This window comes from Eublepharis macularius, chromosome 12 (genome assembly GCF_028583425.1).
Source record: "Eublepharis macularius isolate TG4126 chromosome 12, MPM_Emac_v1.0, whole genome shotgun sequence".
NCBI lineage: Eukaryota > Metazoa > Chordata > Lepidosauria > Squamata > Eublepharidae > Eublepharis > Eublepharis macularius.
The window spans coordinates 29,303,740-29,547,532 of NC_072801.1; the positions used below are offsets into that span (position 1 = coordinate 29,303,740).

Below are 243,793 nucleotides of genomic sequence, written 5' to 3' on the forward strand. Positions count from 1 at the left end.
TAGAGTACTATGTATATGTTTGGCTGAGGTCCATTCAGACTGGGGCAGGTATGAAGAAGAGCAGCAGAAATGTAAGGGAATGAAAAGTTAGTTTCTGAGAAAAGAATGAGAGAGGTTTTGGAAAGCTTGTCATTGCATACAGTGTGTTTGGAGACCTGTTTCAACATGTCTTTGTTTTTCCATCCCCCACCCCAGTTCTGTGTTTATTTTTAGTGGCTGCAATAAAACCTCTCTGCAGTCAACTTTTTGACAACTGGAAAGAAAAATGTGAACCCATTAGATTTATCCATAAGGAACTAAATGGAGATACAGCAATGGATGACTTATTTGAAATACAACTTGCTCACATTATTTTGACTATGCCATTAGGTTTCACACACTCCTTACCAGTAATGTTGTCTTTCATTTTTTAAAAAGATGCTTTGTTGTATATAAGAATGATTTCATACTAGTTACTTTTATAAGAACTTCATTTCTCAACAATATATCTAATTCTTAACCTGGCCCCATATGTCAATACATATCCAGAGACTGAAGCCATGAACAGATAAAACAGATCTTTCTACAAACCTGAGAAAAGCCCAAGGTTTGCAGCAAAATCTGAAACAAAATGGCAAGATAGGTAGGGCAACAAGAAACAGGATAGGCAGACACACACACACCCAAATCAAGGCATTTCAGAAGGAAAAAGTGGAGGAGAAAAGCCAGGACAACAAGAACTATGCAATGAAGCTGTAGGAGACAACAACAACAAAGATAACAAATGGAACTGAAGGGAAATAGGATGGGGTAGGATTGTTTCAGTACCATTTCCGTCTCTTGCTGCTGAGGGGGAAGTTTGGGCCCATTTTTAATGTTTGGAAGTGCCTTCATCATAAGAATATTCATGACTTTTTAATGTTAATCCTCCAAATACTATCTGCCCATAAAGGTTTATGCAATAGAACCAGACCCATCTTACTGGTGCCATCCTAGCTTTAGAATATGCCTCCTAAGTATATCCAGAAGAGACTGATATTGTTCATTTTTAATAAACTTTTGTTTTTAGAGTGAGATTTTATAGACATGTTAATGACCTTGAAATGGAGGGCATGATTTTATGCATCAAATTATTATTGTTTTAATAGCAAGCCACTCTGAAATATATTATGGAAGAAGCAAGATACTCATTTTTAAAATAATAGCGGAGAGCTATGACGTTGTACAAGTGTTAATCTAAGAACTTGGAGGTCCACAGAATTGCCGGCTGTGGACCAGAAGAGATGTCAGTGTGTCACTGGTCATGTCATTACCTAGGAAATAAGCCCCTCCCAATCATCAGTTTACTGCTGGTTTTCAGCAGTGTGCTGGCATGACCCTACCTGGCTCCAATGGGCAGGTTTAGCTATGGGCTAAGAGACAAGACCCCTTTGGATCCTGTAATCTTATCTCTGACCATGCCCAGACTTAAACAACATCTGATGATGTGAGCTCTGACTCAAAATAGCTTCCTCTGGAATAAATTCCATTAGTGATGTCCAGAGGAAAAGATCTCTAGGATCCTTGGTCAATCTGGCCTGGAGGAAAATTCTTTCCTGACCCCAAAGTGGTGATTGATTAGCATTACCCTGGCCACATAATCATAATCAGAGAGCTGCTGTAGCACAGTGGTTAAGTGGTTTGGCTGCGAATCAGCACTCTACTGGTTTGAATCCCACTACTACCATGAGCTCAGTAGGTGGCCTTGGGTAAGCCACTCCTCTCAGCCCCAGCTCTCCAGCTGTATTGTGGGGATAATAATAACTGTAATTGTTCACCGCTCTGGGTAAGGCACTAATCTGTCTAGAAGAGCAGTACATAAACACAGTTGTTACTATTATTGTTTTTGTTATAAGAAAGAACCATGAGAATCAACCACTGCCTCATCTCACCGTGCCCTCCTTCTTGCAACCTGCCTAAGTATATACTGAGTCATAGAATCAGCATTATTAACAGATGGCCATCTAGCCTCTGTTTAAGAAATTCCAAAGAAGGAGAGCCCGCCACCTCATGAGGAAGCCTATTCCACTAAGGAACTACTCTGAATGGTGGAGCATTCAATCATATGAAGCATTCAAGAGCATATTAACAGCATTCAATCGTATGAATGCTCTTAATGGTGGAGCATTCAACCATCTACTTAAGCATCATAGTTCAGCCACAGGGTTAGATACAGCCAGCGTTTCCACTCAGTCTCACCCAACTCCTTTCATTGAGACACATCTGGAAAATTCGAAATACTTGTTTTATTTATCATAATATTTTACTTATTGTTCTGCTGTTGCCAAAAGTGCACACCTGCCTAGAAACAAAGCAAATGTTTGCAATGGAGTGGGTGTGCTTTCAACAGGTAGAACTCAGGTTATGTCCCCTAACCCTCTTCACCCAACTGTGTGAATAGACCCCATATGCCACCTCCTCCAGCCCCAGTTCAGCACCGGAGTAGGGACAGCACCTAAATGCAACCCATTTCAGCACCATTATTGTGGACAGTGCCCCACCAGCTGGCACTGGACCGCCCAGCAGTGCCCCTTCTCTCTATAGCAGGACATGAAACCCACCCCCAAAGATTATCCAGACAACTTGGGGAGGCCTCTGCACTGGGCAAGACCAACTACATTTCCAGGGTAGGAGCTTTCCTATAAAACATTTCAAAGACCCAATATTTTCTCTTTCTCTTTCCCCTCTCTTTTTTTTTAGGGTATAGTGACCAACTTTGAAATATTCCACATGAGAGAAAAGCAAGTTCTAGTTGATGTGGTAGAAATGAAAGCTAAGGGATAAATATGCTTTTCCCATAATTGGTTTTATCCTCAATAACAGCCTGATGAGATAGGGGGCCTAAGAGGGTGTGTCTGAGCCAAAGTCACCGGGTAAGCTCTCTCCAGCAACTATGCTACACTGGCTGTCAAGGTATTTATAGTCTGCCTTTCTCACTGAGGAGCCCTAGCCCTCTTTTGCTTTCTTTTCATACTTGCAACTGGCCAGTGAGCAGACAAGGGAGACGTAGCCCTGCAAAGAGGCTAGGGGAGATATCCTGCTCCTTCTATCATGTGAAAAACAATCAGAAGATAAAGCTCATCAGTAACTGGTTTTCTGCTGCTCTGCTGAGAAGAGTTATCTGGAGAAGTGAGGCTTGCCTTGGAGTTGGCTTTGAAGCAGAGGGTTTGCTTGCCCCTTGGCTTTCAGCACAGCATTAGCAAGAACATGCATAAAGCCCTCAGATATACTGTCCTTCTGACAAACATAACTTGGGTGAGGGATGAACAGTGTAATCCTAAAAAGAGTTACTCCAGTCTAATCCCATTGAAGTCAATGGACTTAGACTGGAGTAACTCTGTTTCGTATTGTACTGGAAAAGCAGTGCAGATGAGCATTGGTGCCTATTCCACAGTGATGGGCCTATGTTGAAAACGAACACAGACTGTGCCCTCACATCATGTGATGACAGCTTTGAACAGGAGATGGTCCTGGAGGACGTTGCCCCATGCTCAGAACTGGACCTGGTTCTCTCAGCTCTCAGTGAATACCATGGCAAAAACTTTATGCTGAATCATTACATGAACTTCTTAAAGTTCTTTCTGTGGCCAGTAGAGTTTTCCCCCCCAGTCCATAGGAATGGCACTTAGATCTCCCTCTGAATTTAAATTTACAAAGAAGTGTGGAGGCAACCATTATAAGACCATGTTTAGAGAATCCTGAGACTGTGTGGATACTAAGGCTCCTTCAATAATTGATTCATTATTTTGCCATGCTATTTCTGGCTTCTAAAATTCTGTAGTAGCAAAATCAAAAAGAGTCCAGTAGCACCTTTAAGACTAACCAACTTTATTGTAGCATAAGCTTTCGAGAATCACAGTTCTCTTCATCAGATGCATGGAGGGCAAGAAGAAACTGGTCAGATATATAGGCGGAGAGGGGAGGGAGGAGTAGATGCAAACAGTAGCTTCTGATATGCAAACTGTGATTATCAAAAGCTTATGCTAAAATAAAGTTGGTTAGTCTTAAAGGTGCTACTGGACTCTTTTTGATTTAACTTAAGGAAGAGTAGTATCATCTTCATAAAATGAAAAAGCACCGGAGTTGTCATTCAGCCTTTTAATCACATTTGAGTTTTTTTTCAGAAATCTTTGATAAGCAGCAAGCAAACACAATATTCTGGAGTCCTCATGGACAGTTTATGGTGCAGGCTGGTCTCAGGAGATAGGGATTATCTCTGGGGAAGGTGAAAAGAACACGTGGGCTACAAATGCTTGGGTCTTGTTATTCTGCTGTTTGCAGAGTCATGTGTTTGGCAGTGCAGTTGTGGATTAAAACTTTTTTTGTCGAAGGAAACTTTTTAAAAAATCTGGTTTCTTTTCAAAGATGTATTTTAAGGTAAGGCGCTCTTTATTTTAAAAAAAAATTAAGAGAAAATGAAAGTTTTACAAGATGCAAAGGAAAGAGGCGGAATGCAACTGCCCAGTCTAAGACTTTACCATGACGCAATTTGCTTGGTGTGGTTGAAGGAGTGGATGACGCTAAAGAATAAGAAATTACTAGCCCTAGAGGGATATAAAAAAAAAAAAATATTTGGATGGGATTCGGTTTCGTTTTCTCAGCCATGCCGGACGCTCCTCTCGGCTGGTCCGGGAGGAAACGACCGGGCACCCTGACCGGGCGGCTGATCCGCAAGGATTAGCCCCCAGGACTCCCAGGGAGGGAGCCAGGGTCCGGGACGCGGCGGGAAGAACTCCCCGAAATCAATGCGGGGGGGGAATTGCCCGTTTGTCCCTATGGAGGCCGGCAGATGTGCGCGGCGCCTCGAGTGCCGCCGGGCAACGAGAAACGGCAAGTAAAAGAAACAGGCGGAAGCCTGTAAACAAGCGAATCCCTTCTGTTTTACAAGCGTTTGTGAAGGAGAGGTTGATCTGAAGAAGACTCGCTCTTCCCCTTCATTGAGTTCCAGAATTTTGTTGGCGCCCCCCCCCCCCCAAAATGGCAGCAAGGAAGCAAAGTCCCGCTCTCGGTAAGTCAATCTCGGCTACTTTGAAGGGGGAGTCGCTCGAAGAGTTGGTGCGCAGGGCGGTGGTGGAAGCCATAAAACCCTTTGTTGACAAGTTGAACGAAACTGATCAAAGGGTGGGCTTAATTGAAAGCGAGGTGAAAACCATTAAGGCAGCAGCGGGGGGGGGCAGAAAAGTCTGCTCTGGAAAGTGCGTCACTTGTGAAGGCTACAAAAAAGGAGCTGAAGTTGGTGGAGAACCAGCTGATCGGGCTACAGGTGGAACGAACGCAGACAATTTTGCGTCTCCAAAACGTGAAAGAGGAGGAAAATGAGGATCTGTGGGATTTGGTCTCGGAACTACTGGCGACACCCGCGAGGACGACTAAAGAAGAGGTTAAAAGCGCCATTTTGGAGGTCCGTCGGGCTTCTTCAAAATATGCAACAAAGCGACAGTTGCCTCGTGAGATCATTATTGACTTTTCATCTAAAAAGATTCGGGACACCATCCTATATAACTCATACAATGCGGATTTGGACTTTATGGGTTTGAAAGTCAAGATCTTGAAGGACGTTCCATTTCTAGTCCGGAAACGGCGTTTTAAATATAAAAAGTTTGCAGCTCTTCTGAGGGACCATGGAATAAAGTACAAATGGTTATTCCCGGAAGGAATATGGTTCAGATATAAAGATCAGGCCTATAAGATATTATCAGAAGATCAACTAAAGGATTTTGAGAATAAAAACCCAGAACTCTGCTGCACCGAGAACGAAGAAAAGGAGGAGCCAGAGGGGGGGGAGGAGGAGGAGGAGAGCACCGCAACAGCGGTTGCACAGAGAGAATTGCGTCCGGGACCTAGAAGGGGGAGGAAAGTTTAATCAGAATTTGAAATGTTTATTCTCTGTATGATTAACCACTCCATCATTATTCTATGGAGCTATTTTTGTATTATGACAGTATGAAGGGAAACATTGAAGTGTAGTGTTTAGTGTTTGTAGTTCATTCCCCCCCCTTTTCTTTTTCCACCCCCATTTGTCCCTTCCCTCTCCCCTTTCCTTGTGATAGTCTGGTGTAGTGTTTTGTAGTTATGAAAATAAAAAAATTTATAAAAAAAAAAAAATATTTGGATGGCACGCATACTTATGGCATGATAAAGTAAAGGCGAACTCGATGTTCCTGCATCACTATATACGGAGAAGTTTATATATAATCTGGAAGAAGTATAGAATCTATCTGGAAGAAGGAACCCCTTTGTGGGTAGTTCCATATGAGGTGATAGATCCGAGAGCTGTTGATAATGAGCAACAATGTCTAACTTATAAAGAAATAACTAGAACTGAAGAATCTAAACTCAGAATAAAGACTCAGGAGGAACTATCACCTTATTATGATTGGTTCCAGTATAGACAGATTAGAGATTTATATAACTCGGACTCTGTAAAGGGAGGTATACGAACAGGAAACTCGGAACTAGAGCAGACCCTTCTTAAAGAGGACAAGAAAAGAATATCTAAGGTATACCAAGCACTGCTGAAATGGTATACTGAGGATGAAATAGTTAAAGGACAAATGGTGAAATGGGCCATAAATTTCAACAAAGAAATAACAATGGAGGCATGGGAATACTTGTGGAAGACTACAATGAAGACAACGACATGCACTAGTATTAAAGAGAACATTTATAAAATGATTTACCGTTGGTACATGACACCAAAGAAGATTGCGCTAGGGAATTTGAACACTTCTAATAAATGCTGGAAATGCAGGAAGCATGAGGGCTCCCTCTACCACATGTGGTGGACGTGTGAGGTAGCTAGGCAGTACTGGGGGGAAATAATAAGAGAAATGAGTGAGATTTTACAATTTCAAATTAATAAGAACCCAGAACTCCTGCTACTAAACTTGGGAATGGAGGGAATTCCAGCCCATCATAGGACGTTGATATTTTACATGACGGCAGCAGCTAGACTTTTGTATGCGCAAAAATGGAAAATACAAGAATTGCCAACCATTGAAGATTGGATCCACAAATTGCTGTATATGGCAGAAATGGACAAAATGACAAGAAAATTGAGAAACCTGGACTCAGGACAGTTTAACACAGACTGGGAGAAGCTGAAACAATATTTGGAGAAGAAATGGGAGGTGGGAGGAGAACTGTGGCAGTTTGAGAACTACTGAAGTACAATAAAATGTAGAGGGGGGTGACTTTACCGGGGAGGAGAAGAGGTAAAAGAGAATTTCTAAGCAGTTATGATATTAGATTGATATATATAGAATAATAAATAGAATATTGATAGAAAATAATTAATCATAAGGGTTAACGATAAGGATTGATTAACTAATAATATTTTCTTTTTGATTCCGTACAGTGTACCAAACTGAATATGTTTATTTGAAGTTGTATATGAGTCAAATTGATTGATATCATATATAGACTTATGATTGAAGGGGAATAGAAATACTAATGTAAACAAATATAACTAAAATAGAAAGAAGAAGATAGAATGAATAACATATAGAGTATAAGTTAAACTGGCTGATTTATACATTTATATGAATGTATGGTTTACATAGTTTATGATATATAGAAATATTTGAAAGTGAAATAATGAAAAATGGGATAAATTGTTTATCCATTATGGAAAAAGGGACTCATAGTCAGGGTACAGAGTATTAAAAATAGTTAAAGAAGCATTGCTTAGAATAAAGGGAGAATATATATTTGTTAGATAGAGGAATATATAAAGAGTAAGGGAAAAGGGATAAAGGGTTGGAAAACTGTTGGAAGTCAACAAAATGGGGGGGGGGAAAGGGAGGGGGTTGGAAGTCAACAAAATGGGGGGGGGAAAGGGAGGGGGTTAGAAATTGGGAAATGGGAATATTGATTGTAATGTGTAAACATTTGATCCTAACCCAATAAAAATTTTTTCAAAAAAAAAATTTAAAAAAAATTAAGAAAGTTTCTCCTCCCTCCCTGGGCTCTCCTCCAACTAGACTAGGACCTAGGGACAGGGGGGCTCTACAGCCGGCGGCGCACCAGAGCCCGGACCCTCTTGAATTCATAGTTTCAGGTGGTTAGCCGTGTTGGTCTGTTCCTTAAAGAACAGCAAGATTTCCAGGGTGTAAGTTTCAGGAGTCAAAAGATCTGACGAAGGGAGCATTGATGCTCGAAAGCGCCTACCCTGGAAGTCTAGTTGGTCTTGCAGGTGATACTGGACCCGGATCTTGCTCCTGAATTCGTGTGAGTTTTACATTGATGGGAAATAAACAAAACCGCCGTCCCATCGCAAACCGCCGTACCGGAGCATAGGTAACTTCCCACGTGTGCCCAAGAGGCCACTCCGCACAGCACGGCAGTCCCGCCCAAGTGAGGGCAAAGGAAAGGGCAACGGACGTTCGGCTGCCAATACTGCGCACGCTCAGCAGATCTCGCGATGGGGACGTCGGCTAAGGAGCGGGGTCGTCATCCAGGCGCCGCGGGTTACGTGAGCATTGACGTACGGCCGCATGGGAGGGGCCGTCAGGAGGGTCGCGTTTGTTTCCGGAAGTGCCCTCTCCCGCGCTGGGCCTAAGCGGAGGCGTCAGTTTGGCCTGACCCGCTTCGTCGCGGGGAGAGGCCAACGAGGAGCCCTGAGCCGCGGGGATGGAGATGACCAGGAGCAGTGAGTCCTCCCGGCGGGGCGCCCCTGAGCATGTGCAGAGTGGCCCCGTGTCCAGCCATGGGGCTGTGGGGAAGGAAAGGGCCGGGCCTGCAAACCGTTCCCGCCCCCGGCCTCTCGGATCTACACAGCGGCCTGCCTGTCAGAGCGCTCGTGGCTCCGCGGGTTCTCCTGTCGCCTTGTCTGAATCGCTCAGTTCCCAGCCAGCCGGGAATGAAGCAGCATCCAGCCGTGTTATAGCGGGGAGGGAGTCGGCTTTTGAACATCCCAGTTGTTGATAGTTCTGATAGGTTTGGGGGCTGAGAAATAAACACTCCGACCCCCTGGCTCTTATCCCGCCGCAGCGTGAAGGGAAACCTCCGTGTTTAGATCCAGTTCACCTTTGAACGTCGGTTGCTGGGTGGAGGAGGGCAGATTTTAGAACGATTGGTCTCTTGCAGCGCGAGCGAAAAGGATGGCAACCTCCACGTGATGGCTGGAGAGCTCCAGGAATTACAACTGATCTCCAGGCAACAGAGATCAGTTTCCCTGGAGAAAATGACTACTTTGAAGGGAGGACTCTGAGGCATTTTACCCAGCTGAGTTCCCTCCCTTCTCTGTGCCCTGCCTTCCCTACGCTTCACCCCCAAATCTCTAGGAATTTTCCAATCCACAGTTGGCAACCCTACTGTGGAACCTTCTCGTCTATGAAAGCCTCTATCAGGACAAATGGAAACGCACAAAGCTGTTTCCTGCAGAATAAGGCTTTCAGAGTCTGTCCTTGGCTACTGGGCAGCATTCCAGGGTTTCTGGTAGGGGCCATTCCCATCACCTGATTCTTCTGGCTGAAGAGGCCAGAGCCGGTGGTGCTTTGCATACTGAACATGCGAAGCTGCCCTTTGCTAAGTCAGGATGTTGTTTTGCCAAGCTCAGGCTTGTCTGCGGGTCTGTCTACTTGTCTACTTGCTGATCCTTTTAACTGGAAGTGGATAGTATTGGACCATCACCAACCATGTCATAAGCTGTCCTCGTCAGAGTCTGGACAACAGGCTAGATGGGCCAGTATGCAGTGTAGGCAAGTTGGAAGAGTGCCTTTTCCCATACCAGTGACAGTTTAAGTGAGAAAAGCATATATTGTAATGGTGATAATGTGCATTGCCAGACGAGAGCGAGATTCTTTAGATTACAGAACTTCGAGTGGAGGAGAGAGCTTTTTATGCCTGTCCCAGTTCTGCATTTTGTCATATGAGTGAGGTGATTTAATTTTTTTCCCCTCTCTTGGTTGGCTACAGATTTTAAGGAAAACCTTGGCAAAGTTTATGAAGCTATTGAGGAAGCAGACTTCTTGGCGATTGATGGAGAGTTTTCAGGTACTGCAGGGCTAATAACTTATTTTGTGAAATTTATTAGTATAGTATACTGTAGGGGTCTCAACCAGCAGTATTTTATGGGCACTTTCCTATAAGTTTTTGCTTCATGGACTTGATAAAAGCCAATCACTGAATTTTGGGGTTTGATTTGTATGGCAGCTACAGGTTTAACAACATGTTTATTTATTTACATTATTTGTAGTCACTGAGGCTCAAGTCAGATTTCACAGTGTAAGTCAATAACTCAATGATGGAGACATTCAATAGGGTAAAGATAACAGAAATTTGGAAACAAGCAGAAATCTGATACAGGAAAAAAAGCTGAAACAAAGCACAAGCAGGTTGATAGGATATTTCAAGCAGCACAGAACCTTCCAGTAGGATCAAACGTGCAGCAGGAAGTCCCCCGGGGGTAAAACTTTGGGTCTTTTCTTTGCCTCCTGGCAAGGGGACAAAGGTCAGGGAGTACTTGATGGCTTCTTTGAAAACAAAAACGAACTGAATGGGTCTGGAGAGTAACCCCTTTTCCTTCCTGGAGACTTCAACAGGCTTGTTAAACTCTGTTTTGTAATGATTAGGGATCAGTGATGGACCATCGGTCAGTGCACTAACCAATGGCTTTGACACGCCTGAAGAAAGGTATCAGAAACTGAAAAAGGTAAACATGAAGTTCTTTCATTGTGGTGCTGCTTTTGAAAAGCCGTTGCCTGTGAAGGCACGAAGTAACACAGGTGAGTTTCTGGTCTTTTTTGGTGCTGAGCGTAGCGCTGAGTGGGAACCTGACCTCTTTGGCTTGTCCTTGTGCATGAAGGAGCAAACTCTCTGTAGGGGCTGTTTACCAACATAGAAAATGCTAGCAACAACAGAATTCGACATCTGTCCCTTCTCAGTATTTAGTATGTTTAGGGAATCTAACCAAGACTTAAATGTTGCAAAAATCTTGTTTTTGCCACAACTTGGGATTTATGTAAGTGGCAGTAGCTAGCACTAGTACTATCAAAGAGAGCAGGCCAGTTGTGGGTACATTTCTTCGTTTCTGCATGGTGATTCTTAGGAATGAGGATCCATTCATCACCATCAAGGAAAATTCTCAGTGAATTTCTCTTATTCGTATAAATGTTCATGTTAGTGGATTCCATAGTTACAGTTTGTGTAAAAGGTGCACAGTGTATGCATGCACTCTTTAAAGCAACGGTTTGTTATTATATTTACATCCTGACTTTCTTTCTCTCTCTTTAAATATTAGTGTTCTCGTGCTAGGAGGCAGAAAGAACCAGAAATGAATTTCATGTCACAGAAGGCTTTGGCTAGGTCCTCTGCTCTGACTGAAGCACTGAACAAATTTCTTGTATCTTTTTTTCTCTAGCATTCCATGAGTTTCTTGCTGTTCCAGTTTGGACTTTGCACTTTTAAATATGATCTCACAGAAGCAAAGTATGTTGCTCTCCAGCTCAACACTTTTAAAAATAGGCTTGTCAACACAGATAGCCTGTAAACTGACTTCTGACTCTCTTGCCCTTCCTAGGTACATCATGAAATCATTTAATTTCTATATCTTTCCCAAACCTTTCAACAGAACATCTCCAGATGTCAAATTTGTCTGTCAGGTTAGTAAGAAAATCAGTTTGTATGTTTCTCTCCCCCTCCCCTTCTTTCTAATGCCTTCAGAATGCTTCTGGGTTGGGGAGGGGGTCCCAAAAGACCCCTTCTGCCTGCAGGGTTTCTGATTAAAACCAGTCCCTAATTTTGTACAGGTTTGTTTGAGCCAAAAGGGAGCTTAAAGTAAGTAATGTGGGAAACTTACTCTGCCCTTCAATGTCACTCCCCCTGCCTAGAGCCAGTGTTCAGGGATGAAAAACCTCGCAATAGCAGGACTCCAACAGAGGCATGTTGCCTGAAGGGTTCCCTCCTCAATGGTATGCTCACCACTTTCCTGGAGAGGCCAGACTGGCAGCAAAAGTGCTGCCTAAATGTAAGCACCCTTGCTCCGAGTCACAACCTCCTCCAGAAAAGTAAAAACAGGAAAGGGGGTGGGGAAAGACCCAAGACCAGGCTCAGACCTGGAGTTCCTGACACTTGGCACTAGGCCCATAACCTCAGGACTAGGAGGGGAGGTCCCCAGGAGACATGTCAGTGGGCATTAGACACCCCTCTGCAGCCCTGATGACACCACCAGCCACATGAGGCTGACCAGAGAATATCGCCCAGATAGGCATGGTTCAATGGGATAGTGCTGGGATAGGAAGGCTGGGTCTCCCTCAGTCCTCACATGGGGAGAAGCCAGGGCAGAAGCCCTGGGCGTGACTTTTTGCTCTCCACAAACAGCAAAAGGAGGGAACAGGATGGCTTAGCCAGTGGGGTGCCCTGGAGATCCATCATTTAGGTGAGGATGCCTCCCCACAACTTCCCCTCTGCTGTACCCTTGGCAGCAGAGCCCTCGCATCTACCTTGGGGTTCCCCCTTCACTAACAATCTGAGTGGCTTATCAGACACTAGAAGTGCTGAGGGAGAGCGTGGGACTCAAAGACCTGCTCCTTTCCCAGACTGGCCAGACATCATCTTTGACAACCCACCTGCTGCTGCATTGGGCTCTGATCCTGCAAGGGAATGAGTCCCAGGCTTGCTTGGCTAGCTTATTGAATGAGTACCTTGGGACAGCATACCATTACACCCTGTCCTCTGCTCGAAGGGGGGTCCTGTCAAGGGAGTGTGGGTAACAGCCCTGCATGGGGCTGCAAGCATCCCTGTCCCCCCTCCCATCTGAGGCAGCTCTCCCAAGAGCCCTTTTCTGGAAGCCTGCCCCATTGCATGTTGAGGGCCAAGCTCGGGCCGCCCCTACATCCAACAGGCTACAGCCCTTGATTGTGGAAACGAGCATTTTGGAGGCAACACTTGCCCCTGTGAAAGGGGAACTGGGGATGCCCAGGCCGTGAATGCCCAGGCTGAGGAAGGCAGATTCCCAACTCTTGCTTACCTGTTAGTGCATCCTTGCTCCTTCGAGCAGAGCCTACGGAGACAGGGTAACTGTTAGGGGTATGCAGTGAGAGATGTTAGCCACAATGTGGACTTTCTTCTCTCCCTGGCTGTTAATGGTAAGTGCTTGCCCAGTATTGCTAGGTGCCCACTTTGTGTTTTTCCTGCCCCCAAAGTGCCTCGGCTCTTTATACATAGCAAGGAACTCTGAGACAGAGTCCTGTGTTGTGTGCCCTACCTAATGAATTTTAGGGCGGTCTGCCCAGGGTTTCTGTAGGATGAGTGTGTGTGAGATTGGGTCTTGGGAAGGGGGTTTGGTTGCAGCTGTAATCAGCATCCTGTGTTCCTCCATACCATTTGGGTGTGTTGACTTTCCTGCCTGGTATTTTCATGCTAGGCAAGGGAACCTTTTTGTTTTGCTGTGTAGCAGCTTTGAAAGTGTTGTCCAGAACATTAATTGGGATTCAGTAACCCGTGCCATCTGTCATCAAGCCTTTTTTCTCTCTCTTTATCCTCCCAGAGTTCAAGTATAGACTTTTTAGCAAACCAGGGATTTGATTTTAATAAAGTTTTTCGCAATGGTAAGCTTTATTGTTCCTTGTCTTTTGAAAATCAGTGTTGTAATTTCTGTTGCCTGTAGTGGTAGATCTGCTCCTGCCCCTCCATGCATGCAGAATATCAGTTATGGCATGTTTTTTCAGATAAAGAAGTGCTTCTAGAGCAACTACAGAGAAAAGGGAATTGCTGGGATAAAGGGAGCCTGTTGGATTTTATATATGTGGCTGATGGTGCCTGATGTTTCGTGCCCTCAAATAAATGAATGCTCGTTCCCTTCTTTTGGGTTTAGTGAAGTATGCTGATTTTGCTGGGCCTTGCCCAGTCTCTTCTGACAAAGAGGATCACTTGAGGGGAGGGGGGTGGAGAAACAGCACAAAAAAGTGTTACACATTCTAGGTCTCCCCCCTGCCCCCACCCAGATTTGGCCCATGAAGAGACATGTTCAAACAGACCAAGCTGGTAATCTATTTATTTGCTTTAATTGTTTAGTGCAGCTAAACCTGGTAGTTTTTTGGGTATATTTCTCTTATGCATGTATGCATTGCCTCTCTTTTATGGCTGGTTTGATGTGCTGCACATGCCTAGCCGTTGAGGTGTGTGACATCTTCTTACAGTGGTGTGCGTACCTCTGTTAACCAGGTTTCCTGGCCTGAGAGAGACCCGTAAAGGTAGCAGTGTGGTATTGAGGATAGAGTGTTAAATCTGGGAGACCCTAGTTTGAATCCTCTTGATTACAAAATTGTTTTCTTTCAAAGGAATCCCTTATTTAAATCAAGAAGAGGAAAGGCAGCTACGGGAGCAGTATGATGAAAAGCGTTCTCAAGCCAATGGTGTGGGGACTTTGTCTTACATCTCCCCGAATGCCACCAAATGTCCTGTGACTATTCCAGAGGACCAGAAGAAGTTCATTGAGAATGTAGTGTAAGTGGAAATCTACTACTCTAAAGTTCTAGTGTCCTTAGGAGCTCAGTGTAGCTTCCCTGTTTTGAAATGAACGCAGAGTAGCTCTTTCAATTTTCAACCTTTCTAAATCAGATTTTGTCTAAAAAAATGTAAGTCTGAAGTTTATTTCTTCTTTTTCAATCTCAAGCCAGGTTTTAGTGATTGCTGGTCTGGTGTTCTGAAATCATGTCAGCAAGAGAGATATTTATTGCCCTTCTTTGTTTGATAAATTTCCATACGGGATTTTAGCTGTCAATTTCTCTCTTTTAGAGAACGAATAGAAGATCTCTTACAGAAGGAAGAAAGCACCAGCTTGGAGTTGGAGCCATGCACAGGGTAAGTTTCCCCTGAAAACACTTGTGGTCTCTAGGGCAGCATTTGAAATTAGCTTATATATGTGAGAGTGGATGGAGAGAATGTGAGTCAGGATCTGTTCTGCAGAGCTTACTGGCTTTTCTCTTTCTCTCTCTAGATTCCAGAGGAAGCTGATCTATCAGATGTTGAGCTGGAAGTAGGTATCACTGCAACTGTCCATTATGAAGTGAACTGTGCTAGAAAGGTCCGGTGGCCCGTCACGCTAGAGTTGCCTCTGGGCAGCTGACTGGTGTAGCAGACCTGTGTGGACTCCAGCTGCGTGGGAATGGCAACGGGAGCAACTGGCACAGAGACCTACTGGTCTGTTCAGGGCAGCGTGTAGGCCTTGCTGCGTCCAGGAGATTGACCGTGCCATTCGAGTGACTTCCATGTGGGAACACCCCCAGATCTAATGCCATGGGCAGCCTCTCTAATGAACCATGGAGTTTTTGGAAGAGAGTGGAGCTCATTCTGGACTCTTTGGTGGGTGTTGAACGTGAAGTAGGCCTGGTGCTGGTCAACCCTGAGTGGGAGACCTCTGGGGAAGCCTTCTGTGCATGAACAATGGGGCGCCAGATAGAAATATTCTGAATAGTAAGGGCTGTGTGCAAATGTTGGTGCCTGCCCTTTACATTTGGCGCTCATTCGGTAAGTCTTGTTCCTTCAGAGGAGCTGCTGTCCGAGGCATATCCTGCTTGTCCTATGCCTGGATTTCCAACCCCTCCTTGTCTGAACTTTTCCCCACCAATAGAAAGTGGGAGATCATGGCCACCACTTTCGAAGGCGATGGTGGAAGTGGTTTGTTCTTCATGCAGCAGTTTCAACATGTGTACTGACAGCATTGAGGCTGGCTTCTGTAGGTCTGAGACCTCCCCATTCTGCCAGGCCAGAGAGAGTTTTGTTTTCAAGCTAGAATCAGAGCTGCCAGCACGCAGTTTCGGAAATAACTAGTGAGTAGGCATCATCTTGTTCTTTTTTTGCTTGCTTCATTACAGGTATCCAAAAGGCATCCATGTTGAAACTCTGGAAACGGAGAAGGTATATCTTAAAAGCTATCTGTTGTACCAAAGCAAAGTCTGACACTGAGATTCTGTGCCCTTGGAAATATATTAGGCAAGCCTGACTGTGGTCTGGGTGGGTGGCAGCAGCATCAATGTTAAGAACGACAAAAAGGAGGGGGGGAAAACTTACCTTAAAAAAAAACTTAACCCAAACCAAATTGAATTAAGATCCAAGAAGGTTAAAGAAATCCCAGTCAAAGAGCCAAATATTAAAAGTACTAAATATAGAACATAAATATAGATCAATTTACAGAAATACGTGTATTTATTACAAAATAATATAAAAACTATTACTGGCCCAAATAAAGCCTCCGTTCAGATTAAAATCATACAAAACACTCAAACGAGAACGTTGTGTGACTGACCAAATGTGTTTTGGCCATGTGGCCTTCTTCAATGGTCAAGCATAGAAATTACACAGTAACTCCAGGCAGTGCAATAATATGACAATAATTAATAAGTGTAATCAATATAGGACCAAGTTGGAATTACGTTCCAATCAGTATCAATAACTCTAGGCAAGGATGTAATTAAAAAGCCTCATTTGGAATCACCTTTTCCTCTAGTCAGGTTACATGTGTCTTGGGTGGTAATTCAACTGTGTAACTGAAAATGATATTAGTATTAGAAAAAAGTAGTGTGTAGCACTACACACAATTCTAAGTGGCTCCAGACTGCATTTAACATTGATTCTTCTTGGACCAGAAGGATATTCTTAAAATACGTGCCTTTCTCTTTCTTAGAAAGAAAGATATATTATTGTTAGCAAAGTGGATGAAGAGGAGCGCAAACGGAGGGAGCAGATGAAACAAGCTAGAGAGCAGGTACGGGGAGGGGGAACCACCCCTTGGTTTTCAGTGGGGCATGCCTTGCAGTCTGCCTGGCAAGGCTGCTGTTCAAGAACCACCAGGCCAAAGTTGTCTTGGGTGCACAGAACCAGAGCTGTGAAGCTCTGGATCAAGGCCAGCGTTGGCTTTCAGGCTGTGGGTGAGCCAAGCATCTTTAGTCCTACTCTTTTGCAGGAGGAACTTAACGATGCCGTGGGATTTTCCCGAGTCATTCATGCAATTGCCAATTCTGTAAGTTTGGCACGTTCTCAATTTTTGTGTGTGAAATTGTTCAGTGGGTGGAGGAAAGCTTGATTTTGTGGGGATTAGAAGCATAGGGCTGCAGAGTGCTGGAAGGCCACTGCTGTCTCTCACTGGCACACAGAGCTGGTGTGGTGTAATTGTTAGTGTGTCAGACTAGGATCTGGAAGACGTGCGTTGAAATAGCCACTTTGCCATTAAAGTTCACTGGCCAGACTTACCCCCTCAGCCTAACCGACCTCACAGGGTTGTTGTGGGGATAAAATGGAGCAGGGGAGAATAATGTAAGCTGCTGTATATCCCTATTGAGAAGAAAAGTGGGATGTAAATGAAATAAATAAATAGCCAGCACTGTTCATTAGAGTTTTATCCTGTTCATTAGAGTTTACGGCAGAGCAGGTTTTGGACCCAGATCTTTGCCTTCCTATCCCAACACTGGGTCTTGTTGGCATTAAAATACCTTCTGGGTAGCTAGAACTATGTTACTTTTCTAAACAGTTACGGTGTCACCCCTTTGGTGGTATAGCGTTCCTTTGTGTTTCTGAACACTTCTCTGCAGAGCAAGCTTGTGATTGGCCATAACATGTTGCTGGATGTCATGCACACCATCCACCAGTTCTACTGCCCCCTCCCGGAGGTTAGTAGCTTTTGTGTTCTCAGCAAAACTTAGAAGGCTGCCCTTCCTTGGAATTTGGGCCTGGGTCCTTGTGGAGAGTCTGGGTCATCCAAAACTTGGTCTTGCTTCCCATGCCATTGGGTAGGCTCTCCGTTTCCTGACAGGAATGAAACTTCCTGGTAAGGGAATCAGGATGGTGGGGTCATTGACGACTCCAGCTTCGTTCTCCAGACGACATACGTGCAGTGTGGGAGACTCATTCCTGGATCTGTTTCTGCCTTTGCTTAGTTGATGCATTCACACTCTGCTTTGCGTGGCAGTGATTGGATTGCTCTCAATTTTAGGAACTTGGTGAATTTAAAGAAGTAACGACCTGCGTCTTTCCAAGGTAGGCTTGTTTCCGGCTCACTGGAGCATCTCTGATCCTGTGTACCAGTGTGTGGTGGACTCCTTGTTTTAATACAGAAATTCATAAGAGCACTGGCCCACTCAGATCTGCCACAGTGGCCCTGTCCGCATTCTGAGACTTCAGAAGGTTAAGGAGCACAAACGGGACTCCTCAGTGGTGGCTCCCGTACCTCAGAGAATTCTGGCAAAATCCATGTTAGTTTTGAAGACTTTCAAATCTATCATGCAGTGATTGAGCTGTGAGCTGGTTTCCTTTTTAAGAGAAGATGCTGGGTGTGTCTCCCCTCCCCAACACATACCCCTCTGTTTTGTGCTGCTGCTGATTCCTTTTTTTGTGCTGCTGATTTGTTTCGATGTGCTGTCACACAGGCTTAAGGTATCTTTTAGCTTCTGGTTATCCCTCCTCTGGCTGATGTGCTGTTGTATTTTATTGGCTCTTTTTAGCGACTTAATTTGTCTACTGCCTTAAGCTATGAGAGTGCAGCATCTATGTATATTTCTTTTTTGTTGTTATGTTTGTACCCTGCCTTCCTTCCATCACAGAATGCAAGGTGGGGGGGGTTGCCCTCCTCATCCTTGGCTTGATCACAGCCACTCCTGCTGAGCTTCAGCAAGGGGGATGCCTCCTGCACTTTGCAGCCACACCCTAGGACCCTTTAACTAAAGGGAGCAGAGCTCAGTTCTCCAGGCTGGGGAAATGGTGCAGGGGGACAGAAGTCCCCTTCCCCTCCTGCAGCAAGGCAGACCTGTGGCGGAGAAGTGTGTTCATGGCTCTTGCCTGATTGCCTTTGGCTTCTGCCAATCATGGGGAGAGGCACTGAAGTGCCACATCCTGGCCACTGAATATCCTTCTCAGGCCAGTTCACAGTTTCTGAGGTTTCATAGCACGTGAGCATGCATGCACACACCCCTTCTCTCTGGCCTGTCTCTGCAGCTGAGGGCTAGAAACTTGACATTACAAAACAATTAACACAGAAGAGTGCTGGCCTCTGCTCCCAAAACCATGTTCCAGGCTGGTGTAATCTCATCATTAAAATGCCACTTTATTTCCTGTTGGTAAGGGGGGATACGTGGTCTTTATTTTTAAAACTTTCATTTGTAGGCTCCTGGATACTAAGCTGATGGCCAGTACCCCGCCATTCAAGGTAACCAGTCTCTGCTGCTCCTCTTGGCAAGTATGTGTGTTGGGTGCAGCTTTATTGGATTGCTGAGAAAAGCAAATGGCTGGACTGATGCTGCTTTATAGGAAAACACCGGGAACTTCTTTGGTGAAGGATTCTATATCATGACACTATTACAGAACAGGCTAGCTGGTATCAGCAGCTGACAGAGAAGCATTTCCTCCGGTGATGGGGCCTTAGTTGCGTTCCTCCGATGACCACTGAAATAGCCGAGCGTTCCAGCAAAGGGCCTGTTAATTTCCACTTTAAAGTTTTGGTAGCACCAAGTGTGATACAGGCTGTGTTACCAACTCCCAAGGAATTGTGAGAAATGGAGATAACTCTAGAGTTGGGCCCCATGAATTTGCTGTGTTAACAGCAGTGCTTTCCTCCTGCCTCCTCCGGTACTGAACTGCCTTCTGATGGACACAGGCTGGAAGATGCTGGAGGAACGGATCTGTGTGATCCATCCCCTCTCATGGAACTTGTTTGCTGGGCGCCTCCCCTCTTAGTTACGATGCACTCCAAAATTTCAGAACTGTGGGTGAAAACCCTGTTACTTAATTGAAAACTTTTGATTCGACTTCTAGCTTTACAGCTTTCAAAACTTTGAGATGCTTTTTTTTTTCGTAATGCTTTCTGAAGTACACAGAAGCTGAACCTGGAGGATCTTGCAACTAGATCTGAGACAGCGGTTGCCCTGCGGCATGCCAAAACCTGCTTTTGAAAGGGAAGAAGCTTTCAAAAGCAGCTGTCACGTGGAATGAGAGAGAGGCTATAAAAAGGGCATGATTTCTGTGAATTGCCAGTCTTCTCCTAACAGGGCTGATTGTGTGGAAATGGCTTGGATTTCAGCGCTAAAGATAGATTACATGTTTACATTGGAGTGCCTGCACAGTGTTCGTCTAGTGCAGCTGCCTTGTGAGCAAGAGTGGGTGGCTCAGAGCCCTCGCTCTTGGGCCGCTCAGACTGGCACACCTCCCGGGAGCAAAATGCAACAGTTAATTTGATTTATTAAATTTATCGTCCGCTCTCTCTGCTGGTGTTGTGTCTTGCACTTGCAGGAGATTATCAGCAACACATCTCTTGCAGAGCTAGAAAAGCGTCTAAAGGAGAGACCCTTCAGCCCTCCAAAAGTCGGTAAGAAGACATTGGATGTGTTGCGTCATCTGTTTTGGATTGGGGAGGTTGTTCAAAAGATTTTCATGGCATTTCTCCCCTACATCTTATGCTGTGCTGGGTTTTGATAGCTGCTGCATGTTGTGATAACAAGTGAGAAGGGAAAATATCTAATTTCTGGGTTAATGGGAAGTGCGTCTGTGTGGTGGTGGTGGGGGGGGTCTGATTCTTGCACCGAAATGTCTGTGAAACTCAGGAGTATATTCAGTGGCTTCTAAGCCGTGCAGAACTGAGGATGTTGCACTGGTATCCATTGGTGGGAAAGCATGCCAGCTTTGTTCATCAGCTGCAAAGATATATGCTTGAGGATACTTCCTTAACAATAAAGTTTGCATGCTTTGGGGGGGAGGAACATGTGATCAGCCTCTTGTACACGTCTGTGGCTCTACAACCTGTAATGATGTTCTGGTCCTCCAGGTCCCTTTGCGCAGCCCAGTGCGGGTAAAATGTTTCTCTCCCTGCCATGATAACCCCGAGTATGCATCATTTCTCCCTTCTCAGAAAGCGCAGAAGGATTCCCGAGTTACGACACAGCCTCCGAGCAGCTTCATGAAGCAGGTTACGATGCTTATATAACCGGCCTGTGCTTCATCTCCATGGCCAACTTCCTAGGTACTTCTGTGGCCTTCTTGTCCTTGCCCCACACAGTGCCCTGGATCTGTTACCAGCTGCCTCTGAATTGTTGAATGTCTCTCGTTCCACAGGTTCCTTCCTCAGCCCTCCCAAGAACCCCATGTCTGCCACATCAAAGCTCATTGAGCCTTTTTTCAACAAGTAAGTAACCACAGCTGCCATTAAAACTGCAAAATGTCACAACATAATAAGAGAAACAGTAATATCATTTGTTTTTTAAAAGGAGATTTTGTGATCTGCTGGTGCGAGATACCTTGGAAAAATTCAAGTTTTAATGTGAGCTGCTAGCTTGAGTATTTTTCTGTTGGTGTTTAGGCATGTCTTCTCTTGGGTTTTTTAAAGATAAAACAAGACATATCTGCTTTAGGATCCTCCCCCACTAGCCAATGCCAGGGTTAGTGCAGCAGGGCAAAACTGCAGACCTGTGCTCAATCAGAATTGCAAGGATTTTTGATAATCTTGCAGTCGGCGTACCAATCTATAAATTATAGTTATATTGTTTATAAGCATTTCAAAATGTAGTAAATCTCAAAATCCACAACCTGATCTACATATTACAGCTTTCTGTATTTAACAACTCTGGGGTAAGACCTATCTACTGATCACAACAGATCACATTGACTCTCTAAAGCTTACCAGAAACTAAACGTGCAATTGTTAAATATCAGACTGGAACTTTAATCAACCCTTGGTACGCGATTAGAATCATCAAGTCAGTATAAAGGGAACTGATCACCAACCACGTTTCATCACAAGAAAAGTAATCTGTTTTACTTGTTGTACTCATTGTTAAATACTGTTATGTATGTTTAATAAAATGAAAATTAATTTTTTAAAAAATTGCAAGGATCGCTGCAGAAACACACTCTCATGTTGCGGCCCTGGCGGCCGCTCGCACGGCATTGCAGGCCACCCCCTGGCCAGTAGCAAGCAAGCCCCCATGTTAACCATGCATAGAAGGCAGTGACACCAGCATTGGGAAAGAGTTCTTCTCATTGAAGCTCACTGAAATCTGTGGGCTTAGGCAGGAGTCGCTCTTCTAGGATTGTGGTGTTAGGTGCCTTCCAGTCCCTGCCCAGAAATCCTAAAATCATAGACAGGTTGGGTTTGAAAAAATAGCATGTAATTTTACAGTTTAAAAGTGAAATTCTTTCATTGAAGATGAGGACCCAGAGCTGTGTGATGCAATCCTCTGCATCGGCTCAATTCAGTGATGCAGCCTCAGCTTCCCCACTTCCTCCGGATAAGAGAGTTCCTGCCCTTGGTTTAGTATCTTTTTGGGCACTGCTGTGCTGCCCAGTGGGGCTGTGTGTTTCCATCACTGTGTCCTTGTCGTCCAGGAAGGCTTGAACTCTACGGGTGGGATGACTTGGACCACTTGCTTGAGCCATCGGGGGCATCCGCTCTCCCCCCCCCCCACCCCCATGCTGTAGTACAGGGATGGCTAAAAAACTGAGCGTCTGGCTCAAGTGCACAGCTCTCAGGCATGGGAGAGGAGCTTGTATTGATTTGATTTTGTGTTCTGCTTTTCAGCCAGATGACTCTCTAAAGTAGGTTACAATTCATATCGATTATAAGTGGAAACCAGTCGCTGAGATGCACTGGTCAATGAGGGTGGTGGATACACCAGAAACAGCAACAGCTGTTGGGACTTGAGAGGATGGTGAGGGGGGCGTCCCAGATGTTAGTCCCCCTCCTTTCAAGTGCTGGTGACCTCACTAGCCAGGACCTTGTGGGGCTCTGCCCAGTGAGAAGGGATTTCCCCCTTGAAGGGCATCTCACAGAAAATAGCTGGGGCAGCAGATGTGACCACTGTCAAGAGAGACCGGCAGAACACACACTCTCCTTCCTTTGGCTCGGCCGCAGTGTGTGTGCTGGCAACTCTTGAGATGGCTTCTCTGAAGAGAAGGAGAATGCTCAGACACAACATACACGTGGCTCTTTGGGCTAACCAGAAAACATGAGTTATGGGGGGATTGCACAGCTGTATTGCAGATGTGTGGGCTGTGGTTGTTGGGTACGGCCCTCTCTCTTTTGCTCTGGGTTCATGCTGATGAAGTGTTCCAGAGACTGGCCTCCGCAATGGAGAGTCGCAACTGGAGTGGGTAGGGGTCTACCCTGTCCTTGCCTCTGAGCTTTGCTTGAGGACAGTGAAGCTCTGCCAGTTCTTTATAAGGATTGAGATCATAGTATTGTGGGGGAGAGCTGCACCTGCAGGAGCCGGATGGTTCATGGGACTCCTTGATAGCCTTTCTCGTTATTTAAAGAGAGCCAGTTGGCCCAGAGAAGTGACTCTTTCCCTTTTGTTTCAGGTTATTTCTGATGAGAGTGATGGACATCCCATATCTCAATTTGGAAGGACCTGACTGTAAGTGCCCTCTTTGGCTTTAAACTCAGCGTTGGGCTGGAGTGGGTTTGGCTAGCTGGCTTTCCTGTGGCCTGGGAAATCTGGCTTGTGTGAAAAGTACAGCACTAGCCACATCTTCCCATGGCCTCTGTTTGGGCACCTTGCCAGTGCATGGACATCTGACCTTTCTAGCGTAGCTTTTAACAATGGAATCATTAGACCTTATTTTATTTGTTTCATTTATGGTCCACTTTTCTCCCCAAAGGAGACCTAAAGCAGTGTGCATTCACCTCTCCTCCACTTTATATTCATAATAAGATCCCTGTAAGGTAGAGGAGGCTAAGAGAGTGTGACGAGGCCAAGATCACCCAGCAAACTGGGCAGAGCGGGGATTCAAACCTGGGTCTCCCAGGTCCTAGTCCGACACTGTAATTACTGTACCATGCTGGCTTTTAATGAAAAGCTTTCAGATTCCATAGCTGTTTTCCCCTTTGTCTTTCAGTGCAGCCAAAGCGAGACCATGTTCTTTATGTTACGTTTCCAAAAGAGTGGAAGACGAGTGACCTTTACCAGCTTTTTAGCGCTTTTGGTAAGTGGCCCACAGCCAGTAATGTGTGATGGGACAAAGGGTGGGAGATTGGGAGGGGTCAGGATGATGGGTTCTATACAGCATAGAACACTGTTGGCTCTTTCTAGGCACCTTTATTAGAGGACTTTGAAGCCATGGGGGAAAGTTTTTTCCAGAAAATTTGGGAGTAAACTTAAATATATGCAATACTTTTCCATCAAACCTAAACTTATTTTAATGATAGAACTACATGCAGTTCATCATTTATAACTCAGTACATAAAACTGTACTATTTGTGAAATTTAAAAGTATAAATGTTTTCATTTTCTATAGGAAAAGTTGTAATTCTAATACTAGAAAAAGAGTTACGAACTGTTGCACCCTATGCTACCATAGCACATGTATTTTAATTTCTCCCATAGAAGAGGAAGGGAAAAAGTAAAAGATGAAGGTAGAAAATGAATTCTGCAGTAAACAAAAGAGTATATTATTTGGACCCAAGCACTATTAAAGTCACAATAGGTTGGGCTATCATCATATTTAGATATGAAGTTAAACTTCATAACATTAAAAACAGTGATCTCTTTTTATCATTAAACACATGAGTGACACAATCCTGAGGCCTGCCGGGCAGTTGTGCGCTGGCATAACCAGCACCACCCGTCCGCTCCCTAAGGACTTTTGCAGGAGAGCTGCACCAGGGGAGGCACAAGGGTTTGTGGCGCTTGCGGCTGGCCGGCCGGGCACCCTCCTGCGTGCGCGCAAGCATGCACGCACCAGCCTGCGTGATGACACAACATGTGACGTCATCACAGGAGCGCGCGCACCGCCGCTGGCCCAATCGCTGTGGCGGGCGGCTTCCGAGCTCTCCCACTTGGTTGCCTGCGCCACTGCAGATGCCTGCCCGCGGCGGCTGCGCCCAGTCGGGGGCTTGTGCTGGCGGCGGTGCGGGGCAGGAGGGATAGGAGGCTTCTGCTTTGCGGCGCGTGCTCCCGCCCCCGCGCCTCCTCCGGCGCTCCCTCCGGCACCCTGCGCCTGAGGCCACCGCCTACCTGGCCTCAATGGGCGCGCCTGCCCTGAGCTGCACCAGTGGCTAAGCCCAGTGTGCTGCAGCCCGGAGATAACGCGTCATAGTTGCCCCAGCGACACTGGCCGAATCCACCAATCTCAGGGCGGCTGGAGTTTTTTGTGGCATAACTTCCCATCGCTGCTGGGGATGTTCTCGGCCCAAAATGGCTTAGGATGCCAACTAACTCATGCCCAGCTCCTCAGTACACCCCCTGACCACCATCACAGGGACTTACATTGGGGTTATGCTGATGCCCAGCTGCTGCAGCCTGGTGCCGGTGCAGTGCTGGGCCATTGCACTGGCATTGGGGGGGTTACGCTGGTGTAAGTTTGGGATAAGCCATGGTAACTCCTGGTCAGCTCCCTGTGCACTCCCCGCCCCCCGATTGCACTATTAGCATGATTGTTGCCCAAATTATTTATGTTTAAACAAAAAAGATTCCTGAAAATATTGTATAGTATACATTACCTAATGCTGCAGGCTGAAAAATGTATGTAAAACAATCTTTATGTTTTGAGTAAAACCTTTCATTCCAAAAGGGGGAAAAGTTGTAGGATTTTTTTCGGTGTTCCTCAAAACTTCATAATTGTTCCACTGGAAAAACTGAGAAGATCGTCAGACTTTTCATCCTATACATTCAGAGTGAAAAAAAACCTTGCCTTAAAATGCATTTCACTAAATCTAAACGAGAACATATTTCATAGTGTTCCCCAAATTTTGCCATTTTTCCCACTGGAAAAACAGAAAAAAAGACTTCGATGTATGTGTGGCTTTTCCCCTAAGCCTTTAAGTCTCTAGCCTGGGTTACAAAGGGCAGCCAGATGGCAGGTTTGGCACAGGAGAAAAGCAAACAGGGATATGGAAGGCGAAAGAGTAGCGTTTGAGTGTGCTTGCAATTTTCTTTTAGAAAATCAAGACTTTAAATGTCATAGCTATGCTGAATAGTAGAGTTTTATATGCTGAGTTATATATGAGGCATTTTATGTAGTTAAAGCAATGAAATAAGTTTAGGCTTAACAAAATATTCCATATGCTCCTCTGTGTCTGTCCCCGCCACTACCCCATGGCTTCAGTATTTCCAAAAACCATAAACTCAAAGCGAGATCAGAGTTTGGCTGCCACTCCAGTTCTGACTTTGTCTTGTTCTCTCCTCTACTAAGTTTGTGTCCTTCCAAATCTGATGGTGGCCATATTTAGCACATGTTCTTTCTCCCTTTTTTTTAACCCCCCTTCCCCCAGGTAACATTCAGGTCTCCTGGATTGATGATACGTCGGCATTTGTGTCACTTAGTCAACCCGAGCAAGTACAAATCGGTAAGTCTTGCAGAAGCTTTGTCTAATGGTTTGTGACAAGGGGAGATGGGGGACGAGAGACGAAGCTTCCTCTTGTGCCCATAGGCCTATTGTAGGCTTATGCACCTGCAGCTTCTGAGGGTTGCGGGGGCTTGTTCTGTTTTGGGCTCTCCTTGCATGTCTTTTGAGTGGACCAGTAGCCACATGTACACGTGTGCAGCCCACATAAGCAATGCAAGAAGCCTGTGTCCGAAGACAGACTGTCTACCTTAGCAAGGATGTGCAGATGAGTGTGTGCAAGCACATGCTTTCTTTTGGCGCACAGAGGCGAGAGGGCGCAGTAGATGATATGCTGTCACTGTTCTCCCTTTGGTTTTTCTCACGCAGAATCTTCCACTTTATTGAAACATTACAGGTTTTTCCACTACTGCAATCTTGCTGTTACCTTTCTAGTTATTATCACAATTTCACTTTTGTTTGGGGTGGGGTGGAGGGCTGGTAGCAGTGAACATTCATTTAGGAGACTTATAAGCTGCTTTTCACTCTTCAGAGGCCCCAAAGCAGCATACAATAAATTTGAGAGTTAAAAAGTGGTAAAACAATAGCTGGAAAAAGCAAATCAACAACCTCCCCAGGGAGATTAGTCTTTGCCCTCTATTGCGGTCTTTCACCAGTAGGTGGATATTTTTTTGCTCGCCATACCCCCAAGAACTGTTATTGGCTGTCCTCCCTGTTCTTTGTGTTGCGTGTTTGTGTGTGTATTTGTATTGATTTGCTTTTATAATATTTGTAATATTGTTTTAAATTTAACTTGCTTTAAATTGTTTTGTTTTTTAGCGATCTGATGTTCGCCTTAGAGACCTTACTGTGGGTAGAAAGGCAGCATACAAATGTTTTAAATAAATAAATCTGGAAGAGCTGATAATGCCCCATAAAATCAAATAAAACTTCATTAATACTCAGACACCTAAATCAGTCTGTGAACATCCTGGAAAATAACAAGGTCTCGACCAGACAGTTAACCTGGGCACTTTGCACGTCTGTCTGGGAGGGTGTTCCGTAGCCCCTGCTCCTCTCCTCACCCACCTAATCTCAGAGGGGCTCTGATGCAGATCGGAAAGACCACGCAGGTTCATGTGGAGCAAGCTTCTGTGTAATCCAGAGTTCTTTTCCTTCCCCTAGCTGTTAATACCAGCAGGTATGCAGAAAGCTACAGGATCCAGACCTACGCAGAATACATTGAGAAAAAGCATGAAGAAAAGAGGCAAGGAAAGAGGAAATGGACTGAAGACAGCTGGAAGGAGATGGAAGCAAAGCGGTTAAAACCACAGGCTGTGCCCTATGTCCTGCAAAGCCGGTACTGCAGTTTCACCAGGTGAGGTCCGTGTGCTCAAATGGCGAGCAGTGGAGAGCAATTCTGAGCAGTTTCAGAGGCCTTCCAGGAGCTCCTTTTTCGACCTGTGTGTGGCTGAGGACCGGCTTCCCTACCTGGAAGGGCAAAGTGCTTGACTTGGTATTCCCGTGGCCTTTGAAAGTCTTGGAGAGTTGACAAAGTGTAGATATGACTAACCTTCCTCTTGCTGGTTGTTGGAGTTGTAGGTACTCCTTGATCACATTTGCACGCTGTGGCTCTCGGCCATCAACCAAAGCGGTGTGCAGCACACAAAAGAAATGTGCTACTTCAGCTATCTGAAAATTGGTTTAAAAGCCATCCATGAAAGAATCTGTATGCAAAACAGGGTCACAAAACCACCCTAAAAATTCCTTAAAGCTCACTTGAACTGGGCTGTGTTTTTTATAGCAAAATCACTGTGACTATATTGTCATGGTAACTTGATCCAGAACCAAAGCCATGAAAGTACAGTTCAGGTGAGCTTAAAGGAATTGTCAGGCAGATGATTGTGATGATTTTCTTTAAAATTTGCTACCCTGGACTGAAGGGCCAGAATGTGCCACCCCTAACAGCATAGCTGAACAACCACCTGCATTTACAGTTGCTTGTCTGGACCTTTCCCCAGTGCTGGAATTAAAGGGTTAAGGATCTGTGGCCAAAAAGTATCCAAACAGGGAAGGTGTCAAGCCCCCAAAGGAAGTTTTTCTTTCTTGCCTGTCCTGCCACAAATGGCTTTCTTCTGGTTCAAAGCATGCTGCAGTCCACATTGTGCCATATCTGCCTCTCCACCGTGAAGATAAATCACTCCATTATTAGCTTGGTTCTAAGACGGAGGCTGCCTGTTATGGCTTCTTTGGATAACGGGCATCTTGGACAAATGGCATCTTGCCATTTGCCCAAAGGCTGTTGTGGGAGGGCACTGACAAGGCTGATTTGACAGTGGGTGAGCCAAATGTTGGGCTCAAGACTGCCAGGCAAACTGTGCTTGAGAGTGGAGAGGACGACGAAGTACCTACATGCTTGGGACAGGGTTGTGAGAGCCCCCTGCATGACCCCAGAGTGTCCGGTTCCTAACTCGTTGCCACCCTCCGCCCAGTTTTACAGCATCCAGTGCTGTGGGAAAGAGGAGTATGAGTCCTATTCAAGAGGAGAGTGGCTGTGACGAGGTCGAGGAAGCAACACAGGATCCCTCTGACTCATTTGAGGAATCTGCAGAAGAGAAGAAGAAAAAGGCCAAGAAGTTCAAGAGAGCCAAAAGGGAGCAGGACTCAACAGGTAAGTGCCGTGGGGAATTGGCAGGCCGTTCCTTTCTCTCTCGGGCTGCCTGTGGGAGCTCTCACGGCCTGCTCTTCTCTCGTTGGGAAGCATGAGCAGCTCTGCCGGTTTGACAGGCCTGGAGGAGAAGAAAAGCGCTGGTGGTAGAACTGATGCCATTGAGTTTGAGAGCTTTCTGTCTGTGGCTGTTTGGCTTTGGAACAAGTCATCTGTGTCAGACTGGCCCTGTGCAGATTTAACCAGGCAGCCTTTAGCACTGCAGATGATGCCAAGGGTGGGTCTAGCAGATGTCTGGCACAACAGTACTCTGGTGCTCCATTCCCTCAGCTCTTCTCCAAAGCTCTCTTATGGAGCAGAACACAGCCACCTTTGCCCAGCTCATCACACCCCACACCAAAGTGAAAGTAGGCATTATCAGGTTGAGGAGGAGGAGAACGTAGGCCTCTCTTTCCCTTGTTCTGTGGAGACCAAAGAGCGACAAGCTGGGCTGTGTCACCAAACCTGTGGAATCCTTTCAAACCCACAGTCACCTACTTATGTGATTCAGAGCATGGCTGGATTCTCTTGCTTCGTGGCTCATTAACCTGGTTGACATGCTTTTACTTTCTCTAGGAGGTGTTGACAGTGCTTCCTCGGCACTTTTCGAAGTCCCTGACATGTGGTAGCCGTCAGCTGTCCCAGCACAAAGCGGACTTTGGTTCAAAGTGATCTGTGGCATGTGTGCCTCAGAAGCCATACTTTATTTAAATAAAGTGGGGTTTATTTAAAACAAAAGGAAAAGAAGCAGCAGGATGTCTTTTGGAAATCAGTTTAATTTTTTAAACTGTCTCCTGAACAATCATTGTCGCAGTTTTTGTGTGTGTATACACGTCAGTTATGTTGATGTGAAATATTTGCTGTTGTAAGCACTAGACCTAAAAGCAAGATGGGTGTTAGCTTGAATCACCTTGATACAGCATGTAGCCCATGAAATCTGCCAGAGGAACCTGTCCGTGTTGTGATTTCGCTCTTCCGCTTCCTGTCGTGTGCACAGGCCCTCATACACCATTCAGCCCTATCAGTCACTTAACGCTTCCTCTATTGATTTCCAGCAAACACAGTGTGCCTCAGCCAGCTTCTCACCCTCCCGCAATGAAAATAATGTTAAACTGATCATCTTTTGGGAAATGTGGTCCTAAACTTCACATTTTGTTTGGGAGTCATAGGCTAGGGAGAGCAGGAAGTGAATGGGTGGCATGGTCTTCTTTCCCAGCTCCTGTTACCTTAGCTTGGGGGGGGGGGATCTATTTCAAAGCACAGACAAGAAGCCTGTGACATTCACCAGCCTCCCTTCGTCTAAAAAAAAAAAAGTCTGCTTTGGTAGATTTCATAAACTTTGTTTCATATTTAACATTTTTTGTATCATGGAATTAAGAATGAAAAAAAATGTATTTCCATAAAATGAAAATTAAAGAATTTTTTTCTTAGGAACCAAAAATGGTTATTTCTAGGTGGTGGTGTTGTCATTTTGTGGATAAGATAAATGTGATCAATAATTTTGATCACAGCTGGTCTGGAAAGGATATGACAGGCCAGCCTTGTTGAGTCGTAAATACGGTCCTGCTTTTTGTCCTTTCCGGATTTAGGAAAGCAACCTTGAGTCAGGAATCTAGAACTGCTTGGCATTCCAATGCATGCAGTGCTTTGCACCCTTCTCAATAATCCTCATCACAGCCCTGCCAGGTCATCTCATTCTGTTTGAGCATAGGGTATGGTAGATGGGGAGGAGGCAGCGGAGCAAATGCCAGCCAGACTTGTCCAAGGCCAGCTGCTAAATTGGTGGCTCGGGGGGGGGGGGGGACTTGAATGCAGGACATCTTAGCCACTGCAGTGTCAGATGTGCTTGCATTTGGCTCAGAGGGCAGCCGCTGCTGCTTTGCTTGTGGTCTAAGCCAGCTCTTATTGTGTCAAACCCTCTATTAGTTGATGGTCATGATTCTCCTTGTAAAACACTGCACAAAAAAAAATACTGTTGAATATAACAAAATATAACTCTCCCCTAGCTGCCTTTCTCCCCTTATCGCAACAAACTCAAAGCAGCTAACAAAACAGCCGAAGCTGCACAATGGAGACAGCGCAAGTGGCTGCCGACCTCAATCTTGTTGCAATGGATACCCCCAGTGGAAAAACTCAGGGCAACAGCAACTTGACACAGGGTGTCAAGGCAAATTAAATTGTAGGCTCTGTCCTCTCATTAATATACAAGAAAAACACAATTTGTGTGCTGGAGAGACTAAAATGCCACAGCAGATCATTTATGTGTATGAGAGAACCAAATGCTGTTTTAAAAGCAGTGTGAAACATGTCAAAAAGATCCCCTGCTCACTTGTGGCTTTTTCCAAAAGGCACATTCACTCTCCCCCTCCCTCATAATTTTAAAATGGTACATATTCCTTTTATCTGCACTTCCAAATTATAGCCAATCTGACTTTTAAAAAAGCTTTACCTACCCCAGGGGCTTGTCTGCCCATTTGAGTTACTGATTCAAGGGATTTGATTAAAAATTTCCCTTTCACCAGTCAAACACGCCCGTTTGTCTAAGGACTCTGCTGCTGTCTTTTAGGGAAACGGTGCAAAAAGGGACCTTGGAGGCACAGCCCCACAGAATGCAACTGGAACACAGAGAAGCTTGAGAAAATGCACAGTTCAGTTCTGGGTGTTGGTGCTCAGTTGTTCAGAATCATCGACAAACCTGTCAGTGGCGCCTTACGAGCTATAACATAGGCCCCCACAACTTTTAAGTGCCTAATGTCTAATGCAGCCCACTTGCACAAACAAGGTTGGCAGCCAGGGGCCTGGCAGGCCTCTACAACGCCTACCCACAGTGGGCTAGCGAGTCACACAGGCCAACAGCATGTTCAATCCACAATTAAAAAGCGACTGGAAGTTGGGGCAGACACAAACAATGTGGCAGAGCAACACCTTTGCCTGCTCAGATGTTGAATGTCCGCTGTGCCTTCTTTTTCTATGTGTACACTTGTTTGGAAGCCATGGGGGTCACAACAGCAAGGAGGTGGGGACAGTACTCGAAGGCATCACAGAGGCCAGGCTCCCTGCAAGCCCTGTCTCCAAGCACCTAGCCAAGCCTGCAGGTTGTTGCCATTAAGGGCCCCACAACCTGTCTGCCCCATAAGCCTTCCTGGAGAGTTTTGGGGAGGGACTGGAGCCAAGCTGGCCCGCATCCTGCAGCAGATAAAAAGGCTTAGCAAGGGCGGAGGAGGAGGGCAGCTATAACTGGTAGCAGGGGCAGATGGGGAAGTTACACGGCCCGGGAGAACACAGAGCCAAGCTAGCGCTGCAAGTGCCACTCAGCTCACACCCAGCTAGCAATGTCAAGGATGGGGCTGGCTCACCTGTTGCTTCCCGGAGGCACCCACAGGTGAACCCAAGCCCATTGTTGGTGCCAGTGGCTGGCTGAGTTGCCCCTACAGTGTTAACTGAGCCACTGGGGCGTGGGTGGCAGCTGGCAATCCAGGAACTTAGCAGGTTACCTGAACGGCCAATCTAACCCTGACTGGGAGCTTGGAGAGGAGGGAGGAATTTGTTCTTTTCAGGTTTGTGCTGTACATTTCCATCTCTCCACCATTAGCATTTCCTGTTCTCTCCAGATGCTGCTTTAGAGGGATTCACAAAGTATTTGAAATATTTTTACAAGGAAGTAATACATTCACAAATCTTTTTGTAAAAAAAATACCTTCAAACTCCCTAGTGCTTTGGGACCCCAATGGTCAGCTGAGTCTGCCCCCCACACCACAGCCTCAAAATCCACAGCCTGCCTCTGCCTCTGGGGAGGGGGTGGTGTTAAGGGCCTGTATCTCTGCTGCAAGTCAAATATTGTGTCCACCCTTCAGTCAGCTGATGTGCTTTGCCTTGAAATGGCAACTTGGATTTAAAATAATAGAGTACTTGGTGTGAGGGGATTAGTTTACTTTGGCCAAGGCCACTACCATGGGGCTTGGACACTCTTAAATTTTTGAAGCCACATCCCAAGCTAAAAAATGGAGCAGGAAGACCAAACGCTGCTTCTGTAGGTGGTTTTTACGTGCAATAGGCAGCTTCTGACAAATTCTGACAAAGCAGTTTAGCAAGCTGGTCAGCTCCACAGCCAGAGGCAGCGAGCCTCAGGGTCCCAGTACTAGCAAGGGGGAAGCCTCGGCCTCCGTACCTGTTGGTTGGTGCTCCCGGGCAGCTGTTCGGCTGCTGTGTGAAGCAGGAGGCTGGGCTAGATGGATCCCTGGGCAGATTCAGCAGAGGTCTTTTACAATCTCTCCTGAGCAACGGGATCCAAGTTGCACCCAGTTGCTGGAGCATGGCCAGTGGGATCGCTGAGCAGCAGGCCCCAGCCTCCACAGTCCGCAAAGATTATTTTTAGCCGTTCCAACCGTGGGACTGCCAGAAATGCCACCAGGGATGCACGAGTCCCTCAGGCCTGCCCTTTGGGTCCTGGAGAGGTTGCAGCGGAGCCTCCTTTGATCGAACTTCTTCCAGCCGGTCTGCTGCAGACCACAAAGGCTCTTGCCACCGCTGACTCATGCACGCCACAGCAGAGGTGCAGCCCAGTCACGGTACTGCTCATTCTGGATTTCTTCTTACCCCCTCCCCCTCCCTAAACCTTTGTGCAATCTCAGAGGACACTCAAGAAAGGAAAGGCTCCCTTCCAGAAACTGGGGCTTAGCCTGGGATTTGGCTCTCCTTCAGCGGCAACAGGCTGCCCATCCAAGGGAGACAACCTTGGCCAGGCCTCCAGTTCTTCATCAGGCCTGAGGGCCAGTCTGCTACAGCCCGTGAGTGCCCAGAGCCTGCTACAGGAGCAAAGAGGGAGACCCTGGACTGGTGAACAGCACAGGAACCATCTGGCTGCTCTGCTCCAAGCAAGGGTGAGCTGCAGCAGGGAAACGTCCAGATTCTGGGGCAGTCCCCAGCCCAGCTCTCAGGCACATTCTCCTCCACGGCACCACTTTTTCCAAACTCCCACACCAGCTCAAGGCAACCCAGGCCAGAGTGCGCTTATCAAGCCTCTCGTGTTTGTGAACTTCGAACACCAAAATATTTATCTCCCTGCGACAGTCAAAGTGCAAAGCAGCAGCAGCCCCAGCAGCGAGGGGGCCTGCTAAGGGTCCCTGGCACCCTGCCTGCAGCAATGCTTTTAACCACCTCTTTTCCTCAGGAGGGAAACGGTGCCAAGGTGCTGACATTCTTCCCAAGCACATCTTCACCATAGCTCCAGCAGAAGCGCCAGAGAGTTGCAAGGGCATGCATGCATGCTGCAGTGGGGTCGCAGCAGCGTCAACGCATGATATGAGAGAAACCAACGCATTTTTCAGGAAACTTGCTCACACCGAGCCAGGCCTGGGGAGAAATTCTCCCCTGCATATTCTGAAAACACAGGCTCTAGGGAACAAAATGGCCTCATGGGAAGGAGGAGCCCCTATCAGAAGCCTGCCCCCAGCGTGCCCCTTTGACCCCCTGGCTTTGTTGCTCAGTTGTGCTGCTGGCTGCCCAAGGTAGTTTGGTACTTTGGCCATGCTATTTTCATGGCTGGCATTTCATTTTCTCATTGCAAAGAACAGCTGCTTTCATTTGCCTTTTATTGCTGCTTTAAAGATCCTGGGGGAGATTCAGAAATGGGAAGAGACGGGGCTCTATTATCTTCTTTTCAGGCTGTGGCTCCTTCCCTGCTGGGACATGAGACATGAGCTGCTCTGCAAACATGACCAACTTCACTAGCTCAGACCCCAGTTGATAATTACAGCAGAGCAAATAATTCCTCCCATCTCTTTGCCTACATTGCTCAGGATTTAATAAGTGTCCTTCAGGTGGGTGGGAGGAGGGTCCCGTCTTTTTTCCACCCTACAGACCCAGCAAGTAGGTTTTACGACTGCAGCGCCCTGCAAAAGACAGGCTGAAGCAATACGTTTAAGGGGGATTCACAGATCAGCCACAGAAACATCTGCCATAGGCTGCATTATCAGTGGCCACCATCCCTCCCCTTGCCTGCCTAGTCTCAAGGTGGAACCAGGAGGGATTGCTATCAGGGCTCTGCAGTAGGGGTGAGGCCTTCGGGTTTGAGACAGGGCAAAATGCCAAGGAGCTTAGTGACATTTGGGACACTGGCACTGTTTGCCTGGCCTCTGGGTACTGCTGGGAAAAGGAGATACACAAGTGTTTTTCAGGCACCCCCAGGCTTCCAATCGATATATTCTCTTTGATGCCATTCCTTTGACCAGTGACACAGGCTTCCATACAAGCAGGCACAAAACCTTTTGCTCAGAAAAAGGAGTTGATCTTTGTGCAGATGATGAATAATACAAGATATAAAACGGAAAAGGACCAGAAGTGCTTGAAAGCGGTGCCTCTTTTTCAGCAGTTCAAACTGGACCAGATCCCAGAGCGGGCCTTTAAACGTCCTTGGGAGTCTTGGCTCCTCGGGCAGATCTGAAATGACTCTTCACATGCATTTATTTGGCTGCCTGGTTTTTGAGAGCTTCTGGTTTCAACTACCCCACATCTACCTGCTCTGAGGCGCAGCACAGTTTCCCGGCTCAACTTTTGTGTGCCTAGACAGAGGTTCTTCTGTGTCCATCACTCTTTCTGCTTCTTGCTGTGTTTAGCTGCACTGCCCTCAGCACATGCGCCTCTTATGCACCTCTCCTTGCATGCGCACAGACTCTTCTCAGCCTATGCCATGCAGTTAGTGGAAAAGGCTCTCAACTGGTGTCAAAACAGGAGCAGGGGAGACCTTTGTTGCATGATGCCAAGAGAGCCCTTACCAAGGCAGAGGCCTCAGAAGGGCTGAGAACATTCAGACTGATTCAGCGCAGACCAGTGAAAATGCCCTCTGGAAACCAGCCTAAGATACTTTGTCTCCTCGAGTAAGGCCCAGTTCTCCTGTTCAACCCCCTCACTAGTATAGCTCAACAGGGCTTCATGGAAAATAACCTCCACTTTCGTAGGATGTGGGAACTGCACTTTAATGGATGTTGCACTTGCTTCAGTTTTATAAATTAAAAGGAGTTTTGGGATTTGTGGCTGAGATTCCCTCCTAAGCTCTGATGAAGGTAAGACTGTGGTGAGCATGCTCTGGATACCGAGGTGTCTCTGCAAAGCAGCCATGCTTTACTGGGCACATGGCGTCCATCCCCATGGAAGAAGGCGACTGCAAGAACAATAAGGATTTTTAGGGGCATTATGGTAGTGCGGATAGAACACATCTGCCCCTAAAAGTCCCTCATTTTCCCTGCGGTGATGGCGACAGCTGGAGTAGCACAGATGAAAACGGAAGACGAGACAAAAACCATCCCAAGCCTTGGAGATCTGCTCAGATGCAAATGAAGCTACAACTTCCTCACAAGCCCCAAACTTCTTAACAGGGAACAAGAGGCCTGCCCAACATGCTAGGACAGTGACTTTTTCAGGGGGCAGGGATTTATTAATGACCGGGCAACATTCAAAGACCTGAAGCCGTGCATTGGAAAGGCCGGAGCACTTCAGGCAATTCAGGCCTACTGGAGGCCTGCAGTCAATTGGTGAGTACTCTGAGCCCCTCTGCTTTGAACTCTCTCCCCTCTATCTGGTTCTGCCCATATTCCCAGTCCTCTTTCTCCAGGCCCCTTCAGCTGCTTCCGCAGCCTCTGCTTTGTTTAGCAGATTGGATTGGAGTATCTCCATCAAAAGGCAACCAGAGAGCCTTCTGCCTGTTCTACCCACCCCTCTGTGACTTACGGGCAACTCTGCCAATCACTGCAGAGAGTCTTCAGCACCACCAGGCTCCACTAAGAAACCCAGAGAAGCAGAGGCCATCCCACATTAGTTGATATCTGGGAGATGAAGGAATTTTGTACTCAAGGTTCGCAGCACCCGTGTCTAGGGGGTGCCGTTTTGCAGCGTTGAAAAGGCAGCACCCGTCAAACAGAGCCCTACCAGTTCAGGGGGCTTCATTTATTGTGGAACCTGCAACATGAAGATGACATGGGCTTCTTTCTTCCCAAGTACCGGGGGGGGGGGGGACACAGAGATCACACACACACTTTTTTAAACTGCCGGGCCCATTCAGATTATAAACTCCAGCCCACCCTGGTTCCACACGCTCCCTTGACACATCACTCCAATGGACTGAAACCTAAAACTCAACTCTGTTCGTTCCCCACCATTCTCATGTTCTCATTCCATCTCTAGCCAGAAATCTTTGCCAACTCCACCGCTTACATGGGTGATGGGTGTTGATTGTGCTGTTCCAGGCCCCCCTCCTCCCATCTTCTGCATGGCTCATGGACTAGCTACTTGACGAAGTGGATCAGCTAACACAAATGCCTGCCTTCAGATGCTTGGGAGATCTTTTGTACATCTCTAAGGAAAACCAAATAAAGAGATGACCTGTCAACCCAACACATCAGCCTTTGGGGACCGAGTCCTGGTGCAGTGCACTCTCCTGGCCACTCTCACAACCCTGCAGAGCAAGCCATTATGATCTCCCTATAGCACGTGTGCCCTGTGCCTCCCAAAGGAATCCACAGGAAACGAACGGCTGAACTAAAGAAAATTGGAAACACACAAGCACACAATGTAGCATTAGACCAAAATTAGCCAAAAATGAGAATCCCTCTAGCAAAGGAATAAATCAAAGCACCATCTGGGCACTTCTGCTGTGCTCCCTAACTCCAGCAAAAATGTGGTAAGTTGACCCTCAACTGTGGTCCCAGAGCTTTGCTGCCCCCATGAAAGAGAGTGCTCCTTGAACTGCAGACCGTGGGGGAAGAGGGTGCTCCAAAGCTGATTCTCCAGGTCAGTTCACTTGGGAGGTGGAGGTCCTCCGGATATCTCGGTCTCAGACAGTTTAGGTCAAAATCAGCACTTTGAACTGGGAGCCAGTGGCAGAGGCTAGGAAACTGGACATCCCTTAAAACAACACACTGGACTCCACATCCCAGACTGTTTCCAGTTTCTGAACACTCCTAAAAGCAGCCTGTGCACCAGCTTTAGTTGGTGGATCAGGCCCTTGTCTGTATGCTCGTTCCATACCAGATTAGGACAGCAGGTCTAAAACAGCTTCTTCATCCACTTTCCACTGCATTTGGCTGATTTCTCTGGTGAGATTACAAGTTGATTCACTAGCTTTTTAAAGATTCTGCTGGCTTTTGGTTTGAAGCTTAATAAGCCCTCTGTCTGTAGCCTTTTTCCAAGTCAAGTCAGAATCCAAAGGTGTAAGGTATGGCAGGAGACCAGGCTGTGGGGAGGTGGTCTTTCTGACAAGCGTAGTGTGGGAGTTCAGACCCTTCTAGATCCCTTTCATACACCACACAGCAACAAACCCAGGTTTTCTGGGCATATAACCAAGCGAATGGGCCCTATCCCAGTTCTCTTTATGAGTATTTAGCATATTTACTTAATGGACCAATCACACCCTCTCAGCCTAAGGTTGTGAGGACAAACTGGAGAAGAGAAGAATGATGTAAGTCACTTTGGGTCTCATTGGAGAGAAAGATAAGGCATAAATGAAGTAAATAAATATTTTATACCCTGCCTTTCTCCTCAAGAGTAGCTTACATTCTTCTCTCCTGCATTTTATCCTCACAACACCCCTGTGAGGTAGGCTAGACTGAGAGTGTGTGTGACTGGCTCAAGGTCACCCAGTAGCTTCCATGGCCTCAGAGTTGCCCAGAATAGTGTTTAGACGCCACAGCTCTCTGACTGAGGAGCCAAGTTCATGAACCGTAAAAGGAGCAAGCTCAGCTTCCCTCGCAGGTAATTATGAAGGAGATGGTCAGGAGAGAGACACAGAGAGGAGTGGACTCCCATGGTCTACCTCTCCAAGCCTTCCTTTCCCAAGGAAAACAGGTCTCTAGGGGCAAGGCCTGCTCAATCACTAGGCAAACCTCTAGGTGACTGTCTAGGGTGCTGGACTTTGACGGGCACCACAAAGGCGAGAGGAGGCTCTTTGACTGGCTTGAAGAGAAGTTTTGTGTTAATGGGATTCTAGAATATCCGCATCTCTTGACTCTGGTCTTCCGTAGCTGCCATAATGAAACATGGAGTGCTCTGGAAGAACTTATCTGTTGTTATTTTTATGCTGTTATGTTGAATTCCCAGTAAGCATAACATTCATTCTAGACTTCTCTCTTTTCTCTCTATTGAATTTGAGGGAGGGGGCACCAAACACCCTTTACTTAGGGTGCTCCAAATCCTTGTGCAGGGGAGGGAGAAAGCAGCTCCTGCTTGTTGGATGAGGTCATAGCCTAACCATCTAGAACTCCGGCAAGATTTTACAACCTCATTTACCGAGCCACCAAAGTAGTTGAGAACTGGAGAAGCTAAAAAGCAGCTGGGCACCTCTGGGTATAAAGCCCAGGAACCTTGGCTGCTGTAGGGCCCAAAAACATCTCCCGGGAGCAGAGCAGCATCTGCTGATTTATGCTCCCCTGTTCTGTTGGGAAGCAAAAGGCTTTTCGGTGCTTCAGTAGGCCAACAACACCTCAGCCCAAAGGCTTCAGGGGCCTCTGTCTTTTCCATTTCATTCTTAATAGACCTACAGGAGCCCACAGGAAACAATAGGAGCCCTAAGTAGTAAATCACAGAAGTTTAGGAGACACATTAAAAGTGCTTAGTTACAGGGGGAGACAGCAGGAACTTGAAAAACTGCTTTGTAATAGCAAATTGCTTTTGAGAGGCTATACCTAAACACCCCCAAAATGCTAATAATGGAGGACCTGAAGAGAAAACCACTCCAAGCCGCTGTATTTAATGGCAGGAATCTAATATATTGAAGGAGCCAGTAGGAGTATTATGGCCTGCATCTCTTTTGACTTGCTATTATACCATGACGCCTAGTTTCCTGGACTTGGGGTGGCTTCTTAGAGAGTTACAGGGTACTTTCCTACCAGATTCTTTGGTGTGAAGGAAACTTTTCATACTCTAGGACCAAAATTAAGAATTTCTTACTTGCTAAGTTTTGGTGAGTGCCAACACTGACTTGCCAATAGTCGTAACAACAACAAGAAGATAATGTTTTGCATCATTAAATGGTGTGGCATTTGGAGGGAGGGAGAGCCAAGATCAAAGAAGTTTTCTCTGTAGCCAAGGTGACCCCCAGAAGAGGGACTTTGTGGGCCAGTTGGATAAAGCACAAACTCATCTTGCCCTCAAAACCCCGACTCTGGAATCACGGTTTTCACAAGTGCACCTATTTGACCAAGGGCTCCCAATGGAATTCCCAAGTCGGGCAGTCAGCCTGTCCCCCGAGGCCATTGCTTCCTGGAAGACCAGGACTGCCACAGTCTCCTGACTGGACAAGTAACGTCTCAGCAGCAAGAGTCTGACACTCCTTGGGAAGGGTGGGGAGTAGCAGGCAGCAATAGCCAGCTATGAAGCTGGTCCAAGAGGCATTTTGGCCAGCCAAACTCCTGTGGCACTGCCCAAGAGGCTGTCTTGCTGCTCATTGGCCCCAGACTGCTGGGGTGGGCATCTGGCATGCTTGTGGATCCTGTGGCCCTCTTTTGCAACCCCCTCAAGACCCCCAACCCTCTCCAGCAGCCCCATCAAATTTCTGCCAACACCCCCCTCCGCCAGTTTTCTCAAGAGCACAACAGAGACTTGCTGAATCAAACCAAAGACCCATTTACACACCCCACAATCTGCCATCTAAAGTATCTGGTTGATAGTGATATACTACTCCTGAACATGGAGGCTCTGTATAGTTACTGCAATAGCCAGCAGCCCCCTATTTTCCTGTGATATTACACACAGATATAGTCTGGAGCAACACAAGGGGAGGTTGACAGCCCCCCTCCCTTAAGCTGCGGGTTGCGAGGGGCTGAGAATAACTTTGCAGACGTCTCTTTCCTTGAGAAGCCAGGCCTGCTTTGTTGGAGGCGGGAGACCCAACTGCTGTAACATAGTGGTTAAGTGGTCGGACTGCGAATCAGCACTCTGGTGGTTTGAGTCCCATTACAGTCAGGAACTCAATAGGTGGCCTTGGGTAAGCTACCCCTGGCAGCCCCAGCTGCATTGTGGTGATAACACTTTGTTCACCGCTCTGAGTCGGGCACTAATGTGTCCAAAAAGGTGGTATATAGAACAGTTATTATCCTTGTTGCTGTTGTTATTATTGCCTCCTCCAAAGTGCCTTAGCAGCCACGGGCCGCATCCCCCCCCCTTGCCACTCCCCCAAGCAGGCACCATCGCTCGGGGGAGGCGCTCCCCGTAGCCAATGCGGGCTGGCTTCCCCACCACACTGACACCGACACCGACCCCCGGCCCGCCGCTGACTCCTGGCAGCCGCGGGTAGTGGCGGTGGAGGAGGCGCCAGGTGCGTCTCTCTGCCCTCTGGGGGGCAGCGCCGGAAAGGAGCGGGTGAGAGGCCGGCCGGCCGGCCAGACGGAGGTAGGCGCGGCTCCCCCAGCGCCCACAACTCACCATGCCTGGCACCTTCGGGGAGACGGTTCCGACGTCCCCTCGGCGGAAGAGATCGAACACCACCTTCCTCCGACGGTTCCTCTCCAGCCCGGTCCGGCCCCGCAGAGCAGCCCGTCTGGCTCCAGCCCACTCGCGGACGCTGCGCACGGGGCCACGGGCTGGGCGCTCCCTCCGGTGGCGGGCGTGGCCGCGCGGGGAGGTTGGCCGGCCCAGGGAGGGATCGGCTCGCCGGCTCGCGGAGGACTCTGATCCCCCAGGCGATAAGCCGGAGGGGAGGTCGGGAGGGCGCGCCGCTTTGACAGGTTGGCTCCCGAGCAGTTGGAATGTTGCTAGACATTCCTCGCTTCCCGTCGCTCCGGCCGCCTCAGGGGGGAGTTCGAGGCTAGCTCGGAGGAGCGGGGAATGGGGCTGGCCAGTGTCGCCCACCCTTCGAGCACAGCAGTGGCTCCGAGAGGAAGACGGAGCAAACCTGCCTCCCCCCTCCCCCCCGCCCGAGCTGGGCCTTCCAAAGGCCTCAGGGCTCGACGGGGCTCGAAACTCGCTTTGAAAGAAGGGAGACAAAATCTCAATTCTCTGATGGGGGGCAGTTAGAGTTGATCAGCTGAGAAGGGGGAGGCACCCTAAGCAGGCAGAGAGGCACTAAGTGCCAGCTAGAAGAACGTGCCAGGGGCCAAGCCCTTGGGATAAATTAAGCATTGCCCCCATTGCTGTCCTGCTGGGACTATGCCACAGCGGCTAGAGCTTGGCCTTTTGCCTATCCAAACGAGCCATACACATCTGCAAGCCATTGGCTGAGCCATCAGTGAGGCTGAGCCATCACTGAGGCCACGGAATGCTCAGAAACATTCTAACTGCGGAGAAGTGGGTGCAAAGGGTCTAGCAATGGAAGAGATGTGAACTGTTGGGAGGGCAGGAAGATAAAGGGTGAATGAGGAAGTTCCAATTTTTAATTTTTTTTTTTTTGCTGGGGCATGCATGGAAGATTACAGTAGCGCTCTGTACCCTGCATGCTCATCCACTGTATACGAACATCCTGCCAAGTGGAAAACTATTTTTCACACTTCCAGAATCAAGTCCCTGCTTTGTGGTTCTGTGCCATAGCATTAGGATTTAATACAGCATTTAATAACATTTTAGTCATACGCATCTTCCCCTTTGGACAGCCAGAAAATGCACAGTCTTCTTTCTCATTTTAATGTCTCTCCCCACCACCACCCACGAGCTTCCATCTGACTCCTGGGAAAGTGGAAGGACTGGACTTGCCATTTAATTAGCAACCATCTCCTGTTTAAGCAGTCCTGGGGAGTCCAAAACAAGATCCAAAGCTCTCCTCCCACACACCAATCCCCCACTGTTCTTGCTGTCGCTCAGCTCCATTGCCTTCAAGGGAATGTGTCTAGGATCACTGACAGAAAGGACACGGCTGCTGTCCACTGTGGGGCCAGTTTGGCTGTCACAATTTCAATTTCAAAGCTGCCACAAAAATGGGAGCAGCAGCAGCAGATCACTTGCATGGAGATCAGAGCAGGATTTACAGGCAAACTCAGTAAACTACATCACATCCTCAAACTCCAGGTATGGGGAGCCTTTACATACCAAAAAACAAAAAAGAAATCCACCCCCCCCCCTCAACTAAGAAGTACTAAATTTCCCTTTTTGGTAATGCTCTGGGGCCTCTTAAACTTGACACTGCTTAGGACCTCTAGTCCTGATGGGAAAAGATTCACCTGCTGAATTTCTGCCTGTTCTGCAGCAGTGAACATGCAGGGGGATCCTACCAGGAAAAAAGAGTTTGAATCCTTACCTGCAAGGCATTTGAGCCAGGGCTGGTATTGAGACAGGTGTATCTACACCAGTGTGAATACAATTGCCTCCTTTTATTGGCATCCAGCCTTCGAGAAATAAAATCAAGGTACTCTTATTATCATGACCGTCTCCCAGGGAAACTTGGGAAATGTCGTTTTGGAAGAATTCTTCACGCAAGAACATTGGCTCCCTCCAGGAATCTATGATTTGTCGAGGCTGCTGGGTTTGGGGCCATAACATCTTTGACTCTGGACACACCCAAGAGCAATGGCTATTAAATTATTGGTGGGGGTGAAACCTCAGGGGAACACCATCAGTAAGAATATTTTAACAATGCCCAGGAAAGAATCATAAAGTTGACTTAGTTACTAGCAAGCCACAATTTTATTGGCTCAGGTTCTTCTTCCCATGTTTGTTTTTTACCTTCTCTTTCTCCCCAATGTGGACCCAAAGTGGCTTATGTCACTTTCCTTTTTATCCTCACAACTAACCTGTGAAGTAGGTTAGGCTAAGAAAGTGAATGTGACTGACGCAAGGTCACCCAACAAACGTCTGTGGCAGAGTGGGGGCACAAACCTGGGTCTCCCGGATCTTAGTCCAACACTTGAACCACTAAACCGCATCATCAGTAGTCAGAGGCTGCAGGGAACAGTGGGAAATCAAGTCTTTCCTTAGCCCTTTTCTATTTATTTATTCCTGTCTTTATTTTAGGATATTTATACCTTGCAGGCAGCTCTGCTAGAAAGAGCCGACGTGGCATAGCAGCCAAAAGGACAAACCAGGATCTGGGAGACCCAGTTTCAAGTCCCCATTTTGCCATGGAAGCTCACTGGGTGACTCTAGAACACTTGGTCCTTCAGCCTAATCTCCCTCGTAGGGTTGTTGTGAGCATAAAAAGGAAAAAAGGGAAAGCTACACTGCTCTCTTTGGAGGAAAGGAATAATACAGCATAGCCATCCAAATTTATATGATCAATTACAATTTTAATCTCCCTCCCAAAGCAGAAAAGAGGAAACGCTGCCAGAAGAGATACGAAGCCCTTGCCAGAACAAGCCATCCAAGTCCAAGCTGCTTTTCACAGGAGCGAAAAGATCTTCTTTCCCGGAGCGCTTGGCAGGCCAGACAGGTTTCCGTCCCAGAGCTGAGTGCCTCCTCCTGCCCCGTGGATGGGCACAGGGAGCAGCAGGCCATCAGCCTCCCTTCACATCCCAAGAGGGTCCGGACAGGCAGAGGCACTTTTGGGAAAGGAACCCTATGACCTGGAAAGAGATTGGTAGGGCAAAACAGACAGAATTCTCTGGCAAACCTCAAAATAAGATTCTTGGATCTTTTGCCCTGCTGAGTTTAGCTTGGTGGGTCTTGGCAACCGGATGCTCCTGGTAACCTGCTCTAAATGGCAACTTACCTGCAAGATGGAAGGTGCACTTTTGGCCCCCTCCACTGAAGTCCAGGCTAAACTCCCGGTGGGTTAGGGCTAGAGCAGCAAGAGTGCCCTCTGGTGGTCACAGGTGACTATTGCAGCTGCAGCTTGGAGGGCCGCAATGCAGCCAGGATTTCTAGGAAGGCGCCTAAAGAACCACCCCGTCACCAAAGCTGCTCTTAGCAGGGCTTTGAAGACTCGCCTTGGCCGCCCAGATAAAACCCCTTGTCGGGAGCAACGAGGCGCACGTTTGAACCCCAAGAGCAAAAGTCACGTGACTGATGTTTTTGCAACGTTTCCCAAAGGCATTAATGTTAATCGCTTATTTACTATTCCGCAGACAGCTCATGAATGCAGCCTCAGCTAGAGACAATTATCAAAGTCATGAAGAAGGATGGTTATTCCCCACCCCCGGCGGCCTTTGGTTGCAATTCCAAGCTTGTGAGATCTTCTGAAGAGCTGACGCTATCCTTCGGCAGTTTCTGTTTTTGTAACGTTTGAACAGGAAGCCGTGGCTAAAGCTTTCGAGGGCATAAGCCTTATGGTAATAGAAATAGTAAAGAGTTTTGGCTCGCGAGCAAAACTTTAAAAATATATAATCCAACCACTTCGGGGAAACCAATAACGGAGGCATAAAGCGAAGAATGGTCCGAAAGAGATTACTGCGCCTGCAGATGACCCCTTTTCGGGTCTCGAATATTGCAGATGTCTGGATTTCCCGCGGGAAGCAGACGCGGGGGCAGAGGCCGTCGCCCGACACTTCTTTTAAAGTTTTATTTTGCTTCCCGGCGATAAATTGCCCTAAAAATGAGCCCTTCCTTTTTCGTCACCTTCATTACCGAAGCAGAAGAGACCGGCTCTAACTGAGGCACGGACGGGGTTCGAACCCGTGATCTTCGGTTTACGAGACCGACGCCTTACCACTTGGCCACCGCGCCTGCGTTAAAAATTCCGCCTTACTCCCATCTAGGCTGGCGCCGCTCCCGAGACGGAGGCGCGTCCCCGTGAACGCCTGCGCAGAAAGTTATCATCTCCCCTTCGCAAGGTTTGGCCGGGCTGCATCTTATCCTCGTGCGCACGCGCGAAGACAGAGTGTCGTTCCTTGCCATTCAAGTGTGCGTTTGCTTTTGCTTTCGCGGTGTCCCGGTGTCTTGGTTCCGAATTTTTACGGAACGAATGCGGGAGCTGCGCGGAGCAACTGGGGGGCATTCGTTCTTTTTCTATGATAGCTAACCCCCCCCCCCATTACAGGATTAATTGGATCTTCCCAAACCCCTCAAAAAGAGGGTCCCAGGAGAGGCGGCTTCAAAATTTTTCAAATAAATAACATTTCCAAAATATTTCCAACTAAATAAGGGCGAAGCGAGGCTCGCTCCTGCTGCACCTTGCTGACTGGGTTTCCAATAGACCTGGAGACCAGGTCCAATAGACCTGTTGTTGGTAAGCGCTGGGACCCTGCTGGGGTTTTCAAGCAAGAGACTACCCAAGAGGGTTTGCCGCCTCTGCAATCTTTTCTTGAAGGTCTACGATGCCGTTACTAACTAAAGCTGACCTTATTTAGGTTCCAAGATCTGACAAGATCGGACTTGTCTGGGCTGCCCAGATTAGGTTGATACAAGCTTGATGGGGGACACTGGTTGCCGGGTGATGCTGTTCGTCTCTGTGGCCTGAAAAGCTTCAGCTGCCCATTTCTATGCATTAAGCTTCTATTCAAGGGACATCATTTTCCACCGGGCCAGCTGGCAACCCCATTTGCTGAGAATTAAGCGAAGCAGCAAAAATTGCTTCAACAAAAATTGTGTGAGGGGGAATCGGTTCCTAGAGAGCTGCAGAGCTGAAATCTCTTCAGATTCTGCACCTCTCCTCCTCCCAGCAATGAGCTTCCTGGAATCCTTTGCGATGATGGAGGCCTTGGGGCTGGATGGAGGCTCACTCTCAGTTCCCGAGGAGCAGCCCACTCACCCAGCCCCCAGTGGTGGGGCTAGCATGGCCTCTTCTTCATGGCAGACTAGCAGCAGCCTCCAAGCACATAAAAACAAGAGCAGAGCCACACGAAAGGAACCACTGCCGACAGCACAGAAATTAAGCCCTGCGCTTTTGAAGGACATGAGGGGAAGAGAACATTGCATCTTTTGAGGGAGGGATACTTGGCGTCTTACACACACAGCTCATATTGTTGGCTAGTAACATCCTGGCATAATTTCTTTGGTGCTTGTCAAAAAGGGCCCCATCTGGTACAGCGACTAGAGTGTCAGCCTAGGATCTGGGAGACCCAAATTTGATCCCTCACTTTGCCATAGAGGCTTTCTGGGTGACCTTGGGCAAGTCACACCCTCTCAGTCTCAGCTACCTTACCGGATTGTCATCAGGATAAAATGGAGGAGAGGAGAAAGATATGGTTAGCTGCTGTGGGGCTCCACTGGAGATAAAAGTGGGCTAAATTATATATATAAGTAAAAAATCATGCCTATGTTGTAGAAACCTGCTATTGGCGCAAGGCTGACAGGTGATGCCACTAACGAGATTTGTTTGCATTTTTCAAAGCAATGGAAGAGAATGGGTTTCCCCCTGGCCTTTGGGAGAGAGTGCAGGTCAAGGCTTGTGAAAGGCACTGCAGAAGGAGCAGCCAATGATACTGTTTTCAGGCAAATTCTTTAATAGTCTCCTTCCTTCCTCTCTCCTCCCTCCCCCTTTAAATTTGAAAACATCCCATTACTTCAAGGTTTCTGACTGGCTTTCCTTCACAGCCAAAAGGACCCACTTGCTCACTTCTGAACTGACTGCGGCCTTTTGGATTTGCTGGAGAAGCGTGCTACTTCAGGCGTGCGGTAGCCATTCATTTCCAGGATCCACTTTGGAAGGGCCCAGCAGACGGTTTTGAGCTTGGTGCCACTTTTGTCAGAAGGCATGCATACGTAACAGAAGGACCGGCGAGGGCTGCCCGGAGGCTGGGTCCTCGAGTGGGCCTGCTGTGGAGGTGGTGTCTTTGCTTTCTTCTCTCGTTCAACAGTGAATTCCAGCCCAGCTCCTTGCCGTGGTTGAAGTTTGGCTTGCATTTTTTTCTTGAAGTGTAGATTGAGTTTCTGTTTCTTCAGCTCCAGCTCCAAGAAGATGCTGGTCCTGATGATGGAGGCCTCGGCCCGAGAGCTGTCTGCTTTCCTGCTAGCGGTGCCTTTGGGACCAGGTTGGTTAAAGGAAGGAGGGAGAGCCCACTGACTGGGCCTCTGCATGGGCAGCTTTTCCTGGTGGCCTGTGACAAGTTGCTCCTGTTCTGGGAGCCTTTGGGTTTCTGCAGGAACCTGATGAGCAACAGGTTTCTTTGAAGGTTCATCTTGGAACGACACTTCTGGTGGTTCTTCAGCTCTAAGAGATGGGAGAGCAGATGAAGCAGGAGAAGGAGTTGGAAGCTGGGGGGCTGGAAGTGGTTGGACCAAGCCAAAATATGAGATTTCCACTGTATGGATTTGCTTCCAGATGCTTAATGAAAGTTGAGTAACTTCCTCCATGGGCTCCTCTTCAGATTCAGTGAGCTGTGAAGAACTGGATGTCTCGGTCGCATCCAACCTGGTATACATAGCTGAAAAGCTCCCTTTGTAGGCAAGATATTTGCGTTTGATATTCAGGTCAATAATGCAAATATTCTCCTGGGCAAGGAATGGCAGCAAAGGATACTTGGGCTTCAAAATCTTGATGCCTAAATCAATCACCTTGGGAAGAGACTTTTCAGAATGTCCACAAAACAGTTGGAAGGAATTCTCAACCATTTCCGGAAAGGCTCCCATCTTGATTTCTAGCATCTTCACAGCAGCATGGAAGGCAAGCTGGTGGATTTCTTCCGGCTCCCATGAACTGAGAATAAAAATCTTTTTGAGTTCCAGGGCTCCTTGTGAAGAATTGGTGCCCTCAACCACGGAGTGGAGGAATGCTCGACTGACCACAGCCATTGATGTCAGCGTGAAGATTTCTGTTGGCTTTTGACTGTCACTTGCCAGCTTGTCTTGGAAGAGGACAGGCAGTGATTGAAACCCTTCTACAGATTTGGCTACAATGCTGGGCATTCCACACTTCCCCTGAACCATTTTCTTTTTGATGTGAAATTCAAGGAAGTCCCTTGTGGCATCATCCACTTTCTTAATGACTGAAGGGACTGGCCCAGAGTCCTCCAGAGACGAGGCATAGGTGAAGATGGTGTTCAAGCTGGAACATTCTCTGGTCTGAAAAGAGGCTGTTGGGATGGCTTTCTCAAAGCTGCTCACAAGTCCACGCAGAGATGCAACATGCTTGCACTCTCTTTTCTTGTCAGCGCGCCGAAGAGACATGAGCTCCACCATGGGTAATGCTGTGGGCTTCTCTCTCTTCTCTACACCGTTGGTAGTGAGGATCATTTTGGGAAGAAAAGGCTGGTTCTTTGGCAACTGCACAGCTCCCATCTGGACTTGAAGAGATTTCTCCACAAGAAAGATGTGGTGTTTTTTTTTATGAGCTGAATTCTGGACAATATTTATCCTTGCAATGGAAGTTTGAGTTTGAACTTCTCCTGTTTGCAGGAAAAGAGGCATGATTTCTATTTCTGAACATTTTTCCAGAAGCGATTGAACACCCCATGATCCAGGTTTCCCTTTTGCCTGCAAACAAAGGTCTTCTTCCTTGGTCAAGTTGGGGTCATGCAGTGCAGTGCAGGAATCAGAACTTTCACTCTCTGACTCACTGGACTGTGATCCAGCTCCACAGGTAAAGACTATCATTGACTCCAGAGAACATTTTGCTGGAGATGAATCTCCAGAAGAACAAAGCAAGTCCAGGTTTCTCAAATGAGATAGGTAGAAGATGGAGGAAGAGGAAGAAGAGGAGAAAGATAGGCCTGAGGGTTTACTACTGGAAGAAGAACAGCTACTTCTTTCATATTGTGAATACAAACTCTCTTCCTGGCACCTTTCTCCCATGCTTTCCCATGTCACATAAGAATGTCTGCGCATCCCTGAAGGTTGATCATAACTGCAGAAAATTAAAAAGAAAACTTCTCACACAATTGGTAGATGGAGGAAAAACATTATTCTCCCATTTCACACACTAAAAACAAATCTCAAACTAGACTCTAATGGGAGGACTAGATATATTTGAAGGAGGGAGGTGTGTGGCTCTGTCCCTTGGGGTACAGTGAGAATGGGGAGGGGCCTCCTTGGTGAACCCGCAGAGCCGAGTCTATAGTTGGCATTTAGTCAATTTGCACCGTCAAAGGTCACAACACTTTTGGCGAATGGTGTAGGGAGAGCGAGAGCGGTTTCTTCTCCAAGGACAGTGTGGAGACAGTTTTCGTCCTTGCGAGTTACTGGATTTGCTGAGGCACAAGTAATGTACTTTTGGGTAAGTCTGTATAGAGTTATATTTTGGAGTCTCTTCGTTTTTGACTGGGTTTCACACTTAGTAAAAATCTTTTCAAAAATACTTTATTTAATAACAGTTCCAGTTTTGAAAATATTGTCTTTATGAATATTGATGGTGAGACTCTCTGAGGAAGATGTGTCAGAAACGGGAGCAAACCAGCAGCTCATCTTGGAATAGAGCTTATTAGCTTTATTTACAGCCTGGTTTTACTCACGAATAAGCCAGTAGCTCATTATACTACTCTGTTTACCAGCTGCTTTTACTGTTCAGCCCTACTCCTAATTTAGTCCCTTGTGTGACGCTGGAGGCTATTGGTTCGGCATAGCCCCAACCAGTGGGATTTTTATATATATATATTACTGCCATTACATTATGTATGTAGTGAATTATGTGCTTTTCTACAGATGTCTGTATTGTTTTCATTGAGTTGTACAAAATTATAACATCACCAGTGTGCATTTATGTTAGTGTATAATTTATATTTAGTGGATTTATTCACAGATTTAAATACATAATTTGATATACAGTTGTTTTATCCATTATTCTTGATCTTGGTGCAGTGCTGCTTTTGTTTCTTCACTGCCTTTCCCCTCTTTTATTGTGTTTGGAGTGCAGAGCAGTTTTCTAAACTTAGTTTTCAGGCACATGGGGTCTGGTTTAGATTGGGACCATGGAGAGGGGTGGGATCCAGTCTCCCCTGTTGTTTAATCCACCCTCCATGTGATCCTGAACTGAGTCAGTTCCTCATGCATCTGAAACATTAAACTTAAAAACTGCTGCATGTTCTGAGTGTGGGACGCCCAAGTCTGTCAAGCACCCCCTGCCATGGAATGTTTGAGCGCTGGGGACAGTTACAGTCCAGTCCCACGGAGTGTTGGTAATAGACCCATTGATATTGCCCAGTCTAAACCAAGCGCAACATTGAACACGGCCCATGTTCCTTTATGGGTGCACATTGTCTCGGGAGGAATAACGGTGCAGGAGTGGACAAGCAACTTTCTTCAAAAGGCTGCCTCCTCTTTTCACAGATGTGTTTCCAAGGATCACTGGAGTTTGCCAGAACAGAGTCTGAAAACCATTGCTGTTAGCAACAGGGTATCATCGCCTACCTTTGGGAACCCGATGTTGATGGTTGCCTCCAAAAGTAGTGAGATTCTATGAAATGAATAAAGCAGTGTTAGAGGAAGAACCCAGCTGTCACATTCAGCTTATTCCATATAGTTGTTATTCTATCTATTCTCCCTAAATATGTCATGCTCATCTACTTATAGAATTTGCACTAATGGAATTTGAAGATATGATTTACACACAGCATTAACGCTACCTTTACAATACATTCACAATAGCACTTGGACAACTATAAGTATCACAAAAAAGTATGTTGGAATTAACGTACGTTTTCTTTGAGGCAAGTCTGTTTCTCTTGCTGTTTTGGTCTCCTGTGGGAAGATTTAAATATGTATATGTAAGAGGAAATTGATCTTTTATTATTATTTATTAACTAGATTTATAACCCTCCTTTTTCACTGAGCGTCAAGGTGAATTTCAGAGTATGAAAAGCAGTTCCATCAGACAGCAAAGACCTCCAATAAACAATGCAGCAGTACTCGGATTACAAACACTGGAAAGGACAATGCAGATAAAAATCCATCTAAAGCATGATATGAAGGTCAAGGCCATAGGTACTATACAATGGACTATATTGCTACCCCTTATAGAAGTAGCTCCTCTGTACCTGTGCATGCAGAACCCCAGACCCATGTCCCTTCTTTCATCTGGCATGGGATTATTTATTTATAGTCCACCTTTCTCACTGACACTCAAGGCGGATTACACAGCATAATTCAATGCAAACAGCAGGATGAGACATCAGATGAGCAATGTGATAGGAGTCTGAAACAAACGTTTGAGAGGGAGCCTTCAAGCCCAAGGTGTTGCTGGATGCCAACAACTTTTAGTTAAGCCTGCATTACCTGACAGCATGCCACCACACAAGATTCATCACACCACCCTGTTGAAATGTACTACCTTTGCATAGACCGGCATGGAGTTTATCGGGCCGCTGCCCCAAATCCAAAGGGGTTCCAGGGGACAAGAAAATCAGAAGAGCCCTCCTGGATCAGATCAGTGGTCCATCACACAACAACCAAACAAACAGACGTGGAGGGGCAAACAAACAGACATGGAGGCCAAGGCCCTCCCCTGTTGCTGCCTGCCAGCACTGGGATTCAGAGGTTTGCTGCCACTGAGTATGGAGGCACCCTTCAGTCATCGTAGCCACTGCTAGATCTCTCCTCCCTGAATCTGTCTAGACTCTTTTAAAAGGATTTATATTGTGGTCATCATTGTGTCCACTAACAATGAATCCCATAAGTTAATTATACATTCTTCATCTGAACTCTTGCCCAGGGCTTTTTTTCAGCAGGAATGCAGTGGAACGGAGTTCCGGAACCTCTTGAAAATGGTCCCATGGCTGGTGGCCCTGCCCCCTGATCTCCAGACAGAGGGGAGTTTAGATTGCCCTCCGTGCCACTCAGCGGCACGGAGGGCAATCTAAACTCCCCTCTGTCTGGAGATCGGGACGGGGCCACCAGCCATGTGACCATTTTTTCTGAGGGCAACCCACTGAGTTCCACCACCTCTTTTCCCAGAAAAAAAGCCCTGCTCTTGCCCATTAACTTCATTGGGTGCTCCCAAGCTCTAGGATGCCAGGGGAGGAAGAAAACGCTCTTTCTGTCTCCTTTTGCCACCCTATGCATAATACCATAAACTTTTATCATGTCCTTCCTTAGCCATCTTTTTTCTAAACAGTAAAGTCCCAGCCAGCGTGTTCACCTCTTGAGTAAAGAGGTGGGGGTGGAGAAGGAAACAGTGATGGTCCAGCCTGGCATGGCAAAACTACCTCTTGCAGTGGGCATCGCCAGCAAAACAGAAGCAGCAGCACCCAGCCTCTTGCAAGAACTTGGGTGAAAGCTGAGGACAACCAAATGGATGAGGAGGCTGTTTGCCTGCTGCTTTGGGGATGGGGCATCAGAAGCAAAGAGGGAAAGAAGAACAAAGGTGGTGATCCCCCATTGAGGGACAGAGGGGTGGAGAAAATAGCAGCGAGACCCCAGAAGTGGACAACACACACCCCTGCTCTGTTTTAGCCAGGCATGGAGTGCTAGAGGGAAGACAGAAGGGATGCAGGATAGAACCTGTGCCCTCCAAGGAACCAGCAACCTTCCTCCAAACCATGATTCAGGATGCAATCCACTGAGTACATCTCTGGCACCACAGCTGTTCCGTGAGGGGCTTGAGCGTGCTGCTTTTGCTACCAAGTTCGGTTGACATAAAGGAGGACTGGGCAGCAGTGATGCAAAAACAGTCCTAAGGCCCTGGGTTGGACAGGCAGTGAGATGAGGCTTCCAAAAGCCTACCCCTGGTTTCCTTCCTTCTCTGTTGAGGGTTATTGCCCTCTGGGGCTCCTGGGCCTGAGCACTTGGAGAAGAATTGGATCTTTACCAGACATGACGTTGACCGGCGTGGCTTGGTTCGCACAGTGGTGAGGCAGGAGGCAGCCCAGCTTTCCGCAACAGCCCACATCAGCAACATCAGCAACATTGCCAGCCCTGCCAGGTAGGATCCCCAGGGGGACTCAGCCACCCAACAGAGGTCAGGCTCCCAGCAAAACGTGTTCTGGAACTGCTGAAGCTTGCTTTGTGCTGAGCAGGGCAATGCTCTTGATCTGTAGTACAGGGGCGGATCTCCATGGGGGTCCTTCTGCAACAAGAACAAGCAGAACACCAGAGCTGCGTACACCACTCTCATGGCCTCCCACGCTTGGGATACAGTTCAAGGGAAGCTTCACCCACTCCATCAAGGGGCTCACCAGCAGGTTGCCATCTCCCTGGCAAACGCCTGCCATCCAAGGAGGCTTTCCCCACCCAGTGCTGGCAGCAGCATCTCTACCATGTCATAGTAGGATCTGGTTGCTAAGCAACATCTGGCCCAAACATGATACAGATCCCTTTAAGATGGATGTTGTTCCCCTTCTCCTTGTGGTCTCTGTGGTCTGACCCATCACCCCAGCTAACCACACAGATGCTGCTGTGGAAGACTAGCATGGACTTGGACCCCCCCCTCCCAGAACCTAATGGTTGCAGACAGGCCGCTGGTTCTAGAGGCCAAGGCCCCACCTACAGCCATCCAGAAAGCCAAGTGGCAATTTGAACTCACAGCTCCCTGATCCCAAGCCCTACCCCGCAGTCTCCCCTCAGGCATATTTCTTGCCCCGCTTGCTCCAGCCTCTGCTGCCTCAGTACGCATCAGAGAGATTGTGTGCCACCACAACCACCAGCACCTCACTGGGGAAGCTTTGCTCTGGGGACCCTTGCACAAAAGCCCCCTGCACTGCTCTTCCCTAGTGAGGAGTTTGGCTTTCTCCCTCCCCCAGACTTGTCCATTCTCATTTTAAGTAAAATCAATGTGGCACAGGATCCAGTCATACAGGGAGACTTGGATTTCTTTCTCCAGTTTTAATTCCTTGAGATTGTACCTACAGGAAAAGTCAGCCATTCTCATGCTCTACCATTTTAAGCACGGCTCAGAACTTCCCCTCTTCCATTCATTCTGCTCCAGTGAGAGAAAATGTGGGACCAGAATAAAAGTGACAGCCCTTCAAGTTGTGCACACTTGCCAGAGTCTCTAATACCATCCTCTCCCTTGCCTTCTCTTCCACCCAGGGAAGTTGTTGTGGTTTCCCAAATATTTTGGGTTTAGCATAGTGCTGAAACTGGGAAACCCAGGTTCAAAATCCCCACTCTGCCATGGAAGCTCACTGGATGACCTTGGTGTAGTCATACCTACTCTCAGCCTAGCCTACTAGTAGGCTTTATGCCCCAGGGGTTTGCCCCATTGCCCACTGATCAGCAATCGGTGGGTGGTGGCAAGCCCCCCCTCCCAGATATCACCCGCCTCCGGCAGGCAACCCAGGAAAGCATACACTGGGCGTGCTCCTGGTGGGGCACATTACTGCCTGAAGTGATGATGTGCTAGCCATGGGCGTGCTCCTGCACTTTGCTGGGGTCAGTTTTAGCCCCAAATGGGCCAGAATTAGCCCTGTGCAAAGTGCAGGAACATGCCTGTGGCCAGCATGGTGACATCACTTCCCAGAAGTGATGCCATCATGAAAGCACTGGGAATGCGCACACACAAAACCAAGCACACAGAAGGCACGAGGTAAGTGCCAGCCCCCCACCCCCCTCGCTGGGAGGGTATAGGGACCTGGCAAACCTATCTACTGGGGAGAAAGCTGGGATATAAATGAAATAGGCATAGCAGGGATGGGGCTTCAGGGTCTTATATGTAATGTTTTGCTATGGGGGAGATAAGTCTTTGTGACTGAGTCCTTTAGAAACGATTGACGGTCTATACTAGCGCTTCCCAACCTTTTTGAGCCTGCAAGCACATTTGGAATTCTGAGTGTGGAGGGCACAGCCACAAAATAGCTGCCACAAAATGGCTGCTTCAAAAGACAGAGCCGGACACAAAATGGCTGCTACAACTTACCTCCAGTCTAGGGTTGCCAGCTCCTGATTGGGTAATTCCTGGAGATTTGGGGGGGGGGTGAAGCCTGGAGAGGGCAGCGTTTGGGAGGGAGAAGGACCTCAGCTGGCTATAATGCCATAGAGTCCACCTTCCAAGACAGCCATTTTCTCCAGGGGAACTGATCTCTGTCACCTGGAGATCAGTTGTAATTCCGGGAGATCTCCAGCCACCATCTGGAGGCTGGCAACCTTACTCCAGACACACAGTGAAGATTCTTGTGTTGTGGAAGCAGCTTCTACCAAAGCAATGTTTTTTAAAATATGCACAGCCAATCAAATCTCCAATGGCCAATCAGCCCTTCTGGGCAAAAGACCCACCTGGTCCCACCCACTTGCTAAAAATATTTGGTGGGCACAAAGAAAAGTGTCAGCAGGCACAATCGTGTTCACAGGCACACGTTGGGGACCTCTGATTTGGAACTCCATGGGAAGCCAGTGCAGATGCCATAGAACAGGTGTTATATGCACCCTACAAGGAGTATCCATAAGGACACGCACAGCTCCATTCTGGACCTGCTGTAATTTCCAGACCAGACCCAAGGGAAGCCCTGCATAGAATGAGTTACAGTAATCCAATCGGGAGGTGACTGTTGCCAGGATCACTGCCATTAGGTCATGGGTCGAAAGAAAGGGGGCAAGCTGCCTGACCTACCACAGATAGAAGAAAGCAGATCTGACAACCGCTGTGACCTGGGCCTCCATTGATAAGGAGGCATCCAGAATCACCCCCTGACTCCTGTCAGACCTTGCGCAAGCGGCGCTTCATTGAGAGTCGGGAGCTGGATCCTCGAACTCAACAGCCCATGATGACTCAAGTGCAGGACCTCCCTCTTTGTGGGATTCAGTTTAAGTCGACTCTGTTTCAACCATCCAGTCGCGGCCTCCAAAGCTTTAGTCAAGGGATCTGGAGCAGAGTTGGGTTGACTGTCCATCATCAGATCTAAGGCTGCCTTTAGTGGCAGCAAAAATCATTTGGGAACACTAAGGAAGTCAGGGAGGTCCATGGGATAATAGGTAGGAGCCATTATAGATGTTACCGCATACATCCCTGTGCTACTTCTAAGAACTATCAGAAGCCCCAATATGAAGACAGAAGCAAGCCTGATTTATTCCAGGGTTTCTTGGCACAAATTTAGGTTTGCCTTCTGCAGAATTTACAGCTATTGTAAATTTACAGACTCAACACATCCAATGTTAACAGATGGTTGCTGTACTCTCCCTTTCAGTTTTGCTGCCAACCCCACTCAAATCTGCACAGAGCAGTTACTGAGGACATTTTTTGTCGCGCGTCTGTGTATGTTTCCAGGCCTTCTGAAGAACCATCTCATCACTGTGCAATATCAAAGAAAGACAAAGCACGCCAAGCGCAGGAAGAAACAAACAAAAAGTATAAATAGGTTTTTATTCCAGCACAAAAAGGTATATTTTCAACTGTGGTGGCTCACATTAAGGAAAAGAGCCTAGGAGACAGGCAGGCAGGCCGGCAGCTGACAACCAAGACCCCCAGGGCAACAGGGCAGAGGGGCTGGGGACTGCTGCCTGCCCAGGGAGGCACACCCTGCCCCTCCATCTAGCCTGTCTGGTTTCCTCTCCTCCTTGCAGACAGGCTGGGGACAGGCTGACATGGCTTCCAGCCCCTTGCTGAGTGAAGAAGCTCGCCCTCTGCTATCAAGATATCCTGCGCTAGGAGTTCAAGGCCTCAAGCAGCTCCCAGAGGAACTTCAACAACCCAGGAAAATCCATCGGGACAGACAGAGATAGGAGAGGCACCTCCCTTCTGCAAGCAGGTAGAGACTTCCAAGCCAGAGAGAGGCTGCAGAAACACATGCCAAGGAAGGCAGAAACCCTGCAAGCAGTTAATGCCACCCTCCATCCTGCTCTTCAGCTGGCAATTCAGGGGGCTAAATGCCTTAAGGTTTTCCCCAGTCAGCCCCAGAAATGCTAGGAAAGGTGAGAAGATTCTGATTGTGGGGGCTCTCTGCAAAGGAGGCATGGAGAAAGACAGAGCTGGGGCTGCTGCCAGGACAGGCCACCCCCAACCCTCCCCTGCATGGTGTTGGGGTCAGGAGAGGAAGACAGGCATGTCTGGGATGACAGGTTGCCAAGTGGGGTCAAAGTCATCCTTCGTACACACATGGATACTCAGCCATGGGAAGGAAGCCCCAAAGCCTTAGGAAACTCCAGCCAAGATTCTCTGGGCTGGCTCTGTACAGGTCAAGTCCCAGACCTGAGAAGGGCAACTGGAAAGAAGGCACAGTTGGCAGGAGCTGGGTAAGAGGAAGGCCTGCTCAGAACTGGGCCGCGACAGAAAGGGCACTGCTAGGAAAGTGCTTCTTCGAAAACCCTCCAGAATCCCACTGCGGTTCCACCATGATGCCTACGGCCTACTTGATCCTAAGAACATGAGACAAGAGGAAGAGGAGGAGAGAGAGGGAGGCAGCCCTGAAGGAAAACCAACAGCCCCTAGGGGGAGGCCAGGGGCACATGGTGAGATGCTAGAGGCAGGGCACAGGTCAGCTTCCCTCATAGCAGCCTCTCACGAGCAGCAGGGCTGGGCCATAGGGAGACCATGATGTACAGCAAAGCCTTGGGACACCGGGGCGGTCATGTCTGAGCCAGGGACAGCTCCTCCAAGCCCTCTTTCCCCATTCGATATCTGGCCAAATCCTTCCTGGTGACCAGTCCAACCACCTGCAGGGAAGGAGGGAAGCACATGGTAAGAAGCAGCCCAAACGGACCTCAAGAGCTCCTCTCCCATTCCTAAGTTCCTCCAAACACGAGTGGTTTAGAGGCGGCGGATGTAGGACGACATCCATTTAGGCCCGGGAGGAGAATGCGCCCAGAAAAGACTGCAGGAGAGAAGAGGCCGGTGTTATGATGGAATGGGACTCAAAGTAGCCTACTGCGCTGTTCTCCCTTCCTCTACCTTATCCTCACAACATCCTCTTTGTGAGGTAGATAAAGCCGAGAAGGTATGACTGGCCCAAGATTAGCCGGTGGGCTTCCATGGCTGAGCGGGGGTTCGAACACAGTTGTCCTAGGCCCTAATGCACACTAACCACTACACCTCCTTATCCTACCTGAGTAAAATTGGCTGTAGTTTCTTCATACACCACGGATTCTTAAAGGACACTGACCTGGGGGTGGGAGCACGATGAGTTGCCAAAATGCTCACAAAACATTCAGCAACAGCTTTGCGAGAGAGTTGCCAGGACAAAAATCGGGAACTAAAGAGCACTGAAGGGCTTTTTAGTCTTGAAGGGAAAGAGTTGACTATGGGGGAGAAACAATGGAGGTTCTGTGGTGTCACATGCAGGGGAGCAGAGAGAGTTTCACAGAAGACTCTTAACAGTGCCAGCGAATGAGATTATTCAGCAGGAGGTTCAGGGCAGGAAAAGAAAGGAGGCATGTTTCATGACAAGTACCTTCAGACTGTGGAACAAAATGCCACTAGTAGTAGTATTGGCCCTGGCAGAGACAGATTTAGAACAGCGCTGACCCAATTCATGACAGAAAAAAGGTGAATCAATAGCAGTTGTTATCAAAGGCAACTAACTGGATCCTCTTTGTACAGAGGTTGCATCTCTCTGAACATGTCTCAGGGCATAAACAGGAAGAAGGCACCAACTTCAAACCTTGGGAATGGGCTTTCCAAAAGCACGTAGTTGGCTGCCACTGAAAACTGGATTCTCAGCTCAAACTCTGGGGTCAGTTTGTGTCCATTTCCACCATATTGCTTAATCTCTTCTGCTTTGTGTCTGTCCTTAGAACCAGACAGCCAGTGTGGTATAGTGGTTAGAGTGTCAGACTAGGATCTGGGAGACACAGGCTTGAATCCCTGCTCTGCCACGGAAGCTCACTGGGTGACCTTGGGCCAGTCACACCCTCCCTCAACCTTCCTCACAGGGTTGTTGTGAGGATAAAATGGAGAAGAAGGAAATGATGCCAGCAGCTTTGGGTCTCCGCTGGGGAGAAAGGCAGGGTATAAATGAAGAAAATAAATAAGCCAGCTACAGAACCTTCTTGGAGTGCAGAAAGCACCCCCTCCAGTTCATTCACCTTCACTCACCTGGTTTTGATTGTCGACCACCACCAGGTGGCGCAAACCCAGTGCCCGGAACAGCTTGAAGACCCTTGGGAGGGAGGCCTCCTGTAACAGAAAGCAGATGCCATGTTGGGTGGGGCTGCTCCCAGCAAAGAGAGTTCCCCCATAGTGGATTCCTGTACAGTTCCCACCCACCCCTTTAAGCTGTGCCCTGCCCTGGCACATGTGGGCCCCACCTGAGGCACCGTGTAGGGTGAGGGGTTCATGAATTCCGTCAGGTCCATCATGCACTCGCGCTCATCCTGAGAGACGTGGATGGACTGGATAGGAGGGAAGCGGGGGTAGGCATCCCGGAAGTCCTTCAGCTTCAGCCGCCGATGTACCAAGGACAGGCTGGTGCGCTCCACAAAGACCTGCAGGATGGAAGGCAGAAGCCCACGGTGGGTTTCCCACAGGGGATCCCGCCCCCCATCTCAAGCTTCAAATCCCCCAGGAAGAACATCTGGAGTAAGCTCAGAGAGAGGGAGGGGCCTGGAGAAGGCAGCCTGGATAAACTTGCCAATGGACTGGAAGAGAAACCCAGCCTGCCTGGCTCTTGGGCCTTTCCAAGGAGACTGAAGGGCAGAAAGCAGCATATGGCAAGTATTTCTTCTTTTTAAAGCCATAATTCGATCAGTCAGCAAATTACACAGAATTCGAGTTATCAGGAAAATGTTTAAAATAAATGAGGTTTGGCTATTTAATAAACCACGATGGAGCTGCATTTCGAGTGTAGCTTTTTCAGTGACTTCAAAAGAAAGGGTAACCCATCTGTTTGTGAAGTTACCAGTAAAAGATGGGCTGCTGATAATTTTAAACTGAGAGGAAATTTTGTCCAGGATCAAGAAGTCTCAGATCTTAACAGCACGGCAACTAGTGCTGTTTGCACAACGAACACAGACACACGGCTACACTGAACAGCTGGCAACTCCAAGCCCGGGTCTCTTGCCCTGCAGATAGATGAGACTGTGGGACAGAACCACGGGGAGAGACAGCCACGGGGAGAGGCATCCACACACTTCATGAAGCTGCAAGATCAGCCTCCCGAAATCTCCATCTGTCAGAAAGTCAGTGGAGGCTAGTCCAGTCAGACACGGTGCCACAGAGAAAGAGATTCAAGGGAGTAGGAGAAGATGCTCAGGGAGGACCAGCCAGCTGAGGCCTCTGCACCGCAAGGGCTCCCTTAGCCAGGCTGGGAAGGTGGGAGTAAGCACAGCACAGACAGGAGCCCTATTGTGCCCACTGCCTCTGGCCATCAAGTAGGAGGTTGGCTGTGATTCTCAGCTATATGACTCCAGCCAAGTGGGGACTTCCAGGGCAGCCTCAGGGAGCCAAAAGAGATCTTACCTTGTGCTTCAGCAGAACAATCAGCTGGGAACGTAGGATCAGCCCTCGCAGGCCCAAGGTCTGCAAGAGAGGGTTTGTCACAAGTCAGGATTGCTTCCCACCTGGGCCTGCTGCCTCCTCTGCGAGAAGCTTTCAGAAAAAACAACATTGTGGGAGCAGCCAAAGGCCCCAGGGCCAAGAAGTGGCATGGTCACACCCCACCCACACAAAAACCTGGTGGAGAGGCAGAATCCAGCCCTCATTTCTGCAGGTAAGCATGCTGCTAGTCCTCATGGGTCAGAAGACAGGCTTAAAAGAGTGTGACTGAATCTCAAAGGTCAGGGTGAGATTGGCGAGTGTGTGAGAGAGGCAGGTTAGCGCCTCAGACAAGGAGTGAAGGGCCAGGCAGTGATGGCCACAAGCCTAGATGGCTTTAAAAAGGGCTGAAACATTCGTGGTGAGGCTACTGGCTGGGGAATGGGAGGGAACGCTCACATTTGGAGGCAGCAAACCTCTGGATCCCAGTGCTGGGACACAGCATCAGGCAAGTGTTTTGGCTGCTGTGTGATATATGAAGCTGGACTAGATGGGGCACTGGTCTTTCCCAACAGGGCTGCTCTGATGACCTGGGAGAAATCAACAGCAGCCTGTACATGGGCTTTCTCTGTGGTGGCCCCTACCCTGTGGAACAGCCTGCCTGAGGAGGTCAGGAGAGACCCCACACTCCTGACTTTCCGCAAACAATGCAAAACCAAATTATTCAAAAAAGGCTTTTTACTCAGCTAGGAGGGCGGTATTGTAGGGAGGGGGTCTCAGATGTTTCTCTAATGAGGTAGGGACCATAGACTTCACCATTATGTTGCCTTACATATTATCTGTTGCGTTAAATATCTACCCCTATATACTACCTGTGCTTCATGTTGCCTAATGTCAGTCCTAGAATTGATTATGTTCTGTTCCAGCAATTCTTCAACCCAGTATTGGATCCTTGCTAATGCTATGTCTTTGTAAACTTGTATTCATTTACCCTATGGCATTGTTTACGAAAATGTCCTTGACACTGTATGGAAATGCCTGCCCTTGTCCTTGCTACTGATTGTACTAATCCCACACTATGTAATCCGCCTTGAGTCTCAGTGAGAAAGGTGGACTATAAACAACATAAATAAATAAATAAATTGAACTGTGATAGTTGTGTGCTTCCCAGCTCCTAGTGGAGAAAACTGCATTTCCTGCCTCCATCTTCAGCAGGACTGAGGCCTCCATTCTGGGATATTCCTTCTCCCCCCCGCCCCACCCCCGCAAACTTGTTTCTATAACCATGCTGCACCAGACAAAAAATGTTCCTGGGTTTTATTCTGCACCAATTTTACAGTATTCCCTCTACAACAGACACTGACCGTCCTTACAGGGCTGTTGTAAGAACTATGGAGATGATGGCTTAGAAGCTCCTAGTGCCAGGAGAAATCACAACTGTTCAATGGAATGGATATGGGGGAGTACAAAAGTATTCTGAACCCCAAAGGGTGTTTGGACTCATGACTAGGATGACCGAATGGGTGCCAGATCAGAGCCCCCGCCCCATGCAGAGAGTGCCAAACCTCACCCACCTGCTTGGCATCTGGGACGCTCTCTACCACCGGGAACCCATTGTGGTTGGAACTTGTGTCACTGAGAATGTCCACAATGGTGCCCACTTTCTCCACCCGGCGCAGGCAGGTAACTGGAGTGCTCATTACCTCTCTGTGGAGGAAAGACACCCCCCCACACACACCAAGGTTCTCAAACAAGGCCAAAATTGTGTCAGGAGTTTTGCATACAGAACAGAAGAACATGTGATACCCCCCGCCCTGCCCCTGTAAAATGAGGAAAGGCTTCGAAGACCAGACTGCACTCTGGGAAAACACATCTTGTCCCACAGATTTTCAAGTGCCTCCTTTGTTGGCCAGACTGGAATGTGTGACTCTTTAGCTATTCTTTTGCCACTAACTTCCTGCCCTACCCATCCCCCACCCCCACCCTGGCAATCAACTTTGGAGCACCAACGTCTAAACACATCGCTCAGAGGAACAGATTGCAGGTGGTTCTCCTCCCACCATGCCACCTGTGGGCTCCCATGAGGCTGGGCCCCTGGCTTACCTGGCAGTGAGCGAGTGTGAGGTGACAGGTGCTTCCCAGTGCAGGAAGGGGACGCTCTGCAGCTGAATGTGCATGTCATACAGGCCCTGGAGTGGTGAAAAGGAAGAAAAAGAGGGCACCATCTGAGGAGGGAGCAGGGCACAGTGTTTAGGGGAGGGAGACAAGGTAGGAGTCCCAAGAATCAGTGAGAGTCCAGCTCATCTCAGCCAGGAGCTCAATGTGGGGTGGGGGCTTTAAAGCTCAGCCTCCTGCTTGGGGGGGAGCTAACTGTATTGGCTGACTTCAGCGATTAATGGAATGCAGTCAGGCAGAACAAGCTCAGAGCTCTTGAAAGCCGCTCTGCTGGCAGGACAGCTGTGGCTGGGTGCATCTCCTACAAACACTCCTTGCAAGGACAGGAGGTGGGCAGAATTAAAGGGCTTAGCTGTTTTGTTTTTTTTAAAGCGGGATACCAGGCCTTAATATTCCAAATGTGGTCAGAAGCCAGAGGGGAATGTGAACAGGATATTTGGGCAGCCAGCCAGCCAGGCTCCTGCCACACACAGCACAGATGCAAACAGCCCCAGGCACCTCTCCACTTTTCTCTCTATCCAGTCTTTCGACCAGATTGCTCAAGAGGGCTAACAGACTCCCCCTGACACCAGTTCCGGCCATCCCAGCAAAGAATGCCAAGGAGCCCAGCCACTCAACCTCTCAGCCAACAGCCAGCCCACACTTCCTTGGGGCCGGCGCCTTCCTACCTCGACGAAATAATCCCCCACGATCTTGGCTGTCATGAGCACCAGCATGATTGGGAAGCCATAGGTGACGTTGCCTGTCGCCTCCATCATGATAACCGTCAGGCTCAGCGTCATCCGGACAATCCCCCCTGGGAACACAGGCACGGCTTTCTTCCCATGTCTCCTCCAACAGGAATGCCAGCCACCCCTGCCCTCTGCCTTAACCCACTAGCTCAGGCTTCGGGTTGCCAGAACCACCCACAGAGGAAAGGAAAGGGCTCACCACCACGTTATGTTCACCAGCTCGCTACCAGCCCCCTCCAGCCCTCCCCTGGGAGGCTTCAGAGTTCCCACCCGCTTTAGCTTGCATATGGCCACTTTTGAGGAAGCAGCCCTGAAGTGCGGGTTCTCCAGCGGCACTGTTGTGCTGAACCCCCATGAATACATTTTGAACCCAGACATGTTCTTCTTTACAAGGGCCGGGAAGAACCACCACGGTTAGACAAGACCTAAAGAAAGCATTCCAGTTGAGCATGCGGTCCCCGAAGGCAAAACTGGTCTGAAGCCAGCGCCTCTCTCCTCCCCGTGCAAACACACACACCCTCCCCAAATTTGGCATTCTTCTTTTGGTGTCTCATCCTATGCATCTTCTGGAAAGAAGCAAGGCATTTGTATTCAAGCAAATTTTTAATGACAGCAGAAGGAAGGCAGTTAGTGCCACCCTGAGCCCCTGGGAGGGGGCAGCTTTGGCACCCCAAGCAAACAAATTCCGCCCCCAGGAAACTGATCCTTAAAGGGCACATCCAAGCAAATTGAGGAAAGCTTTGATTTGGGCAGCCTCATTTCCAGGCAAGCAAGAAGTCCCCAGAGCAGGCTGCCCAGCCTTCCAACCCCCTCCCTCTCCTTGTCTCCACAAATTACTACAACCTCCACCCCCACGCAACACTCACCCAACTGAGCAGCAGCTCCCATCAAGGCGTATTTCCCTGGGTCAGCCCAGATCTAGAAGTCCAATGCATAAGAGGGGCACAGTGGCAGTCACAGATCAGCAGGGCTAAAGGTGTGTTTGGGGGCGGGGATTCCACCCTGCCCTCCCCAAAAGATCCCTTTACAGAACACCTTTCATCAGAGCCATGTGGAAGCACCAGAGGTAGGTGTTGACTACCAGCCCCTGGCCAGACAAAGACCCAATACCCCTCATTCCCCCACCCCAGCCCCATATTCCCTCTTCTGCCCCAGTGACAGCTCTTCATGCCACCCGAAAGGGGAACAAACCATACAGAGAAGCACCTACCCAGCCACTGGTGTAGGATAAGGAGATGCCAAAGAGACGGCCCCAGGCAGCCCCGATCAACAGCGAAGGGATGAAGACCCCAGCAGACACCGTCAATCCGTAGGTCCAGCAAGCCAGGAAGAAATAGGCCAAAGTGAACATGCCTAAGGTCATGGGGTTATAGGTCCCTGGCGAGGAGGGAGAAAGAGCATCACACTCCACAGCCCTGGACTGGCAGCAAAGCCACCTCCTTCTGTCTCTTCCAAGACAGTCATGCTTGGGACACTCATCCACGAGGCTTAAGATCAGAAAGTCACATTTACATAATACACAAAAAAGCCATCTTAGAAGGTTTTTTTTAACTCGTGAAAGCGCATGCAAGGCGCAGAGTTACACAGAACTCTCCCTGAGAGTGAATCAAAAAGCAAGTAAATCACTGCTATGCACTGAGCAGAGGTTGAAAGAGAGCCACGAAGGGTTGTGTGATCCAGAAGTTTGTTTACTGCCCATGAGTGAATGGACTCACTGGCTAATGCTCTATGAGTGGGATTCAGCGAGCTGCCAGCAAAAGACTCCAAGCCTTGCGGATCTTTCCCATGTTCATGTTCCTTGAGCAGTCCTTCGCAACCTTGGCAAGGTCAGTTTCTATGGTTGTGAGAGGCTGCAGCAGGAAGAAGGAAGGGGACGAGATCTCCTTTCCTGCCTCTTTCATCAGTGGAGCAGCACCAACTGAAGAGGAAAAAGACTGATTTCACCCCTTTCCCCCTCTTCAGAACAGCCCTGGCCACTGGGGGTATTCATGCTTGTAGGTCCTGTAACCCCTGGAATCAACTTTCCCAAGACTGGAAGGGCAGCATGGGAAAGATCTGAGACTGCTGGATCCAACCTATGTTTGTACATTACGCCCTGTGTGCACTGAACCCTGAGAGGTAGGGCACCTTACTGTTTTGCCACATGAAGATTGTTGTGTACACTGAAAGCTTGCATGAGCCTTCCTGTTATTCTTTCAATTCTCTCTCTCATTCTGCAGATAAAAAGTGTCCTAAACCCAAGCCCCCTATGCAGTGCCAGCGGAGCAGGCTTAGATGGTGGGGGCCCTGTGCTTTTAAATAGCTCCAGAACAGAAAGGATGGGGTGGTAGTCTGTTTTCAGCAGCACCACTGCAGCTTTTGTCAAAAATCTCTGCAACAACTGGAAGCCCAGAAGCACTGCCCAGTACAGCAATTTGCATTCCCATTTTCAAGCGGTTCCAGAGCAGCTGCCCTTGATGGCTTGCCTTGGGTTCAAAAGCAAGTGGCGGATGGGTGGAGACCAAGAAGAGCTCCACATCCTCTTCTACTCTCACTTTTCAAAGCTGGGAGTCCTTTGGGATTCTTCTGCTGTGCACTCTACAGGCCGTACGTGAATAACAACCAAAGCCATCCAGCACAGAGGGATCGGAGCTCAGATCTTCGAGATCCAAACCTAGGAATCTACCCCTGCCCACATAGCTCTTCTGCTGTTCAGAAATCTTCCCCAGACAGAATTTTCTAGCTGGGAAGCACTCCAGTGCCTTTTCTTATTAAAATGTCATGTAGGGGGAAACACGTCCCAGAAGGGGCCCTGGGGCATTATGAAAGAAGCTCAGATTCCTAGATTCTTTTCAGGAACATCAGGGAATGCTTTTAAGGAAAGAGAAGCCAAAGACATCTGGAGCCCACAAAAGGTTAGGAATGTTGATTCAGGGTCAGCGTTGGCGGAGGAAATGTGTTCACTGTGGCCAATGCTGAAGCAGAGGTTGAACTGTCTCCTTTGTACTTAGAAGCAAAGGAAAGTCAAGTTTCCTCAAGGACACCTCCTGTATAAGACTGGCTCCCCAGCATAGGAAACTCAGAGCAGTCCAGGGGGGGTGTGTCTAGGGGGGAACGGGGTCTCTCTCTTGAACCATACAAGCCCAGCCATTATCCGTTGGGACATAACTGACCTGGAGGGTCATGGAAGAGGCTGACCACGCTTTTCTCAGGTGTATTGAAGAAGGCTGTGGCCATTGAGTTGTATTCTCCATCAGCACAGAACAGCTGAGGGAAGAAAGAAAAGGCAGGGGAGAGTAATGAACCTGCAGAGAGTAACAAAACTGGGGCGTGGGGGGGACCAAGCCCGCAGCAGAGCGAGCGGCTTCTTTACAACATCACCCAAGCTCCAACCCCCCCTCCCTCAAAGCCACAGAGAAAGGGGAGGGGAATGGCTCAAACGTTTTTATTTTACTTCATTTGTACCACACCTTTCTCCCCAATGAGGACCCCAACCAGTTAACAAAATTCTCCCCTTCTCCATTTTATCCTCACAGCAACCTGCGAAGTAGTTTAGGCTGAGACGGTGACTGGCCCAAGGTCACCCAGCGAGCTTCCATGGCAGAGCACAAATTCAAACTCGGTTCTCCCAGGTCCTATTCTGATGCTCAAACCACTATACCATGTTGGAGCAGTCCTGGAAGTCAGCCACCCAAGTTATGAACTCACACTTTTTGCACTCGCTGTCTGCCTCGCATATTTGTGTGATTAATCCATAATGCACCACACACACACACACACCTCCCACCAGCTCCCTATTTTCTCTGTTTTCAAGATCTTCCTGGTATGGCCTCCCAGAGGCTTAATGTACAAACGTGGGCTTCCCTCTTCCTGCCACTGACTGAACCCCACCAGCAGCCCCCTCCCCAGGGGCCACCAACCCCTTCGCAGGGAGCTTCCTGCTGCAGGCATAAACAGCACTCTCACTCCCCTGCATCCTGACCTGGAGTGGATAAGTCACCCTGTTGCCTTGGAGGGGCTGGCAGTCTTGGGAGCTGTAGATCATCACAAACCCAACTGCTGCTGTCACAGCCCCCACCAGCATGGCCTCAAGCACCTGCAAGCATGGGCGGTGGATGTACCTGAGAAGCAAACACAAAGGCAAGAGTTGCAATTAGTACAAACTGCACTGAAAGCAATGGGCATGTTTTGCAGTGTCTGCACAGACTCATGGAACGCTTTTCCAGGGGAAATCCTCCTCTCTCAAGCAGCCAGGAAAAGTTGCGGTGTCTCTTAATTTCAATGCCCCCCCACCAACAATTCTACAAGGTAATGACCAGCTTAGAGCTCTATGACTGAGTGAAGAGTTGAAGCCAGACGCAGCCAGGGGGATGAGAGGTGGAGGATCCTCAACTTCATGCGTGGCTTCTGGCCATGACTTCTGTGGGGAGCAGAATTTGGGAGTGGAGGGAATTTGGGGCTGACCTAGCAAGACTATTACGCTTTTATAGATTAGCACAAAGATCTCCTTATCAAGGTAGGATCCAGCCAGAAGGGGAGGAAGATTTCCCTCCTTGACCCTACAGATGATATGCAGAGCTATAGACTCTGAGGACAACGCTCAGGCACTCGGAGCCCTCTGGACAAAGAGCGTCACGGGGCCTGAAACTCTGCCCCACCCCAGCCCCAAGCTATTCTTCAAGGGCCAGAGAAAAATCGTGTCATCTTTGTTCCCTCTCCCCCAAAATTGTCTGGTTACAGTATGGAGAGAACTCATCCTGCCCAGAGTGGGTTACAAATCAGGCGCCAGAGGAAAATAGTCACACACCCCTCCCTGCATCAAGCTCCATTCCAGAGAGCCATTTAAATCCAGGCTTCCTGGCTGGTGGGCAGGCAGCTCTGCCTTACCCAAGGTGTCTGCCCATTCTAACAGTCACGATTCTCTAATTCCAGGGACATTTTCCAGAAGTCTTACACATCTAGCAGTTATAAGTTGCAAAAGACTGCCCCAGCTTGTTTAGCTAGGAGACAATTTGCCAGATGATTTGAGCCCTTCTGTTCTTTTTGTCCATGGTCCTGGAAATAGCCACAGCCCCTCAAAAATGAAGCCCCTCAAAAAAGAAGCTATGAAAAACAGCTTCTCCCCGGCCCATTGGACTTCTTGCAGCCAGGAAGCACCGTTTCTCCAGGCCTGGCTGCTTCCCAGGCAGGTGGGCGGCTGCAAAGCCATGCTGTTCTGATCCTGTAAAGGGAGCCCAGCTGCAAGAGAAACCATCTGGAAGTTGCCAGAAGACATCAACACAGCCAAAGCATTTGAAAATGGTATTGCAGGTTTCTGGCAAAAATGGAATTCCAGGCTGGATTACAAAAAAAAATGCCCTCAAAAGGCTAATTCAGACAAAGCTGTGAAGCTTCCTGCCAATGGCAAACTGGGGTGGGGGAGGAGGTGCTCAGCTCCAACAGCTGGAGAACAAACATCCTCCAAACACTTTTCAATAACTGTGGGCCAAAGCACAAGAATGGGTGGCTTTTCCACCCTGATTAGCACCGGTGTCAAGCGCTTATTACCTGATCCGGAACATCGTCAGCCAGTAGTTCAAGGCATTGAACACTGCGCCAAGAATTCCACCTGCAGCCGGGAGAAAGGAAAGATCTGGGAATGTACGAGCATCACTGCTCATGCGCAAGTTGGGGAGAGGAGGGCAAAGTGCAGGAGAATCTGCTAGAGATGCTATGGCCCTGTGGGAATTAAGCCGTTCCCTGAAAACAAGGTAACTTTGAAAGATGAATTCTGGTGCCTTAGTTGTAGGGCAGAAAAAAACCCTCCCCACCTCCTTGGAGCATTGGCGGCCAGGAAAATCCGTCCATAACATTTTTATCCTGCTCCTCCTAAGTTTTGTCCTCACCATAGTCCTGTGAAGTAGAGTATGTCAAGAGAGAGTGGCTGGCTGGAGCTCATCTGAAGAGATTCAAGGCCTCAGTGGAGATTTGAATCTTAGTCTCCTCAGACACAGGCCAATGCTCTAACCACTACACTGCTTCGGCCCTTGCTGGCATGAAATACCACAGGGCCACCCAGAAAATCCAGAGCCATGCCCCAATTTCCAGAACAGTATGGGGCTAGAGCCAGACCCAATCGGGACAGGGTTTCTTCAGAATTAAAATGCTGGATTCTGTGTGGAATGGCAGCCATGAAGGCACACAGCAAAGATACTCTTTACCCTTAGGAAAAGGACCACTATGAAACCACGCCACCTGCAGAGAGCTATTTTTGTTAACAGCTGCACAGTCACACCATCTTCCATTTCCAGCCAGTGACAACTTTGCCCATCACACAGCCAGGGGGAGCCTCCTGATTTGACAGCTTACAGGAACCCCCAAACTTCACCCTGTTCTGAAAAGGCTGAATTGTTCTTACCCACTACTCCCATGAGTATGAAGATTGGGATTTCTTGGATCGTGTATCCCATCTTCTGTTAAAACAAAAAGAAACAGAAGGTGGTGTGAGATCCAGGGACTGAGAATGCTTCCTACGGAAACGGCAGCCCTTTATGGGGCGGATACTGCCGCCATTGCGTGCACACACACGCGCGCACCCACCCACCCCGACAACTTTTCCTCACAGCCACTGAATTACTCTACTGGATTCTCAGAGGAGGAAGAAGAGGGTGGTTTTCCACCCGCCAGGTGAATCTTATGAAGGTGTGGCCTTTACCTCAGAATCAAAGCGGCCAAAATTGATGAGCCCCGGGCTGGACAGATCCCATGGGTTACCGTGGTAGATGCTCAGTATGGAATTCAGAGTGAAGGTGGAGATCATGGAGGCAAAGAACTGCAGGAAGAGAAGCAGCAAAGCGATCATGGCCCATGACAGCCGGTGGCCAATTTGTGCCTGGCTTCCCGTTCCCCCACTGAAGGATCACCCAAGGTGGGCAACTAGAAAATCGCACTCACAATCCTCCAGGTCAGGAACTGGTTCCAAAAGGAAGCACCTTCTTCCAAGCTGAACAGAACGCCACCTAGCCAAGGGAAAGGGAAAGTGAGGCAGTGGCTTCGCCCCTTGAGGTACACTCACCCACACGCCCAAGTCCACCACAGGTGGCTTTGCGACATCAGGGAATGAGGGCCCTCAGGGAGAGTCCACTCTGTTCCAAGAGAGCAACCTCTTGGATGCCAACTTGCCACAAGAGGCTTCCCTCCAAGACAAAGCAGCCAGGGGTCCACAATCCAGCTCAGAGCAGAGCTTGCCTAACAAACCCGCCAGGTCATCTGTGCATCTGCTGGATGGGCACACAAGCATCCCAGTGCTGCCTAGCAGAGGGGATGTGCCCTGAGAAAAGGGCAGCCCCTTCCTTCAGATCAGCATCTAGAGGGCCAGCAGGTCAAGCTCTAGCTATCTTCCTGTCTCTTTGCCTCCCTGCTTCCCAATAACCCTTGAGAAGGGCTGGGGAGGAGAGCACCTGGCAAGAGACCCAAAGAGCCTTCCCCTTGGTTGTCTTCCTGAGATAGAAGCAGGGCAGCTCTGCTCACAGCAGTCCAGTCTAGAAAAGGCAGAGAACAGTGATGTTTTTACCAACTGGGGCTCCAAAGGCAGCCGAGACACCTGCAGCTGCTCCGGCTGAGACAAAGTCTCTCTTCTCCGTGTCTCTCCGGAAGTACTCAAAGATCTGAAAGCAAATCAAGCCCAGTTTGGACGGTTCAGCGCGAGGTTATTTCTACCTGCCCCCTCAACTGAAAACAGCATCCAGGACAGCTCAAGAAGAAAAATACAAAATGCCACGTTAACATCACACAGGCCAAAGGGCTCAAAAACAAATTCTGAAATGCCGTGTAAAATAAAGTGCAGCAAAACCAGGAGGAATCAATCATCCAAGCCAATATAAAGTGGCTCAGATAGGACAAGTTGAAACTGGATCCAGACAGGACAGAGGTAATAACACTAGTTGTAATGGCCGATGCTTTAAAGGGATTGGATCCACTTGTCCTGGGAGTTGACATTTGCAGAGGAGGTTGAGAGTTGGGGTGCGGTGGGGGTGGCTCGTGGCTCCAGCCTTGCTGTTTGGAATGCAGGTTGGTTCAGGGGCCAAGAGGGCCATCTATCAGCTGCTGCATCTTGTTCACCGGCTCTCTCCTCTGCTAAACTCAACTGATCTGGCCATGATGAGACCTGCCTTGGTCACCTTGCAGTTGGATTACTGTAATGTGCTCCCTGAGGATGTGAGGGGTATGCACTTTCTAAATGCATCTGATGAAGAGAGCTGTGGTTCTCAGAAGCTTATGCCTCAATAAAGTTGGTTAGTCTTAAAGGTGCTACTGGACTTTTTACTATTTTGCAACTACAGACTAACACAAGTAACTCCTCTGGATAGATGCATTCAGGAGAGGTTGGAAGGCCACTATCTGAAGGGCTTTTAATGGGGTGCAGGTGGTTTCTTGGGGGAAATTTATTTGGGGATTTCCTTATTTTGGATTTTTTAAAAATTTCGGTATTATAAGCCACTTGGAGGCACAAAAGGCAGGATATAAATAAAACAGTAAACACAGACTCAACGGAAACATCTGCGGCAAAGGAATACGACCCTTGATGCATCAACGTGACCTTGACCTGCTACACTCTCTTTGAAGGAGCCGTGCCTCAAGGTCATCATATGCCATACAGGATACTGCCCAACCAAGAACAGCATGGACTGTGCAAGTCAAGAAAATCCAGCTCAACCCACCCGCATCTGTTGCGCTGAGCACAGCCTAGCCAAACACCAAGCAACCAACCTTGAAGTCTCTTTTTAAAGATGTTGACCTTCCCTGAGAAATCCCAGCTGCAATAACGGCACCGGAGTGGATCATTGGCCCTTCCTAAAGACAAGAGAATTCAAATTTAGAGGAAGGCAGGTGGACACCTGAAGCTGTCTTCTGGAGAGTCAGCCTGTTGATTCATTGAGCCCTGTGCGCCCTTCACTCCAATGGGTGGGATCCCCAGCAGAGAAAGGGCTTTCCCAACACTGGCTATGCAAGATGATTCCAGGAAGGCTGCTCCACTTTTCTTCATGCCCCTTTCTTACTTGATGGTGGGGGCAGCTTTCTTGGAAAGCAAATAAGCCTCCAGCCACTCTAAAACAAGAGGCAGACAGCCAGGGAGGAAGATGGACTGCTTAGAACAACATTGGCGGCTCTGGTTTCTTCAAAGAGTGGCAGACAGAAGCTCCCTGGCCCTGCAGACTGCTCTGGCTAGCTGGTTTCTGATCATACAGCTGGGCCACTCCTTCCTGCATCAAAGTGATGAGAGGTGGCAAGCCAAAGACCCTCCATCTGCAGCCTCCACCCCAAGAGAGGTCACTTCCTTTCATTCACCCTCAGGGCTGAGCTGGGATTCAATTGCGGGCCCAAAACCTGCGCAGAACCCAGTCCTGCCCCCTGCAACCTCCCCATTACCATTGTTCGAGCCATCAAGTATCATTTATTTAAAAGTTCGCTATGGGATACAAATCTGGCATAAGTACATTACTACTTGGGGCAGGAGAAGCAACATTCTATCCCAGAACCCAGCCGGGAAGGTCAGGGTGCAACACTGAGGGAGTTTTGGCAGCTGCATTCTGGGAAACTCTATGCACAACAATTGGAAGAGGCTGCTAAGTAAAGCTAGAAGCTTGTTTGCCCTTCTCCTCACCTTTCCGACGGCCAGGCCTCCAACTACAGACAAGATCACTCCACAGACTTTAATCACCAGCGTCTACAAGAGAAAGCACACACAACAGCCCCCTCACCAAATGGCTGCGAGCTTAGGCACAGCACTGACTGGGTGGAAGGAAAAGATCCCACATCTTACCTTCTAGGATCTTACCAAAGTGCCATCCCAAACAAATACACCCTCTGATTTTGAGGGAAGCATCCCAAGAAAACTGATTATTTTATCTACTTATTTCCATAATTTATACCACACCTTTTCTCCCAAAGAAGCTCACATCGTTTTCCACTATTTTATCCACACAGCAACTCTGTTAGGTAGGTTAGGCTGACAGTATTTTATTTTATTTCTAGATTTTAATTTTTTAATTTTAACTGTTATTTATTGTATTTTAAATTGTGCTTTTTATGATGTTTTGACCCACCCTGAGCCCGCTTGCAGGGAGGAAGGGATATAAATCCAAGATAAATAAATAAAATGTGACTGACCCATGATCTCAGCCAGCTTTCACTGCAGAGTGAGGATTCGAATCCAGTTCTTCCACATCCTAGTATGACACTCTAACACTACACTGTGCTGGCTCCAATCTACTCCTTTCTGTTAATGTTATTTCAACTCCGCCCCCTCCCTCCCTTCCCTAGGTCTGTTCCGCTATTTGGGAACCAGCATTGGGAGAGGAGAGTCCACTGGGCCAGAACTCACACAATAAGATGGGGTGCAAAATGCAGCCTCCACAGAGCAACCCCCCTTCACTGCACAGCCTCTTACCTTCAACCGGACCACGTGGGGGACCTTCACTCCATTGAGATAGCACTTGATCTGGGGGATTCCGCTTCCAGCAGCCACAGGCTACAAACAGAGGAAATGTATTTGCTGAGCACAAGGTGGTCATTCAGTCAGCCCAATGGCTGGATAGTCAATGCCTCCTTCCCAAGAACAGAGAGACTGCTGTCATCACCGAGCCAAGAGGCAGTTTGGGGATTATATAAAATACTTATAGACTGCCTTTCCAGTAAGAGTATTCAAAGAGGGTTTAATTACTAAAAAGGTAAAAATATAAAGCTATGAAATGCAACAAAATATAAAGCGCCCCCTCCCCAATAAAACCAGGATGAAAAAGTAAACCAGCAGAAATAAACAAAACAGCAGATAATTAACAATAAAAACAGCACTGATAAAACATAAAAACACCACCAAGTTGGCTGGAAAGCAGCCAAAATAACAAAACAAACATGAGTAAAGTTCATGCAAAGCTACAGAAGACAAAATGATGAAAGGGAAGGAAAAGTGCAAGGAAAATCCAAAGTAGGGGAACAAACAGCTCCACTCTAAGTAAGGCCTACAAAGCCCAACTCAAGTATCAAGCCAACTACTATGCAGAATGAGGCACGGCTGAGGCGGCGCTTTACCTCAATGAAAGCCACAATCAAGGAGCCCACCATTACGACACCAGCATTCAGGGCGGCCCAGAGCAGCAGAGCGAAAGACAGGCTTCCTTTCTCTGTGAGCCTGTCAATATCTGACAAAGGGTGTGTGTGTTAAAGAATCTAGCCCCACATTTCAATCCTACATTGGGGCAGTGGGGTTCCAACCCATGGAGGAATATCATGTGACGCCAGATGGTCACTTCTGCTTTCACACCACCTCAAATGCTCTTTATCCAAACCGTGGGGAGAGGTTTGAGCAGGAGAACTCCAATATTTCAAGATGTTACAATCAAAGCCCCTGTGGGCCCAATTCAGCTGTTTCCCCAGCCCTGACATCTGGTCCTGCTCATCACCCATGCCCTACCCAATATTTCTAAGTCTGTTCAGCCTTGTCATTGATTGTCCTGGAGACAGACAGATGAATTTACCAGCGTTATGGAGGAATATGGTTATCTGGACATGCCCATATGTGAACCAGTAAGGCACAGGACTGTCAGACTAGGACTGAGGACCCCTAAGTTTGGGTCCCTGTTGTGCGATGGAACCTCGCCGAGTGATCCTGGCCCAGTCACAGTCTCTCAGCCTTAACCTACCCTCACAAATAATAATAGTAATAATGATAACATTCAATTTATATACCGCCCTTCAGGGCAACTTTACACCCACTCAGAGCAGTTTGTAAAGTATAATAATAACTAAATAATAACTGTGCTTATATGCCATTCTTCTAGACAGTGCCTCACTCAGAGTGGTGAACAAGTTAGTGTTATTATTATCCCCACAATACAGCTGGGGAGCTGGGGCTGAGAGGAGTGGCTTACCCAAGGCCACCTGCTGAGCTCATGGCAGTAGTGGGATTCAAACCAGTACAGTATTGATTTGCAGCCAAACCACTTAACCACTGTGCTACAGCAGTTCTGTGTGCTACAGGATGTCATTATTATCCCCACAACAAACACCCTGGGGCTGAGAGAGCTTCTAGAAGCTGTGACTGACCCAAGGTCACCCAGCTGGCTTCGAGTGGAGGAGTGGGGAATCAAACCCAGTTCTCCAGATTAGAGTCCGACCGCTCTTAACCACTACACCAAACTGGCTCTCCAGTTGTTGATATGGTGATTAAATAGAGGAAGGGAGAACAACATGAAGGTCTCACCCAGGAAGAACAGTGGGATATGAATAAAAAGTAACAACAATATACCATTTCAGTTCCTTTCCCTCTCCTTACACACAAAGGATACTGCCCTTCACCACTTTGTACTTCAATCCCGCTAAGCATTCCACAAGAATGTCAATGAAGCATGCAACGAGGCCGGTGAAAATCCCAATCAGGGCACAGATGACCCAGCGCCGGATCTCCACCGTCCGGAAGGCCTGTGGGGAAAGAGTCACTCTCAGAAGTCTGGGCCTCCTGGCCATCCATTAAGCAGACCCGTGCATGCACCATGACCCCCGAGGGATGGCAAAATGCAAGATTCGACAAGAGGTGAACACGTTAGCTGCATGAGAATCTTGAGATCCATTTGGGGACCACGACTGCACAGCTATGCTGGAGCGCGAGCAGGGTAAAGCCTGCAGGAAGCTCAGGAGTCTGAAAAGGGGCTGGGAGGGGAAGGCCTGGCAAATTGCCAGCAGCTGTTGGCGGCACGTTCAGTGCCAGCAGAAGGGCTTGTACTAAACCAGAATGAATCAAAATGATGCATGGGATGCAAGTTGGGAGCATTCTACACCTTTCCTTTATACGGTGCTTTGACTGCTAGGGCCTAGGATTTGGCCTTGTGCACTTCCCCTGCCCATCCAAATCTTCTAACCAGACTTACTGTATGGTTCCTCCTTTCCTCTTCTAGGAACAGCTGGTTCTCACAGTTATCGTAGTCCAAGCTCTGCAGATGGCAAGAAGGAGGAAAAAGTTTGACTGAAAACAGGAAGTGAGAAAAAGCGCTCGGCAAAGGAAGAGTCCGGTTTGCCCAGCAACTCAAGGAAGTGTTTTCCAGGATTGCACCACCCTATGGTACCTTCATGGGCCCATTTCTGCAAGGGAGTTTCCCACATGCAGCAACAGCCCCCAATTTCTGCCCGTACAAATCATACATGCAAGTTTCTGCCCAGAAAGAGCATAAAGTGGGCTCTCACCTCGTACTTTAGAGAGAGGAGCTTCTCGTTGTGTGGTATTTCATGGGGAAGGGAGCAAGGGGCATCCAATTCCTGTGGGACACAAGAATTACACATCCTTCGCAATCTGGGTCAAAACTGTTTGGACTCCAGACTTGGGCTTCAGGGCAAGAGGTCTACCTATGGCCCTTCTCAACTGCTGTTCAGAAAGGCCACTCTCTTCCTCTGAAGCCTTCACCACTCACTCACCAGTTCAGAGTCTTCATCAAGATATACATCGCTCAAGTGTCCAAGGCGTGTAGAAGATGACGACGGTGTGAGCTGGGGGGGGGGGCGGGGAGAGAAATGTCAGACTATTAAGCAAGCGGCCTCCCTTTCTTTTGGGGGAAGGGGGCATCCTGGAAGTAAGAGGCATTCATAGGGAGCCTCTAGCAGAAGAAATCTAACCCCCTATACCTCCTGCACAAGGCATAAAAAGAGAGACCCATGGACCACGTAACAGGCCCAGCAGCCACAAGTGGCTAGCCAGCCTCCAGAAAGTGATCAGGGAAGGGTGTGATGGTGCCAGCCAGCCCCAGGTTGCTCCACAGAGGTCCAGGCAGCCTCCAAACAGGAAACACCCCTTCACTTTTGCAGCTAATTACTCTTAAAAGACAGCTTAGCTATGTTTCCCAGACACTTTTATTTAGTTATTTCATTTACAGCCCACCTTTCTCACTGAGACTCGAGACACATTACAGAATACAAAATAATCTGGCAAGACAGCAGACAACTCCAGTTAAGAGTGTAGTAGGACTGGGGCTACAGAATAGGACAACAATGCAAATGAAAAGAAAAACAACCTACCACAATACAGAAAGTGGTTGACAAAGATGGGAGACCCTGCAGTAAGAGGAGTTCTAATCCCGTTAGAAAAATGTCCTCCTGAACATTTCTGTTTTGCACATTCTGTGGACTGACAGAAGCATGGGAGCTTTCCTGACCATCTCAGGAAGGCCATTCCACAAGGTGGGAAGCCACCACACCAGATGCATGTGAACCAGACAGCTGCCCTATTTTTAAATATCTCCCAAAAGCCTAGAGTAAAGGGAGGATCAATAGGGTTTTATGCTAAGGGATGAAAAAAGCTATGTTTAAAAAACCCTGGCCGTGTAAGAGCTCAAGAGGATCTGTGGAGGGAGCCCTTCCTGAGTTTCCAGTGAACACCAGGCTACAATGTCAGGGCTGCTTGGTCCCAGCAGCTGCACAAACCCCATTGTGTGTCCTCCCGGCAGCTCTCCACTGGCATGCACTCCCCCACAGTTGCTGTAATCCCGGCTGGCCAGGAGTCTCAACACCCCAGAAAAGAACTTGGTGTCACACACTATATTGAAGTCACTGAGCCCACCCTCCCCTCTGCCCCATGTACAAAACCACACAAGGCTACTCTCGGAGGCTTTAGGCAGAACGTTAAGGATTCCTCCCTCTTTTTTACAGCACAGGAGAGTTCATAGAACGGTCTTTGCACCTAGACCATTGCCTGGGGGCTCTGTGCTGTGTGGAGAGAGAAAGAAGGCAGTGGGGCCAGCCAAGGTCACCTAGGGGGAACTTTCTTGACAGGGGCCTTGCAAAGAAGAATGCAGGGGCCTTGCATTCCAAAGGGGAGGAGCAGGGAGCACAAGGTCCAATGCAAATCACTCGATAGCAAAAGGCCACAACCTGCTCCAGGCCCCCACTTACGCTTGCTTGGCTACCAGCATCTGAAACTTCTGTGGGCAAAGCAGTCAGGGGGCACGTCACATGCAGCAGCACAGCCAATGGGCAACTCCGAACACCAAGCCCCACACAATGATCTGTTTCGAGACCATAATGGAGGCTGGGTGTGGATTCATTTGGGCAATTAAAGTGAATGAGAAAGAGCTGAATAAGAGAACCCCGGGAGCTTTTGGAGGGGCGGGGGACCAAACTGACAGCGCAGAGGAGTGTTCACAGTTTCCAGCCTTTGGCCGTGGAGACTGACTGTAGGCTTAATGTCTCCGGAGCCTGGGAACGGCTTGGTGGCATGTGACATTCCAGCAGATAAAGCCCTGCTCTACACTGCTTTGGCTGGGGGTGCGGGGTTGCCCCAGAGACAGGTCACAAGGCAGGAGCTGAGAATACTTCACCAGACCCCCAGCTCTGAACCACTGCAGACAGGCAGGCCTCCGAGTCAAATGCTTCGGATTTGGAAGAAGATTGAAAACGATAAAAGATTGTTGAGTGTAAAGTATCTGTGTTTGTATTTTCAACATTTCAGGGAAGCTGGAACCAGGCCCACAGAAGGCAAGAAACGGGCAGATCACTGCAAGTGATAAAGCCACAGCTTCCTAGCTGGAGGTGGCAAAGAATCGGGCCCTTTGATTCAAATTTACAGTACTCATCACACGGCCCATACATACTGGTGGAGGGGGGCGGGGAACGGACCTTCTCAAAGAATTCCCTGCCAAGGGGAGGTTGGACAGATTTTTTTTTTAAAAAAAATCATAGGTAGCCCTACAAAATGGAGCAGGACAATTTTAAGCTGCCACCATATTATTGTTCTTACATAATCCTTTGCATTGATACATAATACATGTTTTCTTTTTCAAATATTAACTTTATTTTGAACATTGACTATATGTCTCTTGAAGCATTCAGATCATCAGATGTTCCGATCATTCTTAAAGATAAAGACAACTCATTTTGATGAAAGGAGAACAAAGTTTTATCTGGATCAGGCCAGCCTGATCCTGGAACAAGGATGTGTCACTGGACTCCTGTGTCCTGAGGCAAAGGCAGCAAGAAACAAATGCCTTTCCCTCCAAACATGTTGCATCAACCGCCCCACTTCTTCCACCAGCTGTTTCTCCCATTCCCAAACTAGAACCCTCAACGGAGGCAGCAATTGGATTGATGTCGGTGGATTTCCTGTGTGTCCAATGGCTTCTCCTGCCTACTACTAAATGCTGCTAAATGTGCTTTTGCCCTCCCAATCAGGGGCCACGACTCCATCAAATGCCTTACCCTGTTAGTATCTGCAGAGCACCCTTTTTCCCAGATGACCACTTTATCACACATGCAACCCTGATATGCAATGAAATCTTCCTTACCTCTCAAAGCAATATGCATACTCCCTCCCTGGTACTTGGGCAAGTCCTATAGGCACTGGGATAGCACAACCCAAACAAAGTCTTCACCCAAAAACAGCATCTTCATCCACTGGGACCCCTTCAGGCCCAGCACCACCCTGAGCCACTATGGTGCAGGGACAACGCTCCCCCCCTCCATCTCCGGCTATTCACTAAGCATCAGATGGGCCATGGCCTTCAGCACCCGGAGGAGCAAGTGGGTAGTCCCTGATGACAGAGGGGAGGCTGGTGCCCAGCCTCTTTGGCAGCCTAGAAGCCCTGCCTCTTCTCCCAGGTGCACAGGCATCCCCTTTCCCACAAACGGCAAGGCAGACACTCTGCACATGCCCAGCGGTCCCTTTAATTTCTACGTTTCACCACAGTATAAAGCTCCTGGGCACCTGCCCACCCCTGAAAAGGATCATCATCAAGAGCACTTGCTTGTGCCCGCATTCTGGCGCTCAGGCAAGGCCACAAACAGCGCACAGAGCGACAGCCTTCTCCAAGTGTTTGTGCCCGGAAAGGCCAAAACTCTGGAGACCAACCCCGTTGGTATGCGGGCGCGGCTTCCCTCTACCTCCGCATTAGCAAAGGAGATGCACTCTGCACATGCTCCAGGGCATCAGCCGCCTCTCCCTGGCACTGAAACAGACAGATTAAGCTTTGACCCCGCCTCTACTACTCCGAGAGGGCTAGACTGTTCCTGGCTGCGGAGGCTCCACCGCGCCCTTACCTGCCGGGGCTTGGAGGGGCTTGCCGTGCCATTAAGCAGCGGCGTAGTCTCTCCTTGGCCCTCCACCTCTCGCTCCCGCCCAGACCACGACACCTTCGTGGCCACATTCGCCATCACAGACCGCTGTTAGACGGCGGCGGCGGCACTGGCAGCAGCCGATCCACCGGTCATGTGATCTGTCTGCAGCCGGCGCGCCACGTGACTCTCCCATTCTCTTGGCATCGTGGGAGTTGTAGTTCCAGCAGCTGCCTGGCTCGAGGGTGCGTACGAATCTTGCCTTGTTCCCTCTACAAGGGTTTTAAAAATAATAACGGAACAAGGATAGATACGCATACATATACATATATCTAATCTATATCTATATGCATCTGTGCTCGGCGGGTGCGAAAGAGACTTCAGAAGGCTGCTGGCATGGAGAAGACAACAAGGGCCAGCCAGTCACTCTTTAGAGTAAGCAAAAACCACCAGACCCTCCCCAGCGCCGACAGGAACCTTCCCACCCACCCCCAAGTTTTCCTGCTGGAAGTCTCCCCTGTCCAGGGGCGGATCTACTATGAAACTAAGGAAGCTTAAGCTTCAGGGGGCCTAATCCTGGAGGGGCCTTGAAGCAACTTTTTTTTTAATGAATGAATTTTTCAAAAAAAATTTTTTAAGTGTTATTAAAATAAGGCTGTTTTAGTGACAGAATCATAAGCCAAGGGGTTGAAGTACTTAATACTGACCTTAGAATACGCTCTAATAATACTCGTTTCATATGGCCTCAAAATGTCCCTGTAATTGGTCAAATTTCAAAATTTTCTCTGGGGCTTGCAGCATCCAACCCCCCCCCCCAGCTGTTGCCCTATTGTGGCTGATTGAGAAGGGCCCCCCATAACAGTTCAAACGTCAGCATCCCAAAAATGTAGGTGAGCCATTGCCCCTATCACACCGTTCGTAAGGGACAGGCCTGCTTGCAGGGTCTATTCTCTGGCCTATCTACCAGGCGACCAGCAGGCTCTTGGCTCCCTCCAGGCAGGGTTGCCAACCATCAGGTGGGGGCGGGAGTCCTCCTGGAATTACAACTGATCTCCAAACTACAGAGGAACCAGTTCCCATGGAGAACATGGCAGCTTCTATGGAATCAATTCCTTGCTGAAATCCCTCTCATCCCCAAACCATGCCTAGGATTGCCAGCTCCAAGTTGGGAAATTTCTGGAGATTTGGGGGCAAAGCCTGGGGAGGGACCTCAGTGTGCATAATGTCGTAGTGTCCGCTCTCCAAAGATGCCATTTCCTTCAGAGGAACTGATCTCTGTCCTCTGGAGATCAGTTGTAATTCCGCAGGGACTTGGCAGGCCACAGCCAATAGCAGCAAGGGCAGGGGTTTGGCGGCCTTGGATGGAACTTGCTTGGTGTGACCAGATTCCTTGCTCCCTCTCTGGAGACTCATACCCTTCCTTCCTCTCAATACGGTTGAGTTCTCCACAGGAATAAATAGTACCAGCCACGGACATGCAGGAAAAAAGGAGGAGCCCAGAGCCCTTGAGAATGGTGCCTGCTCTCCATCTGCACAGCACAGTCTTGCCGTTGACTCTCTTGATTATGTTCCGGTGTGATTGCTTCATGATAATATTGGCTTCCTTCTCTGTCCCTCTAGTCTTCAAGATGGCCTCAATATGCAGAAGGGAGTGAAGAAAAGCAGGAAAAGACAAAGGGCAGCAGGTGACTCACGGCCTTTGTGCAGCTGGCTCATGCCCAGTCACTGGACTTTCCATCCTGACCAGTTTCTTCCTGGACCTGCTGAGATCACCTGCTCAGCAAATGCCTAGCATGTAATTTGCAAGCAAAGTTGGCAGGTCTGACAGGCTAACAAGGAGTGAATGGGGGCTGGTATTTAACATTTGGGCCAAGTTCCCAGGCCTGGGCCTCACTGCCTGGGAGGTCCCAAGTCCATATTAACTGGTTCTCACTCATGGCCAGATACCCCTCTCCAGTCATCCAGTAACTGCAGAAAAAACATTTTGCAACATGTGCGTGCTGGGTCCCTCGCAGAAGGGGCCCTCCTAGTGCATTGTGTTCAGTGCCATTGAAACTTTAAGATGACCATCTCCATCACTGACTGCCCCCCAACAACATAGCTTTTTCCCTCCGCTTTGCTCTTCTGCTCACCCCAACCTGCCAAAAATGACCAGGAGAAGAAGAGAAAGGAAGAACTTGGTTCAAGCAGCACAATCCAACAGGACAGATTTGGCAAAGTAGCTGCCTGCCTCAGCAAATATACCTGCCGTCCTCTGAGACTCAGAATTTACTGCAAAGCAAGACAGATTTCAGAATTACTTTTGTTCTAATCCACTGGGTTTCTTTCTTTATTTTTAATTCAAAGGGGCCGAAGCCAAACTCTGCCCTTACTAGTTGTGGCCCAACCCACAGCAACGTTTTGTCAGAAAAAAGAAAAGGAGAACGGGGAGGATCACGTTACAAGGAATTTATTACTACAGTCCTTTCCAAGTTTGTCCTTGGGGTTCCTCTTATTATATCCCAGTCATGAAAATAGCAAGCCTGTGCATGCAGTTTGCAAACAGTTCCAGTTTGGCAGCCAAAAGCAATTCAGAGAGAGAGGCAGAATGAAAAGCAGAAAGGTTAAGGGTGCCATTGGGGCACGACAAAGGGTGGAGGAGGACACAGGACAGGGAAGCACCAGGATTTTTCCTCCTGCCCTTGTTTAAAATGAAAAGCAGCCCCAGGTGACTGCTGAAAGGGGGAACAGAGTTCAGGTGAGAGTGGGGAGGGGCTGCTGAAACCCTGTCTGCCATTTTTCATTTACCTCCCAAACTGCTTTCCCACCCAGTTTTAAGTGGGCAGATGGTAGGAAGGGAAAGTTTTCCACATCCTGCCTGTCAAACTTCCATGGCTGGGTTTCATTACATTCTGAAGTGGCCAGTTCACAGCCTGCCTGACTCACAGGTTGAAGGTTCAGGAGGAGAAGGCCCCTTCAGGGCAATAAGGAGCCCCCAGCCCGGCCTGACTGTCTCCCTTGTAAGGCCAGGAAAGCACCGAATGTCCTGGGCTGTGGCCAGCCCTGGCAAGGCCTCTTCTGAAATACCGAGAGCAGTTTGGACCAGCCATGACTAAAGGTGTGGCCCAAAACTGTTAGGAGGCTGTTTGGAGGCCTAAAGCAGAAAACCCAAAAGAACGACTCTTGTCATGGTGTACCCAGAAGTTCTCCAGCACCTATCTCATTGACATAAGCTGGCCATGTTTGCTGTGTCTCCCTTGACCATGTTTTGGCACCAGTGCAGCTAATGTGTATTGCTGCCTTAGTCTGGGCACCTAATGATTCCACAGCTGCGTGGCTGTGTCAGGTCCACTCACTGGACACTTGAGACTGCGTGAATGGGCTTGTACTTAAATGGACACAAGATGAGCCAGAAGACAGCCTCCTTTCAGTGAAACTAACTTTATCGTAGCATAAGCTTTTGAGAGCCACAGTTCTTTTCGTCAGATGCATCCGATGAGAGCTGTGGCTCTCAAAAGCTTATGTTACAATAAAGTTGGTTAGTCTTAAAGGTGCTTCTGGACTCTTTTCTATTTTGCAACTACAGACTAACACGGCTAACTCCTCTGGATCCTTTCAGTGAGGGCTCCAGACGGTGGTGCTGAGTCAAGACAGGAAGAGGCCAGAGTACAGAACAGCAGGGAGGGACCAACCTGTCAAGCTAAACATGATGGCTTGAACCATAAACAACTGTTTGGAAGGGATGGTGTAGTCAGGCTGTGCCCCACTGCTTCCCAGGTGATTTCACAACCCCAAGCTACTCCAACCCCAGGCCTGGTCATTTTGCCTGCCCCCCCCCCACTTCTGAAGGTGCAACTGAGAGGGGCAGGTATATGTTAGAAGAGGTCAAGGCATCTTTCAGGGGGATCTTTGAGGCATCATGTTTCTGGAGAACAGGCTGGCAGGTAAGTGAGCTAGCCTATAAATAGGGTTGCCAACCTCCAGGTGGGGACTGGAATTTTTCCTGGAATTACAACTGACCTCCAGACAGAGGTCGGTTCCCCAGCAGGAAATGGCAGTTTCAGAGGGTGGGCTCTATGGCACGGCATCCCTGCTCAGATTCCTCCCCAGGCACGATCCCCAAATCTCCAGGAATTTCCCAAGATGGAGTTGGCAACCCTACCTGTAAGCCAGGCAACGAGGCCATCTCATGTGGGTATTCCCTAGGAGATTGCATCACAGGCAATGTTCCAGGCAGGCACAGTTCACCTTCTGCACAAACCCATTGAGCCTTGTGATGTTTGCCAGAGACAGGATGGGGCCTCGAGGAAGGCCGTTCCCAATAGCAATTCCAGAGACCTCCCCTGGTGACAGCGCACGGTCCCACAGGGCCAAGCCAGCCAGGAACCCCACAAAAGCTTCAGACGATTCAAATCCCCCGCCAGGTGCGTCTTGCTCCTGACCCAGGATGAGAGACCCTCTTTCAGGAATCTCATAACCCTTCTGGAACTTGGACCCCATGGAAGCCAATCTCCTGTCCACGTAGAACCAGTATCGACCCTGGATGGAGGACCAGATGACGCACATGTGGTGCCACTGGCCATCCAGGAGTTTCCCCACTGGCAGCTCCCGAAAAGCCGGGTCTCCAATGACAAAGTGGATGGAGTTCCGGGGTGCCACATCCCTGCCATGCAGCACGAGCTTGTTGTCGTTGTCCTCGGTGGCATAGGAGAGGATCGTCCCCAGGTAATTAGCGCGGGTCTTCACCCAGCTGCAGAGGCTCAGTTCAAGTAGGCTGGTGTGGAAGCTGGGCCAGAAGGTAGCAAAGTTCTCTGTGGAAGCGTTCGGGAAAACCAGCATGGCACCCACGTTGCAAACTAAGGGTGGGGAGAAAGAGAACAGCAGTCACCCCCCCTTACTCTGAATGAGCAGAAGACACAGGGCCAGCTTGGGACTCAGAAACCTCCCTCAACCATCTCCCCATGTGGTTTCTCAGATCATCAAATGTGGGGTCATATGTCAATTACACAGAAAAATAAATGGGTCAGCTTTTGCCAGTAGTCCCCTAGTCTAACCTCTGTATTTGACACTAGATCAGAAGTAATAAAAGCAAGTTTTCTATATTGTTCTCCCCTCGGCTAGCAACCCGGGGCTGGCTGCAGGGGCTTTGTGTGTTTTCCGTGCCTTTGTAGGCTGCATGTCAGCTGGAAGGGGAATGGGGCACTATCCAATCTTGTAGGCTGCCTGGTAGTGCATGACATGGCACAGCCAATGGTGCTTGTGCTTCTTTGGCACTCTGTGAGCTACCAACTATGTGAGCTACCAGTCACAGTGATTTTGGGGCTGCTGTGCATGTTTTAGTTCCAGGTAGGTAGCTATGTTGGTTGGTAGTACAATAGCAGGATTTGAGTCCAGTGGCAGCTTGGAGACTAACAAGATTTTCAGGGCATAAGCTTTCGAGAGTCAAAGCTCCCTTCTTCTTAGTATCTGATGAAGGGACCTCTGACTCTCAAAAGCTTATACCCTGAAAATCTTGTTGGTCTCAGAAGGTGCCAGTGGATTCAAATTGTTCTGTGCATGTTTTGTGGCTCTCAGCAAGAGGAGACGGCATCCCTCAGCTCATCTTCAAAAAAGAGGATACACGAGGAGGATAATGAAGGAAAAAATCCACGTGGGAAGGGGGCAGTGGAAGGCCATGGTATCTTGGTGGGGTGCTAACATGACACATGAGAGAAAATTGCCAAAGCAAACAGGGAAAGGGTTTAGGGTTAGCACATGCATGGTTCAGGAAAACAAAGACTGCTGCTGGTAAGAATTTTCTGTATGAGAATTCTTAAGTGTGACAACTTTGCAGCATCCAGCCTCCCCCACCCCCCAGTGGCTCTGCCAGACCTACTTGTTCCTGGTGGGTGAGGCACTTTCGGTATCTCCTGCTCTTCGGAGGCCTTGTCCATGACCGGCTGCTCTTGCCTGAGCGCCTGAGGCTCCGGCTGAGGAAGCAACTCCAGCTCCTTCTCCTGCAGGGGCGGCTTCTGACCTGGAAGGGATCCATTCTGAGCCTGGGCCACGCGGTGGCGGTTCTCCTGGTGCAGCTTTTTCCTTTGCCGGTGTTTGGCTCGCAGCTTCCTCAAGGTTGGGTTCTGCCCACCTGCGGCCTCCGGCTCCTTCTCCAGGGGATCCTGGTTCAGCAGGGGAACTGCTGCCAGAGGACTAGACGGAGGACTCTTCACCAGCTGCTCCAGCTCAGCCAGCTTCGTCCCCTGGGTCTTCATGGCATCCTGCAGGCTCTCCAGCACCCTCTGCAGACTTCCCTGGCTGGCCCTCACTGCTTGGGTGTCCTCCTTGCACCTGGTGGCTTCTTGAGTCAAGTTAGACAGGAGCACTGCCTGCTGCTGCTTCTCGGCCTGGCCCTGCTGCTCTCTCTCCTGCAAGGATTCGTCCAGGGCCAGGACCTTCAAGTCTATTTTCTTGGTTTTGTTCTGCAGTTTCTTCACCCAGGTTTTCAAATGATGCAGCTCCTCTTGCATAGCTGCGTTGGTCACATTTGCAACAGACTCCAGGGCGTCATGTTTGTCCTGCAGGTGCCTGAAACCGGCATCTATGTTGTAGGAAATGTTGTAATTTCCTGCAATCTCCTGGAGACGCAGCAGGGTGACCTCTTGAAACCGGCGGAACTGGAGGCAAAAAAAAAGTGCAAAGAATTAGACACTGAAAGTGTTGGATGTAAAGGACTTTGCAATGTCTTCAGAGGGGGACTATAGAGAACCAGAACAATAAATAGGTCAGGAGGACCTTGTCTATATCCTTCCTTTGATGTCTAAATGGCTACTGTCAGGGAATCTTCCTTTCTTCCAGCGAACAGTCCCCCCTCTCCCATTTTGCATCCATGAGAACAAGTCATACTGTTCTAGCTTGTTGGTTTATTTTAGTTTGTTAGTTTAGGATGCTATCTCTATTCTATTTGATCTTTAATGGAGTTCCTTATAATAAAGGACTCATATTTCTTTACTAAAGATAAAGAAAGGCTCTGTATATGTACTCTGCCTAGCAGAAAGAACCCTTGCAAAGGATGTTTGGAGGGAGGGCTTCTCCTGTCCACAATTTTTTCAGGAGAGGACTTAAACATAGCCCGCATCTTACTCTTTGGTAACAGTATAGGATCCTATTGTCGAAGGCTTTCACGGCTGGAGAACGATGGTTGTTGTGGGCTTTCTGGGCTGTATTGCCATGGTCTTGGCATTGTAGTTCCTGACGTTTCGCCAGCAGCTGTGGCTGGCATCTTCAGAGGTGTAGCACCAAAAGACAGAGATCTCTCAGTATCACTTTTGGTGCTACACCTCTGAAGATGCCAGCCACAGCTGCTGGCGAAACATCAGGAACTACAAAGCCAAGACCACGGCAATACAGCCCAGAAAGCCCACAACAACCACAGTATAGGATCCTGTTTTCATTTGTGACATTTCAAAGTGCCTTTAAGTCTTTCTAGCTACTTGTGAAAATCTGGTGAAAGCAGGAGAGAATGTGATCAAAAAATCAAATTGCAGCCTATATGGGCTTTGCCTGTCCTCTCTCATATGGGGAAGTGCCCTAGAGCCAGTTGCCAAACACATTCATTGGAGCCTTCTCTTGGTCACATTCTGGCACTGTTCCATCAACACGAACTGTGAAGCTAACATGCTTGGGAAAAGACGGGAACAAAAGAGAGGAAGACCCCAAAACTGGATGATTAGAGGACAACATTGTGTGGATACACCCCCAAAAGCACTTCAGTTTTGATGCCAAGGCACAGCTGCTGTAGCATAGTGGTTAAGTGTTTGGGTTCTGAATCAACTCTCTGCTGGTTCAACTCCCACTACTGCCATGAGCTCAGCAAGTGGCCTTGGGCAAGCTACTTTTCTCTGTCTCAGCTCCCCAGCTGTATAGGCACTGACTTTGTTTACCACTGTGAGTGGGCAGTAATCTGTCCAGAAGGGGGGTATATAAGCACAATGTTATTGTTGCCCCCCTGCTGGGGACTCCTGTGCATGCAAGCAGCCCACCAACTCTCAATGGTGATTCCATTAATTTCAGTGGAGAAGATACCTTCCCCCCCTCTAGAGTTCACTTCAAATCCCTTCTTCCTGCCTGAACGCATCAGGCAGCCCATATACACAAGTCAAGAGCATCAGATACACACGTGTGATGTTTAGATTAGGGTGCAGGGCTCTGCTTTTTCATCAGCCTCTTTGGATCTCATCAGTTAGCCCAACTTAGGAAGGGGTATTTCATTGAAAGAGAGTTGAGTTATTTATAGTGCTAACTGGAAAGCGTTCCTAAGTAGAAGTAGGGTCAAACTGAAAGTGACGTTAGAATTCCATCACTGGAACTTCCAAGATGTTTTCTGGTGCCAAGGAGTAAACTCCCCCCTCGCTGATGCTCCTTCCCAGACTGAAAATGTCCGGATTGCTTTTAGCCTTGGGAAGGAAAAAGAGAAACCCATCGCAGGTATCTTTCCCACACTTGGGCTAAAAGCCACCTGGAGGGGGCCAGGTTTAACAACAGGAACAGCATGCCGATGGGGAGAGTTAGCCACCCCATATTCAGCAATGCAGCCCCACTCAGACCAATCCACCCAGCTGGTTAGGGTCAAACGACATCCACTCTTTGGCCTCCAACACAACAGACAGTCTCTTGTGCGTTGTTCTGAATGATTCACTTGCTTCTTTCATTAGTTTTGATAATAATTTCTCAGTTTGTGAGTTGTAGTCTGAGATGACTTTCGTGGAAATCAATAAAACTTCTTGTAATAAGTCACATGGCTGACACCAAGGTTAATAAAGGGATTCCTATTCCTGCTACCTCACTGTGTAAGGAAGGTACCATCAAGTTGCTGCCAACTTATGGCAGCCCTGCAGGGTTTTCAAGATAAGAAACAAACAGAAGTGGTTTGCCATTGCTTGCCTCTACATAGCAACCCTGGACTTCCATGGCAGTCATCCATCCAAATACTAACCAGGGCTGACCCTGCTTCGCTTCCAAGATCTGATGAGATCGAGCCATCATTAGTCATTCAACAACACATGTTATTAAATTACTAATTAGTCATTAAATTGGTTATTAGACATTAAATACATATTAAATGCACATTAAATTATAAAATTATGTAAGGTAAAGTTAAAGGTAGTCCCCTGTGCAAGCACCGAGTCATTACTGACCCATGGGGGGACGTCACATCACAACGTTTTCTTGGCAGACTTGTTATGGGGTGGTTTGCCATTGCCTTCCCCAGTCACCCACACTTTACCCCCAGGAAACTGGGTACTCATTTTACCGACCTTGGAAGGATGGAAGGCTGAGTCAACCTTGAGCTGGCTACCTGAACCTGACTTCTGCCAGGATCGAAGTCAGGTCATGAGCAGAGCTTGGGCTGCAGTACTGCCACTTACCACTCTGTACCACGGGGCTCTTTTTATTAAATTATATACATTTTATTAAATAAAAACACATTAAATGCACCTTAGTTATTAAATGCACATAATGCACATTAGCATAAAGTGGCTGCACTAATACCTTATAAAAGAAGGTAATGGGTAATCCTGGCTAAAATGGCCTCAAGCGGGCCAAAGAACTGCATTGTGCCTGAAGGACCAACTCTGAGACAGAAGTGGCATCCAGATTTCAACAGTTGGTTTATTCGTTTAAACAGTTTATCCCCTTGTATTTGATGACGATGTCCTATTTGAGGCACAGGCACCATGAGTGCCAACAAATGCCTCCTTGAGCAGAGCCACAAATCTCTACATTATCCTGTCAGCCCAGGACCTTGAAGACTACTATCTGGCCATCAGAAAAGAAACAAAGTAAACAGAGTAAGTAAAGAACTGTATGATAAAATGGATGAAAACGTCAGGAGAAAATATATGTATCAGTCAGAGGCAAAACTCTATGACTAAAGTAACCCATTTACTGAATATGAAGTATTAAGGGAGAATTGGTATAAAATGTTTTTAGATGGTACATTACTCCCAAAGACAATAAAAAGTATAAGGGACTATAAAGATTATAATGGAAAATGTTGGAAACGGATGCAACATTTTACCACGTGGTGGACACATAAAGAAGCAAGAAAATATTGTATAGAAATACATGAAGAAATGCAATAGAAATGAAATTCTAAAATGAAATTCTTTAAATACTTTTTATTTTATTAATAAGATTAAAAGCCCAATAAAAGGGCAGAGAAAATAAAAATAAAAAAGGAATAGAAAGAGAAAGGGAAAAAAGAAAAAAGAAAAAACAAAAATTAAAGAAAAACAAAGAAAAATAATGTTTCATTTTCCATTTTCCTCTACAACTCCTACATTATACTTGTAGTTTTAATACCTCTAAAATTTACCTTTTTAACACTGCCTTCTATTTATTTTTCCCAAGTTTATCTTCTTAGAAATCAAATCCACAAATCATCAATTCATTTCTTCTTGACTCATGCAGAAAGTCAATAAGGGGTTTCCAATTAACCATTAAGGTAAACAGTGTTTTATATCTGATCAGTGCTGTAGGTTTAGCCAACTCCATCATTTTCACAATCCAGTCATCCACTGTAAGAAATACTGTACTTTTCTATTTTTGCACATATAAAAGCCTAGCTGCTGTTGTCATATACAGAAATAGGATACCATGTTTATTTTCCAACTGATTGTCTATTAGTCCCAACAAAAAGCCTTCTGGTTTAAGTTGTATATTGTGAAGAACCCCAAAATGTGTTGTTAAATATGTTGTTAAATATTATACCAAGCAATATTACAAAAATGCATAGTGAATTATTTAAATGTATGGTGACAGTGGTGAAAGTAATATTGCAGCAAAATGGGAGGCAGAATGATGTCCATATTTGCAGGATTGGAAGAAGAAATTATATGAATATGCGATAGCAAAATTAACATTTTATACACTTAACAGACCAATCTCAGAATTTCAAGAAAAATGGGAAGTATTTTTTCACTATTTAGTTAGAAATTAAGAACAAGTAAGAATAAATTTAAGCTTAAATTAGAGTAGAAAGAGATCAGCAATATATGTTTGAAATATATTTTTCTAACAAAATCACTATTAGATATGAAGATAGACAGTAAAGATAGAATAGAGATATCTGAACAGAAGTGAAAAATCAAGAATATATAAGGCAAGTTTTATACAGATATGTAAACTGATTTGAATGACTTGAGTGTACATTTATGTATGTTTAAATGTATATGTTTAGTTTATGTCAATGTTTATAGTTTTTTTTGTATGAATTGATGATATTTATGTTTTATGTAGATGTTCATGTAGTAGTAGATGATAGTTGATGTATGATTTAGGTGACTGTATGATCATACTTGTGAGTTTATTAATTGAAATTAAAAAACATGAAAAAGAAACTAACAGCTCAATCCGGGGGGGGGGGGGGGAGCACTCAGAGAGTAGACTAAGGATCACACCGGTGTAACTTGGACTTCCACTGGCAGAACACCCCCTATGGGGGCACCCAGCCACGGTGCCACTCTGCTGTGCCCCCCCCCACTGGTGTCCAGCCATGGTGGCTAAGTGTGGGTGCAAATGCAGTGTAAATCTGTGTGCTGGCATCCGGGGGACTGCCACCCGAAGTGGCGGACAGTTACGCCATGAAAAACGGTGGTGTAGCCCATAGGTATCCATTTTATGGGAAAAACTTGCTCCCCCCCAATGCCTGACCCTCTGCCTGGGGCAGCCATGGCCTCAGGTAAGTGGTGTGCGGCCAGAGGCCCTGCCCAAGAGCACCCTGCTGTGGGGACTTAGAGCCCAAGCCAGGAGTAGGCTCACAAGGTGGTAGGGCAAGAGTGCACTGGGGGGGGGGCTTAGCAAAATTTGCCAAGCACTCACTCAGGGAAGGAGAGCTGGCTCCCGAATGTCTGACTAGCCCCTTTCACTCAAGTTCCCTTGCAGGTTATCCTGTCTCTGCACCATCAGTGTAATGCCTTTGCATAAGCACCAGATGAAGCCTTTGGATTGGGCTGCCCGTCTTTTTCTTCTTTTGGGACCTCCGCAATGCAGGCTCTTTCTTACGCTCCCGCGCTACAGAAGACTCCCCTCTTTTCTTTGACTCACTCAAAATTGTGCACAGCTTTATTTATTTGCTTGTTCTGAACAGTTTTTTGGGTCGACAACTGAGGCTACTTGACATCCTCTGTATCTCCTGTTTTTAGTGGGACTTGGATCTGGGCAGTAATTCCCCTCTCTCCAATTGTCAGTGTGTTAAAAACAGACTCACCAGAACAAAAGTGCTCAGGCGCCATTCTAATTTCTGTTCCTCGGGATGCTTTGGTTTGGAGTTGTGATCTTTGGGTTCCTGAAACCTATGCGGGGAGAGGCCCCCACTCCCAAAGGCTTCTTCACCACCTGTCATTCTGTTCCTGTCCTTTAGCATCTTGTAAGTGCATGTAAGAATCCAGATCATCTCCCTGTTTATCCCCTACCTTCTCCTCTGTCCCTGTTCTTATTTCCTATGTCTCAAGGTTCAGATTGTAAGCTCCTCTGGGCAGGGGGCTGGTCTTTCTCTACTCTGTACAGCACCATGCATCTTCAGGGTGCTGCATGAACTACCAAAGGGGGAAAACAGCCAACCCAAGCAACCACACCCTCAGAGCAGGCTGGGTCAATGCAGAGGACTCCAGAGTTACTGGTCTGCTGAATCCACTCAGCCATATCAGGTTTTAAGATCTCATTTGTCAACGGTTACAAAATGACCATCTGGTGCATATTGGCGTTTTAAGCACCGTATCAAAAGCAAAACATAAAATGAAATAAAAATAAAACATAAACATAAAATAAAACACTGAGCTCAGTAATGACATCGTGTCAAATACAAATGTAAACGGGCAAAAAACTGAGAAAGCGCTGTTATCTTAAGAAATCATAAAGGAAAAATTCTGAGAACATGGATAAAAGACCAATCAAAATAATACTTTTTTGAAGGGGGGTAGGCAATATGTTGGCAGGAAATATCATGGTGGGAATAGTGTTGAAACCAAAATCATTAAAATGCCACATTTTGTATTTTGAATGCATTTTTTAACATTTGAAATGGAACTTGGATTTTTGTCATGGTTTCACTCTATGCAATGTTAAAATCAGAGTTTTAAAAAATTAGTTTCTATAAGTTTGAGTTTTAAAAATCTGAATATTAGCACCAGACAGTTGTTTAAGCTGAATCAAAAGTTCAGTTCCAGTGACTCCCTCCCCGCCCAGGAATTTAACTGTTGGTCACCAACCAGTTCCTAGCCAGACCAGAAGAACCATCCTCAGGACCCAGAGTGGCTCACCTGCTCTTCGAGCCTCCGAAATCTTTCGAAGAATGGCTTCCTTTGCTCCCCTGGCCTGGCCTGCTGCAGCTGGATGCCCTGGAGACAGACCCCAGCCAGAGTCAGGGCGATGGGCAAGAGTTTTGGGGCCCTCACCACCACCATCCTGAGCTGCTCCGAGTCACTCTGGGTGTGGCGTGTGAAGGTTTGGTCCCGTGTCTGGATCACAGGCTCCACTCAAACTTGCTGGTCTTTGTGAGCAACTGCGGTGATTCCTCCCTAAAAGCTCAAGTTCCTCCCACCAAGCTAAAAGGAGACCCGGGTTTGTGCTTAGAATAGATGAGATCTGCAGACTGCTCTGGCATTCCCAAGAAGCCAAGTTTAGTTCAGAAGCTGGCTAGCCACGTCCAAGAGACACTGGGGGAAGGGAGGCCTGGCCTGCAGTTGGGAGTCTCTTCCAGCCACCTGGAAGGATTCCATCACCCAGGCAAACTCCAGAAGGGACTCCAGGAGGATCAGGTAAGTGCCCTAACAGCCAGACAGGGATGAAGGATCTGCCAGAGTATCAGGAATCAGGAGATGCCAGGGGTGGAGGGGGAGGCGAGGTCCAAAGTGGGCAGAAGGCAAGATCTCCAAGGATGTGGGTTGAAGGTGAGGTCCAAACTGGGCAGTAGGACAAGTGTCCAAGGATGTGGGTCCAAGGGAACTCCAGGAGGACAGGGCAAGTACCCCAACAGCTGGACAGGGATGAAGGGTCTGCCAGAGTACTAGGAATCAGGGGTGCCAGGGGAGGGAGGAGAAATCCAAAGTGGGCAGATCTTCAAGGATGTGAGTTGAAGGTGAGGCCCAAATTGGGTAGTGGGCCAAGTCTCTAACGATGCAGATCTCCTTCTTTGGAAGGCTTTAACCAGAGGCTAGATGGCCATCTGTCAGCAACACTGATTCTGTGTATGAACTCTGGTTCTCAATATGAATTCAGGTAGAAGCAGGATGGCAGGTAGGAATGAGCCAGTGCTCGGTTCTGGTGGCCCTTTCTTATGTGCCTAAGGTAATGTTGATTGCCATTTTGTGGTCAGGAAGGAATTTCCCCCCAGGCCAGATTGGCCAGGGATCCTGGAAGATTTTTTGCCTTCCTCTGGGCACTGAGCAGGGGTCACTGGGAGAGTGAGGGTAGCTGTGAATTTTCTCCATTATGGAGGGGGTTGGACTAGATGACTGATGGGGTAAAGGTGGCTTAATAGCTAGGCAGGGAAAGCAAACATAAGATCTGGCTGGCTAGTCCCTGTACTCCCAGCTATTATCTAGGTGAAAAGCTAGGGCTGGAGGCCTCTTAAATGGCCTCACTTGTCCTGTGCCTAGACCCCAGTCAGGTGACAGCTGGTGTTGGTGTTGAAATTGCAGTCCTAATAGGACCATTGGGCTGCTGCACAGACTCTACCCTGTCTTTTTTCTGCAGCTGCAGCAGCGCAGGTTATAAGGTGCACAGAGGCCTGGCTGGGATGGGGCGAGGAGGCCTGGTTTGGGTCCCACCTGGGTGCCTTACCAGGGAGGGGACCAGAAAAAATAGTACAGTGTGGGGTCAAAAGGCCATGCAAAACTGAATGGTAGGAGCACTGATGAGCAGCAAAAATCAACAGGAGTCTGGGGGCACCTTGCCAAATAACAAATTCTGACTCTAGCAAAAGCTTTCTGACCCGGGGTGAGTGGCTTTCTAGTTACCGGAGTTCTCTGTCAGAAGGATCCCATTCACAAGAGCTCATGCATCACCTGCCATGTCAGAGGAAGTTGTAATTGGCACTGAGCCAAGATTGTATTATTGCCTCTGACTGGTACTAAGGCTTGCCAACTCCAGCCTGGAGTTTTGTACATTGGTGTCTGGAGCACAGACTTTGGAGGAGACAGAGCACTCGGTCGGTGGGAATGTGATGCCATAGAGCCCATTCTCCGAAGCATTTCCTCCAGGGGAACTGATCACTGTAGTGTGGAAATCCATGGGAATGCAGGGAGGACTCTACCTGGAGACTGGGAACTCTAGGTGGCTTAAGGCTACGATTCTTGCCAGGCATTCTTGTGTGTCATGCCGGGCAGGCATAGAAATGTAAAGTGGTGTAGCTGGTATCAGGCTGCACGCACCCAGGTTTCTGCGAGCAAGAAAAAAACAGACACCGTCTCTCCCCACAGGGACTGGAATGACAAAGAAAGCCATTTTCCGCGCATCTCTCTTGCAGGCAGCCCAGGTGAGCAGCAAACGGATTATCTGGTAGTCCCCCTATTTAAAATCCTGGCGGTAAATCTGAGGTTAAAGCTGACGAGCTAAATCCAACTCGCACGGCAACTTCGTACCTACAAGCCTGACCAGAGGCTCTTCCCCCGCCCATTCCCGCCCCCCCGCCTCCTGCTCGACAATCTCTGCGGCCCAGCCCGCTCCTCCGAGCGCAATCCCGAACCGGAAGTGTGTCTCTTTACCATCTCTGCGGTGCCTCTAGGCGGCGGCCGCGGATCCTTCTATGATCGCCTGTGAGGATGGGCAGCGGGAGCCAGTGCGCACGCGCAGCCGGAAGTGGGTGACGGTGGCGCTGACCGGAGATGTCGTTGCTGCTGCTGCCCCGGTCAGGGTCCACTAAGCGCTGGCGGGGAGAGAGGCGCACAAGCGCCTGGCTCGGAGGGGGGAGGCGCTACGGGCATGGCGGGGCGGGGGCGGCACTCTGAAGGCTCCCCCGAATAAAAAACACCCTGCAAGTAAAAAGGTAGCTCCTCAGGGAGAGAGAAAAGCGGGAGCTTGATTGAGGCCGGAGAGCTTTCCTCCGGCGTGTGTGCGCGCGCGCACGCTATGGCAACTACGCGGGCTGCTGCGCATCGAAAGCAGCTCCGTTCAGACGAGGCCATGGATGCGTGAAGAGGGAAAGTGATTCAGCCTCGAACAGCGTCCTGTTTCAGTCGGAGCCTTTCACCTGCCGAGCCAGAGGGGGGTGGGGAGTAACGCCTGGAGGAAGGGGCCGGCCTTGGTAACCCTGGTGAGGGCAGAAAGGCCGACTATACATTTCTCATCCTCCCTTCGTTCTGTATGGGTATCAAGGGCTGGTCCTGGAAGCCCTTTACATTGACTATCCTGCTGAGAATCTTTTAAAAATTATTCAGGTTTTTTTTATTATTATTCGCTAAAAAAGAGGGGAGGAAGCCTAGCTTGGAGGCTTTTGCAAGTCAGATAGCCTTATGAAACCTCTCGCATGTGCTCTTAAGAACTGCTCTGCTGGATCAGGCTAAGAGTCCATCTCGGCAACTGCGTTTACTAGTCCACAGTACTTGGTACTCAGTTGTATACTGTCCCTGAATATGGTTACATTAACTAGACTACATGCAGAGAGCGTCTTCCCTTTGCCTTACTAAGTAGTTGCAGCCAGATCGTGAACATTTTGGGGGTGAGTAGTGATCTTTCTAGGGTAGAGTGTGCAGTCCTCATCTCTCTTTTTAAAAAAGTAAGAAACTGTCCCTTGAAGGAATATCCTTGTGATACAAAAGTATACCCTATGGTGAAGGCCCTGTTTGTGTGAAGTTCTGAGAATTCTATCATTCACTAATATGTGTGGATTGTTCATACTCTGTGTATGGATTGTGAGAAAACATTCTACAAAATAAATTATTAAAGTTATATTAAAGTACCATTTCCACTGTGTATGTAAAACCCATTGAGAGAAGAAATGAGATTTGAGGTAAACACATTCAACATTCTTGGGCTTTCCTGTCCTTTTCCTTTATATAGGAGAAGTAAGGCACAGACAACTTGTGTACTTGTTGATACTTAATTATATTGTTATTATTAAATTTGTATCAGCTTTTCTGCTATTGAGCAATTTACATGCTCAAAATGCCTCAGAGTCCTTGCCAATTTATAAAACAAATATTAGTTCCCACCTCTTAGCATTGGTATGAGGTCTTTTAGTTTGTGTATTATAAATGGTTTGTTTTCTCTCTTCCTTAGAACAGAGTACATTTTCTTCAGGCCAGATATGTGTGTGGTTCTGACCCAGCTGCAGGTATGTAAAGAAGTTGTTTGTTTTGGTAGGAAAATAGTGTTGTGTTGGCATACACTGATATTCCATTGAGGATTTTTTAAAAAATGGTTTCACAAGAAAACAAAGATATTCTGGAATATTTGGGTACTCTTCTACCACAATGCTTGGAGACATTAAGTAGGCTGGTCTTTCAGGCTTCAGCTGAGGAGGGATCTTTACAAATTTTAAGAAACCAGGATGAGCAAGAGTCTAACCCACCAGTGATGACCTTTACCAGTTCCAACATTCTGATGGTGTCAATTGCATTAACTGTCCCAAAGTGTTCCATAAAGTGACTGGATGCTGTTTCTAGTGTGTAAGCTGTTTTATAGCCAGCATCCAGAATAGAGTGGATTTTAGAGATTTTCTCATTGAAGTACTTTGCAGAAGTATCACAGCTAATTGTTAGTTCGGGAAGTTTAAGGACTTGGATTTTGAAGTCAAGAAGTGGTGAATTGTTTTAAACAGCTGAGCTGAGCATGAAGTGGATGCTGCAATAGTAGCAGCAAAGTAGGATTTTTTTGCCATCACTACTGCTACCGCATAGGTCTTCCAGTGAGATATCGTAGCATAGCCTGTCAGAATCTGTGTGCATTTTCTGCCAGCAGTGTTTGAGACGTCTCCCCACTCTCTTCAAATCACCCAGTTCCACAGTAAACCAAGGTGCTGGATACTATCAAGGGTTGAAGAGGGTGATGGGGCCACTATGTCAGTAGCTTCTAGTAGCTTCTAATTCCAAACATCCATCATGGTCTCAGCAGGGCCATCAGCAGGCATCTTGAAATCACTCATAACATTCTAGAAGCCAGCCAGATCCATTAGTCTCTGTGGATGGACCACTTTAACTGGCCTCTTGCTCCTGCAGAGCATTGGTGCCACATTCACCAGTGCTTTTAGGAGATAGTGGGCAGGCCATGGCACAGGGTGAATTTCTAGTCCTCAGAATAGATCTTCCCCCACCCACTCAGAACAGAAAGTAGGTCTGTTATGTCTTTTATTATGTGTCATGCCTGTCACTACCTGAGATCATCCTGGAGGTGCCAGTGAGGCTATGAAATCTTGTCCTGGCCCCACAAAGGTAAATGTTCACTGATTCAAGTGTGCCTATTTTGGAACACCTCTGGTTATTGTTATTAGTTCTTCCTTCCTCTCACTCGCAGGGCTCGCAGCTAAAGGTCTTGAATGTCCTTCACAAAGTAAGGTGATGTCCTGATTTTGCCATGCCTTGTGCCTGAGGTTCATTCTGTTTTCTGTTGCTTGCAGGAAGACAACCCACTTTCATTTTGAACAAAAGATTCCCATCCAAGGGAAAGCAATTGCCCGACAATACCCCCCCCCCCCATTTCCTTTACAGCATGAGATCCTCCCCTTCAGGGATCTGACATCCGGTTATCAAGGGGAAGAAGGTCTCTGTGCTGACACTAAAAACAGATCTGAGAATGCATAGCATTGGCATGTTCATACCCAAACTTAATATAGCGCTTTTGATTTGGAGCACAGCTGCCTTGGCAGTATTTGGCACCGATGCCTTGTTTGAGACATCTGTCCATGCGTGGACATCAGTATCCATGTTTGTGTGCTATTAAATGATGGTCACTGTTGCCTCAGCCACTGTGGCTTCTGGCCAACGGGTTCTTCAGTGAGCTGTCAGAACCTTTTTCTTTGGTGGCTGTTTCTCCCTCCCGGGATGGACCTACTGCTTGATAACATCTCATATCCTGTTCTCAAATGAAAATAGGACATTGGACTTACCATGAAGGTTCGTCTATTTGACAGAAAGAGAATGGGGTTCTGGAGCCCATGCTTACTTGTGGCAGGGTTGTTCTAGGCATCTCCGTAGATGCTGCAACCACCTCTTGAGGATTCACCTGCCTGCACTCCTATGTTCTGCATTTTTGTCAGACATTGCTCATTATTTTTCAGTGCTAGCTGAGATGATTTCTTAGTCCCTCCTGGGGTGTCATTGCTTCTGTTTAATCTGTTCATTCACTAGTTATGCCATCTCTTAGGAACTTTACGTCATGTCTAGGGGATCCTGGCCCAAAATGTCATTCAGTTTTGACATTTTAGTTCGCTTCAGAAATCTGAAGATGGGCGTATACTTTCTCCCCAACTGGAGACTGAAAGATTAGCTGACTCTCTACTTCTGGGGATTGTGGGTAGTAGAGTACCCAAAAGTCCCAGAATGTTTCAAGTACAAGGAACCTTCCTAGTAAATCCACTGTTCCAGTCTCTTCATCTGACACACTTGGCTGGAATAGCCAGAAATTGCCCTAGTTGGTAGGGGAGGGCAATTTAGGAAAGACACCTCCAGGCTTCTGGTCAAAGGATTCCTTCCCCCACCCCCACCCCCACACCTGTACCCTTTTTGAGCTGCTGCCTCATGATCCATCTGATAATAACTGCACTTATATCCCGGTCTTCTAGACAGATTAGTGCCCCACTCAGAGCAGTGAATGAAGTCAGTGTATCATTATCTCCACAATACAGCTGGGGACTAGGGCTGAGAGGCGTGGCTTACATAAGGCCACCTGCTGAACTCATGGCAGCAGTGAGATTCGAATCAGAAGAGTGCTGATTTGCATCCCAGCCACATAACTGCTATGCTATATCATCCCCAGGCCTGCAGTGCATTCTGCCCGCTCCAGTCTCTGCATGATTAAGCCAACTCTTGATAATCCAGCTTTTGTTAACGTATTCATTGGTGGAAAGTTAATTCCTAATCAGGCAGCCTCCTGTCTGTTATGACTGCATTCTTTTTTGTGACAACGATGTCGTCTCTTAGAATTTTTCCATTCCAATCGCATGACCTTCCCTCCTTGTCTGTCTTGTCTTGTATCATCCCAAAGAGAAGCAAAATCACCTTTTTCTGCAATTTTCCAGAATTGGTAACGTACTGCACACTCTAAGAAGTCTTTGTCCAGGCAGTTTCAAGACAGAATATGGAGGAGGATGTACAATTGCACAGCAGAGCAGAGAAGCTGGACATGATGGCGGCTGCTGTTCCTGTTTTCAGCCGGCAGATCTCCGTGAGCGAATTCTCTTGCCATTGCTGTTATGACATTCTGATCAACCCGACCACCTTGAACTGTGGGCACAGCTTCTGCAGGCATTGCCTTGCCCTGTGGTGGACGTCTTCCAAGAAGAATGAGTGTCCGGAATGCAGGGAGAAATGGGAAGGGTTCCCCAAGGTCAACATCCTCCTCAGGTGATTGTGTGGGTACGATGTGTAATCTTCTGGTGTTTTAAGACGCATGGCTTTACTTCCTTATTTTAAATGTTTAGAGCCGATGTGGTGTAGTGGTTAGAGTGCTAGACTAGCATTTGGGAGATCCAAGTTCAAATTCCCACTGCCAGAAGCTTTCTGGGTGGCCTTGGGACAGTCACACACTCTCCGCCTAACCTACCTCACACAGTTGTGAGGATAAAATGGAGGAGAGGAGAAAGATGTAAGCCACTTTGGGTCCCCATTGGAGAGAACGGAGGGGTATAAATGAAAGTTAATAACTTTTCTGCTAGACAATTCATAGTTGGATTAGTTAGCATTACTGGTGCTTGGATTTTCATTCTTCTCTATTGTATCCTACCGCTTAGGCTGTTTAAATGCCCATGACTTTCCCAACTGATCATTTTTGGTATTGAAGCACTGCATTTTTCTTACTGGGGGCTAGGAAAACAGCAGAACTAGTCTGCTTGTCTCCACTGGCTGTAATGGGCCGGGAATCAGAATCATTTTTATATTTTCCTCCCTGTTTCTTGCAAGGAGCTCCAGGGCAGACACAGGCATCTCTCTATCTTGTCCTCAAAATAATTCTGAAGAAACGTTTAGCTGAGGTCCAGTGACTGATGTGAGGTCACCCAGTGAGCTGCTTGGCTCTGTGAAAATTTGGGCCATGGGCTTCTCATTTCTGCTCTTGAACTTCTCCCCATCCCTACCCCCCATTGGTTCTCCTGCTAAGGCACGTAAGGGAGCTCTGCAGCAGAGGTGGCCCTTGCCATTGTGATCCTCTTGAAAGGAGTTTTGTAAAGCTACTCTTCACTTTGTAGGGACGCCATTGAAAAGCTATTCCCGGATGCTATTGAGCAGCGAAAAGATGACATCCAGCAAAATAGCGACGTCTCTCGTAGCCTCACAGCATTTCAGAAGTATGGGAATGATCAGATGTCAGCAGCACCAAATGCAAGAAGAATTAATCCTCGAGGAGGGGGATTTTTCTCTGGAGTTCTGACTGCTTTGACTTGCGTGGCGGTACGTTCCCCCTTTTAAATGGCTCTCTGCCAGTGGTTTTCATGCGAGGCAGGTCATAAGTTCAGCAGCTGGTTTAGCCACTGAAAATGGGGAGAAAGATCAGCCTTACCCAGGCTGTGCTCTTGCCCTCATGCTGTCAGCAGGGAAAGCACATCATGGTCTCTACCTGCCTTTTTTGGGCTATAGCTGCCTTTTTTTCTCTCCACTAATGGGGGTGGCTGGTCTATGGCTGCTGCCCTCAAGGGAAAGGGATGGGCGTCCCAAGAGTCCTCCCTACCTCCCTGTACTTCACGTGGGTTCTTTTCTGGTGGGCTATTGGGAGATGTGGGCCAACTTGCTAAATGTGTGGGGGGAACCTGTGCTGTGTGCTTCAGCCCCCAGGTGCTGCTCATGCTGAGTCTTTGGGGCAAAGGCATGATTTCTCCCCCTGTGCTAACAAAGCTCTTCCACTTGCAGTATATACTGTCGCTTGAGGAAGTTGCATGCTTTGGGCCAGTCAAGACTCTGAAGATCAGCCAGGTGTCTTCTCTGCTCCCCCCTTCTCTGTTCCACTCTTATATTAAACCACCATCTCCACACATCCCTGCTATACACCTAAGCTTTTCTGTGGGCTTCTCTTAACTGCTCTGCAGGTGGTTTTGCTTGGCTATCACTGGAGCAGCAGAGAGCAAGAAGATGACCTCCTTGTCCACAAGCCTGTGTCCAGGTGGAGTGCCGAAGAGGTGATTCACTGGCTCGGTCAACTGGGGCCCTGGGCTTCACTGTACAGGGAGCGGTTTCTGCTGGAGAGAGTGAATGGCAGGTGAGGAAGGTCCTGCCAGTGGTGCTGGAACTGATGTGTCGAGGCCAGCATGCGGTGCCTCGCTTATCAAAGATTTTGTGTCCCTCAGGTGATGTGAACATTTGGGCAAAGTGTTTGTAGTGAAAGTAAGTTTCCACAACCAGTTTTCCTGTTAGTACTAGGGCACCTGCTTGTCAACTTACTAGGAAAGTGTTGAACTTTTAGAACGTGGATGGAGCTAGGTGTCTGCCTTTTGCTTGTGTGATGGGCATTTGCTGGCCCCATAAGTGTGATGTTTACTGGTATGTGATTCTGGTCCTGCTGCTGCAGTGCTTCTGCTTGAAGCTCAGGGCAGGGGAGCGTTTCTTCTGTGACAAGAGGATTTGATGTTTCAGGCTCCTCCTGACATTAACAGACGAAGATTTTGCCAGGGCTCCTTATGACATAGAGAACAGCAGCCACAGAAAAGCCATTATGATGGAACTGGACCGGGTGAAGACGCTAGGCGTTAAGCCACCGCAGAACCTGTGGGAGTACAAGGTAAGTTAGTAATGTGCAGGAGCCTCTTGCCTGGGGGGCTCCACACCTTCAGCGACTTCTTTTGCCTTGGCAGCAGATCCATGGGCAGGCCACTGTGATCCAAGGCGTGGGGGGGGGGTCCTCCCCACCTGCTTAGGGTCTCACCAGATGAAACACTGAGCGTTCCGCTTCAGAAGCGCCCAGCATTCATTGAAAGTCACGGGTATCCAGTTTGGATCAAGTGCATGGGATGGGTTTAAACTTCTTGTCCCATTACTCTCCCAATCTAAAACAGCCTCGAGGAGCCACTGCTAGCCCCCTTGCGAAACCTGATGTAGACGTAGCACCAGTACACTATAGTTTTCTCTTCTGGGCAAATAGAGACTCCCCGGGACAGTTTTAGATTGGGAAAAGGGCACAGGAGGGAAGGTGTAACACGCATACACTGACTTGTGCCTCCACCTGGTAAGTGGCTTTTAAAAAGTGCTGTGAGTTCCTGACACAGAACGCTGAGCATATTGTCTGGCTGAACCTTCAGTCCAATTCCATCTCTGCAGGCTGCATCAGCCCTGGGGTTTGATGCAATTTCATGAAGGAGTCAGCAACAAATGCTTCCTCCTTTCCATCATTAAAAGAATTTTCTCCACAAGTGCCTCTCTGTGCAGGCTGTTGGGTGATTCGAATTTAATACTGGCAATCAGATTTATTATTGGTTAACTCTTTCCTCGCTTCACATGCTTTAGTTTGAAGGTGTAGTTAAAGATGCAGATGGTGCCTGAATGGGGCAGACCCAAGACGTTTTGGAGCTCAGATGGGAAGTCTAAAGTGCACCTCCTCCCCGAGATTCTCACAGCCCTGTTGAAATTGATAGGAGCCATGCATGGGTTTCAGGGCAGGTGGTGTCCCTGGGTCAGATCTGTCTGTCTCATTCTGCCATCCATAGCAATATCCCAAACCTGCCTTCTCTGGCCTGAAGTGGCAAAGCAGAAGAACAGAGCCTGCCTCTTAACAGGCTGGAGCGTTACCCAGGATTTCCATGGCCGGTGGTGGCCTGTTTAATTCACAAGAAATCAAGGGGAAGATGATGCAAAGTTTCTTCCACAGAAACCTTCTTGCCAAATGCCTTGGTTTTACTCGTTCTGCCCAGGAAACACTGGCTCTGAGCCTCTGTTCTAGCCAGCTGTCACCACCTCACTTTCTACATTTCGTGTGTTCCACTCTTGCTCTCATTCCCTTTCAGGCTGTGCATCCAGGCAAGTCCTTGTTCCTACTCTATGCCTTGAAGAGCTCCCCAAGGCTCACCATCCTCTACCTGTACCTCTTTGATTACACGGAGCTCTTTCTTCCTTTCATCCACACCATCTGTCCGAAGCAGGAAGAGGAGGAGCTTGAGGACATTCTGGCAAAACTTCTGGTAAATATTCACAGCTTGACAGTCTGTCTTGATAGGGGAGCAAGCAGGTTGGATGCTTGGAAGTTTCACTCTTGGTGCTTGAGCAGGCACAGGGCTAGTTTTCTCATTAGGCAAGGGAGGGAAGCACCAAAATGTGTGCCCCCCCCCAAAAAAAGAAAATTTCCAATGAGCCACCCAACACCTCTCAACAGTCGTCTCTATCAGGGATGAGGAGAAAAGTTTCCAGTCTTTCTGGATTATGATTTTAGAGACACTAACTGGGTATAGCCTGCATTTATGTTTTTGTATGCTGCATTGAGGTTTTCAGATGGATACTGTAAATGTTTGAAATTGAACTAGGTAATACAACCAAATTCTGTGCTTGTTAATCCGCCCTGAAAGAGTTGGCTTGTTGATTGTGTGGGGAACGAAAACAGAATTCCTGGTAAAAGAGCAACTCAGTTTGTGATGTGCTGAAAGGGCTAAGACCCACCCTGGCCCTTCTCCTGTCTGTTACACCTGGGATCATCTGACTGTTTTGAAGGCAGTTCCGTCCCCTGGTGTGCTGGCAGGAAGTTTCTTGCTTCCTGGGAAGAAGAAGCTGTTGGGGAGAGTGTGGTGAGGGTCTTGTGTCAGCAGCACCAAGCAGATTCTAACAGTGGCATCTGAACAAGAAATGCTCTGTGTTCAGTCTCAGGCTTCATTCTTGTGATGAATTCTGTCTCCTTAGGATCTGAAGGAGCCTGCTTGGAAACAGTGGCGAGAATTCCTGGTCAAGTACTCCTTCCTGCCCTACCAGCTAATTGCCGAGTTTGCTTGGGACTGGCTGGAGGTGCATTACTGGACATCTCGCTTCATCATTGTCAATGCCATGCTGCTTTCTGTCCTGGAGCTCTTCTCCTTCTGGAGGCTTTGGTCAAGAAGGGAACTGAAGTAAGTTCTGTACACGCTCCAGCTGAGGTTGTGATTCTTGGGGGGGGAGCAGGAAGAGCAGAAGCGGCAAGAAGCTTGAGGAGGAAACTCGAGGGTAAAGGCATCATTCTGTTCCCCATTTCTGTTAGCCTCAAGACAAAGCCGTCGCCCCCACAGAGGCAAGGCTTCTCTTTGATCTGAAGCAAAATTACTTCACTGGTGCTCTTTGTTTCTGTGGCAGCAGGTGCTGCCATCACTGTGTTTATGGCTTTGAATTGTAAGCTTGGGATTTTGGGAGCCAGTCTTAATGAATGAAGCCATTTCCAGGCAGAGGTAGCAGCAGGTGGCAGTTCCTGACTCCAGAGCCCAGCTGCAGAATAACTCTTGAGAGCTCTGTGCCCCTAGGGCCGTTTCTCCGTGTATCCTCGCAGCCCTGTTCAAAGGTCAAGGGCACAGAGGCAGAAGTGTCTCTGCCTATTGCCCTGCAGCTGAGGAACGTCTTCTCCATCTTGGTCTGCCAAATTCTGTGTTTCCCCAAGAGTTTTCTTTCCCTTTGTTTGCTGACTGGTGGCTGTTGAACAGAGAATTGTTCTTTACGAGTCTGGACTTGACAGCTAAGCTCCTGATTTGCACACTGAAAGTTCAGTTCCTGACATGTCCAATTAAAAAGAACTCTGATAGTGGGATCAAGGGAAACCTCCAAAGACCCCACATAGAGTAACCAGTACTGGGCTGGAGGGACCAGTGGTCTGAAGGCAGCTTCTTATGTTGATACATATCTTTAATATTGAATCACAGAGCAAAAATGAATGTTAGGCCTTACAGCTGCTAGTTTGTGCTTTTGGGCAAGCCTGGTTTTTATTCCAGTGGAGTGGCTGTGTTAGCTTGTAAAAGGCCCTTTGAAGAAATGGTGGGTGGAGTTAACTACTAAAACAAACATTTCCACTCTTCTGTTTCAAATAGTGTTTTCACTTAAATCAAAGTAAGGTGGTGTTTTTTAACGTAACAGTTGTTACTTTCTTTCCTGTTTCCAAAATATTACCCAAGTTTCAGGTCCTTTCCTCCTACTCAGAAAAGAAAATTCTCTGTCTGTGAGCTTAGAGAAGCTCCACTTCTGGGCACATTTAACATTCTCCTTTAAAATTTAAAAGAGTGACTTGGAGCAAGTGTTAGAATGGCGGGGCTGTTTCAGCTTGGCTTCTGCAAAGCCTGCAGATGATTCAGGCTTCATTCCTGAAGCTGTGTCAGAGCCTGCATAATGTCCCTCCTCTGTCTCTCTCCCCAGGACTATCCCTCATCGGATGTGGAGCCACTTCTGGAAGGTGTCCACCCAGGGACTCCTGGTGGCCATTTTCTGGCCTCTCATTCCTCAGTTTGTCTGCAACTGCCTGTTCTACTGGGCATTGTACTTCAACCCCATTATAAACATTGACCTTGTGGTCAAGGAGGTGCGTCGCCTGGAAACGCAAGTGCTTTGATCGAAGGATCTCTTGGACTGTTCCTTGTAGTGGCTGTCTTGAGCCACCTTGAAGGCTTATTAGAAGGCAGGCTACTTATTCCTTCTACAGTGATAAACTCGCATTGATTTCTCCCTTTTGCTTAACTTGCTTTGGGGGAAGTCTTTCTGTTTTTTCTTTTAGAGCAGCCAGGTTGTTTGGGAACTGTCTTTCCCAGGGAATCCAGTCTTGCTTTCTTGGGTGTCTGCATTCTCTTGTTTCTCTCTCTCCCTCTCTCTCTCTGATTTTTTCAGTCTCTGGAAGGGTAGTTTGGGAAACCTGGCAAAAGCCTCCTGTATTCTGAAAAAGTTTTGTGTATCTACTCTGGGCATTTGTATACTTTAAAGGAATACTTATCACCTAAATGGGTACTTACCCCTTTTTAAAAATATTTCAAACCTGACTTTGACTTCCTCCTCCCCCTCCCCTCACCATTTTTATGAATTGAAGGAGAAATCTGATGTTTCTGTTGCTGTATTAATTTTCTAAGTCCACTTGCCAACTACAATCACTTTTTAAAAAAACAAAAACAAAATGGTATCCTGCATGCAAATAGCCAACTGTGAAATGGTGGTTTTGTATAATAAGTGCCACATCTGTTGCTGTTTGTATAAATGTAAACCAAACCACAGTTAACTTTGGTTTAAATGCTTGGTCTTGAAAAATGAAAGCTAGATTATGCATTTGTATTACTATGATATTCAGATTTGCATAGGAACCTTTTTTGAGAATTAAACAAGGTTGTTTCTTTTTCTAAAATTTCTGTCCATAAACTTTTGGGACACAAGGACAGGCATACTTCGGCATTTTCACATGCCTCTTGCTGCTTCTATATTTTTGTTTGTGGCTTCCCTTGATCTAATAGGGCCCAGTTTCTTGTACTCCTCCTAAACAGTACCTCAAGTTCCCAATGGATTGTGCATCATAGTAGGCTGAAAACATGTCATGACAAAAGTTTACTTAGGGACAGAACACTTTTTCACAAGACTAGCTCTGAAGAAAAACTGGCTGTAAGCACACTTTGAATTAAGTTAAGAGGAGGCTTTCTTGCCAAACTGAAACAAGATGTCCCAAGTTTGGCTGAGGTACCACATAATCCAGGAAGAAGGGCTAGGCTGCAGCCTGCTGTCATTTGTGCGGTCAGAAACCCCGAGGAAAAAGATGGACAGAAAGGAGCACCTCTGTTGGGGCAAAACACGTGTAAATGGACAGTAAAGACAAGCAGAAAGAGAACTTGAGGAACAGATTGCTAAAAAATATTAAGAGAAACAATGTGAATTTCTTCAAGTATATCAGAAGCAGGAAACAGACAGGGAGATGGTTGGGCCGTTTGTTGACAACAGAGCGAAAGGTTAAAGAATGCCAGGGAGAATGCAGAGAAACTGAATGAATTCTTTGTATTTGTTTTCACTGTAGAAAATGAGGAGCTACTGATTTCAGAAACTGTTGTTAAAGATGGGATTATTAAGCATATTGAGAAACAAAGCCTGCTGACGGAGAATCAGCGTGGCTTCAGCAAAGGAAGTACTGCCTCAAAAAACATTGGGAGTTTATTTCATTTATATAGCCTGCCTTTTTTGTTGAGACTCAAGGTGCATTGCAAAATATTTTTAAAAATTCAGTCAGATTGCACAACAGTAAACAGTAACTTCAGTAAACAATGCAAGATTGGGATCACTGAACTGGAGAAAAATGCAAACAGAATTAAGGCATGACAACATATGCAGAAAGTGGGTTGCAAAGGTAGAGGACAATGCAGAGAAAAGAAAGGGATACATACAATAAACGTTGTGATAGACTACAGTCCTACTCCCTTTTAAAAGTGATTTCTGGAGCAATTCCATTACCAGTTCTATTCCCTTGAGAAAAATGCCCTCCTGAGCATTTCAAATTTGCACGTTCTGTGAAATTGTAAACGTTGGGGTTGCCTTTCTAATTTCCCCCAGTAACTGATTGGCAACCAGTGGAGTGACTGTAGAATGGTTGTGGCATGCATGCTCTTCCTAGTGCTCGAATGCAACTGAGCCGTAGTGTTCTATACCAGCTGGAGTTTCCAAGTTGTCTTGAATGGAAGAGCCATGTAGAGTACATTACAATAGCCTCATGGTAACCATAGCATGGATCCATGTGGCCCTATCGGCTGAGTCAAGGTAGAGAGCTGTCTTCCAGGCTACATGTAGAAGGAAGCAAGCGTGTGGATAAAGGTGATCCTGTGGATTTTGTATGCTTCCCAGAAAAGTGTTTGACAAAGACTCCTGAGTACGCTTAGTCATGGAGCAGATTAAAAATTGGTTAAACGGGAAGCATAACATAGGAATCAATGGACAGTTTCTGCAGTCGGTTCCCACTAGGATCGATATTGGGATCAGTGCTGTTTAATTTGTTTATAAATGATCTGGAATGGAGGGGGAACAATGAAGAGGCCAAGTTTGCAGATAATACCAAATTATTCAGGATGGTGAAAACCAAGGCTGTGAAGAGCTCCAGGAGGATCTCTTTAAGCTCTGATGATGTTCAACGTACATAAGTGCAAGGTGGTGTATACTGGAACCTAAAATCCTAATGTTAGAATATTCTGATGGCGTCTGAACAGGTGTACACTGTGAAGGAAAGAGATCATGGGACTGTAGTAGATAATTCCATAAAAATGCTAGTTCAGTGTGAGGCTGCAAACTAACACCATGCTGATGATTATTAGGAAGGGACTTGAAAATAACCAGTATTGTGATGCCCTTATATAGATCTATGGTGTGGCCACATTTGGAATACTGTATATAGTTCTGGTGGTTATGCCTCAAAAATATTACAGAGCTGGGAAAAGTGCAGAAAGGTCAACCAGTGTAGTGAAGACAGGAGACAGAGATCCAGATGCCAAGTCTGTCCCTCCTTTCGGAGGTGAGGGCTTTATTGGAAAGTTTTTCAGGAAGTCCCGGAAAAGAGCAATGACCAAATATGTCTATAGCAACAGTTACACATTCTAAACCAGTCACAGCTAGCTAAGCAGATATGCTGTGATCATGCTTTTGTCTTATCTATGAAGCATAGCGAGAGGAACACAGTGGACCTTAAGACATGTAAGAATATTACTTAGAGTGTATGGGAATATTGTGCTCTGAGAAGGATGAGAGACTTATTGTGCTCAGATGAAACATATTGACACTACACCCCTGATTCCCGTGTGGTGTGCCAACTGACCAGGAATCAGGAATGTAGAAATGTAAGAGCTGATGCAGACTGTGTGGCATGCCAACTCCAGGTCTACAAACCAGGATGATTATTGGCATACCTTTCCTACAAGGTGTGTCAGAAGAGCCTAGTGCTTTTTCAGTTTAGAGAAAGGATGCCTTAGGCGAGGGATGGTATAGAGGTTTATAGAATGCATGGAGTGGAGAAAGTAGACAAGATTTTTCTCCCTCTCCCATAATACTAATGCACAGGGACACCCAATGAAATTGATGGGCAATAGGTGCAAACAGAAATACTACTTTATTCAACAAACAATTAAATTGTAGAATTCATTGCAAGTGGACAAAGTGATGGCCATGAGCATGGATGGCTTTAAAAGACAGACAGAGTCATGGAGGAGAGGGTCCATCAAGGGCTATTAGCCACAGTTATTAAAGAGAACTTCCCCACCCAATGGCAGCAATCCTATGAATCCAGTGCTAGGAAGCAGCATCAGGGGAAGGCCTTCTGTGTCCCATCTGTTAGCCCTCCAGTACAGCTAGTTGGCTGCTGTGTGAAACAGGATGCTGGACTAAAAGGACCACAGGTCTGATTCAGTAGGGCTCTTCCGATGTTATACCCAACTGTTCCTTGTTAATTTCACAATGGCTGAATTCGCTGGGAAAGCAGGAGTTGACAGGTCCTGCTAGTCCTTTTTAAAAAAAAAAACATGAGTCTTTATCCAGCCCCATTGCCTGCCCTCCTCCACGGCAAGCTTGAGTGATGATGTGTCTTAATCATCTTCACAAGGAGGGCTGGATGTTCCACACCGAGCCTCTGGCCAAAAAATGTATGTTGAATTGTAGGGTGCTTTCGCCAAACACTTGGCTGCCTCACGGTCACACTTGCAGGCCATTTTTTGGCATTTGTCTTTGATATCATCTGCAAAAGAAAACAAAGCAAGAAGCAGTTAAATTAGGCTAATTGTTAGGTTGGTTGTTACTAATTGGCTGTTAGATTGATTTTATGGTCATGCATGGAGTTAGAACATTTATTTACAGAAGTATTAAAAAGAAAGCAAGAGTCCAGTAGCTCCTGTAAGACTAACAAAATTTGTGGTAGGGTATGAGCTTTCGTGAGTCACAGCTCACTTCAGAAGTGAGCTGAAGAAGTGAGCTGTGACTCACGAAAGTTCATACCCTACCACAAATTTTAGTCTTATAGGTGCTACTGGACTCTTGCTCTTTTCTACTGCTACAGACAAACACAGCTACCCATCTTGATCTATCTTACAGAAGTATATTAGGGAATCTATATCTTGCAGAATGTTTGGCATCTTCGAAGGACCAGTGTGTTTTGTGGCACCATTCAAATTATCAAACGTATTGTGGTATTTAAGGTTTTTTTATGGACTACTCTCCACTTCAGGGCCTGTTCTATATGTAGTTCTTGTCCCCTGCCACCCACAACAGCCCAATCTCTGGAATTCATGACTTGCAACAATGTTCTCTTGGTCAGGTTTGGGAAATGATCTTTGCCCGATGCTTAGTCTGAACGAAGGTACAGTAGGCATTGAAGTGGACAGTAACTTATGGCAGAGCTTACCTACCCTGCTAGGGCATGTTCCTCCCAGAAAGCAGAGAATTTACTTACCACATTTGGCAGCATTGTCCTCGCACTCCCACAGGTAGCTCTCTGTTTTGGGTGCGCAGCCGGCTTTCTCTGCTTTTCCATAACAACAGTCATGTTTAAAGCAGCACCTGCCAGCAGCAAAACAAGAACATCTCCAAATGCTCTGGACAGCCCAGAACTCAGCATCCCCCAAGTGCCTGAATTCTTTGGGCAAATGAAATTGAGTGTGTTTCTGGAATGCAGGCTGTGCCCCAAGGCCCTCTGAAAAATGTTTAGATGCTGCAGTCCAGACGAGAGACCAAGCCAAACTATTTTTAGTGTCTTATAATTTTAGTTGCAAGGGTTTGAGTTTCAGCTTAGCCTATTCAATGCCTATGGCAGAGGCTGCTCAGTAAAGCCCTGCTTCACTAGATCACTGGCGTTCTTTGATCTACATGGCAATTCCTAAATGTTCTCAGCACATAACCTGAAGCACTTTCTCCACTACAGTGCACAGCCCTGCCACTCTTTTCTGCACTTGATGACCAAGAGCACGTGGTATATGTCACTGACTGCTGCACTGGGATCAGTGAGTTGGGCTGGAGTTTCACATGGGGAGTAAATGACTTTATTATAGAGCTCATTTAGAGCATTACTTGACACACCTGTATTATAATTGCACCTGGTGGAGGCAAGGCACATTTTCCCCAAGCGCATTTACCTACAAGGTTCCTGTAGGAAACCCAGGAAGTTAAGGACAGCCATGAAATGGATGCACCTCTTCTCGCTGTGCGCGGAGCTTGTGCAGGACCACTTCAAACTAGAGTTATCTCTAATCTGAGTTGAGATTAGAAAATTAACCAGTTTGATTTGAGAGCAGATAACAGGACAAGTAATTTGACGTATGGTGTTGGAGAAGAGTTTTGTGGATGTCATGGGCTGCCAAAAGAACTAATTCTCCCTAGAAGGTAAAATGATGAAACTGAGGCTATTGTACTTTGGTCACTTCATTAGCGGACAAGACTTAATGGAAAAGATAATGAAAAGTTGAAGGCAATAGGAAAAGAGGAAAACTCAAGATGAGATGGCTTGACTAAAGGATGCTTTGTCCTTCAGTCTGCAAGACCTGAGCAACGCTGTCAATAATAGAACGTTTTAGAGGTTGTTAATTTGTAGGGTTACCTTAAGTCAGAAGTGACTTGAGGGCAGGTAACACACACATCAGGGGAAATAGGGGAGGAAAATCCTTGATTCAAATTTCCCTTTGGCTATCAACTTCCTTGGGCAAGCCACTATTTACTGCCTCCGTCTGCAGCATAGGAATTGTCTCCTTTTACAGGGCTTATACAAGAAAAGAATTGTGTAAAACACTGAACCCTCCTGAGCACCAGATTATATTAAGGAATGCTGCTCTTTGGCTTTGAAGCTTGGAAAGTACAAGAATGATGGTGCTCTACTCCTTGAGACTTGATAGCTTTAGTCCTCTTTTTGCTCGACTCTGATTTGAAGTGAAGCATTTCTGTTCTTAAGCATTAAAGGGGAGTAATAGGAGGTTATGAGTGCACTAAACGAGGACAGCTGAGCTGGCATGCACAGAGAGAGAATTCCCATATAGGCATTAGAGGTCGCACTCTTTCCGACTCTCTATCAGAATAGCCAGCCACAAATGGCTTGACTGGAGGAGGTTGACATTCCCATCTGGCCTATGCCACACCTTAAAAACAGGAAACTGCCCTGGTAGCCCAGATCTCAATCTCGGTTTTGGACAAAGCATTCTCAGGCCTGGTCCATGATTATATTGCAAATTAAGCAGCCAGCCTTGGACATAAAAGGCCACGCTGTGCTCTTAGTTTAGCAGTTAGAGTAGCAATCTCAGTCTGCAAAACTATGTCTCAGGCTGGGTTTATAAATGCTTAAAATAGCAAAAGCCAGATGGTCATAAAGTGATATGGAAGCCTATATTTTTAGAGTCTAAAGAAAGCAGTTTAAGGATGTGGTGTCTTTGTAGGGCTGCCGATGCATATTCTTAACTTTCCCCAGGAATGTCATCTGAACTGTGTTTCTTCTCCATGTATGTCAGTTCTGAGTAGTGGCAGGCAGATCTCAGGCTTGTGTGGCCTACTTCTTAAAGCTAAATTTCCCCACAATCCACTGCCAAGTGTTCCTGTGTTTTCTAAATGTGAGGTACAACTTATTTAAGACACTTTTAGACCATCTTTCTTCACCGAATGGCCTGGCCTGTTAAGTGATCTAGACTCTGCCATTCTGGCTGGGACACAGCAAGGTCCCATCAAGATTCCCAGCAGACCTGGAGTCCAACTGCTGTCCGTCCCCTTTGCTCAGGGACACAGGATTCAAAACATTTTGCAGTATACTTTTTTTTAATTAAAAAAAAGATAACTAGATGTCAGAGCTGAACAGAAATGTTTTAAAGGTGAGGAAAGCCTCAGGCTGGACTATCTACTTTAGGAGATCTCTGAAGAAGTGACCTATAAATGTTCTAAATAAATGAATAAAGTCTTCTGTTCTCTTCTGCTATCTCGTTCTTGTTCTGTCTCCTAGGCATCCATTTAATCTCTCTCCTCTTTGCCACCCAAGCACCCATTTAATTTCCTTCCTCTTTGCCTTCTATCTCCACTGTTCTATCAGCAACATTTCTTTTTCTGTAAATATCTTAGCATTAGAATACATTTGAAACTCCACAGCCCAAAAAGGTGATTGGTTCTTTTCAGGCTTGTTCCATGGACCCATGCTGAGGAACTTCGCCTTTGCTTGCCCTCTGTAGCCTCAGCTGGCTAGCTTGCTGCAAACGAGGTGGTCAGACTCCTGCATGGCTCCCAAACGTTTTACACTACGCATCCTGGGTTGCCATCTTTTGCTACACCTGAGAATACCTGGTTAGATGGAAAACGTAAAACATGAGGCAGCGTTTGGCTCACTCATCAGCTGCCTTGCTTACCAGTCTACTTTGTCGTTGGGCCAGCCGTTGCCCCCCAAACCGCAGAAGCACCCATAGCGCATGTAGGCAAAAGGAGTGCGCCCAGTTGTGCACTGAATGGCCCCAGCCAGTTGGAGGAGCCCTCTTCGCTTCCGAGAATGAGAGCCTTCTGTGGTTGGGGTGGGATGGGGTGGAGAGAGAGAAAGCATTTTGGTCAGTGTTAGCACAGCTTTTCTATGAAGAATAACATTTCCCCCACTCCTGGAAGGACAACCATTGTTTGGGAGCTATCGGGCCGTTTTAAGTTGCCTAATAAACTGCCCAGAAGTGCAGTTAATTCTCTGTGTGGCACAAGCTCCATGGGTGTATACATTCTCATGTGCATTTATATGAGCATAGGCCTCCATCTTCTCTTTTCCCCATCCTCCACTTTCCACCACTGGCCCTGGCTCAGCGAAGACCTGAGCAGAACTGGGGCAAGCCTGTGCAGCCCTTATTGACTGCAGTGCCACCTGCTGACTTGCTTGGCTGACTGGCCTGTCACAGGTCTGGCTTCCAGACAGTTCCTTCCTCCTCCATGAATCTGTCTAACATTTTAAAGTCACCTTCACTCATGGTCAGCACTATAGCCACTGACAGTGAATGCCACAATTTAATTACTTGTCTGTAGAGGTGGGCACGGACTGGAAAATGGACCAAAATTTAACATGGACTGGGCTGGTTTGGCATTTGCGAACCAGCAGGTCATGGGACTCCTGTTTTCCATGGACTTCACAGACTTTTTCACCAGTCCGGTGGTCTGTTAAAGCCTCCCTGCCCCACTGGCAAGCAGTGCAGGGAGCGCTTTAATATTTAAATCCCCCCTTGCTCCAGCTGACTGGTGGCCGGCAGGCAGCTGGAGCAAGGGGGTTAGAGTGCTCCCCGTGCCACGGGCCAGCTGGAGTTTATAAGGCCGTTTCCCTGCCGCACAAGGGAATCCCGTCTCTTGCTTCAGTCATCTGGAGTGTGTGTGTGTGTGTGTGTGTTAAAGCGCTCCCAGTGCTGGCCCAGACCGACGAGCTGGTCGGTTCGTGAACCAGTGTTGGACCATGAAAAGTTCATGGTCCGTGGTCTGTGAAATGCCATGGACCATGGACCCATGGCCAGTGGGTTTTTCCCGTTCTGTGCCCACCTCGACTTTTCTGTCTTGCACCTACTATTGAACACTAGTATCAGAAAGGGGAAAAAAATCTCTCTTCCTATGGTTAATATTTTGAATTGTTCTTCCTAACCCCAGCTACATTTGAAGAGAAAAGCCCACCCAATCTCTGCCAATAAATGAGCAAAGTTAAATCATAGGAATCTCTCAGAGAGAGCTGATCTTTGATCTGACCAAGGGGCCGTGCATGCTTGTTTGCTGTTTACGGCATCACCTGGTGAACGAGCCACCACGGATCCTGTGCTACAGACAAAAACTTCCTTTCCATTCCCACCAGCTCCGATGCAACAGATGTATTTATTCATGTAATACATTTTAGTGAGCACATTTCAAATTTAAAAGATCTCAAAGTGACCTGAACAATGGAGATATGAGTTAGCATTACAGTTCTTAACATCTCTGCTCTCTGCTGGTTGTGCTGGGCTCTCCCTCCTGGGGAGATGCTGCCAGTCTTGCAGCCCATAAGGCGGAACGCCCCTTAGGCACATCTCCAGATGCCTGTGGATTCAGAGGAAGCCCTGGCACTCTAAACAGGAACATTCCAATTCTGTGATTTCTTTCTTCATGCCCTGCTCACCCTATACTGGAGCCAAGGCCATTTTATCCATTAGGCCTTATAGGCACAATGCCTCAAGCCTATGAGCTTTTCAAGAGCCTATGAAAAGTTCTGACACCTTAAAAAATTATTGCTTCCAAAATACAAAAAGAAAACCGCAAAATCAAAAATAAATATTTAATTAAATGTAACATCATGTCAACTGCAACTCAACTCTTACATAGTTAAATATAAAAATAATGACGTTTAAATCGCGAGAACAAAATGAATAATTTTAATATGCTTGATATGATATGGAGAGGAGCCTCCAGAAGTAAAAGCTCTTAGACCCTGCAAAGGTCTTAAAAATAGCCCTGACTGGAGCATGTGTGTTTTCTCTTTGGCTTGTTCTGGATCTTTGTAACTCTGCCTTTATCTTTCCCTTAAAGATGGCCTTATCAAGTTCACTTTCTTTCTTGCGAGTCTAGAGCATTCTCATCTGCTTGCTGTATTTTTAAACTTTATTCATTAAAGTGTGGCTTTGCCACGTTAATGCACCCCCAGCTGATCTTTACATCTGGTAACGGTATGTAAAATACTTTCTATTCTGTCTCTGACAATATATCAGGATCCTCCCAAGCTTCCTGAAGTCTATTGGTTTGTAATGGTGAGGAAACCAGAACGTTGTCTGCTAATTCCGTCTCCCTGCTGGTTTTTCATTCCCACTTCCGTCTATCTTGTTCTCATGCTTGTCAGTTGGGTCAATTCATGTTCATGCAGCAGTGAAGTCATCATGGGTTGAATGCACAAACCAACCCACAGGTCGACAATTCAGACCAGCTTCAGAACTCATGACCTGCTCAGAGAAAACCTGAATATTCCACCCATCACATTTCTCTCTCTCCCTTCCTGCAAGGAGCATGGGATGGCACGGGTGGTTCTTGCCTCCTCATGGTGAAATGGGCAGCTGCACCCAGGATATGACCCCAGGCCAACCCAAAACAGACTCTCTATGAAAGGAGTTCTCCTTTCCCACAGATTCCAGCCACTTAAGAGTTATTGGTGCAAGGAGGTACTTTTTATTTGCTTTCCTAGATAATATTTCTTTTGAACCCTGACTTATCTGAAAGGTGGTAACAGGAAGTCCTTCCGTCTGTGAAGTGAGACTTCATGAGTCACGTGACCCAATGTGCCACTCCAGACCAATAAAGGGAAACAGCCTGGCAATGTTGGCATTAAGTAGACACCAAGCATATGAGGAAGGGCAGGGAAATCTTACTTCTGCGTGAATTTTCCTTCCAACCTCCAGAACAACCCCTATCTAACCGGTTCTATATGCCCCAAGGAAGATTTGGACTTGTGTTTCTGAAAGAGCAGATGTACTGGAGGCAGCAGATGGCATTGTGTAGCATGGGGTGGGGGGTGGGGGTCTGCTGTTCTACAAAAGAAACCAGGACCCACACTGGGCAAACCCAAAGGCCTTTGATCCCCTGCTGGCAGTAGCCCTCATCAAATTCTGCGTGAATCAGCAGCTACAGGCCTGGTTCTAAGACAAGTACCTTTTGTGATGTTCTGTCTTGTCACTTAGCCACCTTTGTTTTTTTTCTCAGTGATTGTTCTGCCTCTGTTTGCTGTAGCCAGCTGGGCAAATACATAAAACTTTTATTTATCCTCCTGGGCACGCAATAGTTTAAAGGGCAAGTCTGGAAAATTGACGCCTGTTAGTGATTCTGTCTTGTGGATTCCAGCCTGCCCTGACTGCCAGTGACTAGTCATTGCCAGGAGAGAGCACCCATTATGAAGGCATTTGACTTGTAGAGCAGGTCTGTGCTTCTGCCCTGACACTCTGCCAAGCAAACAGACCTTTAAGATATGTTAACAGGCTTGCTTTGCGGGGAGGGGCTTCAGGGCATGCACAGATGGCTTGGGCAAAAATTAATCTCGCATAGGATTTTTTGGCCCTAAGGTGCACTTGAGACTGGGGGTACCCTGTGAGACAGCCACCCATCACAGAGAAATCCCGTCCTACAAGCCCCTACTGCAGATCTTTGCTCTGTCATGAATACAGGAAAATCACTATTCTCTCAGCCTCCTTCCAAGCTGTAACATGGAGGCAATAATCACACTGGCCTGCTTTGCAGGATCATTGTAAGCACATCTGCAAAAAAGCACTTTGTCAATGCTAAGCATGATGGCAAATGGAGGAGAGGCCATTGTACAGATGTGAGTTTTTAGCAAAAGTCTATTCTTGCAAAAGTCCATTTGTGTGATCAATCCCCAAGGGATGCCAGGCAGATAAAGCACAAAATGCCTCTCCCTGTCCTGGGAGAGGGCTGCTACACCTGTCATTCTCCTGAAAGCAGAACAGGAAGAATCCTGCGCAAGCAGCAGCCTTGAGACCAGCCCCTAGTGCAAAAGCCACAACCAGGATCAAGCCTGTCCTTCCTGGCTCCCTCTCTGTTCCACGCCCTCTCTCAGCTCCCTCTTCAGCATTCATCTCCGGGCACAGCTTTTTCTTTGGGGATGCCACACTTGCAATACTCTGACCCAGACAAAGGGAACAGGACCAACCAGTGAGGAAATGACTCTCTCTCCTCTTCTGCCCCACATGCCTCCCTCCAGGCCTCAAGCTTTCTAAAACCATAGTTGTGAATTCAGGGTGGAATACAGCCCCTGCCCCACAGCTACAGAACCACTGGCTGAAACCAATGTCTGGAATTGCCACCATGGCACCTGTTATCAGAGGCCTGTTTCCTCTCTGCCGAAAGGTTTCACAGCCTCCCAAAATGCTGTGCCTGAGGCAGCCAACTCACTTGGCCTCCGGATACAGGCATGACAGGTGCCAACCCAGCTGTACCATGGCTGGAAACAACCCGAGTGGAATAGGCCTGCCACAGCAAGCTGCTTCCAGAGATGGTGCACTACTACCATTGTGAACCAGCATGTGTGCTTTCATGCCACCCAGAATGGGTATTTATTGCATGTTCAGGTATAAAAATTAAGTGCCCAAAGGATAAGAAAAATGCACCGTTCGAAGCACTTCCAAGCCCCGTGGCTTCAGCATCAGATCTATGAAGGGATCCCTTAAATTAGTTTTAAACTCAAAAAGACAACTGTGGCAGGGGGGCTGATCCGACACCAGGTCATGGGGCTGGGGAAGGCGTGTTTGTTAAACCTGCCCCATTTTCCAAGTAGAACCTCCACCCCTTACACACACCCAATCTGCTGTTAGCCCCAGGACAGATGCTAGACAGGAAGCCACATTACACCTTTCCATTTTCCTGATAGAAACTGCCCCAAACCCCGTTGTTAACCACAGGAGAAGAAAAAAAGAGAAGGGGAGGGGGGACCCTCTCATACAGCACGGCTTTTAAAGAGTTTCAGATACACTGGTAGAACTTTATTTTGGATCTCCATATATACCAAACAGATTGCTCTGACATCCCATGGAACTTAGTTAATCTGTTATCCTCAGGAAGTCCAGGAGAGGGGACCCCGGAGTATGCCTGTTTGGCTGCACCATGCCCAAGACAGCCTGAGACTTGAATGTTGACCCAGGTGCTGGATGTGGTAGGCTCTGCAGGGAGAGACCCCAAACCTAGAAGAGGGACTCAAACTGGACTCCAACTCAGAAAATTGCCAGAATTGCAGGGGGAGGGGGGTTGGGGACCTACTGTGCCCCGGGCTCTGTTCTTTTCCAGAGCTCGGGAGCAACCCAGAAATGACGCCCATCCTAGCCCTCAAGAAGACTTCAAAGATGGTGGTGGGCCTTGAGTTGCAAGGATTTCAGAAGGCTCTACATACATGGCCAGCTGCTGTGGATGGAATCGGGACACTGGTCCCTCTGACTGGCAGTGGCTCTCTCGGGTCTCAGGTACAGAAGGGTTCTGCCCTACATCTCTTCCCCGAGACTTTTTCACGAGGGACACAGCCAAGTGACCTTGTGGGGGGCAAACAGCTGCTCTAACCGGGAAGAGCTACCAAGACCTCCATGTTCAGTGGCAGTGTACCTCTGAATGCCAGCTGCAGAGGGGAATACAGTACAAGCCGGCCTTTGCCTTCCTGTCATGCTAGTGAGACATTTGGGCAGACCCGGTGAGATTCGGGAGGGATGCGAGCCTTCGTGGGGCTTCGGGCTCCTTCCTGTGTGACTCCCCGCAGTCACAGCCGACGGCCTCCACAGAGGCCGGCTGGGATGGGGAGGAGGGTTGCCCGAGAAAGCGCCGCGTAGCCCAGAGACCATCCCACCTTGATCTCCTGCCGTGCCCCGTCGCAAGAAACCCCTGCCTGGTCCACCGAGGGCGGCGATTAAAGGCTCGGGCGCTCACCGCTGGCCTCACTCACCCGTCGGAAATAGCTGCAGCAGCAACAGCAGCAGAATAGCCGGGAGCCGCCCCGTCGGGCCCATCGGGAGCAGCGCCTGAGGCTGGCTGGAGCGCTACGTCCGTCCCGTCGAGGCGCTTCTCGGAGCGCCTGGTGCGGAGGAGCGGCAGCCACCGCGTCCGCCTCTCCAACTCCTGCCGTTGCCGCCTGCCGGCTGCCCTCTTGCACGCTCCTGACGGGGCGGAGCCGCTAATCTTGGCGGCCCCAGAGCCCAGCCAAGGCGTGGCGCGGGGGCGAGGCTGGAGGGTTGTGGTTCAGGCCGCAGAGTGCGGCAGGATGCCAGACGAGATGGACCACCAGCGGTGTGATCCGGCTGGGCTCGGTTTTGTTCCCAAGGAGGTGGCCTTGGGTGCTGATGGCTCTCGGAAGGGGTGGGGGAAGCGCCTTTCAGCAGCACGGCAACGCAGTGGGGCGCCTGCCCCCCAACCCTGTCGCCCTGAGGTGACCACACTCAGCTGGCAGCATCCGAAAGCTGTTCGGTTGATTGAAAATGTCCGGAGCTCCTTGAAATTTTACATTTTATTTATCATCTACCTTTCTCCTTGAGATTTAAGGCAGATTTCAGAGCTGTAAAATGAGTCCACACACACACAGATTGTTAGGTGCAGAGAAGGCCTCAAAGTCCTGATTTGAACTGTACACCTACCCACTTAACACCAGAAAGGAGCAAAAGTCCAGTAGCACCCATAAGACTAACAAAATTAGTGGTTCTGAAGTGAGCTGTGCCTCATGAAAGCTCATAACCTACCACAAAATTTGTTCTTCTTATAGGTGCTGCTGGACTCTTGCTCTTTTCTACTGCTACAGACAGACAGACTAACAGGGCTACCCATCTTGATCTACCACTTAACACTAGCAGCTCTGAACAAGGAATTTCTGATCCAGTCCTCAGAATGCAGGCCCACATGATGGCTGGCAGGCAAAGACTCAGGCTGTGTATGTGTGACAATGCTGGAAAGGATGGGCCGCCAGTCTGTTTTGGGGAACAGTTCACACTTCTCTTTCAAAGAGGCCCCGTGGACACTAAACCTCTTGTAAGAATGCAATGCCCCTTTCTGAAGAACCACGTGCCAATTTTCCTGGCATCAAAGCACGGGTTCATTTCCTAGCAGTTTCCTGACCCTGTGTTTTTCTTTACTACCCATCTATATGGCTAGGCCTAGAGGTCTTTCTCTCGCAGAGATTAAGTATGGGCTGAAATGCTTGTTGGTTGGCCTGCAGGGGCCAAAAGGAATCAGACATTGGTGGACTTACTAGTTGGAAAGGAAAGCGGGTCCCTTGCTGCCCTGCCACCTGTCTTCCTATAGGATACTGAATCTATGCAAACGAGCAGGCCAAGCCCTATTTCTGCCCCACAAGCAAAGATCCTCCTCACTTTTTCAACTTGTGGCTATTGCATAGGAGCCTAGGTCCATCTCTGAGACCTCACAGGTCTCTGTTGCCAACTCCAAGGTTCTGCATTCTGCAACCTGTTGAACTGAATGGAGACACGCCTGTTTTCTTGAAGGCAAGGGATTTGGGCCTTTAGCAATGTCCGCTTGTAGCAACAGTACAGTAGCTATTCTAGATAGCTAGAATGAGAGATGTTCCTTGTGGATCTGAAACATGATGGTGGCGAGGGAGAGCAGAAGCAAGCGACCCCCATGCTCGCTAATGGGTGCCCTGCTAGCGCATGCTCTTCTTTCCCTGCTTCAGCAAGCAGGCTGCTTCGACACGCCTTGGCTTCTTCACAGCAGTGCAGTATTCTACACTTGGGCTGTGCTCTTTCCAAAAAGTTGGCTCCCAAACTCAGTTTTGAATTTACTTCAACACCAGTACGCAGATTCTGATTACAAAACTAGAGTTTATTCAGCATAGCTTATGCGCCATTGATTGCTTCGGACATTATAAAAGGCATATGAGACCATTGCTTTAAGAACCTGATCACGGAATCACAGGACTGGGCGGCGTTAACCCATCCAGTCCCATCAGCCACAATTCTCAGCAGAGGACCAGGGGTGTTGAAATGGCCACTGCTGGTTTTTTCAAGAAAAGTGGTGCTGGTTAAAACCCTGCCACGAAAGAAGACATTTCCCCGGGGGGCAATAGGACGTTGGCAGAACCAGCTGAAAAATCAAGGCATGGATAACTTTGATTGAATTTAAAAGGGCAGACTTTGGAAAGCAAGTACAGAGCAGCCATTTTCCAATCAGACAGGTTTGCCTATTTATTTCAGCTCCCCTGCCCGAGGACTGGAAGGAGCAGATAAGCTGGGGTGCTGAGTGGCCGATATAGGACACCAGGAGAGGAAGGCTGACAGCTGAGCTGGTGTAGCACAGAAGCAAGGGACCAGAACTCAGCCTCCTCCTCCTCCTCGCATGAGAAAATGGGCAAGAGGTCCAGGCAGGGGGAGGATCAAACTGGACAATTTAAACCAGTACTATTGCTTACATTTAGAAGCATCTGGAGGGGGACGGTAAAGCAGTGAATGGCTAGGCAATCCTAATGAGGAAGAGGATTGCCTGGAGTGGCTTAGAAATCGGCGGTAGGTTTGTCCCACTCTCTTAAGGGCTACTTCCGACATGACAACCAAGCCCCACATTTAGCGGCTTGTGTTTGGAAAGGAGCACATGGGACACTGGCTGCTTCCTTGCACAGATGTAAGTGCTAAGTTTGGTAGGAACTGTGCTGTCTCTGCTTTGCCCAGCTTTTCCACTGAGCCTAGGATGGTTTTTGTTTTGGGGGTCTTCTCTTAACCCAACAAGGCAGTTTCCTGATGCTTGCTCCTTTGGGTGGAGTTTTGTAAACTCTCCCTGTACCCAAATCCAGACTGCCCAGAGGGAAGTTCTAAGTTGCTCCAAAACATCCCAGGCAGGAGCTTGGAAAGTCTGGTTTCTACTTGGACATCAATTCCAGACTTCCCTCAAGGAAGGAACTCCTTGGGGCGAGGGGGAAAAAAGAATTAGCACAGTGACCTCAAGAAGAGGAACACCACCCCTGTCGGAGCCACTTTGAAGGCGATGGTGTCATCGATCATGTAGTTCCCCAAGAACGTCCGGTCCAGTACATTGTAGACCTTGTGGCCCAACTGGCAATCGAAAATGCCCAGAAGCCTCAAGCTGGTCGCAAAAGGCTTGGGCATCCCATCAGTGCCGTTGTTCAGGACCGCAACTCCATACTGGTGGTTGGTAAGAGGTCTCTTCCACACTTCAAATTGGCCGCTCTGCAAGACAGACACAGGGAGAGCGATGTGTGTGAGTGGCACAGGAAACCAGGACTGTTGGAAACCCTTGGAAACCAGGACTGTTCCTGTACCCACCCCATTTCCTCGAGAAGCACTATGCTACTGGAAGCCCCTTCCTCCTCATGCAACACCAACAGTTTCTAAGCACACACCCAAATCTCTATGCTTTTCCTAGCAAATTGTATTCAGAGGCAATAGTGACCTTGGAAAGCCACAGAGGGGAAGGGGAGGCAGCTTCACACCCCCGGGAAGAGGATGCGGCTCCTCCTCTTGGTTTGATCCAGCCAGGCAACTGCTGTATTCTTCAAGATCTTCTCAGACGTCTCCATCCCGTTTTTAACCTCCTACTTCTTCACCTGCCCAATGGACTTTGGTAGCCAATTTGAAAAAAATACTTATTAATCATATATTTATATGATTATTTGTTACAACTTGCAACACTGGGGAGTGGGACCGGCAGCTGTTCTGCCCTGTATCCTCTAGCACAGGAACTGCCACGCCAAGGATCAGGTGACCCACCGCCAGCTGATTCCTGCTTCCCATTGCACAGGGCATGGGCCTCAGAGCCCAACCTCTCCAGCCCCAGCTTGCTCCTCTGAGGTAGCTGCCCAGCTGGCATTTTGCTGCCCCGCCCCCATCTTGGCTTTTTACTTCCCTGCTTGGACATTGAGTTGCTTTTTGGGGGGTTGCTGTGTTAAGCCTGCCTGGTTCTTAGGCAAATGTCTCATGAGAACAAGCATGAGACACTTGGCGGCCTGTGAAGGGTGTTGTATCTCTGCCCGCCCCCAACAACAGGTGACCGGAACAGGAGCTGCCCCTCCCAGGCAGCAAGGCAGGCTGTCCCTCATTTGAACTGGGTGAGGGAGGGCCAGCATGTTCCTGACCAATTGAAAAACGGCTGTCCTTCTAGCCATTTTATTTTACATCATTTATACCCTGCCTTTCTCCCTAATGGGGACCCAAAATGCCTTACATCCTTGTCTTTTCCTCCACAGAATCCTCACAACAGCCCTGTGAGGTAGGTTTGGTTCAGTGTATGTGGCTGTCCAAAGGTCACCCAGCAAGCATCCATGGCAAAGCAGGGATTCGAACCTGGGTCTCTGAGACCCTAATCTGACATTCTAACTACTACACCACTACACCATTCTTTCACAAAGAATGTTCATACACCCAGCATGAACATGCTCATATTTGTTTGTGAGAAAGAGCTGACATGCGTTCACCTTGCAGTTGGGACCAGGGACCAGTACTTGTATAAATGCAGGGTTTCAGCTGTATATGCATTGAAGGTAAGATGCGAATTTCCCAATGCACATCTTTAAAAGACTCAAGCGTACACAGGTGGTATGTGTGCTCGCTGTAACTTGTGAACAGGGCTTCTGACAAAGTGCAAAGCAACCAGCACTGAACACCAGCCTCTGGTATCACCCACTCAGAAATGCACCTTATCAAGCCTCCGAGAATGCCTGACAAATTTGAATCCAACAGGCTGAGCTCTTTCCTCGGCAGCTGGGACAGCGCTGCCTTAGAATCATAGAATCATAGAGTTGGAAGGGGCCATACAGACCATCTAGTCCAACCCCCTGCCCAGTGCAGGATCAGCCTAAAGCATCTCTGACAAGTATTCATCCAGCCTCTTCTTGAAAACTGCCAGTGAAGGGGAGCTCACCACCTCCCTAGGCAGCTGATTCCACTTTTGAACTACTCTGACCGTGAAAAAGTTTTTCCTAATATCCAGTCAGTAACTTTGTGCATGTGTTTTAGCCCATTGCTTCGCGTCCTACCCTCTGCTGCCAACTGGAACAGCTCTTTGCCCTCCTCCAAATGACAGCCTTTCAAATATTTAAAGAGAGCAATCATGTCCCCCCTCAACCTCCTCTTCTCCAAATTCCGAAGGCCCTCAGCCTTTCCTCGTAGGGCTCAGTCTCCAGACCCCTGATCATTCTTGTCGCTCTCCTCTGCACCCTCTCGATTTTGTCCACATCCTTTTTGAAGTGAGGCCTCCAGAACTGCACACAATACTCCAGGTATGGCCTGACCAAGGCAGTATAGAGAGGGGCTATGACCTCCTGCGATTTCAATGCTATGGCCCCTTTGATACAACCCAGGACTGAATTAGCCTTTTTTGCCACCGCATCACACTGACTGCTCATATTCAGTTTACAGTCCACTCTTACCCCAAGATCCCTTTCACATATACTACTGCCCAGAAGTGTATCCCCCATCCAGTATTTTTGCTTCTCATTTTTGTGGCCCAGATGTAATATTGTGCACTTGTCTTTGTTGAATTGCATCCTATTCACAGCTGCCCACTTCTCCAGAGTATTCAGGTCTTGTTGAATTTTAATTCTATCTTCTTGGGTGTTTGCTACCCCTCCCAATTTGGTATCATCAGCAAATTTAATGAGCAGCCCTTCCACTCCTTCAGATCATTGATAAAAAATATTGAAAAGTATTGGGCCCAAAACTGAGCCCTGCGGCACCCCACTGGACACCTCCCTCCAATCTGATGAAACGCCGTTGACCACCACTCTTTGAGTGCAGTCCTCCAACCAGTTCCCTATCCACCGAACTGTCCTATAGTTTACTCCACAGTCTTCCAGTTTGCCCATCAGAATGTCATGGGGGACCTTATCAAAAGCTTTACTGAAATCTGATGCAAGCCTTGTTGCATCCATGGACGAAATACGGAGAGAGGATTTGGTGGGCTTCTGCCCTCTCCCACAGCCGAAGCTGACCTTGCTGCGACCACTTAAGCTGACAGTTCCTAAAACCTACATCTGAGTGTGACTCACTCACTCTCGCTCTCTCTCACACACACTCACACACCTAAGTTGTTAGGGCCAAAACTCCTGTCTAAGGATCACCTTCCTCAGGCAGCAATTAGACTTGCCTTTGGGGGCGGGGGAGCAAAGCAAAGCAAAGCAAAGCAAAGCCAAACAACTGGGGCAGAAAGCATCGCAAGTATCGCAGACGGCCGAGACCTGATGAGAAAATGGGGCAGGGCTCCCAGTGATTCGACATCTGATGTACGGAAGTGACAGACGTCTGGGGGAGGAGAAGGGTGTAGCAGGAACAGCATTAATGACTGAGAAGGGGGTGGTGGAAGTTCATCACCTCTCTGGGGACACAAGGCTCCCGTTGTGATACTGCTTGGTGTCACAGATGCAAACAGGAGCAAGTGTTGTTGTGCAAGCTCAGTGCCAGGAATGTGAAAGGTGTTGCTGGCACCAGAACAGCCAACAGGGGAGGCTGGGGCACAATTAACCCTCAAATCTTCAGGAAATTGGACTTGGTTGACTTCCCCCGCCCATCATGCAAAGTCCCTAATTGGGCACTGAGGCCTTTTGCATGAACTGGGCTGCTGCTTCTTGCGACGGCGGTGGTAGGGGGGCGGGAAGAGTCTTCCTCTCTTCAGGTTGTGCAGAGAATGCTTCTGGTCTGCCTTCCCTGTCTGGTTGCTTGAGATGCTGCCCTCAAACCCTTTCTTATGAATGGGCGCCCCTCACTGCTCCCACCATCTCTCCCACTCTTTCTGTCATGCCAAAAATCATGCATGACACTTTACTTTACAACTTCTGTAAGCAAAAGTTGGACCCCTGCCCAAGGGGCTGTCCCTCTAAATGGTGAAAGCCGGGAGGCCAGGCAATGAGGGAGCCAAGTAGAGGCGCCCCTACTGAGGTTTCACTTCCACTGAGTTCAGCCAGAGGTTTTAAGAATCAGGGAGACATCCTACCCCCATCCCCATTTTACTTGGAGGCAGCAAGAGAAGCCTGGACAAGAAGCTCTCTCACTTTGGGGAAGAAATTTGGACTCAGCATCTCGTTCCTCTCCCCTGCTAACCTATGTGGTCGTGAGACTCTAGGAATCTAGCTGCAGAGGAGAAGCTCTACATGTGGAGCCCCCAGCATCTCTAGTTAGAGAACCTCAGGGCAGCAGGTGCTGGGACCCCCTTCCTCTGCTTGGGAAGACCCTGGAGAGCTCCTGTCAGACAATGGAGGCAAGGCCTTGTGAGTGCCTTCCAATAACACAACTTCATGTTCTTCCTGTAACATGTTGATGCACGGGCAACCCATTCCAACACCACACGTGTCAGTTTCCCCACAACCATCCTGCAGACACACAAAGTTACATCTTAAGACCACTATTCTGCCGCTCCCCGAATGCACCTTGGCAATACGCCTGCCCTGAATTCCGAGCGGATCCTGGTTGATGTAGATCAAGAGCGGGTTCTGCAAGATGTCCTTGGCCTCCGCTGAGATGGACTGCAAGTTGCAGGACAGGAAGAGGGGAGCTGCCAGGATAGCCCACAGAGCCACCTGGACTTTTGACTGCTCATAACTCAGGCCAAAGTTGCCAGCGATCAGCTGCAAAACAGACGGTTCAGGTTGCTCAGCAAGGCATTTAATACAAGAAAGTTTCTGCACTGCTTCTAAGAGAGTGGAAAGAGCAAATCAATCAATCAATCAAAGTTGGACTCTGGAAACAGAAATGCCAGGCACGCTTGCTTTGCCCGCCAGTACAGTCAGATCGTTTCTAGCAGTTTATAGACACTGTCCTTGTAACCCTGGCCTCAGAAGGTAGCCCCCTGTGATCAAAGGCATCCTCTACCACAAGATAAGAAGGGGCTGCCGATTTAGGGTGCCATTCAAGGCGGAGACAAATGTGTCCAAAGGGGTCACAATCCACCAGGAAGTGCTCAACCCATGACTGAAACTGTTGGGAGCTGCACAAACACACCAGTCCCCCAAAGGGCTGGTTTTAGTCTCTCACTGACGTGGGAGGCTGGTTATTAGAATGAGAACTGTAATTATCACTTGATAGCCTGAGTGTGGAAACTGCTGCCCACAGATCTCCACAGGCTGGATAACAAACGATCATCCTTCTTCGTCGTAGAAAACTCCTCGACAAGAGCCGTGCTGGGGCAGAGGAGCTGGACACTGTTTCTGAGGAGAACATGGCTGACACAACAGCATGATACTTGCCAGTCCTGAAATTGCTAAGGGAAGGGAAATCTTACTAGATTTTGTCTGGATGAGGAGAAAAGAGGCAGCCAGGCAGACAAGAGGGGCCTCAGGGAAGGGCAAGGCCGGGAGACAAAGGTCTTGCAGAGTCATGAGCCCCCAAGGGTCATCTGAGGATGCTGGAGCTCCAGGTCCACTTTGGGGCCTATGGGGGCTCAAGAGGCCAGCATCTCCCTTGAAAGCTGAACAGTAACGGTATCTACAGAATTGTGTCCCCTGGCACCTCAGGGCAGGGCTTCTCTTCAGTCAAGCATCATATCAAGAGCCTTCCTTCCAAGGGGGCAGGTTTGGCACTGGCCACATCATCCTCTGCTGCTCACAAGGAGGAGCTCCTTTGCGCCATCTGCCAGAAGCCATTTTGCTTTTTGTTCTGTGCTTGTGCTGGGGGCAACAGGGATGCTGGCTGGTGGCCACAGTGAGGGTAATGGTGGCTAAGTTTGTATATTTTAAATATTGATCTTCCGCCTCCCAGAAGAGTACACTTGAAGGTGACTTTAGATGTTGTCTTTTAGCAACATGGGCCCCAGTATCAATTTCTTAGGATCTGTGCCAAACAGGTGGATTCCTTCCAGGTTCACGCTGGTTCTTCTCCAGGATGAGACCAACATAAAGGACGCAGAGAAAGTGGGAGCTTGGAAGGGAAGTGCCCTCTAGTGGCTCCCTCAGGCATGCAGGTTAACCAGCTGGGCAGGGCCGGGGAGCAGGGTGGATGTCTCTCTCCATCCTTTGCTGGTTAAATCTGCTCCCAAATCAGACCTACCTTTTCTTTGCTCAGAGTGCCAAATTGCCCCCAGGTTATTTGAACTGCATCAATATTGCTCTGCCAGGTCTGGATTTTAATATAACGTTAGATGTGTGCAAATACATAGCTGCTGCAATTAAACATTGCTTGTTTTTAATGAATGTTGAACAGTAATACCTTCTAGTTATATTGCTGTCTTTTTCTGGTCAAATGGCCTATTGGCTTTCAGACCTAGATGAGATATGGCTCTGCTAGGTCAGTCTGATCTCTTTGTACTCCAACATTCTATTGACTTTGTTAATACTCTGCCTTTCTCTGCAATGGGGACTCAAAGCAGCATACATCATCTCTCCAATTTATCCTCACAGCAACCCTGTGACGTAGGTTAGGCAGATGGAGAGTGACTGGCTCAAGGTCACCCAACAAACTACCATGGCAGTGTGGGGGGATTCGAACCCAGGTCTCCCAGATCCTAGTGTGAAACTGTAACAACTATACCATGCCAGCTCTACAATTGCTCTGTCTCTAGTAGTGGCCTATCAGATCTCCCCGAAAGGGGATACTCATTCCTAAGGTTCTTTTCAGCACTGGGCATTCAGATATCTTTTGCTTTTGCATGTGGGGTTCCACAATGGTATTGATGGGCCTCTCATCCACCTCTGATATCCCTCATCCTTTTTAAATGCTAGTGGCCATTCCAAGAGACCTATAAATGCTGCAGATTCATTTATGTCTGCCAATCAGTTAAACTTGAAGACCAATTCTAATGTTAGAGTTACAAGGGGAAAAACAAGAGAAAGATTCCTCTATGTACTTTTCTCAGGACAATTCAGGATTTCCAAAGAAATGACTGAAAAGTGCAGAAGGGTTCCTACGTGCCTCTGGTTGGCACATTTCCTTCATGTTATTTGTTCTGCTATTGCAACCAGCGTCACTGGGAAAAGTGTGACCAAGACCTTTTCCACCTAAGTTATTTGCCCTAGGCTGATGTTTTTAAGATGCAGGTTTTTTTCCTGCTTCCTCATAATATTATGGTGCATTCATGTACCTCCCTGGATTTCCCCAGCTTGCTGTGATCTTTCCTAAATTTGCTTTGCTGCACAATTTTAGAAAGTATGAAAACAAAATCTGGATGGCTGACATGTGGGCAGGAAAGTTGAGATTTTTCCGCTTCAGCTTTCATTAAAAAAATACTCTAGTTGCTTTTATTGTGGAGATATAAGGAGAAAGGCATATCCTCTGCAACTACATGGGCTAAAGACTTGCATTTAAAAAAAATGAAATCTAAGAATTCAGAGAACCTGCTGCATGGATTGTTACATTGAAAGTCAATGGCCATTTTTTAAAAAGAATCTTTGATTACTGTTTTTTTAAGAAAACCCCAGTGCTATAGGGTAGGGGGAGTGTATAGTGGGAAAATCTGTCATATGGAAGCCCCGTTGCTGGTGTGCTGTACTGGCAGCCACAGTACCATGGGGGGAAATCACAAAAATCTGCCCCTATGCGGACAATGTCTGTGGGGGAAGGCACGGTGGGAAAAGATGGCATTACCATGTCGGGATCATTCCACCTTCCTGGACCGGCAACAGGTTGCAGTGTGTCTTGATGGTCTCCGTACCACTTAATGATGCGAGAAAGGCTATTCCAGGAGTCTTCAATGTCACCGAAATTCCTCCAGAGGTTGCAGATTTGACCAAGTAAAGTATAATTCACCTGGATAAAAATAACAGGAACAAGTCATGTGTTTATCCCTAGGGCCACCAGATGGCAATTGTAGAGTCCCATCTGGCCGTCTCGTATTCAAGACCCTACCCCCTTAAAGAGCAATCTTGCAGCCTGGGAGTTCTATTGGGCCCGGCCCTGATTTGGAAGATTCTGTGCACATGGCATCCTTCCCCAACTGTGGCCCCTGATCCTTGCGCTTGTAATAACCTAGCTAGAGAACTGCCATGCAGTGTACGTAAGGCTGTTCCTGAAAACAATTTGGACGCATCAGTGGTCTAGAATATGGCAGTTAGGTTACTAACCAGAACATGCTCATTCGATCGTATTACACCAGAATAAAAAAATCTGCCCAGACATTTCCGAGCACAATTCAATTTGCTGATTATAAGCATTAAAGTCCTAAAGGGTTTGGTACCATGGTGTTCAAAGGACTGCTCCTCTGCCTCCCCTGAACCTGCCTGGTCCTCAAGATCTGCATCACAGCCTTCTTCAGATTCCCCCATTAAGTAGAGATCAAGCAAACGGGGGCTTGGCTGACCGGGCCTTTGCAGTACCCATTGATGGACAGCTCTCCCGAAACAGGTTTTGGGGTACTAAAGGCACCAAGTCAAACACTTTTGATTTTCTGGGAATAAACTAATTTATGTCTCTGTTGTTTTAATGAAGGTTAGTGGATTTCTGCATTTTAATCAGAGTTTCACTGCTTTCCTATTGCTTGGGTTTGTTTTTGTTTTTAACTGCTTTTCATCATGATTTTATTGTGCACAGCTCTATGTGATTGTCAAGTGAAATGTCTAAAGCTTAGGCATTTTCTAAATAAATAATGCCCCACAGTCCTTTCTGCTGAGTGACCAAATTCATTGTTGAACAGGACACAGTTGTGAAACAAAACAAGCTGCAGAGTAAACTGCACCTGATAAAGAAGGTCTCAGAGGCAAGTCACAAGACAAAGCCAGCTCCTGGAGCTGGCTGTTCCATAAATTGCTTGCCGGATTACCTTTGGTGGAAGGCCTCCTTCATAGGCAGGCCAGCTGCACGAGAAAGCAATTGGCCGTCCAGTTTTGTTCAAGGCTGCACTCATCTTTGGGTAGCCTAAGCAATGACAAAAAGCAAAGCTAGCAGCTGGCTCTTATATTTATATCCCACTTTCCTCTCCAATGGGGACCCAAAACAGTTCGCAACATCATTCTCCCCTCCTCCATTTTATCCTCCCAACAACCCTGTGAGGTCGGCTAAGCTGACAGCATGTGACTGGCCCAAGGTCACCTAGTGACCTCTCATGGCAGAGTGGGGACTCAAACCTAGGTCTCCCACACCCTAGTCCAACACTCACAGAATGCAACATCCTGGTGTAGCATGTATAAGCCTATCACTGCAAGTTGATGTCCAAGGGGAAAACTTTGGAGGCATCCACCAAAGCACATCAAAGAAATGCCTCTCTCAATTAAACCAAGGGGTTGTGCATGTCCCCAAACTTCTCTCCAGACACCCACCAGTATAAGTTGCAATGCATCAGTTTTCTTTATGAGTTCCCATTTTCAACCCAGATTGCAACCCCACCCCCTTTAAGCAACCGTCAAGGACACAAACCAGCTGCCTTGACAGAGGAATTGGAGAAGCAGCCGTCCAGCTTCAGCATGTCAACTCCCCACTCCGCAAAGACCTTTGCATCCATCTCAATGGCGTCTAGTGTTGTCCCTGGGTAGCCCTCACAGGTGAGGTTGCCCATGTCACTGTAGATGCCGAACTTCAGTCCCTTGGAATGAACCTGTGGCAGAAAAGGAAAGTTCGAGATGCTGGAGGGGAACCGCTTGGCTCTGCAGCCTCTCCAGTAAAAAGGATCTTGGGAAGCTGGCCTGGGAAGGAGCCTTCTGTGCTGGATCCTGGAGGGCAGCTGTTCCGAGAAGGCCATCCTGTACTAGAAAATGCAGTAGGCTGCCTTCACAGGATGCAAAACTCTATTGAGTTACAGACTGGAAGGGCTGGCAGGCCATACTAGTTAGCAGGAAAGGCCTCCTAAAGCAGGTCTGCAGACAAACTGAGGGCCCCGGGCTAAATGCTTTTGCCTCCAGGACAATGTTAAACTTTGCAGCCTGCTCAAACCTCTGTGGTCTGACATCTCTTTGAAAGGCTCACTTCACATGTGAAAATCATAGCTGTCCCCTGCCCGGCATTTCACAGGCCAGTACGGGAACCGGTTTGGCAAGGGCATAGAGTGAGCAACAGAGAGAGCATGCACGCACGTGCTCCTTGGTGAGGCATTTGCATTGTTAGCGCTGCTGGTCGACTTCACCTGGCAAAAACTCCCTATTACCTGCTTTCTGTCCTGATAAAACACAATCCACATTTTACCTTTTGGAGAGAAGTGAGTCTTAAGAACTTAAGAGCCCTGCTGGGTGGTCCATCTTGCCCAGTCTCCTGCTTCAGGCAGCAGCCAACCCTGAAGGGCTAACCAACAGAGACCCAGAGGCCAAGACCTCCCTGCTCCAATGCTAAATTCAGTGAACCTCACTTCCAAGTAAGACTGCCGCCATGAGCACTTCTCCCAAGCTGGCCAGGTCGTGAGACAACATCGTAATATTTTACAAACGTTGCAATTCTGTGCATATGGCAAGTCCTCTGAGAAGAGGCGTCACAAATGTGCAAAGGAGAGGAGTTTCCAGCACTGATCCGTGGAGATCCATACCCTAGAATGCCTCTGTTTATCTCTTTTATTGTAGCATAAGCTTTCGAGAATCAAGTTCTCTTCATCAGATGAAGAGAACTTGATTCTCGAAAGCTTATGCTACAATAAAATAAAATTGGTTAGTCTTAAAGGTGCTACTGGACTCTTTTTGATTTTGCTACTACAGACTAACACGGCTAACTCCTCTGGATCTGTTTATCTCTGTGCAATGTCAGATCATCTGACCAGTCTTTGCTTGCTTTGGAACACCCTACACTTGTTTGCTTAGAAAAAAGCCTGTGATGATTTTAAGTATGTGTGTGTCTTTAAGTGCTTGGTGGGGTACAGATGAAGAGTGGGGGTGAAAGAGAGGGATGAGTGAGTGAGATGATTGGCTGATGAGTGAGAGTGTGGGCGGAGAGAACTGCAGATTTTAGTTACTGAGGGAGAGAAAAGATTGAGTCTGGGCAAAGCAGGCAAGCTGTGTGCAGCCTGAGGGTGTCTATGCATTTCCGATAGTTTTCTAGTTCAGTTAGGCAACTCATGTGGAAGCCTGAATTGTGTGTGTGAGATTACATTCTGTCTAAAGCAGGCAAACTGTGTGCGTGCCTGAGAGTGAACGTCTATGTGTATTTGAGTGAGAAATTGATATCTGAAGCAGGCAAATTGTGTGTGAGCCTGAAAGAGAAATTTCAGATACACCCCTGTATATCTATCATGGTTGGTTTGATGCATAATACTTTGATCCCCTGAGAACGTGTAAAGGCTACTTAATTGCTACTTGGCTGTTAGCTACTTATCTGCAGGTGTTTTACTTTCAATTTCCCAGCTGGCTTGAGAACGTAGCCTTGGAACGCCGGCTAGCACCAGTCCTCCCTGAGAATTGTGGTGAATTCATTCCTCCCCGTTCCCTTCTCCCACAGGCCTGGACCTTTCACGCCAAACCCCTAACGTTCTCCCATTCCCAGGGGCAGGAATGTTCCCCTATCATTAATACTGCTCACTCACCTTGCGTCACGACCGTCTGAGTACCCTGATACTGATATATCTCTAATAAAGCAACTTTAACTTTTGCACACGAGTGTCTGGAGTGAAGTGCTTATCTGGCAAGAACTGACAAGAAAGTTTGTGTATATCTGTATGACTGAATCGATGAGAAAAAAAAACTTTAAGAACTCATAACTATCTTTGAAACCATCAAGCTTAATTAACAGTATGAAACCGATACACTTGTAAAAAAAGTTTATTTTGTTTTGTTTATTTCAGCCCAGAGTTATCTGCCATCCCTATATATCCCATTCCTATCCTCAGGGCCACATAGTCCCACGAAGAAGCCTGACACTTGAGCATATGATTCAAGGGGAAATTTAAATGAATTATTTTGGAATATATAATACCTGGGGGCAGAGGGTGTAAGAGAAGGGTTAAAAGCAAAATCTAACCAAGGACAGAAAGAGGGTCGTAACAAAGCCCAACGAGGCTTTCTCCCAAGTAGTGACGTAGCAGATTGGAACCCACTGAAATCAGCAACACTGATTTCAAGGTTACTTCTGAGTGAATTTGCCCAAGACCAGGCTCTAAAATTGGACATTCCGTCTAATAAACCTGGCTAACAGTGCAAGCTTAAGCAGAGTTGCTCCAGTCTAAGCCCAGCTCTGTCTAGGATTGCACTGTTAAGACTACAGTCAGAATTGGATTGTTATAAAGTTCACAGCTCATAAGTTAATAAAATGAGGCCCATCACCTGGGTTAACACCAAGACATGCATTTCATATGACAGCCTTCATGGCCTGTGCTCTGGTTAAGTGCGGAGAAAACAGCAGCTGTGACTGAGGCCCACAGGAAGATTTTTTTCATGCATTTGGAATTTCAGCAACAAATGCTGGCCTACGGAACCATGGCTGTTACACTAGCAAGCCTCCTGCATGTGAACTTTGCACCCTGCACCCACCTGCAGAAGAAATGCATATTTGTCTCCTGTGTGCAACTGAACATAGAGCCAACTGGTTCCTCCTATGAGAATTGCTACTTCTATTCCTTTTGTTTACGAATGACCCAAACCAAAATGGGACAGAAATACTTTCCTGCAGTGATGTGGCCCTCATCCTGTAATTATTTACAATTCTAGCCATGTCATTCCACTGCGGCAGAAACAACAAGGGTCTGCGGCACCTTAAAATCTAGCTGGCCCACTTTTTCTTGCTGCTTCCAAAGAGAGAATGCGAGTCTTCAGAACGAGGCACTTGTTGAACTTACGTAATCCACAAGAGCTTTAATGCCACTGGGAAATCTCTCGGCATCTGCTTGCAGTCTGCCCTGAGAGTCCCTTTCTTCAGCTTCCCAGCAGTCATCCAGGTTTATGTATTCATAGCCAAGCTCCTTCCAGCCATCTTCAGCCAGCCGGTCTGCCATTGCCTTGATCAAGCGTTCACTGTGAACAAGGGAGAGTTAGAGAGCTAACCTGAAGACAGGGATTGTCTTTATTGTATCTCTGTTCAGTATCTTGCTCTTTTAGATGAGTTAACATTTCTTTTCTTTTTTTTGTAATTATATTTTATTTAATTTTCTTATTTTTACAGAAAGCTCAAATGTAAATCATTAACAAGTGTACTTACCCGGATGGCCCAGGGTAGTCTGATCTTGTCAGGTTGTGGAAGCTAAGCAGAGTCAGCACCGGTTAGTACTTAGATGGGAGACCACCAAGAAAGGTCAGGGTTGTTTTTCAAAGACAGGCAATAGCAAAACATCTCTGAAAGTCTCTTGCCTTGAAAGCCCCATGAAAGGCGGCTGTGACTTGATGGCACTTTACACACACAAGTAAACTCTGGCAGCATTTCCGATTAATATTGCTGCTGAGCTAGGCTTGCATCTTTAAAGGCAGCAAGGGTAGTGGAGACAGGCCCTTTGGAGAGAGGAATGATTTAGAAGGATGGGAAAGCAAATCTGCAGCCCCCTTGTCAAGTCAGAACTCATGCACAGGCATTTCCAGGTTGGTGGGGCTGTCCCTGTGCCAACACAGGTGTGGGATGTAGAAGCAATGCAACCTTTGTGCACAAAATATCTAGGTCAACATTCCAGAGCACAGCTGGGCTTCAGGGAATATCACACCAGTGGCACATTCACAGCAGGTGGTCCCAGGCTGCTCATGACCATTTCCATCTTTGCTTCTAGGGAGCTTACACTATCTTTCCTTCCGTGCCTGGAGAGCCAAGTGGACTCTAGCCATCTTTTCTGAGTCTCGAGCCTCCACTTAGGACTCAAGTGTAGGAGAGCTTAATTCCATTCTGACTGTGAAACAAGCATGGCTCATCAGTGATGCCCAGGGGAGTCTGCAGCACCAGTTGTCCTCAGGTGGTCACAAGAGGTTCACCAGCTAGCTGGTCCAAAGAGGCTACAAGCACACCTTTGCCCTGGGGCAGGAGCAAGCTGAAAAAGGGGGGATCAGGCAATTACAGAGCTTACCCACCAGTAACTAACAGCCTGATGGCCCTGTGGGCCTGTGTAACTGCAAGTGTGGAGACAGGCTGCAGTGTGCCCAGAGCATGGCAGCTAAAATATACAGGAGAATGAAAAAAACCTCAAGACTTGGACTAAGGCAGAGATCCATTGAACCAATGGCAAGGCCATATCCTGAATACCTCTGGAGTCTGCTCATGTAACCACTGAGGCCACCCACAGCTCTGGGGATGCAACATCAAGGCCACGTAGTCATCTAATTCAGCAACTGAGTAATGCATGTAGGCACATATAAAGGCCATGGAAGGGCAACGTCTGCTGCATACCTTCCCAGCTCACCGACCACCTCAAGATGGCAGGCTAGCCCAGGGCTTGGCTCATGAGGAGGGCAGCACTGGAAGCTGGGGGCAGGGGAGGAAGTTTAGATCTCAGTAAGGAAGAGGAGGAAGATGATGGTGACTCTTTCCCACAAGAAAACCAGCCAGGAAAGAGAAGGATTTTCAGCAAAGAAGCTACTGGTGGGAGGGGTTGGGCAGCTGCAAGAATCAAGTTAGCCTCATGGTTGTGGTGGGACCACAGTACACATTTCAGTGGTGGCAGCCAAAGGAGCCCTTGAGCACCACGCTGAAAGTGTACCTATCACTCAAGCCTGCAAGATCTGCTAGGAAGCACCTGCTCGGGCAGGTGAATCAAAGGGAAAGTGGATTTGCAAGCTGGCCACTAATGAGTCCTTATGATGCTGGTTGGGGAGTGGTTGTAGAAAGAGATCCAGACATGGTGCTCGAAACACACAAGAAACCACCCTGAGTGCCAGCCCCTGGAGTCATTTCTCATGTGGTATTTATTTATTTACTTCATTTACAGCTTGCCTTTCTCCCCAATGGGGACCCAATGCAGATTATATCATTCTCTTCTCCTCCATTTTATCCTCATAAGAACCCTGTGAGGTAGGTTAGACTGAGACAGCGTGACTGGCCCAAGGTCATTCAGTGAGCTTCCATGGCAGAGAGGGGATTCAAACCTAGGTCTCCCAGATCCTAGTCTAACACCCTAACCATTACATCACATTGGAATGGCTGAGAAATCCAAGCACAGGCAATACAGGTGAGCATTTGCACTTCATGTGCCTGCAGATGGCACTTGGCAGATAAGCCTTACTAAGAAAAGCAGCCAAATCATTCATTCATACAAGGCAAGGAGTTCAGAGCAACTCAGGACCCACATTTGTCCCACCTGATACAATTATCAGGCTCCTTTTTGCAGTCTGTGTTACATCGGAAACGTTCCCACGGCACCCAGCCCATCGGCGGAGTCCTCAGCAGCCCGTTGTCCAGAGAGGAAGAGCCAGCCATCAGACCAAAGGCAAGCATCAGGGGAAAGAGCAGCATGGCTTAGACAGTACACCTGCAAAGATCAGAGTGACACACCACTTACAAAAGAACAGAAGCTGAGCCCTGCTGGATCCAACCAGTGGCCCATCTAGTCCAGCATCCCATTTCACCCATCAGCCAAACCAGTTGCCCTAGAGAGCCAACAAACAGGGGCTAGAAGTCAAGGGCCCACTGCCTCCTCCTGGCTCTAAGATTCAGAGGTTTGTTGCCTCTGACTATGTAAGCTCTCTTTAGTTACAGGCATTTTTGCCCCACAGCTGTTTTTCATAAAGTAAGGCGACAAGCTCCAGTGATCCCTCTTTGGAAAAAAAAACATTATTAGTGACAAAAAGAAAAAAATCTTTTCTCAGTCACAAAAACCAGCAGAGTGCTTAGCTTTTGCAACCAATCTGGACTGAAAACCATCACTGCCAAAAGGGGAGCCCTCTTGGTCTTTGGAACCCTTCTTTCTCATGGTTCCAATTAAACAGGCAGAATTTGGCCCCGAAAGAGGCATTCGGACGTCGGTTCCCAGCTGAAGCGAGATTTGAACACAGGCCTCGCCGTCGCACACCTGCCTGGCCCGGGTTGTATAGGGCACGACGAAGACCTTCCTGAGCAGCGCCAGCTCTTCCTCCTTGCAAAGGAAAGTGAAAGGGAGGGCTCTGACCAGCTCTTCCCTCCCTTCCTCATTCTTCTACCTTCAGAGCCGCACTGGCTGGCTCAAGATCCTCCCTTGCTTTATTTGCGGTGCGGCGGGCGAGATCCACCAAAAAACTGTGGGGTGTAAAAGCACTCTTCAATGAGCGCTTTTACGCCCGAGTCTCTCATGCCGGGGGTGGGGGCAACTTGCACGCCGCTCCAACTGGGGGTTGGGAAGATCCTGGCGATTTGGAGGCGGAGCCTAAGGGAGGTAGAAAGGCCAGGAGGAATAGGATGCTACGTGGTCCACCCTCCGAAGCTGCCATTTCCTCCCAGGGGAACTGACCCCTGTAGTTTGGGAATAGGAAGCAATTTCGGGAGAGCCCCAGGCCCCACGTGGAGGCTGGCAACCTAAATTGGGTTCCGACAGGCATCAGGCTGAGAAGGTGAGCTCACCGGCTGTCTGGAGGCCGCAAAAGCAAACCACTAATTTGGGGGCGAAAACCCGGTTTCGGGATAAACAGCAAAAAATTCCAGCCTGAAGAATATTGAATTTTCGCGTTTTCAACTTTGGAGGCGACCAATGAGAGGGGCATGACGTCACCGTTGCATCTGCTTCTTTGGTGACGCCACAGAGACAAGGAGGGAAAAGGCTCTCATGCCACGCCCTTTCTAGAAAGACCCGCCTCTCCACCACCAGTCAATCTCATGGACCTGCGCAAGCGCATTCCTTCGTCCTGTCTGATTGGTGTGGAAGGGAAGAATCACGTGGGGGCGACCGCCTCTATTGGGACATTATTGGGCTCCCCTCACAGTTTAGAAGATCGCACATGCGCATTACGATTCCATTGGAAGAGTTCCCTGCCTCATGCATAGCTTGCCCCGCGCCCGTAGCCCTTTCGGTGTGAATTACGCGAGCGAGACTAGTTACTAGAGCAGCCGACATTCCTTACTATTCTCTAGAGTTCGTCTAGGCTCGGAAAAGCTACTTCCGGGTATGGAGGCGGGATTTATAGAGGGTGGCTGGTGAAGAATAATGCATCAGCCTATCAGCAGCGGCGAAGCTCTTCCGCCCGCACAATGGAGCAAGGTGTTTTTCCCCATGGCGGCCAATCAGGAGATGGCCAGGACAAGTACGGACCGCCCTGGGAAGGCACCGCTGCCAATCTGGAGGAAGCGCTGTCTTTCCCCCACGCGCCGAAGGCAGCCACTAGGCGGCCCGGTTATCGTCACTGTGGCAGCGGCGCTTGAGGCGGCCTCCGAGCGGCAGGCGGCGCTGTAGCGGTTGAGGCGAGAAGGCCGGACGGAAGCGGGGGAACGAGTAAGGGAGGAGAGACAGAGAGGCCTCGGACGCCGTCTCCACCTCTCGAGTTGCGCGGCCTCCAGAGCGAAGGGGCAGGTGAGAACATACAGACCTTTACCGCGAGACCTTGTGTGGTGACGGCCGCCTAAAGAGGGGCCCGTAATGCAGGCAGGAGGCTTTCGCCCCCGCTCAGGCTCGTCTTCGTCTCGCCGGCGGGGGAGGGCCTAGGCCAGCCCTCGGGGGAGGGGGGAGGCGGGCTCTGCGTGCGCGGGAGTTAAGCTTGGGAGGTGAGACTGAGTGCCTCCTTGAGGGAGGGAGCGTCCCCGGGCTCCCCCCACTGCCCCCGAGGCGAGAATGGGGCACCTGAAAGCGCCTCGCTCGGCTGCCCGCCCCAGTCTAGCACTTCCGACGTCCGGGATGGGATGGGCTGAGCCGAGCGGAGCGGAGCGGCTTCTCTCTTGAAAGCCAGCCGGTGTCAGGCAAAGCGGAGGGTTCGTTTCGTTGGGCGTTCCCTCATCTCCATGCTCTTGGGGCGCTGGGACTCTGTACGCGTGTATATGTGATCGTGTGCATGGACGCAGAGAATGGGATGGGGGTAACGCTCAGCTCTTCTGTGTCGCTCCACCCCCCCCCCCCGTATTTTCTGGGCGTTGCGGTTTTAGTAGTCTAAGGGGGCAGCGGTGCTTTACGTTATAAAGCTGTTCTGGAGTAGGGAAGATATGAACGCCCGAGTGCTTTCTGTGTGGCTTATTTACTTCCTTTATACTCCTTGTTCTCCCGAATGGAGAACCAAAGCAGCTCATATCGCTCTCTGTTTTATCCTCACAACAATCCTCTGAGGTAGGTTAGTCTAAGAGGATGTGACTGGTCGACGATCACCTAGCAAGCTTCCATGGCAAAGCGAGGATTCGAATCTGGGTCATTCAGATCCTAGACTGCCACTCTAACTGCTACAGCACACTAGTTTTCTAATTCTTGTGTGCCCAAATACACAAGCAATGGTGGGCATAGCCATGAGTGTGCTCCTTACTAGAAGAGGCAGGCGTGAATGGTAACTGGTCACCCAGTTCTTTGCAGGTCCTCTGGTGGTGGAGAGTGCTGTCAAGTCATAGCTGACTTATGGCAACCCCTGTTGGGGTTTTCATGGCAAGAGACTAACAGAGGTGGATTGTCATTGCCTGCTTTTGCAACCCTGGTCTTTTGTTGGAGGTCTCCTATCCAATTACTAACCAAGGCTGACCCTGCTTAGCTTCTGAGATCTGGCAAAATCAAGCTTGCTTGGGCTATCCAAGAGTGATTCCGCACACGTTGGATAATGCACTTCCAATCCTCTTTATAGATCATTTGGAATGGATTTTTTTGTGTGCGGAACAAAAAATCCACCTCAAACAATTGATAATGTGCATTGAAAGTGCATTATCCAATGTGTGCGGAATCAGCCCAAGTTAGGGTGCAGGTCGCCTCGTGAAAAGGATTATGGTTCATTCTGGCTAAAATTGTCATCTTTTTCTCCTCAGTTGAAATTAGTTCCTTTCCGTAGGGTTACATTTAGAGAGGTTTGCCCCTATTTAAATTTAAAGATTTCATTTTAAAGCAGGATGTGATTATAATTAAGTCTTTCTAGCTCCTGAGAAAAGATAGCAAATTAGGTTGGCTGAATCATTTGCTGTTGCAGTTTGAACATTGGCTGATACATATGTGTGCTCCCAAATTCTTGATAGCTGTTAAATACTTATTCTCCTTAGAAGCTAAAATGACAAGACTGAGGCTATCATACTTTGGTCACATCATGAGAAGACAAGATTCTCTGGAAAAGTCAATATTGCTTGGAAAAGTGGAAGGCAGTATGAAAAGAGGAAGACCTAAAACAAGATGGCTTGACTCAATAAAAGAAGTCATGTCCTCCACTTTACAGGATCTGAACAAGTCTGTTAATGATAGGACATTTTGGAGGTCTTTCATTAATTCGGTTGCCATAGGTTGGAGGCAACTTGATGGCACATAACACATATACTTATGAAGCTTGTTTGGAGTTTAATAGTGACTTTTGCGTCTTTAACCATGGCATTTGCCCACCATTTATAGTTGTTTCCCCAGATCTGAAAATTTCAGTATGTATTTGTGTCTAACATTCTCCTAAATTGTTGAACACTTAAGCCTGCCTTGGTTCCTCTAACTGTGAAAGGTTATATATTTATTTACTTTGTTTATGACCTGTTTTCCTCCCCAGCGGGGACCCAAAGTGGCTTACTTTGTTCTCCTTTTCTCCGTTTTATTTTCACAACAACCCTGTGAGGTAGAATTTGTGTGTGTGTGTGTGTGTGTGTGTGTGTGTGTGTGTGAGAGAGAGAGAGAGAGAGAGAGAGAGAGAGTAGGTTCGGGGAAGCACTACTTCAGAAATTCATTTTCAGTTGATTTAAATCCTTAATGTACGTAACTTTCATAGATGTCTCTCCTTCTACTAATGAGCATGTTTGAAACCAAAAGCAGACAGGTGCAAAAGACAACGTCAGTACATTTTAAAATAAATTTTGCTAACTTTTGTATGTATTCATTGGGAAATTCATTCAATAAGTACCACATACAAATTACATCTGCTTGTGGTAAAATGCACGGCAGAGCCAATATGAACATAAAAAATTTTTTTTGCCTCTTGAATCTTTTTATGCATGTGTGGGGGGAACAGAACAATTTTAATTGATTTAAATACTGCATATAAATGCATCTGGCTGCACAAGAAGGTGGGTTTACATTTATTTTTCAGCCTTCCTGTTTTTTTCTGAAGCCATGATAGATGCACACTTCTCACAGACCCCTGTCTCCTTATTCAGTCTTTGTAAATTATGTGTGAAGATCCCAAGCAGTGACTTAAACACTTGCTAAAGAAAATTAAAAACACATGCTCAGATAATAATGAAAAAGTTTGTATTGGTCTTTTGGTTGCCCTTACCTGGAAGCCAGGAAACAAAAGTACCAAAAAAATTGTAATTTTTCTTGATTTTACTCACAGATTTTTTTGTTGTTGTTTTGATTTTCTGTTTGTGCTGTAAATGCCTTTGAGAGCAGTTTTTTGTTAAAATGCCGTGGTGGTATTGCATTGCCTGTTTAAAGAACCTGAGCCAAGTACAAAGCTCAGTCTCATAAGTCAAATAAAATGAAAGGCAGTGCAGCCTGCATGTTAGGCAAGCCTGACCCACTAATGGCTGTGGGGCTTTTTGGTCACTTCATGTTCTCTGGATTGCCTAAGAATAGATAATAAAATAAAATAGGAAGCAAAAGTGAAATAGAAACTGTTCTGTAAGTGGCTTCATCACAAGAAGGCTGGCAGCACTATGCTCTCGGTGACCCTTTGGTAGCTTTTCTTTCCATTCAGTTTTCTTTCCATTCAGTTTTTAAAGTTTGGGTAAGTTTTTGCTGTTTCCGGAATACTTGCAAGGGTAGATCATGGGATTAATTTCCTGTTCCGAAATGGACAGTTTATTTAGTGGCTTCCTTTGGTGAACTCTGAAACATTCCAAAGAGTTTTTGAAGCAGTTAAATAGAGGTCATGTTTTTATATATTCCACAGGAGCCATGTTAGTCTGCAGCGGGAAAATAAAACAGCAGCACCTTAAAAGACTAACAGTGTTAATAATAAGAACAACAACAACATTCGACTTATATACCTCCTTTCAGAACAACACCCACTTAGAGCGGTTTACAAAGTATGTTATTATTATACCCACAACAATCACCAGCATTTGATGAATGACTCATATTTGCTAGAAGAAATGTTACTAGTTGCTGATGGACTTGTTTTATTATATTTTTAAAAAAGACTATCTGAAGTTACTGCACTTGTGCAATTAATTAATTCTGAAAAAAAAGGTGCACATACATGCATGAAGAGTTTTCAGTGATTTCTCATGTCTTTCCAGTAATGATGCTTCAGTGTTATGAGCTGGATAGTCTTTTATATCTGTCTGCCTACGTAAAAAGATGCACTGCTACTTTTACCAAGTTTCAAATAAATGTGAAAATGTAGAAGATGAACAACTGCAAAGGCTGAACTTATTGGCAATTATCTTCTTCCAGTGCTGATCCCATTTTTTTTGTGAGTTAGGAATCTCTTATTCCCCGTGAGAAGCTGAAGTAAAAAATGTTAGGATACCAGTGTTCTTGAGCTTCTTGGGAATGGGGGGAAGGGACTGGTTAGTGAACTGCTGCAGCTGGACAAAAGAGCTGCTGCCCCCGACCAAGCAAGTCAGCGTCCTAGAGTTGGGAGGAGCAGACAGTCCTCTAGAGCAGTTTGTTCTCAACCTTTTTGTATCTTAAGTCCCACCAATTTTTCATATAAAAAAAATGGTCCCACCATTATAGATACAACAACAAAACATTTTTCTGAGGACAGTTATACTATTACAGGTATTCTGTTATTACTACTAGCATGTCAAAAGGGTATGATGGTTAATCCATGGCAGGTAGAGTTGGCAGGAGACGATACATCATGCTTGCAGGTGGACATGTAGATTGAAGGAGAGCAAATTCTTCGTTATTATAAAACCCACCAAGACTGCTGTGACCCACTGGTAGTATATGTATCCCTGTTGAGACCCATTGTTCCAGAGTTCAGGTGCATTTCTGAATGGTCCAGTTATGGCAGAGTATGGTGATTAGGTGAATACTTTTTACTTTTTTTTTTTTAATAAATTTTTTTATTTTCATAACTACAAAACACTACACCAGACTATCACAAGGAAAGGGGAGAGGGAAGGAACAAATGGGGGTGGAAAAAGAAAAGGGGGGGGGAATGAACTACAAACACTAAACACTACACTTCAATGTTTCCCTTCATACTGTCATAATACAAAAATAGCTCCATAGAATAATGATGGAGTGGTTAATCATACAGAGAATAAACATTTCAAATTCTGGTTAAACTTTCCTCCCCCTTCTAGGTCCCGGACGCAATTCTCTCTGTGCAACCGCTGTTGCGTTGCTCTCCTCCTCCTCCTCCCCCCCCTCCGGCTCCTCCTTTTCTTCGTTCTCGGTGCAGCAGAGTTCTGGGTTTTTATTCTCAAAATCCTTTAGTTGATCTTCTGATAATATCTTATAGGCCTGATCTTTATATCTGAACCATATTCCTTCCGGGAATAACCATTTGTACTTTATTCCATGGTCCCTCAGAAGAGCTGCAAACTTTTTATATTTAAAACGCCGTTTCCGGACTAGAAATGGAACGTCCTTCAAGATCTTGACTTTCAAACCCATAAAGTCCAAATCCGCATTGTATGAGTTATATAGGATGGTGTCCCGAATCTTTTTAGATGAAAAGTCAATAATGATCTCACGAGGCAACTGTCGCTTTGTTGCATATTTTGAAGAAGCCCGACGGACCTCCAAAATGGCGCTTTTAACCTCTTCTTTAGTTGTCCTCGCGGGTGTCGCCAGTAGTTCCGAGACCAAATCCCACAGATCCTCATTTTCCTCCTCTTTCACGTTTTGGAGACGCAAAATTGTCTGCGTTCGTTCCACCTGTAGCCCGATCAGCTGGTTCTCCACCAACTTCAGCTCCTTTTTTGTAGCCTTCACAAGTGACGCACTTTCCAGAGCAGACTTTTCTGCCCCCCCCCCCGCTGCTGCCTTAATGGTTTTCACCTCGCTTTCAATTAAGCCCACCCTTTGATCAGTTTCGTTCAGCTTGTCAACAAAGGGTTTTATGGCTTCCAGGTGAATACTTTTTACTGGTGGTCAAAAGCCCATGTTTTAAAATCTAAAATTGCTCTCTTGGCGGTGCCCCCCCCCCAGGTCAGTGGAGAAACAGCAAGCAAAGTGGTTTTGTTTATCTCCATCACCATGTTTTAACTCTGTCTATCTCTTCCATGTTGATGCATTTTGATGGCAAGGTGAGGATGCACTGGGAGGGGGAGCCATTATCCGTGTGTTTCCCAATAACCTGGATCCATCACTTTCCCACCTGCTGCTGTGATGTGATCCTGGTTCTGTTTCCACCCTTCTTCACAGGGATAAAATAGGATGTGGGGGTACCTTTTGTGGTAGAGCTTAATTTCTGTGCCCCTGTTGCTCTCAGGCATGTTCTGTATAAACATTTGCTCAGAAAAGTGTAGTTTCTTCCCGTTTAACAAACATAGTCTCTGAATCTCATTATTGTTTGTGACTCTGGAATGTAAAGCAACCTTTCTTAAAATTCTTGTTCCTGTTGAGCTGTTGAAGGTTTTCAATGCATCTTGTGCTTCCCTTTTTCTACCTCCTTTATAATTGCTAGCTGTGTAATTATGGATAATATAGGTCTTATAGTGTAATCATATGTAGAGTTATCCCAGTTTAAGCCCATTTAAATCAGTGAACATTGACTGTAGTAATTCTGTCAAGAATAGATCCAGAGAAGTTAGCCGTGTTAGTCTGTAGTAGCAAAATCAAAAAGAGTCCAGTAGCACCTTTAAGACTAACCAATTTTATTGAAGCATAAGCTTTCGAGAATCACAGTTCTCTTTGTCAGATGCATGGAGGGCAGAAAGAAACTGGTCAAATATAGAGGAGGAGAGGGGAGGAGAGGAGGAGAAGAGGGATGTAAACACCTCCTTTGATATGGAGTTCATGCAGACCATATCAAAGGAGTTGTTTACATCCCTCCTCCCCTCCCCTCTCCTCCTCTATATTTGACCAGTTTCTTTCTGCCCTCCATGCATCTGACGAAGAGAACGGTGATTCTCGAAAGCTTATGCTACAATAAAATTGGTTAGTCTTAAAGGTGCTACTGGACTCTTTGATCTGTCAAGAATTGTATTGTTTCAGTCTCAAAGTATTCTAGCATTCCATTCAGGGATTTGTGTTGGCCCTGGCTATGCCCCCCACCCCCCCAGCAATGCTCAGTGTGGTCCGTTTCCTTTTATAAGGTGTCCTTTGGTTTTTGCTGGAATTCCAAAGCAATTGAAAGAATTCCTGTGGCAGCAGAAAGCCAGGTGCAAGTTTCTAAGTGTCTGGTGCAGCTTAATAGTGAATGCTAAGTCAAGTCAATGAGAATGATTTGGAATTGCTGCAGAGCTGTTTGTATCTTCTGCTTGTCATGTTAGCTGTGACTCTTAGCTTGGTTAGAGCTTAATATTGCAGCCAGATATACAGAACTGCAGATTTGTTTCTTGCTTTTGTAGAAGGTTCATTCTGTTTTAGAATTCTTTCAGTATCTCCTTCTCAAATACATTTGTGCTGCTTGTTTGAAGCTCTGAATTTGGTTTCAGCAGAACTGCTGTGCTTGGGGCACAGTGAAAAGGCTTTCAGTTGTACGTGATTTTCCGTTTCATTTATTTGGTTTGTCTCTGAAGCTCAGTTTATCGAGCATCTGGCATATGGTTTGGGTTGACTGCCAGTTAAAATTATTATGTGATCTGAGTCCACCAGATGTCTTGGCTGGAATTTTTTGGTCCTTCGTTGACTTGGATTTTATCCAAGAACCTTATTAATAATATTATTAGTATTATTCTGTCTTTCTCACTGAGACTCAAGGTAGATTACACAGTATAAATGGTTGAGACATTCAAATAGACAATACAATAGGGTATAGGTTACAGAAAATGCAAACAAGCAGAAAATCCAATACAGTGGTGATAGAATACTGAAACAAAACATAAGCAATTTGACATGAGCTATTAAACAATATGGAAACCACTCAGTAGGAACAAACAGCAACACACAGTATGCATGGGTATAGTCTACAGTCCCCATCCCTTCATCAGAGCATCTCACTAAGGCTTACAGCACTTGCCCCATCATCTGTGCAAAAAAGCCCTCCTGAACAATTCAGTTTTGCAGACTCTGGAAAACTGGGAGAGTGGGAACTTTCCTGATTTCTTCAGGCAGGCCATTCCATAAGGTGGGGGCCATCACAGAGAATAAACATGTACGAGCAGCTGCTGATTTTGCTCATTAGTAAGGTGGGACCCGCAGAAGGTCCTGTTCAGATGAGCGAAGCTGCTGTAGCAGAGCATAGGGAACAGAGGTGGTTCCATAGGTATGAGGAACCAAGGCTATAAAGGGTTTTGTATGTGACAGCCAGAAGTTTGATTTGAGCCAGGTAACTGATGGGTAGCCAGTAGAGTAACTGCAGAATGGGAGTGATCAGAATGGGAGTGATACGCATGTTCTGCCTGTCTCCTGATAATAATCAAGCTGCGTCATTCTGCACCAGCTAGAGTCTCTGAGTTGACTTTGAGGGAGACTGATGTAGAGTGCATTACAGTAGTCAAGTCAGACAATGGATCCAGGTGGCCAGGTTGGCCATGTCAAAGTAGGGGGCCATCTTCTGGGCTAGGCAAAGTTTGTAGAAGGCAGTTTTTGCAACTGCATTGACTTGCTTTTTTTAGCAGCAGTGCTGGATCCAGTATAACCCCATGGCTCTTAACTCAGTCTGCAAGGGTCAGCTGAACCCCAATGAAAGTGGGGAGCACAATGTCTTTCAGTGTTGCCTCCTTCCCAACCAGCCTCACTTCTGTTTTGTCTGAGATCAGTTTCAATTTGTTTGCTTTCAGCCAATTGACTGTAGCTGTCTCGAATCGTTGCCTGACATCACCAGAGGGATTTGGATAGAGATTCAAAGCTGGGTGTCATCCACATATTGATGACATCCTATTCTGTAGCTATGGATTTTTTCTCCTAAAGGATAGCTGATCTCCAACAGCAATCCTTTGAGTCTGATCCATGAGGAATGATTTAAACCAGTCCAAAGCACATTCCTTGATACCTAATTCTGCCTTCAAGCACATCAAGAGGGTGGCATGATTTACTGTGCCAAAGGCTGCAGATAGATCCAGGAGAAGCAACAGAGACTCATGACCATTGGCTACATTCAAACTGAGCGACCAAAGCTGTCTCTTCCTGTAGCCCATCCTGAAGCCAGATTCTCTTTTAAGGCTTTGTTCGGACAGCTGAAGTTAATGAAACAAGCACATTTTCTACTTTTTTTCCCATGTGGTGTTTTCTGGCTGTTAAAAAAATGTACCATTTCCTTTCCATAGATAAGTCTTTTCTTTTTGTAAATGATTTCTGATATCCTAATTGACCGACCAACTGCTCTCTTTGTTTTAGAAGCTGCATACTGAAGAAGTGGATGTTCATGATAACATGTCCAATGTTTCCGTGGATAGAAGCATCAGACAGCAAGATATTAAAAAAGGGCTGCAGTTTATACAGTAAGGCCTCCTCATTCGTTGACATTGTTGGACACGGTGGTGTTTTTTTAACATTTGTACTTGTGTTGGTTTAAAACATGATGCAGTCTCCCCCCTCCTCCCTCAAAAAAAATTGGTTTAAGAAATGGTTGTTTGTGTACAATATAATGATTAGCCAGCTTGGCCTTTCAACATAAGCAGATGACCACAGATTCACTCCATACGATCTGCCTTCTATTTGACTGTGCTACTGACAACAGTACTGAAGCAGCCATGTCATGTGGGTGGACAACAGGCTTTTGTTCTGAATAAATGTTTCTGAGAATGGCAAAGCAGGATATGGGTATAAGAAACAAGCTACCTAAACATTCAGGAATACAGAGAAACTTCCCCCCAAAGGGTTGAACTCTGTGTCTCGTGAGTGCCCTGTCCATGCAAAAGCATGAAGTATTTGTCATGCTCCACCTTTCTCTGTGGCTCCGACTCAGCACTGCATAGCTTCTCTGTTTTAATACAGGTGGTAGTTCATTTTCCATGCCAGTAGCCTCCCAGACAGTTGCTTCTGTGGAGGAACTGTGGCTCAGGATTAAAGCCTCAGTCTTGCATGTGGTAGATGTTGAGCTGGACTCTTCTCCACCTCAGTCTGTCAAGAGCTCCTGTCAGTCATGCATGGATAATGCTGAACTCCCAACTCTGCCTTATGAAATGTTTTGAGACATGGGAGAGGGTGTTGTTTGGGGAGGTATCTTCACAGGGATATTATGCTGTAGAGTCTGCCCTGCAAAGCTGCCATTTCCTCCATGCAGACCATTCTCTGTAGTCTGCAGATCGGCCATGATTCTGGTAGGATTGCAGAGGTTGTTAACCCTTGTTCGTAGGCCCAGTCTCCTTCAACCATACATTGGCTTCAGGAATGGTTCTTGAGTTGAACTGCTACCTTATCTCTGGCAAAGGAATTGCCTGGGACAGACCATGACATTTGCTTTGACTGAAAAAGAGAAAGAGCCAAGTGTCTTGGACAACAGGCAGCCAGTTCCCTCCCCAGTCCTTTCTGGTGTGGTGAGTGGGATCTGAATGGCATGAACTGGCTACCACTGTCTTATTAAATGCAGACATTATGGACTATATGGTTGCACTGGTAAACTTGGGAATGTAAAGGCACAAACAATTTCAAAGGGTCGGCGAATAGAAAGCAAGGATAGCGGGAATCCAGTGTGGGAATTCGGCAGCTCAGTAAACCCTACCTCTAGAGTAGGTCATTGTTCTTATACCTCTATTGGAGGGCTTTGTGGTCAAAAAACAGGACAGAAACAGAATAAATATTACCATCGAGCTTCAGGTGAAGACCCTAATTGCTTGCTGAATGCAGCTTTGGGCTGTGGCTTTCTGGGTTCATTCTGTTAGCTGTCATACTCTGCATCTGGCCAAATAACTTCTAGAGCAGGTTTGAATTATGTAGCACTGGTTGGGCTCCGGGGTTCAAAGCATTGCTAATTACTTACTTGGGCCTTAACAACTGCATTGTGAAGTAGACTGAAGGGCGCTCCAGAGGGATGGCCCAGTTAATCTGTGTTGCATCAAAAAGAGTTTTAAGGGAGGTTTTAAAGCCTGACACGTATACTTTAGGCCGGAATGGTCAAAGGCCAGAGGCCATCAGGTTGTATGATGTTGAGCTTGGAAAGGATTCAGATTTACAGAAGAGGTTCCCCCAAATACGTTACCTTTACTTGTAGCAACCACAAGTAAAAAAAACTTTCGGTGCCTTTTTCTCCCCAGTTTTCCAGGTATACAGCATTTGGGGAAGGCCTGCTTTTATTTTAAAGTCTCTTTTTTGGTTTCTCCTAGATCTACATTGCCCTACCCAGGGACACAAGAGCAATATGAGGTAACTTTGCTTGCTTCTAAACTTTATGTAATGGTATGCTATTTGGCCACTTAGTGTCCCTTCCCATCATTAGCCATTGCGCGGAGGCAGTAGGGGAGGGGTAGTCTGGCCGCTGTGAGATTGCGCCCTCTCCCTTCAAAGTAGAACACCATGGAAAACTGGCACGCTGGCCTAGCCTTAGGTGGCTATCCATGCTCACTTCCTTCTGACCTAGGCAGACAGATCACCTTCCTCTCCCCTTCCCTTGTGTGGCCTGTGAAAGGAGTCATTTTGGGAGACAGTGGTCTGAAAAGTAGGAATATACATGAAGAGTGTTTCAGATAAGGATAGCAAAGTGAGGCACTCCTCAGTTTTGAAAGCTTTGACGTATCGCTGTTTCTTTGTACCAGAACCATGAGTTAATTCTGTGAAACTGTGGCAGGCAGAGAAAGGCATTTGAATACCTTCTCCATCCCTTATTTATTCACTGCTGTCCTATTGGCAGCAGTTATGTTCCTAGGACCTGGTATCGGCTAGCCTATCTGTTGCTGCTTCAAGAGACACTAGCAATCATTACTAGAAAAAAGACTGCTAATAGAATTCAAAGGTATACATCAGCCTGTAATCACTTCACCAAGTCTTTGTATTTCAGGTATTCATTCGAGAACTTGTTAAAAATCTGTTTAATGAAGGGAACGATGCATACCGTGAAGGTGACTGGGAAGGATCACTGAATCACTACTCAGAAGCTTTAAACATAGCAGATTATGCCAATACAGAAGGAATCCACATTTCTGATGAAATAGTAGAAAGAATGCACGTGAACCGTATAGCATGTTATTCTAAGAAGGTATGTGATATATAAATTGTTGTTTGAGTACTTTGAGCTCTGCTTCAAAAGTGGGTGATCAGTCCCTTGACCTTGAAAGTAGGATACCAGCCATGTGTTGCATCTCTTGTGTCTCTAGTTGGCAACTGAGGAGAGGGCAAGTAGCACTTCTCAAGCCTTCCAGAGGCCAGAGACACTTTCTCTTAACTAATTGGGTGGAGTACATACTAAAAAAAACAGCCCCAGAATTCTAGAATGTCCGTTCTGAAGTGGGCATAATATATGAGGGTGAGGCTGGCAGAGGAAACCCCCACCCACCCATCCTTTTTCTGGCATGAGCAAAATTTCACTATAAGTCTGAATTCTGGGCTCCTGAGCAAATAATGCAAGTTATAAAATAGGGCCAGGTATGGAGGCAAGAGAAGGTTCTGTGTATCCAGGAAATATTGAGTGCCCTGCAAGGGATTCCTCTGGTCTATGCCTGGCAGGTTGATGAGGGCTGAGTGTTTGCAGTAGTTAGTAAGGCAGCTGCACTGGAAGTGGCGAATGGAGCTTCAGCATAACTGGGCTGAGGGTAGGTGGGCGCCCTTTGCCTTCCTCTCTCCTGCTCTGACTGGGTAGTAACAAAGGAATGTTGGGACACGTTCCAGCTTTGTGGGTTCCCTTAAGGTTTAGGCACAGAAAAGATTCTCCACAGCCCTTGTTGCAGTGAGCAGGAGGGGTGTGTGGAAAAGGAGGGGCATTGGCAGTGCAGAGAGAGAGTGATGGATGAGAGGCAGTGAAAAGGAGAATTTGAAGAAATGGGGTTGTGATAATGTAGGAGGGAAGGGAGGGTTGCAGGCAAGGGCTGGGAAGAGGCTGTGACAGTTGAAGGAGTGCTGTAGAGCTGGTTGAACAGGCAGGGGGACCCAGGGGATGGATGGGAAGGAGTGCTAAGCTCTTAGAGACAGAAAGCCTGGCTTTGGTTTCATTGTATGGAGCAGCAGTAGTTCTTCGGCTTGTTGGTGACTGGAATTCAAAAGTTTGCATGGTCCCCTTGCTAAGAGAAGGTCACGTATTGTCTGACACACACAATGTCTAGAAGCTAGATTCTATAGCTCAATGAGCCTGAGCCTTACATCCCTTGATTTTAGTCATCAAATGTTTAAGCCATTTCCTTTTGTTGTTTACTGGTGCAGGGCTTGCATGATAAAATTCTAGAAGATTGCGGGATTGTTTTAAAACTGAACGAAAACAATTTCCGAGCACTCTACCGGAAATCCAAAGCATTGAAAGAGCTGGGGAGATACAAGGAGGCTTATGATGCTGTAGCAAAATGTTCCCTTGCAGTACCACAAGTAAGAAAATCTTATTGGCCAGTTATCAGTCTTGTTGCTCCTCTTCATTGGGGGAATAATGCGCGTTAGAATGTTCTTGCTGAATGATACTAAGAAAGCTTAGGGTCTGTTAATGCAGCCTCATCCTGTGGGCTGGGGTGGTATATTGGAGGCATGGACTTAAAATTCTGTCATTCAGCCTTTGTGCCCAGTTTAAATAGGCAAGAATCTTCTGAAAAGATGCTAGTGATGAGGGATGGGTTCTGTTCTCTTGTGCTCTGAAACTCTCACACATCTTGCTTTATGGGATATGCTGGGAATATCTCTCACATTCTTGTTTTTGTTTTTAAATAGGATGAAAGTGTAATAAAATTAACTCAAGAACTTGCTCAGAAGCTAGGATTAAAAATAAGAAAAGCTTACATTCGGGCAAAAGTAAGTTCATGGTGTTGGGTGTTTTTTGTTTTACAACATTGCTTTTAAACCTGGATCTTCCCTATCATTTGCTCACAAACATCTGTTTGATTGCAGCCTCCCTCCAACCCTGTTTCTGGAGAATTGTCAAGTAAGGTAAGAATTCATGCTATCTTTATGTGAACGGAACTTTTGCGTATTGATGGCACAATTTCCCTCTTAGAGTGAAAATGGGAATCCTAACAGATGCCAGACTCCCATCACCTTCAAATATTGGGACATTTCCAAAGCCCAATAACAGTTTTGAAGTATAAATAAGTGGCCTTTATGTTTTCCGCTGTTTGTGTGCCAGCTTTTGACAGCAGAATAATGAGCCAGGTTTGTGAAGTTACTATTAGAAATAAAACATAATGTGCTTGATGGAGTTTACTGTTTGAAGGAAGTAGTATGTTTATTGGCAAGAATATATAGGACATTTCCCATGAAGGCTGGCAGAGTTCCTGCTCAGGCAGTGTATCCTCTGCTTTTCCAACTTGCTTAATGTTTATAATAAAACATGAAAGGACATTGGGTGCTTTAGCATTTTGAAAACGGCATTGGTTTGTTCTCACAGTAGCATTTTTGGGTTTCACATTTTTGTTGGCCTGCTAGGCTTGAATTTCTGAAATAGGCTGAAGTTTGGCTTTTGATGTCATGTCTGATACTTTTTTTGCATTTTTCTAATGTTTTGTGATCCTATTCCTATTACATGGTTTCTTGGACGCCTTATGCTATTTGATTGCATTGTCTTATGCTGTGTATTCTGCCTTGAAAGGCAAGCTACAAATGAAGTCAATAGAAAAATGTCTGCCTGAAGCATTTGCTGGGCAAACTTCGTAACAGATATTTTGCTTCCTTGCAGAGTTCAAATTCCTCTGTAGAAGATATTGAATCAGGTGAGGCTTCTTGAACTACCTTAATGTGGCAAGTTGTATATAAAGAGCAATTCTCTGCTTCATCACCAGTTTAATTTTTATACAGGTCAGGTCAGAATGGCTCCCCTCTTTTCCCATTTGCTTCTTTCCACATATTTCCATGGCTTGTGCTTCTGCTGTGATTGAATCTTCCTCCTCCTGCGTTTGTTTCCTCCCATACCAGGGACTGGCGCTCCACTAGTGTCAGATTCTCCAGCCTAACTTAGGTTGGTTCCTGGCTGAAAGATTTTGGACCACATGTGCCCCAGGTTGCATGGGCAAAAGTCCCTGTATGAAGGGAATCTTCCTAATTCATGAGGAGGTGGCCTTGAGAGGAGTTCTGTAATTTTACTTTCTGCAGAAGTTTGATTCTTTGCATAAATGATACTTGCACATGGCATCCTGTCTTTGGGAGCAGAGCTGGGTGCCCAGGGTTCTGAAGGGCTTTAAGCAGCAGGCAAGATTGAGACTTTCCATTGCCATTGTCTGTACCTCTGTTTACTTCATGCTTAGAGAATCCTGAGGTGGTGTCTTTCCAAACCAAAATATGTTTCAGATTTTTCCAGTTGGAAAGAACAGACTCTTTCATCCCCATCTTCCAGTTTTACGACTGAAGTGTCAAGTGACCTGGCACCATTACCAGTTGCGTCTCTGGTAGCGCCCCCAGCAGAGAAGAGTTCTCTCCCTCGTGCCTCACTGACAAATGGAGGCACTGTTTTTACTATGCCTGACAGCTGCTTAGACTGTGGCGATGGAGATATTATTATTGGTGATGAACTGGATGAGTTGCTTGACTCTGTATCTGACCCTGGTGAAAGTGTCCTGGTAAGCTGCCCTCCCTTTTCCTTGGAATTAAGTTAGAGAAGATAATCCACATATAGATTTTTCCAGGAATGTTGTTTTGTGCCACCTCAGTCTTCTGCAATAATTTCTCCTCCAGAATTGGTTTTCCATGGAAGGAAGGGGTGTTTGCAGTGTAAGAGATTTCCATGGGCTGATGCAGTTTGTTATAGAAAGTTTAAGCAGTCACCTTTAGAAAGTAATCTGGCTGCATTTAGGAGCAAGTTGACACTGCAGAGTCCTAGTAACACACATGAGTAAGTCTTTGCAAAGATAGGATCCTGTGTAGCCATGGTGATTCTGCAAGAAATCTGGAATCTTGAGTTTTTTACCTCCAGACTACATCCTAAATCCCCTGCCCATTGCAATTAGCAGCAATTATAAAACCAGTTAAGCCAATAAAACCAATATAAAAGTAAAGTCCCATTTTAAAGTTAGCATCAGTTCAGCATTGTATCAGCAACAGATGTGAATTTCCAATGGCTAAGGCAATGTATAGGAAAGCTCTAATACAACTCTAGCACAGAAGACTGTTTCCTGAAAGTCTGGGATCATCTTGCTTGCATTAAACAGAAACATTTTCCTTCTTTTCTAGCCAAGCACTGTTGTCAGAGGAGCTGTTCCCGTGGCCACCATCGCCCCCAGCATCCCTTTCTCTACCCCTTTGCTTGGGACTTTGCCGGTTGGGGCTGGCTTTGTTCCTGCTGCTGCCTTCTCTGAAATGTATTCCCAGCCCTTGGTTTCCTCCCTGGACAACTTTCGTTCTTTAAGTACTTTTTCAATCAGTGATTCTAAAAGAGGTAAGATGTCAGTCTTAATTTTAAAAACCTAACAGAAAGGGGAAGTTGCATAAAAGCAACCTTGCCCAATTAAGAAATGTAGCAAACAGCTGAGGAAAGCTCACTGAACTAGAGGGCCATAGAATGAACTCTCTTGAAGAAAGCTACAGTCTTACAAGGTAGGCCACTTTTTGGTAAGGATGGCCTGCCAATTAAAATCACTGAACATTTTCATACGTGGCTGATGTCAGATCAGTGTTTCCCACACTTTAGAGCCCTGTTGGATTGGATTTTTCCACTCCAGGATTTAGAGAGTAATGAGTGAATCCAATATGGTGGTTTGGCTGTTGCAGGTGCAATTTCTGCTCCTCTTACAGCATGTTTGAGAATTGCTGTGCCAAGTACTTGGCAGTGGCCTAGTGCAAAGATTAATAAAGACAATGCTCTTTTCAGTTTGCCTGCATGAGAAGTGTATACAACCTAACTCAGTTTTTTTTTCTTGTAACCCTTCAGATTTACCCAACTCTACTTGTAGAGATAGCACATCAGCATTAAACAGCAATTCTCCTCTTTTACGTGTAAGTATCTGTGCAGACTTTCAATAGATTTTGGCTATTCAAATTTAGTTTGTTCATTCTTCCAAATTCTGACCGAAACATGATCTTGGAGGCAGAAATATATAGGAAACATGAGACTGAACTTTTTTTTAAAGTACTGCTTTAATATTAGTAACATTCCTACACGTCAGTTTACAAACCAGAATAAAAAGAACTTTGTTTCTTCCAACAGATGAATGGGCCAACTAGTTTGTTTGGGTCTGAGAACTACATTGGGATTTCCGGTCCGGCTCGGAATGACTACTCAAGTGTATTTAGCAGTGGCCCTGTTAACGTGCCCGTGTCTGCATCCTCCTTAGTTGCAAGGAATCCCCTGGAAGGCACACACGAGCTCAGGCAGGCCTGCCAGTTGTGCTTTGTCAAAACGGGTAAGGAGCTACAGGAGCCACAGAAGCTGCTGCCACTTCTGCCTTCCTTCCCTTCCCTTTATCTTATTGCTCATGTGGCCTCTCAAAGTGTCCTTGAAGGACAGGGCGAGCAGACATAAGAATACAGCACTTCAGTTCACTAAATGTGCTGAATAATGTTGCTTTCTCCACTGAAGTCCAGTTACTGCATTGGCAAGGGAACTCTGTGCCACACCAATGTTAAGAGTCTGGCAGAAGCAGTCTTTCCCTGCCTCTCTTTCCCCCGGCAGCTGCCTTGTAGATGATACTGAGGGTTGGGTGGAAGCGAGCCACAGTCTCCGTCTTCTGCAGTCTCCTAGTTCTCTGCATCTTCTTTTTGAGGCTCTCACAGTTGCGAAGGTATTGAATGGCAAGGGCAGGAAACATTCATTTCCAGCCCCCTCTGCCACCGTGGCGTAAAATTCAGCCCTGTAGCAATAATCAGAGGTTTGACATGGATCATATCAGCTTGGGAAAATACCTGTTGCTGACCAAATGTTTGTTAATGCCTGTGGATTCTGAGTTCCCTTCTCTGTGTTCAGCGTGCAACGTATGTGAACTTGACAAGTTCTTCAGAATTTGGTGTGTAGAAGTTGAAAATAGATGCTTCTAAGATGGACTCATCAGGCTTAATTCCTGAAGCAAACTGCCTTTTCATTCTAGATAGCAGTCACAGACCACAGTGTGTATATTGCTTTCCTGGTAGGGGTTGCGGGGCTTTCTCTGTTTAAAACAGACTCCTTTTCTATTCTCTCAGTGTGCTGAGGAGAATTGGGAAATTCAGTTTTAGAACACCGCAGGACATAAGGTCTTGAAAAATTAAGACAGTAGAATGAGTGGCTAAATCTGGGTTTCCCAAAAAGCAGTTTGGTGCCGAATTAATGCACTGTAGGTTCTTAGGAAATAGAATTTGACCTTGGATGCTTCTCGGAGAAATGTGTGCTCTAGACCCTTTTCAGTCTGATTTCAGGCTGGGCTATGGGACTGAGATGATTCTGATGGCCTTACTTGATGACCTCCACCTGAAGATAGACAATGGCCATGCTTTCTTGTTGCTCCTCCTGGATCTATCTGCAGCCTTTGATACAGTAGACCATGCCATCCTGTTGAGATATTTGGAGGCTGAAGTGGGTATTGGGAACGTGCCTTGGGCTGTTTTAAATTGTTCCTCATGGAATGGACACAAAGGTTTGCTGTTGGTGACCAGCTGTCCTCAGTGTGGGAATTACCTTGCAGGGTCCCATAAGGTTCAATCTTATCCCCTGTGTTATTCTGATTCTTTGTAAAGCCTTTAGGAGAAGTGGTTCATAGCTATGGAATCGAATGTCATTAATATGCAGATAATACCCCATAGTTTGCTGTCCAAATGCAGTAAAGGTCCTGAGTTGCTGTCTGACAGCTGTGGTCAAATGGCTAAAAGCAAAAAAAACTCAGTCCAGAGAAGATGGAAGTGATGCTGGTTGGGAAAGTGGAAGTATTGAAGGACATTGTGCTTCGATGAGATTCAGTTGACCCTTGCTGACTTAGTTAAGAAACATGAGATTATACTGAATCCAGCACTGCTGCTAGTAAATGCAACTGCAAGTAAATGCAGTTGCCAAAAAGGTTTTCTCCCAAGTCTTACTAGGCTGGAAGATTTCCAGCTACCTTGATATGGCTGATGTGGCCACCTGGATTCATACCACAGTAATATTGAGACTACTGTAATGCAGTCTACATAAGCCTCCCTTCAAAGACAGCTTGGAGACTCCAGCTGGTGCAGAACGCCACAGCTCGATTATTTTCGGGAGCTAGGTGGAGCATGCATATTATTTCCTTCCTGCAGTCTCTGCCACAGCAGCTTCGCTCATCTACAGATACCACCCTGGAAATGAGCAAGATCAACAGCTGCCCACATAGGCACATTCTTTGTGATGATAGCCCCCCCCCCCCTTTTGGAATGGCCTGCCTGAAGCGGCGAGGGAAGCTCCCTCTCTCTTGGCCTTCAGCAAACTGTAAAACTGAATTATTCAGGAGGGCGTTTTACTTAGATGCTTTTTACTCAAGAGGAAATGGTTCAGAGAGGTATTTTGGTGAAGGAGCACAATCTGTAGACTATTACTACTGGGTCTGTGTATTTCATATGCCATCAAGTCACTTTCGACTTATGGTGACCCTATGAATTTATGTCAGACTTGCTGAGAGAGATGGTTGTGGCTTCCTTTATTGAGTCAATCCATCATGTGTTGCATCTTCCTCTTTTCCTTCTGCCTTCAACTTTTCCTAGCATTCATGTCTTTTCCAGTGAATCTTGTCTTCTCCTGATGTGATCAAAATACAATTGCCTCAGTTCTATCGTCTTAGCTATTAGGGAGAATTCAGTCCAGACTTCATTTGATCCAGAACCCCCTTATTTGTGCTATCCATAGTATCTGCAAAACTCTCCTCCAACATCACATTTCAAATGAATCAATTGTCTTCCTGTCAGCTTTCTTCATTGTCCAACTTTCACATCCATACATAGTAATGGGGAATACGCCAGTAAGAATGATCTTCATCTTGGTCCCCAGCAACACATCCACCAGTTTGGTTGTAGTGGTTCAGAGCGGCAGGACTCTAATCTGGAGAACTGAGTTTGATTCCCCACTCCTCCACTTGAAGCCAACTGGTCAGTTACAGTTTCTCAGAGCTTTCTCAGCCCCACTCACCTCACAGGGTGATTGTTGTGAGGATAACACACGTTGTAAACCGCTCTGAGTGGGCATTAAGTTGTCCTGAATGTTGTTGATATCGTTATCCTAAGGGTCTTTTCTAGTTGCTTCATGGCTGCCCTTCTCCTTCTAATTTTTTGGTTGCAGTCTCCCTTTTATTGATGATTGAGCCAAGGAATAGAAATCTTGAATAACTTCAGTTTCTTCATTGTCAACCTTAAATTTGTATAATTGCTCAATAATCATTACTTCTGTCTTCTTGAAGTTCAGCTGTAATCCTCCTTTTGCACTTTGTCCTTTAACCGTCAGTAAACATTTCGAAGTCTTCCCTGTTTTCTGCCAGTATTGTGGTGTCATCTGCATATCTCAAGTTGTTAATGTACTTTCCACCAGTTTTCACTCCACCATCTTCTAAATCTACTCCTGCTTTCCTGATGATATGTTCTGCATATAGGTTGAACAAATAGGGAGATAGAATACATTCTTGTCTGACACTTTTTCCAACTGGAAACCATTCTGTTTTCCCATATTCTGTCCTAACAGCCTCTTGTCCAGAGTACAGGTTGTGTATCAAAACAATCAAATGGTGTGGCACACCTATTTCTTTTTAACCCATTCATGATTCACATAGTCGAAGGCTTTGCTGTAATCTGTAAAACACAAACTGATTTTCTTCTGAAATTCTTTGGTGTACGCTCCAGTAACCACTGTAAAGTTGCAGTATGTTCTCTTGTGCCTCTTCCTTTTCTTAATCCAACTTGCAAATCTGGCATTTCTTGTTCCGTATATGGTCACCTGTTGATGTAGATATGCTTCTATTGGTTAGTTTCTGCATTGTTTAATAAATTACAACAAATTTTGCTGGAGCAGTGTTTCATCTCTGTATTCAAATTTCAGCAATGCATGCCCTGTTTTTGTTTACTGAATGTCCCAGCTGTTGATTGTATTGATTTGCACTGTGTAATTTGCCTTGAGTCTCCATGAGAAAGGCAGCCTATAAATAACATAAAATATTTGGAAAGATAATGGCTGTGATGACTGAATGTCAGCTTTGCAAATTGGAAGCTGTGTGAAAGTGAAGCTGTTGGTTTAGTTTTTCAGATGTGTGAACACAAGAGAAAGGTCTTCGGTGGACCTCTGCTTGTCTTTAGAATGCAGTTTGGTGACAGGTGATCTCTTATCCCATTTTCTTTTAGGCCCTAAATTACTAGATTATACGTACCATCCCAATCTAGAGCACAAATGCAAGAAGGACATCCTTATTGGTAGAATAAAGAACTCTGAAGATAAATCCTGGAAAAAAATAAGACCAAGGCCTACAAAGACACAGTATGTCGGCCCCTATTATATCTGTAAAGGTAAGGAGCCAGTTTTGGGATGAATGCCAGTTGCTTGCTCAGAGGAAAACATAAGACACTCAGTTGCATTGAGTTGTGTGACCCCCTCTTCCTAGGGGTGGAGTGCTGTATTTCCTTATATGTTCTTTCAGCAGCTTCTCTGAAGTGTTCAGAGACAAGGATGTGAATTAGCAAATGGCCTATAGGTTCTCAGGTTTTTATATACATTGGATCATATCCTTTTTCCTTGCCTCTCCTCTTTCAAACCTTGGCAAGATTATTCTTGGGATCACAGAACCCATGGGAACAAACCTTTGTATTTACATCTCAGAGCTGATAAAAGCTTAACATATTGGTAGGGTGGGTGGGGAGATGTTACAATATAGTGGTGGTGAGGTCATGTGCTACATTCAGCCCTTGATGAGCTGAACTTAATACCCTCCCCCAAATTGGTAGGAAAGACGGGATTGTGTGATGTGATACTGGGTGGATGCAGGCCACGCAAAACCAATGAATGGCCTGAGTCCACAAAATGTATTAAAGATGTTCTCCCAAGAGCTGAGCCTTTCAGCCAGCTGGTTGTGATGGGCTGTGTCTCAAATTAACCTTCCAACCTTTTTATGTTTAGATGTTGCTGCTGAAGAGGAGTGTAGATATCCTGGCCACTGCACCTTTGCATATTGCCAAGAGGAGATAGATGTGTGGACTTTGGAGCGCAAAGGGGCCTTCAGTCGCGAGGCTCTCTTCGGCGGCAGTGGGAAGATCAACTTGACTGTGTCCCGCCTCCTTCAGGAGCATCATGGATTATTCATGTTTCTTTGTGAGGTGCTTATCTGAAATACTGTTTCTTAATCTGCTCTTGCCACATAACATCATCAAGCAGTTTCATCCCATTTCTTGTATCATTCTTTTGTGTATTTCTTCTATTCACTTGTGAATAGCTCACTAGTTGGGTTTTTTTTGTACTAAAACATTTCTGTATCAAATGTAGAGAAGGGCTTTTTTTGTTCTAAAACATCTGTTTCGTATTTCAGAAATGTTTTGAACATAAACCTAGGATAATCAGCAAAAGGAATAAAGATAACTCTGCTTCTTGTTCACATCCTGCTATGCATGACTTCGAAGATAACAAGTATGTCTGAAATCTGTTATGTCCCTTAGCTTTTAAAAGTAGCAGCAATTATACATACACATGTTCTAGCTATAATCTTTGTACCTGTTTACTAGTAAATTGTTCTAGATCTAGTAACAATGCAAATGTCCTTTAGGAACAAACAAGCCCTTTCAGTTCTTCTGCGCTGAATTGTCATTTGAACAGGGGAATCTAGGAGCTCAAATGGTTTTACTGATCTACTGCATTTCCATATTTAGGGTATACCACCATGTGTTGCTGCTTAACATGCGTGCTAAGTTCAGTTACTTTGATGGAAGTTTAATTCTGAAACAGTGTTTGGCTTGCAGACACCCTCCTCCTTCAGAAAAACTTGACTTCATTACCAACCACTTAACACACTTGCCAGTCAGAAGTGTGAGAAACTAAATCTTGTAGAATGACTTTACTGCATGATGCGATCTAGTAAGAGAAGGTTCCTTTAGTAAACCTTTCCCCACCTCCCCAGCATATGTGAGATAGTAAAGGCAGCATATGAATCTTAAAATATAAATGGGCAAAATCATAAAACCAGCAGGAAACTACCGTGACAGCAGACAGAAAATAATCATCAGCCAAATATAGTAAAACAGAATTGTCGAGCTGGTTTAGCATGGGGTTGAAGAAACTGAGCAGTACATCGGGGAATCTGTTGTTCAAATCAATTAGATAAGCTGTCCTCTAAATCTGCAGTTTGGGAATACTGCTATTAACCCTTTTGAGGTGCTGTATATATTATAGCAGGAGTGTGCACATACTGAGTTTGGAACAATAGAATGCACAGTATAAACACTAAAGATTTATTTTAAAGGGCATGTAAATTATTGGACAGCGATGTTCATGTGAAATATTAGCTATGTAGCTTTGCTGTCATGGTGCTGTAACATTGTAGTTGGGGGAACAGTGTGGAAGTAACTGCTTTAGCTTCATGTGTAATCAGGATTCTGCTGTTTCATTTTTCTGCTTGTTAATATGGAACTTCTAAAGCCATTTTTAGCAGTGTGGTACATACATTTTAATAGTTTGACTTGCAGTCAGTGTTTTACAGTAGAAGGCACAAATGTGGATAGTACAAACTGTCTACTCAGCCTGAAATCCTAAATGAAGCACAGATTTTGAAGCAGCATTTCAAAGTCTCCTTTACTCATGTTTGACCTTTCTGAAAAACTAGGTGCCTTGTCCACATTTTGCGAGAAACTACAGTAAAGTACTCCAAGATACGACCTTTTCACATTCAGTGTCAGCTAGACCTGTGCAGGCATGAAGTTCGGTATGGTTGTTCACGAGACGATGAATGTTTCTATGCTCACAGTCTTGTAGAGCTCAAAGTGTGGATAATGCAGAATGAGACAGGTAGGTCTAGCACAAAGTGTACTAAAATGCCTCTACACATGTGCAGAGCGCATTTTTTTGATCATCTTTGGAACTGGGGAGAGGGCTTCTGGCTCAGATTCCCTGCAACAGCTAAACCCTTTGGAAAGTAGTTGATCTTGAATGATGCCATATGGGCAAGTTCAGTCTTCCCCTGAATTCTTAGCAGTCTTGCTTTAGAGATGTGTCCTTATCACATCTTTGTGATTTATGAGTGTTCCAGGACACAGGCTGCATCAAAGGAGTAATTTGCCCTGACAAAGTGTTGGAACTCTTGACACCAGGTCTCTTTGCAAAAGATATTAGCCCACTTTCAGATGCACTTGAAAGACTCTAACCCAAGATGCAGCCCTTACTGAGTACATTTTTTTAAAGGGATCAACTTCTTTGCAATATCTGTGAGCTGCTTGTACACATCCCCGTCTGTGAAAGAATTCTCTGTATAGTTTAGCAAGTTCATTATAAGGCATGTTTAAATGTTAGTCACCAATTTTGGACATTATTTCAAGAAATGAAAGTATTGCAGGGGCTCGGTAGCACTTACGTGAGGATTAGAAATATCACCGCTTTCCTAAGACTTGCGTCTCCCTCACCACAGGTATTTCTCATGAGGCTATTGTGCAAGAATCAAAAAAATATTGGCAGAATATGGAGTCTAACGCACTTGGCGCCCAGGTATTTTTCTTACCCAACAGTCTTCTGGAATTATGTGCTTTATGAGGCAGAGCTATGTTGACCCTAAGTGTGGTGCAGTGGTTAGAATGCCAGGCTCAGATCTGACTCTCCTCTGTGCCATGGAGGCTAGCTGGGTGACTTTGATCCAGTCTCTCGCACTCTCAGCCTAACCTACCTCACAGAGTGGTTGTGAGGATGAAATGGAGGAGAGGAGAACTGATACAGTAAGCTGCTGTGGTTCTCCATTAGGGAGAAAAGGCTGGGTATAAATGAAGTAAGTAAACAAAATTTCCTTGGACTCTGGAGCCCTTTTTTAAAAAGGAAAGTTAATGCTTCCCAAGAATATCTGAGGCTCTGGCTTTGACCTGCTGCCATCAAACATGGTACTTTTGCTGTGGAACCATTTTCTACTTCTGAAGTTTGAATAGAACAAAAATATATTGGCATTTCTGGAGTCCACATCAACTTACTCTCTGCTCCCCACCATACCTCTTGAACCACTAGGAGTCTTCAGGCTACCAGTGCTGCTGACTAGCTAAGGTGCCATATACAGTGCATTCCTAAGCAAAGTGGCACCCTTCTCAGTCTATTGACTTCATTGGACTTAGAAGGGGGTAGCCCTGCTTAGGATGGCTGTGATAACCTGTGAGGCAATTTTAGGGTCTTTTTGCACTGAAATAACAGGTGGGTTGTGGGTGAAAGGAGAAACGGGGTACAGCATTTGGAAGCGTGGCATTCTGACCCCAAATGTAGCTTCTGTTGTCACACCTTGGTGGAATGATAACTTTATTCTTTGCTAATCAGATAAACAGTGAGGTGTCTTAACTTGAACAGCTATGTTCCTGCTGTGTTTCTGGAAACATCCAACATGCCTCTTTGTTGCCATGTGGCATACGAACCTGCCAGGTGGGAGACAAACTCCTGTCATTGTACAGGGCAAGTGGTGCAGATGCTGGATCATTTCAAGTTAGAGAATGGAATTTACGCCAACGGCTAAAAAAGCCTTCAGATAAAAAGAGTTCAGCACTCTCAACTGGACATAAGTAAATTAGTTGAATTAGCCGTGTTAAACTAAACCAGCTGCCTGAAATTTCTTCTCACTGCTAGAAAAGTTGGGTCTCTTCTCTTAGATACTCTTGATGTGTGGAACAGGTTTGCGGACCTAAAATGTCTTCTCTCTCTTCTGACTTCCAAGATTATCAGCAACCAAGCGAAGCATGGCTCCCTTAATTTGAAAATGAAGTTTGTGTGTGCCCAGTGCTGGAGAAATGGGCAAGTTAGCGAGCCAGACAAGAACAAGAAATACTGTAGCGCGAAAGCAAGGCATCCGTAAGTAATGTGTTTCTAGTCTGTCTCCAAGATGGCTTTTGTGGGCACAATTAGATCACTCTCGGCTCTTTCAAAGTGCTGTGGACCACTAGGTTAGGAAGCTTGTGTGAAAGCTCCTGGCAAGATGAGAATTCTCCAGTCCAGCTGCTTATCCCAAATGTTTGAAAGTGGACCACACTGTGCTCTGAAAATACTGTACATTTGCAGTTCTGCTTTACCTTCTGGGCTAGTAGCTGCGGTGCAGAAAGAATAGGGATAGGTTCAGTTGTCACCCCTGTGTAACGCACCCTCGTTAATTTCAGGATTTCATTTTGGAGTCACTGAGGATTTGTTTCTCTGACGTGTGTTGGTGCTCTTAAGCTGCGTCAACCTTTGCAATATTTATACTCGATTCTCTGTTAAATGCTCCTTGATTGATTGATAATACAATAAAGCAGTACAGTGCATACACAGAACAATGTAATATAACTTGATTACACCAATTAAACAGGGAAATAGAAACCATGTGATACATTGCACCAACTGGATTTCACTACTAGAGGACACTGAATTAGACAGTATAATCAATCCAGTAAGCAGTGCTGTATGAAGGGGGAGGAAAGGAAGGCTGCCTAACAAACTTTCAGTTGCCTGCAAAATTATTACCTGTATAGAAGTTGCCCTCTTGCAGAATTATGGTTTACTTCAGTCCTCTGTGCAAATGTCCTCCTAAACAGTAGCACATGATGCATTCTGCAAAATGCTAGACATGTGGGAGTCCATCTTGCTTTGTCAGGCATGCCGTTGCACCAGGTGAAGGCCACAGCAAAGAAAGCTTGGGTATGGGACTGAGTGGCACCATCAGGAGACTTAGCTCAGATGTCTCAGTGAAACATGTTGAGACAGGCAGTCCTTTAGATAAGTGAGACTTAGCCATGAAGGGCCTGACCTTTAAATTGAACTTGGGAACTAATTGGAAACCAGTGGAGTGACTGCAAAATAGGGTTGCCTGCTGTCCTCGCTCCTGATGGTAATGGGCCATAGTATTTTGCTTGTGATTTGATGTGGTAGGCCACCGTTCAAAAAGTGTTTGGACTGTGTGGGCAACCGTCCTTCCAAAGATGGCTATGGTTGCTGTATGGGCCTTGGTGCAGGCAGTCACTAGGCAGGCATACTGGTTTACTTACCTCTGGGAGATCCTTTGGAGATTGCCAGTATCAGTCATGAGGGATCTGTCCTCGTTTCCTTAAGCTGCTACCAGATCTGCTTGGTGTTAGCATTTCTGCTGTCAACGCCTGACCTTTTGGGCCCTGTGTATTTGGCTCTGAAGCAGCTTTTGGTCCAGGAATCTAGACCTTCAGAACTGAAATCTTGAATGTGTTCACCTTCAGCACCAAAGAAAAAAAGGGATAAAACAGCTGAAGGTGTGTCTGCAGAGCAACCCAAGATTCTTCTGACAAAATCTTTGACTCGTGCGATGCAGCAGTTATCTCCTTGGTTACTGGAATCCAACCTTACAAACAGTCCTGGAAAAGATTTGATGCATAGTCCTGATATCAGGAATGCCCTCTGCAGACAGGGATCAATCCCTGGATGTACGGGTAGCAGGTTCCTTCTCTAAAGATCATCTGGAGGACACTTTCTGGGAGGCGCATGTAGTGTATCTGCTTCTCCAAGACTGGGCTTGATCTTGTTCACATGTTTTGATACCAGAGGCAGGATGCATAACCATGGGACCACTGCTTCCCACTCTCCCTGTGAGTGATGCACCTTGTGACTGAGAGTGGTTCTGGGGCATGAGCCCCCAACCAGACCTTGATCCGTCACCAGTGCCTAGACCATGCACATCACGGAGCCTCTGTCTGGAACTGGCAGCTGCTGTTCGGAGACACAAGCATCTTTGAAATCCAATAGCTCATTCCTCTCAGTGAAACTCTGTGTTCTGGGTTTAATGCTTGCTTCAAAGAAGCCACCTGTGGCTCCGTTCCCTTTGGACTGGTGATGAATTGGCTCCCAGCTGTTGTTGGGTAAAACAACATCCTCCTTTTCCAAAGGGGAGGGGGAAGCCGCCTCTTCTTTGGACTCAGAATGAAGTGCTAGATTCTTCCCCAGGGCTCTTGGTGATAGGTTCTGAAGTCCTCATCTGCTGCTAAAGACCTCAGACCATGTGCTGAGTAGCTGGTTCATGTGGCCACTTCTTCTGGCCTTTTCTTCCTAGTAACAACAGTGAATGGCTTACAGCATTTCCCCCCTCCTCTATGTTATCTTCAGAACAAACCCTCTGTGAGATAAATTAAGTTGACAGAGGCCTGAGGTCAGCCAGCAAGCTTCTGTGATAAGTCTCTGGGTCTCCGGTGACAGTGGGGATTTGAACCTGGGTCTCCTAGTTTTGCTTGTCCTTGGAATGCTCCCCCCCCCCCCCGCCCCTTGAGGTTTACCTGGTTCCCATCTTACTCTCTGTTAGGTGACAGACCAAAACATTTCTTCTTCTCCAGGCTTCTGACTATGAGGTTCTATCTTTTTCAGCCGTCTTGTGGTCCACTACTATCCTGTGATCTGTTTTATCAACCTCATTTTAGACTGCTTTGTGTTGAGTGCTTCTGTACTCTGTCCTGCTTTTATGGGTAATATTTTAATTAATATTGACTTGGTTGATTTTGTTTTTCTTATTGATATCATTTGGTTTTTTTTAATTGCTTTTACTGTTTTATCTGTGAGCTTCCTTGAGCAGGTCTGGAAATGCAGCATACAAATGTTCTAAATATATAAATAACCACTATGCCATGCTGACTGTTGGATAGGGGCCAAAAAGTATCCTCTGTGTGGCACTCAAAGGGTCACAGTGGTTAATCAGACTCTGTTAGGAGCTTGCATGCAAGCCTCTTCGGGCTTCGGTTATAAACTATTTGCTATGGGCAGCAGCTGTGCCTGCATTTTTAGTGGAGGCATGCCTCTCCTAGAACTGTGCAGAGCAGCTGCCGTGGTTTCAGCCCTCCTTTTTCATGGAGCTTGATGCCTTCAACACGGGGGCTTGAACAGAGGGCTTTTGGAAGATCCATTCCTTGTACTCTTCCCCTCCACCCAGGCTCCTCCTGTTCCCATCTCCAGGTAAAGCTGACGTGTTCATCCCTTGCTTATAGTGTTGCTTGCACAGAGACCACAATGAAGAATAACTTGCTTACCTGGAAATGGCAGTTCTTTATGCGGTTGCCTCAGCAGGTCCCCCCGCCCCCACAACCACACCTGCAACAGGTGTACTGAAACAGATGTGTTTTTGTTGGGAAGAACACCTCTTTTTTCCTGTGCATTTAAAATAAGTTAAGCAAAAGTGACATGGTGTTAGTCCCTGAGGGCTGGCTGGTCTGTGCCATGACCATTCCTGCCTCCTAGGTTGGACCCTCACAGAATAGATGTTAGAGGAGCGACTTTGGGTTTCTTTTGGTTTGAGCTTCCTTCTGATCCAGCTGTGCCATGCAGCTTCAACAATGTTATGTCTTTGCCTTTGGCTCCATCAGGTGGACCAAAGATCGCCGGGTGGTGCTAGTGATGTCAAATGAGCGCAAGAAGTGGATGACGATTCGCCCCCTTCCCACAAAGAAGCAAGTGCCTTTGCAGTTTGATGTAAGCATGTCTCTAAACTCAGGGAGGCTTCTTTGGGCAGGAGGGTCTTTTGGTCAGGTGGTGGTGCTCCTTCTCAGGGACAGAGAACATATGAAGTGAAATTTGTTACTTATCCACCATCAACTATAATATTTATGAAGAGTTTTAAAAATCGGCTGCTGGAGTGCAGATTGGAAGGTATGCTGATTGTTTACCTTGGTGGGGGAGTATTTATTTTATTTTAGAAAATGTATATTTTCCTTTTTCACCATAAAGCCCTCAAGGCAGTTTCCAGTATTAAATGTAAAATTAACACACACACACACCCCTCCCAAATCATTCAATATTTTAAAATTAGTGAAATCATACAGCAGATAATACTGTCAGGAATTATTACAATTGCATGCTTCCTTTTGTCCGGAGAGCTCTGGATGATATAAGTGGGGGACAGCTAGGGGGTTGTCACTTTATCCTCACAACAAACTTGTGAAGTGGGGTGAGGCTGAGACTATGAGATTGGCCTCAGGTGACCGGGGATAAATGGCTGAAAAAAAATTAGCACATTTCCATTACATCTCACTGTGCCCAGTATCTTCTCTTGCAAGTCGTTTTATGTTGATGGGAGAGGGGCAAGCCTTCAGATTTCTTTTTCAGAATGCAGTTTTTTGTCTGATCTGTTTGCATTTTTCTTTCTGGTCTAGCTGTGCAATCATATTGCATCGGGCAAGAAATGTCAGTATGTCGGGAACTGCTCCTTTGCTCACAGTCCCGAAGAAAGAGAAATGTGGACCTATATGAAGGAAACTGGTAGTAAGTAAAGAATGTCTTAAGGTGCTTGCAAATACATTGCAAACCTGCGGGAAAGCTGCCAGCTGAGGATGGCTCTGTGCCATGTCTAGAAAATAAAAGATCACTGTATGGTACTACTGCAGTAATACCATGACTCACAATATTCCTAAGAAACTTCTGTTGGCAATTTTTCCTCTGTTTTGATATTAAGGAGAGTTTAAAGTTAATTCTCTATGAAAGGAACAGAGATAGTGGTCCCTGGCCCCTTCCATTCTTGGATGTCTATGCCATGCGTTCTCCATTCCTTGCTTGTGCAGGTATGGCTTAGATAAATTGTTAAGTCTTCCTAAGGCCCAGGGTTTCTGCGGTCCGGCTACGAAATAAAAGAATTGCTTTTGAACAGGTGTTAGCTTGCCAGCAGTTCTGTTGGATTTAGTAAAGTTGTCGACTTTGTTCCTTTGTGATATCGTAGTACTTACTTCTGACTCGATTGCTGCCAACTTATTTAGCCTCTGTTCTTATTAGTTCAAGATATGGAGCAGCTGTATGAAATGTGGCTAAAGAGCCAAAAGCCAGAAAAGGGGGAGGATCTGACTGCTCAAGCAAACAAGGAAAATGGGAAGCAAATTCACATGCCAACTGATTATGCTGAAGTTACGGTAAGTCCTGGAGAGCCAGCAAGCCCAGGCCATGCTGTTGTTTTGGTTTCAGAAAAATTGCAAACACACTGGGCACAAATCCTGTGACATGTGTATTGAGAGATCCGTCCGTACCTATCTACATTGTCTTTTGCCCCCACTGTGTTTTTTCTTTGCCAGTGGAGAGCACACTCTTCATGCTTATGAAGTGGGCTTTATCCACCATAATCCATGCTGTGCCAAGGTACCCCAAACTTGCTTAAGGGAAAGCTGAATTTGTAACACATCCATTGTTCTAGCTAATGGGACTTGCATGAGTTACTGCCCTTCTGCAGTTGTTATTCCCAGTGTTTTGTAAACCCAGGTGGATTTCCACTGCTGGATGTGTGGGAAGAACTGTAACAGCGAGAAACAGTGGCAGGGCCACATCTCCTCCGAAAAGCATAAGGAGAAAGTATTCCATACAGAGGATGACCAAAACTGCTGGCAACATCGCTTTCCTACAGGCTATTTCAGTCTTTGTGATAGGTGAGTGTCTTTGGCTCCTCGGGATTAGATTGCCTGCTGTCAGGGTTGCTGTAGATGTTCAGCATCCAGTTTTTAGTCCAATAGGTATACAACTGTATTAGCCCGTTCACCCACACTCTAGACTTTTTCTTTGAGACTGAGCATCTGCTGTGTGGAAAGATCTCATTTCTCATAAATACAGGCAGTTTTAGTGGGGGAAACTGCAGTTGGAGTGTGTTTGACTTGAGTGCTGTGAACATTTATGGGATGCTTGAGTGGCGAATGGTGATTGATACACACTTCTCTAATCTGGGGATCTTTTTTTAATCCAAGCACTTCCCTGTGGCTACATCTGAGTATACAACAAGTTATCTGTTTTGGGTTTTTTTTCAAAATAAAGGCTAGAACCAGCAAGGATGCTCCCTTTCCCAGACAGTTTGCCAACATTTTACTTTGTTTTAATAGCTTTTTAAAAAAATCTTAGGCTGTTTAATTCTCTCTGGTCCTATATTATTTAGCTAATTTGTACACTGCTCTTCAGCCTGTGTGGGGCCACAAAGACCAGTCATGACAACTTTAAAACAAGTTAAAGCCATTTAAAATGCTGCAACAAATCTCAACCCAGATCTCTGAAAAGGGGCAAATTGGACTTCTCGCCTTCCCACTCCCTGATCTATTAGGTGAAAAATGGCTAAGCCTAGTTATGAGATCTCAGTAGAGGTTGCATGCTCTTTTGCCTCCAATAAACTGGTGAGTGGAGAACAGAGGTTTCATGCATCCCACTAAATCTTGAGATTCCGAGAGTTTTGGCCTACAACCCCCCACCATGACACAAACGCATGCACTTCGTCAGTCTCATTATACATTTGCAAGATGTGTGACTTATTTTATTCTTTGTTCCTTTTTGAAAAACAGCTATATGTCTGGCACTTGTGTGGAGGGAAACAATTGTAAATTTGCCCATGGGCCTGCAGAGCTCTGTGAATGGGAAGAGCGGAGGCACGTTCTAAGAATGAAGCTCAGCAAAGCCAGAAAAGACCACTTGATTGCTCCGAATGATAATGACTTTGGAAAATATAGTTTTTTGTTTAAAGATTTAAACTAACACTATAACGATGCATTTGCGTTACCAGATGGAAGCATAAATCAGAATTTGACAATAATCAAAAGCATGAGACAGAAGCTGCAGATTTTCTGCTTTTCTTGGCCTGTATTGTCCCTCCTGAAGAACAAAATGTAGTAGATGTGTAGGGGGAAGTCAGTGGGTCTCTGTCTGTGCTCTCATGAAACAGGATGGTGAACTAACAATAAAGCAAAGTCTGAAGTCTTACGTGCTTATTCACCTTCTGTTGGGTGGAAGAAAGTTGGAAAATCCCAGGAGGGTGGAGTTGTCAGGGCTAGAAAGCTCCCAGTGTTGGGCCTTCAACTGAAAAACCTTTAAGGTAAGCTTATAAACAAATACCAGATGTCTGGGGCTCAAAAGAAAATGATGGATAAAAATTCTTCAGATGTTTTAACGGAGAGGATTTGTTTAAAACAAGTTTGCTATTTATCTCTATGTAGGTTGCTTAATAAAAAAAGGATTTTCTTATTAAAGATTTTAAGCAAAATAACCATTTAATGACAATATATGTTGAATGGGGTATTTTTCTCTATTTGTATGTTTCCATATAATTTACTGAAAAGGATCTTGGAAGAAAGACATGTATTACTTTTTTGAAAATCAAGTAGTTAAAATTCTGTTTCTTGGTCTTTGCTGTTTAAATGATGATTTTGAAAGATTCCACTTGTATGTCAGTATTGTGTATTGTACGGACCAATATTGCCTGTAATAAAAAATAACTTTACATAAAACCTTTTCCTACAAATACGGCTTCAGAGTTCTCCAGGATTCCAAATGCTTGCGCTCGTCTTGGAGTCCACACGCTCTTCTAGGGAGCCAGAGGCCTGATTAGTGTTGTCCTCACACCCACCACCCTGTGGGGTAAGTTAGGCTAAGCTTGTGTGACTCTGGTCCAAAGTTGCCCAACGATGCTCCATGGCAGAGTGGGGATTTTGAACCCGAGTCTCCTAGACTGTTGTCTGACACTCTGACCACTCTATCTCGCTGGCTCCCGGCGACTTCCCTTTAGGGTAGCTCACCAGCAGTCAGCTTTTTTAGAACCTGTGCCAATTGTGCCTGAGTAGATGTATGAGTCAAAAGAATGGAATGCAGGATTTGTAACTTCGAGGGGAGGCTTATTAGCAACAGAGTCGGATACCCAGTTCACTCAGTAGAAACAACCTCTAGTGCAGCTGCCCCCTTCTCTTCCACTGTAGATGTAATGAAGACTAGAAACTGGCACACAAATGTATTTGACCAGTGATGTTGCAGGGCTTGGTGACATTCTTTCCCCCACACCTTTTTTTCCTGTGCATTTAAAATGAGTTAAGCAAAAGCTGGACTTGTGCTGTTAATGTGTGGGGGAGTGAAAATAGGTTAAGACTTGTACACTTAAAAATTTCCCTTCTGCAGCAACAAATGCTAATATCCAAGACACACACACAGTCTCATGTTAGGTGAACAGATGTAGAGTTAACTTGGTCTTTTATGCAGTAAAAACCAGGTCTGAGACAGACAAAACTTACTAGCCTGCAGCAGTTTGTGTGCATTCATTATTCCTGTCAGTCAAGGCCAAGTGAAAGGGAGGCTTCCCAGGCTGAAAATGAAATCCTGTTTCTCATGGCTGAGATACCTTGAGGTTGAAAGCCCACGAGCAGGATGTGATAGTTCTCCCCTGCTGCTTACCTGCCACCAGTGGGCATTCTGAGATATGGGGGTTCCATTCTTGGTTATCAAGATTACTAGTACTGCCTGGCCTATCAACACAAGAATGCTGCTCAGTCAGACCACACTGGGCCTTTCAAGGACCCTGTTGTCCACTGTGGCTAGCCACATTCCCTGGAAGGCCACAAGCAGGGCCCAGAGGTCGAAAGCTTCACCTCGCCTTAGTAGGGAAGGGTCTGTCTAGGAGATCAGGAAGGCTCCTGCTCTCCTGGCATTGTGCAAACTATGCAGAACTATTGTTGTAACAAAAGTAATAGCGTTCTATTGTAATAAAATTGATTCAGGAAGAATGATTTAATAAATGAAAAGGGACTGGACTATATTACCATGTCTAGTCTGTACTCTCTGTTGCTGTATGTATTAACCTACTATTTAATTTTGCATGATTTAACATGTCATGGTAATACTTAATGCTGGGTTTCAATTCCTGCCATCCCAGTCCAGTTATGTTGTTCACTGGATGTCCTACTGATCCTGTTGATTGCATTGACTAATACCATGTAATCAACCTTGAGTCTCGGTGAGAAAGGTGGGTTATAAGCAGGGTTGCCAGTTGGCTTCGACTGAAATACTGGACACACTTGATAAAAATGTGTTGACCTACACACATACATATACACACACATACTCGACTAAAAATAAAAAAAACTCATAGAAGTAAATAAAATGCCATTAAGCATCTATTAATAACTTTCTTTGTATATAAATCAAATGTTGATGTTATTAAAGGGGCAAGATGTTTTCCTCTAGGCAGTCGGCAACCCTAACCAGGATCTAACCAGTCCAGATCTCGTGTTGCTTTACCACAGACACACCCACATACCCATACAGGGATTTGGGGGTTTAAATGTAGAAATTCAACAGAAAATGCTGATAATAGGTTAAGTTTTCTTTATACTGCTATTTTATATTTCCTGAAAAGCAAAATCAGTTACTGATCATATGTTCTCCAGAGGGCAAGTACTAAAATGTAACATTTAAGTATTGCACATGTTTTGCCATAGCTGCTGGTTCAAGTCAGGTTCTCTCAAACTCTTGCCTCTGCCACCAGCTTTCTTCAGCCTTCAGGGGGGCATAACATGGCAGCCACAAGGAAAGGACTAAGTTGGAGCTCTTCTCCCTGCTACTAGTCTTCCATGTGCAGAAGGGTTTGTTTGTTTTATTGTATTTATGTACTTCATTTATATGCCACATTTCGCTCCAACGGGGACTCAAAGCAGCTTACATCATTCTCTACCCCTCCATTTTATCTTCACAACATCCCTGTGAAGAAGGTTAAATTGAGAGCATGTGGCTGGCCCAAGGTCACCCAGTGAGCTTCCATGGCAGAGTGGGCATTTGAATCTGGGTCTCCTAGTCCTATACTCTTAACCACTACACCACACTTGTGGCTCTATATTTGTTGTTGTTTTTTAATCTGAGTGTTCTGTTTCAAATCTGAACATGGTACAGTCCAGAACCAGTTTTACTATATCGGTGAGAACTAGGCCAGAGTGTCCTGTGGCATCTTTAAGCCTAACCTTTCAGTAGCTTTGAATACATTTTTAAAAATTGAATGTTTCTGACATGATTATATTTAAGAATATAAGAAGAGCCCTTACGTATCAAACCAATGGTCCATCTAGTCCAACAATCCTGTCTTACGTAGTAGCCAACCCGTTGATTCGGAGGGCAACCCCACAGGTCAAAGAAGCTGAGGCCTTCCCCTGATGTTTCCTCTAGGCATTCAGAGGTTTACTGCCTCTGAATGTGGAGCTACTAGCTGTTGATAGATCTCTCCTCTAGGGATTTGTCTGAACCCCTTTAAAGCTGCCTATGCCTGTGGGCATCCCTGCATTCTCCTGCAGTGAATTCCACGTTTTAATCACTCATTGAGTAAAGATTTCCTTTCTTTTGTCCTAAATTTACTGCTGATCAGTTTAATAGGATGCCCTTGAGTTCTAGTATTTCGAGAGAAGGAGAAAAAGTTCACTCTGCATCATTTTATAAACCTCTTACCATGGTCCCTCTTAGTTGTCTCTCTCTTTTGTCCAAATAATATACTTTATTTTGTTTACAATTTTTTTTCTTTTTTCAATATTTCCTTTTCCTTCCTCTCAGTTGGCAACAAACATACGCTAAGAAAGCATAAGAGTGCAGCAATTTGCTGTCACCCCTTCCCCAATCTTGGGTACATTCACAAATTTGTATGTGCTTTTAAATTTAACATAAAGATGGCTATGGGAAAACAGCTAAAACGTTACAAAGAGGGACACAGAAGAAACAAGACCCCTCCCCCCACACACACATACATGAGATGTCTATGTGTGACATAAATAATAACGGTACTTTAAAAGCTAATTCTTTATACTTTGTGTGGTGATTTAGGCTTTAAACAGCTTGGCCACCAGTACAGCTGATGCCTAGTTACTGTTAACTCCCTGCTATTTCCCTCTGCCACATGCCGTGAGAGGGCTTCCTTTTGGGTTTTTAAAATAATCAGTAATTGTTGCACTATCTATTGCACAAGCTGAATTTTTAAAGCACTCCATGACTAAGCAAGAATTGAGACCAGCCCTCAGGTATTTATTTGAAACCTATCCGCAACATGAGACAGACAAGAACAGGAAAAATAATTGAATAGAATTAATCATATGTTGCAAAGAGCCTGCAAGAGACGATGCCGACTGCTTCAGAAATTGGTTCACTTCACACGAGGCCTACGTTTCACCCAGCTTAGAACCTGGCCTTTGAACACACTGAAGGGAGATGGGGCTGTATCCAGCACCCCTGTGGGGCATGTCTGCAGTCTCTAGGTTACTGGCTGTGTGGGTAAAGGAAGGCATCTAGAGGGTCTTCAGTATCACTTCCACAGGAAAATGGTCACTGACAGCCAAGGCCTAAAAAGAAGAGGAGGAAGGATTGAGTTAAGCAGCAGACAGGCTGAATCTGGAAGACAAGATTTTAAAGAGCTAATGTCTCAGAATGCACCAAGGACAATATTCATGTCTGCAAGGGGGAAAGTGTGCCCATGGGTTTGTTGGGCCAGGCCGAGCCCTCGGCCCCAACCTGGCAGCCCCAAGAACAGCATCCTTAAATGCCAGGGCTTTGGTGACCCACAAGAAGTGCCTCAAAGAGCTGCTCACATCCTTGTAGGTCAGGCCGAAGGTCTTCTGAAAGTTGTTCACTCGGGCTGTTCCAGGCACAGTGCTGCCCCTCAGCTTTGGGCCTGCCACCACAATCCTACAATATACCATGGAGAAAGAGAGGAGTGAAAGTCCAGAAGGAATGAGAAAGTTCCAGAAGCTCTGGGGGATCAGGGAGCAATCTGAAATATTTGGGAGAGGGCCTGTGGGTAGCTGGAGGGTCAGGTGAGTTCCATCAAGACTGCCTCCAGGAAAGGAAGGAGGGCAGGCTACGGCATGCCTGGCTGCACAGCACCACGGTTCTCAGAATGGAGTCAGTGACAGTAGCAGTGGGCCTCACTTTTCACAGCCCAGGGAGTTTCCAGCACAAAAGGGGCAATTCACTCCCCCCAACTCCAGCTCCACTGTTGCCTCACCAAAGGAGGCAACTATGCTGGGAGGTGCTGCACAGACTTTTGGGGGCCCAGTGCTCTGCTCACCTGTCATAAGCACAATCTGTGTTTGTCACAGTGGTGTCTGCGGTGTCTGGAATGAGCCACTGGAATTCAGCACTGGTGCGCAAGCGGATATTGGGCCAGTCTTCAGAGCGGACAAAGGAACAGTCAGCATTGAAGTCTCCCAGGAAGAGCATATCCTGCCAAGAAACGAGGTTTTGAACTGCCAGTGGACTTCCAAACTGCCCAGCATTCAGGCTGCTTGCCAGGCACATGGAGGGTGGGGGATTCCTCTGTTCCTCTGAATGCACAGGGAATCAGGGCAGGGAGCGGCAGAGCTGCAGCAGGTACTGGAGCAGCTTACATGGGTGCCCCACTTGCTTATCACATCCAGGTAGACATCGTAAAGGGCATTGATCTCTGCCACGGCTTCCGAGGGAGCAGCATGCAAGGGCACCAGAACCAGCTCCTTCACTTCTGTGACAAAGAAGCAATGTTTGGCTATCCAACAGCTCACTGAGTGAGTGCCCCCCCCCTTCCTGAAGGCATCCAGGCAGATGGCCTCTGCTGTTATGCCCTCCACCCGCCCAGGATGCTCCATCAGCCAGGGCAGGTAGTTCCCAGGTACCTTAGGAGGTCCAGAGGTGTTGGCGGGGGCTCCTTACCAGTATAAGGGACAGCAAACTTCACAATGAAAGGCTCCCTGCTGAAGGAGTCATTGCCACATGGTTCACACCCGTCATCATATGCATAACTGCTTATAACTGAGACCTGGTCCTCCCTGTAGCAAGAAAAGCAGCAGCAGCTGTGTGCCACCTCTTGGGCTCTTGTGCCACAAGCCAGAAGAATGGCACGATAGGGAGAAGGGTTGGAGGGAAGGATGGGGGGTGCCAGAGAGAGGCCCATGGCACAGGGCAGTAAAGAATGGCAGAGAGGCTGGAGAAATGCCTCCACCAGGGGCATCCTAAGGACAGGAGAGGGAGGGGCTCTCCTCTGGATGGGTAGGCTAGAGAAAAGGCCAGGGAAGTAGTGAGGGGCTGAGAAACCAGATCAGGAATGTGTGTGTGCTCTGCATGTGCCACGTTTCAGGGGCAAAGGTGTCCATTATGCTCATGGAAAGAGCCTGCCGTGGGGAGGTGCCCCCCCACATACAGTCAGGATCTTTCTTCTGCCCCCATGCTCACCTGTAAATGAAGAGATACTGCTCCTTGTAGGTGCTGCGCCCCAAGGGCGGGCTGACCACATAGCCGTACCGCTCTGCTGATGCTCTAGGGAGGAAGGAGCCATCAGTAATGCAGTGAAAGGCACTGATTTTAAACACAAAGGAATGAAGGAGAAAATGATCTGTCTGGGACCATGTTCCCTCGGAGCAAAACCCCGCCTCTTCCTGGAGAAAGAGGGTCTTGTGGTGGCATGCCTTTGGTACAGGCATTTGTTTACCCCAAAATTCACTCCATTGCCAGCCACACACCGGTTGAGTAGGCTCATCAACTTCTTGACTGCGCTCAGATCAGCGTCTCGAACCTCCTGGACCAGGGTGAGGTCATACGTGGACAAAATCTGGAAGGATATCAAGCAGAGAGACCCTCACAAGCTTTGAGCACCAAACTCAGATGAAGAAGAATTGCGGACAAGAAGGCTGAGCCTCGTCGCACCTTAAGGCAGATTGGGCCAGAAGCCCACTTCCTGGGATATATGAAGTGAATCCTTAGTTAGCAGATAGAGATATACGCACAGACATAAAGGGAGGGATTGTGAGCAGGGGAGCTAAAATTAAAGTGCAGTGGCCGGTGTGGTGCAGTGGCTAAAGCATTTGACTAGAATCTGAGAGTTTCAGTTCAAAGCCTCCCTCTGCCTCTAAGCTCAGTGGCTGACTCAGGCCAGGCATTCTTTTTTTTCTGTTCAACGTACCTCCGTGTGTTGTTGTAAGGATAAAACAGGCAAGGGAGAAACCCATATGCTTTTCCTTGGAGAAAGGACACAATAAAATTGCACTAGGTCGAAACAAGTAAGGCCATGAAATGCGGTGTGTAATATTTCCATGTGAAACTCTTTTAAGTACACAAGGCAAATGCTATGGAGAAAGGAGGTTTCTTAACAAGGAAAACAAATACCGTTTGTAACCATTTCAGAATATAGGCCATGGTTATCTGTATTTTGTGCATGTGTAGGAATTTTGCAGAGGGATAGCCAGGAGGGTTTCAATATATTTTCAGTTGGTGAAGCAAGTAAATGATCCTAAGAGGAGGCTGAAAGGTATCTAAAAAGGAGCTTTCAAGCTCAGAATAGATTTTCAATGAGAAGGGATGCTTTAGGGGGGCGTTCCTTAAGTCCTGAATTCCAGAACCAATCAGGATAAGGCTTGACCAAGTATCAGCAATTGATTGGACGGAACTTTCCTGGGAGGGTACAGAAGGTGGAGCTGAGAGCAGCAGAGAAAGGTGGAAAGCACTCAGGAGGCAGAAGATCTTCAGGAGGAAGAAATGAAAAAAGCAGCCAGCCCCCAATCCCTTGCAAGCGCTGGATGGGTGAAGGGGCTGAAGACAAGGAGGATTCGCCGTCGAGGAAAAGGCAGACGAATGAGCACAAGAGAGGCCAGGAAAAGACCCAAAGATCTGACGGTGGCAAGAGCAGTATTTGCATCAGACTGGAAGGCATGAAGATGTTCAGATCGGATGGAATGGAAGAATAAGCTAGCTATATGGATATGCATCAATGGCCGAATTAACATCTTATATGCACAACAGGCCAATTTCAGAATTTCAAGAAAAATGGGAAATATTATTTGATTATATAGTTGAAAATTAAGAATAATTAAGAACAATTATGAGATATGACGATAGAGAAGTGAAAAATTAACAACACAAGTAAGCACGTTTTATATAGATATATGATTCAATTGATGACAACGTGATTTAAATGATAGTAGTTTATTTTTTCTTCTTCTGTGATCTGGTAGATGATGTTTAGCTTTGTGTGATTTAGCTGATATCGATGACTGCAGTAGTGGATGATTGTAGAGGTATGATTTAGATGATTGTGTGATTGTAGCCTTATGTTTTATGCATCTGAGTTTATTAATGGAAATAAAAATTCTTAAAATCAAAAAAAGGCCCAAAGATCGGTGGCTGTGTGTGCCCAAAGAGAATGGAAGAATGCCTCAACAGGACCAGAGGGAAGACTGTGAAGAATCTGCAGGAGTCTGCTAGGCGAGTCAGGATATTATCTCACCCTGCCTCACTTGGGTGGAGGAGCCCTGAGAATGCTACAACCTCATGAGGGACACAGTGGCATATACCTTTGATCAGCAATTGTTTAACTTTTTAAAGTTCAGCCTAAGACTTTTAAGTTTTTATTTCCAGACGACCTGACCGACAATCCAGTGCAGTCTTATCAGGTCATCCCAAGTACAACGGCCACTCTTATCTTGTATAATTTGAACTTTTATGCAGAGGTGCCACACATTTCTACCTCTTGCCTTTTCGTCACTTTTTAACCAGCAGGGCACATTTGTCCTGAAGGCACTTTGAGCCCCTCAATGAATCAGCTCCTTTTCCCAGAAAAGACGCTCCCTGGCCAGTTCAACTCACTTGGACAATGATGTCATTGATGGTCTCATTAGACATTTTGCTGTCTCCAAAGGTCTTGATGTTGAAAGCGCTCAGGCGCAAGGAGAGGGCAGAGTCTGGCAGCAGCTGAGCCGCACAGAGAAAAGCCAGCAGTAGTGCGGGCTTCATGGCCGTGGTCCTGCAGGGAGAGGTGGAATTAGGCTGTTCCCCCACCCCCATCCCAGAAAAAAATAGGGGAGTTTCCTTGGAATAAAAAGTTCAGCACTGCACCACTTTCCTTAGGGACTATGCACTGATTTATTTAACTTCACTGATTAGTCACCTCACATCAAGGTAGATAACAATATTAAACATTATAATAAAGACCAGCTTAGTACATACAATAAACAATGCACTGAAACTGTAGCACACAGTTGGAGAATAAGGACACAAAGACATGCATACAAAGAACAATGCAGTACTGTGGGAAGAATGGAGACAAAAAGTCTTTTTCCCCCCAGCAAGACTGAGTCTAGTAGCATCTTAAAGACCAACAAGATTTTCAAGATATAAGCTTTGGAGAGTCAATCTCCCCAACAAAAATATCTGAAAAAGGGAGCTTTGACTCTTGAAACCATCTATCCTGATAATCTTATTGGTCCATAAGGTGCTATTGGACTTGAATCTTGCCATTCTACTTCAGGCTAACATGGTTCCCACTTGAAACTAATATTTTTCAGAGGATTAAAACCACAACCCTATCTTTAAAAATAAAAACGGCATCTTGAACATTTCTGTTTTACACCTGCAAATTGATAGGAACACCGGTGCCTTCCTGACATTTGCAGGGGCCATTTCTCAGGTGGGGGGCAGAGAATGCACCTGTAGGGGCAGCATTTGATCTTACCCATTTGCAGGGTGGGCTCTGCAGAAGATTTCATTCAGATGAGCAAATTGAGAGAGGCTGTCCTGGAGGCATGTGGGGCCTAGACCACAAAGGGCTTTGAGAGTAAGAACCAACACCTTGAACTGAATCCTGAAATTTATAGGTAACCAATTGCAGAATATGGAGTATTCCTACTCTGCCTAGCTCTTGATAGTAAATGATTGGTGGCATTCTGCGCCAGCTGCAATTTCCATTTGGGCATTGCGGGAGGACCCATGTAGAGTGCGTTACAAGTAGTCTAGCCGTGAGGTAGCCATGGCAAGGATTCACATGGCCAGGTCAGCCGGTTCAAGATAGGAAGGCAAGGACAAATCCTTGAGTGTTTTGGAAATGCATGGCTCTGCATTTTGATCCCTTTGTTAGCACTTAACTATTCAAGAAGTTCAGACTCAAGTTCACACTAGTGAAGAAGGCATATCCTGGGTAGCTGAACGGCTCCTATTGGCAGGTGAGTTGTGATATCAGAAGACAGACCCAGGAGAAAAAAGAGCTCAACTGATTAAGCAGGTACAGATGCCGAGGAGGGAGTGCCTTTCTGTCTCCCTGGAGCCTTCTGCTCCCGTGTCCCAGGCATGTCCTGACCTCTGATCTCCTTTCCCTCTGGTTTTATCGCAGCCCAGCCCTCAGATATCCCGGGGTCTGATGCCTCGGTCTGATATCCAGCTCTGCACTCTGCACACTCCCCCCTCCAAGGTGAAAGCCCTTCTTCACCAGCCAGCCTTACCTGCGCGCAGGGGAAGACGCAGCAGCAGATGACTTCTTTGGCAGGGATTTTCTTGCAGGCCTACCTCTTTAAAGGTCACCTTTCTGTAATGAAAGACACGATTGTATCTGGGGTGTGCCGGGGTGGGGAGGGTAAGGAAAAGGTTCATGATCGTTCCGTTCCTTCCTTCTGGGTCACCCATCCCCACCATTCCCTGGGCTAGGGTCATTCCTGGGCTAGGGTCATTCCTGGCAGCATGCCCAGTCAAGTTCATAGAAATCCTTCCTTCCTCATGCCCAGCATACAAACTGGCAGGAATTCCTGCTCAAGATTTGGATGGACCGCACAAGTAAATGGGGAGATGAGAAGCTACTGAAGCCCTAACTTCTGTTGGCCTTGCCTAGGCAGGATCTACAGGTGGTAAGGCTGAAACTACACAGCAAAGAGCCATGTTGTCCCCCAACTTTCTAGACTGCGGCAGCAGAAAAAGAGAAGATGGCCATCCTGGGCAAATGAAATCTGCAGCTCTTTGGAGGGATTTCACTGCTTTTTACCTTTCTTGCTCCTGCTCCTGTGAAGAAAGTCCATCTGCGCAACTTGCTTAAAACGTTTCATAGCCTGGAGCTGACCTTGCCAGGTGTTCAGTTATTTGTACAGGTGAATGGGTTCCCTATGGGACTCTTCTGGGATTTTGATGGCTTTTTAAAAAGTCCTTCCTGTCAGAGGAGATAAGAGTGACCCTGAAGTTTCCTTTTTAAAAATTGTTTTTATTTAATACACAGAAAAACATATCCAACAGAAAGTTTTAATGATAATTCCGCGAGACAAGCATGCTGTAATGTTAACTCACAATTTAGTGGGACAAGTAGAGTGTAAATAATCACTTCCTGCAAGTATTTTATGTAAACCAAAATTAGTTATCCATCTGATTCATAATTTGCCTCCAAACATCAATATGTTTCAATCTGCAACTTCGCAGTTTCCAATCATATGTTTCTAGCTTTCTAGCATCTCATCTAACCCCAGAAATAGAAACATATTGTACTATAAACTATAGATTTTTGTATATGTTCCAGGGGATAGCTGGAACCAGACCTCTCCCCCCTCACCCCCTGCTACACTGTGTGTGCTGCCTTCACTATTTTGCTTCTTCTTGGCTTGTCCAATTACTAGAAGAGCTGAAGAAGGAAGTAGCAAGCAGACATACAATGGACATACCAGCCTTGCCAAAGAATGTCCAATCTGCTTTTTCACCGTAGATGTACCCGGAAAAAACTCTGATGTTTGCAATGTGTGAAGGAAAGCTCTGGGGCTACTGATGAGCCACAGCCAGTTCCTGCAAGGGTGTGTGTGTGTCTTCAGAGTGGTGGTGGGGTTGCAGAGCCCCAAAAACACACAAAGCAAATGTAGTTCATATCTATGAAGTTCTGGTTAACTACAGGCTTAGACTTCTATCCCTGACCTGGATAGCCCAAACTAGCCTGCTGTTGTTACCTTTTGAAAGCTAAGCAGGATCAGCCCTGGTTAGTACTTGGAAGGGAGACCACCAAGCAAGTATGGGGTCCCTACACATAGGCAGGCAATGACAAACCACCACTGTTTGCCTCTTGCCTTGAAAACCCCACAAGGAGCCTCCATGAGCCAGCAGCGATTATGAGGGCACTTTCCACCACCAACCACGGGTTTTGACACCTAGGCCGACTGCTATATTGTTGCTGGCCCCTAGGTGGCACTCTCTCCATGCAGGACACATTTCCTCACTAAGATCGTCATCAAACTAGACTGTTCTTGGGAGAATTTTCCCATTCTCTTCCTTTATCCAAAGTCTTATATTTTGAAAAGTCTTTCCCAAAGTCTTTTGCAAGTTCTCTCTGCCCATTCCCATCTTGAAGATGAGAAGAATATTCATAAAATAGGTGAGGACGAGACACCTGTTCTGTGGGTCTGCTCAGCTGCTGGTAGCCAGGGTTGCAGAGATAAGCCCCTGCTCTTGTTTGCTTTTCAGCTTGATGACTGTGTTTGTAGTAGCACCTGTTGACAAGTAAGGAGGAGTAATGCATGAAACAAACTGTAAGCCAGATCAAGAGGCTGTGAAGAATCGGAGCACGGGCCAGAGTCAAGACTGGAACTGCCAACCATTTTAAACTATCTGTAGCATGGATTTCCTTCTAGCCATGGACCCTCGGGACCATAGGCTACAAACAGGGCTTTTTTCTGGGAAAAGATGTGGTGGAACTCAGTGGGTTGCCAGCACAGGGGGCAACCCTTGGCGGGAGGTGGTGCCCCTGGTACCACATGTGTATGCGCAAAGTGCATGCATGCTCCTAGGGCCAATGTCACTTTGGGTCAGCTGGAACAAGGGGGGAGTTTTTAAAAGTTTAAATCGCCCTCAGTGAAAATGGTCACATGGCTGGTGGCCCGCCCCCTGATCAGACAGAGGGGAGTTTAGATTGTCCTCCACACTGCAGCGCAGAGGGTGATCTAAACTCCCCTCTGTCTGGAGATCAAGGGGCGGGGCCACCAGCCATGTGACCATTTTCAAGAGCTTCCAGAACTCCTTTCCACAGCGTTCCAGCTGAAAAAAAGCCCTGGCTACAAGCCATTCTCACGTATGGCATGCAGACTTGGGAACTGCAGGGGAGCAGTTTGAGTTATCTCAAGGGTCACTCTGAGGGATCAGATGCCTTATGATCCTTGACTGCAGTCCATCTCTTTAAACTTCTTTTAATAGCAGCTTTGGGAGACATCTGGAGTGGAAGAGCCCCAGCTGGACACTGATCAGAGCAATTGCAAGGGGATCCCTGAGGGTTGAAAGGCAAGCAAGCAACCAGCTTCTCCCAATCACAAGTGACCCCAGCTGGTAGTCACAGTTTTGCATTCTTTGGCTGTCTGTAATTATTTGGAAATAGAATCTAGAGGATCTTGATCCACATTTTTGTGTCCATTTGAAGAGCCAATCGTCACAAGGGTTAGTGATTTGGGTCCTGGCCTGTAAAGATCCAAATTTGGGCTTCGTGGTAAAGCATCTATTTGGCATGCAGAAGGTTTCATATTTAATCCCCAGCAAATCCTGTTAAAAAAGGACCAGGTCATAAGAGAAGTGAAAGACCTGAGACCATAGAGAGCTGCTGCCAGTCTGAGTAGACAATACTGACCTTCATGGACCAAAGGTCTGACTCAGTACAAGGCAGCTTCTGCGATTGGGCAGCATCAGACTAGGTGACTCTGTCAAGAGGTATGTTTTCTGATACACTTGCTGCCTAGAGTCATAGGGCCAGTTCAAGGTTGCCCTGAGCAAGTATACCCCTCCCCTCCTAGACCCAAGCCAGCCTGGAGCCAGCCACTGGTCCTTTCCCTGGCAGCCATGACAAGGTGATGGGCTTCTTCAATTAAACCAAGACTCCGCACCAATGGAAATTAAGAGAGGGCGGAGAAGGACACCATTCTTCCACTCGCTTTTCCAACCGGGGAACGTTCTGTCCACTCAATCAAGCTGCCATACGGCCCCACCTCCCTTCAGTGGATTCGAAGGTCGGGTTGTATTTTGGGTGAACCGCAGGCCTTATTTGAAGCAAACCTTTCTGTTTCTTAGGCAGTCAGCATGGTCTCTTGCAAAATATGATTAATTCAACTACTTTTCCTGTTCCTGCGAGTGCCTCATGTCGTGAATAACACTCAGTGTGAATAAATGCCAGTGGGCCAGCCTCACATCTTGCTTCATCATGGAGTGTTTTTTCCTTGAGACTGGAGTCTATTCTGTCCCTGTTAAGCTTCTCTCCTGTATCTGCTGGCAACAGAGAACAGCTCAGGCAGGGGCAGCAGCACTGACTGACAAGATGTCCTGGAGGCCACCGGGATGAAGAAAGAAAGAAAAAGAAACACAAATAAACAGACCCTGAGACTAGAGAAGCCAGCAATTAAGAGCCTTTGGGTCCCTAATTGAAACACACAGGTCTTTTCTAAGTCAGGGAGCAAAAGAAAAGCATGGCAATTCTTAGGTTAACACAAATGGGCATTTGGCTGATGTATTAAAGAGGGCACCTGCAGCATACAGCGGTGGAGCCAAATGTGGCTCTGTACACAACCAAATACAGTGGTTTAAAAGAGAAAATGCAATCTTTCTGTTAAGATATAGTGGAGGGGTAGGCGGGATACTTAAAGTAACCAGTAGATAAAAGGAATGGCAGGCCAAGATTTTTTTATGGGTCTAAAGGGCTTTTTTAAAAAGATGCTTTCCAGAAAGGGAAATGATTGAGATGAACAGTTGCCAATCTCAAATGCAAACAGATTTATGCCAGTGCACTACAGGAATGGTGCCCCATGGTCCTGTGTGTTTATGACTTCTTGGGAGACCTCATGTGCGTGTGCCACTTTCTAATCATGTGCTTGCAAGTGCCAGTGTTCAGTAAGGTGTGTGTATATTTTCATTGCAGCAATGAGGCTTTCCGATTTGGGGTCTTTGTTGATCTCCTCCTTTGAATTTCCACTCTTCAGTTTGCCTCTTTAATCATAAAATGCAGCTGATCCCACAAAGGCTTAATAAAAGCCTCAGGGGGTAGAGTTACTTAATAGGCAGACGGCAAGCAACTCATTACATCCTCTGGAAAGAGGATCATCTTCTTCCAGCTGTGGAATTCCTTTCTTGGAAAATGCAGTATTTCGCAGATAGAGATCATTGGCCACTGCTTCAAGTTGCTTTGAGTCCCCACTGGCGAGAAAGGCAGGACACTGAAGCACATAGATAAATGGACACCATGTCCACCGTGGGAGGGAGTGGACGGGCGCTGCGGCTCCTTCTGATTTGGTGCCTCCTTCTAGGGCACCAACTCCATATTGAGAAATTCCTGGAGATTTGGGAATGGGGAGGGTGGGGTTTGTGGAGGGGAAGGAGATCAGCCGGGAATAATTCCATAGAGCCCACCCTCCAAAGCAGCCGTTTTCTCTGGAGGAATTGACCACCGTCTTCTGCAGATCAGTGGTAATTCCGGGAGATCTCCAGGCCCCACCTGGAGGCTGGCAACCCTCCTTCTTCCCTCCGCCTGCGCCTGCTTGCCGTGTCCCGTCCAGCTTTGAGGCCTGCCAAGGCACCCCCAGCATCTCCCCTCCCCCGGAAGGCAGCTCTCTACCGCCTGGACCCCTCCCTCGGGCAAGGAATCCGCCGCCGCCGCCGCCCTCACATGACCATAAGCCGGGCCAGAGCGCCCTGTTTATGCCAGCAACGCTCCTTCCTTCTACCCTTCAAGACCGGGCGGAAAAGGCAAGCGTCCCTGATTGGTTTGGACATAACTCTAGGCCTCGCCTCCAGGAAGTCACGGTAGAGGTTCCAGGCCCCGCCCCCTCTCGGAGCTGCCGGCAGATGGCGCTGCGTGGCAAACGTGGGGTGGGGTGAGGGGTGCTGTTTGGTCCTCGGCGGCCGCCGTCTGAGACCCCTTCTGCGGCCATGGAGGCTGGAGCTGGGCAGTGAGCGTGGAGCGGCGGGATTTAGACACGCGTCTGGGAGCACGTGTGAACAATGAGTGACATTCGCCTTTCTTTGTTGCGCCGCGACGCCTTGAGTGCCGCGAAGGAAGTGCTCTATCACCTGGACATCTTCTTCAGCAGCCAGCTGCAAAGCGTGCCGCTGCCCATCGTGGACAAGGGCCCCGTCGAGCTGCTGGAGGAGTTCGTCTTTCAGGTGCCCAAGGAACGCGGCTCCCCTGCTAAGGTACGGCTGGACTTATCGCCGGTAACCGCGAGTACGTCGGGATGATCCGTGGCCCTAGGACACATGTCTATCCCGAAAACTCCTAGGGTCCAGCAGGCTGCTCGTTCGAAGGTTCACAGGTCTGCGCCCGTCCTTCGGCCTTACCCTCTGCCAGCCTCTTGGGAGAAGGGCAGGCGGTGCTCGCAACTTTTGGCCTCTTGACGGGCAGAGGCTCCGGTGTGAGAATCCCCCGCAGTCGCCTCCCGGCAGAACGTAACATGCCGCCTCTCCAAACAACAAAAAAGTGAAAAACTGCTTAGTAAAAACCTTTCTCTGACAACGCAGATTTATTTTCATTAATTTCTTACTAATGTTTCTTTGATTACTTTATTATTATTAATGTTAATTTATTATTGTAGAGCTAGTGCTGTGTAGTGGTTAGAGTGCCAGACTAGGATCTGGGAGACCCAGTTCAATTCCCCACTCTTCCACAGAAGCTCACTGGGCTAGGTGATCTTGGGCCAGTCGCAGGCTATCAGCCTATCTTGCCTCCCAGGGCTATTGGCAGGATAAAATGGAGGAGAGCTGCTTAGGGACCACGTTGAAGAGAAAGGCAGGGTAGAAGTGAAGTAAGCAAGTAAAAAATATAATTGACAATAAGTGCACTGCATAGGACACGCAGATCATCTTAGGCTCACCTTCAGTGCAACCCTTGTACCTGAGAGCTACCAGCTGACTCCTTCCTTTGGGGTTTAATCCCAGTTTGCCATGTGCCATTTTTTTAAAGGATCTGGGGGAGAATTCTCAGAGCAGGGATTTTATCCTTAGAGCAGGGTTGAGGGTTCGGGGGAAGAATTTGGGGAAAAGGTATCCTTTTGAGGGTTGGCTAACAGCAAAGGACCGCTTCTCTTTGTGCTTGCAGAGACTGAACTCGCTTCAAGAGCTTCAGCTGCTGGAGATCATGTGCAATTATTTCCAGGAGCAGAGCAAGGACTCTGTCCGGCAGATCATTTTCTCCTCCCTCTTCAGCCCTCAAGGGAACAAAGCCGATGACTGCAGAATGACTTTGCTGGGCAAGCTTGTCTCAATGGCAGTAGCCGTGTGCCGAGTGCCTGTCCTGGAATGTGCAGCTTCATGGCTGCAGGTGAGGCTTGAGCAGGGCAGGGCAGGGCAGAAGTGGCTGTGTGGAAACAAGTGGTGGGGGGAGCAGAAGCATGCTAGGGCTCCTCCTTCCTGTAGGATCCTTGGCTGTTGCGTACCTTCAGCTCAAGTCCCAATGCAAAGATAAGTTCAGCCAACACCTGCACAATCCACTGCTGTTGCCCCCGTGAACGAGTTATTGTGTTCAGTAGTCACCTTTTTTGCTCTTGGCAAAACTTAGGTATTTGTGAGCTGTTTTATTTTGTAATGTGCATCCTGAAGATCTCTTCCAGGCAGCTTACAGCATGCCAAAAAACTCCAGAATGAAACTCATGTCCTTCTGAGCTCATCTTGCTTCACTTACATTTGGGGGTTTGCAAGAGACAAGAGAAACACTGCATGGTGTCTGGTGACCCAGCTGAATTAGAAGTCCAATTTGGCTTCCATTTAATGCCTTTGCAGGAGGTTGAGATGTGTGGCATGCTTGGCTCCTGCCCTCCCTGTCTGTCATTGTGACCGTTTACAAATCTCTTCCAGCGAACCCCAACAGTCTACTGCGTGAGGCTGGCCCAGGCCTTAGTGGACGACTACTGCAGTTTGGTGCCAGGTTCCATTCAAACCCTGAAGCAAATATTCAGTGCCAGCCCTCGCTTCTGCTGCCAGTTCATCACTTCGGTCACCATGCTTTATGACATGTCCTCAGGTAATTCTCCATTTCCACTGTGCACATCATGCGTGGAAATGCCTTCCATGTGAGAGTGATCAAGTTCCACAATATTTATTTGTTTAATTCCTTCATACTCCACTTTTCTCCCTACTGGGGGCCCAAAGTGGCTTACAGCATTCTCCCCTCCTCATTTTACCTTCACATCAACCCTGTGAGGTAGGCTAGGCAGTGTGTGACTGGCCCCAGGTCACCCAGCAAGTTGCTCTTGGTCAGCCAATCATTCTCTTCTTTTGGGAAAGATGGCAGTAAAGCCTAGATGGCTGCCATGTAGGGGGGAAAGATTAGGTTTTTCTGTCCATGTGCATCCATTTTCCTTGACCCTGTCCCTGTGGCATCCATTTCATCCCCCTGCCACCGTGATGCTTTTTGTGTTAAAAAAGAAAAGAAAAAGCAATTGAATATTGCTATGTTGATATAATGGTATAATAGTATGTGTAATGGGTTCTTCACGTTCCCAGCTTTCATTTTTAAAAAGTCAATTGCTATTTCCTTCCATTGCAGAACTATAAGGGGAAAGACATATCTTTGCAACAATAGGGGCAAAAGACTTATTTTCACAAAGTCTAGAAATACAGAGAACCTGTTACATGTTTTTATAATGGTGTATTGCTATAACAATATTCAATTGCTGTTTTTTTAAAAAAAAAAATTGAAAAAGTCCTAGTGGCCCTGAGGAAGGGGGATGACCACTGCTGGGGGGAAGGAAACTGCAGGGAAACTTGCTATGCGGAAGCCCCGTTGCAGCTGTGCTCTACCAGCAGCTGCACCAGCAACAGGGAAACCACACCCAGGCCTTTCCTTGAGTGAAAACCAATAGAGCTGGGGAAATGCTTTTGTGAAAGTGTAGATGTTGGACCTCAAAGCCTCTATACTCCAATCTGGAATTCCCCAACAAAGCAGGAGCTAAGCTAGCTCTTGTCAGTTCATGATACACCAAAAAGGATCCAAGCCTGGGAATTTGAGTTGTTCTGTCTGCACAGCCTACAGCTAATTCCTATTTATTAGGGCTGAGCCTCCACAAGCTGCAGCTGAAGTGGAGGTCCCAACTTTTCTGTTGCTGAAGCTGCAAAAGGAGTGCACTTCAGCCTTTTTGGACATGCGCTCCACTGTTTGCTCCTCAGTTGCAGCCTGAGACCTCACTGAGCTGAGGGCATGCATCGCAAAGTTATGTTATATATATCAGTCCCCTGAGAGGAAAAAGAGGAGCCAAAGTTGTGATCTTTCCCATGAGGGCTCCATACTGCAAGGAAACAGAGTGTGGGAAGATCAACTAGCAGAGGAGGGGGCTGGGCTGGAGGGAAGAAAGAGAAGGGAGGGCTTGTCCAGGGAGGGGGGAGGTGTCTGAACCTGCCAGGGCCGAAAGGGAATCTGCTCCCACTGAGTGAGCTTAGCTTGCCACCTTGCTGCTGCTCTTTCTGCATGTGGAAGCGGGACTCTTGCTCTCTGAACATGTGCATTAGCAAAAACGAGTGGCTGTCTAGGGGGCTAGCAATCCACGAGGGATGATACAACCAGTGGGGTTCACAATGGCTGCTTTAGAGCTGTGTTTCCCTTGTTTTCAGATGACCTCATCCCCCCTCCGGACTTGCTAGAAATGGTTGTTTCTTGGATCTTTGAAGACCCACGTTTGATCCTAATCACCTTCTTAAATACGCCCATTGCAGCTAGCCTGCCAATAGGATTTTTGGAGCTCACCCCTCTTAGTGGCTTGATCCGCTGGTGTGTGAAAGCCCCCCTGGCTTACAAGCGGAAAAAGCCTGCCCTGGCAAACGGCCACCCCAACGGCAAGCTTGCCAAGAGCTCAGCTCCAGCCTCTGATCAAGACTGTCAGCCCTTGTACTCCAAACTGCACCTGAGCGTCCTTCAGGTCTTGATGCTGCTGCAGGGGCACTTAACGGAGAAGAATCTATATGGCCGCCTGGGACTGGTGCCCTTTGACCATGTGGTGTCTCTCGTGGATGAAATTAGCAGGCTCTCTGACGAACTCAATCCGTTGAATGCCTCCCAAGAGGTGGAGCTGGCTCTCGACCGGCTGGCTCAAGCCCTGCAGGTGGCCATGGCAGCTGGAACATTTCTGTGCACGAGAGGTTGGTGCTGAGGGTAGCTAGCACATACCGACAGCCAGCTAAGGTTGGGTGTGTGTGTGTGGAGGGAGGTGGGAGCTTGTTGCAGGGTTCTTCATGAGCAGTGTCAGAGGTGAACAAGCAAGCACCCTTGTGTACAAGTGACGCTGTTTGCAGTACTGGAAGTCTGCAACAGCTGTGTGATAGCTGCTTTACAGCTCTGGGCCTCAGGGTGTGAGACTGACTTTGAGAGGTAAGGGTGTGTATGTGTGCACACTTGACCACCTGCTTGCTTAGCCCTCCTGCCACCCAGTGTCCTCATAATGCCCAAAAGCAATCCCAGGCATTACAGCGTGTTCCCTTCCCTCTTCCCCTCATCTGCATAGCTCAAGCCCAAGAGAAGTTTGTGTCTTTTTAGGCTTCTGACTTGAATATTGTTTCCAAAACTGCTAGTACTGACCTCCCTAAGAATGTGTCCCAGGAGGCCACATGGCACGATCTTGGATGAGAAAGCAGTTCTCCGCAGGATACCTCTGCTTAGAAGCCCCTAAGGGAATCGCTCTGTTTCTTCTTTGCTGAATACTCACTTTTTTTGCTCTCTTTCAGAGGACCTAAGGACAGTCTGCTCCAGACTACCACACAACAAGTAAGGAAGCTGCCCTTCTGTTGGAAACAAAAAAAATATAAATTGTGCCATGCACTCCCTGAGAGTTCATACCACCATACCTCTCTATCTCAGAGGGCAAGAAAAGAGGCATGGGAAAGCAAAGTGCCCCCCCTCCAGTTTGAATAGTAATGCTACGATGCCAAATGTCCATTCGCACTAGCTTCTGACTGGTATGTTGTGGCTACAGCTATGATCAGATGGCATCCTGTTGGCATTTTGCACATGTTGATGCTTTGGAACAACGACCAATGAAAAACAGAGGTGCGGTAGCAAACCGCAATTATACAGGGAAACCCCGCACCACAAGCCAACTTACTATTCAGATTTAACAATTCTTCAAAGAAAATTTTTCAAAAGTAGTATTATAATTAGCAATTCCAATTCCAGCCCCCATAAAGTGAGTAATGTAAACAAGTATAAAGTTCAAATTGGCAAATCAGTATACGGATAGTGCGGTTAGTATAATCCACAAAGAGTTCCAAAGCGGTATTCTTTAGACAGTCCAGAAAGTCCTGCAGAGCCTTAAATATATTCATCAATGTCCAAAATGCTTTGGAACAGGCGGACATAGCCTTTTGTGTCTAAAGTTGGCCCTTAGTTGCTCAGCTCGTGAGTGGCCACTGATGAATCAGCAGCCAGCATCACAGTTCTCTCATGCCTCAGGCACTCTTCTTAATGGTCTTCTGTGTGCCACTCCAAATTCCTTCCTTTTCTTTTTTGCTTACAGCCTGCTCCAGCTGGTGATCTCTGGTCCAGTCCAGCAGCCAGCACATGCTGCCCTGCCGCCAGGGTTCTATTCCCCCATCCATACGCCTCCACTGGGATATCCAACTCATGCAGCACACCCTGCAATCCCAGCACATCCGGCTCTTCCGGCCCACCCCGTACAGACTTTCATACCAGGCATGGCATTTCCCTACCGGCCCATCCACTAAAAGAACTTCTTCGAGGCTCTGACCAGCGAAGCTCTTCTCCTTCCACTGGGAGCCCATACACAGAGGACCAAATGCCCTTGGAAAATATTTTTTCTCTGCCTTTAATGCCGCCGCATGGTATCTTGAGAGAGTTCTTCTTTACCAAGAGTGAACCAGTGGCGCTAGATACTGAAACAGGACAGCCTTTTTAAAATAAATCCTATTGTATATATAAGAAGCCTCCCATGAATGTAGATGGCTTTTTGTTGCTGTGCAACTGGTATGCCTGCGTTACTATGGGCATGCAAGGAATCTTATCACACACACACACCACTTACTTAGTAAAAATTAGGATGCTGTTTGTGCGAGAATCAGAAGAGCTTCTAGTTCCTGTCTTGGTCATTCTCTGTGAATGTATGTATGAAAATTTGATCTTTTAAAAAAAATCCTGCAGATTTTTTTGCTTCAAAAGTAGCAGTCTAGCATTTTCAGTTAAAAAGCAAAGAAAACACTTATCTTTCATTTTATTTTCAGAAACTGACATTAGAAAACATTCATACACCTCAAGGTAGTTCTTTTTGACAAACTAAGGTGACTTTACAGATTGTTTCAGGTGGGTAGCCATGTTGATCTGCAGTCAAAGAGCAAGATCCAAGTCCAATAGCAACTTAAAGACTAACTAGATTTCCAGAGTATGAGCTTTCACAGATTGTAACTTGCAGACTTTTGTAGTGCAATGCAACTGGTAAAGTTTGTATGTCAGAGTATGACAGCAGGAGAGAACGCCTCTAAACCTGAACGTATTGACATGCCGAAGTGTAGTGCTGATGGTGAGGGGGATATATATGACAACAATTTTAGGCCACAGTCCACAAGTGAAAATGAAGAGGGAGAGAGTCCCAATGTGGTAGTCTACTGCTTTTGGCTTCCCTGACATGGCATAAAGTGCCAGAGTTATAATGAAATTGCATTCCAGAAGTCTCCCAGTGGGTAAGCTTTACTGAGACCTCTGTTGGATCGCTCCAGAAGAACTTTTGCCAATTTTGTTCTGTGATAGTGATCAATCCCTATGTACAAGTGCCATCTCACATCTCTCTCAGTTAATAGTTTCAGAGTTTGGGGGGAAAAGGTTGGTCGTTCTGGGGCAGGCCTAGGTTTTGATAGAGGGGAGGGTGCAGGTGCATTCTCGCACAAATCTCGTCTTGCAAGCAAATGTCAAGCAAAGGTTATTCCTACTGAGTGGGGCTGCTCACTTTCTGTATGTGCCTCTCACCCTTGGGGGGCAGCCTCAACCTTTCCCAGCGCCGATAATTACTACAGGCAGTTTGAACTGGTGCTTTAAAGGGGACAAAGCAAGTTGCTTTCGCGGAGACGCTCCTAATTCTTTTTTAAAAATGAGACTCATTCTGGATTTCAGTAGTGGTAAGGGCGGGGTGTGTGTACATAGAGCGGAGTCCTGAGCATGCGTAGAGAGGAGCCGCTTTCCCTTTCCAAGATGGCGGCGTCGTGGCCGGCCGGAGTCACGTGAGCTGCTCCCGCGGGGACGGCCAATGGGGCGGTGCCTTGTTGCGGGGTGGGTCGTCGCTGCCGGCCGCCGCTGTGAGGACTCGCCGGGCCTTGTCGCGCAGTGGCCGCCGAACGCGCTCCCACCCCGGCCCCGACCTGCCTGTGCCACCCTGTCCCTCAAGCGAGCCACGTCCAGCCGCCGCTGCCTCGAGCTGGGGCAGCCGCCGTACCCCTCAGGTGAGTTGGAGAGGGAAGTTCGCCCCCGGGGCCACGGCTGGGCTGCCACCGGGCGGCTGCAGAGGAGTTTTCTGGGCGGGGGGCGGAGGTGGAATGAGCCCCCACCCACGACGCTTTCAGCGCGAAGCCGCTCCTCGGGGGTCCCGCCTTAAGTAACCTTTTTGTAGAGGAAGGCTGCCCCGGCCGGGAGGATTTGGTGCTTCTGTATCGTTCTCCCGTCTGCTGGGTGCTCCCTTCGCCACTGTACGAGGACACGGATGCCAGCAGCCCTTGTACGACAGCCCCGCAAAGTAGGCTGGTCTTGTTGCCATTTCCGGACCGAGGGGTTGATTTGTTCTGTCTGGAAAGGCGAAGCTTGGCCTGGGCAGAAGGCTGGGGGGTCGGTGAGCGCAGCCCCAGCAGCCCTATCCCCTGGGGCCTTGGTCCCTCTCCGTGGGGAGGTTCTGAAAATAGCCACCGGGATCGTCTGTCTGCCGAGCGGGCGGGCGGCCGGGCCTTTTGGGGTCGTGGGAGACGGCTCTCATACTCAGCTGGAAGAGGCGGCAGGCCTTCCCCCTTTCTGTGTCTGAAGAAGGGAGCTTTAATTCTTGAAAGCTTCTACCCTGGAAATCTTGTTGGTCTCAAATGTACCGCTGGACTCAGATCCACTTCCTTTAGTAACTACTGGGTTTACTTGGAAAGAGGACATCCACGAGGGTGAGTTGATCCCCCAAAGTTAAGGTACGCACGAAAGGATTTGTATTGCTGTAAAGGAACTGTAGCTTGTGTACACATTTAAGACGCCTCCACCGCCTTTCCCGATAGCACATGTGGGAAAAGGTTTTTCGAGAAATGGTATTTATCCGTATTTCTGCAGAGACACATTGGCTGGAGTAGCAAGGCCTTCGCTTCCGAGGAAGAGTGGGGAGGGATCATGAATGGTTGTATCTTATGTGAAGTGTGTGGGAAGGAAGAAACTGGAGCACATGGGAAATCGTTTTCTCCGGAATATGTATGCAAGGAGAGTCGTTGCTTTGTGGGAGTTGTGTCAAGAGTGCTTGTTTTGAGAGTGTCCCTGGACATGGTTTGAAAGCTGAAATTAAACAGAACTGGATCTGCTCCTCCTTACCTGGCTAGGGAATGCAGAGGCTGGGGGCAGGGGTATAAATTTAAAAAGTAATAAATGTACTTGAGTAATTGAAGCAAGGGCAAATACCAAATCCTGGCTGTACCCAGCTGAAAATATGAAGCTTGTCATTACCATTAGAGGGTGAGATGCTGTATTAAGGACCCACAAAGTTATATCTCTGACCCTGAGTACATACACTTGTTATTACATCCAGTGTTATTTGTTTCCTGCTTTTGTAGTAACTTCCTTTCTGTTAACAGGATGTAATTGTACTCTGCCTTACCACTGCTTTAATCTTAGTAAAAGCCACAGTCTAGGGTGTAGACATCAAAGCAGTTAATGCCAAGGGCATGACTGCCCTAAAAACCTTAATTCCATCTAATTGCCATGGCTTCTCTCAAAGAATGCTGGGAATAGGAGTGTGCAATGATGCTGAGAATTCTTTATGAGAGACTCGTAAAGTAAATTTTCCAGTTCTCAGGGGCTTTTTTGGAAGCTCGAATGGTTTATATCTTTAACATAACATAATAACATTTGTTTTATATATCGCCCTTCAGGACAATGCCCACTCAGAGCAGTTTACAAAGTATGCTATTATTATCCCCACAACAGAACACCCTGTGAGGTGGGTGGGGCTGAGAGAGCTCCAGAGAACTGTGACTAGCCCAAGGTCACCCAGCTGGCTTCAAGTGGAGGAATGGGGAATCCCGGCTCTCCAGATTAGAGTCCCACGCTCTTAACCACTACACCAAACTGGCTCTCTTTAAGTGAAAGGAACATTTCTTACCTCTTACTGCTTGTATTGCATTAACTTTGTAAATGTTCGGTCATTATATAAGTGCCTGTTTAATGTTACAGTATTGAATAAACACAATGAAAGGAGATCCTGATCTTCTGAGCAGTGGCAAAGTCGGGTGGTAGCTAAGTTGCCAGGCCCTCTCCCTCCCCTGGTCCTGTATGTATTTCATTTTTCTTTCATTTCTCCTTTCCTTCCATCGGGGAACTCAAGGTACAATAGAGTTGGGGAGGTTGTCCAAATAAGTCTCCCATCGATGAGCTGACCAGGCCCAACCTTTTGTGGTTTCAGCAGCATTTCTATCTCCTGTGCCTTTCTGGGACTTTTGTCTGTGGTCACCTTCTGTAAGGCAAACCTAAGAGTCCCATTAACCGCAGGCACTGGAGGACTAGGTCAAGAGCAGCTACATTTGGTGCCTCTTTAATGGGTGGCAGGAACTGGAAGAGACCTTGGTTGCTCTGTCTGATGCACAGGCCTATTAATGGAATCTCCTCTCTTGTTCCTGCTCCCTTACTGTAGTGCTTGTCTTTTTTATTTTCTTGGGTTTATGCTGCTTCTCTTTTGATTTGCTGACTTGTGGTTTCTGCCTCTCATGGAAAGAATCAAGTTTGAAGAGGGGAGCTGCTAATGTGGTGGTAGATTTGATACATCTCTTGAAATTCTATCCACCGCTAAATGTCATTCAATATAAATAATTGAAAACCAGAGTTCTTATTTCCAGTTTGAACCTTGAATAATGGATTTCCACATGTCTGTCGTTTAAAACAGCCATCTGGTGTCAGGTGTCGGACATTTTTCATATGGTTAATGTGTGCTGATACCAAGAGAGATTTCATAACCCTTGCCTCAGCTGCCAATTTAGAAGGACCCTTATTTGGTGGGGAGAAAACGGGGTAAGGATGGGAGGGCATATGATTAAAAGGATGTGAAATGGCTTGGTAGGAATGAATGGGGAATGCAGGCACTTGTAAATGTCAAGGAATTAGATGTGATATGGTACAATTTGGAATGGGACCGTCAAGAGACCATATCTGAATTGTTCAACTTAGTGATTTTCCATGTCCTGAAAAGCATATTTCGTGGTTGGAAGGAGCAAGATGTACTCATAACTTTTAAATTCTACTAATTGGGAAAAAAGGAGAATAAAGCCTTAAAAAAGAAAATCAGATTCCCACTGTATGTTTCTGCCTCTTTTAAAAGTTGGAAAGCTTCATTTCTTCTAAAACTAGGTAAGAAGCCAAAATGTGAAAATTTATGGAAATGTTTCTTTAAGGGTTCAGCAAGGTTTAGAAAGGTCAGTACTAGAGGTTGTTGTAGAAACAGGGAGAGTGAGCAGCAAGAAGACTGTTTGCATCCAGACACAGGGCTGAGCTCTGAACCTGTCTGAAAGTGTAGGAGTTGGTACATATTCCGTCATGCTAAACTGGAATTCCTATCTATACATTTTTATTCCATCCCTCCTCCAAGGAGGAAGCAGTTTTCTCAGGGATTTTATCCTCGCAACAACCCTGAGAGGGGTATGATAGGCCAAGACAGAGAGAGTGACTGGCTCGAGTGAGTGGGAATTTAAAGTCTGACCAGAATCCTATTCCTATATAATTGCTACCCCCATTCCACATGAAGAAATACAATCTGTATCCAAACAGCTGGCAATATTATCAAGAAATTGTCCAAGCAGTAATTTTCTTTCTTTGTCTCTAATATCTTTGAGAACTAGAATCAAAAACAAGAAGGGCTGTGGCTGGTGGATCAGCATCTGGTGATGTGGAAGACCTCTTCCTGAGACCCTGGAGAGCAGTCAGAGAAGACAGTACAGAGTAGACTTGGATAGATCAGTGGTCTGGCTACATGTGCTGATGTGTTGAAGCCTTAGGCTTTCAAGAAAAAATCCCTGTGCTGTGTTAGACCTTGCAAAGCACACATACAGCTTTAGCTTGACAGATTACCAGCGTTAGTCAGATACTGCCTTGAGTGCTTCCTATCACAGGGCAAAGGGATGTGATTGTTCCTGAGGAGTACTGGCCATCTCTCCCAGTAGGTTAATGTGTCTTGAAGGTGCTGGGTTCCTACTAGTGATCTTAGTAAAGATGCCCTGTGCCACAAAAGAGGTCATATTGGAAGGACTAATCTGGACATGGGAGGAAGATTCTGCTGGTTGCTTTACTTCTGGTCATTAACCTTATTGGAAGTTAAGTAGTCACCCAGTGGGTAACTTTAATGTATCTGCAGAAAGCAGCTCTGACTCACGAAGAAGGCTTTGTTAGTTTTGAAGATGCATCTGGGCTCCTATTCAACTTTGCTGTTATAGATGAACACAGCTGCCTTAGCTCCACCTCTCTTTCCTTCATACATACAACATTGAGTTGGGGTTGCCTATGTGCTGGTCAGGCAGAGTTAACGCTGAGCCATCCAGCACCAGGGTCAACCTCTTCAGTAGTAAGCTCCACCAATTTCAGTGGGTCAGCTTTACTCCCAGGGAAGTGTTGTTAAGATTGCAGCCACAGAGCATTAGGTTAATCAACTCTAGTTGGTCCAGGAGATGAACAACTCCAGAGATGTCCCTGCAAAGAAGCAAAGTAGTGCTGAACTGTCCCTCCTTGTGCAGCTGGCTGTGGAGGTGTGCACATGACAGAGAGGTCTCCTGGCTGCCCTTGTACAGCATTACTGGCAGTTGATCACTTCTGTAATGCTTTTAGGGCACAGGATACTTTACACTGCTTTAGCCTACAGCACCTTCATTGCTGTTTAGCCTTCTGGTAATCCTTGGGCTCATTTCAGAGGGAGATTGGTGGCTTGAATTTAATTTCTGGGGTTGGGGGAGGTCCTTTGGAAAAGAACGCAGCCAGCATTCTTTTCCAAACGACCTCCCCCAACCCCGGAAAGGGCTTCTGCCCTTTGGGCTGGGAAGTGTGGCAGGGTCTGGGCAGGCTGGGCAGACTGTGTTTCTCTTCTCTTCTGTAAACTGGCTTCTTGCTCTGTTCTCCCCTGCTCTTTGTGTGGGTGACCTTCATCCTACTGAACTTTGTCTTGTCCCTCTCTTACAGGCGTGAATGACAGAGGAAGTGCCTCCGACTGCAGTTAGTGAGATAAACCTTCGCCTTTTGTGCCATGATGACATAGACACGGTCAAGCACCTCTGCGGTGATTGGTTCCCAATAGAGTATGTCACAGTCTTGGCTTTGGGTAGGGAGGGGAGGAAGAATAGCATAAGACACCATGTACTGTGCAGAGTGAAGTGTGGAGCTAATCATAAGGTTCAGTTCTAGGATCACTGGGGGAAATAAGAGCCTAGGATCATTAGACTTAATCCCATGCCCCAAAACAGATTACCACATGTGTAATCATGTCCAGTTTGCCACAAGCAGAGAATGGCAGGATATCTGCAGAGGACACATCTGAGTCATCCAGAGTCAAGAGAGCCACAGTACTTGGAAAGAAGGTCCCAATTTCCTTGACCATCAGAACATTTTCCCTCCTAGTTGCCATCGTAAAGTGTCCAAACAGTCTGGTGGGCTGTTTTATTAGTCAGTATGGGCTTGTCAACAGAATTCCCTCTGGAGTGATGGTTTTTTCCCTTAGTATTGTATGCTTTCTTCCCAGGTACCCTGACTCATGGTATCGAGACATCACATCCAACAAGAAGTTTTTTTCTTTGGCAGCCACTTATCGAGGCATCATTGTAGGAATGATAGTAGCAGAGATCAAGAGTCGAACAAAAGTGCACAAAGAGGTAGGCAGAGGGCCCCGCTGGTGGTGGTGGTGTGCATCCTTGATTGCCTTCTGCCGTAGGTTGCCTCTTACACCGGGGTTATTTGGAATAATGTTACACCGCAAACCAGCACCTGCCTTCTAACCCAGTCAGTAGATTTTCCACACTAATTAAAAAAATTAGTCATAACATCATAACAAAATCTGTCCAAATATAATATCATTAGAAAAATGTATAATAAAGTCTTTATCCACTGAGCAGATGAGAATAGCTCTGAGGTACTCCAGTTTGTACATTTCTTTTGCCAGCTAACATCTCCCCCTTCTCAAATGAAGGAAACTGGATTTTAGAAGAAGCCCTTTGGCAGAAGGGGCTGTTGTGTGCTTATGCATTGCCTTTAACATGTTTCTCTCCCACCCCTCTAGGATGGTGACATCTTAGCTTCCAGCTTTCCTGTGGATACTCAAGTTGCCTACATTTTAAGCCTAGGAGTGGTAAAAGAATTCAGGAAGCATGGCATTGGTAAGGGGACCTTTTCTTTTGTTCAAATAACCGTTGGCAATGCAAACTGGAGGTGTAATCACGTCATTAGCACTAGCATGTGCGTCTTATTTGCACAGTCACGTTTCTGTGTTAAGAATGTTGTTTTATTCTGCCTCAGTTTTCCACATAATTAACTATATAACATTTGTCATGAACCTCAATCTCTGTGCCAGAAGACAAGAAGATCTTAAATGTCATGCTGATTTTAAAAAAAGGTTTCCTGAAGTCCTGGGAAACTACATACTGGTTAGTTTAACATCTGTCCCAGATAAATTGGTGAAAAGTATTATTTAAGAGGGGGTAAAGTGATAGCAGTCTACAGAATGATAGTGGAGAAACGGGATAGAGAGAAATTCTTCTCCCTTTCCCAAACTAGGCTTCTCAGTCTTGGCAGCTGTCAGCAGACAAGGGCTTCCCTGTGGCCTCTGACTGACTGCTGTTGGAAATAAGGTGCTGTTCATGTGTCCCAGCATGGCTGCTCTTATGTGCCCTGGAAGTCCAGCTGATAGGGCATGCCCTGTACTTCTCAGGTTCTGCCAGATTTTGCCCACATCTTTTCAGGCCTCTCTGCTACTCAAACTTGGTTTTTATTTCCTTTAATAAAAGTAGGATCCCTGGGAAACTTTCGCTGTGCAAAGACAGAATATGCACAGCCAGACTTGATGGCCTTTGAGTGTGGAGTTCACTGTGCTGCATTACAAGAAAATATTGTTAGAAGCTTACCCTGCAGTCCTTGGCAGGAGGAAGGAGGTCAACTCTTGGCAAGTCTCTTAACTGGAGCACAGCTTTTGGCTTGCTCCATAAGATGTGTCGTAGTTTTAAAATAGCCACAAATTTGCAAGTTGGCCAAAGGTTTGGGTTCAACCATGCAGATTTTCAAGCTGCCATTCAGCATCCCCTGAGCTGCCAGGATCCTCTTGGCGAGATGTGTAGCCAGGAGACCTTCTTGGTCCAGCCGTGGGGAGCGGGATGCTCAGCACAGGACAGCCTCTCCTTAAGGCAGCCTAAATTGCAGGCCCGGCCAAGTGATGGCACTTGCTGTCCAGGCCAAGGTTCGGTTGTGTGTTTGGCTCCTGCTTGTTGCTCACATTCCTTCTTCCATGGCAGGGTCACTCTTGCTGGAGAGCTTGAAAGACCACATCTCCACCACTGCCCAGGACCACTGCAAAGCCATCTATCTGCATGTCCTCACTACTAACCACACTGCAATCCATTTCTACGAAAACAGAGACTTTAAGCAGCACCACTACCTACCCTATTATTATTCCATCAGGGGCGTACTCAAAGATGGCTTCACTTACGTTCTGTACATCAATGGTGGGCACCCTCCCTGGACAATCTTATATCCTTTGTTGGTGATCTGATGAGCCGTGCATGGGGCAGTGGAGTTCTAAGAAGCAGCATGTCGAGTTTCATGAGCAGAGGTCAGGCTAGTGCTTGCCCAGCTGTTTGCTTGGGAGCCTGATAGGGTTGCGGTGGTCTTTGCGGAGTGGGGTGGGACCACAAGACCAGGAAGTAGGAGAAATGGAGAGGCTTCAGCAGCACCTGAAAAACATTAACTTGTTCAGTGTTCGTTGAAGTGAGATTCTTGCATTTATGCTGGGGAAAGTACGTGGAATTACTTTGCAAGTGGGGGCTGAAAACTACAATAACTTTAGAAGTGGGTCCCATTTCAAAAAAATTGAGGATGAAGACTTTGCAGCACTTGCCAAATGCACTTAAGCTCACATTTTAATGGAGGGTGAGTCAGTTCCATGGACTGAGGCACCTAATGAACATTCCTTTATAGGTTATTTAAGTCTTTCTAGTTGCACACAAGCCAAAGCACAACTAGCATAAACAGCCGGATGGGATGTGGCTGTTGAGGCCAAGATTTCCAAATTGTTCAGGACACCAGAAGCAGAATGGATCACTTCATTGTGGAACTGCAGTTTGTGTATTCAGCTGAGCCATTCTTGGGAGGAGGTGGGTGGGCTTGGGTTTGTTGGGATGTCAAGCCAGCAGGATGTCCAGAGTGTTTTCCTACAGGAGGACTGATGACTTGCTTGCTTTCTCTCCTGCTAAGGATGCTGAGCCTTCCTTCCATGAGGCACAGCAGCAGTAACTGCCTGGAGGATAGTAGTAGAGTAACCCCTGCAGTTTGGCATCTTGCCTGTGTTACATCCGTCTCAGTCTTCCAAGTTTTCTTCCTTATCAACAGTGCACTGATTATCTTCAGCACATTGGGTCAGCCTTGGCCAATCTGAGCCCCTGTACAATTCCACAGCGAATTTACCGCCAAGCCCAGAGCCTTCTCTGCAGTCTATTGCCGTGGTCAAGCATTTCAGCCAAGAGCGGCATAGAATACAGCCGGACCATGTGATTCAAAGGTAGGCTGCAGCCTGGTCATGCTGTCCTCTTGGTCCTCCTCCTCCTGCAGATGTAGTTTGGAGCAAGGGAAAGGTTGCAGTGCTGTGTGGTGGGGAAGACTCCGAGGCAGGAATCTTGAAAACAGCCTGTTCGATCATCACCTCCTCCCTGCTTCTGCCATTTAAAAGCATCACTCTCTTTCAGTGGGGAACAAAAAAGGTACATTGTTCAATAAAATAAGACTGCAGAGGAACAGGATCTAAAGTGATCAAGAGTTTATTCAGACACAAGGCTGGCTCCCTATTCACTATGGCCAAGAGCTTGGAACTCAGCTCACCCCCACCCCTCCCCGTCAGTCTTAGCCATTGTTAAGCAGTTGGTCAGCACTCACATTAAGCAGAATTTCCCTTAAGTTGTTGTTTCAGACTTTGCTTGTCTTCTCTGGGACTGAGACCGGGGAGGTCTGTCGTGAAGCAAAGACTACAACATGGAGGTTTGAGGTGCATGCTGGAAAGATCCTTCTGCTTGTCCTTGCAGGGCCTTCTCATCATTGCTGGAGTTGGCCACCTCTGTAGTGATGAAGCAGATGGCGGCTCCATGCATGAACTGACACTCCAGGCCAGGATGCTCTTCTGCAGATCAGGTGACATTTGGTAGACCTTCCTGTCTTCCTGGGCTTGGAGCTTTAAGAAGATGGTCCAAGGTGGTAGTCACTGTTCTCTTGGAGGGACTTGTTCCTGTGCTGCAGGTGAGCAGCTGTTTGTACCCAAGCTTGTTTCTCCAAAGCCACATGGGAGCATACTGTGTGCTCTGGCAATGTTCCTGGAGGCAGGCAAAAGGCAGGCGATGGTGCAGAAGTCAAGGAGGGATGGTTGGGGTGTGGAAGCTCGGTAGCCTGCTCTGATACTTCCTCCTGAGAAGCCCAGCATTTTAACACTCCTCTGTCCTGCAGCACAGGACTTGCTTGCCTGATTGAGACTCCACAAGACACAGGGAATGAATTTGCTGTTTCATAGTGAAATGTGTGTGTATATAACACAGTATACACAGTGTATATTGCTTCTAGTCTGAGCTAGAACTCAAGAACAGAGTTCCAGGGACTATCTGAATTCAGAGCCTAGCCTTTAGATATCAGGAATCCTGGCATGTGCCATCCCTGGCAGTATCTTCCATTGGAGGAGGCCACTTGTAAGCACCCCTCTCCAGGTTTAGGACAGAGAGTGACTATCGGTGTTCCTGATGTTCCGAAGAACAGTTCTGAAACTGTCTCCCCACACCAGTACAGGGGGAAAGTCTGCTGTGCTCTGGTGCAGGAGTTTCATCTCTGGTTCCCAGTGCTCGTCAAGGTGCCCTTGAGCCCTTCAATGGAGACTTGGCTCACTTCCTCAGCCAATATTTGCTTGTTTTGCACAAGACACTCCTCTTCCTCTAATATTTAGCTGACAAAGGCGCACATTTCTGGGGGGGGGGGAAGGCCCAAGCCTGCAAAGGAATCGCTGATCCTCAAGTAGAGTAGAAATGCATTGCCCCATCTCTGCAAACGTACAGTATGGGCGGGGGGCATCAAAAGCACTTTGCTGTGCCTGTATCATCAGGCTGGAGCTGGCAAGTGTGATTGGCCTGCAAGTGCAAGCAGAACAAGGTGCTGTTGAGAAGGAAGGAGTGCTCCATAGTGCACGGCAGCATGGGGGCCTTTTTGTCCTGGAGCTTTGCCTGAAGAGGATCCACTTGGTGGGTATGGGGTGACTGGTCTGTCTTCTGAACAGTGACCCCTTTCAGGAACACTGAAATTGTTTCCAGGCACCTTCCCCTCATAGCCATGTTTCTGCATGAGCCAGGAGGCAACAGGCTCTTCTTTCATGCCTGGGAACACCTCCCTTACGGGGCTGCCCACTAGCCAGGATGAGTTGAGAAGTGGCAGGCCTGAAGCAGTGAAGATTTTCCTGCATTTGTGGCAGGGTGTGCTAGGAAATAGGGAAGGATGCTCTGACTTCCCTCCACAGCCACACAGTAGTAGAAGCCCCTTCTATCCACAATTGGCAAGGCTCTCTCTCATGTCCAAAATGCATGACTTGAGATCATCTTCAGACTGGCAGTGGAAAGACTGAGGTGTTGGGGCCTGAGCAGGCCCTGCCTCCTCCAAATAGAGCTTGTCCCTGTGGGACAATACTAGTCTGGTTGATGAATCTTCAGTAGCCCTTACTCCTGTGGGAACAGTTGCATTCCCGGAATTAAAGAGAACCAACAGAGTTGAAAGAGCTAGTGGACCCCAGAAGCTGGCCTAGAAGAAAGGTCCTGGTTTCACTGCAGAGGCCAAGCTCTCAAGTTGGCAGACACTCTCCAGGCAGCTAGGTGATATTGCAGAGACTCACTCCCTCTCAAGACAGAGAAGGTCTGTGTGTCAAAGATCCATCTGGTTTTCGGGGGTGGGGAGGGGGGCCTCCAAATGTTGAATTGTGAAGAGTCATTTTAATATAAATCATAGTCTGTGATTTTCTCTAATTGTATCTTTCTTTTTGCTTGAGAATGTCTTGAGTTCTAGTTTGTACATTCTGGTTTTCTTTTATGGTTTTACATACACTTTTCCATATCTGAATTCAGTGCACTTACAAGCGTAAACTACCCATTGCAGATGGCTTCAGGAAAAAAGAGACCTCTGTCTTAGCTGTGATACCCCCTCCACAGCTGCCACCCCCTCCCCAGGAAAGGTTATGGGACTGCCCACTTGCCTGCTGTACCCTTATTTATTAAGAGCATATGTTTAAACGTCTGATTAAAAAGTTTTGTTTGTGATTCTTTGGTTGTCTTGTTGCTTACTGTATGGTGTAGCCCTTCTTTCTCTCGCCACTTGTGGTGGGTGGAAATGGACTGCTGGAGGACAAGCTCACTGGGAAGCAAAAGTTCTAAGAAATTGCCCAGAGAATATTAGACAAGCGTGCCAGCCAGTCCAACATATTCTGTCACACAGTGTCCTTTCAGTTATTCTGGCCTTCCCCTGATGTTGCCTCATAGCACTGGTATTCAGAGGTTTACTGTCTTCCATGTGTGGAGGCTCCCTTCAGTCGCTATGATGGGACCTCTCTGTCTAACCCCCTTTTAATACTCTCTGTGCTTGTGATCTCACTACTACCACTGGCAAGGAATAATTACTCACTGAGTAAAGAAGTACTTCCTTTTGCATGTCCTGAACCTGTTTCCCAACTATGTTATTGGGTGCCCTGAATTCTAGTATCACGGGAGAGGGGGAAAGAAGCTTGCTCTGTCCAGTTTTTCCACCTCATGCATAATTTTATAAACCTCTATCATACTTCCCCTTAGTGTTTCCCCCCCGGAACAAAAAGCCCCATCCAACCTTTCCTCATTAGATAGGTGATGCAATTTCGTAATTATCTTGGTTACCTTTTTATCTGATGATTTTTCAGTATGCTGCAGCTATGTATTTATTACAGTTAACTTGTGTTTTACCATACACCAAAGGTCCAAGTAAGAGGATAATACAGATGTTGCTTCTGTGCCAAGGAAGGTGGCAGGTGAGACCTGCTCCATCTTAGAGCTGGCTTCTTTTTCTGAGAACTAGCGTGGTGTATGCTGGGCTAGGGCTTGACAGACTTGGGTCCAAACCTCCCCCACTGCCTCAGCCCATGCAGGTAGCAGGTTGACTTTCTCACATTGAATATATACCACAGGAATGTTGGGGGGTGGGGGGAACTACAGACACTGCACTGAGTTCCGCAGAAGGGGTGGGGTAAAATGTCACAGATGATATCTACTGAGTGCAACTGGTCTCCTGGCTGTACCTTGCAGTGCCACTGTGAGCAAAATTGTAACAATTTTGAAGTCGAAGAGAGTATTTGACTGGTGGGAGGCGGGGACTAGCTCAGAGCTACCAGACATTTTTACAGGCAGGTCAAAGGATTCATTCTCTCTCACTGGAGCAGCGGGAGGAGGGCTTTGGCTGCACCATCTTCTGACGTTCTAGTAGTGTACATGCCAGTGCCGGCAGGGGGAGAATTCCTACTCCTCCACCTAAGTGTCCCCAAGTAGGAAAAGTCCAGGACATGCTTTATTCTTTTGTTCTGCTGTGTGGATCTTGGTAAGTCTGTAATCTGGGCCTGTTCTCTTAGCCCACCTATGCCAGAAAGCCCCAGAAGTGAATGGCCTCTCCTTGATGTGTTCTTGACCCCTTTGCTTTAGTTGGCAGGAAAGGATACACAGACTTATGATGGTTGCTGTGGGTTTTCCGGGCTGTATTGCCGTGGTCTTGGCATTGTAGTTCCTGACGTTTCGCCAGCAGCTGTGGCTGGCATCTTCAGAGGTGTAGCACCAAAAGACAGAGATCTCTCAGTGTCACAGTGACCCTGTCTCTGTGATCTCTGTCTTTTGGTGCTACACCTCTCAAGATGCCAGCCACAGCTGCTGGTGAAACGTCAGGAACTACAATGCCAAGACCATGGCAATACAGCCCGGAAAACCCACAACAACCATCGTTCTCCGGCCGTGAAAGCCTTCGACAATACATCGATACACAGACTTGTTTTGGCTTCTCCCTGTTTTAGCTCCTCTGCTGCAATTTCATAAGGGTTTGGTCTCTTCTATTTTATGATTTTAAAATAATTTATTAGTAGTGCCAAGGTGGATGCTGTAGGTAGAATCAGGCCAGCATGTTCAGGTAGATCTCAGCTGTCTTTCTTCAAACTGTACTAGGCCAGAGGGCAGTGTCTTGGTGTTGTCTTGATGCTCGCCTATATATCAAAGCGTACAGGTACAAACAACAGATCCCTGCTAGTTTGCTTTAACACTTGCACAGAAACAAAGTCACAGGACTCACAAGAGCACAATCATTCTTCCAGTTCCCATCTGTTCCATCTGTCACATAACACCCTCAAGTAAATGTTTATGGTTAGAAACAAACCTGCCCTGCAATGCATATGTTAAGCCCCCTGAATGATAGCTGCTGGCAGTAACGTTCTCCCAAACAGCTTTGCTGCCTGGTGGATCCGGATTTGCTGTGCACTTTGTAAAAAAACTGATGACCGGGGAAATCTCTAGGTTTCTATTCCAAGGCTCAGAGGATTTTTAGTCACTGACTCCCACCACTGGCACACAGCTGCTTGATCGTGGCTGGGAACTTGAAGACTTGCTGACTTTATTTATTTATTTAGATTTTTAGTCCGCCCTCCCTGCCAGGCGGCCTCAGGGTGGAGTACAACATTTCAATTTACATAACAGTTAAAAACAGATAAAACATTATACCAATAAAATTAAAACTTTATACAATAAATACAGCTTTTCAGATGGCGATGATAAAATACTGCATTTTAGGGCCTAGTTCATATATAGGCTCATATATAGAGTGGTGGACAGATCTTTAGTGTGGCTGGTGGGGGCCCAACCTAGCCTCCACCACATGCCTGGCGGAACATCTCTGTCTTACAGGCCCGGCGGAAAGATAACAAATCCCACCAGGCCCTGGTTTCCTCAGAGTTCCACCAGGTCGATGCTAGGAATGAAAAGGCCCTGGCTCTGGTCGAGGCCGGGCGGGCCTCCCTTGGGCCAGGGACCACCAACAGTTGTTTATTTGTTGAAGGAAGCATCCTCTGGGGTACATATGGGGAGAGGCAGTCCTGCAGATATGCTGGAGCAATCTTCTTCCAAACCACAGTTGGTGGAATCTTGAATTTTTTGTCATGGGCAGGAAGGGACAGGATCCTTGGAAAACCTGTTCAGCCCCCTGTACCCCATCACTGAGCAATGGAAGACAACTCTCTTGCCCCAACACTGTGGATTGAACTTCCCAAGCAGCCTCCAATTTACATTGGATCAGGGGAGAGGACTATAATGGCAGTCAGCAGACAGGTCAACTGCTGCAGCAGTTTCCTCTTGACCACTGCCTCAGCAGGCGCCGAAGGCTCTCGGCACTCTGGAGTGGTGTGTGTGTGTGTGTGTGTGTGCGCGCGGTAGCCAATGGGCGTGCAGACTGCGAGAGGCCCGACCAATAGCCCTGGCTTGCGACTATGCAGACCGGTGGACCAATAGGGTTATTCCGTCGCTCAAAGCACGCACACGACTCGGAATCTGGCTCACCTACGGTAGCGGGAAGGCGAGGTGTTTTTCCATTTCGGGAAATGCACAGCGCCATTCCCGATCAACGGCGGTGCTTTTGATTCCTCAATGCTAAGGACTGAGGAAGGTGAATCTGGTCGTGTGCAGAGAGCCTCTTAGCCTGCCGAGATTTCAGGTTGGAGGGGAGAGGGCGCCGCCTGGCTCTACGTAGAGCAGTAAACCGCAGGGCTCCCGTGAAGAGTGCAGACCTCAATAGGCGCCTATACCAGGCCTAGAGCGTTCCAACGTGTATACACGACACGCGTCTGCATTGGACATGAAAGGAACACGTCGTGGGGAGACTGCCTCTTAAGCGTGTTTCTGCCACGCAGAGGTAGCAAACCCCGCGAGGCTCCTTTGTGGAACAGGGTAAAAGACGGAACAGATCGGAACGGAATGGGCATTAAACAAATAGTGGGACTGCAAAAACATTGGGATGTGTTAAAGACACGAGACCAATATTTTAGAAATGAAAACATGGAAATATGTTTTTATTAACCCTTTCCCTGCCAAAATGGTCCTGGAATAGCACAAAACAGGCGGGAACAGGCACTAAAGAAAAGCTAGTACCATAAAAAACTGGGAAGCAGGGGTCATTTCGTAGAAAAAGAGCTGGAGGAACTTATTAGCATAGCTCATTCGCATATGCCACGCCCCTTGGCATCACCAGAAATTTGTCATTAGCATAACTGATTTGCATATGCCGCAGCCCTTGACATCACCTATCCTGGCTGTTTTGGACCAAATCCTGGCCATTCAAGGCCGAAATCAGGCCCAAAATCGTCAGGATCGGGCCACTGCTGAGCGGGAGAGAGACCCACCATCGTCAGAGGCCTGATCCTGGCCGTTTTGGCCCCAATCCAGGCCAAAATGGGCCCAAATGGCTGAGAGTCAGGTGGGCAGGGCCACCTGACGTGACCACTTTGGGGGACTGCCAGAATTGCATTCCTGCATGTTCCCCCTCAAAATGAGCCCTGGTGGAAAGCATTAAAGACACAGCAGAACAAGATTTTATAAATGAAAACTCAACTGGCACCCTTATATTAACCCTTTCCTAGCCAAAATGCATTTTGGCAGGGAAGGGGTTAATAAAATCATATGTCCATTCTTTCATTTCTAAAATATTAGTCTCCAGTGCCTGTAATGTTTACACCTGTTCCTTGAGGTAGTAGCATTTATTTAGTACCTATTTCAGCTTGTTCCATGGTGTTCTGGGAGCATTTTGACAGGGAAAGGGTTAATAAAAGCCTGCTGTTTTCATTACTAAAATACTGTCCCCCAATGTCTTTAACACATCCTATTTTTTTTTCCAGTACCACTATTTCATGTCCATTCCAACTTTCACCCATGCCCTCCTTTGTGAGCTCTCTCAGTTCTACCTGCCTTCTCCGAACCAGACCCGCTCCGACAGTCCTTTGACAGCCTGGACAATACAAACATTGCTCTGACCAGTGTTTGTACTGTCTATCGCTGGATACTCTGGACATGGATCTGCCAGAGTTCGTCCGAATGTGCGTTCTTTCTCTCCCGCTGCCCAGAATTGATCTCTGCTGCCAGGAATGCGTGAGCCCCACTGTCCGCACCTAGGCTGGGATGGGGGCAATAGTACCTAGAGGGGCCTTTGCAAAGGCAGTTGGGTGACTTTATGCATTCATGCATGCATTTAGAAAAAATAAGCATGTACAGGCACGATGGGCTGCCTTCTCACTGTGTTCATCCCCCCCCACACACACACATACAACAAAAAAATTCTGCATACAGGCCTGCCCCCAATATAATCCTGCTTCATTCTCATCCTCAAGACCAGGGACTTGAATGTGGTTGATCTGCATGGGTTGAGGTTCCACGTCTAGGCCTTGACAGCCACTGTACATTTCTACACAGCATCTACCACACCCATATTTATGGCGAATGCCCTCCACATTGTGTGAGAATACTGGCCCATAGCATTAGTTCTGTTAGGCTTTGTGCTGGAGTGTTCATTTGTTGGGAGGAATGATGAGAAGTGTCAACTTTCAGAAATGAGCAAATTATTTCAAAAGGAGTTGAAACCTGAATAAGTTACATAGAAATAATAATGACAGATTTTAAAAAAACTTCCATGCAATTAAACCTGCTTATATAAATAGTGTGTGATATCTTTGCATTATCAAACAAAACAAGAAACATTTTTGTCTTGTTTGCTTCCAAGTTAGCCACTTGGTTTCTAAAGGAGTGCAGGAAGTGGGGGATATTGAACACATACTTAACTTTCCCACTGAAATCAAAGGGACTTTAAATAAAAATTCCTAACACAAGCAAGACTGAGACTAATTGAACGTCCCAGCTGATGTCATTGACTTACACAGTGTAATCTGCCCTGAGTCTCAGTCAGAAAGGCAGAATATACATAAATGCAGAATATACATAAATGCATAAATAAATAGCCCTTGATTTTTCATACCAGCCCCTTTCCCAAGTGGGACTTCTCCGGGGATCACACTTCCCTCCAGGATGCTCTTTCTGTTGTCTAGTCCAGAAACTACACAGCTCACACTGAGGAGGGTGAAAGGCAGGACAGAGTTGTGCATTAGGTTGGGCACATCCCTCCAGGTGAATCAAAAACACATGAATGATTAAAATGCTTTGAAACCTGTAGGTTCCCCATGGCTCTTTTGCACAGGGGCACAAGAGAGGCTAAAAGATCCCCCTGATGGAGAGACCTCTGGGGGCTGTTGCTAGCTGTGACTTCCCCCCCAGGCCTTCTCAGGTTACAGCCCCATCAGCTTAGCTGCACTACGCCTGTAATGAAAGTGAACATGAACCCTCACTCAACTGCGGCCACCTGGACACCCTCGGAAACAGGATCGCTTGTCCCCAGGGAGCCACTTCCCAAAGACGCAGGCAGGCTGTGAGGCCCTGGCAAATGGAACGCAGGTAACTCAATCCGGCCCTGGGGGAGGCAAGCAACAGCATCCCTTTTGTCTCGGGCCCTGCAGGAGCCCTTCCCAAACCCAGTCTCCTCCTTTTCTCCCACCCATCACTTCTTTGCTTCACAGTGGGTGAAAGCAAGGCCCAGTGGGGCTCGTGACTACAGCCCATGGCCAGCCACAGCTTGCCCATGGTTCAGCTGAAGGAGGAGCATACAGAGAGGAGAGCATGGAAGGACAACAATGTGTCCGGAGTTCTGGATGACAGCCTCACCAATCTGCAGTGGCTCCAAGAGTTCTCCTTCCTCCCTGCTGACCCAGAGGCACAATCTGCTGCCAGCCAGCTTGGGCCCTCGAGGGTCCTGCACAGCTCCTATGCTCCTGCCAGCCCCCCAGCCGGAGACACGGCAGCCAAAGGGATGTCTCCAAGCATGGGCAAGCCCACCTCCTCCAGCACCAGGTTCTGGCAGCCCCTTGCCCCTGCTGCCGAAGCAATCGACTACAAGACCAATACTCAGGTGAAGCCCCCATACTCCTATGCCACGCTCATCTGCATGGCCATGCGTGCCAGCAAGGAGGCCAAACTCACCCTTTCAGCCATCTATGCCTGGATCATGGAGAACTTCTGCTACTACCGCCATGCGGAGCCCAGCTGGCAGGTAAGCCATAATCTGCATAATGAACAGTGCTTTTGTGGCAAAGGGCCAAGGCGGGGAGGGCAGGATGTAGCTTTTCTCTAGTATAAACATTTGGGCCCATTGGCTTTTGGGATCTCTTGCTGCCTACAATTAGGTGCACAGGGGTGCCATGTTAATGTCTCTAAAATCCCTTGGAGCATCTCAGCTGGCAGCTTTTGCTCATGTTTGGCCAGCGTCAGCACAGTGGTCCTAAACTGGCCTGGCTTAGTTGCCCTCGACCTATTCTTCTTCCATCACAGCCCTTCCCACCCTAACACTGTGTTTTGTTGTAGAACTCCATCCGGCACAATCTGTCTCTGAATAAGTGTTTCCAGAAAGTGCCTCGGGGAAAGGAGGAGCCTGGCAAGGGGGGCTTCTGGCAGATGGACCCCCAGTATGCAGACAGGCTCACCAATGGGGTGTTCCCACGGAAACGAATGCCAGCCCTTCCTGCCCACCGGGGGAGAAGAGGCAGTCTCTGGCAGCAGGATCAGAGAACTACCCTGCGGGGTGCGAAAGGCAAGCAGCCGCCACTTCTGCTGCCCAGCAAAGCCAGTGGGAGGGCCGCTCCTCCTGTGACACAGACCGGCAAGGAGACAGCTGTCCTGCCAGGCCGCCTCAGCTGGGCTTCGGGGCTGGAGACCTTTGCTGCTGCCAGTGAGGACTTGGAGCTTTCCACAGCCCTTGGCGCTCTGGCCCCAGCAGAGGACCTGGCCTCCCTCTCCCCGCCACAGCCACTCAAGGCTCGTTCCTGTCCTCCAACAACACCCCCAGCAGATGAAGATGTGGTGCTGTGCTCAGAGCCTCTTACTGAGCCCTGGGAGGAAGCTGCAGCAGAGCCGATGCTGGGACCCAGCTGGGTCTTTGAGGAAGACCCCTGCTTCACCGAGAGCTTCCTAGTTGAGATGCAGCCATGGGAAGTGTAAGTTTCCCGGCCCCAGAACTCGGATACCTCAGCAACAGGATGCGCAGCCGTTTCTGCTGGTGCTGTGGCTGTTATGTTCCAGATACAAGCAGGTACAAACTATTTCTGCCAGAGGCACAGCTGCTAAAGCAGAGAGGGTCAAGTCCCCTGGTATTGCTCCCTCCCAATTTTCTGAGGCCCCAACCCCTTGCTTTCCTCCCTTTCCAATTTTTGTTAAAAAAAAAATCTATCCTGGCAGCAGAATTTAAATAAAAATAGCTGAGTAACAAAGCCAAAGTTTGGAGTTTTTGTGCACAAGCCCCTGCCTTGGGAATAGGGATTCTGCTTCACTTTCCCATTTGATGCAGATGAGGAAGCTGGGGCAGACGCTGTTTTGCCTTCAGAAGCAGCCTGGACTGTCTCAACATGAATTTTTCGTCAAGGCTTGGAAAGCACTTTTCTCTGCATTTAATGTCACCAGTTTCTTGTACAGGATTGATACAGGTCCTCTTCTCCCTTGTAAACACTAAGCAGAATTTCACAGCTCCATGCCCATCACCAGCTGTGAGATCCTGCTTATGCCTCTCCTGCTGTCCCATTCCAGGCAAGCCCAACAGGTAAAGCTGCAGCACGAAGCACAGCGCTGCAGGAGAAGAGTGGGGCTGAAGTATCCCCATGTGTGGAATCCAGTGTCTTTTCTGAGCTATCACTCCACAAACATTAGAGCCTGGGACTTCTGCTTTGCAGCAGGGTAAACTCTCCTGTTGGGGTTCTGGACAGCAGCCCCTATTCCTTTGCTGAATGGCTCAGGGGTTGGCTGCCTGTGCCTTTTCTGGCTATGCAAACCCACCCTGCACTGCCAAAGAGGAGCAGCCTGAACAACCTCAGGACTCAGGCACAATTCCCAACGATTGGCCTTCACAATCCAAATCTCCTCTCTACCTCCCCAGGATGGAGGGAAAACGACGACAAAGGGGCAGGCATGAGCATGTAGGACCTGCCAGCAGAAACAACTGGGCCTAGGGGTGCCCGCTGATATCTTGGGTGTGGGACACCAAATACCTGTTCTCTACCACCCCAGGTAACCCTGCTGGCTTTAGTCTGACAGTGCTGGGGGGCAGCCCTTTTGACTAGCTGTTTGCTTGCTTTTCTGAGATGTCAGTCCTTGCGTTTCCACAAGAAAATCTGCCACTAACAAAAAAGCACTCAAAAGTAACACAACCCCTAGGCAGTGGGAAAGGCCTCACAGGTCAGCTAGCCACAGACAAGAGTTGAAGAAGGCAGGTGGGGGCAGTAGGTTAATGGCAAGGTTCCTTGCTCTGCTTACATACCTAGGCGAAACAAAGCATGCGTGTTACCCTACCAAGTCAGCAGTCTCGTTCCCCAGGGCAGAGATGAAAGACAGGCAGCCCAGGCCTGCTCCCATCTTCAACTGAGGAGAACTGCAAGAGCCAGTTGGAGGCATGGCCATGCCAGTGCTGCCCCCCAAAGACAAATGGTGTGGCTCAGCTGTGGTCCCACAGAGCCTGCCCCACATTCAGCAAGAGGCTGCTACAGGCTCCACCCTCAGCCTGGGGCTGGAGAGAAGGGGCTGAAATTAGCATTTCACTCATGTTCATGTGATGGTAAGCTCATCTCAGCCCCACAGAAGGCAGGGAGAAACTAAGGAGACAAACTTTGCCTTGAGGGTGGGCTTTCTGCCTCTCATTCTAAACAGGCAACCAGGTCCCTCCAGAACAATCATAGTCAAGGGCTCAGGGTATCCCTTCCCTCCCACCCAGCAGCCAGAGACAGGAGCACAGGCAGGACACAGAAGGAGTTTATTCCTATAAATGTACAAACACACCAAGCCTCAGGGGCAAGAGTTCTGCATCGCCCTTCAGTTGGTGTGGAAAGAAAAGGCTGGAACCACCAAGAGTGGGAAGGAGGAAGCTGCTAACAGCAGGAAGGACCAAGGGAAAGAGGCCCCCCCATGGGATGGTCAGCCAGCTGGCAAGCCTAATGGTAGTGGGGCCAAAGGCACATCATGGCCCCCCCCCCTCATGAGGGGGGAAGTGCAGGAGCCTCTCCCTTCCTGGCTTGCCCAAGTCAGGGAACCACAATGGCTACCCACTGCCCAAACTTCTTCCTCCTCCACATCACTGGCCAGTACTGCTCTCTAGCAAAAAGGCAGAGGCCAGGCTGGCTTCCTACTTGAGGCAACAAGACATCCTTCTAAGATGGAGCCTGCCCTCCGCCCCTCCCCACAACTGAATAGGTGACCTCACACAGGCACAGGGTAATGGTGGTGGCAGTAGCAGAAGTAGCTGGAGATCAAATGGGAGAGGGCAGATGTGGGACAAAGGCCTCTGGCCAGAGCAGCACATCTTTCCTTGGCCCAGAGCGAGACTGTTGGCTCATCTGTGTCCAGGCAGCTGAATGCTCAAAGGTGGAGCTTGAACTTAAGGTCAGGGTGGAGGAGAATACGATGCCCCCTCAAGCAGCAGGAGCAGCTGCCCTCTCCCCCGCCAGCTGGGATTCCTGCTCAGCCCAGAGAACAGCACTTGGATATGTCCCAGTCTGGCCTTTTCACATGGAGGCAGCTTTAGAAGGAAATCCCCAACTACGCACCGAGATGCTCCTCCGGTCACAATGAGCACCTTGGCAAAGCACAGGCAGAAAGGAAGGAAGCACCCACCCTCCTCTTTCTCTTCAGCAAGTGGCAGAGCAGGAGAGTGAGGGAAGGCTCACTGGCAGCGCTGTAGCTAGGCAGAGCATTTTAAAAGGCCACAGCCCTGGCCGATATTTACAGGGGGGTGGGCAGTACCAGCAGAGTGGCAGTGAGAAAGGAAGGTCTTTCTGCCTTAACTGCCTGAGATGCAATAGAGGGAGGCGCTGCCAGGTGAGGGAAGGATCCGTAGGAGAGAGGCTGAACCATGCACGTTTGTACAAAGACACAAGTCCTTCAGAGAGGGAAGGCAAAGGCCAATCACAGGGCCAACAGCAGAAGAGAACAGGTGGTGAGCGCACAAAGTGTCCTGGGTGGACAAGGGGGCCCCAGTCTCGCAGGCAGTCAGACTCAGGCTGGGCTCTGCTCACTGGTAACGCAAAGGTGAGGGTGGCTGAAGAGGGTGAGGGGCTGCCCGGCATCGCTGGGCCCACAGCTCTGGAGGATGCTGGTGAAGTCCGAAGATCCTAGAAGGGAGAAGAGGCATGCAGGGTCAGAACTTTGGCTGTCCCTGCTTCTGGAGAGATCAGGCAGAATCAGCACACCAGATCCCAGTGGGGAGCCCAGACCACCAAGGTGGTCCCCATGCAATGTTCGGATGCAGGGTGCCTGGAACCAGCAAGATTAGGTCAGCAAAGGCTCTCTTCCCCTTTTGCCAGAAGCTGCACCAAGCCAAGCCCCAGGACAGGGCTCTTCTCCCTGTGTCCTCCCCACCTCCCCGTTCTGCCTGCCTTTCCCCACCCCACCCCCTCCCCTCATTAATGACACCTGCCAGTGTGTATGACAGAAAGAGAGGACATACCAGCTTACTCCTCTATCCCAATAGAGCAGGAATCGGGGCCGAGTGCTGCCCAGGCAGGGTGGGGGAGGGGAGTGGAGTGGGTGGGGCAGACAGAGAGGGAGACATTAGAGAAGCGTTTGGAACAGATGGGCCCTTCCAGCTCAGTCGCACAGCAGCACGTGGCTCTGTGCACCAACATCACAGGCCCCACCAGCCCTTTCTAACTTAGCTCTTTTCAGCATTCTATACTTTCTTTTCCTTGGCTCTCTCAACCGCCGCCCCCAACCCTTTTCAAAAAGCAGCCTCACCATTCAATCAGGCTTACAGCCCTCCCTCCATTCCCTCTACTGCTTCTCTTCCTTGCAATACTGCATCCGAGCGCACACACCAGGAGCAACAGGAAGGACAAGCAAGGTGGATGGACACCAGATGCCTCCAACACGACCGGGGTGTGTGTGCGTGCATTGGTCAGTACTGGGTGGTGCTTCCTCACCCCTCCCCGCACTCATCACCAGTGCACGAAATCAGAGGGGGAACAGCATGAGGATTAGCTGCAGGGGTGAGCCAGAGAGAACGCTGCTGTTGAAAGTGGGTCAAGCCAGGCTCCTTTCTAGCTGGAGGGGGTAACAGCTGCCCCAGCTTCTCTCTCTCTCTCTCGAGCCAGGTGGCCTCCACACTCAATCCCAAGACAGACTCCAGGGATGCCTCGCTCTCTCCTCTGGGCCATTACCTGGCAGATACACATCGGCCGGCAACTCACTCTCCAATTTCGGCAGGTTGCTGGACTCGCAGGCTCCGGGGCTCTCTTGGAGGATGCCCTCGCTGGAGGGAGGTGGGCCACCTGAGACAGGCCAAAGGGAAGACTCAGTGTCCCTCATGATCAGGCCTTTGAGGACAGCCTGAGCCCCCCATGCCAGGTTGTTCCCTCCCCTTAGTGACCACTATTCACACGCTGAGCTTTGCTTCTGCGTCCTGTAACCAGCTTCACTCTGGGCTTCCTGAGCCTCCCTTTGCTCCTCCTCCAACCCAGCTCCAGGTTCTCAGCTCTGTCCCCACTCCACGCAGCCCCACACCAACTCTTCCACCCCCTTTCTGCCTTTTGCTACCTCCCTGCACAGATTCTACTGTGCTAAGAATGCTTCCACCCAGCCAGACCCACCGAAGAGAAGTGAGGCTTGGGGCAGGGGTGGCCAGAAAGGGCAACTGTCACAGCTCCTGCCTCTTTCCTCAGCACTTACCTTGCTGCAGTGTGTCCACCTCCTCTGCTTCTTCCACTGCCAGGCTCTTGAAAACAGAAGAGAAAGAGTTCACAATACTCCACAGGACTAGCTTTGCGTCAAGATCCAGCAGAGCACCCATCCCTCACCCCTGCTGACATCAGTCCAGTTTCTGGGAGGATCTAGGAGGAACAGTACCACACGGAGAAGACTTTGGGGCTGCACGCCTCTGCTGCCCAGAGGTTTGTGCTGAGTTTCACAGAATCCAGCAGCCAAACTTTGGACTCTTTCAGAGGCCGGCCCCAGGCAGCAACCACAAGGAAGGGGCAGTGATGGCGACAAGGACTGTGCTCTGAGCCTCCAGCACCAGAAGCCCAAGGCTGGTGGCAAAATTGTCTTATGCTTTGGCAACTGGAATCATCTTTGGGTGGGGGAGCTTGCAAGCCCCCAAAGGAAACCCTGGATGGGATTCAGCCATGCGAGCAAAGTAGAGCTGTAGTGGGGGAAGCACGGGGCTGGGAACAGCCATCAGAAGCCAAGAGAGTGAGGATATTCTCCCTCTTCGAACCAGCATGGGCTTGCAGGCTCAGTGGTGAGGAATGCCCAGCCAGGATCCTTGCGAGCCAATACTGAAGTGTGTGTGGGGGGGTGGGGGGGAGGGAGTCATCCTTCCAATTCACTGAGAGGAGAGGAGAAAGGCAAAGGGAACTTTCCTAGGCAGACAGAGGAGACACCCCTGCCCCAAAGCCAGTAAGACTCCCAAGCAGGATTGCACTGAAGGTTCTCCACCCATGTTTGGGGCTCAAAACCTGATCTCTCTGGTCAGCTAGGCTTTTACTCAACTCCTGACAGATTCTTTCATTTTGAAAAGAAATACCAGGCAGCTGACCTCCCATCATGGTTGCGGTCTGCACTTGCTATCGAACTGCAGGCTACTGGGGTTAGATCATTTGGATCAAAGTTGCAGGATCCGCTTATTAGTAATCCAGATCCGGCAAAAACTGTGCTGAATGCAGTGGACATGCTGCTTCCACTGGAACAACCATTTAGCTTTCGACCTTTACAGTACTTAGAAATTTTGGCTCTGTTGCTGAATTTGAGGTGAACAGAAACAACTCGTTTCACATCACAGTATGGATTTATCATAACAATAATAAACCAGCTCCGAATAGATATGTTAACATCACACTTGGCGCAAAGGGCAAAAATTAACTGCCTTCTACTTCAGAAAGCTTTTTGGTTTGATTAAATCACTCCCTTTAAAATGTTAGTTCTCCCCAGGTTCCTCTTCCTGTGCATCTGCCTGCATTTACCAAGTGACTCCTGGGAACAGTAGAGTTGGCACAAAATGGTAACAGGCTTTGTTGGGGTAGTCAAAGGTTCAGACCAGCCTAAACTAGGCAGTGGTCGGTTGTGTGTTATTAGGTGGATCCTAATAAAACCTATCACACAGATTGTGGGAGAGGTACGGGGGTCTTGGCACCTTTCATTTAAACTGCTGTTAGGAGGGTTCTCAGTGGTGCTGGCTGAGTGAATGGTTACCACAAAGGGCCAAAGAAATTAGTGTTGCACACTCATGTACCATTCGAGCACATACAATCTGGCTACATGGAGAGTCCGAAGAAGGCTGTGAGCAACAGCCGATTCCTTCTGTGTGAAACAGCTGCTGGAATAAGCCCTCCTCCCTACTCCAATCCGTTTTGAGAATTGTGAGGTCTAATATAAACAATGCTGGGGATTACTATGATTAGGAGCTATGAAATACGGCAAAGGTTCTTGATGTAGCAGAAATTTGGGAGAGGACAAAAAGATGGATCGGGTGTAGATACTAAGCTGTCTTTCTGTTCAGACAGCACTTTGGTTTGTGGAAAAGGTCAAGAGCATTTCTTGTAGAGCACCCCTCAGTGCAACCCCAACTCCCACAGGGGAATAATTTCAGGGGGTAGAGAGGGGCCAGTGGGACAATGGAGGGAGGAAAGCGACTATTCGTGCAGCATAGCTCCAAAACATTGCATTCACAGGATCAGGTGCTCAGTTTCTGTTTGCAGCTATGCTCTGAGTGGGATGCCTTGATTCTGAACCACCTAAGGAACAGAGAGCCCCCTCCACTGACTCAATCTTGGCTACATTATAACACTAAAACAGATCACTTCAGTCTGCTGAAAAAGACTTGGGCCATGTCATTTCTGAACAAGTGAGCAAATTTCTGAATGGACTTCCTTTCAGGAATGGTTTTCCTTCCATGGTTGGGGCGGGAGAAAACAGGAACAACAACAACATTCAGCAAATACTGGAATCATCATCCTGATTTTATTCATTTAAATGAGAATTATTTTTGCAGTAGCATTGACTCTCGCCTATCATATTGCTTTAATTAAAGGTCATTTTTAAACAGCGGCTTCCCAAGGAAGAAAGTTCTCTAAAAGCCCACTAAAGTTTCACCTGTGTGTGGTTCTGGTAGCAGCAGAGAGAGGGCCTAGTGATAGCACAGAACTTAAAAGCATACACACAAGACCACAGAGTGTTGGCTGCACTGTGCTCCAGCTGTAAAGCTTAAAAAAAGAACGAACGGTGCTCAGCTACAGAGGGGAGCATAATCACTGGCAACAAGAAGCAGAACATGAATATGTTGACCCCTGAAAAGCACCTAACGAACAGGGGTGGCCCACAGGTAGGATGGTGAAAGGAGGGGGAGGGGAAGAGGGGAGGTCTCTGCTGTACATTTCTAAGGAGCAAAAGGCACCTGTGGCACCTCAAAGGCCAACATTTTCAGATATGGAAGCCAGCCCAAGGGGGGCACTCTTTGTCCTTTTTAGCCAACAGCACGGTGGCTCTTCTCCCCCAACCAGGTTTAGAGGCCTGGATTCAGATAAAAGAGCAAGGACCATGCCAGATCCTTGCTTCCAACTGCGCACATGGCAAGACTTCAGCAGGGTCTGGCAGACCAGAGCTGGGCTTGGCAGGAATCAAGGATCTCTGTCTGCAGGTTTGAACACAGCCATACCCACACTGGCCTTCTTATTCTGAGGTGAACCTCTTGTGAGTTTCCCAATGGCAGGCAACTAGCTGTTGTACCTTTATGGGGCAGCTAGTCTGGGCATGTGGAATGCTGTTGGAAAGAAGATGGCAAGAGGCAAAGGGGCATGAGTATGCAAGCGAGATTCACCTCTGGCGAGTTGTTCTCACGCAAAATAAGCTCTGTCCCACTGAGTGGTGGCTGCAACTCAGAGTCTTCTGAGAGCTTCTCCTCGTCTTCTTCGTGGATTGGGGAAGAGGGTGACCGGAGAGTGCTGCAAAGAATGAAAGAAGGTTGGCTGCTGCCCCTACAAGGGCACACTTGCTCCATTCTTGAGAAGCTCCTTTTGAAGGAGGAGAGGAGTTAGGACTCAACTTTGTACTATCGCAGCCAAGACACAGCACCCCACAGCAGAGCTACTCCTTGGACTGCTCATGCTGCAAGTCCCTCGCTTCCCACCCAGCCCCCATTCCAGGGCTGAGATGGGCTCAGGAACCCACAGGCCTTGCCTGGCAGAGGCTAGCCCCCACCCCCATTCCACATAGGAGGGCGACAAGGACAAAGAAAAGCCTGCAAGAACTGCCCAAGATAAGGGGAAAACTAAAGTTCAGCCACATCAATGGGTAGACTATGCCAGGTTGTGGGGAGAGGAGGGAACGATCCAAGGCTGTCCTCCCCGGAACCATCTTTACCTGGCCTAGAAGCTCACCTGTCTGGGGACTTGCTGCGTTTGCTCTTTTGATGACTGCTCTCCATGGCTCGGTCAAGCCCCACAAGGGGCCTACTGGGTGGGGGAAGCCCATCCAGCACCCCAGTGTAGGTGATCTCATCGTAGAGGGGAGCCGAAGGGATGGAGGGTGAGACGGAGCGCAGGCCGTTCAGGGCTTCCAGCAGGGAAATGGGCTCATAGCCGGGAGGGATGTTGTCTGAGCACTGCAGGGGAAACAAGGACAGGATGCCACCCTCACTGCGGGGTTTCTTTCCAGACTCTCCCCTGATTCGATCCTTCTCATCCCCAGCACCACCAGCCTCTCATTCACAGCAAGGAGGACGTGCCTGGCAAGGCTTCAGCACTGCCAAAGGAATCTCACATTTTCCATTACCTGACTTGACAAACTTGGGGGCTTTCAGGATTAAACGGCTACTCCTTATTACACATGGGCCCTTTCACTTACTGCTTTACCATCTCTATAGTGTCTTTCCTTTGCAACAATTCTTCCTAGTATGTTGACAACTTTTGTTTTAATGGTGGAGGGGGCCACTTGCCCAAAACCTAGAAATGGTATAAGGTGAATGTGAGTCTCCCCAGTCACGTCCAGGCCAACTGGCTGTCCACTAGAAAAGCACTGCCCCTCAGCACATACACTGGCTCATTATGCTGAGCCCATGAAGCTGCCTTCGACAGAGTCGGTCTCTCAGCTCCTCTCACTCAGTCCTGTCCACCCTGATTGAAAACTGTTCCCCTTCAGGGCTTTCCCCAACACCTGCAAAGATCCTTTACGGGAAGGTGCTTGGGACTGAACCTGGGACTCTCTGCATCCCAAGCAGATACCCCCTGACTAGCCCAGTGACTCTGACTTGGAAGGCTGAGAGGAAGAGCTAGAGGAGCCAAGGCCAGGGAATCAGAAGGACTTGTGGGATCAGGGAGGGCCTCATGCTGCAGAGGCACCTGCTGACTATGCTCCAGCAGCACTAGAGGCCACCCTGCCAGAACCTGCAAGTGAGCCCTTGCCTTTGAGATAACCACCAGGCCTCTGCCAGGCAGGACATGAATCCAGTCTAGCCAGCAGCCCTACTCCAGAGGAGCTCAGACCAGCCAGCCTGCAGAAAGCAGCACCCCCTCCCCTTGCTGAGCCACCATCTGGCTCAGTTGCAGTATGTGGGCTGAGTGTGGCTGGGCAGTAGCTGTGCAATGCTGGACGGGAGCAGTGCCTCACTGAGTGCTCATCATGGTCCAGGGTCTGTGCCAAGACAGGGCTGAAGGAGATGGGAGACAGAGCCCCTGGCTTCTTCCTCACAGCGCGGATCTGCAGTAGGGCTCGGAAGGCTGCAAGGGGACACAAGCGACACCTCTGTGACCTTTGGCATCAGGGGGCACCTGGCCAAGACAACCTGCTTTGCCTGCTACACACTGCAGTCCACGTTCAAGTAGCCCCAAACCACCCACTGGCCAAGTTGGTCAGGAAAGACCCAAGTCCCATGGTCAAGAGGAGTACTGGCTTCTAACAGCATGAACAGGCAGGGCTGGCCTGATTCCCAGCCCAGAAGTTGAAACAGGCACAAGTACCAGAAACCCCTGCCCTGTGCTTTGCTCCACCCAAGGACTTTAGGATGCCTCTTCCCCACATAAAGCTGGCCATGCTTATTAAATGACGTGGGCCCCGAACAGAGAATCTTACATCTGCAGCAGAGATACCTAAGAGTGGCAGAGACTGAGCAAAAAGCGGCTGCACTGGAGAAACCGCTGCCTTTCCAGACTGGCGAGCTGGACCCCCCCCCCCCCCGGCATGTAAAGCAACCCTCATCCCCAACTCACGTAAGCGGCAGATGGGGCAGTTGTTTGCCTGGTAGCGCAGGGTGTCGGCGCAGGAGTTGCAGAGGCAGAGGTGCCTGCAGGGCAGGATGAGGGTGTCCCGCAGGTCAGAGAGGCACACCACACACTCGTTGCTGTTGTCGCTGTTCTCATCATCGCAGGGCTGCAAGAATGGAACTTCCTTAGGATTTCTTTAGGGCAATTCAGCCACTTGGGCCATCTGCAGACCTCACTCCAAAAGAAGAGCCCTCCTCTGAGCTATCTGTTCTTTCTCGCAATTTAAGAGGCTCTGTTTGTGCTCCTGGCTTCCATTTCTGCCCATATTCCCAGCAAGCAGATCTGTCCAGCTGTGTTTATGCTACTCTTCTTCCCAGAAACACCACACACGCAACTGTCCCCTCTACATTTCATCCTCACAACCACCCTGCAAGGTAGGCTTACTTAGGCTCAAAGGCAGAGTGCCAGTTTCATGGCTGAGGGAAGATTTAAACAGACATGCCAATCACTGCACCACACTGGCTCCCACAGCAGTCCCAGAACAGCAGCAAGAGAGGTAACGGCCTGCTCTGTGAACCCTCTCCTCAGTGGGGTATGAAAGGAAACAGCTAGGAGATCAAAGATGCATTTTGGGCATGTGTGGATGGCTTCCCAGTTTTGAATTAGTGAGGGATAAAAGGGGCATCCCCCCTCGATCTTCCAATCCCCATCTTGGGGGCCACAAGCAGCCTTTTCACCTTTGTTTCCTGGTTGTTCTTGTTCTCGATACCATAGATCTCCTGAAGCAGGTAGCTGACCCGATCTACCTGGGAAGGGGGAGTGAAGAAGAGGAAGTTAACATCATCCTTGTGTGGGCAGGCTAGCCTACATGATGCACATCAAGTGGGCCAACCTGAGCAGAGGAGAGAGGACAGTTATGCAAAAACAGAAAAGTAACCAAATCCGCTTTCCTTCCTGCCATACTTGAAGAGCTCTGGGGAGGGGAGTGTTGGGGGAAAAGTTTTCTCATTTTGCCTTCGAAGCAAATTCCCTAGGGACCTGAAGCTTGGCCACCTCACACTTGCAGCACCTGTGGAACTTCCATCTGCGTTAAGTTCTGGAAACAGGCAGCCACCAGCCAGCAAGCAAAGGGGCTGCAGATTCCAACACCCAAGGTCAGCCGACTGGAGGCAGAATTCCTTACTCAGCTGCTGCCGCAGTCCCTATTTTATTTCATGCTTGTCTAAGACACAGACCACACGTTACATGACTTAGCCTTCCTGCTTTCCCCAATACAGATCTGGACAAATTAAAGCTTTCCTCTGCTGCCTGCCCTTCATGGAAGCTCCTTTTAAAAGCTTCTTTAACTCAGTTTTGCACCCGTCTGCACACTCTGGCACACACACCACTCACATGTTATCAGTCTCCAACAAGGTCCCTTGTGAAGCCAAAACACTCTACCACCTAACTATCTTGAGTTCTCCAGCAGGAACCTCTGAGCCCAACTAAATTCAGGGGCAAGGCCTTTCTGGAGCATCACCCAGAACTTCAACCAAACCTGGAGCTTACACCAAAAGGAAGGAGGACTTACGATTTGCTTCTGCTTCAAGGGCTTCACTGAGAAACTGCCATCTACATGCTGCAGGAGAAAGCGACCAGAGAGATCAGTGCTGCTCCACAAAACACCAGAAACAGGCATCAAGCCACTTGCCCACAACCAAAACACTGATTTTGAGAACAACTGTACAGATACACTTAACATAACTTGCAAGACAACTTATTCTGTTTGCAAGATCAGAGATTTCAGACTCTGCAGGTTTTTCAAAATTATGAGGTGGGTATGTGAGAAGGCAGAAAGAGGCCACAAACAGCAACCGAGTCCCAGATAAGGAGGCTTCACTGAGGCTGGGTATTTTTACCCCTCTGGCCCCGGCACCCCAGCCCTGCTCAAAGACCCAAATTAGACCTAAGTCTCTTGGGGACAAGGCCAGTGCTTGCTGCCAACACACCATCAGCCAAGAGCTGCCCTGAATTCAGCTTGAGAGGAGTCGTTCAGCTGTCCCAAAACATATCACCCAGGTGCCTTGCTTACCTTTTCAAAGGCAGCCAGTAGGATATGAGCGTGACCCGTCACTTCCACAACCACTGGAAGAGAAATCCCAAGCCCATGAGAACTGTGCCATGAGACTGGCAGAAGCCAACAGCCACCCAAATGGTTCCCATCATAAATGTGGAGCAGGAAGGGCACATGCAGGCTGACCAGTGACCCCCTCCCCAACTGACCCCCTCCACCCTGGGCTGGCACCCAGGAGTCCTAGGCCATGGGACTTGTACAAGCACATCCACAGCAGCCCAGGCAAGCTGAGAGAGGAGGGAGATCAGAGTTTATGGCACAGGAGGATCCAGGGTATGTTGTGCTCTTTACTCTCCTATAGATAAGCAGCTATATCTGCATTTCCATTCAGTTCATACTAAAATCTCTTATATCACGACATACTGAAAGAGATTCTGGGATTTCTCATGGAGAAGGCAGTTTGGGGATCATTTACAACTGCACTCAAGCACCCTCTATGGAGCTGCAAAGGATCATGGGATGAATAGCACTCCATAAAACATCTTTAGGTGCTCCTGATTCAGATAGCCCCACCCCCACCCCCCAAGGACAAAGATGCCCCAGCAGGTTGCCTCACCCAGACATTCCTTTATTCATCCCTTCATGTGCTCACGTGTTTGCTCATGGCCTTTCCTCCATGGGCCTGGGAGCACAACAGCTCCTCCTCCAGCATCTTCTGCAATGCTCCCACCACCACCACCAAGTGCCCTCCATGCAGAGGCACTTTCAGTGCACCTTCATTGGCACTCCAGTGTCAAACACTTTTGCACAAATCCTATCTAGTTGGCTGCTGTTCTTAACACAGGAATACATGACCTTGGAGCTAAGGCCAACCAAGTACAGAAAGGGGCAGCTCCACCACCGCCCCATCTCTCGCACCTTCTGAGACAGAATCATGAACAAGGACTCCCCCCACCCCCACCCGCACCTTACCATCGCCTTCATCCACCACAGCCTGAATGACTACAGGGAACACGCCTCGGTCCAGGTCAAAGTTCAGCTGGAAAGGAACAGCAGGTTAGTCATGGAGAAAAAGGCCAGAGGGACTAGGCCTTTCCAACCGTGGCCACAGCAGCACGGCTGAGGGGCAGTCCCTGCTTCTGGCAGGGAAGCTGAATCCAAAGGGCAACCCAGTAATGGCTCTCCCTTATCTTTTGCCAGGGCTCCTGCTGGGGCAAGGCAATTCTCTAGCTCCATGCCAGAGCGGCTTTCTTTCCACTCCCAAGAAAAAACCTCAAAAGCCACAAGCCCACTAAGGATCCAGGCTCCAACCACAAGAGACCGGAGCTGATGGAGCAGCAAAGCAAGTTCAAGGGGGTCAGAGGCCTGGTCTCAGAAAAGCAGCTGAGTTACCTCGTCCTCCTTCCAGTCAGAGAAGTCAATCTTGAAGGAGGGCAGGGAGAACTGCTGGCTCACCCCTCGCTTGTAGTGAACTGTCTCGGATTGCAGAGAGGGGTTCTTGGTGCTGTAGCTGCAGAAAGGGCAGGAAAAGGCTCTGCTGGACAGTGCTCTGGTTGGCCAGCCTGCAACCAGCAGCTGCCCAGCACCAGTCATTAGCCAAGCACAAGCCAAAGCCCACGGGTGCCAAACTGCCTCTTGCAGCCACCTGCTGACAAGCCAGTCTATAGCCCTGCTGGATCTGACCAGTGTTCTATCCAGGCCAGTATCCTGTCTCACAGTGGCCAAGCAGTTGCCCTGGAGGACCAAGCAGGGTGTAATGGCCAAGGACCTCCCCTGTTGGACCTCCCAGCTCAGCGGTGGGGCTCAGCGGTGTGCTGCCTCTAGATATGGAGGCTCCCTTAAGCCATTATGGCTAGTAGCCATCGATGGACCTCTCCTTCATGACTCTGTCTTGCCCCCTTTTAAAGTCATCTCTGATCACAGCCATCATTACATCTAGTGGCAGTGAGTTCCAAAATTTAATGGCTCATTGAGTAGACTACTTGTCTACTTTATGCAAGATTCCCTGGAGGTGACCCATCAAGACAGTTACCAGACTCAGCCCTGCAAGGCTGTATGTAAGGAAGTGGAACAATCTGAGAGATGCACTGCAGGACCACTGACAGACAGGTTCACAAGGCAGGCAGCAAATAGTCACCCTGCTTGGTGATCTTGGAGGCTAGGACCACATATTCCAAGAATGGCTGAGCTAAGACAATGCCCCAATTGGAGAGAATACCTTGATCAAGGAGGCCCCAGGGCTCCACAGGGGGTTTCCCAGCACTTACACTGCCATTCCGCTCACAAACTCCTCAGTCGCCTGGCAAAAGATGGTGATTGCGACCCGTGCATCAGCATCAAAGGTGAATTCCAGGCTGTACAAGGCTCTCTGCTTCCCACTCTCTTCTGTGGGGCTGTCTGCATCTTCTTTGTACCTACACAGAGGAAGATGAAGCTGGAGTCAGCATAGGCATGAGTGGTCCCTCTCGGTTGGGCAAAACTTGAGTTCCTGAGCCATTGTATTCTCTTTCTTCCCCCCCGCCCCCCATTTCACAAAAAGCAGGTTTCTAACTCTCACTTGATAAGTTATGGTCACTTTGGTGAAGGGTCCTCTAGTCTTCAAAAGAGAAAAAATCTGGGCCTTGAGAGGTGATCACTCATCCCCACTACTGGCACATATTCACCTGCCCAGATGCCTCAAACTCTTTTTCCAGTAGTGTAAGGAATCTAGGCAGACTAAGGAGCCAGGGTCTCCAATCCAAATAATGAAGAGTTTGTGAAAGACCACTGAATGCCACAGGCAGCAAGGACAGAACTGCCCTGTCCATCTGCCTGCTGAGCCACGTCATGCCCAACACCACAAGAACACGATCTTCTTCTTTTACCACCATCTCAATAAAAACTCTGGCAAGCCCTTCCTCACACTCCTGCAGCCATTACATCCTCTGGCCTTCCATTGCACACCATGACCTCCTCCTTTCCCCTCTATCCAGCATTCTGCTGCCAAGATCATTCTTCTCCTTCATCATTCTAGCCACAAAATGCCCTTCCTTAAATCTAGGAACCCTCATACCTCCGAAGCCCCCTTGATGTTTCTGCTCTCATATCCCCCCGTGATCCCCGTTGTTCCTCTAGCTTGCCCACAGCTGTCCAAGGGTTTCCTCTGCTCCCTCAAATGACTCTGCTAGTTGAGCATGACTGCCCCTTTGGCTTCAACTCACCTGCAAGAAGACTTGATCTGATACCTCTTCCTTCCTTCCTCAAAAGCCACCTTTGGCATCTGGTCCCCTTCCCTTCCCCCTTTAAATGAAGTCTAAACAGGTGCAACTGAGATGAACAGAATCTTCCCCATTTCTCCTTCTTCCATCACCACTGCTTGTGTGGTGGAGACCAAGGGGAGGATGGGGGGCTTGCCCCACCCCTCAGCCACACTCCGTTATGAGAAGGGAGATCTTTTGCAGCTTTTATATATATTGTCTTGTTTCCTGCTGCCACTGTAACTTCCAAAAACTACCTGGCTTAGCCCAGTAGGGGCAGAGTCAGCGCATGCAGCTTGCTAGCAGAGGAAGGGGTTGGTTGCTTGGTAAAATTTTCTGGGCTCTTATCACTTTTTATAAACAATCCTATTGTTATTGCAGAGGTATACCCTTCAAGCTGCAGGTAGCAGTCTGGTTAATGTGTTCTCCAGTTTGTTGGACCTGAATCCCTTTGGAAGAGAAGTGGATGAGAAGCATCCTGCACCTCAGTGGACTTGAGAAGTGGGACTTAACTCATCACAAAGTGCTGCAAGCAAGAACCAATTACTTAACTAAATGCAGAGAGAGACCATCTGTTGTATTTCCTGTTAAATGTGTTAGCTAAATCACAATTTTTTGCATTGCTCTGTATGGTGGAAAGGTTGAGTTAAATAAATTTCTGTTCTGTTCTGTTTCTGAATTAGCCCTATTGAACACACACAGAAAGAGGTTATATCACCATTTATCTTTCATGGTAAACCATACTTTATTGATTTATATTTGGCCAAGCTTGGGTTCTACCAGGCATAGAACAGACTGATGCTGAGACCAAACAGGATCAAGAATTGCCTGTAAAAATGCCTATTAAAGAAGGACGTATTTGAAAGGATGCTATTTGTTATGCAGGTACACCTGCTGACAGTTTTCCTTAAAGTCCCTGTAACTATAAGGAGGCAGCAATCCTTTCCCCTTCCTCTAGCCTCCATTCCAGGCTAGCATTCGCACAGCCTCATTCACGGGGCTTCTTGAAGACACTTTCACACATACTAAGCTGATGATTTCCCCTGGTCTACTTCATAATTGCTCACTGGAATAGGGACTCGGAAAGCTCTGGCTCTTCCTCCACTGACCCTCTAGCCTCTGTCACTTCCTTGGTTCCCGCTGGCTCGTGGGCTTCTTCTGTCAGCATCTTATTGGTTTGTGGCTGGCATTTTATTCCCTGTTGCCAGGCCAGTTAAACTCACTGTGCCTCAGGCTTTCATCTCACTTATTCCAAGCTAAAGGCCAATGAAAGTGGTTACAGTGTCCACTGACTGACCACTCATAACCAGTGTGAAGTGATGCATTTGAACTCCCATATGAACTGTACAGTTCCTTAATATTACCTTTTTTATACACAGTAGCTGCTTACACTCATATCTGATAGCTCTAGTAAGTTTCCACACAGGGTCTTAGCTGTTTCTCCACCTTCCATTATGTCAAAACTCCTCAGGACACAGCCTGACTCCTTGGACTAGTGCCATGCTCCCCAATGGTGATATATAAATGAACAACATAAAAGGCCCCTTGACTGCAGCAGCACATACGTCATAAGGGAAATCCTGACCACTACATGCCCTAAGATGCGACTCTCCATGGGGCCCAGAATAATCAGAACTGTGTGTCTGCAGTACCTGACCAGGCGAAGGGAGTCTTTGCGGATATTCACCAGGCTTCGCAGTGTCTTCACTGGCTCATGAGGTGCTGGGGTTACATAGGGAAACTGGAATGAAAGACCAGGAATAAAAGACATATCAAGGGAGATGGGCTGCCTGGCTGACAATGCCCAGCTGAAGAGCAACCAATGAGTCATCTCTAAACTAAGGCAAGGATGCTTTCCATCAACATGGGCATTCAGGCAAGAGCCAAAGGCTGCACACAAGCAGAAATCAGTGCATTTTCAAAAGCGAAGCCCAACATCTTAACGTTCCCTATTTTCATTTAGAGGGGCACTTCTTTAAAATGTGGGTGTTTGGAAGAAATTCTATATTTTTTACTCTGTGTTTCTGAAAAACATAAATCCTAGTTACATGTGTGACTGGGAAGCCTTCTCGTTAAAAAAGGAGCTGCACTCAAAGCTACATGGCATAGCTTTTTTTTGTAAGGATGAAATCAAATTAAAAGAACTCACTGGAAACTGCTGCCCTCCTATCCTTCTGGTGCCAATTAACGCCCCTACTTTCCAAATGGAGGGCACTTACCTGGACTGGTCGGTTGCCAAGGAAATTCAAGTCCATATTTTCCCCAAAAAGGTACCCCTCTGGATGTGGTGTGTCAAACTTCTCTCCTCCCATGAAAAAATGGCTTGCAAAGTAGTTCCCTAGAAAGAGGAAAAAAGAGTTGAAAATATCTTGGAATGCACCTATACAACAACACAGCAAAAGTCACAAAGATTAGGTTGAGGGAAAGACACTGTGAGGCCAGCAGCCACAAGTAAGAAGATTTCAAATCCATAGTGTGTTTGAGATCTGCAGTAACTAGCATGGTATTGCGGGGCAAGTAACCAGTGGCAAACCTATGGGTAGGGTGGTAGCATATGGAGCACAGGACTGCGGAGTGGCAACCACAGGAGTAGCTGCCTCTCCCTTAGGAAGATTCTTCCTCTGCAAGAAAGGAGGAGGCAAACCAGATTGAAATGCAGCCTCAAGGCAAGCAGAGGTGGGCAGCTGCAAAGCCCATTACAAAGACCTAGGCTAGCCATCTGACCCCAGAGGTCTTCAAGGGGCTGCAACTGCACAAGCTATGTAAAAAAGAAGGCTGAAATTTCCTGGTCCCATTCCCTGGGCAAACTGACCCCAGAGAGGCAGTATGGTGCAGAAGTTAAGCGTTTCAGACCCAATTCCTCGAAATCCAGCTTCGATTTCCTGCTCTATCTTGGAAGTTGGCTGGATGACCTTGGGTCAAGCACACACTCCCAGCCTAACCTACCTCACAGGGTTGTTGTGAGAATAAAACAGAGAAGGATGTCAGCTGCTTTAATTTCCATTGAGGAGAGAGGCGGGTATGAATGAATGAAATAAGTAAATAAATAAGAAGGGGAACAACACCCCGGCCACCAGCGCCCCTGGTGCAGACCAGGCACCCAGCTGAGCAGGGCAATAAGAAACCCGAGAGGAAGGGGGAGCAGAAGCAGCCTCGCGATCCCTGCGCAAGAAGGGAGTTCCACAGGCGCCGCGAGAGAGAACCTACCCCAACCAAGCCACAGCAAAGAAGACAAGTCTGCCACCCCCCAGACCATAGTCTGCTGATCTTGGGGCAAACGCGCATCCCCTGTGGAAGATTTCCCTCCCTGCGCAAGGCCCGCTGCCCAAGAGCTTGGCGCCCCTCAGCCTCCGATGGAGAAGGCAACTGAGGGAGACGCAGTGACAGGTGGGAGGGAGGAAGTTGCGAGGGAGCTGACCGGACTTGGGCGGGTAGCGGTAGGCCGAGTTGGCCTGGATATCGATATCCTCCACGCCGGCGATGCGGCGGCTGAGCAGAGAGCCCATGGCGACGGCGGCAGCTGAGCGGACAGGAGCGACGGGACGGGAAAGAGTCGGGCTGACAAGCCCCGTCTCTTAGCCCAGGCCGCTCCTGCGCGGAGCATCACGGGAAAGTGAGTACCGATTCTCCCGCCGAGAGCGGCAGAGCCCCTGCCAAGAACTACAAAACCCAGAAAGCGCTGCGCTCGGACGATGAAAACAAGCCGAGGGGAGGAAAGTCGACTTCCAGGCACAACAGCTGACGCTGCTGGGGGAGGAGGAGTCGGAAGCGGAAGTCTGTACGGCCCTCCTTTCAGAGGAGTGGATGCCAGCGAGGCGGAATCGACCGGAAAGGGGAAACGCAAGGAGAGGGGCGAGCACCCAAGCCGCCCACAGCTGTAAAGGTAAGAGCCAGAACTTTGGACTGCTGCAAACCAATAGGCTACCCGCCTAAAACTACGTTGAACTTGGCCGAGAAACAGACGAGCAACCTGTTCACATCTTTCAGCGCACACTGCTGCACGTGGGACGTTTCCAGGCAGTCTTCAAAGGCAGCTCCGCAGAGAGGGCATGCCAGTAATCTAACCTGGATGTGATCAGAGTATAGACCTCGGTGTCCACTCCAGATTCCTTTTCTGTTCTTTACTGGCATATCAGCTGATGCTGATAGAAGGCGCTATGTGCCAACTGGGCCGTGGAACCCAGCTGCACCCCAAGGTACCAACCAGTTCCTTTGGGGGAATGTAACCTCCTCCAGGGAAGGTGACTCCTCAGCAATCAAGCGGCTTTGTCTCTAACCAACAGCTTCAGTTTATTGACTCTCATCTGTACCGTTACCTTTTCCAGGCTCCTATTAATAATAATAATAGCATTCCATTTATATACCACTCTTCAGGACAACTTACCACCCACACAGAGCGGTTTACAAAGTACGTTATTATCAGCACCTCATTCCAGATCCCTAATCTCTCCCATAGATGCCATAATTCATATTCAGCAACACCTTAAAAAACAGCAAATTTTTCTATGTTATGGGTTTCATGATTCAAAGAAGGGCTAGTGGAGGATACAGAGGTATAATACAAAATGTAATCAGCTTTATTAAAGTTAGGAGGTATGCAAACTGGTAGGAAATTCAGAATATTAGCATCTATAATGATGTATCCTTGACCTGGATCAAACTAGCCTGATCTCAGTAGATCTTGGAAGCTAAACAGAGTCAGCCCCAGTTAGTACTTGGATGGGAGACCACGAGGAAGTGTAGGATTGCGATGCAGAAGCAGGCAAGGGCAAACCACCGCAAACATCTTTTTCCTTGAAAACTGGATAGAGTCAACATACAGTTACAGTAATACAGATTAGAGCACATTATACTAAAGCAGTACACATGTATTCTAGTGAACTTTCTGAAGTACATTGTGTTTTTTTTCTCACTTGTATAACCAACACAGGTGTATTTTCATCTTTGAAAGCTAATTAAAAATAGTGGACAGTATCTAGATTCAGAGGAGTTAGCCGTGTTAGTCTGTAGTAGCAAAATCGAAAAGAGTCCAGTAGCACCTTTAAGACTAACCAACTTTACTGTAGCATAAGCTTTCGAGAATCACAGTTCTCTTCGTCAGATGCGTCTGACAAAGAGAACTGTGATTCTCAAAAGCTTATGCTACAGTAAAGTTGGTTAGTCTTAAAGGTGCTACTGGACTCTTTTCAATTTTAGTATCTAGATTAATGCTCTCTAATCATAAAATGGACCAATGGTGAGCTATTCATTTAACTTTCCTGTAATTTTTCATTGATTTATAGGGTTTTTTTGGAAGTTGGATATAACATCACTTTTTGGCTAATTTGAATGTTATACAATAGAAAATATAAATATTTAATTAAGCATTAAACCAATCTTTCATTAAAAAGATCATAGATTTTTGCATAAGATAACCTATAAAATGCCAACTCAGATAGTATGTCAGAATTTTGACTGGAAGAAATCTCATGAGGACCTATGTGAGAATTTTACCATTACTATGGGAATCTTAACACATTTCATGGAAACTTTGATTGTTTTAAACTTAGAGTTAATTAGGAAATGTTAGCAAACCTAATTTTTATTGCTTTTCTGTTTTCCATCTTTATAGGGTTTATATTAATAAATCATATATGTTTTGATATCTTGCTTCTTTAAAAAGACTAGAATGTATTTCAATAGAAAGAAACTCTAGAAGGACTCTGTGTGTCTTGATGGGGGAAAGTTTTGCAAGAAGAACCCTATAAATAATTTTGTACTAATAAGCAGCCTTGTTTAAAAAGCAAGTTCTGTTTTGCAGTTCTTATCTAAGTGATAAAAACTGTCCAAGAGTAAAGATATTTAATCTGAGTCAGTGAAAGCTTTAGTTAGACACCCGTAAAAGACCATTACAATACATTGGTTGCCGCTTGAAGGCAAAAAAAATGGATATGAATACAATGCCATATTTTGCTATCTACAATAGAGTTGTAAATTAGTCATGCTGCAGGTATGGGGTACTAACAGGTACCTACTTCTGGCTGCCCACAAGAATGTTTGGAGAATTCTGGCAGAGAATGAGGCTACTGTTTCTGTGCCACTGAGAACCCCATTTTCCTTCATCAGACCCAGAGGGGCGGGAAGTCTTCCTTAATTTTAAGAGTGACACATTGTTGCTGATATGGCCAGAAATACAGGAGAATGGATGCTGGTCTTGACTGGAAAAATCATGCAGGATGCTATTGCAAGCCAGGATCAGAGTGCACCTGGGTCCAGAAGATATTTTTCTTTGTTGCACAAAGAATAGAGTCCTGAGTTAAGGTGGTTTCGAGGTTGAATAAAGAATGGGGTTTCAGAAGAAGGTCACTTTGAGTGGTTTGAAAAGAATGGGGTATACGTCAATAGATTTATAAATACGTCAACAGGGAACTCAAGCCCTGAAGCAAAAAGTGCTTGAATGTGACAAGAACAAGCCAGGGACAAAGGGATAATATAAGATGAAAGGTACTGATTAGGGGCCAATAGATAATTACGAGAAAGTTGGAATCACTAGTTCTGGTGTTCATAGTTATGATTGAAAGTAACAAAGCATTAGCAAAGCACATGTATTGTTTCATCAGATAGATGTGCATGGATGATCTTGTACATTATTCCAAAACTGTGAGAAAAGATTATGAAGCCTATTAGGTGGAACAGCAAGCCATTGTTAGAAGACAGTCTTGTATAAATAGGAGTGTTCTAAATTTATCCGGAGCTTCCTTTTCATAGAGGATGTTCCATGCTTTGTAGAATTTTTTGCTGCTGGTAAAATGTATTTAGTAGACTCAAGTAATTGTTCTTTTTTAATTGTCTCTGTAAAATAAAAAGATGGTATTATATTCTCTTGAGTTAGTTAATCATTTACATCTTTAACATTACATTTTAATAAAACATAAAATGGAACCAAAGATTTTTTAGTAATATTTTCATTTAATACAATACCTGCAATGAGTCAAAAGTGTTGCTGACGTGTATATCTTGCTAGGAGATTAATGACTTGATATAGGAAAGCAAACTAGAGGCCTTACAGTGCAATTCTAAGATGGGAATTGAAAGCACCCTGAGAGCAAACTAGGAGTTATGCCGGCTTAATCCCCCCACACTGGCCCAGTGCTGCTCTTTCTTGGTTCTCTCACTGGTGCTGGCCACGGCGGTTTGGCACAGGCATAATCAGGGCGTAAGTTGCTGCACCAGTGGGGCAGGGTGCAACTTAGTCAGTTCCCTAAGCCATTTCGGGCATGGGAACGCCCCCAGCAGCTGCAGAAAGTGACACCATGAAAAACGACAGCATAGCCCATAGGTGCCCATTGTACAAGTTGATCGCTTCCCCCCTCGCCTGGCCCTGCCAAAGTAGCCTGGTGGAGCATAGGATGCCGACTACTGTGGAGACCAATCCACTTGTGCCCCCATGGTGGCCAAGCTCCCTTCCCCATGTCCAATCAGTTCCCCGGACACCCTACATAACCTTTGACCAGGGCGCCCATGACCCTAGGCAAGTAGGAAGGTGGCTGGAGGTTATTGCTGCTTATCCCATCAGTCCCCCTGGGAGTAAATGGGCCTTCTCTCTGTTTCCTGCTTGCATTCTAGAGCTCTCCGTGTGGTTCCAGGCTCGTTGACATTAGAGGGTTGTGGCCGCGTCTGCAGTGGTTGGCTGTGTTTGTTTCTGCCAATCACATGGCCACCGTCAGCCCAATAAGCCATGATTTCTGGCCGTAGGCAGGGTTGCAGCAGACTCTGCCTCATTTGCTAGGCTGCCCACAACTTATCTGTGTCACTCTGCTCTAGGATGCAACCTTGTGGCTCCAGCACCACAGCAGGGACAATAACAGAAAAGGAGGTCTGGTGACTCATGCAGCACACTGAACCATGATTACTGGCTGTTGGTGGGGTCTCTAGCTGTTGGTGAACTCCACCATGTTTGGTATCCTGACCGCTCCGCAGTTCACCAAGGAATGTCTCAGTTATTTCTTGTCCATTGATTCGTACTGAAATGCAGTTTTAGGGCCTGTGTCTACTACAGCTGCAACAAAACAGCATTCGCAAGACAGATGTCTTCTTTTTTGTTTTCTTGGACTCTGAAGGAACAAGAAGAGAATAGTGATTACTCTAGAGTATATAACTTACCTCCTTCTTTCTTCAGTGCCCCTGGCAGTACCACTTTGGTTGCAAGGGGAAGTTGCCCAGATCAGCCATCTGATTCTGAAACCAGGCAACATTTCAAAATGTTTCATTAAAAAGCATGCACTAAAAAAAAGAAAAATTGTGGAGAGAGTCCTCATTGGTGTGACACAAATTCTGGAGCATAAACACAGAGGGAGCTTATTGAAGCCAACGTATCCGGGACTCAAAAGAGATGCATTAGTAAAGGGATGTACTGTCTGTTGCTGTAAGTAACACTAGGTAGTTTCTGTGTTAATATGTCAGTCTCAGAATTGCTTATGGGGGTGATGGGCGCAGTGACAAAATGGCTACTGCAGGAGGCAGGGCCAACCACAAAATGTGGAGGAGCGAGGTTATGCATTACTCCAATAATAACTCTTCAACATTTCAGGCAGATGTTCTGTTTAACAGGATGCCTTTCGAAATGAACGTGTTATTCAAACATATTTTCTTGCAGACACACAGCTTACCTCTGTAATGAAGTAAAAATCCTTGTGCCATGGTAGCAACTGCCACCAAAGATTTTTTTAAAAATCTGCCCAGCCAATTAGATCTCTAATAGCCAATCAAATGCCCAGCTGGGCAAAAGCTCCACCTGGTCCCACCCACTTTCTAAAAAACGGTGGACACCAGGAAAGATGTCGGTGGGTGCCATGCAGACCCTTGGTATACATCCATAAGTAGAGGCTATTTGGTAACACAGACCTGCAAGAGAGAAATATGCAGCCCCGGGGCAGATGTGAGTGATTCTATGTGTACACATTTCTGAATGTACCAGCTTCTGGCATTTTTTAAAAGAATGGTTTTTATCCCTTATGTCAATAAAGAAAGAGGTTGTGATGGCTTGAAAGCTAGCTGAACCATGCAAAGGAAAGAGCAAAAATAAATCCATCAATGCTTGTGTTTTAGAATTTTTTTCAGCTGCAGAATCTGATGTCTCACATTTGGGGAGGGGACGCTAGGGAGACAAATTTCTAAAGCCCCTGATCACCCTTTGGGTCCAATGAGTTGGGCCTGACAGGTGATTTGGTATCATAAAAAGTTTGGGGAAGGTCTGGGTGGTGTGGCGAGGTTAACAGCAATTTTGCAAGGGGGTGTATGTGCATGGTAGTTGTCAACACCCCTGACACTGGGCCAGTCATTCTCTTTCTGGACCCAACCTACTTTTCAGGGTTGTTGTAAGAAAACAATGGCCGAATCTCAATGTGCCCTGCCCTGAGTTCCTTGGAGGAAGGTTGAGGTAAAAATAGTGATAAATAAAGGAGCTTATACTTTGATGTGCAAATAAAACAATTTACAAAATAAGCCACTGTTGTTCAAGTGCTGAATGGCAAAGAGGCAGAACAAGAAGCCTCCTGTTGCAGCTCCACTTCAGCCCTCAGCTAACCATTACCCGTTTCACCTGTATGGAGCCCTATGACCAATTTAGTCCATTTTTCTCCTGCCCTTCTGTCCTCCTCCATATTGTCCATCAACAGCCCTGTGAGGTGGGCTGTGAATGACTGGTCCAAGGTCAACTGACAAGCTTCAAGGTATTGTGCAGAATAAAATCCTGATTTCCAAGATTGTAGTCCAACAGCTACACCATGCCAACCTCTCAGGATGATTGTAAAGATTACAGGATCCTCTAGGCGAGGTACTTTGAGTTTTGAAAACTCTAAAGCATTCTCTTGCTTCAGATTGATGCCTGGTCAGCGTGGACAACTTTGGCTTAATAAGGGAGCCTCCGTCTTGCTGATCCTGTGGTTACTTAGAGAGTTTGGGGCATGGGGAGTGGGTGCCACCACAAAATGGCTGGCATGCGTATTGGGGCTGGTCCCCAAATTATAGGAGACTACAAACCAAGCATCATTTTATGGGGGAGCCAGATGTTTTGAAATGTGTGCTTCTTGTGGGCACACTTGGAAGGTCACTGGAGCACAGTAAGTGTGCTCAGGATTGCCACCTCAAAGAGACTTCAAAGAAAGGTGAAATGTACTGTGAAATATTGGCTGATTCCACACACGTTGGATAATGCACTTTCAATGCACTTTATCAATCGTTTAAAGTTTAAAGTAATCGTTTAAAGTGGATTTTTTGTTCCGCACACACAAAAAATCCATTCCAAATGATCTATAAAGAGGATTGGAAGTGCATTATCCAATGTGTGCGGAATCACCAATTGTTTCAGGTAGGTAGCCATGTTAGTCTGCAGGAGAACAGCAGGATTTGAATGGCACTTTAGACACCAACAAGATTTTCAGGGTATAAGCTTTCAAGAGTCAAAGCTCCCTTCATCAGATATAAGTAGGAGTGGAGATCCCTGAGCCTTTATATCCCAGTCAGGAGGTAGAAGGAATGAAGCAAGGAAGGGCGCCAGGATGTGAAGGTACAATGCAGCTTGATTAGGGCAGAAATTATCACCTGTAGTGAGATAAGAATCCTATATCGCTGTTGAGCTTGGAAGGGGTTAGTTGTTCTGAACTGTTGAATGAACAGGTTCTGCAATCTCACATTGAAGCTTGAAGCTTCTTTGGTTGAGGACAGCCACTTCAACATCAGCAATGGAATGTCCTGGAAGATTAAAATGTTATTCTACTGGTGGTTTTGTGATTTTTAATGTCAGAAGCAGAAGACTTTCAAAAACCAGTGCCAGGAGGCAACTTCAGGGGAAGACTTCAGCCTCTGTTCCCTGTTATTGGCCCTGCACAGTAACTGGTTGGCCACTCTGTGAGATGAGATGCTAGACTAGATGGACCACGGCTCTGATCCAACAGGCCTCTTCTAATGTTCTTATGTTCTTAACTGGTGCTTGGAGATATACCTACTCTGAACTTGGAGGGGCCACTGAGCCACTGAGGACAATACAGAATAATGCACTGGTCTGCCATGAATTTCTCTCACTTCTTTTTAAATCCATCTCAGGAAGTGTGAAAGTTGCAGCATCTTTTGTCAGAGAGTTACATTACATAAGCCAATTGCACCATGCTTAGGAACAGAAAGAAAATGAAGACTGAATGAGCCATATACTACAAGCTTACAACCTGTGTGGAGAGTGTTTATAATTTCAAATGGATATGATTTATGATTTAACACCTACATAAGTGGCATGAGGTATCACCCACAAGAAGCATGCCTGTTTTATTCATGTGTGTTGGGGGGAAACTTGCAGAATACATGAGGACATTGTCACATGGAAATTGCTCCAAATATTTGATGGGTCCAGTATTCAGGTTGAATGTTTTTCTGAAAAATGAACAGCTAGTTAATTTAATTGAGGAAGCTCAAAGCTGTTTACCCATTGGAGCAGCAAGTTTGGACAGAAACTGAAAGAACTTAATCTGGTATCACTGCTTATTTTCACTGCTGTGAACACATTTTATGTTTTTTTGTTGATGGAAAACAATTTCAAACGGTTTTGATTCATCAGATTAAACAGAAGACTCTTAAAACTGAATGGAAAGTAAAAGCCGTTGGTGATCTTGAGATCTGGATTCAAAAATGTATGGACTTGCTTAAATCAGAATGTGAAGGACTCCAACGTCAGGCTGGAGGTGATGCCCAGCATATTTCATCCCATATACCTGCAGACACTTTTTTGTTCTTGTTGGTGAACCAATTCTGTAACCTTTGCCA

General features: G+C 47.2%; 11 protein-coding genes, 1 non-coding gene and 1 pseudogene across 24 annotated transcripts; 6 read left to right on the plus strand and 7 right to left on the minus strand.

The window, feature by feature from the left end:
- The first annotated feature begins 8,521 nt into the window (after positions 1-8,521).
- Positions 8,522-30,418, plus strand: PARN (poly(A)-specific ribonuclease). The gene is made up of 24 exons (XM_054992768.1): positions 8,522-8,668; positions 9,937-10,014; positions 10,593-10,672; positions 11,381-11,448; positions 11,540-11,621; positions 13,508-13,568; positions 14,301-14,466; positions 14,758-14,823; positions 14,960-14,998; positions 15,837-15,879; positions 16,646-16,726; positions 16,925-16,981; positions 17,550-17,627; positions 17,951-17,994; positions 19,117-19,159; positions 20,239-20,314; positions 20,855-20,965; positions 21,058-21,127; positions 23,299-23,354; positions 23,836-23,922; positions 26,210-26,284; positions 27,446-27,638; positions 28,753-28,931; positions 29,544-30,418. The coding sequence occupies exons 1-24, from the start codon at positions 8,650-8,652 to the stop codon at positions 29,594-29,596; spliced, it is 1,905 nt and encodes a 634-aa protein (XP_054848743.1). The 5' UTR covers positions 8,522-8,649; the 3' UTR covers positions 29,597-30,418.
- A 15,052-nt stretch (positions 30,419-45,470) lies between these two features.
- Positions 45,471-45,542, minus strand: TRNAT-CGU (transfer RNA threonine (anticodon CGU)). Its single transcript has one exon. It is a non-coding gene; the product is annotated as a tRNA-Thr (tRNA).
- An 11,418-nt stretch (positions 45,543-56,960) lies between these two features.
- On the minus strand, positions 56,961-81,122 carry CLCN7 (chloride voltage-gated channel 7). The gene is made up of 25 exons (XM_054995303.1): positions 80,964-81,122; positions 77,355-77,426; positions 77,127-77,198; positions 76,814-76,876; positions 76,235-76,367; positions 74,979-75,088; positions 74,338-74,418; positions 73,552-73,614; positions 72,657-72,740; positions 71,461-71,554; positions 70,842-70,906; positions 70,603-70,719; positions 70,306-70,360; positions 69,456-69,516; positions 67,891-68,029; positions 67,082-67,175; positions 65,140-65,306; positions 64,796-64,847; positions 63,867-63,994; positions 63,127-63,212; positions 62,598-62,730; positions 61,009-61,068; positions 59,859-60,035; positions 59,647-59,727; positions 56,961-58,268 (listed from the first exon to the last, which is right to left on the minus strand). Exons 1-25 carry the CDS (start codon positions 81,075-81,077, stop codon positions 58,182-58,184), a joined length of 2,388 nt encoding a protein of 795 aa, XP_054851278.1. The 5' UTR covers positions 81,078-81,122; the 3' UTR covers positions 56,961-58,181.
- Positions 81,123-84,515: 3,393 nt separating this feature from the next.
- PTX4 (pentraxin 4) lies at positions 84,516-94,404 on the minus strand. The gene is made up of 3 exons (XM_054994985.1): positions 94,256-94,404; positions 86,833-87,610; positions 84,516-85,813 (listed from the first exon to the last, which is right to left on the minus strand). The coding sequence occupies exons 1-3, from the start codon at positions 94,397-94,399 to the stop codon at positions 85,173-85,175; spliced, it is 1,563 nt and encodes a 520-aa protein (XP_054850960.1). The 5' UTR covers positions 94,400-94,404; the 3' UTR covers positions 84,516-85,172.
- Positions 94,405-96,450: 2,046 nt separating this feature from the next.
- Positions 96,451-108,395, plus strand: BFAR (bifunctional apoptosis regulator). Of its 4 annotated transcripts, none has more exons than XM_054994990.1 (9): positions 96,451-96,471; positions 98,214-98,268; positions 101,170-101,494; positions 102,334-102,535; positions 103,168-103,337; positions 103,712-103,856; positions 105,076-105,249; positions 105,959-106,161; positions 107,426-108,395. In XM_054994990.1, exons 3-9 carry the CDS (start codon positions 101,229-101,231, stop codon positions 107,616-107,618), a joined length of 1,353 nt encoding a protein of 450 aa, XP_054850965.1. In that variant the 5' UTR covers positions 96,451-96,471; positions 98,214-98,268; positions 101,170-101,228; the 3' UTR covers positions 107,619-108,395. The 4 variants fall into 4 exon arrangements, with proteins under 4 accessions (XP_054850965.1, XP_054850961.1, XP_054850962.1 ...); XM_054994986.1 differs by lacking the exon at positions 96,451-96,471 and adding an exon at positions 96,791-96,843; XM_054994987.1 differs by lacking the exon at positions 96,451-96,471 and adding an exon at positions 96,902-96,981.
- Positions 108,396-111,526: 3,131 nt separating this feature from the next.
- PLA2G10 (phospholipase A2 group X) lies at positions 111,527-121,613 on the minus strand. Its single transcript, XM_054992351.1, has 4 exons — positions 121,428-121,613; positions 115,372-115,519; positions 112,455-112,561; positions 111,527-111,743 (listed from the first exon to the last, which is right to left on the minus strand). The coding sequence occupies exons 1-4, from the start codon at positions 121,489-121,491 to the stop codon at positions 111,595-111,597; spliced, it is 468 nt and encodes a 155-aa protein (XP_054848326.1). The 5' UTR covers positions 121,492-121,613; the 3' UTR covers positions 111,527-111,594.
- A 1,683-nt stretch (positions 121,614-123,296) lies between these two features.
- LOC129340610 (alpha-N-acetylgalactosaminidase-like) lies at positions 123,297-141,285 on the minus strand. 7 transcript variants are annotated; one of them, XM_054995503.1, is made up of 8 exons: positions 141,267-141,285; positions 139,535-139,705; positions 137,102-137,276; positions 133,771-133,948; positions 133,178-133,272; positions 132,007-132,168; positions 128,859-129,056; positions 123,297-124,668 (listed from the first exon to the last, which is right to left on the minus strand). In XM_054995503.1, exons 2-8 carry the CDS (start codon positions 139,687-139,689, stop codon positions 124,408-124,410), a joined length of 1,224 nt encoding a protein of 407 aa, XP_054851478.1. In that variant the 5' UTR covers positions 139,690-139,705; positions 141,267-141,285; the 3' UTR covers positions 123,297-124,407. The 7 variants fall into 7 exon arrangements, with proteins under 7 accessions (XP_054851478.1, XP_054851477.1, XP_054851475.1 ...); XM_054995502.1 differs by lacking the exon at positions 141,267-141,285 and adding an exon at positions 140,918-140,985; XM_054995500.1 differs by lacking the exon at positions 141,267-141,285 and adding an exon at positions 140,770-140,910.
- Positions 141,286-141,625: 340 nt separating this feature from the next.
- On the plus strand, positions 141,626-174,698 carry ZC3H7A (zinc finger CCCH-type containing 7A). 2 transcript variants are annotated; one of them, XM_054992942.1, is made up of 23 exons: positions 141,626-141,712; positions 150,698-150,801; positions 152,626-152,665; positions 153,297-153,494; positions 154,652-154,810; positions 155,144-155,224; positions 155,321-155,359; positions 156,105-156,138; positions 156,713-156,981; positions 157,592-157,796; positions 158,289-158,353; positions 158,565-158,760; positions 162,665-162,826; positions 163,434-163,630; positions 163,840-163,937; positions 165,127-165,308; positions 165,925-166,001; positions 167,197-167,330; positions 170,825-170,930; positions 171,611-171,719; positions 172,224-172,357; positions 172,701-172,864; positions 173,759-174,698. In XM_054992942.1, exons 2-23 carry the CDS (start codon positions 150,734-150,736, stop codon positions 173,946-173,948), a joined length of 2,907 nt encoding a protein of 968 aa, XP_054848917.1. In that variant the 5' UTR covers positions 141,626-141,712; positions 150,698-150,733; the 3' UTR covers positions 173,949-174,698. The 2 variants fall into 2 exon arrangements, with proteins under 2 accessions (XP_054848917.1, XP_054848916.1); XM_054992941.1 differs by lacking the exon at positions 141,626-141,712 and adding an exon at positions 145,267-145,320.
- Positions 174,699-178,214: 3,516 nt separating this feature from the next.
- DNASE1 (deoxyribonuclease 1) lies at positions 178,215-185,021 on the minus strand. Its single transcript, XM_054992943.1, has 10 exons — positions 184,981-185,021; positions 184,448-184,530; positions 182,820-182,976; positions 180,701-180,789; positions 180,414-180,497; positions 179,895-180,010; positions 179,594-179,706; positions 179,275-179,429; positions 178,796-178,892; positions 178,215-178,549 (listed from the first exon to the last, which is right to left on the minus strand). Exons 3-10 carry the CDS (start codon positions 182,964-182,966, stop codon positions 178,496-178,498), a joined length of 855 nt encoding a protein of 284 aa, XP_054848918.1. The 5' UTR covers positions 182,967-182,976; positions 184,448-184,530; positions 184,981-185,021; the 3' UTR covers positions 178,215-178,495.
- A 4,801-nt stretch (positions 185,022-189,822) lies between these two features.
- INTS15 (integrator complex subunit 15) lies at positions 189,823-195,855 on the plus strand. The gene is made up of 6 exons (XM_054994831.1): positions 189,823-190,130; positions 191,032-191,253; positions 191,787-191,952; positions 193,539-194,063; positions 194,646-194,685; positions 195,434-195,855. The coding sequence occupies exons 1-6, from the start codon at positions 189,939-189,941 to the stop codon at positions 195,639-195,641; spliced, it is 1,353 nt and encodes a 450-aa protein (XP_054850806.1). The 5' UTR covers positions 189,823-189,938; the 3' UTR covers positions 195,642-195,855.
- Positions 195,856-197,198: 1,343 nt separating this feature from the next.
- Positions 197,199-208,663, plus strand: NAA60 (N-alpha-acetyltransferase 60, NatF catalytic subunit). 2 transcript variants are annotated; one of them, XR_008598008.1, is made up of 8 exons: positions 197,199-197,363; positions 202,312-202,427; positions 202,868-202,997; positions 203,402-203,498; positions 204,627-204,861; positions 205,725-205,888; positions 206,406-206,616; positions 208,470-208,663. XR_008598008.1 is itself a non-coding variant. In XM_054994951.1 (7 exons), the coding sequence occupies exons 2-6, from the start codon at positions 202,318-202,320 to the stop codon at positions 205,879-205,881; spliced, it is 729 nt and encodes a 242-aa protein (XP_054850926.1). In that variant the 5' UTR covers positions 197,199-197,363; positions 202,312-202,317; the 3' UTR covers positions 205,882-205,888; positions 206,406-208,663. The 2 variants fall into 2 exon arrangements, 1 of the variants encoding a protein (XP_054850926.1); XM_054994951.1 differs by having other exon boundaries at positions 206,406-208,663.
- Positions 208,664-214,756: 6,093 nt separating this feature from the next.
- Positions 214,757-216,482, plus strand: LOC129339079 (forkhead box protein J1.2-like; annotated as a pseudogene).
- Positions 216,483-218,263: 1,781 nt separating this feature from the next.
- Positions 218,264-235,583, minus strand: MGRN1 (mahogunin ring finger 1). 2 transcript variants are annotated; one of them, XM_054993410.1, is made up of 17 exons: positions 235,419-235,583; positions 234,220-234,338; positions 233,653-233,741; positions 231,032-231,178; positions 230,157-230,274; positions 229,737-229,803; positions 228,783-228,835; positions 228,282-228,329; positions 227,449-227,517; positions 226,718-226,877; positions 226,119-226,228; positions 224,891-225,114; positions 224,332-224,455; positions 221,187-221,232; positions 220,679-220,789; positions 219,970-220,014; positions 219,546-219,634 (listed from the first exon to the last, which is right to left on the minus strand). In XM_054993410.1, exons 1-16 carry the CDS (start codon positions 235,504-235,506, stop codon positions 219,974-219,976), a joined length of 1,614 nt encoding a protein of 537 aa, XP_054849385.1. In that variant the 5' UTR covers positions 235,507-235,583; the 3' UTR covers positions 219,546-219,634; positions 219,970-219,973. The 2 variants fall into 2 exon arrangements, with proteins under 2 accessions (XP_054849384.1, XP_054849385.1); XM_054993409.1 differs by lacking the exon at positions 219,970-220,014 and having other exon boundaries at positions 218,264-219,634.
- Positions 235,584-243,793: the final 8,210 nt, after the last annotated feature.

Excerpts from the sequence above, each read along its gene's own strand:
- PARN (XM_054992768.1), top strand. Across the intron at positions 13,569-14,300 it reads TAATAAAGTTTTTCGCAATG|GAATCCCTTATTTAAATCAA; the intron begins GTAAGCTTTATT and ends TTTCTTTCAAAG. Across the intron at positions 23,923-26,209 it reads CCAGCTTTTTAGCGCTTTTG|GTAACATTCAGGTCTCCTGG; the intron begins GTAAGTGGCCCA and ends CCCTTCCCCCAG.
- CLCN7 (XM_054995303.1), bottom strand. The coding sequence starts at position 81,077 with ATGGCGAATGTGGCCACGAAGGTGTCGTGGTCTGGGCGGGAGCGAGAG. Across the intron at positions 75,089-76,234 it reads GTACAAAGTGGTGAAGGGCA|ATATTGACAGGCTCACAGAG; the intron begins GTATCCTTTGTG and ends ACCCTTTGTCAG. Across the intron at positions 64,848-65,139 it reads TATCCTACACCAGTGGCTGG|ATCTGGGCTGACCCAGGGAA; the intron begins GTAGGTGCTTCT and ends TTGGACTTCTAG.
- PTX4 (XM_054994985.1), bottom strand. The coding sequence starts at position 94,399 with ATGGTGGTGGTGAGGGCCCCAAAACTCTTGCCCATCGCCCTGACTCTG. Across the intron at positions 87,611-94,255 it reads TTCGGAGGCTCGAAGAGCAG|TTCCGCCGGTTTCAAGAGGT; the intron begins GTGAGCCACTCT and ends TTTTGCCTCCAG. Across the intron at positions 85,814-86,832 it reads GCCTCACCCACCAGGAACAA|TTTGCAACGTGGGTGCCATG; the intron begins GTAGGTCTGGCA and ends CCCCACCCTTAG.
- BFAR (XM_054994990.1), top strand. The coding sequence starts at position 101,229 with ATGGAGGAGGATGTACAATTGCACAGCAGAGCAGAGAAGCTGGACATG. Across the intron at positions 101,495-102,333 it reads AAGGTCAACATCCTCCTCAG|GGACGCCATTGAAAAGCTAT; the intron begins GTGATTGTGTGG and ends TTCACTTTGTAG. Across the intron at positions 103,857-105,075 it reads AGAACCTGTGGGAGTACAAG|GCTGTGCATCCAGGCAAGTC; the intron begins GTAAGTTAGTAA and ends ATTCCCTTTCAG.
- PLA2G10 (XM_054992351.1), bottom strand. The coding sequence starts at position 121,491 with ATGGGCCCGACGGGGCGGCTCCCGGCTATTCTGCTGCTGTTGCTGCTG. Across the intron at positions 112,562-115,371 it reads CCCAACGACAAAGTAGACTG|GTGCTGCTTTAAACATGACT; the intron begins GTAAGCAAGGCA and ends TGCTGCTGGCAG. Across the intron at positions 111,744-112,454 it reads GGACAATGCTGCCAAATGTG|ATGATATCAAAGACAAATGC; the intron begins GTAAGTAAATTC and ends TTTCTTTTGCAG.
- LOC129340610 (XM_054995503.1), bottom strand. The coding sequence starts at position 139,689 with ATGCTGCTCTTTCCCCTGATGCTTGCCTTTGGTCTGATGGCTGGCTCT. Across the intron at positions 133,273-133,770 it reads TTCCTCTGTCAAGGCAGCTG|GCTACCCAAAGATGAGTGCA; the intron begins GTTTGTGTCCTT and ends GTCATTGCTTAG. Across the intron at positions 132,169-133,177 it reads AAGGAGGCCTTCCACCAAAG|GTGAATTATACTTTACTTGG; the intron begins GTAATCCGGCAA and ends ATTTTTATCCAG.
- ZC3H7A (XM_054992942.1), top strand. The coding sequence starts at position 150,734 with ATGTCCAATGTTTCCGTGGATAGAAGCATCAGACAGCAAGATATTAAA. Across the intron at positions 156,982-157,591 it reads ACCCTGGTGAAAGTGTCCTG|CCAAGCACTGTTGTCAGAGG; the intron begins GTAAGCTGCCCT and ends CTTCTTTTCTAG. Across the intron at positions 162,827-163,433 it reads CCCCTATTATATCTGTAAAG|ATGTTGCTGCTGAAGAGGAG; the intron begins GTAAGGAGCCAG and ends TTTTATGTTTAG.
- DNASE1 (XM_054992943.1), bottom strand. The coding sequence starts at position 182,966 with ATGAAGCCCGCACTACTGCTGGCTTTTCTCTGTGCGGCTCAGCTGCTG. Across the intron at positions 180,790-182,819 it reads TCAATGACATCATTGTCCAA|ATTTTGTCCACGTATGACCT; the intron begins GTGAGTTGAACT and ends ATATCCTTCCAG. Across the intron at positions 180,011-180,413 it reads CAGTATCTCTTCATTTACAG|GGAGGACCAGGTCTCAGTTA; the intron begins GTGAGCATGGGG and ends TTCTTGCTACAG.
- INTS15 (XM_054994831.1), top strand. The coding sequence starts at position 189,939 with ATGAGTGACATTCGCCTTTCTTTGTTGCGCCGCGACGCCTTGAGTGCC. Across the intron at positions 190,131-191,031 it reads AACGCGGCTCCCCTGCTAAG|AGACTGAACTCGCTTCAAGA; the intron begins GTACGGCTGGAC and ends TTGTGCTTGCAG. Across the intron at positions 191,953-193,538 it reads GCTTTATGACATGTCCTCAG|ATGACCTCATCCCCCCTCCG; the intron begins GTAATTCTCCAT and ends CCTTGTTTTCAG.
- NAA60 (XM_054994951.1), top strand. The coding sequence starts at position 202,318 with ATGACAGAGGAAGTGCCTCCGACTGCAGTTAGTGAGATAAACCTTCGC. Across the intron at positions 202,428-202,867 it reads GGTGATTGGTTCCCAATAGA|GTACCCTGACTCATGGTATC; the intron begins GTATGTCACAGT and ends CTTTCTTCCCAG. Across the intron at positions 202,998-203,401 it reads GAACAAAAGTGCACAAAGAG|GATGGTGACATCTTAGCTTC; the intron begins GTAGGCAGAGGG and ends CCACCCCTCTAG.
- MGRN1 (XM_054993409.1), bottom strand. The coding sequence starts at position 235,506 with ATGGGCTCTCTGCTCAGCCGCCGCATCGCCGGCGTGGAGGATATCGAT. Across the intron at positions 228,836-229,736 it reads TGTGGTGGATGAAGGCGATG|TGGTTGTGGAAGTGACGGGT; the intron begins GTAAGGTGCGGG and ends TTTCTCTTCCAG. Across the intron at positions 226,878-227,448 it reads AGAACAACCAGGAAACAAAG|CCCTGCGATGATGAGAACAG; the intron begins GTGAAAAGGCTG and ends CCATTCTTGCAG.